This window comes from Perca fluviatilis, chromosome 16, assembly GCF_010015445.1.
Source record: "Perca fluviatilis chromosome 16, GENO_Pfluv_1.0, whole genome shotgun sequence".
NCBI classification, from domain to species: domain Eukaryota; kingdom Metazoa; phylum Chordata; class Actinopteri; order Perciformes; family Percidae; genus Perca; species Perca fluviatilis.
Window position 1 is genome coordinate 10,206,044 of NC_053127.1, and position 288,358 is coordinate 10,494,401.

At 39.2% G+C, this 288,358-nt stretch overlaps 7 protein-coding genes and 1 long non-coding RNA gene across 15 annotated transcripts; 5 read left to right on the forward strand and 3 right to left on the reverse strand.

Annotated features, from left to right (window-relative positions):
• Positions 1-247: 247 nt before the first annotated feature.
• Positions 248-6,227, reverse strand: LOC120575563 (integumentary mucin C.1-like). 2 transcript variants are annotated; one of them, XM_039826341.1, is made up of 5 exons: positions 6,131-6,227; positions 5,165-5,195; positions 4,427-4,517; positions 2,195-2,611; positions 248-1,613 (listed from the first exon to the last, which is right to left on the reverse strand). In XM_039826341.1, exons 3-5 carry the CDS (start codon positions 4,470-4,472, stop codon positions 1,570-1,572), a joined length of 507 nt encoding a protein of 168 aa, XP_039682275.1. In that variant the 5' UTR covers positions 4,473-4,517; positions 5,165-5,195; positions 6,131-6,227; the 3' UTR covers positions 248-1,569. The 2 variants fall into 2 exon arrangements, with proteins under 2 accessions (XP_039682275.1, XP_039682276.1); XM_039826342.1 differs by lacking the exons at positions 5,165-5,195; positions 6,131-6,227 and adding an exon at positions 5,042-5,130.
• Positions 6,228-14,175: 7,948 nt separating this feature from the next.
• tlcd3a (TLC domain containing 3A) lies at positions 14,176-48,289 on the forward strand. Its single transcript, XM_039777041.1, has 5 exons — positions 14,176-14,535; positions 24,104-24,190; positions 28,469-28,688; positions 36,969-37,064; positions 39,760-48,289. Exons 1-5 carry the CDS (start codon positions 14,414-14,416, stop codon positions 40,063-40,065), a joined length of 831 nt encoding a protein of 276 aa, XP_039632975.1. The 5' UTR covers positions 14,176-14,413; the 3' UTR covers positions 40,066-48,289.
• A 1,570-nt stretch (positions 48,290-49,859) lies between these two features.
• LOC120543746 (vegetative cell wall protein gp1-like) lies at positions 49,860-67,944 on the forward strand. 3 transcript variants are annotated; one of them, XM_039776964.1, is made up of 14 exons: positions 49,860-49,980; positions 50,120-50,981; positions 57,014-57,074; positions 57,159-57,260; positions 57,879-58,037; positions 58,139-58,282; positions 59,577-59,777; positions 59,921-60,070; positions 60,614-60,676; positions 61,595-61,652; positions 61,808-61,933; positions 62,025-62,139; positions 62,973-63,124; positions 66,703-67,944. In XM_039776964.1, the coding sequence occupies exons 2-14, from the start codon at positions 50,475-50,477 to the stop codon at positions 66,827-66,829; spliced, it is 1,965 nt and encodes a 654-aa protein (XP_039632898.1). In that variant the 5' UTR covers positions 49,860-49,980; positions 50,120-50,474; the 3' UTR covers positions 66,830-67,944. The 3 variants fall into 3 exon arrangements, with proteins under 3 accessions (XP_039632898.1, XP_039632900.1, XP_039632899.1); XM_039776966.1 differs by having other exon boundaries at positions 62,973-63,159; positions 66,703-66,819; XM_039776965.1 differs by having other exon boundaries at positions 49,868-50,037.
• Positions 67,945-68,621: 677 nt separating this feature from the next.
• LOC120543747 (adapter molecule crk-like) lies at positions 68,622-74,828 on the forward strand. Its single transcript, XM_039776967.1, has 3 exons — positions 68,622-69,195; positions 71,017-71,621; positions 74,321-74,828. The coding sequence occupies exons 1-3, from the start codon at positions 68,976-68,978 to the stop codon at positions 74,453-74,455; spliced, it is 960 nt and encodes a 319-aa protein (XP_039632901.1). The 5' UTR covers positions 68,622-68,975; the 3' UTR covers positions 74,456-74,828.
• A 5,423-nt stretch (positions 74,829-80,251) lies between these two features.
• LOC120543748 (14-3-3 protein epsilon) lies at positions 80,252-93,104 on the forward strand. Of its 2 annotated transcripts, XM_039776969.1 has the most exons (7): positions 80,252-80,475; positions 85,498-85,697; positions 86,184-86,290; positions 87,050-87,256; positions 88,350-88,486; positions 88,898-88,946; positions 91,946-93,104. In XM_039776969.1, the coding sequence occupies exons 1-6, from the start codon at positions 80,412-80,414 to the stop codon at positions 88,900-88,902; spliced, it is 720 nt and encodes a 239-aa protein (XP_039632903.1). In that variant the 5' UTR covers positions 80,252-80,411; the 3' UTR covers positions 88,903-88,946; positions 91,946-93,104. The 2 variants fall into 2 exon arrangements, with proteins under 2 accessions (XP_039632903.1, XP_039632902.1); XM_039776968.1 differs by lacking the exon at positions 88,898-88,946 and having other exon boundaries at positions 80,254-80,475.
• Positions 93,105-106,334: 13,230 nt separating this feature from the next.
• Positions 106,335-110,843, forward strand: LOC120543654 (serine/arginine repetitive matrix protein 5-like). Its single transcript, XM_039776794.1, has 3 exons — positions 106,335-106,393; positions 108,244-109,664; positions 110,145-110,843. The coding sequence occupies exons 2-3, from the start codon at positions 108,284-108,286 to the stop codon at positions 110,402-110,404; spliced, it is 1,641 nt and encodes a 546-aa protein (XP_039632728.1). The 5' UTR covers positions 106,335-106,393; positions 108,244-108,283; the 3' UTR covers positions 110,405-110,843.
• Positions 110,844-121,865: 11,022 nt separating this feature from the next.
• On the reverse strand, positions 121,866-239,662 carry LOC120543908 (glutamate receptor 4). 3 transcript variants are annotated; one of them, XM_039777296.1, is made up of 16 exons: positions 239,305-239,662; positions 234,008-234,166; positions 180,456-180,695; positions 171,093-171,277; positions 166,208-166,261; positions 164,306-164,464; positions 161,805-161,972; positions 160,914-161,018; positions 158,817-158,927; positions 150,852-151,058; positions 146,107-146,480; positions 134,209-134,407; positions 133,183-133,430; positions 129,333-129,447; positions 126,955-127,092; positions 121,866-123,886 (listed from the first exon to the last, which is right to left on the reverse strand). In XM_039777296.1, exons 1-16 carry the CDS (start codon positions 239,393-239,395, stop codon positions 123,722-123,724), a joined length of 2,718 nt encoding a protein of 905 aa, XP_039633230.1. In that variant the 5' UTR covers positions 239,396-239,662; the 3' UTR covers positions 121,866-123,721. The 3 variants fall into 3 exon arrangements, with proteins under 3 accessions (XP_039633230.1, XP_039633228.1, XP_039633229.1); XM_039777294.1 differs by lacking the exon at positions 129,333-129,447 and adding an exon at positions 130,103-130,217; XM_039777295.1 differs by lacking the exons at positions 121,866-123,886; positions 126,955-127,092; positions 129,333-129,447; ... (2 more) ...; positions 146,107-146,480; positions 150,852-151,058 and adding an exon at positions 154,986-157,644.
• Positions 239,663-257,167: 17,505 nt separating this feature from the next.
• LOC120543909 lies at positions 257,168-283,113 on the reverse strand. 2 transcript variants are annotated; one of them, XR_005636412.1, is made up of 3 exons: positions 282,899-283,113; positions 279,278-279,348; positions 257,168-257,378 (listed from the first exon to the last, which is right to left on the reverse strand). It is a non-coding gene; the product is annotated as an uncharacterized LOC120543909 (long non-coding RNA). The 2 variants fall into 2 exon arrangements; XR_005636411.1 differs by lacking the exon at positions 257,168-257,378 and adding an exon at positions 277,600-277,700.
• Between the last annotated feature and the right edge of the window lie 5,245 nt (positions 283,114-288,358).

Genomic DNA, 288,358 nt, shown 5'->3' on the forward strand with positions numbered 1-288,358 from the left:
TAAAAAGACAAAACACTTTTGGCGAAGGCTAACTACCTTCCTACGCCTCCATTCTCTTTGCCAAGATAACATGTCATGGAGTCTTCAATAAAAGTAATGAAATTGAAGTAAGTCTACCGCCAAATATGTTGTTGTAACAAAGAAACAAGTAGAATTAGTAACTGAAATTGTTTCCCAATAAAAAGTGTGATGCTTCACAGTAATTTACTATCACATTATTGTAAAGCATAACTCATTCGCCAACACCTGTGATTAGGTATATTTATTCCATAAAGATATTTGCTAACACATTTTGAGACACTTTGACAATGTGACTGTAATCCATTCTTTTAAATAACAGTATGATGTTTTCCTGATTATTAGCAAGCATTTGGACCTTTTAGTGCATTTTGATCAATGCCGAGTAAAATCCTTGATTTTTTGTCATTCTATGCAGCCATTATACCTTGCCAGGAACTTTAGTGATGTATAGAGGTCAATGTAGTCTTGCAAAACTGAGCAAACTCCATCTGGACCGTGAGAAGTGTTATCCTTGATTTAGGATTGTTTTCTAAAAACTCCTAATTTCCGATCACAAAAAATAACTTTTGCTCTCAGTCAATTTAAAGCACTGAGCTGAGACCAGTTTGTCTGAAATTAGATGGAAAGTTTCTTTGTCATATGCTGCAAACACCAATTTAAGACAACACAGATAGTATACCGTAACCTGCACTCATAAAATGAACAAACAACTCAAGTTTACAAGGGAGTACTTACCAGTATAATTGACACCTGGACTTTACCCAGACAGCTTGAGTGATTGTTATATTGTTATATTATAAAGATTTGATATAATGTCACAGAAGTAAAGTAAGATAAAGATGGGAAGCAGTTAATTATTAAATGTATAGAGTGATTTCAAATAATTTCCTCTGAGCAAATACAGAACTGAGTTCAAAAGTCCAGCTGACAAGAAAATAATGTTAGCAAAGTTCAACAAAAAATACTGAGCTTCAAAAGTATGTCTGTAACTTTTTTTTTAAGAAAACTGAGTATTCTTCTGAATTTTTAGCTACTGGAGTACTAAAGTGCTACTAAGGTCTGATGACAGATATTTTTCTCTGAAATCTCAGGAGCTACACATGGTCAACACACCATAGACTGCAATCCTGAAAAAATGGTTAATAAAAAAATCTGGCTCATTATTATTAGCTGTACCCTACATTTTGAAATACAAAATACCACAGTTATCAGAGGACATTTATATTTCAAACTAAAAGTACTTTATCTGCCAATAAAGAACAAACATGAAAATATTATAAAATACATTTTCTACCACGAAGGTGTATTGATCAACCAACAATTATTTCCTTACAATTAAAATACCAAAGTAGTCAAATTGACATATGTCTTCCTCTTGGCTCATGTCATTATCATCTTGTCATATTTTTTTTTTTTCTGATATGAGCCTTTCAGACAATAAGCTTTTTTTCATTGTCCAGTTAAAAGGGTCATGATTTAATCTGTTTGATTTGAGATGGTAAATGTTTTATCTGACAATCCATAACCATTCTTGTTTGGCAATACTTCTCAGATCCTCCCAGTGTACTTCAGCGCGCCAAAGATACCACCACCTGAAAATGAAAAAAAAAAATCTTTTGAAATTATTCTCCTGTGTGCATGTTACATGCTCAAACACTATGATGTAGTACAAAGTCAATTTTATTATCTTAAAAATTTTGAATTAGAAAGTCAAATGTTTGAATTAGTATCCCTTAACTTGATTTACTGTCGCTAAATTATGATTTGGTTCAATCATTTTGAATTACAATCATAATTGTGATATTTTATTTTTCATTGTTATTAGTAACCTTTCTTCCATTTATTTATTTCTTTTGGTTAAATGGGCTTCCGCAGCTTTGAAACACTAATGATATTATTTTTTGTAACTGCTTGGCTCTCCCACTGCTCCAGCTACAAACCCAGTTACTGTGCATCTCAGTAACGGCTGATTTGAATGGTAAGATTTGTATTGGCCTAATTAGATGCTCAGGATCAGCAAAGGGAAAATATAGTGCCAAGGACACATGTCTTGTCCCTGTGTTGTTCAATATCAAATCTCCAGTGTATCGTTGTTAATGGATAACAGGATGATGCATTTTTGAGGAAGCAGAAATAAGATGTTGCGTAAAGTGTGTGCTTGTATTGTACTCACCAACAGCAGCCACTCCAGCAATGGAGCCAATAGTAATACCAGCTATAGCGCCAGATGAAAGCTCCCCTGAACCTTCTTCCACAGGCCCAGGAGTGGTTGTTGCTTCAGTAGTAGTAGTTGTGATTGTGACAGGTGCTGCAGTAGTAGTAGCTGCGGCGGTTGTGGTTGTGGCAGGTGCTGCAGTAGTAGTAGCTGCGGCGGTTGTGGTTGTGGCAGGTGCTGCAGTAGTAGTAGCTGCGGCGGTTGTGGTTGTGGCAGGTGCTGCAGTAGTAGTAGCTGCGGCGGTTGTGATTGTGGCAGGTGCTGCAGTAGTAGTAGCTGCGGCGGTTGTGGCAGGTGCTGCAGTAGTAGTAGCTGCGGCACTGGTTGTGGCAGGTGCTGCAGTTGTGGATGGGCCCTGTGCTTCACCCAGGGATACTGTATCAGTAAAAGTAAAAAGACAAAAAGTTGAAGGTCATTAAAATGTTCCACAAATGATAGCGCATTTAAAATGTACATTCAACTTTTTAAATAGTTAGATCTAGATTTCACAAATGCAGACAGCAACAATACACAAGTACTGACTTCACCTCACCTTTTTTTTTAACCCTAACCCTTGAGGTCATTTTTTATCAATATTTAATAAAATGTAAATGTTTTCTGTGATTTCAGATGAAGTATTGTTAATCATACAGTATTTATGGAGCAATTTAGTAACCAGGAGTAAATATAGTAGTCTTCATTGTGTGTGTAACGCATGTTTTATATTAATAATAGGGACAATGTTAAAGATAATAAACATAATCTTTGACCTAACAGCACCATTAAAACAGCTTGCCAATGACTATGGCTAACCCTTTTAACAAACACTATAAAAATGAATGACCCTGAAGATATGATTTCTCTTTCACCTTCTGTCACCAACCATTAGAAAATTCTACAACATTGGTCCTTTGTTTTATCCAGTTCCTTTTTGGAAAGTAATACCATCTTATTTTCACAATCAACAAAAGTAAGACAGTTTAATGCGACAGTACAGATTAATGAAGTGTTATTAAATGTGCTGTGTGCCAGGTCATCTTTTTTATTACATTCCTACAGTTATTTATTACTTTATTATTATTATTATTATTATTTATTGACTAAGCAATGTAATAGATAAAGCTTAACCATTATCACTTAGCTAATGGTTAAGCTAAGTGAAGTACAGCAGGTTGTGTATCTTTTATGCCTAAAAATGTAAGGATAAGTTTTTAATTTTTAATAAATTGCCACAATTTCATAATTAGCATAGAAAGTTCTTTGTCATGAAATAGGAATTAAAATTGTTGACAAGGGCAAAGGCCACACATGTCGAATGTTCCTCAACCCAAACTCCACACATGTATTTCCCATTTTCTCATCACAGCACATCCACTTTAGTTTTTCATGCTGATTTTAATGACATTTTTAGGACGTTAGTTGAAATGAGGAAGCCTCTGCTGATGTTTTGTGACTGCTTCATATTTAATCACAATAATCTTACTTGTTCTCCCTTAAATTATCAAAGTTACCTGAAGCCACTGGTGTAATTGCCACAGTTAAAGGCACCATTGTAAAAAAAAAAGTATATATTCTGTGCCACTTTTTAATAAAGCACCATTTTATAGCAACACTATGCAACTTTTAGCCCTACAGGTTGTCTCATTGGAACTACAACTCGCGCTACCCGATGCAAGTTGTAGTTCCAATGGGACAACTTGTAGGGGACAGTCCCCCCTACAGGTTGTCTCATTGGAACTACAGCTGCAGCTGCAAGTTACATAGTGTTGCTTTAAAAGGGGTTATGTGTTGTACCTAATTCTTTGTAAATCAGTTATAAGCATTAATAAAAAACCTTTTGGTTGCCAGGTTGTAAAAATCCCTTTGGCCAAAATCTATTTGACTCATTAACACTTACAAATGCAGACTTGATGATTAATACCCTTTATTACTGATTTACTAACACTCATCAGAAAAAGAAACCATGAATATTTTTTTATGGATTGCCAACATTTAAAACTACATTAAAATACCAAATGAAAATAGAAACAACCTGGCAACAAATCTTGTTTTAATTATGGCTTGTAATTGACCTAAAAAGCATTAGTAAATTACGTTTTAACCATTAATAAAGCTATTAGTTACAACTATACATTATTTGTAAAGGGAACCTTATTAGAAAGCAATACTAAAGAGTCTGTATAGTAAATATGGATATTATTTTTTTTTTACCTGTGCCAAGAAGGCAAAGAGCCAGGATGGGAAGAGTCAGCTGCATGGTCTCAGAGCGTCAGTGCCACAGAAACAGGGAATAAATCTGCGTCTTGAAAGAAAGAAAGTTTTGATTGTGAGCTGTGCTGCTAGAAACACAAAAACACAAGCATACCGTTAAGTTATGCGCAAGTACACACGTAATATGTTCTGGTTCTTATCTGCGAAATTTGAACCGGATTAAACCTTCCTGGCTCTCAAACATATATATTTACCGAATAGAGTTAACAACCCCATTTTAGGCTGACCCAAATTGATCATATACGCCCAGAGTACAAACATCAGACTAAGTATCAAATTAACAAGTTATATGTGGGAATACTATTTTAGAAGAATTAATGTTATTCTGAAATAAAATTCTGATTATAGTAATATCAATTGCGATTTGATTACTATTTGCCGTTATATCACTGTTTCTGACAAATAAAAGAAAACATTGATTTACAAATAAACAGTAATACCAAAAAAGTAAATAAATCCCAAGATAATATATTTTTTGTTCATATCTGAGAGCAATTACCCTAGCCTTACTTTTACAGCCCACCTTTAATCACTTAAAATCACTTAAAATCTTACAGCGCAGGAAAACTGGTACAAAGATACTTGTCTTTGTAAAATAGATAAAAGATTTCTATGTAGAACTCTAGATTTTCTCTAACAGATTGAAGGAAACTTCATGAGGAGAGCTGTGTTACTCACCTGAGAGGCTGACAACGACTTTCTTCTTTTCCTGTAAGACCAGAGGATATTATGCTTTTATGACCCGTATTGCCCCATCATCTCTAGCCCTCCCATTGTGTATGTCCGTGTGTTTGTGTGTGTGTGTGTGCGCGTGTGTGTGTGTGCATGCGTGCGTGTGTGTGTGTGTGTGTGTGTGTGTGCGCGCGTGTGTGCGCGTGCTGTAATACGTCACCACAGCTCAGCAAGGACAAGGCATGTATTGATGAAATAGGTTTATTAATGCTTACCACAGGGCTTGTTTTGTTTTTTATGGCTTGATTTTATGACATTGGTCAGGAAGTACATATCATCCCCCTATGATGGTGATGATAAAAAAGAAAGTGGAACTGGGAGTGTGGGTGAAAAAAGCAGGTGTAGCAGCCTGATGGCGAGCTAACTGCGAGTAGATTTGTGTTGTGTGAAGGATTTGGCTAGTCTTTTTCAACTTTAACAGCATGTTAACAGGAAGAGAAATAACCAATAGTGAAACGTCTGTCAAAGCTCTTGGTGTCTTGGTAGCAGTTAATCCCGGTGTAGAGCACGCAAATATTGAAAACTGAGACGGACCTACAAAATGACAGCATTGGTCACTCGCCTTTAAAACGATTAGTGTTTACCTGACAGGCACCTCTTGTGTGTCGTATGAATTCAGACTTTTTTGTCTCAGAGGCAGTAGTATAACATTGTTATATGTAAACCCCTTGTGGATCAAGTTTGGACAAATGGTTAGGTCAGCAATAATTGGGAGTCTGACACTGTTAACAGTCAACATTGGTTTCATTTAACAATTGTCATCTTTGTCCAACCTTCACCAAATAGTTTTTGTGCGTAAACCAAACCAAATCTGAACCATAGTGGGAACAGACCAAAAAACAATTGTGCTTGCCAGAAATAAATGTATAATAGGCTACACCACACAAGGCCTTAAGTTATAGAATCACTTACAGAGTGAATTGCTCTCCTCTTGCATTTGTTTGCACTGGTTTCCTTTAGCTTGTCCTTAAGTCCACATAAATAGCTAAACTAGCCAGCTAGCATCTGTATTTTGCAGCAATAAAAATTGATCCAACAGGCAGCCAAGAACAAGGTTACTGTCTGAACGTCCCTCAGTTTTGCTCTGCTTGGTGAGCTGCAAACATGCTGTCGCCACAGCACAGCAGTCATTTACATGGATACGGTGGGGAAGAGTCATAGTTGCCAATTTTTCCCAGTGACCAACCTGCAACAAAAACAATCCCCTGGAGCCCAGAGAACATTTTCCCCATTGACGACTTGTATAAGAGACACAGTTGACCTGCATGTTTAAACTGTATTTGTCAGTTTACAGAAACGCTTTATTGTGTGTGCATGTAGTCATCTCAGCAGTGTACAGTACTGGTACAAGCCCAGTTCATGTGGTGGGGCCATCCAGAGGTTGTACCATTGGCCACATGATGTGAAAACAAAACACAGAGGTGTAAAAAGCTAGCCTGGCCTTGTCCAAAGCTAAAAAAAAATCTGATTACTCTACCAGCGACTTGAAAATTCTCAAAGTTATATCTCATTTTGTTTATTCTATACGAAAAAAATAAGTGTAAAAACACAAATTCACCTTTAATTTGCCTTGGTTGGTTGTAGTCAGTGTTGCCACAGTTACTTTGAAAAAGTAACTTAGTTACTTTACAGATTAATTGATTTTAAAAGTAACAAAGTTAGATTACAAGTTACTTTATTAGTTACATTCAGCAACTGCCATTAACATCCCCACAGCCTCAACATAAAAATGACAACCGGTTTACTGTGAGGCAGCTCGGCGTTGCCAGACGTAGGGATCTGGTTTATTATGGCACGAAAGAGAGCCAGTCAACGGTGTTTAAGGGCAGCATTTCCCTACAACATACTGCCCGACCAACTTCTTCAACTCTCCCCCACTTACTGGTTTTGCACCGAAGTCCAGCTTTTGTTGTTTGGGTGGTGGGGGACCTCCTGCTCTTTGCTTCGCACCACCTGCTGGGACTTGCTCTGTAAGTTTGACTGTAGTGCTGCAACTCCAAATGTTTCTTCAAATTTGACGTAATATTTTTGTAGCTAGATAGCACTTTGTCACCACCAGCACAGAGTGTACAACGAACCTTAATATTGCCATCTTTAGCTGACACAAACTCAAAATAGTGACTGTATTTCCAGCTAGAAAATGTGCATCTCTCTCCTCCCTCCATTGTTGTTTATGTTTGTGTCACTGCGTGGTACACGTGACCTGTCCTCATGCTGAAAATGTGACTTGTCGCATACGTGACTTCACTCCCTGAGACGCAAGAAGAAGGAAAATATTTTTACTAAGGAAAATGACAAAAATAGTAACTGGATAAGTAACTTTAATCTGATTACAGGTTTGGAAATAGTAACGCGTTAGATTACTCATTACTGAAAAAAGTAGTCAGATTAGAGCAACGCGTCACTAAGTAACGCGTTACTGGCATCACTGGTTGTAGTGAGAGAGGGTAAAGATAGGTTGCTTCCCTGAGGTGCCAATGCTGGAAAATAGAACTGTGCCAGCCAAGGAAATTAATGCTTTACATTAAAATGCATTCAAACAACTAACATGTCTATTGAAATATATATATACACACACTACTGGTCAAAAGTTTTAGAACACCCCAATTTTTGTTTGTTTTTATTGACAAAAAAAAAAATCCAGTGTGGGACAGCTTCTAGCTCACAAAGTAAGAGCGTTCGCCCCATGTTGGCTGAATCCTGCAGCGGGGTGGGTTCGAATCCGACCTGCTGCCCTTTGCTGCGTGTCATCCCCCATCTCTCTCCCCCTTTCATGTCTATTCACTGTCACTACTTAATAAAGGGAAAAGCCTCCCCCAAAAAAAAAAAAATATATATATATATATATATATTTATATATATATATATATTATTTTTTTTTTTTTTTAAATATATATATATATATATATAATTTTTTTTTGTGAGCTAGAAGCTGTCCCACACTGGATTTTTATAGGTTTATTAATAGTTATGACATGGCATTAGGTTTTATTTTTGTGTACCCAACCTTCTTTGAATGGGATTACACTTTGGTCTGGAGTACAGAATACACTCATGGCTAAAAATACTTCTATATAATGGCTTTAGTGTCTGGCCTGATTTAGTATTGGTACAGTCCAACAATTCCGAATGACGACACATTTACACTATCATGTCCTTTTGTGAATCATTCATTTTTTTATGTTTAACATCAGTGTGAAACGGGATGACCTAAGATAACACCTGATATTCTGCGATCATACTGGATTGAAAGAGAGTTATAGTTGTAGTTTGATTTGAGAATTCACCACACATTAAAACCAAATAAACCAGGGAGGACAATTTACTACAGCAATCAAATTTACCGTGCTGTCAAGCAAAATGAACTTGAGTTCACAGGACGTAAAACTGTGTGATTCCGGGTGTCTTTTCTCTTGCTTTTTTAATTATCTTTGCCTTCTGGATTTTCTTTCTCAGCTACTGGGGGTCTAGCAGATACATGACTGCTTATGACTGCAATACACATTACATAAAGGATTGTGTTCCTTATTCCAATCACTGTGGAGTGGCAGCAGCTGACGAGCTCACTGCAAGAACAAAAGAACGCTTACATTTTTGATGAGGTCATGCCCTTACACTTTTCATCAGCCAAAGTTTTTGAAAATGCCTAGTGAAGTCTTGAACTTGCACACAACCTGAAACAAAAAACTATAAAATGTAGTCGTGTCTCCATATTCTGATGACCCTGGATTCACTAATGCAACATTCAATGCTCTCTGCATTTTCAGAGGAAATGGAACTTAACTATGCTCTAATAATGGTCACAATGGCAATAAGGAAACACAAGGAATCTTCCGGTAATTACAGCTTATCTGAAGCCACGGAGGCACTAGTCCTTAAATTTATTATCATTGAGCAATGGAAACTTGGACCTACTAGGACACTAGACACATTAACTGGTGTGAGACTTTAATACTGACAGCCTAAATACCTAACTTGGTCACACCGCTATTCACCATTGATATACTGTATGTGTTGCAGGCTATTGTAAAGATTTGGCAGTTGTAGTTTATAATTGCACAATTTAGTTATTGGGAATACATTTAGCTTTCTTTGACTTGATTTATTTTGCATTGTGAATTTACTCTATGAGCTAACGGTATGACGTTAGAGTTTACACTAATTAAATGGATCTTGGACTTCCTGAGTGGGTGGCCACAAAGAGTAAGGGTGGGGAACACACTATCTTCACTTCAATTGGGACACCACAAGGTAGTTAATTAAATTTGCAGATGATACTGCTCTGATTAGTTTACTGGAGTGAGATGAAACTGAACATGGTCCAGTGTTGCATGAATTTGCTGACTGGTGTGAAGCCTCCTAGTTGCATTTGAATACGTCCAAGACCAAAGAGCTGGTCTTTCATTTTAGACGTGGGGCTCCGTCACCCACTCCGACTCTGATAAGAGGAGAGGAGATAGAGATGGTGACTCAGTCTTATCATTGACCATAAATTATACTGGGATCAATGTGCTGATGCTGTTTTTAAGAAGGGCCAACAACGTTTGTATTTTCTTAGGAAACTTAATTATTTTAATGTTGATAACAAATTTCAGACTCTTTTTACAAGTCCTTTATCGAGAGTATTCTCTCCTATTGTATTGTATGCTGGTATGGACATTCAAAAATCACCCTTAGGAATAAATTAGGGAAGATTGTTCAAACCTGTGGAAAAATCATTGGTGAGCAACAGGTAGACCTGTACCAACTATATCCGACCAGATTGGCACCGAAGGCAGACAAGGTTTGCATGGATACAACCCATCCACTTTTCAGTGGAGTTCAAGCCGCTCCCTTCTGGTCATAGATATAGATACCCTAACGTCAGAACCAACCGAGCAAAAAACTCATTCATTCCCATGGCAATAACCCAATTAAATAAGATGTGGGGAGGGGTATGACTGGAGCAGGAATATATGTGAAGTACTGTGCACTAGTTTCATTTATTTATGACATAAATAGGTCTTTTAGGGAAGTGCAACATACTCCTTTTTACTGTATTCTATTTATTGATGTGTGTATGTTATGTGTTATATAAATAGTGCTGTAGATGTCTGGTTCAGTGTTTCTGTTGTGGATTATGTTATGCCTGTACTGTACAACAAATTGCCTCTCTGGGACATTAAAGTTTTCTAAATCTAAATCTAAATCTAAGAGTTTAGGATTAGTGGTCAGACAAAGCAAGCAATTTAAAGACCTTGGGCTTTAGGAAATTGTGACAGGCATTTACTGACATTTTATAGGCAATAGACAACAACAACAATTAATGGATTCATTAGTAATGAAATCAAGTTATCGTTAGATGCGCCCTTGAAAAAAAAGACTCAAGTGGATTATAATGTTACTCAGTTTCTGCTAGATGTAATTAATTAATTGTTTTTATAACATACAGTATAAGCCCTAAAAACTTTGTAAGGCAACAAATACAGCACTCCATGTCAGAGATGTGTGTTGAAAAAAAGTATTAAAAAAATATTAGTGCACCTTTAAGAGGGGCCCATCAAAATGAAACTTTAAAGGAGCAGTGTGATTTAGTGGCATCTAGCGGTGAGATTGCAGATTGCAACCAACCAAGTAAATACCCCTTCCCTCACTCCTCCCTTTACAAGGGTGTAGTAAAAACTACAGTGGCCTTCAGGGAATGTAAAAAACACGAATGGCCCTCTACAGGGTTTGGTTTGTCCATTCTGGGCTAGTGTAGAAACATGGAGGTTTAACATGGCGGGCTCTGTGGAAGACAACCCACTCCCTATGTAGATATGAAGGGCTCAAGCTAACGAAAACACAATTCTAGGTTAGGGGCTCACAAATGACATAAAAACATACACCCATGAAAGACTCACATAAAATGACATACCAATAGATCCCCTAAATCCTACACACTGGTCCTTTAAGGATCTGTATTGGGCGTATATTGTATTTACACTTATATTATTGTGTTCTCAATAAATATAAATGTAATCAAATTACCACCCAGTGAATTATGCACTGGAAGCCTGGAGGCAAGTAGTATTCCAAGTAGCAGTTGGTATCTTGAGTTCTATAGGCAAAATATAATTAAGCCACTGTGTGCATTGCTGTGTACTTGAAGTGTATACACACAATGCACAGTGGGAGGAAGCTCACTCTTCTCCCGGGGCCCAGTCGTGGGTTAATCCAGTCATGAAATAGTTCAGTTCTGGAGTGCTATCATATTAGAGATGGATGAGTTTGGGTGTAAGTTTACAAATGTGTCTGGCAAAGAAAACAGACACATAGGTGTGGGCTCTGTGCATTTATGGTTATGATTAGACAATGCTTCTGAGATTTGCATTTAAATAACTACTTTTACATCATGCAAAAACAAAATACTGTGAAATTATGGATCAACTTTTTTCAGTTCACAAAATATCTTACTTTCATAAGACAAACAAAGAAAACAATAAACTTTATTGCTCTGTGATCAGTTCCCTGACTCACGCAGATTTTAATCCAATGATCAGAGAGCAGTAGTTGGTTGGTAGCATATTAGTGTAACCCAGATGTGCTGTCCCAGCTACAATAAGGAAGCTTACTTGGATCATTGTGAATGTTGATGCCAGACACTCTCATTAACACACATCCATCAGACACTCCCCAACAAGGCCAAGAAAGCTGGCTCAATTGACTTTAAAGGGAGCGTTTACTTGAGCTGGCATCTGATGGCTGATAGTAGTATTTTTTTCTTTCTTTTTTCTTATTTTTTTAGCTATGGCACTATTTAGCATCTTTCATCTGATTGTTTTGGTGTTACAGCACATTCACTATTTGGTTCAGTTTTACCTCTCTCATAAGATTTGTTTCCAGCAGCAGCAGCAGCAGCAGCAGCAGATATTAGCAAATAATCTCTGATAAACCCACAGCATGCAACCTACCCAGCACAGCAACATGTGTACATGGAGGAGCATTTGGCAGCCAAACAGATATTTCTTTCTCAGGTGCTGGTGGGGACCATAACCAGAGCTAAAGGGAGGCTGTCTACAGGATGTGTAAACAGGCAACTGTTAACTGACACATTAGCCATTATAAGGTGATTATATGTTAATATTGTGTTTACATGCTGCACTGCCCCCAAATTGCCAAAACATGTATTAATGCAGATTTACATACAGTTCTGAATGCAGGTGTTTGGACATTGGTTCTTTTATTTAGGTAAAGTATCTGCATATTTCTTCCATTACTGTTAGAAAGACTCCATAAAAAAACACAATTGCAAAACTGTTAATGTTTATTAATTTATTGATTGACTATTTATGTTTACGTTTATAGTCAGATTATTCAGTTGTGCATCTGTCAATATAACAGGGAGCTGACCTTCAAAATAAAAGTGAATGCTTTTTTTTTTTATTAAAAATTTTACAAAACAAGTTATACATTTTCTCAACAATACGGCATCATATACAGAGATAAACATTTCCAACCAGGGAACAGCACAAATCTTTGATAAAGTAAAAGATAAATAGCAGTAAAATAAAATATTAAAATAAAAGATAAGTGTATATATATAATGTAAATGGAAACTTAATACATAATGAGAAAAAAAAGTAAATACATACATAGAAAACAATATAAAGGCAATATGAAGAAGAATCAAGGCTATAGATTACATTTCCTTGAAAAAATCTTGCAGTAGATCAGCTATATAAATAGTTTTCTTATTATTAATAATTTGGATAGACTCAAAAAAGTTCCGGAATTCAATTCTGAAGTGAGCAAAAGCTGGTCGAGATTTAGAAAATTTTGCTTTATGGATATGAAATTTACCTTGTAGAATTAATAATTTGACAATTCTGTGTATTGTTTTGTTGTCGTAATTAAAAATAACATATTTTGCTTCCAATTTAATTTCATGGTTCTGTTGAATATTTAAATAGTTTTCAACTTTTTTCCAGAACACCACAGAATATTGACACTCCCAGAATAGATGTATAATAGTTTCTTCTTCAATTTTACAAAATTCACATTTATTATCCACAGCCGCAAATCTTGAAATAAATGTGTTCGTGGGATAAATATTATGCAGTATTTTAAAATGTAATTCTTTCATTTTATTGGGGATAACAAATTTATATGGTAGAAGCCATGTTGATTCCCAGTGAATGTTAGAATATAAAGAGTTCCAAACAAATTTCCCCCGTGGAGTCAGTTTCTTTTTGCTGTAAAAGTAATTCCTTATATGTTTATTTGTACATTTATGACTTTTAATATTTATTCCATTAACAAAGAAGATCGGATCCAATTCTTGCAATTCTTGTCTCTCAGAGTGACATTTAATTAGTGGAAGAATGAAAGGTATAGCATTTACTACCATTTGGTATTCTTTGTGGGTGATAGCAAACATTTTAGATCTAAGAAATTACTCATAACTAAGAAGTTGAGCTTCTTCATTTTGTAAGTCTGCAAGAAAAATGATATTCCTATCAACCCAATGTTGCAGATATAAAGACTTATTTTTTCTGGTTATGAACTCATTGTTCCATATAATAGTTCTGTGTGGAGAAAAGTTGTGTATAAAACATAATTTTGCAGCGTTGAGCACCTGTTGATGAAATTTAGATAACTTAATTTCATTATAACTGCATTGTAATATAATTTGGAGGCCTCCCATTTTCCCAAAAATTGTCTGTGGAATAAAGAACCAAAGGGATTTTGGAGCTTTTAAACATTATTTTATCCATTTAATTCTAAAGGTATTGATCATATCCATAAAGTCTATTACTTCCACGCCACCTGCATTTCTTGGGGCTAAAAGCGAATACTTACGTAATATCAAACGTTCTCTATTACGTCTCTGGTAATGTGATTATGCCGCCTGTCACACCCATTGACGGTCACACCGCCTTGTGAACCTTCTCATCGGAAGTACCACCTTTATTCCGGTGCCGGGTCAAGACTTTTATTTTGACAGTCGCCCTAGAAAGTTCCGTTTGTTTTCTTGCCTTTAGCGCGACAGTGGTGCTGCTGCTGAGCCTCAACAGAGTGTGTGCGCGCGAGTGTAGATGGTGGACTGTTCCCGGTGAAAAAACAGCGACCCCCCGGCCGCATTAAAATGCCTCATCGCCGCGTATAAACGGGCGAAACTCCGCGGAGGGGAGAGAGTCAGGTCTCCAGGCAGGTTTAGAGGAAAATAAAGGCAGGATGTTGCAAGTTTTAGCTTGTGGCGCCGTAGTTTTCCCCGGTCTCTTTTTCGCATTCAGGAGAATCCTACCGTGTGTGTTCAAACACTGGAACGATGCCGACGTGGTGCTGGTCAGCGAGAGGTAAACTAGCTAAATTAATCCCTTTTTATTCAACATACCCTGACAAAATATCACCTAACACTAAGCTAATGTATAGCATTTGACCTTGTTTGGTGGCTTCTAGCTAGTAACGTCCCCCCCCCCCATCCCCCAATTCAGTTAACGTTAGCTAGCTAACATTAATGTGTTATTTTCTTTTCTTTGTGACGTTAACGTTCCTATTGTTATCTATATTGAATTACCAGCATATTTATTTCGTATAGTTGATATTGTCCCATTTTAATTTGTATGTATCATTATTGCTTTGGTGCAAAATGGGCACAGTAATCCCCAGATTCTTTACAAGGATGATTTGCAAATATCACAGCAAAACTATGGGTCCCTGTAGCAATATAACGTTAAGGGGGAAACACTACAGGTCAATAGGTACAATATTTTAACTATGCCTATGATATCACCATGCAACTTCCCCAGTTGATTGCTTAAGACAATATTTTCTTGTACTACAAGTTTTTTTTCTAAATGTTATGTTTAAATATGCAAATAATACGGCGCTATCTTATTAAATATGCGCTAATTTGCGCATACATTTCCAGAACAGAAATCGGAACATTGGAGGTTATTAAAGCCAGGTTCAAAATTGTTTCATTTTGTTGAAATATTAGTCAACGGTTTTACAGAGGGGATTTGGAATATCTTTTTATCACTACATGAATCAGAAAATACTGTCAACAGCCATAACAAAATCCATTTTTGCCACGTTTTAGGTATAAGATCTAACATGAATCAGGCAATGAATGATATATGAACAAACCCACACTTAAGGATGCAGCCAATGGCCAATTGTGACTTTGCTCAAAATTGAAGTGAATTAGGCTTTAATTGCCGTCATGCATGAAAGAATATTTTTGCAATTTTACGCATAATAATCCACGATGATCACATTACACAAAACTGAAATTGCAAGTCAAAATTACTTTTAATATTTTCACGACAGGGATTGCCCCTCTTTTTCCCAGCATTGTACGCTAGTGGGCTTGCCTCTAGAAGTTATCAGTTTCTCTTCTCTGACCACTGACTAGCAAAGAAAACCGGCTTCACCCTCCTACAACCACGATGGCTGCACCTGATTGGACAAATGCTTCACATGGGGCTCCAGGATATTAAAACAGACCATAATGGTGGCTTGTTTAGAAAACAATCTATTATTTTACAAAAATAGTTCACCGAAATGTTTCTGAAAACATTTCATGCGAGAAATAAGCTATGCGGTTCCTGAATCTGTCTTCATTTCAGATCAACAGCGGTCAGTTTAAAAAAAAAAATCTTGTTTTTTTCAGAAGCTGCCGCTCCTTCAAAGCGTTGACCTATGAACTTGTGCGTGATCTTGACGACAGCACGCGATAATTGGTCTGGGGGCTGGTCGGAGTCATACTTGTGGTGTTGCCACTCTTCCATCCAAAACACAGCAAGAATGTATGGCACAATGCCTGTCTAGTCTGACATAGTGACTGTTGTGAAAAACAGTAGTCTGATCCTGGCATTAGAAAAACATGTAACGTTACCTATGAGTAGAGATGAACAAACCTGAGCTTGATCCATCTATTATTAGAAATTCTGTCAACAAACAAAGTCATTACATCTGCAGTCTTTACCATCTCATGGCTATTGCAAAGTAGTAATAATGAATATAGTTTGTGTATGCGGGTGCAGGTCAGTGTGACTTGCTCACATGTGCACAGCTCAGTTCATCGCTCATTTGTACGCTGTCACTCTTGCTAATCCTCCTCTGAGCCCTGGCCAGGGTCGACTGCTGAGTTAGCTATGCACTGGAAAACACTGAACCCTCCTCCTGACTAACGCTTCAACTAATTTTACTAATGTTCATCTAACGGAAAATGTTCCTACAAGCAGCCACGCCTCAGGGGATATCGCACTGCTTGTTCACAACTTAACCAGTCCCTAAAGTCCGCTGTGCCTCGTCTGCCACACAGGTCTCAAGCTTGGATCGTGCTAGTGTCTTTGATTTTTGGTGGAACAGTGTGAGGAAATAACCCAGGTTTCACGTTCACTAAAATGCATTAGTGGATGTGGGTTTCCACTTTCCAGCAGTATTAAAAGGAAGTTAAGGGTGGAGGCAGGCACATATGGATTGAACTTTGGTGTGGTTTGGGCAATTCCCACAACACACACACACACACACACACACTCCAACTCTTACGTCTTTAGGCTCCTTCATTGTTTTGGTCTTGAATGGGAAGGGGGCATGATACTTATCTTGAGAAAAGGTTCAGTCACTTGTACCTTTCAGGTCTGGACTACTATAGCCTCAAACATCACACCGGAAAAAGTCTCTAAGGCTATTCCTGTCCTGTCCCCTTTTTATTTACTAGCAGACCGTGTGCCTTTTGGTCTGATGAGGTTTCATCACAGAAGAAATTAAGTGTAGTTGAAATTTCTGGTGACTGTGATTTTTCTTTTTTCTTACAAAAAAGCATCAGTTAACATACAGATTTAATCATTCCTCTGCTGCCCTGTGTGAATCTCATTTTGTTAAATAGATATTTGTGTCCATTCAAATATTATATTAATAACTCAAGTCCCTGATTGACTGATAATGATTAGTTTTGCTTTCCCTCCAATTATTAAATTACATGTGTTGAACCGAAACAGACAGCCCATGTCAGTTAACTTGGGTAACTTGTCTGTAATATAATGTTTAGTGTTTTGAAGTAATACATGTTACCGTACTTGAGTGAGGTCGCAAAAAATATTAACATAGCCTAACTGTGAGGTGTCCATTTAATCACTGTTTTTAGCATGAGACCCATCACTTAGCTCAGAAGTGAAAATATAATATTTGTTTGTGAGTTAAAGGGAGTCCGGACTCAGTGACCAATCTGATTGGTGGAGTGCTAACCTGGAAATGGCGAGCGGGATGAGCGCGGCGAGCAGCCTCTCAAAATCTGACGAAAATCTTTTAAACTGACCTTTGTCGATCTGAAATGAAGACAGATTCAGCGACTGCATGGCCTATTTCTCGCTTAAAATGTTTTCAGAAACCCATTTCGGTGAACTATCTTCGTAAAATATGAGATTGTATTCTGAATGAGCCGCCATTAATGCCCGGTTGTAACATCCGGGAGCAGCCAGACCCACGTGACGTGTTCGTCCAATCAGCTGCCGGTTTTTATTTTTGGGCGGCCAATATAGATTAGCGCCGCCTGCTGTTATGGAGACGTATTACGTCTCGTCACTTTGGCGTGTTCCGAGGCACTTTTTTGACCAACTCGGGGAGATCAGTCCAACTGCCTTTTCTGCCGAGGGTCAGCCGTCTGGTCGGTGTGTCTGGGCCTTAAGAGAGGGCAGCCCTAACATTTGGTGGACAGGGGCTTTAATTTGGGGCACCCAGAGAAGGGGCTGCATTTACTTTTTACAGTCATGATGTGTCGGTGAAGTGATAGGTGTTTTCTATTGCTGATTAAACCTCATTTGTCTTTCTATTCCTCAAGATGACTAAGGTTGTGCTGATATGCAGTGTCCTAGTGGGCTGTGTCAGTGCTGTAACTTTTTAATTAGAGAAAAGGGTTTGCAATATAACCATAACCAAACAAGAGACTGTTGAATAAGAAGTAAGAATAATCCTCGGTCGGCACAAAAAAAGATAATCTCTTCTCCTTATTTGTAACTGGTTTTATATTGCTAAAAGGTGTGCTGAGCTGTGAGACTAATGCTCAAAACAAAATTATTAAAAGGATGAAAAATATGGAGACAACTTTGCTATTCTTACCACGTTCCGTGGTGTGTGGCCTTGGCGTGAAGGAAAGACCATGGTGTTAGGGTTTGTTATCTGTAGGGCCGCAACCATCAATTATTTGCTACTAACTATTAATCTGAATCGAATCACAGGGCTGATACAAATTATTTTTCACTTTTCACTGTGCGAGATGGTGCATGGCCTTGGCGGATGTCTGTGCTCTCGGGGTGCCATTATAGTTTCAGTTAAAGGTCCAGTGTGTAACGTGTTTAGTTGTTCATTATCAAGATCTGTGTTGCCCGTTCACCAACTTGTCCTTTTTCATGAGTATTTACCTCCACCATCAATTCCAAGTATTGGCTATTGGCTTGAAATTTTACATTTGCATTCGCATGAACTGGGGTAGACGCTCCATATTCATGCACCATCTTGAAATACGTTAGCCGGTAAGGGACGTACAGGACATACTGCTCCACCTTTCACGTTTTCGCTGTCTCATGATAAACTCCCAGGTGCTGCTAATGGGTATCGTAGCTTCCCGGCCCCGGCAAATTTGAAGAAGGAAACATGGAGGACCACACTTATACAAAATCCACATTTCAGGAACGGGAAAAGAAAAAGGAGATTGAAAAGAGCAAGACACTGTTTTTTTTTTTTTTTTAAGCGTGAAGGCTACCGTAGCTGTAATACGTACTTCGAACTGCGTGGTGCGTAGGGTTGGGTACCGAAACGCAGTACCGACGTAAACGGTATTAACGAGACCGAATAAGAACAAAATCATTTACACTACACTAGACAGCAGGTAACGTTAGCCTACCTTTAGCTAGCAGCTGGATTAAACACTGTTAAAATGCTGACAGCTAACGTTAAACAGTGTAAAGTGTGACATTCCAACACCTGGACGTAACCGTCTGCTCTGCAGCGCAGCAGCTGCCGTTGTCGGAATTAAACAACACACGCGTTCACTTGAAACAGGTAGACTCGTGGTGCATTCAAAGTTATTGTAAAATACCCTTTTCCCATCTGGTGGTTGTTTTTGTCGTTCAACAGCAATTTACTGCTGAAATAAGTTATTTTTATAGTTATTGCATTATTATTAAATCTTTAATTTTGACCATGGCCTTGGCAATAAACAAGCCATTCTTTAATGTCGTTGACTGTTTAGTACCCTTCTTTTTTTAAACTTTCAGGCACCGTTTAGGCACTGGCACCATTTTAAAAGTATCGCTTTTTGTGCGGCCAAGGGTCCAAAACTCAAAGATATTCAATTTACTATCGGATAAAAAAATTGAGAAGGAACGAGGTAACACTTGACATTACAATTGATATTAAATGAAATGATTTCAGCCCTAATCATATTGTGACCATCTTAGGACATTTCAGACTATCATTACCTAAGATGTACTTTGTATGTCTGCCACACAGGGAGAACTTCCCTATATGTGTCCAGTGTGTTTGGAAAAGAGGGAAGTGGGTAATGAGTGTCAGCAATGATAACCATCATGTCTGAACTGACAAAAAGATGTTATGCTACTGACCACATTACTTGATTGACAGGTGATCTCAGGAATTTAGATGTCCTCTCTTTAAATAAATATATGTGAACTCCATAAATAAAAAGTGCGGTAGATAAAGTATTAGGTACACCGGACAATATAGTGGAGTCCAGTGCAATGACAACAAAATGACAACACAGTTGAGTCACCAGCTCTGAAAATCTTAACTTTAAACACTGTTTATCATAGCTAATATTTAATACCAATACTGTGTGTATATATACCACTGACTAGAGGCCATAGTTCACCCACCTTTAGGCCTGCAACTAATTTGTTTTGTAGTCCTTAAAAGGACAGTGAATGGAAATTTTGAAATTTTGAAAGTTTGAATTCAAAGTAATATAAAAAAATTCAGAAGGGTGTCACATTCGGGAGGTATCAACTGGTATTTAAACAACGAATTGACTAGCAAACGTTTCAAGATCATTTTCTGTTTGATTTGTCTTATTGATCAAGTGTTTATTCACTACTACCAAAGTGGTTAAGGAACAATGCAGTTAGTGATGTAGCTGCATCCATTTGTACGATTGCGTGGTCGTGATGGGGGTGCGAGAATTCCTTCTTGCCATGAAATGCACTTAACCCCGTTTTACTTTTTTTTGCCTCTGCTGTCACTTTTTCTTTCGCTCTGCTGCAGTGGCAAAGCAACTACAGATTAAGTAGCCCATTTACTGGAGGAGCAAAAAACACCACTCCTGACTGTCAGACACTGTGCGTGTGACAGAACATGAAAGCGCAAGTCGTCCATGTATATAACGGAACAGTCAGTAGGAAGACTTGGTTGCATCGAAAGGGTACCCAAGGTTGTTCACCGACCTGACACAGCAGGAAAGGAAAGACAACATTGCCGAACAAGGCGGCAAAGCATTCTTCCCTTTTTCCTCTGCGCACGCTACTCACCCCACTAACCTCAACCTTTCATCAGCAGAGAGAGAGAGAGAGAGAGAGAGAGACGGTTATTGGCGGTCACACAATGAATGGGCTGTGTGAAATCTGGGTCTTGTGATAGAGTATGCGACCATACAGCCCTGGAAGTCAGCGAGGCGTGGGGAAAGTTGTGTGTTTTTTATATGTGTGTGTGTGTGTGTGTGTGTGTGTGTGTGTGTGTGTGTGTGTGTGTGTGTGTGTGTGTGTGTGTGTGTGTGTGTGTGTGTGTGTGTGTGTGTGTGTGTGTGTGTGTGTGTGTTTCTGGGGGTAGAGTTCGTAGGGGATGGAGAGAAAGAGAGAGGCCAGTTAGTCTTTTCCAGCTCAGGCCTGTAGTTTTGTAGTTGCTGGTCACGTGGCCTTCGTTGCCTTGCCAGTGTCATGGCCACATTCCCATGGAGATTGGTACGAGGTGACAGCAGGTTCCAGCAGGAACGCGCACAAATACGCTCTTTGTTTCTCAATCTTGCCATTTGCAACACACGATTTACTCGTTAAAAAAAGAGAAAGAAAGCAGCCTTTATTGGCCTTGTAAAACTGGTCATTATTTACAGCAGGGCTAAAGGTCTGAAGCTTTTCTTGCGCTAGGGAAATTCACAGGTCCTCTCGGTTCCTACTTACTGAGACCTTACCAGGGACCTGAGTCGGGCTGTGTCCAAGTGATATTCACTCTAATCAGATGTGGGTAGGGCCCCAGTTGTATTGGCTTGGGTAATTGGCTTTGTGACAATCTATCCAATACCCGAGTGGATCCATGGGGATTTACTACCAGCTCTGATCACATGGTTTATACTGTGATGTGCAGGAAAAAAATGACATGTGCTGCTACTCTTTTTGACTTCAGATGCTTGTTAAATGATGGAGCATTGTGCTGCTGCCAGTGTTGGTGTTCTGTCTACCTATTCTGTTTGGGTATTTTGGTTCTGGTCTAATTATCTGGGTCTATTCGGATAGTGTCTGACTCCCTTACAGTCCTTTGGATCAGGTATATTTTATTTTTGTTGCTTTGGACCAACATTTTCACATCCTTTTTCTAGTAGAGGAGCTAGAAATGTAACATTTGTCCTTAGGGTGGCCCTTATAAGTAAGACCATGTGGCCAGTAAAGTCAAAAGGGTTTATCCCTTTGAACATGACTGTGCTCAGTCAATGAGCACAATCTGTTTGTTAGTTTATTCATCCTCTGGGGAGCATACATGGGGGATAAGGTGTGTATGTACTTTGAGCCCAACAAGAAGCACACAGACGTAAACACTTACTTAGCCATTAAAGCTTATACTGATTCTGATAAACTGGCCATTCTGGACATACTTCTCGTGTACGAAAAATAATTCTGTACAAATCCATTCATCCAGTCATTTGTTTTTGAGATAGCCTACCATGCCAGGGACAAGGCACATTAGGACCTGATGATGAATGTAGAGAAAGGTCAGCGGTCATATTAGGAACAATCTACTGAGGACAGTTAATATCTAACTTTTATCTCACTCACCTAACAAATTTCACGGCAGTCCAACCTGTGATATCTAATCAACCAGCTGGATAACCAGAACAGCTGGCTGACATCCACTTGCTAGCAGGGCAGGATCTTAGTAAATGATTATATTTTTGACTCAATATAGACCTTCAAACTCCATGATTCCCGTAATCTTTTTTCTAATTGTGTAGCTCCAGGAGTACAGTCCTATAGACATATTTATGCAAATATGATTCATATCTGGTGGTAAATTGATTGTCCTTAGCTCCACTGTCCTAATATAGTATTAATCCTAAACAGGGCCTACAAACCATAAGAACATGTTTAAATTCAAAATGATTTTTCTTTGTGGCCCACAAAAGCCTCTCATCTATAACGATACGGCTAAGTAATTGTCGCACTACGTGTAATTTTCACATTGTCTCCATTGAATGTGGTGATGTGGCAGACCCACAAGTTGCAGTGAAAAGCTGAAACATTTCAACACCGTAGTTTGTTAAAGAGGGGTGACTGTCTATTATGACTGCAGTGAGTGTTGGGGAATAAATTGCATGTTTTCTGATTTTTTTTTTTTAAAGCAGCTTACTGTCAGTGCTGCCAAGTTGGAGAAGAGCCAGGGAGAGAGCTTGTCTGAGCAAAAGCGGCCATTCATAGTTTGAACAAATTGGTGATATAATCCAACGTCCTGTTTTAAAATGGACAGAAATTAACTCTGTTGAACCGCGGGGACAGCATCTTTCTGACTATAAACTGAACGTTCATCAAGTTTTGTTTTCAATACAGCCACAGAACAACACTGTCACAAGGGTTTTTAATGTACAAGTTACTATTTAACAAATCTCATAGGCTCATGACTTGTGAGTGTACTCTTAGGATGTCTTACTACTAGTAGTAATGTTGTGTGTGCCTTTTGCCACCTCGCACAGTGACACTTCAAATAGAGATGTACCAAGTTCTCCTATGTCACAGGTCTGTTTATAGACAAGGAAAGTCGAGGCCAAGCATTGCTAATCCCATGATGGTACACTGAACTTGTAGGTCTGACTGCTTGAGTTGTTCACCTGAAAGGAGACTTTTTTTTTTTTCCTTTTCCCCCCCCAAACTTGACCTAGATTTATCAGGTTTTACCCAGGCTGTAGAGCGAACAATAGGCTAATAAATCAGATTTGACTTCATTGGACATTGGTTTTGTGAGGCTGTACTTAGGCACAGCGGTGCTTTGCACTACATGCTAATGTCAGCATGCTAACATGCTCAAAAAGACAATGCTAACAGCAGGCATGTTAACCATGTTCACTAGGGCTGCAACTAACGATTATTTTCATAGTCGATTATTCTGTTCATTATTTCCTCGATTAATCGATTAGTTGTTTAATCTATAAAATGTCAAGAAATGGTGAAAAATGTGGATCGGTGTGTCCCCAAAAGCCCAAGATGACGTCCTCAAATGTCTTGTTTCGTCCACAACGCAAAGATATTCAGTTTACTGTCACAGAGGAGAGAAGAATCTAGAAAATATTCACATTTAAGAAGCTAGAATCAAAGAATTTTTTACTTTTGTCTTAAAAAAATGACTCACACCGACTAATCGATTATCAAAATAGTTGGCGATTAATTTAAAAGTTGACAACTAATCGATTAACCTTTGCAGCTCTAAAGTTCCATGATCTTAGTTTAGTGTGTTAGCATGCTAAAATTGGACCAACAGACCCACATTGCCTTGGCTAAAAACACAAGACATAGATACCCTAATGTTAAATTGGATGCTATAGCTGCCCAGAGTGTGATTCATGAGTGTTCATCATTGTATTAGCTTATTAGCTCACTTGATGTAACCTTTCTCTCTCAATCCTTTTTTTATTTGTCTCTTTCTTAGACTGGTGTCCTCCATCCATGCCGTCATGGCAACCACGGCAGGAGCCATCGTTGTGGCATCATGCCGGGACAGCGTCGTTAACGACAGGTTAGACTTCATGTCATGAATCTCCTTCGTGAAATATGTGGTTACTAGTAGTAAGGTTGAGTTTAGTTATGAGATAAGATAAAAATGTTGAAAGCTGATTGGTCAGTGGTTTACCAATTTTCTGTGATAAAGCTTTCACAAGCTACCGGGACTTGACTGAAAATGAACTACTTTACTGTGCTCCAGAATTGCGGCAAAGTCAAAGAATAAATCTAAATCTCTAAATTACGTACTTAAAACACACACACACACACACACACACACACACACACACACACACACACACACACGAGAGTCAAGAAACAGCGTGCCTATGTGTTAATGTACTGTTAGCATTGTACTTTATCTTCCGTCCTGGCTTCATCACAGTTCAGTGTCACATTGACTAAGCATGATATATTTTTTTTTTATATTTACATATCTGCTGGCTTTTTCCTCTTAGAGAACCCCTTAGCTATGGTGACATTCACAAGGTCCTGCACACCAACTCTTCATAGGTTTGTTACTTTATGCTACTGCATTTTCTGGTGTGAATTTGAATTAAAAAAAAAAGCCCACATGCACCAGTTTCCTTGTTTATTTGTGGCAGTGTTTCTAGCAGCCTAATCTCTACAGTATAATGGCTGCACTAGAGTGGAAACAAGGGTTACCACTGTACCTATGCCTGGATAGTCCAGGGTTTAGCCTGCCCTAAATATCCTCGGGGAACAGTTGTACTGCCTAGCTATGTCTGTACTGGAGGGTTTGCTACATCACAGCCTGGCGATCTTCAGATATGGCTGTACTGCTTCATGTGATAGATACATCACAGGCCTTAGCCCATGAGACTGGGTCGATGTCTATTGAGAAGGTGCAGCACAAGGTTTCCTCTATGCTTAACCAATTATGTCATGTACAGTCTGGGTTTAAAGGTCCCATTGCATGAAAATGTCACTTTATGAGGTTTTTTAACATTAATATGTGTTCCCCCAGCCTGCCTATGGTCCCCCAGTGGCTAGAAATGGTGATAGGTGTAAACCGAGCCCTGGGTCTCCTGCTCTGCCTTTGAGAAAATGAAAGCTCAGATGGGCCGATCTGGAATCTTCTCCTTATGAGGTCATAAGGAGCAAGGTTACCTCCCCTTTCTCTGCTTTGCCTGCCCAGAGAATTTGGCCCCCCATGAAAGAGAGACATCATGGCTTTCAAACGAGCAAAGTGGCAGTTGGTCAAGGCCACACCCCCACCCTCCACCTTGCCCCCCCTCTCTCCTCCTCAATAGCTACAGACACAGAAATGGCGCATACTTAGGAAAGCTCATTGTGGGACTGGCTCTAGTGGCTTTAATTCTGCACCAAGGCTGAATTTCGGGAAAGAGACTTCAGATACAGTATTAGGGGACCACTAAGGTCTATATAAAAGAGACTTCAGATACAGTATTAGGGGACCACTAAGGTCTATATAAAAGACTTCAGATACAGTATTAGGGGACCACTAAGGTCTATATAAAAGACTTCAGATACAGTATTAGGGGACCACTAAGGTCTATATAAAAGACTTCAGATACAGTATTAGGGGACAACTAAGGTCTATATAAAAGACTTCAGATACAGTATTAGGGGACCACTAAGGTCTATATAAAAGACTTCAGATACAGTATTAGGGGACCACTAAGGTCTATATAAAAGACTTCAGATACTTCAGACCCCGGCAGGCCCATTTTCAGGCTGCTAATCTCTTCCGCCCCTCCCCTTCACCCACAGGGCTTAATTCCTCCACAACGCTGCTCAGTTCTGCTGTCCTGTGACGTACACACAGCCTGGAGCTTATGAGACACATGCTCCAGAGTCCGACCCATGAATACTCAATCACAATCTGTCACATTATTTAGCCTTCATTACCTCAGTTGCTGTAACTTTTGCAAGGGCTTTTTTGTGTGAAAACTCCCAACACTGAGGAAACTGTATTTTATACAGCTGAGAGAGAGTAGGCTCCATGTCCATATGTTGAGTGTGTTAGCATATTATACCTCATCCTCACACAAGGAGGATTTAGGTATCTGTGTTCTCATCATGAAACAGCTGAACTGACCAATACAAAAAGTTGATATAATCTTTTAAGGGAAAATTATTTTTCTTTGCCTAGTTTTGGCCATCATTCCTATCAGTTAATAACATTATACTCTTTAGGTGATACTGCGATCTGAGAAAGTGGCAACATCACAGCAACAATGGGACAGGAAACCCAAGACAAATTTAAAACATCAACATTTACAGACCGATGTTTCCAGATATTAGCAATTGAATTTGGTGACCAATGGAAATTATGCCTAAAGCTACAAAAGCAAGACCAAAAAGTTGTAATAAAGTGGAACTATCCCTTAAGTAGTGCAACCTAAAAAAAAAACTGCAGAAATAAAACTGCTCTGCATACGTATGTTTTACAGTACTAAAATTACACATGCTGTAAAGGTGCAAAGATGCTGTATTAAAAAAAAACAGCTTTAATATTATTTGTGCTTGGGTCAGTGGATCCTCTGGACTACATTTACCTTGAAGCAGTAGTCTGATCAATGTATAGGATGTGTGTTGCTATGTACTGGTCTGCCCAGTCAGAGGTCAGTAGGTCAGCTGTGCCCTGTAGTTTTACTCCGTGCTGTCCACATAATTAACCATCACGGTAATCGCTGCTCATTAGGGTGCTACAGCCATCCAAGTTGTTTCTTATACAGCACTTACATAAGCCTGCCTTTGCATTAGAGCGGTAATCGGTCCTTAAAAGTTAGGCCCGACAAGGCCCGAGCCCGACAAGTACATTTTGATTGACAGCTTTTTAAAAGCCCAAACCCGTTTACAGCCCGACATTATTCAAATGTGCGCACACACACAGCTCTTTTGCCATTTGTAAAGAATGAGTCATTTATACATTTTTTAACATAATTTATTCGTGACTAACGTAGGCTATGGGCCACTTGGAAGTTGGAACAAAGAAATAAAATAAGTCCTCCAGAGGCCAGCCTCCGTTTCACCTCCTCAGCATCCATTAATGCAATGTAACAAAATTAACTGTTACTAATGTAGGCTAATTACAAACTGACCGGAGCCAGTTGCTGGACGCATCGGAGGAATGAGGCACAAAGTAAACACGCCTCTCTGACCGGTACCGGGGGGGGGTTAGCGGTTAAACTGAGCGGAGGATGTGCGGAATGCATCGGTGTGTGTCGGAGCCTGGCTGGCCGCTCGGCGCCTTCAGACAAAGCTCAAGCTAACAGGCTAACGGCTGCCAAACACCGAGCGGTAACATCTGCAAAGATTAGATCTGTGAGCTCATTAATCTGCTCGGTGTGCGTCTTATAACAAACAGAGCGAACAGCCGCTGGACTCTAACATCTGTTGATCCGTGCAGGACTTCACTGTGAGCGGACTGTTTAGAGACGATGTGGCCGGCAGGTAACGTTAAAGGTTATCTGCTACTGTAGCAGAGCTGCAAGGAAACGCTGAACTGAGCTGTGTGTTTTCAGTGTTACAGTGAAGTGCAACAGTGATGCAGGTATTCATGCACAAAGTTGGCATTTCATTTCATTTGAAACGTTATTAAAAAGGTCTTAAACAGCCTTGAATTTAAGTTGGAGAATCCTGGGGTTACCCTGATTAACTCATCATTGACTGTGAGATGGCCTGCTTACCTTATGTAAGGCTGATTAATGTTGAGTAGGGCTGTTCTGGTCAAAATGACAATAAAAATGTTCCCACTCAAAATTTTAGTTTGATATGGTTCTTCTTACAAAAAAAAGAAAAGAAATATTTCATATTTTCTTCATGCAGACATAACAAATGTTATGTGAAGATAAAATACACAACGTAAAAAGATAAAGTTGTCCGGATTGTGCCCACATGCTGTCCACACCTCACTGAGATCCGAACTTAATGCTAAAAGTTATAACCACAGTGTTTTTGTCAGAAACCCATCGCTAGGTTTCCACAATTCTGACACATTTTTGTTGTTTCTAAAACACTTTTTATTCCACCGCATTTTACTCCGCTGCTTCATTACACGATTATGTTACATCCAGGTCCCCCCCCCCCCGCCACTTGCGCACATTTTGTCTCGTGGAGTAACTCCCACTTAAAGTTTGGTTTAATGCAACGGATCTCAGTGCTAATGCAAACGTGTCAGAATCATTGCCACATGAATAGAAATGAAGCAAAAGCATGAATTGAAATGGCAAGTGATAATACGATTAATCTAATGTTGAGTACAGATGTAGGGTATTTACCTGAGTTTTTGTTTGTTCTTCCTCAGGCACTGGCTGGCCACCTATTTTGTCATCTGGTACGGTGGGCCCTACATGACATATGACATCATCGCCATGTACCTAAGTCACTTCCACCGCTTCCGCGTCAAAGGGCACGAGGACTACAAGCAGCATTCGCTGAGGACCATAAACTCCTTCATCCGCAGAGAGTTCCTGCTGGTGTTGCATCACATCGCCCTGCTCACAATCCTGCTGCCTGTCACGCTGGTGAGGAGGGGAGGGAGGGGTGCTGAGAAAAATCAGGCAACGTTGATGAGGTCTTGTTGTCAGTAGTCAAAACATATAATAAGATCAAAACTGAAATTAAAATAAGAAAATAAGAAATAGCGCAGGCAGCACTATGGCTGGGTACCGAATTCAATACTTTTTAGGCACCGGCTGGATTGTCTCCATAGTAATTAAAAATGCCTCGTCATTCAATACCAAAAAACCTAAGGAGTAAATCTCATCAGTGACAGTGAGCCAATAAGCACGCAGCATGCTTCTACCAAGATCTAATAACGCTGGTGATTGGCTGTCTAACGTTACACGTCGTAGAGACACGCAGGAAAAACTCTACGTTACACAGAGACAGGGCTCAAGTAGTAGAAGCTGAAAAATAAATACTAAGATTTAGGGGTGGGGGGGGGGAATCGATACAGTATAGTATTGCGATATTTTTTGTGGCAATACTGTGTCGATACACAGACGCCAAGTATCGATCTTTTATGATATATGTGTTGGTCAGTCTGTCTGCTTGACAATCCCATTTTGCAGCAATAAAATTGAAGTGAGATGATAAAACAGATGTTGACAACATTTTCCTTTGGGGACATCATTTGAAATTGGGAAAAATTAGAAGTTGGAAAAAAGGTAATACATTGCAATATATCACTATATCGACTATTGCAGTAGGTTTAAAATCGCAATAATATCGTATTGTGATGATATCGTATCGTGAGGCCTCTGGTGATTCCCACCCCTACTAAGATTTGTGCCGTAACGTGTTATTTCTTTTTGTCGAAATGGATTTTATAAAATCGGGATCGGAAAAAGGAACCGGTATTAAAGTCATGGTGTTGGTATCGGAGAATGTTTTAATGGTACCCAGCCCTAGGCAGCACTGGTAGTGATGGATCACTAGTTTGCTGCAGTGGCTGCTGGTAGGAATCGCTGACCTGTAATGCTGTTGCTAACACGATTAGCCTCTCAGATCTTCATCTCCACTGCGGGATTACCAGCTGTTTACTACAACTGTTATGGATCTCATGGGGTTGTTCAACGTGTGACAGTAACACCAAATTTTTTGGGTTGTCATTGCTACTGTAAAGTAAATATATTTGAGTTGGATGTTGCTGTCTAAAGCTACTAACGTCTTTACTGGTGTAGGTTCTAAAAAGAAAAACAGATACTAGCCTTCTTTGTTAATAGTAACTGAAACATTTTTCTTATTTGCGATATTTTCGAGCTGAAATAAGTCAAGATCAAGTTTCATTTATTGTCATTCTACAACACAAGGTTGCACAACGAAATGCAGGTTGTAATCAGTTTAGGCTACACAAGAAAAGAAGACAAAAAGTCGCTCAACAGAAAACGTACAGTCTTTGATATAGAGCTGGGCAATATATCGATATCGTGATATGAGACTAGATATCCTCTTAGATTTTGGATATTGTAATATGGCATTGGTGTTGTCTTTTCCTGGTTTTAAAGGCTGCATTATGGTGAAGTTGTGTTTTCTGAACTCACCAGACTGTTGTAACTGTTCTATTATTTGCCTTTACCCACTTAGTCATTATATCCACATTACTGATGATTATTTATCAAAAATCTCATTGTGTAAATATTTTGTGAAAGCACCAATAGTCAACACTACAATATCGTTGCGGTACTGATATCGATGTATTTGGGCAAAAATATCGTGATCTTTGATTTTGTCCATATCGCCCAGCCCTACTTTGATAGTTGATTAATTGTTTGACTTTTACATGTGATTTAAAAAAAAAAAAAAAAAATGTTTTGCTCATTTTCCATCATAGTTAACTTATTATATATTTAGGATAATGACTATTGCTTGAACTAAACAAGGTATTTTGATGTCAATATTTTTTGTGATATTTTATAGACCAAATGAATAACCAATAATTCATCTTGTGAAGTGCTCATTGCATGAGTAGAATCTGGTCTCAAATGCAAGTCTCCTTCAAAAACAATCCAAGGCACACTTTAGGGTTTGTAAAAAACAACAATTTTATATTACATGGCATTATACATTTAAAATGACTAATCTGTTGATCAAGAAAATCAGTCCTACTGAATTTAGGTGTGCGTGTGTGAGCTTAAAATGGATTATACTGGTGCTCTTGACATCATACATTACATCAAAGAGAGTTCCCACTTGTGATAAGTCATGTGCTCTCTGTACTGTCCACTGCCAGTAATGCGTTATTAGTGTGTGAAGTAATGTAGTGCATTGTTTTCAAATCAATCCTTGCTTTAAGCTGCCTTATCTCTTAATGATTACTTAAGTGGCAACAATTAAATAAACATGATGCTCACTGCCAATGATTACCAATCAATGGCAAAAGTATTTTTTTAAGTCTCTGCAAGTCATATTTCAGCGGAGAAAAAAAAAATTACACCGCGCGCACAGAATAAAAATCCGTTCCCTCGGTTTCATAAAAGTGAGCAAAGTTAGAAAGATATTCACAGATTCCGACTTCCGGGATAAATTACTTTATAGCAAAATGTTATTAAATCACAAACGATGCATCTTTCCTAACGTAGTAATGTTAACGAGCTACAAACTCATTTTCATCAAAACGAGCCGTTCTCCGCCCAGGAGAAAATAACATTGGTCTATATGAGCAGCCAGCAGTGAGACAGCAGTAAGACCGGACGAGTGCTTATAGGGATCATCTGCAAACTACAACACCGACACAAAAATATCTATTAATTTAATGATTAAATAAGGTAGCGTCTCCAAACTTGTAACTGTAGTACAACTAGCAGGAGACAAGTTATAATTGAGGTATGTTTGGAGACACTACCTTATTTGATCATTAAATTAATAGATATTTTAGTGTCGGTGTTGTAGTTTGTAGACTGTCCCTATAAGCACTCGTCTTACTGCAGTCTCACTGCCGGTTGCTACTAAAGACCAAGGTTATTTCTCCAGGTCGGAGGACGGCTCGTTTTGATTAAAATGAGTTTGTAGCTCATTGTTAATCCTACTATGTTAGGAAAGATGCGTCCTTTGTGATTTTAATAACCTTTCACTATAGAGTAATTGATCCCAGAAGTTCAAATCTGTGAATATCTTTCTAACTTTGCTCACTTTTATAAAACAGAGGGCACGGATTATGAATCCGTGCGAACAGTTTATGAAACCGAGGGAACTTTTATTCTGTGCGCACGGTTTAGTTTTTTTTTTCTCAGCTGACCCCAGGGGGGGCTCCGTAGATTTCAAGCTGTACTGAGAGAAAGGGACCTAGATGCTACCTGGAATATAGGGAAGAGGCAATACGTTTTGATTTAAAAAAAAAAAAAAAAAATATACCCAATATGTTGGTGTGAAAACATGCTAATACACCTGGTTCTCAAAACATGTTATCTCACCGTGCCTACCTCCAGAATTACTGCATGTAACCAGATCACCTCACAACATTGAGTACACATGGTTTCAATCTGCTTGTAGCTTATAGATTAGATTAAAACCCCTTGGCTTGTACAAGCCTTGCTTTGTAATAAGATGAACGAAAGCAGTTTGAACCAGCAACAGAATGAACCTACTACTGAACTCAGTTCAGTCAGATTTAGCGCTAGTGATGACGTTTGCTTTCTGTCGTATGTTCTAAAGTGGCAGTGATCGCTTAGCCTAAAAAAATAAACTCTACAAACTACATAGTTTAAAAAGTGAGTATATTTCTTTGAATGAACTAGAGCCCAAACAATATGGGATTTTTGAGACCAATACTGATTTTAGAGGGGAAAAATTCACAGATTACCGACATAGTTTACTTTTGAGCTGGAATGAAAATGACCCCTTTCTATGTTGTTTGTGCACCAATATGACTATCCAAAGGTACTCAAAAGGCTGCTAATAATTAATAAATAAATGTCTAAATTAACATCAGTACTGTATGTTCAGTATCAGTCAATTGCTGACCATTTAAATAAAGAATAAATACAAATGGAGTAATAGAATAGTATGTTCAGTATCACACTCAGCTGGACCAACTACATTATGACACCATTTCTAAATCACCCCCAGCATCGTTTTCTGCATTACATGTTCTGTTTTCATATCTGTGGATATTACAAATAGTGTGTTGGTATCCTAAACTGCCATTTCTGCTAGAATCGAATATCCTTTCTAAAATAAATTGACACAATGAAGCAAACACTTAAAGAAATTACGTTGTGGCTTGTAAACCAAAGTGCTTGAAGGATCGTCGAACAGCCTCTATAACTTTCTGAAACCAACAATCAGGTACTCAGTTAATCGTGTCTCACTCCTCCCTAGGACAGCAGACTTTTCAATTTTGAAGTATGCGTTTCAAGCATGAGAGGTGGATTACACTAATGAGCCAGTATACATTACTAAATCCTAGTAATTTAAAAACTGAAGAAGTATTGGTCAAACTCCATGAAGTTCTCAGATTTGTGCAGTAGAGTGGAATACTTTACTGATTTACTGCATGGTCCATTTCCAGTCCAACATAACTTCAACGGAATAACTATTGTTCAGGCTTCAAGGTAGTAAATGGCAGGAAAGGGAAGAGAACAGTCATCTAGAACTTATTAATTACTTTCTTTGAACCAATGGCAACAAATGATAATTGTTTTCTTTTCCGTCCTTGAATTGTAAGTGATGCAAGGAGAATGAAAGGTGCAGGTTGTTTTTGCTGAGATACGAGTGGTAGTGGATTGCAGAGAGGACAAATGGGCGCCAGGCAAAGATCTCAATGTACAAGAAACGGAAAAGATGATTTGAATAGATGAATATACAGTCAGTCAAGCGAGGGCAAGGGGGAAGCAAGCAACAAAGGAGGCGAGGTAGTGCGGACCATGATGACTTTTAATGCAGGTGTGAACCGCAAATTGGAAACCCACTGAACTGTTAAACCTGAGTTCACCGTGAACACAGTTTGATCAGTAAAGCATGCAAGGAAGTTCATAATAGGGCTTCAGTTTCTGAGGAATGCCTTACTCTGATTATTTCAGTGTTGGTCAGAATAGAAGCCACTTTATACTGTATTGTAGTCATACAAAGAATTTTATTTTTCTAAAAAAAAAAAAATAAAAAAGTATACATACAAAATTTATATATATATATATATATATATATATATATATATACACACACACACACACACACACACACACACACACACACACACACACACACACACACACACACTTGAATAAGGTTATTCTGGAGCATTTTCCAGACTGTCTTCACTCGACCGATAGAGTAGTTATATGCCATAGAGTTTACAGAAACATGTATTGTAGCCACTCTCCTCTCCTAGTGGTATCCCAGGTTATCAGGCCAGGTGCAGTGGAAACTCGACCCTTTTTTGTTTGCAGTGGCAATATGAGATCACATTACCCTACATTATTCAGCTCCAGCTGCAGTCGTCCTCTCCTTTCTCTAAACTCAACCAGCCCTCTTTTTGATTCACCTCTTGTTCCTTCACTCATCAGCGTTATGCCTGGGTAACACATGATCTGGTAGAGTTATCCAGCAAGCCTGTTAAAGGGATAGTTCAGATTTTTTTGAAGTAGGGTTGTATGAGGTATTTATTTCTAGTCGGTTTATTAACTATTGTAGATGGTGGTTGGCACGACCCCAGGCAAGAGTACCGGCACAGAAGCTGACCAATGTACTGCTAAACGTATTTTAGCAACCTGAAAAAAGCCCCCAAAAAAAAATCAATATCAGTTTAAGTGTATGCCATAGTAGAAATATATTTTATATGTATTCTTCTTGTATCGCGCCAGCCGAATGATTTAACGGTCATCAACATGCCCACTCGCGCCCTGTGAATTCTCCGGAAGCAAGTTTAGAGTTCATCAGGTGTATTCAGATTGTTTACTGAGGTAAAAATTCAAAACTACACTCAAATGTAAAGCAGTATGATCACCAAATGTACTTGAATCAAAAGTAAAAGTATTCAATAAGTTTTTATTATTTTATGATTAGGAAAGTTCACTGGATTATTTTTTACTATTTAGATGTACTATGTATTTTAATCTGTATTTGACAGGTAAACACGGTGGAGGGTAAAGTTTAAATGATGCCTCATGCAGCATCTCGAACATACATAGACAAAGGTAACACACACCCATGGCAGGTGGGGGTGGGATGAGCCAGGTAGTTTGTTGGGGGTGGTGTAAAGTTCCCCTCTGTCGTCTCAGTCATTCTTTCATGGGCAGATGGCAAGGCCACGTCTGGAGCCGCTCATGCTTTATTCATCATCAGCACAAGCTAGGCTACCAGACAGTGCTTGTTTTTGTCTGAAGTGTCTCTATCCATCCAGGCTGACTCACCTATTCTAGGATGGCCTCTCTTAACTCCTCAGCACTGTGCCACTGGTCAATATTTGAAAGCTTCATTCATTACTTATGGACAGGACATCACTCCCGCCTCTGCCCCGGTTCTCCTCCCGCTGCCTTTTGTGCCATGTTGAAGTTGTGGTAAAATAAGACCTTATCTGCCTATGTGGATCTTGATAGTCTTTTCGTACTCATTTCTGAACCACATACAAGGCTCCCTAAAATTGAGGCTAAGCAATGGCGCCTTCTTTTGCCTGTGTTTGGAGGATACAAGTGGAGTTCTCCATTGTGAACAGTCTATTGGAGACTATTGGACAATCCTCCTCAACTAGTAAAGTTGGAAAATATCACACCGCCACGTCAAGTTTACAAGCTATTTGTACTTTTTTGTGTGGTCACCATTGACATGTAAATATATCACTTAAATTGGACCAATAAGAAAGGTACTGTAAAGGATGCCATCCCAGTATGAACCAGTATAACATTGGCATCTTGTTAGCAGCCTGGATATGGTCTGAGTAATCACGAGTTTATTAGAATTACATTTATTTAAGAATTAAATAGAGATATGGATATATGTACCCATTAATCTGGCACATTATTGTGCACCACCCGTTTTTGTTCTCTTGTTAGGCTAGATGGCATAATTTTTTTTTTTCAGCCTTTTTGGCTTTCAGGTCTTCCAAAGCCACCACATCCATGAGCTGTCTAAGAGCATCCTTCCCTTGAATTTGGACATGGCTTAAGACTGTTGGTATGAGAAATGTGATGAGAATTCAAAAACATTTCATCCTGGCTTACACAACCAGGAAAACTAATTTTTCCTGTTTTGTTTTTTTGTTAAGATTTTTTTTTGTGTGCATTTTAGGCCTTTATTTGTATAGGACAGCTTAGGGGAGAGAGAGGGGGAATGACATGCAGCAAAGGGCCGCAGGTCGGAGTTGAACCCGCGGCCGCTGTGTCGAGGAGTAAACCTCTATATATGGGCGCCCGCTCTACCAGGTGAGCTAACCAGGCGCCCATTTTTCCTGTGTAACACTACTGTACAACCTGCTTTTGTACCAAACTTGTACATAGATTAGAAGTTGTATTTGCAGTTTTGATTAAAGATACTTACAACAACAACTCACTCAACAAGTGAGGCAAGCAGAGCCATTTTTGCCTTAGTTTTGTTTACATGACATCTCTCAAGTACACGGAGTGCTGCTGTCGACTGATAACTGAAGAGCGGCTGTCCAAGTCCCGCCCATGCCTTCCTGCTATAACCGATCACACTGACATCCTCTCTCACCAGATACTACACAAAATACTATAACATATTATATATAACTATATAAAGCTAGTAGCCTGACAAGCCAGACCCACACCAAGATGTTGGGTCTGGGAACTCACCGTTGGCAGGGCTCAATCCGAGGGGCGGGATAAACGGTTGTCTTTCAAATTCCCTCTGCACTCATAGCCAACCAGAGCAACGCTAGTTGATAGATTAAAGCCCATTCGAAAGACCGCTGTTCGCTAGCAGCAGCAGCCATCATCTTTGTTTTCAAGTATCAGGGAATTCACGCGGAACTGTCATAGCTCTGCCGTCCTTATGTTAACCGACTCTATACACGATGTGATTGGCCTGACCAGAGTTTGGTTTTTCCAGCTCGCAAGCCAACGGAGAATTGCTAGACTGACCCTGGCTGCAAATTACATTTGCTGCCGTCTAGATTTCTAGGCTATAAAGCTAGAGCACCTTCAGTCCAAATCCATCAGAATCAACCTTGAGAAAACACGTGTTTAAAACCTGATATTACCCCATGTCTTTTAAAGCCTCTCTTACCATATCATATGTACTGAGACTGTTCCAGAAATTGTCCTTGAATGTCAGCTGTGTTTTTTTTTTTTTTTTCCATGCTCATGTTTGTTTGCTTACTCTGTGTGCTCTGTTTGTCTGTTCCTCAGTTCTTCAGAAGGGACCAGGGGGATTTCTTCATTGGCTGCTTGTTTCTAACAGAGCTCAGCACGCCCTTCGTCTCCCTGGGGAAGATACTTATTCAGGTGAGACAGCGCGTACGCACCTTGCATTTACCAGACGCAAACTGGGAAGTTCTACACCGGTCGTGTACTGTATGCTGTCCCTTTTTAATATAAAACTCCCAAAGCCGAAGGTTTTAAGACCGCGTGGAGTAAAAAATGCAAACGTTCTGATGTCTGGCTAAGTAGCTTACTATTTACAGTAGGGCTGGGACGATATGCTTTTGTACCGATTCTATTATTTCACTATACATGGGTGCTGATTTGATTTGTATTGCGATTTTCATTCATTGCAATTCTAGTATTGCGATGAGTAGTATTGAGTTTTGTGATTTTCTTTTCCTTCTTTAACAAAATAAAAAAGAACATAAACAAAAAATATTCGGGTGAATCATTGGTATAAAAAAAACATTGATTCTGGGCAAAATAATTTATTTAAAAAAAATTTTCTCTTGTAAACGTACCATTTGAAAATATGAAGTAAAAGAAAAAAAAGCCGGCATAGTTTTGGTTTCAAAAAGCAGCCGAGAGCATCTTTTGTTGTAACTGCTACAGTATCCTAGAGCGCTATATGGAGCAGTGCTAACGTTAGATTAAACAAAGCGGTGGAGCGCGCTAGAAAAAGAATTGCTAATGTTACATAACAGGGAGCACCCAGTCATATGGTATAAGTCGCTGTGCTCCAACTCCATTTTTTTGTTGTTATGGAAGCGACAGGTCTCGATACTCCGCTTGTCATTGGTTGGCTGTCAAAAAAGCGCCTGACGTAGGTAGGGCTGAACGATATTGGAAAATAATCTAATTGCGATTCTTTTTTTCTTTTTTCTTTTTTCTTTCACCAATATTGTGATTGCAATTTAATATGCGATTATTTTTGAAGCGCTTTGTCTTCTGTATTATTCAACAAAGACAAGCAATAAATCATTGTATAGTATGAACAACACAAGATTAGATAGATTAAACAAACTGTTCTTTCCTGAAGACGAGGCCTGTAAGTGATGATGAAATTAGGTGATGCGTGAATTTATATGAATGACATGTTTTATTTAACTACTTCAAAGCATAATGCTAATTTTAAGCAATGCATACTGTAAGTGGCACTTAAGACCATATTTCGCACATGTATATTTGAAATGAAGCCATCGACAGCAGGGATCTTCAACCGGGGGCCCTGGACCCCTAGCAGTCCTCAGAGTTACTGCAGGGGCTGGCCCTCCAAATTATTGTAAAATCTTTTTCAAAAATATAAAAGCCTTAACATAAATCCAACATATTAGCAATTATAAACCCCCATTGATTGGTAAGGTTACTGGCCTATAGGTAAGGTACTCACTAAGATCCACAGATACAGCTCAACCTAAATATTCACTGTGCCACATGTATGTAATGTGTTTAACATTAAAACATGATTTATAAAAAAACATTAACAGCTTAGTACTCTATGCAAGAAAGGTCTGTATAAAGGCTTTAGGCCGCCCTACACGTTATTGTAGGCCCAGTTTATGTAACTTCATTTTATAAAATACAGTATATGTAGTAGGGGGGTCCCTGCTCCATCTCTCTCTCTCAGTCAAGGGGTCCTTGACTTAAAAAATGTTGAAGACCCCTGATCTACAGCATAAATGTTATGACTGTCTGGGCAAAAAAAGGTCATTCATTCTTTTTCTTTTCCTACTAAGGTGATGTACAGTGCCTTGCATCATCAAAACCCTGAGTATCTCAATTTCATTTGGGATGTAGCTCATCACTGTACCATCAATAATTAAGGTGCATGGCTCACCACAAAGAAATAAAATGAAAAAAGAAACCCATCAGTCAGTGGCATTCAGCTATGAAGCCATGGCACTGTTCACTCTCCCTGCCTCTTAACCCAGTAACAGCAGTTCATGCCTTCATTAGTTCCACTCATACAGTGGGCATTACATCCTGCACTTTGACGTAAAGCCGTGAACTAAGAATAGAGTAGAAGAGCCTTACTGTGTATCCCAGTGAAATCAGTGGACCATGGGGTTTCAGGTCTTTGCTGACATCTGGTGTCAGCAGAGAAAAGAGCAAAGCAAAGCTCCATTGCTCTCTTCTGGGCTAGATCAGCACTAAAAGACATTTCTACTGCTCTCAACAGCAGGGTTGATTCCTATTGATCTCTCCCACAGTCTTTCACATCAAAGATAAGAAAATGATGATGATGATCATCATGATACATATGTTTTGTTGACGTTTGGCATGACTGTAAAGAATGGTGAAGAGGTAGCAACGATTGAAGTCCAGGAATTAAGATCTCAAAATCCAGTCCCTTTCACTGAGAAAAATAAGTGCAGGGTTTTTACTGGATTATAAAAAATAAAAAATAAATTAAGTATGTACACTAATGAAATACAAAAAAAAAATTCATTTACACCATTTTATGATATCCCACATCATCACATACCCTTCACCATACCTAGAGATTGGCATGGTTTTATTTCAATTAGCCTAATAGCTGGTTTGATTTGCATTGAGAGATGATTTTATGGAAAGTATCCCATGCCAATGGTCAAAACATTTTATTTTACAAGAGGAAAGAGGGATTTTTAAAATGTAATGACCTAGATGTAAAACCAAGACACAAACATAATATATTTTTAATTTCACTGCATCTTCAAGTGCTACTTCAACAGGTTCTCATCCTCCACGTCCTTTTTCTATACCTTCCCTTCTTTTTTTTTGTCTCCTCCACCAGCTCAGCCTCCAGAACTGCTGGCTGCACAAGGCCAATGGCGGTATGGTACTGCTCACCTTCTTTATGTGCCGCATCGCCCTCTTCCCCTACATGTACTGGGTGTACGGCCGCCACTACGGCATCCCGCTCTACAGCGTGCCCTTCCACCTGCCGCTCTCCACCAACCTGGGCAACGTGTGCATCCTGGCGCCGCAGGTCTACTGGTTCGTCCTTCTTTGCCGAAAGGGCTTCCGTCTGTACCGGCGTAGCCGTATGCCAGACTCGTCTCCTGCGGCCCCTGTCACTGACAATCCCAAGGATGATTGATATCCAGTTCACGATTGCTCGCTCAAGCCGCACACTCAGCTACTAACGCAACTACTTCTGCAAAGGCACTAGTTTGACTTAACACATTTCAAATCCCACCATTGAACTGTAGTACACCAGGACTGCCTGCTCTTGTCCCACAACCCCATGGGCATTTTCCGCACACTTTAAATCCTCCGTTTCAAAAATCTGCTGCCTAAGTGGACCTCTCCACCTATCCAGCTCTACTACTGAAGTTTGATGATTTCTTGTTTTTGTTTTTTTGGGGATTTTGGCTCTTGCCTGGATCTTTTTGAAGTGCTACACTGCTTACAACACTGAAGAAAGGTCACGTTGGCGTAAAAGAGCTTCCATAGGGAGACATTATCTTATCGCCTACTCCTACTGTGTTTACAGCCTCTGCTGATTTGGAAGGTCTGTTACAGTGTATGTGTGAGTGGCTGTTACGACAGGTTGTATTTATTTGAATGATTTTACTGTGCTGTGTCAGGATAGTTGCGCTTCCTCTCCCATCCATTCACTCATCCCACCGACGAGAAGAATTACGAAAAGTGGTGGGTGGGGGTGCAAATTCAGGCAGTATTAGGAATAATTGTGAGGAATACATGTCACCTCATTTACATTTGAGAGCTTAAAACGGCTACATTTGTTACCACCCAGTTAATGTGACTTTTCACCCCCCCCCTGTTCATTTTGTTCGTAGTTTCCATACAGCATGTTACCGGTTGTTTTCTCCCGTTTGTTAGGCCACAGGGAAGGGGGGGTGATGGGGACGTGGTGATGCCTAATGTGTGATGAACTCAGGGCCAAGGTTAGAGCAATAAGGTGAGCGGAGGCTCACCAGGGCAAACGTATACAGAGGATTGCAATTCCTAAGCAATCTGCTACAAAAAAAACACTGAGGATGTCAGGAGTGATTATTCCTGAAACTGATCATTAACATCCAGTAACTGCTGTGTTTTCCCTGAGGCTCCACAGATTTATATGCACTTGTGTATCAGCTGTTGCATTGAGCACTTCACACGGGGCTGTATATATTTAATGTTTTAGTTTCATCACAAAAACAAAGAGTTTTAAAGCTTAAACCTATATCTCAACATCGTGATTGGACCTGAGAGGACTTTTTTTTTTTTTTTTTTTTTCTCTCATGCAAAGCATTTTTTTGTTGTTGCTTGATTCACAGTTGCATAAAGACATTTACCTTAAAGGCATTTATGAGACAAAATCACATGCTTCACTTTTGATCTTAAGAATATTATTTCTTCATATCAAGAAATAAATAGAAGATATTATTTTCATAGGAATGCGGTGGGGTTAGTTTCGTTCACAATCTAAACCCTGAAGTTAATTGAACAAATAATAATCATTTTGGTCATTCAAGCTTTGTAGTGAACTAAACTGATTTAAGTGTGCGTTTATGAGCTTTTTTATTTTTTATGTCCTGCAATTTCAATCTATGCAAAAAAGAGGCTGCGGTGCATGTATACAACACTAATGTCAAGTAATATCAAATTGATCCACGCCTCAGTATGTTCTTTTCTGGGACCATACATTTATTTCTCCTGTACATTTCTACTGGGACTTCACACTACAAATCATGGTCTCATGTTGCATTTTAGTTGGAAGTTAAAAAGGTCTTTGCTTGTCTTTTAACTTTACCTCAGTGTTTTTGATTCATTTAAATTCATGGAATGCGAGGAAAAAAAGGTGTATATTTATCATTAGTAGTTTTTGTAGCATTCAACAACACGTTTACTAATGTTTGGATACTGACTTGATAGGCCTGTCACTTTAAAAAAAGAAAAAAAAAGAAATCAAGTTTGAACGCAACTAATACGAACATCGATCCAATTAGAATTGCTATGGCCACCGAGCTATATATAGGTTTTGTTGTCATGATAATGTGACTGTAAGGCAGGCAATTGCATTTTTAAAAGACATCAAACTGCTTTACCTTTTATCCAATATTTTTTTTAATCTTTAGTTTTGATTCCAAAATGTTTCCACACAATTTCGTCCTCTTTGCGTTTAAAGCGAGCCTACGGATGTAACTTTTGCTGAGCTGTGAATAGAGTGTGGGATCGTTGTGCATGCAAAAACGTAGCTTGACACTAGTACAAGTAAAGAAAAGTCATATCGGACGGACTCCGTAATGTCAGACAATATCTATCTAAAGTTTTGTAACATTAGCAGCCACCATAAGCTACTGGTCATACCAGACCAACGAAGGCTGTAGAAGCAAATCCCCCGAGAGTGTTGAATTATGAGTGAATGAGTGCGGGTGCTTATGAATTCACCTTTTCTATTAATTTCTTCTTTCACAAGTTGCATAGTCTCGCTTTAACGAAGACAACAATTGAGTGGTTTACAAAGAGACTGTTCATTTTAGAAAGTCCCCCCCCACGTTGATGTACAAGGCCTGGCCGGTTGAGTTTACTTTCTATACTGTGAAATTTGGATTATACTAGGGCTGAACGGTTTTGGGAAAAAAAATCGAATTGCCATTCTTTCTTCTGTTCGGTTTGCGATATTTATTTTTAGCTAGTTAAATAAAGTAATGCAAAATAAATGAAAGATCCACTGAAAATGGGACATTTCTGTTACCGATTTGTGATATGTAACATTATTCCAGCCTGTATCTTATGAAAAAATAGTAAATATAATAAAAAGAGGAATAGAAAATGTTAAACTGAATGATACACCAAACATTTAAATAATTCACATTTGATTAATCGCGGTCTTCACGATTTAGCTTAATCGCATTCTTTCAAATCGCGATTACGATTTTATAAGGATTAATCATTCAGCCTTAGATTATACAAATAGAAATATTTATACATATTTGCTCTTATACATAGTGACACCGCCGTGTCTTGAGGGCTCTTTTAATCCTCAAATTAAATTGTTCCCTGAAGGAATTTTCATCTTTCAAGCATCAAGACTGCTAAGCAGACCAGCTGTTGCATTGTGGGTTCTGTAGTGTTGCTGTGACCTGTGTGGGGGATCTTGTGGTTCTGCACTGCACTATGGCAAACACAAGTGGTATCCATGTCTGGTGGGAGTAGCATTGTAGGGAAAAGGTGATGAGTCGTGATCTTGGTAGACGCACAGCCCGTTTGCTGACGAGTAGCATGAGGAGGAGGAGGGAGCAAGGAGAGCCGAGCTGCTGAATGATGGGCTCGTTTTTTCTCGTTTGGCTGGAGTCCAGCAGAGTGCAGGCCTCTTTTGTCCTTTGCTGACCAGGCCACTGTTATTGGAAACATTCCAGGTTCTTTGTGCTGCTTTCAGCCGAACTCTCCCACTGTCCTGTTTACCCTCAACTTCTTACACGCACTTGTCTCCCAATATGTAGTGGCGTAAATGAAATGGTGGTTAGCTCTGACCTCTAGCTACCAAGAAAGACATTTTATTTACATTAATAAGACGTTATGTTCATCCATTTTATTCTTGCACTTTAGTTTTATAATTTATCCGACAGCGTGTCAGAAGTCTCCACTTTCACTGTAGTCAAAGCCAATGCTTGTCACTTCGGTCAACATTTTTATTTTAAAGCTGCAGGTCATCCCTTCTTAATATGTCTGTCACCTACTTCTTATTGCCGATGTTTCCTCCCTTGCATCCTCCCATCGTGCTCTGCTCTCTTTCCTTTAAACTCATCTCAGTCTCTTGGCGGATGTGCTCTGCAGTGATACAAAGTAGCTGGTTTGCCCACCTCCCTCCTCTCTGCTGCCATCTGTCGTCAGGATTATCTGCTTGTCCACTCAGCAGTTTACAGGCAGGACCAGTTGGGATTAGTAGACCTATGCGGGCATTTCCTATTGAAACTGCATGTCTCCTATGTAGTGTGCCGCATTCAGATACATGCATCTCCATTGTCATGCCACCATGACCTCACCTTCTACTTAATACACTGACAAAACTGACACATGGCTTTGTTTGAATGCTTTTATGTCATCCCTTAAAGCGCGATATTGATTTGATTAATGGTTGGTGTTAAGGATTACTTAAATCCGACCATTTTAACACCGACATTTCTGCCAAAATTTCATTCTTGTTTTATCTCGGGTAGAAAAGCCATTGAAAGAGCATTTATACCATCATGACAAAACAATTTAAGGTGTAGTAGCAGCTCCTTAGCACCCTAAAGTTGAGCCTGTTGTGACAGTTTTTCAAAATCATTAAACTCCCCTTTGAACAAGGTCTATTTGACAGGAAATAGGTGAGAGTCTGAGAGAATATAGAAAATGTTAACATTCCACGATTTTTTCGTAACATTTTCCTCAATTTAATTATCAAAAGTTCCCTTTTTTGTTTGCTCTCTTAAGCAGTTTATTCTTTCTTTTCATTGTGTCCATCTGCTAATTAAGAAAGCGAAATTATATATTTGTAAGTGACGGTGTCCAAAATTCAAATGTATTTTCTATATCTGCAAATTAACCCCCATTTATAAACTGATGACCTTGATTTGCCGCTTCAATTTTACTAATAATAAAAAAAAAGAAATCCGATTTAATTGGTCTGATCTGATCACACTGACCTGACTAAAGTTATTGTAACTTTTATAGCCAATGGAAGACGGGCCTCATTATTCCCATCGCTAGGAATCTGGATGGCATAAATGGCATCTGATCCTAAATCTGTGAATCCCTCAGTAGGAATTCTAAAAGGTTCGAGTCATGCAGAGTACACATATCTTAACCGGTATTCTTTTGTTACTTGATAGATTCTTCTTATCGAAAGTCTTAAGTTCATCTTTGCTCAGGGTTTGATGAAGTTTGATGAAGTTGTTAACATATGCGTGTGTGTGTGTATAGAGGTTTATTGTAAGATGATGAAATTGTGAGACTGATTCTGAAGATGATCACATCTAGAGTGGTATGGTGTTTCTTTTCTAAATTATATTTTTAAAGCGTTTTGTTTTCCATTATAGATTTTTCTTGTATTAATGCTTTCTGACATGGCTTGCGATACTTCAACTTCTAAGGGTTGGTAAACCAAAGACTGTCAGGCACTTCAGTTAATCACAGTAACCGTAGTGATATGAAGTGAGATCCATTTGCTTCTCTGTATTTTTAGACATGCCGTAGATGATTTGTCTTAATAGCTAAGTGACCCACTTCTCACTTAAAAACATAACTACGCTCCAGTCTCACGTCTTTCTTTGGGTCCTAGAGTGTGACCAACATGTTGAGTTTGTGATGGACGTTACCTCGAAGGATTTAGTGGATACTTGCCAAGTGTTTTAGGTAATTCTCCACTAACACACACACACACACACACACACACACACACACACACACACACACACACACACACACACACACACACACACACACACACACACCATTTAAGTTTAGTCTATGGGGCAGTGACATTTTACTCCGTAATTTGAGCACATTGGGTTTGAAACTACATAATGATTATACTGATAAAGTTTTTGCATTACACAGTAAACGGACACATTAATGTAAAAAACCAGATGCTTTGTATTCCTTGTACTTGTATGTAAGAATAGAATGAGAATGGGAACATGGACACCAAAATAACACGTGAACCGAGATGGCTGTGTCACCATGCTAACGCTATTTAGCATAGGCCTACACTATGCTGAGCAGTAGTCCGCTTCTTGGTAACACTATTTTGAGTGAGGGTTCACTCCATGCTAACACTTCAGCATCGGTTTTATGTTGAGTGGATGTAGAGTTCATGCTAATAATTTATCTTTACATTGTTGAGTCGTATCAAGCTCCAAGCTAACATTTAATAAGTGTTAAGTGGTGGTTGATGAAAACTTTAGCACAGGCCTACACTACGCTGAGCAATGGTCAGTTCTTGCTAACGCTATTTTGAGTAAGCATATACTTCATGCTAACACTTTAGCACACAGTACTACTGAGTGGATATATGCTACATGCTAACACTTTATCTTGATATGATAGCAAGCATCATCAAACGAACACTTTATATATGTTGAGAGGTAGTTGACTCAAAGCCAACACCTTATCACACACTATGTTAAGTGATAGTAGGCTCCATGCTAATCATTCAGCCTGGGCCTATGCTAAATTAGTTAGCTTCCATTAAGTTCAGCTCCCATGAGACATTGACAGCCATGGCAGATGGGAGATGTTGGATGCTAACACCTTTTCAGAAATGCATATTAAAGAAACTGTCTATGACAAGAAACCTTTTAGGAACCGAGAATGGAAATTATAAATGGGGCAGGACTTTGGCTTTCTTTATGGCTAAGGGTTGTTGCCAATAATGCTGAAATGTAAAACTCCCCAAACTATTTCTGTTTTTATTGAGTCTAGAACTATGTGAGAGCTCCATATCATCTGCGGGCATATGGCATGTTTATTTTAAAGGTGCTGGAAATAGCACAATGTTCAACAAACGTGGCAAACGTTTGGTGTCTATGTTCCCATCAGTGAAGTCAAGACATATTTATTCATGCATTAATTGTCATTTTACATCCAAAGTAATACCAACATAACAAAGAAAATATGCTACCCAGTATGAAGTTTTGGGAATGATAACTGGAATGGGAATGATAACCCCCTCTCCTTTTTACCCCTGCTCCAGTTGATTCTGTTTTTGCCATCTCTCACATAGTTTGACAACATTTATGACCATGATGGTCAGGTTTCAAAATTAACACCATCTACCAACCAAAATGCTGGTAAAATATGCAAGTGGCTGGCAGATTTGCTTCACTCACCAGCCAAAAAACATTCACTAGCAATTTGGCTGGTGAACGTAGAAGTTAATTTTGAACCCTGATGATGGTCTTTGGTGACCCATCGGAGCACAGCTCCTCTTTGCACAACTGTAAAGACAAAGATTTAAATAAATTGATATGAAAAATTTTGTTTTGGCGCTGTCAGGTGGAACAGTGAAGTCAGTCCCTGGTACCTCCTTTCCCATCGCATCTGAACGGCAAGCTGCGATTGACCGTTGATCCATTTATGAACCTATGACTGTTTTGTCTGACACAGCGACCATCTCAAAAGGCATAAATATTGTGTAGTGTGAGCCCGGCATTAGTAGTTATAACAAGTGATACGTAATATTATGCAGGGTGTGTCATTACCCAGTTGGTGTCTGTTGCAAAATGTTTTCAAACAGCAGAAAATGCACACATCAGTAGTTCAGGAAAATCACCTCTACCTATAACATCAAAATCGGTGTCTTTAAACACATAGCAACAATATTTAGTTGTTTGTTTTTCTTCTGATATGATGTGAATGCGGCATTAGGCTGATGAGCTGCACGAAAGTTAACTTTGAGACATGTTATCGTACAGATTTCGGGTGAGCTTGGATTTCGAGCGCTGCAAATAAACAACTGTTGCTGTAACTGATTTTGATCCGTGGACAGTGAACCAAATTTGGTCTCCAGTGCCTTGTGAAAAATCGATGTGTGATACCCACAAAAGTCGTGTGAAAGAGCTAAGCTGGCAGGCGGTGTTTACAGGTTGTGGCTGTTTTATTATTATCATCATCATCATATCCTTAAGAACATGTTTGTCATTTTGGTGTTCACTGCAATCATCAAGAAAAGTCTCATTGTTTGTTTAAATCATATCATTCATATTTTAACTGGTTGAAACTATTAGAAATTGCTATGCATTTACTACTAGAATGAGAATAAAACTTCCTTTTGATTCTGATGAAATTAAGGCCTTCATGTTATGTTTTAGCATTTCATATTTTGTAGCATTTAATCTATATTTTCAAAGTATCAAGCAAATCCCATAATGCATCATTTGAGGTCGAACACCTTTTAAAGCATAGATAATTTGTGAATTTGTTTTCTGTGTTTCTGTTGTTTTAGACCTTTCATCTGTCGGGTTGATGGGACGTGTTGTGTTTTGGAGATTTGAGTTTGAATCTTGACTTGCTGTCCATTTTACTCACTGTTCTGCCGACTTAAATGCAGCACCTTCACAACCTCACAACACGTCTTGCCCCACATTATTTTTGATAGCGTTCTTATTTTTCATACATATAGCCTATATATCAGATTTGATGCATTTGTCTTTTTTTTTTTGTAGCGTGACCTTTTTTGGAGGAAATTTCTGAAATCTGAAAAGAGACTGGACTGTTTTACGAAATAGCTTAAAACTATTGATGTGAGAGGAGTTATGTACTGTAGCTGCAACTTGTGAATTCAGAGCACCCCTTTAAAATTCAATAAATTTGATTTGATAGACTGTTTTGAACAAGTGTTTTGTTTTCCTTGTCTCATGTGTTTTGCACACCATCAACATCCATTATTAGACTTTATTAGTTTTCAATTTAATTTGAAAGCCCCTGAAAACTTATAGATATTTCACAAAAACATGAAATATTTATCTTTCACTTTTCATTTAGCCTGACATTGTGTTCATGTTAGCCCATTTTCTTGTTGGGATTTTTTTTTTTTTTTTTGCTCAAATCCATAGCAATTGACTCATCAGTTCCATTTCATTTGACACAGAAGCTGCCGTAAGGAAGAGTTGCTTGGAACAGTAAACTTAAAGCCGCTATAATCAATATTTTTTTATATCAAATGAAAAATGTGAAAACAATGTGAAAAGGGTTGCTTGTATGGACCTACAGAGAATGATCACCTGAATCTGCAGCTCCCCTCGGAGCTGTACAGCGAGTTTCAGCTCGTCGTTTAGCTGGTAAGACAATATACGTATACAATGTATGTGGTACAAGGTGTCAAAGCCTGCAGCGTTTTCAAAGACCGATAGAGATGAGAGAGAGAGAATAAAAATCCAGATGGCTATCATGAAAGAATTTGTGGATCATTTGCAGCGAGAAACTTCTAAAGAAAGAAGCCTGAGACCACTGTCATCATCTGTGTGCTTTAAATAAAGATTATCTACATTTTCTTCTCACATGCTTTGCATTTCCTCTTTGTGTGTGTGTGTGTGTGTGTGTGTGTGTGTGTGTGTGTGTGTGTGTGTGTGTGTGTGTGGTCTATGCTTGGTCATGGTGCTATTGGTGCTTTTTTCAGCTGTAATGTGAAGTCATGGCCACTCAGAGGCACTGCTGGCTCAAGCTGAGGCTGAGCTGCTCAGCTGCTGGATTGAAAGTAATCCTGCTTCTCTGTTTAGTTTATCTGACACTCTAATTTAAAGTATAAAATGACTAATAGAATGGGTAGTGTGTGTAATAGTGCCATCAGGTAGAATAATTTATTTTTTCTCTCTTTCAGACCCCCATATGTCTGTAAATGTAACATTTAAACAGCAGCCTATAAGTAATTAGCATACCTTTCTTATTACATTACTATATTACAGTAAAAAAACATTGTCTCAGTGTGTCTTTAATTTAGAAACTGGAGTAAATTTTATTGGGGCTTTTCCCTTTATTAGATAGTGACAGTGGATAGACAGGAAAGGGGGATAGAGATGGGGGATGACACGCAGCAAAGGGCAGCAGGTCGGATTTGAACCCGCGCCGCTGCAAAAGACTCTGCCTACACGGGGCGCACGCTCTTATTGGGTGAACTAGAGGCCGCCCCAGAAACTGGAGTAAATAAAATATGTTTTCTCCCTTGTTGACACCAGGTGTGTCCCTCTTGTTTAAGTACCTTTCAGAATGAGATTTGCCAAAGAATGTCTTCAAACGGACGCCCAGGAAACTGCAGTCCTGCTGTCTATTACCACAGTTTTACCAGCAGCAAAGAAGGATAAAAACATTTGAATTATATCCTGGCCCCTCCTCCCCATTTGATAGTTCCCCGCCCCCTTTTTGTCCCAAAATACAGAGGCGAACCTGTTGCTCCCAAACTTAGGAGACACAGATAGCTTAGAGAACACACTGGGCTGGGGCAGCAGGGGTAAGCTAAGCATCCAGCAAACACATAGTAGATGCGCCACCAATCGTCTGCCACTTCAACTGGATCCCTTTCCGAAAGGTTAGTTTGATCATTCCTCAGCTCCTGCGTGCCCTGAGAACCTGATCTGCCCGTGCAGTACGTAACCTCTTTTCCCAAGATGACATTGTGCATGAGTTTTCCACGACTTATAAATAACAACTGCTCTTGCTTTGACCAGATGAGAGGAGGGCGTAAGAGAATACGCACATTGAGAGAGGTCCTCCATGGAGCTTGATGGGACTTTAATGAGTTGCCGCCAAGGGATCTTCCTGCAACAAGTCGTCCTTATAAAATCCTTTTGCATCTTTCACTTTGCTGAAACGTCATGGGACACTGCAGATATCTTTGAAGGAAGGAATCGGTAAAGATTACAACATTATTCGGTCAAGGACTCAAACCCTTCATCTGGTGTTCAGGACGTGAGTCAGGGAACATACTGAAAAAAGACAAGAAAGATTGAAGGTTTGCTTTCTGACCACCCCATTACTCGTTTGACTTGAATCTCAGGGGTGGTGAGGGTCAATACGGAAGCAATGGATGAAGCCACAGAGGGTGTTCGGGAGGCAATGGGGAGCGAGGCTCAGGTTGAGTTCAGGGCCACTTTGCAAGCCGCTGTGAGGGAGGTGCACGTGGACGTAAGCGTTTTCAAGCAGCGCATAGACCAGAGGATCGAGGAGCTGCGCATTTCCAACGGACCCTTAGTCGAGGCTGTGACCAGGCTGCAGGAGGAGAACCTGCAGCTTAGGTCAAAGCTGGAGGCCCTCAGCCGCCTGGTGGAGGGTCTCACCGGGCTAAAGATCGACAGGAGTCCTGCCGAAGTGAAGGGGAAGAACGTGGAGGATAGCATAGAGAATGGACAAGCAGAAGACCAGAGAGGCCTGGTTAACTCTGGAAGATCAGAGAACAGCCAGTCAAGCCAGTCCACTTCCACATACTCTGAAACATCAGAGTCGAGTGGAGGATCCAGCCATGCCGCTGCCGCTCCCAGCAACACCCCAGCCCCTCCTCCATGGAGAGCCAAGAGACATGCTGAAATGAACGTAAGTACTCATTCTGTTTTTCTACAGGCGATACAGTTTGAAGAATAAAGAATTTTACAACAAAAGAGGGATACCAACATAAACACCATCATTAGTAGGGGGTGGGAAAAAGAATCGATTCTTAGATGCATCGCGATTCTCTCTAGAACGATTCGATTCTCATAAGTTAATAATCGATTTAAAAAAAAAAAAATAAAAAACTTTTTTTTCTTTTCTTTTTTTATGTTGATTTTTATTTAAAAGTTACTGTCTCCAGACAAGTACAAATCAGAAAATGGAGTGACTGTAAGAGGATGGGATAATGGACAACAACTTAGAGTTTAGGCAAGAGTGCAGAAAAAAACAAACACAAAAATGGCCAAAAGGGAAAAAAATAGAAAATGTTTATATATATATTCACATGATCTAATAAGATATACATAAAATAATTAGGAAAAACACATATAGGCTGTTCATCTACTTTATGACATTACATCTGACACCTTCATGTTCTAAGAAGCCAATTCTCCATCTTTAAACATGACTGAGCCTGACATGGAAGATTACTGGGAGAGAAGGCGACTTTCACAAGCATGTTTAAGGCATTTAAGCATGGAATGGAATGACTACAAAATAAAAGCCTCAGTAGACAAAACATTTCATTAAAACTTGCGTGTGAAAAATATGTGTCAAAATCTAATCTTTGTCTATCTGATTTGTCTAGGAAGAGATTAGCAAACTCAGATTTATATGTATATTTTTAAAAACCACGCGTGGAAATGTACATAAACAAATTTTGCATCGATAATCTGTATGGAATCGTGAGGTGCCAAGAGATTCCCACCCCTAATCATTAGATATGTATGTCTGTAATATCAGTAATACAATGAATGCATGGAGGGGTGAACAAGAGGTGTTGGGTGTTGTAAATGGGCCTGAGTACCAAGAAATGATGCGCTTGGTCTCAGCTGTGAAGGGCTAAGGTTGACTTCCTTCTTAACTCCCACCTACCAACATGTCCCTTGGATTGGGTGATGCTCTACTGAATAAATAAGTAACCAATAGTTAGACAATCATGCAGTTGTTTTATGTGCATAGTAAGAACTCATTATAATGCACCACTTAAAGAGGCACAAAAGCACTCGCTAATAAGACTCAGGATCACCAATGTCATTGGACAACCACATAACGGTCTGTTGTCAATAACTTGTCATTATCTACTCCTTCCTTCAGGTAAAGGTGAGACAATAAAATACAACTCTCGATGAAGTCAATCCTTGAGTTTGAAGGCTTCCCTGATGACAGAACACTGCACAGTGGTTTATAAAAGAAAAATAATTTAGCAACTCTGGAAAGTTGTCACGCTGACAATCATTTTATCTTTTGTTGCAGCGATCACGATATTAACCGTAGAAATACACGCTCCCTTTACAGAAGTAATGTACCAGGAATATGCACCTGCATGTATTCGATTAACCGGTGCAGTGACTTGCCAGATGATTCCACATTGCTTTGTGGCAGAATTTTGGTCAGCCTAAATTTTTTTGCCAGACAACCCAGTGTCTCTTTTTGCAGAAGCCCTATGCGTTTGCACCGTTGCATCGCGGTGGCCCCCGTGAAAGATGGAGTTCACACAGTGCCGACGTCTGTCGGAAAACAACCCCATGTTGCTGTACCCCTTTTATAGCACCAGGCAATCCTTAAAAAGATCAGACCTGCTTATGAACTGAGCTGTCCTGATCCATAAAACCATGTGAAGAAGTGGATAAGAGTCAGGATTTGACTTTGTGTTTGTTTAATATATATTTAACCTCTGACTCCAGCTTCACACATTTATGTGGGGGAGCAGTGGTAACAGCACAGCTGATTAGGCTTTGTTCACCTGCCGGTATATATCATTATGTTCAATTGCGGACTAATAATAACAATATGTAGCATTATGAACCTTGCATTATCAACCAACATTAAAACGACCATTGCAGGGGTTATGTCCTTTCATTGGCCCAAATTAATTTAAGAACAAACCACACACACACACACACACACACACACACACACACACTTCCCTACCCCCCAACTCAAGGGCACAAGTATTTTGGGGTCTGTGATTTGGGACTGAGCTGCAGCTCTTTGGAGCTGATATCTGCTTTGTTAATGAAGTCCTGAAAAGTGAATTCAGACCCACAGTGAGGGATGTAGTCTAGTACTACCTGACAGTATACTACTACTACATGCTTATAACGTTGCCCACAGTACACATGCTGTGTTGCAGTTTTATGACGTTACTCGCATGCCCACTCTAAAGACAGGTTTATAATAAATCCCTGTCCCCTAATCGCTCAGGAATCTTGCTTCCCAGCCAATCTGGGTCTCAAACCTCCTAATGGAAAGTTGAATTGCGTCTACGTCCCTGTCAGTAATACCCCCCAGCCCACACCCTCAGATGGACAACCAGCTGTCCTGTCGAAACACACACCCTGCCAACATTCCTCTCCGCTGAAATCGCCTGGTCCCCCCCTGACGTACCGCAGTTCAAACCCCCCATGAACCAAGATAGCCCTCTGATATACATATATACTAATGCTGCCTCATTACATATTGCTGAATCGACTTTCGGATACGTTTATAGTCTTCCTTCTGTATTATATTTGTTGTGTACATCTTTTCCTTGCATGTTTGTGCATTGCGGCGTAATGGGGCCTGTACATTGAGGGGGATTTGAGGAGGGTGGTGGGAGGGGGACTGTTTTCAACAATTTCTTAACTTTACAAAGCCAACAATCCGACAAGTGTGCCCACTTCATGCAGCGAGTGAAAAATAGGCAGCACTGGAGCTTCTCCCTCAAGCTCTCCTCTGTACTCTTCTTTTTTTCTTAGACTGAGACTAAGCCTGAGAAAGTCAAGTTGAGGCTGTAAAACCAAATGAATGAACTGAAAGGAGCAACAGTGCTCCGTAGAGTTGAGGGGAACAGCGGAGACATCTCACATACAGAAGTCATTTGATCAATTGTTAATATAATTATTAGAGGTACCAAGTGTGTTTGCTTGATTGATGTTGAGATGTTTTAGGGGTCTCTAAGTTGGATTGGAAGTTGGTTGGGCTGTTTCCAGTGTGTAGACAATTTTTTAAAATACTTTTATTGCTATTCCTTCACTATTCCTTCACTTAATCAACAATCTTTTTTTGGGATATGTACAGTACAGGCCAAAAGTTTGGACACACCTTCTCATTCAATGTGTTTCTTTATTTTCATGACTATTTCCATTGCAGATTCTCACTGAAGGCATCACAACGAATGAACACATATGGAATTATGTACTTAACAAAAAAGTGTGAAATAACTGAAAACATGTCTTATATTTTAGATTCTTCAAAGTAGCCACCCTTTGCTTTTTTGATAACTCTGCAAACCCTTGGTGTTCTCTCAATGAGCTTCATGAGGTAGTCACCTGAAATGGTTTTCACTTCACAGGTGTGCTTTGTCAGGGTTAATTAGTGAAAATTTTTCCCTTATTAATAAAAAAGCAAAGGGTGGCTACTTTGAAGAATCTAAAATATAAGACATGTTTTCAGTTATTTCACACTTTTGTGTTAAGTACATAATTCCATATGTGTTCATTCATAGTTTCGATGCCTTCAGTGATAATCTACAATGTAAATAGTCATGAAAATAAAAAGGAAACGCATTGAATGAGAAGGTGTGTCCAAACTTTTGGCCTGTACTGTATGTACATATCTATGTAATCTAATAATAATAATAATAACAAAAGCAACCCTCATTGCGAGAGAAAAATAGAAAACAAAAAAGTAAGGAAATATATCTATGAATAAGCATATACACCTACATCTGCACCCCTATACACTTCTAATCATACATCTATACATATATACTGTACGTGTACACATACAATAAGCATACACTCCCAAACTTTTACCTAAGAAACAGTTGATTTGTGTATAAAAAAAAGGTTAACACACACAATAACTTAACTTAAAACACAATAACTTAGTTCATTCATTCATCAGTTAATCTACCAAAAACACTAAGAAAAAGCGAGGACATGCATGAATGAATAACTTTCTAATCTTTTTACATAACAATAATTGGTATACATCTACAATTTAAATCCATTGTTATTCATAATTCGTATGTGTGCGTACAGTATGTTCGTGCACATATTAACTCCTCTTAGGTGCGTATATACTTTCCATGCAAATTCCTTCCAATATTTTGAGTTTGTTGTTTTATGTATCCCACTGCACGTGGAATTATTTCAATTAATTAGAGTAGAATTTCATATTTGAAAAATAAAAACATGTAAAATGTATGCAATTTGCATAAAATGTGAAAGGTTATGTTTCATTTCATTGTGGCATTGACAGTTCATTCGTCAATAGTGGTATAAAAAAAACGTTTGCATGTTTCTAAGAAGGAGCCAAAGTGATATGGAGGTAAACCCAGCCAAAGGCTGGGCGTATTTACAGGGTCAGACAGAGTCAGACCGTGATATCCTACAGGAGCTGTCGTGGAGCCCACAGATCACTGTGGTGCTAATCTTACTCCTGACGACCAGTTGACGTGCTGGCTGAAATGGCTCTATTGCGTGGCTGCCAGACCGCTGCGTGTCTCTGGAGAGCAAAAGGCACGAGGAGGGTGGGGGTGGGACAAGGGGCAAATAGAGGCCAAGCTTCAGGCTGATATACTTTAACTGCTCAGGCTAACTCCCTGATTTCCAAAGCATCCATTTGGGGCTATATTGGGATGTAAGAAGAGTGGAGCGGAAACTCTTGCAAAGTGACTGATTGCAAAATCTAAAATAGCTCCTCAGTGGGAACACGGATTTGTTGGCCACAGCTGTCATTAAAGGAGAAGCTTTCAGCTGTTAACAGCTGAAGATCACACATTTAGAGACAAGTGAGCACGCACGCGCGCGCACACACACACACACACACACACACACACACACACACACACACACACACACACACACACACACACACACACACACACACACACACACACACAGATTTACCATGGAGGATAAAGGCCTAAAATTAATTTTAGCTCCACAGCAGTCTGACAGACAAAATAACCCTCTTTGTTTGCTGTGAGCAAATCAATGAGTGATGTTGTTGCTAAGACAAATGTATATGAATGTGTATATATATATATATATATATATATATATATATATATATATATATATATATATATATATATAATTTACCTTCCTGAGGTAATAGCTGGCAAAGGAAATGGGATTCCTTGCACAATTCTTCATTTATGTCTGTTGTGTTTTAACATTCTTTTAAAAAATAATAAACCATGTTGTGAGTACAGTAGATTATTAGCCCCCATCCCCTCCCCCTACCAATTTTACTTTAGGTTTGCATCAGCCACCGCTACATATATACATATATGCCATTACCAAGGCAGGCAAATCAAACAGAGGCAATTGAACAGTGCAGTCATACCTGATTCAGACCCCAAAGTAGAAAAAGTTACATACAGATTTTTTTGATACTGAATATCACTCTTTTTTCCATCTGTGACATGACACCAAGAAGCTATGTGTTCCGAGTTTTGCAATTTCACCGCATCAAAAACTTTATAAACCAGCGAGGAGTAACACCTTCTTATTGTAAAAGCACTAAAATCAATAAACATCTAGACCTGCACTGAACCCCACTCTATAAAAATTGAGCCATGAGCAAGCATTATAGCTATCAGAACCTGCCCATAGAGCATCCTGGAGGAGGAAACGACTTCCCTATCGATCAATGATATAGCTCTAATTTACTATAATTGAAATTACTATGATTTTATCTTGCCAGGAATACATTAACAACAAGTGTGGATCCCTATAAGGCTGCCGATAAGGGGTCTACTTCTTCATAGCTGGATGATGATGTTGTTAGTTAGACATTAGTCCTCAGTTGTCCCTTTAAGGCTCCAAATGGCCCTACCAGTTTGTGGATGTCGCACTTTTTAATTCCTGAAAAGATAAATACTAGAATTGCAGGTTTTGTTACATCTTGTCTTTACTGAACAGGGCACTGATGCAAAAGGAGAGAAAAATGTTGCCACAACTGCACAAGAGAATGGGAACCCAGGTAGGCGGATAATATGAGAAGTTCCACACAGGTAACCTGACAAGATGACCTCACCTTTGATTATGTTTGGTTATGTCTCCACAGAAGGCTCCCACCAGCCTCTCACCGCCATCATGAAACCAAGCACAGAGTCCTCTGCCGTGAATAACTCTCTTCGGCCTACCGTGGAAACCCCCAACAGGCCTGGTCAGTTCATTCCTGTACTTCTTTTAGTTCCATTCACACTACATTATATGGTTTTGGTGGCTTTATCAGAACGACCTGCTAGAAGAGTTTAAAGCTCCACATGGGGCCACGGTTGCAGCAACAGATTGCAAACGGATCAAAAGGAACAACCATTATGTCCAAAATGACATTTCATTACCATCAAATTAAACATTCAGTCTTTTCTCCAGAACGGCAACCAGTGCTCATCAATTCTACAATAAATTTGGAGTCAAATAAAGCAACAGTTGTGGACATCATGGTTTAGATTAACAGTCAGTACTGGTTGGCTGATGTCATACAATATCAAAAATACAACTTTAAAATGTAATAACCTCTAATTTATCAAATGCTTACATTAGTGTTGCTACTATTTTATTACATGCAATTACAATTATTGTGCATTCATACACATTGACATTGTTTGTACTTGCAATGATTTATTTTATCATTCAAATTGGAGCGTTAAATGAACACTAATGCGTCAATGATAATGGTTGCTGATAGAACTCTAGCACTATACATGTCAATGATGGGTTTTTTAAGAATGTGATTGATTGAATGAATGTTTTCAAGTTGATCTTTTTTTTTGTCTTCCAGACCAGGAAGAATTAGGTCTTCTGACCAAACCCCATCATCCCCTCACTGCAATGATAAGACCCAGCTCTGAAGCTCCAGCTGTCCCTCAGTCTCCTGCCTCAGCGCGCAAAGCAACGAAGGACACTCCAGTAAAACCAGCAGAGTCTCCTGCTAAATGTGGTGAGAGGGGAATCTATTTCTGTTTCTGTTTGAATCTGCTTCATCAGTATCACCAAACTCATTACTTCAAATCTCAACTATTCAGATACTCTCTTTTTCAGACGCTGATGAACCCCAACCCCATCTTCCCGTCACTGCCATGACAACCAAACCCGGTCCAGAGGGTCAGGTCGCCACCAAACCTGCCCAGTCTCCAGCATTGGTGCCTAAAGCAGCAGGTCATTCAACAGCAGAAGCTCCAACAGGTGAAGCAGGGGAAACTTCTTTTGTAAGAGGCCAGATAGTTGGTTATATTTACTTAATGCTACAACAGACTATGGAGATGCATTCATAGGACCCCGAAAGTATTGGACCTTGTAACCGTCTGCACATTAGTAAATAATAATAATAAAGATGTCTCTTTCCCTTCTTACAACAGTAACATAATTACTACCCTGCACACCTCTTATCTCGTCTCGTCTCTTACATGTATTTGTGATTTTAATAGAATAATATTCTATTTTAATATTACACTCTGAAATTTGCCGTTCTACTAGTTTATATCCACAACGTACCACTTCGGGGATTGCGCCGGTGCCGCCGGAAATTCTGCCCGGATTTCACTCTTTTCGGCCGGATGTCCGTCACCTTTCGCTTTCTTTGTGTTGGAATTTTAAACTCCGGTGGATTTCTGAGGACTATGGTTAACTGCTCCTCAGATCTCTGCAGGGTAAATCCAGACAGCTAGCTAGACTATCTGTCCAATCTGAGTTTTCTGTTGCACGACAAAAACAACCTTTAGACGTACACACGTTCCACCAAAACAAGTTCCTTCCCGAGGCTATTTTGCAGCGGCACCGTGGCTCCGTCCGGTGCTTAGCTCCGCCCAAGACGATTGTGATTGGTTTAAAGAAATGCCAATAAACCAGAGCACGTTTTTCTCCCATGCCCGAATGCTGTGTGGACTCGTCAGACCCTCCTCCACAGACGCTTTATCACGGTCCTCAAAACAAAAAACAGAGATGCTCAGATGACAACAACACACACTGTGTGTGAGTGTGACTTCGTTCTCTGCTCAGGACACCATTACTCTAATATAAACCTTTACGTAAAATATATATATATATATATATATATATATATATATATTACAATATTAGTTGGCTGCTATATTAATGTGCTTGATATCTAGTACAGCCCCTTTAAGTTCATTTTGCTGATAATACTTATCTTACTTTAACATTTTGAATTTAGGATTTTTACTTGCACTGGAGTATTTTTAGACTATGGTATTGCTGCTATTTTTACTTTGAAGTAAAGGATCAGAGTACTTCTTTCACCAGTGCCCTCAAGTAACCACCTAACAATGCCCCAGCAACTATCTGGAACACCTGAGCAATTACCTAGCATCAGCGATCCTCCAGACAAAACAGACCAAATATGTCAACATTAATCAGATCATTTGTAATGTTATGTATGTTGTTGTGTTTGTATATTTTTTTTCTGCATTTATTTCTAATTCTTTCCTGTTTTTATTCTCTTCCATCTTCACTTGTGCAGGTACGCCTGGAACAAAGGTACCCAAGGAGCAGCCAGGCTCTGTGTCTCAGGGTTTGGTCCATCATCCTCTTACAGCTGTGTCCAAAAGCAGCCCTGAGACCTCTGCTGCATCCAAACCTGATCAGAGTGCTGCTTCTGCACCGAATCCTCCAATCCCAGAATCCCCGACAACAAAACGAGGCATATATCCTTTTACAAGTGGTACGTACAATTGCTACGTTATTGGTTTGTGTTTCTGCTCAGAGATCTTCAAATAACCAAAAGGAGAATCAAAGCATGTATGAATTAATACATGTACACTGACTTTTCGGTGAAATGGAGTTTCATGTGTTTTCTCTCTTTAGACGCCACTGAACCCAAAGCATACTTACCTCTTCCTGCCATGAGCAAACCCAACACAGAGTCTTCATCATCTTCTATAACAGCTCCGTCCCCGAGTCTTTCAGCATCACACGACTCTAAAGTAAAACCTGGGGAATATCCCTTTAAAAGAGGTACGTTCAACCAGGGATGATAATAATAATAATAATAATAATAATAATAATAATAATAATAATAATAATAATAATAATACATTTTATTTAAAGCGCCTTTCATGACACCCAAGGTCACTTCACAAACAATCATCAAACATTGTTAAAATTATAGTCATCTCATATCATCTCTTTAAAAATAAAATTAAAAATAAATTAAAAATTAAAAATTAAAAATTAAAAATTAAAAATTAAAAATTAAAAATTAAAAATTAAAAATTAAAAATTAAAAATTAAATAAATTAATAGAAGTCAGTCGGTCAGTCAGTCAGTCCATAAGCCATCTTGAAGAGATATTAGGATAAGAGGTTTTTAAAGTCAGTAATTGAGTCACAGTGTCTGGCAGTGAATTCCACAGCTTGGGGGCGATACAAGGTACAAGGGTCTGTCTCTAAAACAAAGGTCACAGTTGGTAGTTCCTTGTTAACATATTTTTAAAGATTTTTATTTTCCAACATTCTCCACCTTTACCCTTGTTGTTGTTGTCTCACCTCATCAATTCAGTACCAGTTCTCAAGACACCCAGTCCCAGTCTGAAGAGAAGTGTGAGCTTTCCTCAGCCTGCAGGTAAAACTGTTTCTAAAAGTTCACAAGGGCATTTCAAATGAAACGTATGCAAATATGCAAGCATGTACAGTACACGGTGTTTGTTTTTATTGTTTATGCATGTGGAAGCTATTTTTCTTTCTGTTTGTTTTTGTCTCTTTTGAATCTATCTCATGCAGTGGCGGAATGTAACTAAGTACATTTACTCAACTACTGTACTTAAGTACACATTTGAGGTACTTTACTTGTACATTTTATGCAACTTCATACTTCTGCTCTACTACATCTAAGAGGTAAATATTGTATTGTACTCCCCTACAACGTGAGCGTTTGTGATAAACTGAAGGATGAAGTGTTCCTTTGTGTGTTATAATTCTCCTACTTCTTAAGCTAAATGAAGTCTTTAAAAAGCCTCTGGGATCAGCTGGAAAATGCATCGTCACAAAGCTAAAAACTCGGTTGTTTCTGACACCATGAAAAGTTGACTTTTTAGAGATATGTGGTTCTCACAAGGCAGCGACACTACAGCGACGTTCTTATAGAATATGATGCATTGCTCTAGATTAAACTACCCAAACAGTATATAAATGTGTTAAAATTAGCGCAACCGTAAACATCTACAGCAGTAAAATGCAACAGACTCATTAATGCAGAGGTAATATTAATCCAGAAACATCATATATAATAGTAAAACACTGACAGGGAATATATTACTGCACAATGAATACTTTCACTTTAAGTACTTTAACTACATTTTAGTGATTGTACTTACATACTTTTATTTAAGTAAGGTTTTGATTGCAGGACTTTTACGTGTAGTGGAGTACACTGCATTACTGTGTGGTATTAGTACTTTTACTTAAATAAAGGATCTGACTATTCTTCCACCTCTGATCTCATGCCATCTCTCTTGTTCACTCTGAATTTCTGTCTCTGCAGAAAAATTACTTCCCTCCAAATCAATCATAAAATCTGGTTTCTCGCCTAATTTGGATAAGTAAGTCATGACCTGGAATCCTGTTCTGTAACATGAAGCAAAACTAGCTGTTGACTATTCTTAATGTAGATTGATGTGGCCTCCTGTGCATTTACAGCCTATTGACAGCTTCAGTGCAAGTGTAATTGTATCTGTTGTCCACTGTTTCTCCACAGGAAAGCGAACAAGACAGGGGGGGTCGAGTTTAAACAGGATCTGATGAAATCCCAAACGTTGCCACGCTCCAATGGGGCTCAGGCCAAGAGGGCCCTCTTTGAGAGGATGAACTCAGAGCCTACAAAGTAAGCGTATTTCAAATATTCTCCATTTCGTCCTAACTCATATCTACCAATGACATGATGTCATACATTGAGTTGCATTTCTGTTAAATAGACCAAAGGATTCCAAACCTAAACTGAAGCGCTCTCAGAGTTTTGGAGTGTCCAGTGCCAGTGGTATAAAACAGATTCTCCTGGAGTGGTGCCGCTCAAAAACCATTGGCTATCAGGTATGACTCCATTCCTAATTAAATTGCTCTCCAGTTGTATTATACTGTATGCATACTCGCTAACTAACGTTCTTTGTAGCACTTGTTCTGAAAGGTGTAATGTTTCAGAATAATTCTCAAAATTTGAGGTCTATTTAGTAGCTATTTATTAGCTTTTGATCATCTTACATGAATGTCATCGGCATGGATGGAGTTGCCCAGTCTTCACAGACTTGACTAAATTTTAAAACATTCTGAACACTTTCTAGACTTCCAATGTTGAATACCTATAGGTAAAAAAGGTAGCACACAGACAGAACTTCACGACAAACTAATTTCACAAATTTATTCCGGCCATGTCAAACAAACATGCTAACATTTCGGCCTAATGGCCTTCATGAGCCAAGGTTCAAAGATCATTCAATCTTGACTTTTTTATGACTTTTATTTATTTATTTATTTATTGATGTTGTTTATGAGAATTTGTATATTGAGAGATTGCTATGGTTACTGTTAATTTTATTTGTTGTTCTTGCTCTTCTTTTTGTACTTATTTGTTACATGTTTGGAATAAATTAAATCAATTTGAATCTAAAATCATATCACATGATCCTCATCAGCAGATTCTCATTGTCAGACGAAATGGAAATTTGAACATCTTCAATTCCATTAAAACTTGGACAATAGCTAGAGGAGGCTTTTTAAAATAAGAGAAAAGAGTCAAAGGCACGAAAAGATGATACATTAGCTTTCCCTCTTATTTCACACTGGACAGCTAGTTTTTTCAAGACGTAGAGAACAAGTGCAACTCAGAAACGAATGAATAACGAATGCCATGATGGTCTTTCTCTCAGAACATTGATATCCAGAACTTCTCGTCCAGCTGGAGTGATGGGATGGCTTTCTGTGCTCTGGTTCACTCTTTCTTCCCTCTGGACTTTGATTACAACACGCTGGACCCTGCAAACCGCAAACACAACCTCCAGCTGGCCTTCACCACCGCAGAGTAAGCTGGCTAAGATTGACTGAATGAGGCTGTGAGTGAGTGAGCGTACTTGATTTTACTCAAATACATCTGTACTAAAATTAAAGATATTCTAACCTAAGGAAAAATATTGCTTTTTTAAAAAGGTAACACAGCACGTATTTTGACATTCAACATTGAATCAGACAGGTGCAAGACTTTGAAAGACAAAAAAGTCCAGGGTGCTCAGGAAGTTCAGTCAAATGTTTGAAGGTGCTCTTTGGGGTCGGGAATTCAATCAAGCGTAGAAAAGAAGGAAAATCCAAGGCACTTTAGCCTTTATTTTACTGGCTATTTCATAATAGAAAATGTAAAAGACACAGGGAGAAGCAACCCAATGCGTAGCGGCACAAACAGCCTTCTTCCCGGACAAACAATTTCCCCTTTTGTGTAGGCTGATCGGAAACCCCTGAGTGACATGGTGAGTTACCACATGAAAACATGCCAAAACAATCCACTAGGTGGCTGGCTGTAAATGTCCACATGAAAAAGAACAACCAAACAAAAAACAGTTCACTAAGTGGCTATACATAGTAAATATCCACATACAGAGAGAGTCCACTAGGTAGCTACATTGCAAGTTAAGCCCAAACAAATATATACAGAGAAAATGATCACAAGAAAGGACTGAAATCTATTTCTTCATTCAACCCAGGGTACACTGTGGCCTGTAAATTGTATATATAAAATGTTTCTCTAATTTTAAACGGTCACCACCACGAATGTTCTTTTTGATCGTTTCCAAACCCTCAACCATTAGACCTTCTGGATTGCTGTTGTGCACATTTTGGAAGTGTTTTGCCATAGTATAATCCAAATTGGCTTTTCTAATGGCAGTTTTGTGCTCAGATACTCTGTCTTTAAGACGTCTTTTAGTCCGGTCTATGGGAGAGAAACAGGGACAGCGTACAATAAACATTAACCCCAGGGGGAGAGATGCATAGTACCAGGTTTTAGCTCGAGAGCTAATTTTCACCCGTAGTCCCTGGGCAGGTTGATCTTAACTAAAATACACAATACATCATACATACATGAATAGTGAAATTTATATTAACCAAATAAATAAAATATAAAAAAGATCATATTCACACCTTTCATGTGCTCAGATCTACTCTTATAGACCTCAGAACACACACTTACACACACACATACATATATCTGGTCACATGTGGGTACCTCAGAACACACACTTACATATATCTGGTCACATATGGGTACCTCAGAACACACACTTCCACACACACATACATATATCCGGTCACATGTGTGTGCAAATTTGATTTGACAAAAGCCATTTCTTTGCCTGACTTGCAAACGTGTAAGAGTTTGTGCTTTTTATCAGCTCTGTAGGCAACACATTCCACTGACGAGCGGCCACACAAGAAAAAGCATTCATTCCAAATGTTGTCCTGCGTTTAGGGATCCTGCATTCACCTCGCACTGTAGAATCCACATTTGCATGATAACCTGTATACCACAAAAGTAGTGTTACAATTAATTCATGCTTTTATGTTATACATCTTGTTTGTCTTGAAATCACAGAATTGTTTGCATTATTTAATGTTGGAACAATGATTGCAAGACCCACATTTGTAAGTACCTTTTAACTGTCTGTGAAGCCAAGTAATCTGTTTTTAGGCAGGAAGATGACTTGGTACTAACCTGTCGCGTAGTGTGGGAGCCCTCTTAAAGCTAATTTTTGGAGGTGCAGAAAACACCTCTCTAAGCACAGTGTCACTCTTGATAAGATTCCAATTTGAATGTATTATCCTTTTTATGGGATTAGCCAAAGAGCTATATTTTGGTTTTGTTTGGAGGATCGTTTTTTCTTTTTCTGGAGTAGCTCTGATCTAGGAATGGACTGGGCTTTCCTGTAGGCATTATGTACAATTTCTGTGTGATAGCCCCTTTGTGAAAATCGTTTAGACATGACTTTAGCTTGTACTTCATGTTCATTGTCGGTATCACAAATACGTCTAAGACGTTGGAACTGGCCAAAAGGTAGATTATTTTTGAGCCAATTTGGATGGAAGCTATCTGCTTTTAACGTAGTCTTTCTATCTGTTGTTTTGCAATACACAGTAGTATGGAGCTCCCATCTTTACCATTAGAAATGGTCAGATCCAAAAAGTCAATGGTCGTTTTGGAATGTTCCATGCACAGTTTTATATTCCTGTCATTGTTGTTCAAGTGATCATAAAACAGTAACAGTTCTTCATAAGAGCCACCCCATATCAAAAAAATATCATCAATGTACCTCCCCCACCATTTTATCTTGTCACTGTAGCTGTTTAAATAGACAAAATCCCTCTCCCATAAACCTAAAAAAAGGTTAGCATAGTTAGGGGCAAAGCATGCACCCATTGCAATCCCCCGAACCTGAATGTACAATAGGTCTTGGAAAAGGAAAACATTATTTTTAAGTGTCCATTCAGTGAGCTGAATAATAAATTCAGAGGGAGGCAAAGAGTCTGTAGGCTTATTCATTAGATAATGTTGTAAAGCTTGCAGTCCATCCTCATGAGCAATATTTGTGTGAAGGGACTCCACATCTAATGTAACTAAGAAACAGTTGTCTGGAACTCTCATGTCACTTAAGACCTTCAGCACATGAGTAGTATCCTGTATATAGGAGGGAAGCTTAAATAAATTGCGAGGCTGGCTCTGTGACAGAACCATTGGACGATATGATAGGCCTGCCCGGAGGAGATTCGAGAGATTTGTGATAAAGTGCAAAACTGTGTCTGGAGCACAGTACATCATGGCTAAAATGTACTTTAGAGCAAGACCATGTAACTTTTGCCAAACGGATCCACCAGAAAAATGGTAAAATTTCAAGGTGGACAGGACTACAGGCAAACGAGAGAGAGAGGGGAATTGAATGAAGTCAGCCAACTGACAAAAAAAAGTTTGCTAACATTAGCTAACATAAGCTACTGGTCATGCCAGACCAAGTAAGGCAGTATCAACGCAACCCCTGAGTGAGTTGAATTAAGCAGAGTGAGTTGAAGTGTGCTTTATTGTTAATGGATTCAACTTAATTTGTAAGAGAGCATAGAACATGTTATTTCTTCTTTCCAAAGTTAGGAAAACTGTTAACAATCTTTATAAAAAAAAGAAGAATCTTTTTCTCAATATCCCAGTGTCTCTGCTGGTTGCCTGGCAAGAAAGAGTCAGGAACATAACCACTGCAAAATGGCGTATTGTCATTTCTACACTTCAGTTTTTGCACAGATTAAACAAACAAGGTATAAAACGTGTTAATTACTGCGGTCATTTGTTTCCCCTTTGGACAGAGCCAGGCTAGCTAATAACAAATTAACCAACAGATATGAGCGGTATCAAATACCCCGTCCAACTCTCTGCCAGAAAGCAAATCTTGTATGAACTGAAAGAGCTCTCAAACCCAAACAGAAAGAGTCTTGGCTAGAGCGCACATGTTTGGCTGTGCTTTGAATTTTTCTAACTTACGCATTTCTGTTGTCTTACATTGGAAATAGATACATCTGTTGCACTACTTTATTTATCTTTACACCCGTAATTATACTTCTTTGTTTCAGGGAGCAGGCTGACTGTCTTCGTCTGATTGAGGTGGAGGACATGATGGAGATGGGGGACAAGCCAGACCCCATGTGTGTGTTTACATACGTCCAGTCCCTCTACAACCACCTGAAGAAGTTTGAATAACTCTGTATCAGAGTAGAATACAAAGTCTAGATATTATTAACCACAGTAGTGTGTCATGAACACTTTGAATTTGCTTAAAACCGGCCTTTTGACAAGCAAACTGATAGGAAACCACTGTTGTGCGAATCAGACATTAGTGTTTGACAAATGTTTTTCTCTTTCAAATTGGTTTTATACTGTATGTGTGCATTCACCAGTTTCCCCCATTTCCTTTACAAGTTATAGCAGACTGACATGACACATCTTATGACATGTATTGTGATGTGTGTTGCTCTAATGTCGCTGTATTTATAAGAGGAATGTTGGTTTTTATCGAATTCTCAAAATCAATAACAATGCTGTAATCAAAGAAGGGAAGATTACCACTCACTTTAAAACATAATAATAATGTGTAATAGCTGCTGTTGATCAATCAGTGTTTGGGAACCTGAGAAGAGCCAAAGAGTTATGAACCAGCGCAGAGATGCTCCAGTAACAATGAATTGGAGTCTCGTCTGAGTTAAGGCTTGTAATGTGGTGAGCAGAGCAAAGACAAAATAAGGTCAAGAGGTGGATTGTAGGTGTGATTCTGTAAATGGCTGATGCCGGAGATAGTAGTTGACATGGCACTAACACAAATTGCAGGTATTTCTACACTATTAAACAATTCAGTAATTATAAAGTGTATGTTATTCAGTTTAGGCACAAAAAAACATATCGGTGCCATACTAAGGTCAAAAGCTAGCAAGCAGACCTTGAGTTGGGATTTGTATATCAAAGTACAATTTTCATGGTCAAGAATACAATTTCATGCTCGACATCTGTAAAGTTACTCCCCAGACATGTAGCTAAATACATTGGAAACGTCACTCTTTGTGTTAAATAACGCAAAATGAGAGCTATTAACATGTTTATGCAATGTGAGTCTACTTCAGCCAGCCATCAGCTTTTGAATATGAAGACAAAGGGGATGGTGTGGGAAACTAGACTATTTATCATCCATAACAAACCTATAACCTGTCAGCTCTTATAAGTACCCAGGGGTCCACATTACTGACCTGCTTCTTGAATGGATAGATGGATTTTTTTTACATAGCTTTTTGGTCACGATGGGAAATAAAATACTTTGAAAAATGTAGGGTTTCCTGCAAACTGTGTCAGAAATGATAAGCCTCATGCTTGATAAGAGTGTTTGTTGCCATCTACTGGTAGAATAAATATAGTTCAGAAGGCCACTGACATAAAATACAATTTTTTTTACTATTTATTTCACTTAACCAATCTTCATTTTAACTGTGATAATTATACACTATAAAATAAATGTCAATACCCCCGCCCCCTCCCCCCATGTGTCCTTAGATAATGCAATAAGTCAGTCCAAGAGAGAGAGATACAATATTAGGGAGGAAACAAACTTTCAGATGCAAAATGTTCAGGCGTTAGCCTACACAACATAGTAATATTGTCCCTACCAGTTGTAAACTTTACTTTAAACTGGTGGGTTTGACAATCTCAAGTCAATTTGAAATCCCAACTAGCATTTTTTTTTGGTTTGTGTTTGAAATAGCAGTGTCTTTATACTCACAACGTTCACGTTTGTGAACTGTTTAAAAGCTGATTAAGAACAACCAAAGTCTGCAAATAAAGTTTAATTATGGTGCGTTTACGGCTTCAAAGTAGTTGGAACATTAACTGAGAGCAAATCAAGTGGTTGCGTTAAGCGGCCGCGTTGTTGTAAAGCATTCCTTAGCTAGCATTTAAATATTTGCAGAGAAGAAGTGGCAGAGTAGGTAAGTCGTATCTACAGTGTTTTTTAAGCAGCGTGAATGCAGCGCAGCGCTTCCCATTGACCAGGCATCCCTTCCGGTAGATGAGGTCAACTTTTCCCTAGATCCGCCATTTCAGTCCCGGAGTTTCTTGTTGCACATTAGTTTTGCATTTAATAGTTTGTCATTTTAACGTTTAACCTGTTGATTGTTAGGTTTTGTGGTGCAACAGAAGTTCCGTCAACTTAAACGTATTAATAGTACTAGTGGAAGTTGCAAAAATTGGGGTATTATACAGTTTTTTTTCAGGGGAGGCGTTAGTCTACCAAAGTTTTGTATGAGTTGCGGATAGGGAGAGGCGAAGGGGAAAGGCCTCAAGCCTCGGACAGGATTTCACAGCCATGGCCGGTAATTTTGATGCCGAAGACCGTGCTAGCTGGTACTGGGGAAAGCTAAGCCGTCAGGAGGCAGTTTCTCTTTTACAGGGACAGAGACATGGCGTTTTCTTGGTGAGAGACTCAATTACCAGCCCTGGTGACTACGTGCTGTCCGTATCAGAGAACTCCAAAGTGTCCCATTATATAATCAACAGCATCAGTAACAACCGGCAATCTGGCTCAGGTAACGTTGAATTGTTTGTCACCTAGCTAGGCATTTGACTGCTAACGTTACACATGTTTACCAGATACTAACGTTAGCGTGTATTTTCATTTTAATTCTTGGTTGCTTTGATTTAGCTCAAGTTCCCTCTCTCGTGAAGCCACTCCAAACGCCCTTTATGAATTGACTAATTTAACTTAATCTTAGGAAATCTGCAGATATCCCTGCCCTTTATCACAGAAGTTAAATGAGTTTGTGTTTTTGGGAGGTACTCTCAAAGTCGGCATTCATATAATATAATAATATTCACTTCATTTCAAAATGAAAACGTTTACATGTGGTAACACTGCTGCTACCGCCCACCGCGGTCTAACGTTAGCGTTAGCTAACTACCTAGCTAGCTAATGTGGGTAGAATAGAAGAGCCGGTCTGAAATTTGACTGAAAATATATATATGGGTTGCTTCATTGAGGCATATCATCGTGTATCCGATGTAACAGTTGAACCTAAACATTTAAAGGAAATCAAAAGAAACGTGTAAAGATGTAAAAAGCATCTAGCTAGCTAAGTTACTTTCTGTATTTGCAGCGTAGCATTCAATTTGTTAATTTTTAAATGGAGTTTGGTGTTACTTTAACGATTAGCTAGCTAGCTATCAACAACCAATCAGACTTTTACTTTATCATTTATTACTTTTTCATGACTTGGGGTTGAGGCGGTGTTTTGTCCTAGTGTAGGCAGCAGGACTGTAGCCTAGCGGTAGTGTGGTGAGCTAGGCTGCTGCTGCTACAGGGATTGAATGGAACTGGACAGACTGGCCTGTCACAACTGGATGATGACTGGCCAGATTGGTGTTTCTGGAATGTCTGGGATCCTGCCCTGTTGCGCATACATAGCCCTGCTTGCAGGTCTACCGCTGTGCTTGTACGTGCTTATGGCTGGTGTTCAATCCTTCTCCTTTCTGGGCTTCCTTAGCACTGGGTCATTTTTTTTATCTTCCTATAGTAAATTCTTAATAGTGGGCCATTATCATTATGGGTAGGGACAGTACCAAGTTTTGGGTTCTGTTATTTAAACTAGAATAAACTATGGTGCCAAAATTTAAACAGAAAAAAGCAGTATGATGTGCACCCCAGTGACATTTAAAATAACTAGCTATTTGCAAGAGGCTATGCCTGCCACCGTCACTCCAACTGACTCAAATCAAATTTGAATTATTGGCTAAAAATATCTATTGTTTACGCTAAAAAAAATGTAAAACATGTCTCAAAATGATATGGAATAATGCCACTCCATTTGGTTACAATTTTTGATATGATTGGGTGATACTATTGTATAGATTTGTCAACCTGTAAATGGTTTTGCTATGTTCTCTCAATGTTGCAAATCAGTAAGCAGGATTGCTTTATGGCAGTATTGGATGTACAAGATTTTTGTATTAATGAGAAGAATTAACTTGGTTTATCATATACTTAAACCACTGGATTACCCCAAACCAGCCATTCAAGTTGTTGTGTTTATAAATGGTTTCTCATTTGAATTTCCAGAAGATTTACTATATGGTGATATAAATTACATTAGCCCCAGTTGGGACTAATTTCTGGGGCCTTATCATCCCCTTAATCTAATAGTCTCCCTAAACAAAGCACTCTATAGGATATTGTTGGACTTTTCAGTGAATAATTAATCCTGTTGTGTGCTGTGTGCAAGCCTGTCAGTGCTGCCAGTAATTGTGGCCCTTTTTTGATTGAAGAAGATTGGTGTTAATGTAATTGTTGATTTGTTTGTTTTCTGTCATGTTTTACCTTCAACAAACTAACATAGTCGCCATTCCTCTGCCAGGTATTGCTCCTCCTCGTTTTCGGATAGGGGATCAGGAGTTTGAAGCGCTGCCGGCTCTGTTGGAGTTTTATAAGATCCACTACCTGGACACGACCACACTCATAGAGCCCGTAAACAAGGCTAACAACACAGGATTCATCAGCTCCCCCTCTGTTGGCGTCCCGCCGCAGCCCGAGGAGGCGGAGTTTGTACGGGCGCTATTTGACTTCCCTGGCAACGATGAGGAGGACCTCCCCTTCCGCAAAGGTGATATCCTGCGTGTGCTGGAAAAGCCCGAGGAGCAGTGGTGGAACGCTGCTAACCAGGAGGGCCGAGCCGGGATGATCCCTGTGCCCTACGTGGAGAAGTACCGACCTGCCTCGCCCACCGCTGCCGGCCTGGGTCCCCCTGTTGTGGGGACTGGACAGGGGGGGCAAGTTGGAGGGCTAGGGGGCAGCACAGACGGAACAGGGAGCCCTCAGGCAAATCCTCTGGGGGACCCAGGCCAGTACGCTCAGCCTGTGGCCAATGCCCAGCTCCCTAACTTACAGAATGGGCCCGTCTATGCTCGAGCCATTCAGAAGAGGGTGCCCAACGCCTACGACAAGACGGCACTCGCTCTGGAGGTAGCAATTCCACCCACCATTCTTTTTCTCCAAGGCTGTCCTTCTATTCACTGTTAACCTCTTTTTTCCTCTCGGTTTGTCCCGATTTGTTAATGGCTCACTCATGCATGTGCGCATACACACAAAGTATCTTTACAGATGCAAGCTGACAGCGCACATGAATACACTTACAGTGGAGATGTCACTATAGAGAGAGACAGACACAGCTCCTTTACAATGGCATCTCTTTATGTACACATCTCTTTATGGCCCATTGGATTAATGTGAGTGTTACATTGTACATTCATTACCACGGGAACCCAGTGAAAATAGTCAAATAAACAAGGTTCCCTCAGACTAATAAACAAAACGCAAAACGACACAAAAGAGTGGAGGTTAATATTGACAGTTTGACATGATCTGGTAGCCTAACAATGTCACCACAACACACACACACACCATTTACTGTGACCAGCTCGCTGTCAACAAGCTGATGGTTAATGAGCCTAAGCTGCTAACACAACTCAAAGGCTGGATTACAGCTGTTTAAGAATGAAGATGTTTATGCACGTTCTTGTGAGTGGCCAAAGGCGGCTTGTCATTAGCCATCATGAAGTCATTCCAGCATGTGACCTCCCAGCAATACGTACAGTGGGTCGGTAGTAAACTGAGGGATAGCCGCAGAAGAGTAGATTCAGAAGCTAAAGCTGAATTCAGTAAAAAAAATAATTTGACAGCTAAAATAACTAATCAATCTACACACGTGGTACCAACTTTCAACACAGCAAGCTCTTAAATTCCTCAGCTGTTTGAGGCTTCGCAAGAAGCACAGACGCCACTGTTTGCAATAACGAGTGGAATTCTGTATGTGTGAGACAGAGCAGACCAGATGGCATTACACTGTTTAGGATACTCTGCCACTGTTAAAATACTGTAGGTCACAATATATTTGCGCAGCCTGCCAAAGTATAGACGCGTGGGAAACACTGAGAGCAGTCAGGATTCACAGTACTGTACAAAATGCTCTCCCCGTAGATAGGCTAAGGCCTAGCAATTAAATCGTCATTTACAACAGGCAGTGTTATTTTGAAATTAAATCCTGCTTAAAGTGTGTTGTCTGCAAAACCGTTGATAACCTGGAATTAAAACATTCTGTGAGTTTCATCGACTTGCTGTTATTTACATCTACCTCATCGGTTTTTAGTTTCTAACCTTTCAATTCACAATGAACTACTACATCAGACGGAACACCAACCCATGTCAAATGGTCACTGCAATCAGGACTTGACTGACATGGGATTTTGAAGGAGAATTAAATATTGTTGTCTGGGCTAAAGCTGCTGTAGCCTCCTCCGGCCATCTAAATGAACCCCTTTTTATACTTGATTTGTTCAGCAATTCAATGCACCATTACTTAGCTTTATCCATGAAACATAGCGACCAAAGAATGGCTGCAAAAACGGTGACGCAGCTGGACAGATGTAAGTCAATTTACAACTCCTAAATCTGCAGGTTTCTTTGGTTGTGATGAAAAAATGTGAAATTCTTCTAGCAACCTGTACCACAGCTTCTGTTGCTTCTGTACACAACGTTGTTGGGTTGGATGTGTCACTCAAAACTAAATGATTAGGGCAAAAAAATTACTCTCCCCCCCCAAACAAAAATTGGCTGCCATGAACACCATGTCAGGCTGAATTAATCATATAACAAATTGCAATTTAGTTTGATTATCAGGCTTAAGCGGCTGATATTTAAAGGTCCCATGGCATGAAAATGTCACTTTGAGGTTTTTTTTAACATTAATATGCGTCCCCCCAGCCTGCTTATGGTCCCCCAGTGGCTAGAAATGGTGATAGGTGTAAACCGAGCCCTGGGTATCCTGCTCTGCCTTTGAGAAAATGAAAGCTCAGATGGGCCGATCTGGAATCTTCTCCTTATGAGGTCATAAGGAGCAAAGTTACCTCCCCTTTCTCTGCTTTGCCCGCCCAGAGAATTTGGCCCACCCATGAGAAAGAGACATCATGGCTTTCAAAGTGGCAGTTGGTCAAGGATCCCCCCCCCCACCGGTTTGCGCTCGTTTCAAGCTAGAGACCCTTTCGATTAGCCTGAAAACATATCCCAGAGAACGGTCAACTCTCGGTACACATGTTATTAACTAGAGATGTTCCGATACCGATACCAGTATCGGTATCGGCTCCGATACTGCCTAAAACGCTGGTATCGGTATCGGGAAGTACTGGAGTTTATGCACCGATCCGATACCACGTAATGAAGCCCTAAAGAAAATCTACGTTAAAGTAGTTTATTTATGTTCTTTTTCATTAAAACTATAAAAGAAAGTTCTGGGGCATTCCTTGTTTGCGTTTGTTCATGTTTCACAAAGAGTTTAACCTGAGCCAGACCGACGACAAAGAAAGAAATCATATCACATCCATACAGAGATAGTAGTATACAGATGTTAAAACATAATGAAATATATGACACGCTGGTATCGGATCGGTACTCGGTATCGGCCGATACGCAAGTTCAGGTATCGGAATCGGTATCGGGAAGCAAAAAAGTGGTATCGGACCATCTCTATTATTAACCCCTAGGTTAATTTTGTTCATTGTCCTTTAAGTTTGATATGTTCAGCTTGCATGACCCTGCCAGTTAATAGAGAGCGGAGAGGTCTGTGTGTATTGCACTCCTGCATTTATCATTTCTTTGTCATTTTACAGGTGGGAGACATGGTACAAGTGACCAAGATCAACGTGAACGGCCAATGGGAGGGTGAGTGCAAGGGCAAACGAGGCCACTTTCCCTTCACCCACGTTCGACTGTTGGAACAGCACCATCCCGATGACGAGAGCTGAGAAACGCACGCGCTCCCATCACCTCGACAGTGTCCAGCACAGCCCTTCCCTTTCGGTCATTTTGTCATGCTCAGAAAGAAAAAAGATTTATACAAGCACACAGTATATGAACCTATGACCTCAACCGGTCAGGCACTACTGGCCCTGCCAACACAAGACGTGTTGGGTGATATTGCCTACTGTCATTTTGAAAAGTTTACACTTAGGTCAGACTGATATCGGTTCCCCTAAATTAGCTTCTGTCTTCTTTCTTTTTTTTTAAAGTCAGCATTACACACTGCCATTGTTGGCTCCCTCTTAATTACTTTTCCGAAACTTGCAATTAAATATGTCTTGTATTCAGAAAGAATTACATTTTTACAGAATTGCAGCATGTTTTGGTTTAGTATTTATTAATGTTACGTTTTAAAGGAACCCACTTTAACCAGAATCGCATATTGATGATACTGATCATCAGTTTCATGTTAGCCTAGCTTTAATCCACAACTGGAAGCAGAGGTTAACCGGTTGGTTAACCAGTTGGGCCTAACACCCTCCCTCCCAAGCAGAGGTTAACCAGTTGGTAACCGGTTGGTTAACCGGTTGGCCTAGCTGAGTCAAGAGAAAATAATTGGACAACTTCTAATAACTGCAGAGCCGTTTTATTTACTTTTGTATGACGATTAGGTGTAGAATTGAGGCTCTGTTTTAAGGGGGCTTTCACACCTAACCGGTTCGGTTCAAACAGGAAGATTAGGGTCTCGGCCCTACTCTATGTATTTTAGCAGTTCTTCATTAAACAGAATGAAACGTAGCGACCACACAGTAATCACCGCCCCTGTAATGTTACAGCACAAGGCACCTCTTTTTCTTCCTGTTTTCTACCTATTGGGCATTATTAATAACACAAGGTCCAGTTGCATTCTAAACTAATAATGTTTATTACCATGACTTGCTGCCCTGCGCTGATGATGCGGGATGGCGGTCACCAAAACGGTCCAATCAGTGGGTTTCCTGGCGGTCCGTATCACTTAATTTTTACAGCTTTTTGCTAGTTTAGTGTTGGAGCCATTTCTTGATGGAAGCTAACCCTAACATAATTGAATCTGTTTCGAATGGAATAAAAGGCTTGGAGAGCCGGTCAGTTGAAAAGTAATTACAATTTTCAAGTTTAAATATTGGCACAATGTCAGTTTTAAAATTGATCAGCATTGGCCACCAGTAACCGATATCAGTCGAACCCTAGTTTACACACCTCCAGCTCAGTATTGAAGTCTGCACAACTAATACGCTGCAGAGGCGACCCACTCTTCCCTTCCTGTGTTATCTGTGTATCCACACCCACTACATTTGATTCATACAGAAGGGAAAAAGATTGATTGCGCACAGGAGACAAAACCCTCGGCTTCTCTCACAGAATCATGAATCAGTGAGTTTTTTTGTAACGCTAGACTGTGAACCTCGGAGTGAAACGAGCAAAAACTTTTCATGATGACTCTGTCTTGTGGAGAAGATGTCTTCACCTACTTATTACATCCCACACTACAAACCCAAGTCCTCTTTTCTTTTTTTTTTCTTTTTTTTTCTTTTCTTTTTTTTTTACTAAAAGTGGAAAATATTGATAGATTGACTATATATACACACACTTTACATGCTAAATACTGTAAACATTTTTTTCATACATTTTATTTTATTTTTTTTACTTTTTGTTACCACAGACTGTACACTTATTATTATTTTGTGTTCCTCGTTTAATACACTATTCAGCACCAACATGGATGACTTCAAATGCCGCATTGTGGAAGAACAAAATGAGCACCCGTTCAAGGACGAAGGAGAGATGCCCTGAGGATGTTTAGAAGATAAGATGAAAAAGGTTTAGGGATTTTATTTTTGTCTTCCAGCAGGGTTTGTATGACATTGTTATTCAGAGATGCTTTAGAGATCAAATCCACTTTAAAACAGTAAATGCGGTTGCATTTTTATGTTTAACTGGTAAAACAGACATTTGTCATTTCTTGTGCCATGATTGACATCTTTTTATTGTTTCTCATCTTTTTACACATTGAATACACTTGCTATTATTACACATCAAGCTTTTTAAAACACTGATCATTATGTCAATATGAAAATAAACCATGAAATGGTTTATTGGTCATGGTCTATTACTGTAGGAATTTTGCTGTAAAATGTAATTTTCCAACATCCGGTTTCAGATTAGATCTTTTTCTCAAAAGCAGCCAACTTGCAATGTCCTCCGAACACCCCTGTTGTTACTCTGGGTAACCATTAAAGGTCCCATGGCATGATAAAAATCACTTTAAGGTTCCCCCAGCCTGCCTATGGTCCCCCAGTGGCTAGAAATGGCGATAGGTGAGATGGGCCGATCTGGAATCTTCTCCTTATGAGGTCATAATGGGAAAGGTTACCTCCCCTTTCTCTGTTTTGCCCGCCCATGAGAAAGAGAGACATCATGGCTTGCAAACAAGCGAACCATGGCAGTTGGTCAAGGCCACACCCCCACCCTCCACTTCGCCCCCCTCTCTCCTCCTCATAATTTAAAGCTACAGACACAGAAATGGCACATACTAAGGAAAGCTCATTGTGGGACTGGCACTAGAGCCAGTCCCACAATGAGCTGAATGAGAGGCTGTAATTCTGCACCAAGGCTGACTTTCGGGAAAGAGACTTCAGATACAGTATTAGGGGATCGCTGTGGCCTATATAAAAGCATCCAAAAAGCACCATGTCATGGGACCTTTAAACACTAATTAGGGGGCTTATAAATGGTTGCAAAAATGTGGTAAACAGACTGATTACTGTTACCAGTGACAGTAACATGGTTTTTAAGGGAAAAAATCATCCTGTGGTCATAGTCTTATTACTCATGTGGTCTAGCAAACTGTGATTGCATTGTACCTTTTGCTCATATGTATCAACTTCCCCATGATGCATAAATGCAATGGATGCTTCTTGCATGCTGACAATGGTAAACCACAATATGAAGTGACATATCCCAGCTGCACATAGAAGTTTGTTTTTTGTCAGTCACCAGGGAGGATCTTCAGCTACTTCCTCTCTACCTCATGTTTTGTATTGGAAAAAATGAGTTTTGAGTCGGAATTTACTGGCCTGAAGCCTGAGGCACAATTGTTTTTGATGTTAAAATGAACAACACACAACAAATGGTTTCCACAGCGCTTACATAAATACATTTTGTGCTTTCATATTCACACATTCATGAAAGCCCTATGGGTCAGATGTATGAAAGATGCCTATGCACAAAAATCATTTATGTGTCACTTCCCAAACATATTTATAGTAAAGGCTGTATGCTGAGGGGCTACATCTCGCACATACATCGAAACAGCATGTATGGTTTTCTTAAAGAAGCTGAGTGTGACATAGTAAAGCAGAAATAAAACATATGCTGAGAATTGAAATCTACTGCACAGCATAATTTTAGGTTACTAGTCAATTTCACAAAGAGTGAATGACTTTTGCAGTCCAAACACCTACTGTATATTATATATGTAATCAAAGGCACACTTATTTCAATTAAATGAATGAATTGCATTTTTCTGCATTTGTATGACCACACAGTTTCTCTTTAACATACACAGACATTTATGCATCTGACCCCAGATATCCTGAAATGTGTTCTGAGTTTACAATGTGTTTATTAATTGTGAATATTGCCCTCCATTTATTGTTATTGATCAAATTTAAGGAAATTATTTTTTGTATGCTACATTAATGCCATATTTTTATTACCTTGATATGTTTATTAAGAATTTTGAGCCAAACCTGTGGCTCATTTACAGCCCTGTATAAATAAATAAATAAACACATGCAATAGTTTTAAGTCCCCATATTCCATGTTTCTTTGTTAAGGTGAAATATTTGAATTAAGCTGATAAAAGTCAGCTGTGAAACTACATAATTCACTACTAGCACAGTGCCTGTAGACGTGGGTATATCGGTGACCAACACTAAATGACTGTTAGTGACAACAGTGCAATAGTTAGGAAGTGTACTGCTGCAAATGTGTCAGTAATTTTGAGGAAGTAGAATCCTTTAAAAAAAATCAAAACACTGCATGTCACATATTGTTTCAGGAATTTTAAATTATCTATTGTATAATTTGTAATGACAAACCCACAAAAATACCAAATTTTAAACTGAAAATGCGATGTCATTGTCAAGTGTAGTTATTTTACATAATTTTACATCTATTGGATATAAAAAAAGAAGATGTTTTTATGGTGGCCATGGCCACATTTTCCTGCAGTCATTCTGTACTGGTACCACTTATTTTTTAAAGGTTTTTGTAATTTGTTGTAATGCCTTTATGCAAAGTGTTCATTGAGTATTCCATTCAGATGAATAGCACTGAACTCTCACTAATTGTTGCCTTTTAGAGAAAATATTCTCATTTCATAGTCATGAAATTATTGTAACTGAGCTGTGCCACAGCAGTTAGTTGAAGACCAATGAATACTTAAAAACTGTTTTATACGATACCACTGATGATTCTACAATGTGCACCTTATCTCCTCTACAGCTCAAGAAAAAACACATCAAGTATCATCATGCCAAATGTTTAATTGTTCTTTTAGTTTTTTTTTTGCAGTGATATATTTTTGTTTTTGTGCCATTTCACCCCTTGCTTTAAAGAGGACAGAAACAAGCCAAAATAGAACTATTTTTTTAACGAGATTGTACAATGTGTCAAAATGTTATGAAAATATATTTGAAGTTAAAATGTAGGCCTACCTTTTTTAATTTCTGTAGCATGTAATGTGTTAATATACCTAGTCAATAAAAATATAACAAAGTATCAGTTTGGGATTTACATTGCTGTCTCTATATGGTGTGAAGTTATTCCATTTATAAAATTGTAGTTATATATGTTGTAGTTAAATGCAGAAATTAAAGGATTGGAAGAATAGTGATTTGCAGCCTTGGGTTAATTTAAAATGTGTCTCTGGGTCCTGATGTGGTTGAATTCTGCTGCATTCACATTACATTGTTTACTGTACAGTATGTATAGCTACTTACTTCTAGAGGTGTAGTTCCAAAATACAAGAGGGCAGTGTGACTAAGGTATTAATAAGTTAACCCTCGTGTTGTTCTCCCGCCCACTATGCAACTTTTTGTTTTTCTCGGTCCAAATTTAAAAAAAAACTTTCCCCGAAGTTTTTGTTACTTTTTTCCTTTTTTTTTTTTCTTTAACCGTCATTTTTGTCACTTTTTTCAACGTTCTTTTATAACTTGGTTTTCAAATGCTATACAATTAAATAAAACACCCAAATTCAATAAAAGTAGTGAACTGGCCATCCACGTTATTTTTTTTTTGGACATTTTGGTTGATAGAAAGCCAAATTTCTGATATAGAAACTTTAGAAAATGGGTCACATTTGACCCGAGGACAATATGAAGGTTAAAAGGATGAAATATAATGCTTATTGTGCTTTTTTTTTTCAAAGAAATCATTGAAAATGTTAAATATATATAAAAATCGCTTCACACTGTATTTTCCGTTGTTTTGTTGCTGTAATCTCGGGCATGGATGTATAATGTATTAGATTTCAGAGCAAAAAAAGAAAAAAAGATTTCAGGGCATGAGTGGTGTAGGCGTAGATGAACACTGCTTTTCAAAGTCAAAAATGCTTCCTTGGTAGGACGGGTCCTTCCAAGTCGCGTCCTACAGAGGCTAGGCAAGAAAGACTCCTTCCTAGCACACGGAGAACAGGCTAGCGAGTACGCGTCATTGCGTCATGGTCCCGCCTTCAATTCCGACTGCTGCGTGGGTTCCCGGATGGAGTAGCGTCGCCATTTTTACGCCAGTGCTACCGGTGGGTCTTCTGTAGCGGAGCGACGGTGCTGTTGCTGAGCCACCTCCAGGAATCACCGAGCAGTCGATAATCCTCCTTTTCCACTGGGAGGCCACGAGCAGCCCCAACACCCGAGCACCATGGCGGATACAGGGGATTTAGTATACCAGGCAAAACTCGCCGAACAAGCGGAGAGATATGACGGTAAGACTTAACATAAATCGTGGTCATTGCAGAATGCCTGGCCCCTCTTCCCCACCTCCCCTCATTCTCCCTGCGCAGGGGGCTTGGAGACGCAGGTAAAACACTTCACATGGATTTGTTGGGTGGGAGACAAAATGGCGGAGATTTCTCCAGCCGAATGAATCAGTAAACGTTTTAATTAATTGTTTTCGTTTCAAAGGGAAGGTGAATTTTGCCTGGTGAATAGCGTGCTTTGTCAAGCTAAGCTAGTCCCTTGCCATGGTCCCTTGCCAGCGTCCGTTAGCTAACAGTAGCTATCTAAATTGCTAACTAAGTTAGCAGGCTAGCCTTTCTTCAGCCCCGACACGCGTCACACCAAACTCAATTCAGAAATACAGCAAACGTCCACACCCCATCAAACAGAACTTGCGCCGGTTCTGTTTCTGTATCAGGCGTTGGCATATTCAGGAGCTAACGTTATATCTGATCCAACAAGCTGCAGCTTCAGTCTTAAAAAATATTTTAGAGAATTGTGCCAGTTAATGTTAACTAACCGCCCCCACCAAGTGTTTTTGGAATCAGAATACTGTATACTTATTGATCCCTTAGGGACATTGTTCAGTTGCAGCTGCTCACAGTCAGATTCAAGGTAAGAGTAAGAAAAGAGTAACATAGTAAAGTAAGATTAGGTTAAAAGATTATGTTACAAATGTCATTGTAGTGCAGTGTGGACATAAAGTACAGTATGGACATAAATGAAGAACGTGACCCTCACAGTGCTTGCCGGTTTATCTAGGTGTGTGTTCATGCGGCTTAGCAGGTAGATTGTGACAGTTCCAGTCTGACAAACCAGTTAAAGCCAATGGACCACTTGCATTTGATATTTTGTTGCTTGCAAGCCAAATTAAGGAGTGAATGACGTTACTTTTGGTCTGAATTCGTGTTGTAGCAGGAACAAAATCGGCAGATGTGCAAACGTTTGCATTAAAGTTAGAACACTAACTGTAATGAGGCCAGTATTGCCAACTCTTTTCCCATGAAAATAGCTAGCACTAGCTCCCAAAATCGCTCAAAGTCGCACTTTGGTAGAGTTGGAAAATTATTCACAGGTTTGAACTTCTGGGATCAATAACTCATCCGCAATCTCAGTTCTCTTATCTGATAGCTCTTCTGTTCTTGGTTGAACCAGAAGTTGTTCTGGCTCTCCTTTTGTGATGGCCACCTCAAAGCTCTTATTCCTCCCCCACCCCCCTCCTGAGCGAGCATCGAGGAGGGAGGAATCTCCGAGGAGCTGTAAGCGAGGATACACGAGAGCAGCCTTCCCGGAAGCCGTTGCTAACGCAGCGCATACAGCTGACAGATTCATGTGACGTTTCAGAGGAAAGGAGGGTTGACGGACATCCGGCCGAAAACTGTGGACATCCGGTGGAATTTCTGGTGGCACCGGAGCAATCCCGGAAATGAAACTTCGTCGATATAGGCTAGTTCAACATATGAATGTTATCAACAGTGACTACTTTTGTGTTGCTGCTTCTCCCCATTCATTTTATAGCGGCACTGGCAGTTTAGAAAACAAAGTTTTGTTGTGTAAATAGACAGCAGGTGTTAACCTGTCCATCTCCGAGTTGGAGTTCTCTCAGCTCCACTTGTCAGATGAAGAATGCATAAAATAAACTTTCACCACTGCAGGAAGTCAATCATTTTCAAAATTCTTCAAAGCACCTGGCCAGTTATTAGTTTTGTAATGTCCCCCCCCCCCCAAAAAAAAAACAGTGTCCAATGGGCATGGCTGCATTGTGTTTTAGTGTGTCAGTGTCCACCAGATGTGTCAGTCTATTTTTAAATGTATTAAAAGACCCATGTGTCTTTGCAATGAGGAAAAAAATTATAATGCATTTTATGGGTTAATGGCCGTATAAATAAAAACAAGCCACTGGGTGCTATTTTTAGGGATGTTTCTCATTCTTGGGTTGAAGTGGGTGAGAGAGAGTGTGTCATATATAACAAGAGGCCTAGAAACAAAGGAGAAATGAATAAAACAACACAAAATAGGTTGTTGAAGCACAGGCTGTTTTTAAATTTATAATTGTATGGTTTTGAGTGAACATTTGTGTCAGTGATGCAGCTGGAAAGTAACAAAATTATCAGAAGGTACATTTGTATGTGCCTTTTTTCAATTTGCACCAAAAAAAAAAGTTGCTCCAAAATGCCAGCTATCCAAAAGTCTTATCTCAGCTGGTCTGAGGTGGAAAAGTTGTCCCATTGATGAAGAGAAAAAATATGTTAAGGCTATTGTATACTGTTTTTTTTTTTTCTCCTTCAGATTAGCAGTGACATTGCATTGCAGTAGCGCCGGGTGATGTGAAAAAAATAATCATATCACAATATTCTTGACCAAATACCTCTAGCGATATTGTAGGGTTGACTATTGGTGCTTTCACAAAATAGATGAGATTTGTGATAATGTGGATATAATGACTAAGTGGGTAAAGGTATAGTCTGGTGAGTTCAGAAAATGACATCACTTTACAGAATTCAGTCTGTAAAACCAGGAAAAGATAACTGTCTTATTACGATACGAAGATGATATTGATATAATATCAATATTATATTGCCTAGCCCTACATTGCAATACTCGCTTCTACTTATTCAAATTTAGACAAAAAACCTCTGGGTCTGGCTGCCCCTCACATTACATGACTCCGTCAAATTGCTTCTCTAAAGTTACACAAATGCCACCTTGGCTCTTAGCAGCAGGAAAAAAAATTACCTGTCACATCTGCTGTTGCTCAATTAATATTTAATGATACATGAAGAGGACTGCTTTTTATTGCATTGACTACAAAAGGTACAGTTTTGTAGATTGACTTGATTTTTTTTAATTTTTTTTTATCCTTAACAATTTGTGTCCAAAGAGGGGTTATTGAAGCCCAGTTTGTTTAAGCTAGTGTTCAATCTAGGATTGTGATCAGTTCAATAAATCTGTAGAGCTTGTAATGCTGATTTATATTTTTAACAAGCACAAAGAGGTCATTGAGTGTATTCAAGTGCAGGCCGGGCTCGAGGGTAAAGTGATCAAAGCAGCATAGTGCTCCTCTTGGCTTGAAACCATCGTGTATCAGGTTTCGCCAGCATGCTGCACTAATGCTGCCCAGTTTTTAATGTAGTGAGTCCCCGGGATGCATAGGTGGTCATTTTGAGTGGGTCCCAGTCCTTAATTAACTTTTTTCACCATCCTTCCAAAACGATCACAGAATATAATCTAAGCTCTTTAAATTAATTTTAAGTTTTTTTCTTCTTCTCTACATTATGATTAATTAAAATCATTCAAAGTGACTTTACCATAAACTATAATACAAATGATGAGGCCCAGATGATCAATCATCAACCTTTTTTTTTATTTAAATTCAACTGAAAAGATTATATTAGACACTAGAGGTGTCAGTCACACCCTACTCTTGCATTGCCAGACCTTCCTCCACAGCGCTGCGGAGGAAGGTCTGGCTAGTCCCAAAAGAAGAGAAAAGAGATGAAGCGAGAGTTTAATGGCGCTTAACCACTGCTAGTACCAGCTCGACTCGGCACGACTCGGCCGCGGTGCCCCGTCCTCCGTTTTCCTTTGCAGATTTAGATAAGCGTCATAGCGCCGCCGCAGGAAACTGCCGTGACCTAACGCGACACACACACAGAACTTCGAAGGCGTATCTCTTCAGCTTGCTTGGAACCTCGACAGAGGTGATACTAAAAAAGTACCTGTTAGCTAGTAACAGGTACTTTTTTTCCATAATGGAAAAACAAAAAAGGCGAGTAGAGCAGGTACCATGTAATAGAAAAACTGCAAAAGCAACTTTTCTTTGTTCTTACAGGACACAGTCAACTCCTCGGCAGCTCAGTGCTTGTTTCGTGTTTTACCTTCATAGTGTTTAAAACTTTTTTTCTTGCAGTGAGGTTTACAGTGACGTTAACGGGACTCTGACGCCACGATATGGACTGACGAGTCTGATCTCTGGTTACATGATTGTCCACCGCAGGGTGACGACGGGTTGCTGTTCTCTAAAAGTTGACTCGGTTAAAAAAAAAATTCTGCAGGAATTTAAAAGAAATGGAACACACTGTGTGTGCGCATGAATGCTCAGCCAGCGCCTCAACCTCGAACCCTAACCCATATCGCCGCTAGCAGCTTAATCCCCACAAAACACCACAGTAAATATCAGCCTGCATGCACGTTTAAAAAAACAACTAATATACAAATCCCAAAATTTAACCAATATCCAGATCCAGCCCTAACTAACCAAGTAATGAGTTGACCTCAACCTCTCAAAGGCTGGAGGAACTGCAAGCAATAATTCATATTTTCCTGTAACCTCGATTGTGCAATGATCCTAAAAAGGCAGATGGTCAGTTTACCCCCAGGTGGTTTCACTTATCCACTCACTCGCATCAAAGTTGGACCACAGGAAGACTTTTTCAGTCATATTTTCAGGGCCCTTGACATAGATGCATTCTTACAATTTCATTTGAAAGGAGACATTTTGAAATAGATATAATAATAACTTATTTATATCGCACCTTTCACGAAACCCAAGGACACTTTACAAAATGATGGGGAAACAAAACTAGGGGAGGTTGTAGGCTGTGGTGAACAGGTGGTGTTTGAGGAGTGTTTTAAACATGTCCAGGGATGTAGCATTGTGGGTATCTGCAGGGAGGGTGTTCCAGAGGTATGGGGGCTGCAACACTAAAGGCTCTGTCTGTGTGAGGAATGGAGAGCAGGCTAGCGTCTGGAGGACCGCAGGTTTCGGGGTGGGGGTGTATGAATGGGGGAGGTCGGAGAGGTACTGTGGGGCCAGGACATGGAGGGATTTGTAGGTGAGAATGAGGATTTTATGTGATGCAGGACTTGATATCACTGCAAAATATCACTGATTAGGGTTGGGTACCGTTCACGTTTGTTCTCACAGTATTCAGGTTGTTGCTACTTTTTGTGCTGGGGGGCTTAAGAAGCCCATGCCCTAATGCCATATGTTTCCCTGTGTCTTTCAGAAATGGTGGAGTCAATGAAGAACGTGGCCAGTATGGACGTGGAGCTGACAGTGGAGGAAAGGAACTTGCTGTCGGTAGCATACAAGAATGTGATCGGAGCCAGAAGAGCTTCCTGGAGGATAATCAGTAGCCTGGAACAGAAAGAAGAAAACAAAGGCGGAGAAGACAAACTAAAGATGATCCGGGAATACAGGAAAACGGTCAGATATGTTGTAAACTTAAGTTTTTGACTTAATTGTGATTAAATGTTCATCTTATGCGGGTGCGTTTAGGGCTGGGTGGTATATTGATTTTTTTTTTTATTTATACTTATGTCTTATATTGCTATATTTTTGAACGAGATATGGAATTAGACAATACCGTTTAAATCGATAAAGCTTCCGTAAATACCGTGCCTGTGTTTGCATCTCTCCTCCTATCCCCGCAGCCGCGCAACCCAGAGTGTATTTGACTTTGAATCTCAGATCAGTTGAATTGTATTGTTTCAGCTTTGAATTGCAACTGAATATCCAAAGGAAACTTTGATCCAGCACCTGTAAGGTTTTAACGTGTGTGTGTGTGTGTGTGTGTGTGTGTGTGTGTGTGTGTGTGTGTGTGTGTGTGTGTGTGTGTGTGTGTGTGTGTGTGTGTGTGTGTGTGTGTGTGTGTGTGTGTGTGTGTGTGTGTGTGTGTGTGTTGGTCTGCAGGTCGAGAAAGAGCTGAAATCAATCTGCAACGACATTCTGGATGTACTGGACAAACACCTAATTTTAGCTGCAACCACGGGAGAATCTAAGGTTTTCTACTACAAAATGTACGCGTCTTATAAATGTGTGTGTATATTTCTGTAACGTGTTCTTTCTAAAACTTTACATATTAAGGTCAGGCACAGGTTTGACTAGGTATCTGTCACAGGAGTCATTACATTATTTTCCGATTTATTATTCCCCACCAGCACTAACATTACCAAATAAAGCAAACCCAAAACAAAGTCTATTGGTTTGCACCTTAACTAGGCTGGCAGGAACATGATTTTGCAGAGGGACTGCAGGCTCTGTGCTGCCATTGGCCGATTTGGGGAAACGCTGTTTTGTTGTATGTAGTATAGCAATGGTTTTTGTATATCCTGTTTCCCTTTTTTAAATGACAAATAGATTGCCGGCATGGAGATTTATTTTCTCTCACGCGTTTAAAAAAAATTACACAGTTTCAGAAACACAACAAAAGTTGCATATAGTAACTTTAAAGTTGCAAAACAAGCATTAATAATTGTTGGAAAACCAACAGCTCTTTTGTTAGGTGGCTCGTACTAAGCAATATAAATATTCAAAAGGCTGGTTCCGCATCACAAGTGTGTTTATTGTAGAGGTGCAACAGTTCATGTACTTGTCCCAAACTGTACTGTACGGACATTTAATTCAGTACTGCTGGTTTGTTAATGCCTTTGCTTATTTGTCAAACGTGACTTTAGCGATCACTGCTCTGGACCCTTAACTGTTGGTATAATGTGTTTTGTAATGCACATGTGTGAAAGCAGGTATGTATCTGACTTTGTTGCTCTATCTCTGCTCAGGAAGGGAGATTACCACAGGTACCTGGCAGAGTTTGCCACAGGCAACGACAGGAAGGAGGCAGCAGAGAACAGTTTGGTTGCATACAAAGCTGCTAGTGACATCGCCATGATCGAACTCCCCCCAACGCACCCCATTCGCCTGGGATTGGCCCTTAACTTTTCAGTTTTCTATTATGAAATCCTCAACTCGCCAGACCGAGCTTGCAAGTAGGTGTGATCATTTAATGTTTAACTGGTATTCCCAACTCTGAAGGATTTTTCTCTAACTTAATTTCTTTTTGTTTTATTGAACAGGTTTAATTTTCTATTAAGATTGTTATTTTTTTTGGCCACAAAACCCCCAATTCCAGGCACACACTACACGTGGGTTAAAAAACGGTAACGCTTTACTTGAAGGTATCGACATAATCGTGACATGACACTGTCATAACCATGACATGGCACTGTCATGAACGTGTCCTAAACGTTATAAACAAGTCATAAACGTTTATGATTTCTGTCATTCGGTTTTTGTCATGACAAGTTGACATTGTTTGGGTTGTCTGGATTATGACCACTTGACATTAACCAGGATGACATTACCAGAGGATGTATTTGTCATGATAACTTGACATTAAATTTCTTTGTAGTGTCCTTGTTAAGACAACTATACTAGACAGTAAACAGGATGTGAAGTTGTCACGACAAAGACATCCTCTGGTTATGTCATCCTGGTTAATGTCAAGTTGTCATTACAAATCCCTAACACATTTAATGTCAACTTGTCATGACCAAGGCAACCCAAACAATGTCAACTTGTCATGACGAAAACCGAATGGCACTTAATGACAGAAGTCATAAACGTTTATGACTTGTTTGGAACGTTTATGACACGTTCATGACAGTGTCATGTCACGATTATGTTGATACCTTCAAGTAAAGTGTTACCTAAAAAACTTAAAGAATGTATATCATCAGAAAGAAACCACTGTGTGTAATGTAAAAGGGGTTGCCCTAGTGCCAGAATCATGGAGAAGCATTACCTGTGTTTATCAGCAAAGGTCCTTTTGCAACTATTGCACTTTGCCATTTTGGTCGTTTGGTAAATTTAAATCTACATTTCAACAACTTTTCCTTTTCTGCTGTGGCTCCAATCCCACGTGAAAAGAAATTGTGTTCCAGCAGTCGGATCCAGTTTGTGATTGTCCAGAAACCTTCCATCTTGAAGCCAGACCTGAAAGGGGACAGAGTGTTCATTTCCATCCATAGTTGGTTCCACCTGTTAACCAAACGTGTTGTCCTGCATCCTCTCTGCCGACAGGTTGGCAAAGGAAGCGTTTGACAATGCCATTGCAGAACTGGATACGCTGAGTGAGGACTGCTATAAGGACTCAACACTTATCATGCAGTTGCTACGTGACAACTTGACACTATGGACCTCAGACGTGCAGGGAGATGGTAAGAGAGCCATTCCTTTCTTCACAGGGCATTCGCTATAGTTGCTAGAATATCCAGCATCTACTAGTATTATCGCAGAGTTAATTTCTGGGCGATACTGTCCGATGATTGGGTTCTAACTATCACCATCAATTCTTACTTTTTGACCGGTCTTGTCTTTTTAAGCTGATTTGTTCATTCATATTGCCCCTGATTACCTTTTGTTTGCCGCTATGAGGTACTTGTCTTTAAGTGCTTAGGCTGATGCATCAAAAAGCATCTAGAAAACTGAAGAACTACCTAACTTTTTCTCTAACCTTTCCCCTCATCGCAGTGATATCTCTAAAGTCAGAAGGCCTCTCCTACCTTCTCTCTCATGCTCAGTACTCACACACTGCTCTGACTTCTCATCTCTCCCTTGTTCTTCTGTAGATTAAGGACAGCCCTCTTCCTTCACTCTTCAATTATAGAAGTGTATTTTGTAAGTCATTCCTCCTGTCTCCTGTCCTCCTACCTCAAGCTATCTTTCCTGTTTGAGCACCCTGACATCCTTCACTAACATCCTCACATTACAAAGCCCGGCCTTGTTGAATGTTTTGGAGTGAGAGGAGATGATGGCCTCTATTGCCCTGTCTGCCCACAGCTCTGAAGGACTACAGAGCTGCACTTATTTACATTGTTTTCTTTTTCACCTGTTCTCCAACGTTTTCTGCACAAATGGAACTAGAGTGCTCTGTGATTTATTGTCTTCAGGGTGTCCGCAAGTCTGTAAAAGTCTAAATGATGCTAGGTTGTGTTTAAAACTCCCGGGATTTGTTTCAACAGCCCTAATCTGAGGCTTCAGCAGTCTACATTATTGACTATCTTACAACTTTTGATTGGCTTCTTTTGGCTGATGCAGCTCCGTTAAAATGCACGTTGCTCGATCAGTAAACCTACCGTAGTTCTTTGTTGCGACAAAAATGAGGGAGCCATGTTTTATTTTAATTTTTTTTAATGACAGCCCTAGTACACATTTCGCCTTTCCCAGTCCATTCTTAAAGTTTGCCTCTAACCTGGTCTCAGTCCGCAATACTGGTGACATGCAGTGGTCTTGAGCTTGTGGGGAAATGGTGTTTGTTAAAGGCTGCTAACAACAGAAATGTATGATGTTGCATCATTTACAATCCCTGTCTGCAAATACAAATGTATTGACCCTCCAAACATACTGTTTAAGGTACTGTTCCAGGGCTGGATTTTTCAATTATTAAATGTCAGTAAAAAAAAGTAAGTATTTTGGGGTATTAACCCTTAACCCCTTGGCCACTAGAATGCCCCACGTCAGAATGATTTTTAAATTAGGCTTTTATTTTAAACGAGGAACAGAGATTGGAAGTTGAGGATTCACCTCGGCTCTCTATTTATAAAAAAAATACCATGTACCATGCGAGTCTATGATTTACATTTATTTGGGAAATGTGAGCAGAAACATCACTTACACCACCATGGTGGGAAGAGATTGTGATTCCAGCCTTAAGATGTAGACTGAAAGAACCTGCGGACACCCTGCCCCTTCACCATGCACGTCCGTATCCCTGAACACAGCCCGCTTGGGCATTACAGCAGAGTCTGCCTGGGCGAGGCAGAGTTTGAAAACCTGTGAACGCAGCTTATTAAAGTGTGATATAACGGATACACTCGGTAACAGCATGCGAGGCTGCTGCTCCATCTCCTGTGGCTTTCTCACATCCCAGTTAGCTGTGGCGCTAATGAGCACTGTTAGGGTTTCTATTTCAATCATGATGGATTCTCAAGCCTTTGTTATTTGTGCCTCTTAATTCTTCATTACACGGATGGATGTGCTGTCTCTATGGTAACCTCTCCAAGTAACCAGTAGTACAGGTTCACAAGGCATTTTACCCCCTCGGTAAATCCGACCGTGGCTCGTTTTAAAGGCACTGTGAACTAACTCTTGCTCACTGGCCTGCATGTTGACACAATCGGTGGTAATCATTCTAGTATACTTCTAAATGTTGGGGTTGTTTGTTGCATGATTGACTGATGCACATTTGTGAGCTGATCCCAATCATTTCTAATGGAGGATCTTCTTTCAGTAATGTTCACTAACCAGAAGTTCAGTTAACTTTTCAAAATTTGCTAAAATCCTGTAGCTATATCCTGTGTTTGAGAGAGGGGAATATTATCTGCTTGATGTTTAAAATAATAACCCAGTCTGCACCAGTTCTATATTTAATACTAAAACTATATAGCAATGCTGACATGTACTTCTTTTGGCAGTTAATATACAATAAATTAAACTGTGTTGTGGTGATAGGAAAATATACAAAGTTGTACCGGTAGATGCCAATCAAACTCAATTTGAAACACTTCTTAAAAAGGGGCCACAGTCTACATATTTCTCCTTTTTTTTTGCATGAGTAAAAATTGGTTTAGGATCAGGATGTTGTATGAAATGGCACAAACTCACAAACCTTAGTGAAAATTAACATGGTCTCTTAAACAAATAATCAGAGAAACCATTAGTCAATCGACTTAAAATTAATCTGTAACAATTCTGATAATCAGTTTATTCTCTCAATTTAAAATGCTAAACAGTCTCTAGTTCCAGCTTGTCAGTAGTTCTGATGCTGTTCTTTATCTCGTGATTGTAAAACTCTTCTTTTTTTTCACAATGTAGTCCAATCAATTAATCAAGAAAATAATTGGGAGTTTCATCGATAACAAAAATAATCTTTAGCTGCTGACATAATTTAAACAAACCTCTAATTTTAATCGTTATTTTAACTACTGTACTTTTTTTTTATGTTTCTAGTGATGCAATGACTCTATTATCTTGTCTTAACGATGTAGGTCATTATCATGTTTATATTTCAATTGTGTCCCACCAAGGGACTTTAGATAAGAATTAGTTCTAAGATAAAGTCCAAATGGCAACATTTATGTTGAATGTTGTCCATTGTCCCTTTTTGTTTAAAAGAAAATCTAATCTAAAACAAAAATGCGTTAATTTCAAGTCAAAGTATTTCTACAAGATCTAATGGATGTTGAACAGTCGGAGTCCAAACTGAAGATGCTGTTGCATTGAATTATGGGAAATGCAGTTGTTTATTTTTGAAAGTTGAACCATACTAGGGACTAAAGGCCTCTGGTGCTTCAGATGTAGCCATTCTTTTTAATCTGCCTCTCGCAAGCCCCTGTTCAGTCTAATCCATATAATCCAGCAACTAATGTAGTGAGGAACTGTTTATGATAAGATAATTATTATAATAGAAATAAAAATGAATCAGCCCTCAATAATATGCCCTGTGTTATAACCGCAAGAGAAATGCAATATGCTCGTCTGAAACGGGGAACTAGGCTCTCTGCTGAGCTTCTCCCGGCTGATCTGTTCATCATCAGCCACATTTAGCTGCCTTTGAAACATTTCTAAATGAGTGTGCAGAGATAACATCGTTTTATGTTCCTGTCGTTCTCTCTCAGGTGAAGAACCGAACACAGGAGCAGTGCAAGATGCACCGGTGGGGGAAGAGACCCAGTGAGACTGAACAACACAAGACAAGCCCTCCTCCTCCTCCTCCTCCTCCTCCTCCTCCCCCCCCAGCACTAGCTCCTGTCCCCAGCCACAGTTTTTTAACTGGGTTTATACTGCAGCCCACACTCTATTTCTACCTTTCCCTCTATTTCTACCCATCTGTACCCCCCTTTCTCCTCATATGCATGTCATGCCCCAATCCCCTCAGGGCCCGCTCAGGTCTCCATTTCCACCTCCCAGGAGTTTTACCTTATTTTTGATGACTCATTTTGCAAGCCTGTGCCCTTTAAGGTTCATGTCCTCTTTTACCGTTTTATTTTGCTTGCTTTACTTTACTGTATTGTCTGTTGCCAAGTACGCTTGCCTGTATTTGTAACACACATACAAGAGTTTATTTAAACCTAATACGTTGCTGTTCAACTTTTTTTTTCTGTATTTGTGTGTTTATGAACATTATATTGTCCATGCTTCTGTCAGTCAGTTTTGAAATCTTTCAGTTTGCAAATTGAGGAAAATAAGGCGGTGATGGAAGATTTAAAAGGGATGTGTTAAAGCTTTTAGGAAGAACTAAGTGCCCTCTTTACTTTGTGGTTACCAAACGCATCAATAGGTCATTTTTTTTCTTCTTTTTTTTTTTTTTAAAGAAAAATGGCAGAATGTCCCCCTTCTCCGAGCATCACTCTGACTTCTATTCTTGTCCGCTCTCGGACCAAGCATTGTGCTGCGAGGCTGTAGCACTTTTGCTAATGGCAGATAGTTAGGTAATGGCTTTTTAGCAGACAAAATGTGCGTATGTGTGTGCGTGGGAGGGGAATGCTCAACACTCTTGATTGTAATGTAATGCAGTTTTGCATTGGAACCATATAAAAAAAAAAAAAAAAGGGTTTGGGAAATAGAGGCCTGCTGTATCTTTACTCCCCTGAATCTTTTGGGTATCCTCAACTCTCTTTCCGACTCCTCATTTCCTTCCTTCTGTTCAGTATGTGTAACGTGAATCTGATTTGTACTACTGGATATTCTCACCAGAGCCACAAGTACCATCTGTATTCTTACTGAAACACAGCATGGAATTACCATTAAACTTCAAACTGAAAAATGTTAAATTAACATGCGTGAGATGTTGTCTTTTTCTCTTAGTGTTTTAAATGGTTTGGTTTGACACATTTCTAATCAGATTTTTAATCACTAGAGGGCAGTGCTGTTCTTTAGTACAATTTTGTGGTACTGGTACTTGCAGTAGAATAATAATCTAATGGCTAGAGTTACTGTTTCTTTACAGATGCTTTTACTTAAAACAATGTGATGAGCTTATAAAATCGATACACTGCATTAATGGTTTAAAATTTGTTATTGGGGTAAACCCCTTCAGACGTATCATCTTGTTTTCGAGGGGGTCCCAAAATTAATTGGCTCCTGACCTTTAGCTAAAGTTAATGATTTCCACGGACAACTCTGCAGTTGAATGTGTAAGTGAGATTAAAAAGATTGCACTTTTCCTGTGCAATTCAATTGTATTTATAGCATCAAATTATAACAAGTTATCGCAAGACACTTTACAGATAGAGACCTACCTAGAGTCCAAGTGAAGAAAATGCTCAGAAGTTGGGATCTTCCTGACAAAACAATGGATGCCTAACAGAGCCCAAGACACACGCTGAGAAAGAGACTTTTGAGAGTGCAGCACATATGTTGTTTTAATGTGGTGCTACAGAGACTTTTATGGTGGAACTAAAGCAGGTTGTACTGTTATCCAAAGAGCTAAAAACATTATTTTATTGAAAGCTTGTTGGTTGGACACACAAATTTACAAAGACCCAACAATCTCCCACGAGCAAGCATTTGGTGCAACAGTGGCGAGTAAAAACTTCCTTAAGGCAGAAACCTTGGACAGAACCAGGCTCTTTATGGGTGGCATCTGCCACTGCCGGTTTGGACCATAGACTGTTGTAGTCTATGGTTTGGACACATACACTGATACTGATATACATATATGGAGAAATATAATTCATAGTTATACCAGTTGGAATGATGACCAGTTGCAGTTATAACAATAAAGACAGTGGAACTATGACTAGAGTGCAGTGCAGCCCTCAATCAATGTGCTGGCTCCCTAAATTGGCATGCAGCTATCGAAACTTTGAGAACCCCTGCACAGTAGGTCAATCAATGTCAGTCATAGTACAGTATGCCATAAAAATGTCATAAGTCATAGTATAGTATAGTTTATCATTAAAAAGTCATAGTATGTCATAAAGAGTCATAGTATAGTATGTTATAAAAATCATTACAAAGTCATAGTAAAATATACTGAAACAGTATAGTATGAAAACATTCATAACATAGTATGTCGAAAAAGCCATTAAAAGATCACAGTGTAGTATGTTGAAAAAGTAACAAAAAAGTAATATTATAGTAAGAGTTTACAAAAAAGTCATAGTATAGTATGTCGATAAAAGTCATTAAAAAGTCACAGTATAGTATGATGAAAAAAAGTCATGAAAAAGTTATAGTATAGCATGATGAAAAGAGTAATAGTATAGTATGTTGAAAAAAGTGATAAAAAAACGTCATAGTATAGCATGACGAAAAAAGTCTTAGTATAGTATGGGATAAGTCCAGACTGGGGTTTGAACTAAGAGATAGAGTCTACAGTTGTTATTTGCAGCTGCTCTAACCACTGAGCCATCTTTGGAAACGTTCATAACATAGTATGTCGAAAAAAGTTATTAAAAAAGTAATTGTATAGAATGTAGATTAAAGTAATAAAAAAGTCATATTATAGCATGACGAAAAGAGTCATAGAATAGTATGTTGAAAATAGTGGTAAAAAGTCATAGTATATTATCTCGAAAAAAGTCATAAAAAAGTCATAGTATAGCATGACGAAACGAGTCATAGTATAGTATGCTGATAAAAAAGTTCTTAGTATAGTACGGGCTAAATCCAGATTAGGGTTTGAACCAAGGGTTAGAGTCTACAGTAGTTATTTGCAGCTGCTCTAACCACTAAGCCATCTTGCTACCGAACCAAACATGTCAAAAACATTCATAACATTAAACATTAACATTAAAAGCCATTAAAAAGTGACAGTATAGTGTTTCGAAAAAAGGGAGAAAAAGTCATAGTATAGCATGACGAAAAGAGTCATAGTATAGTATGTTGAAAAAGTGATTAAAAAGTCACAGTATAGTATGATGAAAAGCATCATAGAATAGTATGTTGAGAATAGTGGTAAAAAAGTTATAGGTTATTATCTCGAAAAAAGTCATAAAAAAGTCACAGTATAGTATGATGAAAAGAGTCATAGTATAGTATGATGAAAATAGTGGTAAAAATATCATAGTATAGTATGCTGAAAAAAGTCTTAATATGGTATGGGCCAAGTCCAGACTGGGGTTTGATCCAAGGGTTAGAGTCTACAGTTGTTATTTGCAGCTGCTCTAACCACGGAGCCATCTCCCTACCAAACAAACCTTGTCAAAAACATTCATAATATAGCATGTCGGAAAAAGTGATTAAAAAGTCATAGAGTATCAAAAAAAGTAATAAAAAAGTCATAGCATAGTATGACGAAAAGAGTCATAGTATAGTATGTCGAAAAGAAGTGATAAAAAAGTCGTAGTATATTATCTCCAAAAAAAGTCATAGTATATTATCTCCAAAAAAGTCATAGTATAGCATGACGAAAGAGTCATAGTATAGTATGTTGAAAAAAGTCATAGTATAGTATGAAAAGAGTCATAGTGTATGACAAAAAGCATCATAGAATAGTATGTTGAGAATAGTGGTAAAAAGGTCATAGTTTATTATCTCGAAAAAAGTCATAAAAAAGTCACAGTGTAGTATGATGAAAAAAGTCATAGTATAGTACAGGCTAAGTCCAGACTGGGGCTTGATCCAAGGGTTAGAGTCTACAGTTGTTATTTGCAGCTGCTCTAACCACGGAGCCATCTCGCTACCAAATAAACCTTGTCGAAAACATTCATAATATAGTATGTCGGAAAAAGTGATTAAAAAGTCATAGAGTATCAAAAAAAGTAATAAAAAAGTCATAGTATAGCATGACGAAAAGAGTCATAGTATAGTATGATGAAAAGCGTCATGGAATAGTATGTTGAGAATAGTATGTTGAGAATAGTGGTAAAGAAGTCATAGTATATTATCTCAAAAAAAGTCATGAAAAAGTCATAGTATAGCATGACGAAAGAGTCATAGTATAGTATGTTGAAAATAGTGGTAAAAATATCATAGTATAGTATGCTGAAAAAGTCTTGGTATAGTATGGGTTAAGTCCAGGCTGGGGTTTGAACCAAGGGTTAGAGTCTACAGTGAATATTCACAGCTGCTCTAGTATAGCATGGCTCAGCCATCTTGCTACCAAATAAAAAGTCATAGTATAGCATGTCAAAAAAGTAATAAAAAAATCATAGTATAGAATACTGATAACAGTCATAATATAGGATGACGAAAAGAGTCATAGAATAGTTTGTCAAAAAAAGTGATAAAAAAAGTCATAGTATAGTATGTTGAAAATAATGGTAAAAAAGTCATAGTATAGTATGCTGAAAAAAGTGATGAAAGTCATAGTATAGCATGTCAAAAAAGTAATATAAAAATCATAGTATAGTTAGAGTATCGAAAAAAGTAATGAAAAAGTCATAGTATAGCATGACGAAAAGAGTCATAGTATAGTATGATGAAAAAGAGTCATAAAAAAGTCATAGTATAGCATGATGAAAAAGTTATAGTATAGTATGTTGAAAAAAAAGTGATAAAAAGTCATAGTGTAGAATGACGAAAAGAGTCATAGTATAGCATGTTGAAAGAAGTCATAAAAGAGTCATAGTATAGCATGACGAAAAGAGTCATAGAATAGTATGTTGAAAATTGTGGTAAAAATGTCATAGTATATTATGCCGAAAATATTCTTAGTATAGTATGGGTTAAGTCCAGACTGGGGTTTAGTATGTTGAATGAAGTGATAAAAAAAGTCATAGTATAGCATGACGAAAATAGTCATAGTATAGAATGAGAAGTCCCAGAAGTCTAGACTGGGGTTTGAACCAAGAGTTAGAGTCTACAGTTGTTATTTGCAGATGCTCTAACCACTGAGCCATCTTTGGAAACATTCATAACGTAGTATGTCGAAAAAAGTTATTAAAAAAGTCATAGCATAGCATGACGAAAAAGAGTCATAGTATACTATACTAAATAGTGGTAAAAAAGTCATAGTATATTATCTCGAAAAAAGTCATAAAAAAGTCATAGTATAGCATGATGAAAAGAGTCATAGTATAGTATGTTGAAAAAAAAAAAGTTCTTAGTATAGTACGGGCTAAGTCCAGATTAGGGTTTGAACCAAGGGTTAGAGTCTACAGTTGTTATTTGCAGCTGCTCTAACCACTGAGACATCTTGCTACCAAATAAAGCATGTCAAAAACATTCATAACATAGTATTTGGAAAAAAGCCATTAAAAAGTAACAGTATAGTGTTTTGAAAAAAGTGATAAAAAGTCATATTATAGCATGACGAAAAGAGTCATAGTATAGTATGTTGAAAACAGTGGTAAAAAAGTCATAGTATAGTATGTTGAATAAAGTGATAAAAAAAGTAATAAAAAAATCATAGTATAGTTAGAGTATCGAAAAAAGTAATAAAAAAGTCATAGTATAGCATGACGAAAGAAGTCATAGTATAGTATGCTGAAAAGAAGTGATAATAAGTCAGCATGTCAAAAAAGTAATAAAAAATCATAGTATAGTTAGAGTATCGAAAAAAGTAATAAAAAAGTCACAGTATCGCATGATGAAAAGAGTCATAGTATAGTATGATGAAAAGCGTCATTGAATAGTATGTTGAGAATGGTGGTAAAAAAGTCATAGTATATTATCTTGAAAAAAAGTCATAAAAAAGTCATAGTATAGCATGACGAAAGAAGTCATAGTATAGGATGTTGAAAAGAAATGATAATAAGTCATAGTATATTATCTTGAAAAAAAGTAATAAAAAAAGTAATAGTATAGCATGACGAAAAGAGTCAGAATAGCATGTTGAAAAAAGTCTTAGTATAGTATGGGCTAAGTTCAGGGTTTGAACCAAGGGTTAGAGTCTACAGTTGTTATTTGCAGCTGCTCTAACCACTGAGCCATCTTGCTACCGAATAAAGCATGTCGAAAACATTCATAACATAGTATGTCGGAAAAAGCCATTAAAAAGTCACAGTACAGTATGTCGAAAAAAGTGATAAAAAGTCATAGTATAGCATGACGAAAAGAGTCATAGTATAGTATGCTGAAAAAAGTGATGAAAGTCATAGTATAGCATGTCAAAAAAGTAATATAAAAATCATAGTATAGAGTATCGAAAAAAGTAATGAAAAAGTCATAGTATAGCATGACGAAAAGAGTCATAGTATAGTATGATGAAAAAGAGTCATAAAAAAGTCATAGTATAGCATGACAAAAAAGTCATAGTATAGTATGTTGAAAAGAAGTGATAAAAAAGTCATAGTATATTACCTCGAAAAAAGTTATAGTATAGCATGACAAAAGAGTTATAGTATAGTATGTTGAAAAAAAAGTGATAAAAAGTCATAGTGTAGAATGACGAAAAGAGTCATAGAATAGTATGTTGAAAATTGTGGTAAAAATGTCATAGTATATTATGCCGAAAATATTCTTAGTATAGTATGGGTTAAGTCCAGACTGGGGTTTAGTATGTTGAATGAAGTGATAAAAAAAAGTCATAGTATAGCATGACGAAAGGAGTCATAGTACAGTATTTTGAAAAAGTGATAAAATAGTCATTGTGTAGTATGTTGAATGAAGTAATAATAAAGTCATAATATAGTATTTCGAAAAAAGTCATTAAAAAGTCATAGTATAGCATGACGAAAAGAGTCATAGTATAGAATGATGAAAATAGTGGTTAAAGAGTCATAGTACAGTATGTTGAATGAAAGTTCTTGTATAGAATGTAGATAAAAGTAATAAAAAAAGTCATAGTATAGCATGACTTAAAGAGTCATAGAATAGTATGTTGAAAATAGTGGTAAAAAAGTCATAGTATATTATCTCGAAAAAAGTCATAAAAAAGTCATAGTATAGTATGATGAAAATAGTGGTAAAAATATCATAGTATAGTATGCTGAAAAAGTCTTAGTATAGTATGGGCTAAATCCAGATTAGGGTTTGAACCAAGAGTTAGAGTCTACAGTTGTTATTTGCAGCTGCTCTAACCACTGAGCCATCTTTGGAAACATTCATAACATAGTATGTTGAAAAAAGTTATTAAAAAAGTCATAGCATAGCATGACGAAAAAGAGTCATAGTATAGTATGTTGAATGAAAGTCGAAAAAAAGTAATTGTATAGAATGTAGATTAAAGTAATAAAAAAGTCATATTATAGCATGACGAAAAGAGTCATAGAATAGTATGTTGAAAATAGTGGTAAAAAAGTCATAGTATATTATCTCGAAAAAAGTCATAAAAAAGTCATAGTATAGCATGATGAAAAGAGTCATAGTATAGTATGTTGAAAAAAAAAATTCTTAGTATAGTACGGGATAAATCCAGATTAGGGTTTGAACCAAGGGATAGAGTCTACAGTTGTTATTTGCAGCTGCTCTAACCACTGAGCCATCTTGCTACCAAATAAAACACGTCAAAAACATTCATAACATAGTATTTGGAAAAAAGCCATTAAAAAGTGACAGTATAGTGTTTTGAAAAAAGTTATAAAAAGTCATAGTATAGCATGACGAAAAGAGTCATAGTATAGAATGTTGAAAACAGTGGTAAAAAAGTCATAGTATAGTATGCTGAAAAAAGTGATAAAAAGTCATAGTATAGCATGTCAAAAAAGTAATAAAAAAATCATATTATAGTTAGAGTATCGAAAAAAGTAATAAAAAAGTCATAGTATAGCATGACGAAAAGAGTCATAGTATAGTATGATGAAAAGAGTCATAGTATAGTATGATGAAAAGCGTCATTGAGTAGTATGTTGAGAATAGTGGTAAAAAAGTCATAGTATATTATCTCGAAAAAAAGTCATAAAAAAAGTAATAGTATAGCATGACGAAAAGAGTCATAGTATAGTATGCTGAAAAAAGTCTTATTATAGGCTAAATCCAGATTAGGGTTTGAATCAAGGGTTAGAGTCTACAGTTGTTATTTGCAGCAGCTCTAACCACTGAGCCATCTTGCTCCCAAATATTATTTATTATTATTTATTTTATTATATTTATATAGCGCTTTATCATAGTCACTCAAAGCGCATTTGGGGGGGGGGTGGGGACTGCTCTCTAACACCACTAATGTGTAGCACCCACCTGGGTGATGCACGGCAGCCATACAACGCCTTACGACGCCAGACGCCAGAACGCTCACCACACATCAGCTAGTTAGGGAGGGGGAGGGGAACATATTTTTAGTGGTGGGGGAAACCACCACTAAAAATATGTTATGAATGTCGAAAACATTCATAACATAGTATGTTGAATAAAGTGATTAAAAAAGTCATATTATAGCATGACGAAAAGAGTCATAGTATAGTATGTTGAAAATAGTGGTAAAAAAGTCATAGTATATTATCTCGAAAAAAGTCATAAAAAAGTCATAGTATAGCATGACGAAAAGAGTCAGTATAGTATGCTGAAAAAAGTCTTATTATAGTATGGGCTAAGTCCAGATTAGGGTTTGAACCAAGGGTTAGAGTCTACAGTTGTTATTTGCAGCTGCTCTAACCACTGAGCCATCTTGCTACCAAACAAAACATGTCAAAAACATTCATAACATAGTATGTCGAAAAAAAACATTAAAAAGTCACAGTATAGTATGTCGAAAAAAGTGATAAAAAGTCATATAGTATATTACCTCAAAAAAAGTCATAGTATAGCATGACGAAAAGAGTCATAGTATAGTATGATGAAAAAGAGTCATAAAAAAGTCATCGTATATTACCTCGAAAAAAGTCATAGTATAGCATGACGAAAAGAGTCATAGTATAGTATGATGAAAAAAGTCATAAAAAAGTCATAGTATAGCATGACAAAAAAGTCATAGTATAGTATGATGAAAAAAGTCATAAAAAAGTCATAGTATAGCATGATGAAAAGAGTCAGTATAGTATGATGAAAAGAGTCATAGTATAGTATGATGAAAAGAGTCATAGTATAGTATGATGAAAAGAGTCATAGTATAGTATGATGAAAAGAGTCATAGTATAGTATGATGAAAAGCGTCATTGAATAGTATGTTGAGAATAGTGGTAAAAAAGTCAGTATATTATCTTGAAAAAAAGTCATAAAAAAGTCATAGTATAGCATGACGAAAGAAGTCATAGTATAGTATGTTGAAAAGAAGTGATAATAAGTCATAGTATATTATTTCGAAAAAAAGTAATAAAAAAAGTAATAGTATAGCATGACGAAAAGAGTCATAGTATAGTATGCTGAAAAAAGTCTTAGTATAGTATGGGCTTAGTCCAGATTAGGGTTTGAACCAAGGGTTAGAGTCTACAGTTGTTATTTGCAGCTGTTCTAACCACTGAGCCATCTTGCTCCCAAATAAACCATGTCGAAAACATTCATAACATAGTATGTCGAATAAAGTGATTAAAAAAGTCATATTATAGCATGACGAAAAGAGTCATAGAATAGTATGTTGAAAATAGTGGTTAAAGAGTCATAGTATAGTATGTTGAAAATAGTGGTTAAAGAGTCATAGTATAGTATGCTGAAAAAGTCTTGGTATAGTATGGGTTAAGTCCAGGCTGGGGTTTGAACCAAGGGTTAGAGTCTACAGTGAATATTCACAGCTGCTCTAGTATAGCATGGCTCAGCCATCTTGCTACCAAATAAAAAGTCATAGTATAGCATGTCAAAAAAGTAATAAAAAAATCATAGTATAAAAGAAGAAAATTGTGGTAAAAATGTCATAGTTTAGTATGCTGAAAATATTCTTAGTATAGTATGGGTTAAGTCCAGACTGGGGTTTAATATGTTGAATGAAGTGATAAAAAAAAGTCATAGTATAGCATGACGAAAGGAGTCATAGTATAGTATTTTGAAAAAGTGATAAAATAGGCATTGTGTAGTATGTTGAATAAAGTAATAATAAAGTCATAATATAGTATGTTGAAAAAAGTCATTAAAAAATCATAGTATAGCACGACAAAAAGAGTCATAGTATAGAATGATGAAAATAGTGATAAAAAGTCACAGTATAGTTTTTTGAAAAAAGTAATTAAAAAGTCATAGAATTGCATGACGAAAAGAGTCATCGGATAGTATGTCGCAAAAAAGCCATTAAAAAGTCATACTATAGCACGTCAAAAGTATGTAATAAAAAGGTGATAAAATAGTCACAGTTGGAAAAAGCCATTAAAAAGTCATAGTATAGCATGTCGGAAAAAAAAAAGTCATAGCATAGTTACCCGTACTCTATAATATATGTTTATATGCTAACAGATCCCTATTGATCATATCAAAAGCTTTGTGAAAATCAATAAATCACGAATATGTTGGCTTATTTTCACTTATTCTTTTAGTTATAATTGTAGACAATACAAAAATGTGATCTAAGCATGATCGTGATTTATGGAACCCATTTTGTTCTTCCACAAGGAGCTCTTCTTTCTCTAAATACAACATGAGCCTCTCGTTAAGTATTGTAGAATACATCTTATAAACTGTGCTCATTAGACTAATCCCTCTATTTAAAGGCACCCTTGGATTCTCATTTTGGGATTTTGGGATCGGATTTACAATTGATTTAAGCCACATAGATGGTATTTTGCCGGATTCAAAACATCCTTTAAATAAATCACACAAAATATCAAATAGTTTGGGTGAGTTCAGTATTTCAGTTGGGATATATTCAAACCCTGTCGCTTTTCCCAATTTAGCTTTATTAATAGCCATTTGAACTTCTTTTGTAAAACTATTATTAAGATCCTTATTTATCCAATATTACCCTTGTAAAATGTGGCCCTCTATTACATTTTTCCTCTGACATAAATCCTCGTAATACCCTCCATCAAAGTCAAACATCTCACTAGAGAAAAGACCTTTGAAATCTTTGTCCCACCTATTGATTACATCAGACAGCCCAGTCACTAGACTACCATCATTCCCCAGCACTTCCATGGGTATTTTCTGACTACGCCTTGGCCCTAGTTTATTCATTTCTGACCAAAATCTCTTAGGGTCAGACGTTTGGATTCTCTTCAGGTTTAATACCAATCCTCTTTGATAACGTCTTTTGTAGAATCTGTATCTTTTATCAAACCTATTCTGACTATTCTTAAAGGTTTATAATAGTTTCTTCCTTTCTCTGTTATTATTTAAGCACCTCAGAAACATATTTTCTGTTTTACGCATAGATTGCCACAATTCTTTTAACTCTTTGTTCCAATAAGGTTTCGTATTGAATGGCTTTTTTGTAACATTGTAGTTGTCTCCATCTTTAATATCCGACTCTATATCTTCTTTAATCAATTTGCAAAGGCTGACATACCAGTTATCTAGATTTTCTTGTTCTCTAAAACATAATTGTATATCATTCTTCATTTTCAGAAGGGTTGATTGCTGTAAACTGGAGGATAAGAAGTTAACAGGTAAAATCCTGCTGACTTTCCTTTTTGTGGATGAATTTTGTAAACTCTCCTAATAAGCTACATGACAATGAGCCTCGGTCTTTATAAGACATTTTAAAAATGTCTGGGACTCTACGGTGGCCGGGAAGTGCAATGCAACATTACAAAGAATGAAACACTTTTACATTTTGGAAAACAAAATAACATTTTGGAAAACAAATTTACATTTTGGAAAACAAAATAACATTTTAGAAAACAAATTTACATTTTAGAAAACAAATTTACATTTTGGAAAACAAAATAACATTTTAGAAAACAAATTTACATTTTAGAAAACAAATTTACATTTTGGAAAACAAAATAACATTTTAGAAAACAAATTTACATTTTGGAAAACAAAATAACATTTTAGAAAACAAATTTACATTTTAGAAAACAAATTTACATTTTGGAAAACAAAATAACATTTTAGAAAACAAATTTACATTTTCGAAAACAAATTAACAAGATGCAAAACACTTTTACCAGTCCCGAAACAAATTTACAAATGACAGATTCTTCCGGAAAGGGAATGTACCACATACCGGAAGTGATGAGGTTTTGTATACATGTTGCCTTGACTACGGCAGTTATGGATCGAATGCGTCAATAGAGCCGCCATCTTGGAACAGGGGAGGCACTGCCTTATATACTGTCTATGGGCCGTCCTTAATGCATCAGCGTCAATGTAGGCAAAGGTCTAACGGAAATAAAATCACTATAAATTGTCAAAATCTCATGCGATGTTCTAGTTTTTTTAAACAAAAAGACAAAGAGACTAATTAATGTGTTAATACAAAGAATATTTATTATAATCAGTTCACAGATATGAGTACAAACGGAAACTTCACCCTTCTGAACTAAGAGGTTCTGCTTCAAAGTGAAGTTTAAACAGACTGAAATGTCCAGGCTCACTCCCCCACTAATGATTCATTTATTTCTGCATGTATTTATTTATTTAACGAGACTTTTAAGTCGGTTTGGTCGGTTCACAGTCCGAGTCCCGCCAGACTCCCTTTAGGAAACCTGTGATTTAAACTTCAGCAGGCTGTGACAGTCCGCCCCGTTCAGTCCTGGATCTGATTCTCCCGGGCTTCCCTTCCCTCCAGCGGGCCCAGCAATACGGGCTGGGTCTCCAGCTGCGTGGTGTCGGTTTTGGCTCCCAGGAATGGGCAGTGAGCTCCAGGTCCTGCAGCTGCAGACGGACTCAGCTGCCCCCGCTGTAGCTTCTATCCGGCCGCGGCTGTCGATACGTTCCCTGTGTTTCCGTCAGGTCGCGGTGTCATATAAAAACTCCAAACACCGACCACACGTAAAGTCACCATAAACTTCATTCACGCCATATACTCACTCACAACAACACAAATTGACTGCGTACACCAACAACACCTCATCACTTCCGGTATGTGGTACATTCCCTTCCTCGTGAAGAATCTGTCATTTGTAAATTTGTTTCGGGACTGGTAAAAGTGTTTTGCATCTTGTTAATTTGTTTTCTAAAATGTAAATTTGTTTTCGAAAATGTAAATTTGTTTTCTAAAATGTTATTTTGTTTTCCAAAATGTAAATTTGTTTTCTAAAATGTAAATTTGTTTTCGAAAATGTTATTTTGTTTTCCAAAATGTAAATTTGTTTTCTAAAATGTAAATTTGTTTTCGAAAATGTTATTTTGTTTTCCAAAATGTAAATTTGTTTTCTAAAATGTTATTTTGTTTTCCAAAATGTAAATTTGTTTTCTAAAATGTTATTTTGTTTTCCAAAATGTAAATTTGTTTTCCAAAATGTAAATTTGTTTTCTAAAATGTAAATTTGTTTTCTAAAATGTTATTTTGTTTTCCAAAATGTAAATTTGTTTTCTAAAATGTAAATTTGTTTTCTAAAATGTTATTTTGTTTTCCAAAATGTAAATTTGTTTTCTAAAATGTTATTTTGTTTTCCAAAATGTAAATTTGTTTTCCAAAATGTTATTTTGTTTTCCAAAATGTAAATTTGTTTTCCAAAATGTAAATTTGTTTTCCAAAATGTAAAAGTGTTTCATTCTTTGTAATGTTGCATTGCACTTCCCGGCCACCGTAGGACTCTGCTTCTTTCTCCAATCAAATCCATACAATTTGCCATTTTAATTAATTGATTTGAAACTAAAACTTACAGCTAGTTAGCTTTAGTTGATACCATTAGCTTTTCCCAAACGATCAAAAGTATCAACTGGGAAGTACAAACAGTGAGTGTAATGAAGAATGAATTATTTCAGGCTTAGTAAAAATATAAGCAGTGAGTGTTATAAAGACTTATTTCATTCAGACTTACCAGAAATACTGTAGGCTACGATCACCGGAGACCTACGTTGACCGCAGCGGTAGGTTCAGCTTTGAATGTCGGCGTATGATTGGTAGTCTGCGGTCAAGAATCCCACGTTTCCAATTGGTAATCTACAGTCAAACGGAGCGATTTAATTGGGGGAGTCTACGGTCAGTCGACGAATTAGAACGCGTAAATGAAAGTAGACTTTGCAGGTTCAGCTTTGAATGTCGGCGTGTGATTGGTAGACGGTCGGCGAATCCTACGTCTCCAATTGGTAGTCTGAAATCAAACGGAGCGATTTAATTGGGGGAGACTACGGTCAGTCGACGAACCAGAACGCGTAACTGAACGTACAATTTGCTCAAAATCTCTGCTTTTATTTAAAATCAAAAACAAAACAAAGCAACAGAACTACAGTGGCACACAGAGTTCCTTTCAAAACAATCCTTTGGAGAGGTAAGTCGCACTTTACAGCTGAGCTGAAACTACTTTTTTACTCAACTCTTTCTCTTAAGTAGAGCCGTATTTTGTTGGGGAAGGAGTACATTTACTTTCCTCACATATTTCTGTTAAATAAATATATATTTTTTATCAGTTAGCTATATTCCAGCTATCAGATGTGCTGTCTGTGATCAGGAGATGCAAATGCGTTTTGTCTCTTGCACAAAACAATTTTAATTATTCAATTTTGCATTACGTGTTGCCTAAATTGCATGTGCAAAAAAATGACTGCATGTGTAGTGTTTCCTTGCACTCGAGGACACTTTAAATTGACCAAGAAGTAATTTCTGTACTCTTTGAATTGACTAAGAGGTTTGCAGTCCCTGCACTTGTGACATTCTGCAGCTTCTATCACAGATCACATGTGAATTAAAGATTATTTCTCAAACGTATGACTAAATACGTCCTGTTTTAAAATTATCTGTGGGTTGTTGATCTAAAACAAAAATGTCTTGTTGTGTTACAGTGAAGGTGTCTTTTGAGATAGCTAGTCGTAGAAAACACTGCTTTCATTGTAGTGTTTTTTATTATTTGTATTATTAATAGTAGAAATATTGTCAATAATTTGTCTTGTTATTTTTCAAAGTTATTTTTCAAAAAGTTATTTTTCAAAAAGTTATTTTTCAAAATGTTATTTTTATTCGCGATCGTATGTAGAAAAACAACACTACCCACAATCCTAAGCGTTGCAACGACGTCATTGTTTTGGTCCAAGTCACTGTTGCCATGGAAATGTTTACAGTACCATGTACCCGTGAACGGCGAGAGCGAGCAACTACAATAGAAGTCTATGATAGTTTCAAAATGTTTTTTTTAGCGCCGAATCCATTATCACTGACCACCACCAAGATAAAAGAAAACGAATCGCGGCACGAAACGACCAAAGGGGGGGGCGAGAAAAAGAGAGAGAAAACAAAGCTTCTGGTGAAAAATATGCTAAATTAATTGATTTATTTTCCAAATAAAAAGAGTGTGTTGCTTCAGCTAATATTAACGTTAGCAGCTGCATATTTTGGTGAAACTGTTGTAATTTGAACTGTAGCCGTGCATTGCTCTTTCCGTGTTTTGGTGGAGCTGTTGTATTATGTAGCTAGCTAGCTAGCTGGCTAGCTACTGTGCTCTAACGTCGAGCCGTTGTATTTGTACTGGCTGTGCCTTTAGTGGAGTGTATTATGTCGTAGCACCGCCACCTAGTGGTCTGCAGATGCTTTAAGATGTTAAACTGTTGTCGGCACATTTCTGCTTTTTATGTTGTTGTTTTTTGGTATGTTTTATGATATTTGTGTGACGTTGGTGCATAGAAATAAAATGGCATGATGGCAGTCTATACCTTAACATGGCAACGGTACACCTTTCTGCTACGTTGATTTGAATGGAAATGGCCTTTCTTTCCATTTTTATTTCTATGGGTTGGTGTGGTTTGAAAATAGGGACTGTGTGTTGCAAATGCCTGTAGCCTACTAGTTGCAGCTATAGTATGTCAATGGATATATGTACTTAAATGTGTCTGACATACATTAATACTTGATTGATTTATTTGAAAGTACATTATACTGTAGTCTGAAGTCTATATAAGTATTATTATTACTATTATTCTAAGTGATATTTGTGGCAGACCTTTTTAATTTTTTTTTATCAAGCACAGTGCAATAATGATGTGTGACCAGATAAATATTTCTCAGTTTATTTAAGTTCAGTTAGAAGGTTTAGTTAAGTGAAATAACTTGCTTAGTGTGCTGCTTGAAACAATAATGTGATTATCAGTGAAGTAATTGCTGTGTGTGTTTGTGTGTTTGTACTTGCAGTTTCACAAACGCCAGTATACAACGAAAAATCATTGAGAAAATGTTTAGATCCATTTTTGGACAAAACTTCTTTACAAGACCTCGGTCTTCAGGAGATATGGACTCTTCTTCGAAGAAGTCCAAACGAAGGCGTGAGAGACCTTCGTCTCCTGAAGACCTCAACCCTCCCACCATCTTGAGGGAGCACGGACGAAGGGGTGAGAGACCTTCGTCTAGTGGAGGCACCAACCCTTCTACCATCATGAAGGGGCACAGGGAAAGGGGTGAGGGCCCTTTGTCTTGTGCAGAAAACCAGCCCTCTACTACCAGGCAGCACGTACAAAGGGGTGAGAGCCCTTCGTTGTCATCTTCTGAAGATGACCAGCGTTGTACAACCAGGCTGCTAGTACGAAGGGATGTGAGCTCCTTGTTCATCGTGGGCACCAACCCTTCTACCATTATGAAGGAGAGCAGGCAAAGGGGCGAGAGCTCTTTGTCTTCCTCTTCTGAAGATGATGAGCCTTCTCCCACCAGGCAGCGAGTACGAAGGTTTGAGAGCCCTTCTTCTTCATCCTCTGAAGACAAGCAGCCTTCTACTCCAAGGCGGAAGCAAGCATGGAGGGGTGAGAGCCCTTCATCGTCATCTTCTGAAGATGACCAGCGTTGTACCACCAGGCTGCGAGTACGAAGGTTTGAGAGCCCTTCCTTTTCATCCTCTGAAGACAAGCAGCCTACTACTCGGAGGCGGCAGCAAGCATGGAGGGGTGAGAGCCCTTCGTCGTCATCTTCTGAGGATGACCAGCGTTCTACCTTAAGGCTGCAAGTACGAAGGGATGTGAGCTCTCTGTTCATCGTGGGCACCAACCCTTCTGCCATCATGAAGGAGAGCAGGCAAAGGGGAGAGAGCTCTTTGTCTTCCTCTTCTGAAGAGGATGAGCCTTCTATCACCAGGCAGCGAGTACGAAGGTTTGAGAGCCCTTCCTCTTCATCCTCCGAAGACAAGCACCCTACTACTCCAAGGCGGCAGCAAGCATGGAGAGGTGAGAGCCCTTCGTCGTCATCTTCTGAAGATGACCAGCGTTCTACCACCAGGCAGCAAGAACGAAAGGATGTGAGCTCTTTGTTCTTCGTAGGCACAAACATGAAGGAGCGCAGGCGAAAGGGTGAGAGCCCTTTGTCTTGTGCAGAAAACACGCCCTCTACCACCAGTGCAAGAAAGGAGAGGGAGATCATTGAAAGAGAAAAGCAGTGTTTGGAGGAGGAGGGTTTAAAAAGAGAAAGAGAGAGGTGTGAAAAGATGAAGAGAAAGAACCAGGAGAAGGAGAGGAAAATGTTTAGTCCGCGTTCAAGAATGTACATTTGGTGGCTCAATTGCAAGATAGACAACATTGCCAGGGACATCCAATCGACCTTTGTGGATGAGCGCTACCTCCTGCGTCATGGTAAGAAAGTAAACTTACATTTTGTCACATAAAATGTCATACAGGTATATGTATAGCCTCCTTTTAGATCACAGTAGATCAGTGGTGGAACAAGTATTCAATTTCTTCACTGGTAAAAGTTCCAACATCACTATTAAAAAAAAAAAACTCCATTACAAGTAAAAGTCCTTAATTTAAAGTCCTAAAAAGTGAAATTATTATTCACTAAATTCATTGAAAGTAAGTAAAAGTAGTCAGAAAACCAGCCCATGTGACTAATACAGGCTAATTACATTACATTGAACCATTACAATGAAACACACAAGGTGTGTTAATTAGAGGTGTTAGCTAAGATAGCTCTTATCTCACTTATGGCGCCAGGCCAACATGTATTTTTAACAACTTGCAACAAAACAAATATGTTGACTATTTCCTTTTGGGGTGGGGTGCGAGTGTACAGCTGGACTCTAGACTTAACCTTTCATATGCTTTTGGTTACAGATCCCCTCAGAAATCCAGAGAAAATGGCAGAAAAAGAACGGCTGCTTGACCGAAGGAGGGAGCTGGTCGTGTACAAACGCAGACAAGAATTTAAGGTGGAGAGGGAAGTGAGGAAGCAAAGACTGAAGGTAGAGAGGAAGGAAATAAATGCGAAGAAGATGGAGAATATCTCTGAGTTATGGACCAACTCAGAATACCCAGCTCTGTTAAATTTTCTCTACGGACCAATGCCAATCAGGTCACATATATATATAAATTAAGATAAAAGTAGAGCAATCAGAAAAATGGCACCAAATAGAGAGAGGTAATTGAGGGAGACGGCAAACATTTCAGATTTGACAAAATAGAAGTAAAGAAAAGTAAAATATTCTTTTAAAACATTAGCAACCACCATCAAATATCCTTGTAACCACATGATAACACCCTAGATGTTGGCTTTAATTTAGTTATACAGTCAAAGAGCATTGTGCAAATAACAGTGTCCTAACTTAATGCCACTTGACCCAATCTAATTCATCCTAACCTAGGCTAATTTAACCAAGGTTAGCCCAACACCTATCCTAATTTAGCTTTGGTTAGGCTCTGGCAGAGGGTTAGGGTTAGACCCTAAAGACAGTATAAAGAAGAAAGTAAGGCAAGAATAGGTTGAAAATAGTAATAAAAACTTATAAAAAAAACAGTAGAAAGAAGGAAGGTAACACTAAGGTGACAAAAGTGAAAAATTCAAATAGCCTAAGTGACAAACTTTGAAAAAAGCAGAATAAAACTTTGAAAAAAGAGACAAAAACTTTGAAGAAGGGTGCCCGGATATCTCAGTTGGTAGAGCGGGCGCCCATATATAGAGGTTTACTCCTCGACGCAGCGGGTCTGGGTTTGACTCCGACCTGTGGCCCTTTGCTGCATGTCATTCTCCCCTTTCATGTCTTCAGCTGTCCTGTAGAAATAAAGGCTGAAAATGGCCAAAAAAAATCATATTTAAAAAAATAACATTGAAGATAAAAAGACAGTAGAAAAAAGTAAGGAAGAAAGGCAAGAATAGGTCAGAACAAGCGACAGAACCTTAAAAAAAAAAAAAAGGTGACAAACTTCAGAAACAGCAACAAAAACTTTAAAAAAAAGTGTCAAACTTGGAAAAAAAAGACAGTAGAAGTAAGTACAGTCTTAAAACTGAAAAACATTTTGCAAAAAATGTCACGTACCCCCTGCAGTTCTCCAAAATACCCCTAGGGGTAGACGTACCCCCATTTGAGAAACACTGGATTAGATCAATGGATCACAGTGGGTCCTGAGTCCCGAGGAGACTTAATAATAGATTTAATAATAGATTTTATTTATAATGCACTTTACATTTGGAGTAAATCTCAAAGTGCTACAGTTAAGATCGTAAAAGTACGGTAAAAACATCAATATAAAATACAAATAGACAGCGCAACGACTTGCAGGGTTAATTAAAACTCATAAGTTCTGCTAAATAGAAATGTTTTTAGTTGTTTTTTTAAAAGTCTCAATAGTTTGAGGTGCCCTCAGATGGTCGGGTAAGGCATTCCAGATCGGAGGAGCAGCAGAACAGAAAGCCCGATCGCCCACGGTGCTGAGATTAGTCTTGGGGAGGAGGAGGCGGTTTGAGTCTGTTGAACTGAGGGAATCGAGTTGTAGTTAGAGAGGTGAGTAGTTCTTTCAGATGCACTGGTGGGTAAGGATTATATTTAATCGTGGCGGAACCAGTTTTTCAGCCTCTGCTAAGGTGAGTACCCTCCAGGAGGCGCTACAGGAGCCTCTGTTCCAGCCCCCCCCCCCCGCTGCTCAGTGCTCCTTTGTTTGGTTTGTGCTTCATGATGAAGATGAGAACAGGTAAACAGCCCAACCCATTTTAACATTTCATTGCATTGATTCAGATGTAGATTGTATTCATCTTTTGTTTAGAAGTTTTTTTTTATCATAAGGAGCTTTTTATACTTACATTTTAAGTTAAAGTAGCAATACCACAGTGTAAAAATACTCCATTAGAAGTAAAAGTACTCATTATGTGTGAGAATGTGTTTTGGTTTATTTCTTCATTTTGTTATGCCTGCTGTGTGTTTGGTGTGTTGTTTTTTCTCTGTCTGTCTGTGTTTCTGTTCCGCCCTACATGTTCCACAGAGTGAAGACACGCCCCCCCACTGTTGATTCTCCCCACACCAGGTACCGATTCCAATCAGCGCCCCTGCTACTCATCCTGCTCCATCATCTACCTTCAGATGCCAGTCTGACGTTCCTCTCCCTGCTGGATTGTTGCTGACCACTGAGTATGCTTTTTCACCAGCCTTCGAGATGTGGATCTGGTCTAGTTTCTTGTTGTTGTACTTCCCTGTCTGCTCCGCTCCCTGACGGGACTAACTGGAAGATCTCTGTTCTCAGAATCACCCCCCTTCAGAGTCCTCTGCTGCAATAGCCACGCCACGCACTGGAACATAAAGTCTGCAGACCCACTGAGGAACACAGCCCAGCACCCCCATTGCCAGTCCAGCCATCTTCGGACCCAGGACCCCCTCTGGCAGTCCAGCCATCTTCGGACCCAGCACCCCCATTGCCAGTCCAGCCATCTTCGGACCCAGCACCCCCCTCTGCCAGTCCAGCCATCTTCGGACCCAGCACCCCCCTCTGCCAGTCCAGCCATCTTCGGACCCTGCACCCCCATTGCCAGTCCAGCCATCTTCGGACCCAGCACCCCCCACTGCCAGTCCAGCCATCTTCGGACCCAGCACCCCCCTCTGCCAGTCCAGCCATCTTCGGACCCAGCACCCCCTCTGCCAGTCCAGCCATGCTTTCGGACCCAGCACCCCCATTGCCAGTCCAGCCATCTTCGGACCCAGCACCCCCACTGCCAGTCCAGCCATCTTCGGACCCGCACCCCCATTGCCAGTCCAGCCATCTTCAGACCCAGCACCCCCTCTGCCAGTCCAGCCATCTTCGGACCCAGCACCCCCTCTGCCAGTCCAGCCATCTCCGGACCCAGCACCCCCTCTGCCAGTCCAGCCATCTTCGGACCCAGCACCTCCATTGCCAGTCCAGCCATCTTCGGACCCAGCACCCCCACTGCCAGTCCAGCCATCTTCAGACCCAGCACCCCCACTGCCAGCCCACACTCACAGCTTCAATAAAATAAGTTTGGCCCAGACTGATCTATAGAGACAGACCAGTGTTTTACTCCAAAGAAACGTGACAAAAATTCAGTTTCTAAGGTAAAAGTTAACTGTAACTTTTTTGAAGTAACTATACCAACAACTGGGAATTGTATTCTGTTTTTGGGACACTAAATATAAATAAGGTCCCTTTGGGAGCTCAGTAGTGAATTGGGACAAAATAAACATCTGGAAAATCTTCAAGAAGATATCTGAAGCGGATGATGATGATGGAACAAAAGCGAGAAACTAAAAAATCAACATTAAACAAATATTAAAGTGATAATCCAAAGATGTGTTGTTATGCATTTTGTGTCACCTTGTGGTTTCATAAAAATATAATATCATTTGTATGTGAAACATTAAAGGCCACACTGGTGTTTTCACTATAATTGACATCTCCCTCATCGTTCTGTTGGAAACTTAGCCAGTTATTTTTAGTGCGTAAAGTCTGGTGATGTCAATGAATTTCAAAGCATAGCTCCACTCAACTTTGGACACAAAATGTGAGATTAGCTTCTAAAATATGATGTATTACAGAATATAACAATTAGTCAATTAATCAATGCAACTGATTCACAGAAAATGAATTGGCAACAATTTTGGATAGTTGTTGAAGTCATTTATTAGGCATAAATGCCATGTCAACATGTCATGGTTCTACCTTTCCATCTTTTAATTAGACTATTTTAATAATCTTCATTTATTTGGAATGATTTTGAGGATTAAACTGGCAGTTTGACAAAATAAGCATTGCATAGTGTCATTGTGGGCTCTGGGTAATTGTGATTTCCAAACTATACAACTTAAACACACATGTTCAAAAATGATAAATGAACAATTATGACAAAGTCATTACGTTTCAAGTAGTGACAAACCAAAGCAAGTTTATTCTGACGGAAAAAGTTAAGCGTTAGCTTATTAGAGCTATGACTTTTCATTCATTATTTAGTACAGTTCCCTTTAGATTACACGCTGAGAATGAAAGAAGTAAACAAAAAAATATGTGTGCGTCATAAGCTAAATACCCCCAAAAGTCTGGATATACTTGTGCAAAGACTTTGAAAAGTCTCCGAAAAGTCACTGTCTTCCAGACCAGATTACTAAACTTCTAGAAGTGCTAACGTTACAAAGACACAAAACATATCGCCTGAAAGCTGGAGCTATATGGCTACAAGCTACAAACAAGACATGAAGCTGGATTTAAAGGTCAACAAATACACTGTAATTCCATGATGGATGAAGTATATACAGTGCCTTGCGAAAGTATTCGGCCCCCTTGAACGTTTCGACCTTTTGCCACATTTCAGGCCTCAAACATAAAGATATAAAACTGTAATTTTTTGTGAAGAATCAACAACAAGTGGGTCCCAATTATGAAGTGGAACGAAATTCATTGGCTATTTCAAACTTTTTTAACAAATAAAAAACTGAAAAAGTGGGCGTGCAAAATTATTCAGCCCCTTTACTTTTAGTGCAGCAAACTCTCTCCAGAAGTTCAGTGAGGATCTCTGAATGATCCAATGTTGACCTAAATGACTAATGATGATAAACAGAATCCACCTGTGTGTAATCAAGTCTCCGTATAAATGCACCTGCTCTGTGATAGTTCCAGAGGTCCGTATAAGCGCAGAGAGCATCATGAAGAACAAGGAACACACCAGGCAGGTCCGAGATACTGTTGTGGAGAAGTTTAAAGCCGGATTTGGATACAAAAGATTTCCCAAGCTTTAAACATCCCAAGGAGCACTGTGCAGCGATAATATTGAAATGGAAGGAGTATCAGACCACTACAAATCTACGAAGACCCGGCCGTCCCTCTAAACTTTCAGCTCATACAATGAGAAGACTGATCAGAGATGCAGCCAAGAGGCCCATGATTACTCTGGATGAACTGCAGAGATCTACAGCTGAGGTGGGAGACTCTGTCCATAGGACAACTCAATCAGTTATATACTGCACAAATCTGGCCTTTATGGAAGAGTGGCAAGAAGAAAGCCATTTCTTAAAGATATCCCAAAAAAGTGTCGTTTAAAGTTTGCCAAAAGCCACCTGGGAGACACACCAAACATGTGGAAGAAGGTGCTGTGGTCAGATGAAACCAAAATCGAACTTTTTGGCAACAATGCAAAAAGCGTTATGGTAGGCGTAAAACACAGCTCATCACCCCGGCACACCATCCCCACCGCTTCAAACATGGTGGTGGCAGCATCATGGTTTGGGCCGCCTTTTCTTCAGCAGGGACAGGGAAGATGGTTAAAATTGATGGGAAGATGGATGAAGCCAAATACAGGACCATTCTGGAAGAAAACCTGATGGAGTCTGCAAAAGACCTGAGACTGGGACGGAGATTTGTCTTCCAACAAGACAATGATCCAAAACATAAAGCAAAATCTACAATGGAATGGTTCACAAATAAACATATCCAGGTGTTAGAATGGCCAAGTCAAAGTCCAGACCTGAATCCAATCGAGAATCTGTGGAAAGAATTGAAAACTGCTGTTCACAAACGCTCTCCATCCAACCTCACTGAGCTCGAGCTGTTTTGCAAGGAGGAATGGGCAAAAATGTCAGTCTCTCGATGTGCAAAACTGATAGAGACATACCCCAAAGCGACTTACAGCTGTAATCGCGCCAAAGGTGGCGCTACAAAGTATTAACTTAAGGGGCTGAATAATTTTTGCACGCCCAATATTTCAGTTTTTTATTTGTTTAAAAGGTTTGAAATATCCAATAAATTTCGTTCCACTTCATGATTGTGTCCCACTTGTTGTTGATTCTTCACAAAAAATTACAGTTTTATATCTTTATGTTTGAGGCCTGAAATGTGGCAAAAGGTCGAAAAGTTCAAGGGGGCCGAATACTTTCGCAAGGCACTGTATATATATATATATATATATATATATGAAGTAATGTTTTCGTCGCAGGCGACAGCGCCGACCTGGTAGTTAGGGAAATGCACTTAGTTACATTCCAGCACTGCCAGTGGGGGTCATCTGTACCAAAGAACAAATTCCCTCAATGTGATTGGGTGACATTTTGCATGTGTGTGCAGGTGCGCCTTCTAGTGGACAAATATGTAAATATCAGGAGATGGCAATGAATTCAGGGTCTCTCCCAAGTGGTCAAACTATTTTGTGAGCACTGATACAGGCAGCTTTATTTGAGAAAGTAGCTCAAACAAATGGCGCTGGGCATGAATAGAGGACAAGCTATCTGAAGCCCAAACTGCCTTGATAAAGCTGTCTGTTTGGAATCAGCATGGCAGGTATTTAAACATAACGGCCTTGTCCCAGAGTCTAGACGGCTAGCTATATGAAAAGATAAACAATGCGACATTTTTAATAAATGTAAATAAAGCAGCTAATATCAACATGGACAAAATCATGAATGTACTAATTTGCTTTTTTGATGATGACCTGGCCAAAGTAGTAAAGTTTAGTTTTCACAATGATTCATTGTAGGATTATGATATTATTGCAATATGTAAATCCACATTGGCTCTTAATTTAACATATGGTTGGAAGAAGTAAAAATGTATCCAAAATGTTTTAGTTTTTAAAAATTATGACTTTTATTATTGTGTAATGTCAGAAGGACTTTAACTGTTTTGCCGGTCAAATTAACTTTAATGAGTGCGTATTGAAATATTACACTGTTGGTTGGCAAAAAATGCATCTCCAAATGCATCAGATTGATGCTTTAAAATATGGAATATGTAAAATTTTCTTCCGGGGGAGCATGCCCCCCGGACCCCCCTAGAGGGGTAATATCCTTTTCACCTTTTTCAACCCTGACCCATTTTCATGCCTGATAGAGGCAGTGATGTCACCATTTACTGTACGGGACTCTCACACCTCCACAAAACACACCGCGATATGGGGTTGCGTTTCTCCAAACGTTTTTTTCTGCTATTTACTCACAAGTACAAAAATAAATAGACTTTTACACACCTAAACTCGCCTACATAAGCTCTTCTAACACTAGGACTCTTCCTAACAACCTAGACTCTTCTAACCTAGACTCTTCTAACCTAGACTCTTCTAACCTAGACTCTTCATAACCTAGACTCTTCTAACATAGACTCTTCTAACCTAGACTCTTCTAACCTAGACTCTTCTAACATAGACTCTTCTAACCTAGACTCTTCTAACATAGACTCTTCTATCCTGGACTCTTCTAACATAGACTCTTCTAACCTAGACTCTTCTAACATAGACTTTTCTAACCTAGACTCTTCTAACCTAGACTCTTCTAACATAGACTCTTCTAACCTAGACTCTTCTAACCTAGACTCTTCTAACATAGACTCTTCTAACCTATACTCTTCTAACCTAGACTCTTCTAACCTAGACTCTTCTAACATAGACTCTTCTAACCTAGACTCTTCTAACATAGATTCTTCTAACCTGGACTCTTCTAACATAGACTCTTCTAACCTAGACTCTTCTAACATAGACTCTTCTAACCTAGACTCTTCTAACCTAGACTCTTCTAACCTAGACGCTTCTAACATAGACTCTTCTAATCTAGACTCTTCTAACCTAGACTCTTCTAACATAGACTCTTCTAACCTAGACTCTTCTAACCTAGACTCTTCTAACATAGACTCTTCTAACCTGGACTCTTCTAACATAGACTCTTCTAACCTAGACTCTTCTAACATAGACTCTTCTAACCTAGACTCTTCTAACATAGACTCTTCTAACCTAGACTCTTCTAACATAGACTCTTCTAACCTAGACTCTTCTAACCTAGACTCTTCTAACATAGACTCTTCTAACCTATACTCTTCTAACCTATACTCTTCTAAGCATAAAAAAGGGCTCTCACTAACTTTCAAAGGTTGTAAAATTATTTCCATTTGGCAGTATGTGTCGTTCTTCAAGTCGTTTGTCATCACCAAAATACTTTTCTGTGTGTGTGTGTGTGTGTGTGTGTGTGTGTGTGTGTGTGTGTGTGTGTGTGTGTGTGTGTAATCCTGCTTTTACCCCTTGATAAGTGCCAGCTTGTTTTCCATTGGAACAATTTGATTAGAGATTTAGATTTGAATGAAAAATTGATTTGAATGTTAAATTGCTAGCTGTTTCTGATTGGCTACCATTAGTGTTTGTAATAATAATAATAATAATAATAGTACGTTTTATTTAAAACGCCTTTCATGACACCCAAGGTCACTTCACAAACAAAAAAGGATATTCAAATTATAGTCATCTTATGAAGGTGCTGAGGTTCACACCAGGGACATGCAGCAGGCCTTCTGATAATACCTAATTATAGTTTGAATGTTACATATCTAGTCGTTCTGATTGGCTGCTGTTATTTAATTTGAATGTCAAATGGTTGCATTTTTAAAAAAAAACTGTAAATATATATAATTTCTATTCACATGGCTTTTTTGATACTTGGGAAACTAATACATGTGTTGTTTGTCATTCAATGACTTGATTTTGATTATTTTTGATAACAATAGTAACAACAATAATAGGCCTATATTAGGGCGTAATCATTAATATTCGGGGCAGTTAGCCTACATAATATTTGTTGGGGGGCGTTAGGGACCTGGATAATGGATAGGGGGGCGCTGGCACAAAAAAGGTTGAGAACATGAACAACTGGTATAGATATAAAAAAAAAAAAAAAAAAAAAAAAAAAAAAGCAATTAAAACGTCATAGTATAGTATGTCAAAAAAGTGATAAAAAGTCATATTATAGTGTAGTATTTTAAAAAAAAATTCATAAAAAGTCATTGTACAGTATGACGGAATGAGTCATAAAAAAGTGATAGTATAACAAAAAGAAAATGATTAAAGTCATAGTATATAATTCATAGATTTCATTTATAAATTCATAGTAAAAAGACATAAAAAGTTATAGTATAGAATGTCATAAAAAGTCCAAAAAGTAATAGTATAGTATGTCATAAAAAGTCTAAAAAGTCATAGTAAAATCATAGTATAGTATGTCTTAAAAATGTCTTAAAGAATTCATAGTATCGAAAAATTCATGTCATTAATGATAGGCTTACTGGCCTATAGGTAAGGTAGTCACTAAGATGGCCATCCACAGATACAGTTAATCTCAAAGGATTCACTGTGACACATGTATGTTTAACATTAAAACATGATTTATAAAATCATGCCAACAATTTTTATTTTAATAGCTTAGTATTATGTATAAAGCCTTTAGGCCGCCCTACAAGTTATTGTAGGCCCAGTTTTATATGCAACTGAATTTTATACAATATATGTAGTAGGGGGTCCCTGCTCCATCTCTCTTTCAGTTAAGGGGTCCTTGGCTTAAAACATGTTGAAGACCCCTGATCTGGACTATATGAAAATAATATGCTGCTTTCACATTCCAGGGCTGTTTTTTTAAGCTCAACAAAATTGACTTTTTAGGGATATGTGGTTCTCAGAGGACAGCGACGCCACAAAAATATGATGATCTTATAGAATATGATGCATTGCTGTAGATTAAACTAAAAAAGTATATTAATTAGTTAAAATTAACACAACCTGGATACCTGGGTAGCTCAGTTGGTAAAGCACATGCCCATATACAGAGCTTTACTTCTTCGGCGGAGCGGCTGTGGGTTTGAATCCGAGCTGCGGCCCAATTTGCTGTATGTCATTCCCCCTTTCTCCCCTTTCATGTCTTCAGGTGTCCTATAAAAATAAATGCCCAAAAGATAATCCTTAAAAAAATAAGTAATGCAGCTGTAATATTAATCCAGAAACATCAGATATAATGAAAAACACTGACACATGAACATTTTACTGCACAATGAATACTTTTACCTTAAGCAGGCTACTTTTAAGTACAATTTGCTGATAATACTTACATGCTTACAACTTTTACTGAAGTGAAGGATTTGAATACTTCCTCAACCACTGGTATTAGAGTGTGTTCACCCTGTGGGTTGACATTAATCATGAAGGCAAAAGTGAAGGTAGAACATGAGTTAGGCTTTGTAATGATTATGGTTATCCAAGGCCACATGGTGATGCAATGCAGTGTTTAACATAATGTGAAGGTTAAATCAGAGTGCAGATTTTCAGTGTTGTCCTTTTTATTGATCACTTTCATTCCTTTCTTAAAACTTATACTGTAAATTCCCCTCTTCTTTCTTTTCATGTCCTTTTCACGTATTCTGAGGCATTAATATGTGACACCTTCATAGAGTAGAGGACAAAATGTATTAAGGCATCTTGTGAGAACAACTAGGTCTCTGAGTGCAAGATTCCTTGTTTTGTACATAATTACCACAATGCAATAACACAATTGGCCCCCAAAAAACTGCAGAGAAATACACATACAATTTGAATCGCATCACTCAATAAAAAGGTGTTGAATATCACACATTTTAAAACCTAAAAGCTACAATAGGCAACAATTGAGTGAAAAATAGTTAAATTAGCAACATGTGTCAATTAAACTACAAATTAAAACTGCAGTGGTGAATCTTAACAATAGTTAATAATAGTCAATGAACAATAGTTAGGTGACCATATGTACATAAAAAATCTGCCAAAGATAATATTTATAATTTACATATGTAGTGTTGCTGAGAAATAAACTGCCTTTTAGATTATAAAATAGATTATGAGGCTTCATCTCATGGCAATCTGCTTGTTTAATTTTTATATTTTTTTGTTTAAAAGTGGAACTTTGGGCCTGATGGGGGCACTAAAAGCCCTTTTTAACCCCATATGTTCTCGCACTCTCTGTGCACTGTGTACATGTGTATGCCTTATACCTGGTGTGATATAGGGTAATTAGATTAAACACAATTTTACAAATAATCATATAAGCAAAGGTCTTAAAGCTACGTTAACACACAGGGACCATCCTCAAGATCAGATAATAAAGTAGCACAGACTTCAAAGGAATAGTTCAGCATTTCGGGAAATTTCATTATTGTTTTTTATTTTTTTACACAAACTTAGACGAGAAAATCGATACCACACTCAGGTCTACAGCTTAGCTTAACAGTGGAAGAAGGGTGAAACAGCTAGCCTGGTTTTGTCTGCAGGTTAAAACAAAAATTCCCTCACCATCACCTCTAAAGCTCACTAATTAACATTTTATATCTTGTTTGTTTAATCTGTACAACATCCATCCATCCATCCTGTTTTCACAGGGAGATTATATGGTGGACTACTTTTTGGCTGGGAGTAGTGCCTTCCTGGAAGAATACGTGTATTTCCAAAAATGTCAAACTATTCCTTTCAGTCCTTATAATGTTACTTGATATTGGGTTTAAGTGGTGTATATTTCCAACCAAAGTGACATCAATCAAATTGTTACAAACCAATTGCAATTCAGAGGCTTTTGGTGGTCCCTGGAAAGTTAGTCACCTTGCATGGGTTGTAATCCAGCCTTGGTCAAGGGGTCACCAAAAACTTCAGCATTCATCCTCTCAGGACCATACATAATTAATACAAAGTTTCATGACAATCTTTTACTAGTTGACATATTTTGCTCGCAGGACACAAACACAAACATCAACCATGCTCCTCTGTTCCTGCTCCACGTCAAATAATGACAGTACAATGCAACTTGAAATTAGTTTTTACTTAAAAAAGATCAAAATAAAGATGTACAATTGAACCAAAATAAGACGCCATATTACACTTTAGCTCTAAAGACGGATGGCAGGACAAAAAAAAGGCATGACCTGAAATATTTCAGCTGGTTTCTCTGCTGCAAACGTCGCTGTCCGGCCACAAACGCGTGTACGGGAATGGACCGGATGAGAACTAGAAATAAACCAAAACTTTTAGAACCACAGCCATCGTCGGCTGGTGCTGCTGAAGATGTGGCTTTTTGTATCCTATTGCAGATTGTCCTTCCATTTTCCAAAAAAAAAAAGAGAAATGAGGACACTTTAGTCAGCGAGACTGGAGCAAATACATTTCTGTACAGTGTGTCCAGCCTCCCCGGAGGATCCACAGTGTTTCAATAAGGAAGGGCTCTATAATCATTGCTCAACATACAAACAGTGGCTTCATCAGTTCGGGTTCGACGTCTTACTGGAAATAGCATAGACATTTCATATAACATAGTGAGTGATAAATGGCATTTATTTTATTTTATTTTGCATCATGGTTTCGACTTGTCTCCACACAAATAATGGTCTAAAAGATCTACCCAGATAGTACTGGACTGTCGACATTTAAAACCAGGAGACAGACAGTTTCTTTTGAATTTCTCCGTACAAAAAATAGATCAAAGAATGAAAAAAATAGTTATATTCTGACTGCAGAAACTTGATTTATAAAGCTCTACTCATGAGCAACTCTCTGGGTCTACGTCTGCACAGTGAGGGGTGTGGTTTAAGGATTGGGGGTGGAGCTACTTAACATTCATTGTTGAATATATTAATGAATTTGTATGTAACAGGTATCAGAATATTTGGGCAGTTGATACCCCTTCACATTAAGAGTTTGAATGTTCCTATATAGTACAGTTAAGTATTCAACACAACAGATTTTAACGCTGCTTCCCACGTCTCCTCCTTCAAGTGGCATCATCTTTTTCATTATTGCGATGAATAAAATCTTTAAAGATGATTTACAAAAAAAGAACGGTCTGTCTGTCCACTACAGTATCTGCTATGTACATCTGTTTAAAAAGCAAGCATGTTACACAGTAGTCCCTATGTACAGCTAAAGTCTTCATTTTCTTTTTCATGGAATATACATATTTACTTATTTTCACAGTTTCCTATGTTTGCTCATTTATTCAATATCAATCAATTTCATTTCTGTTATTATGAATACAAATATTTTTCATCATATCTTGACGGCACTGGGCTACAACTCTCCCAGTGTCACTTGTTGATATCTAGTGTGATTGTTGTCTATTGAACGCTGCTCATGTCTGTGTAGCAAATATTGTTCAGTTTGAAAAACAATCTTGATTGTAGTTCAGTTTGTTTGCCAATTCACAGCAATCCCCCCAAAAAAAAAAGCACAGTTTTGAGTTTCAAGTTTACAGTTTTCTGGTCTTCGTCTTTATCATATACCATGATATTACTCAAGTTCCTCTTCCCCATCACTGGAGTGGTAAAGGTTGAATGGCTCCAGTGGATTCCCATGACCTTTGATTCAAACATACGCTTCTGTGTGGCCACACAGTAAAAAAAACAAAAAAACAAAATCGAGATTGTTCTGCCTCTGGTTGCCACAGATTTCTGAGAGAAATCATTAAGCCACAACAAGTCGTACCTCTAACAGTGGGATTTGTTGTTAGCGCCTCTGTCGGTCCCGTCTCGCCCACTGGAGGTGACCCGTTGGGTGTGTGAATCCTGTTTCTTCGTGGTAAGTTTCCGGTTGTTTTTGTGGACGGTGTGATTATTGTTTCTTTTTTTTTCTTGTTATTGAAATAAGGCACTTGAGAGGTTTTTGGTTTTCACGGGAGCTCGGAGGAGACCAGGGCGAGCCCGGAGCTCTGGCGGAGGGGAGGCCCGGTGTGGATGGCCTTGGGACAGTCGGGCGTCAGCACCCGTCCGTTCTCCCCGACGCTGCCTGTGATAGACAGACGGGCCTTGTTCCTCATGGCTTCTGTAAATGTTAGCTGAGGAGAGAAATAAAGAGATTTTGTGTAGGAGCAGGTAGAAAATAATAATAAAAAAAAACATTTGTACGGTTGCAGACTGGAGTTTTAGGATGTGTTCATGACAAATTTGTTTAGAGATGAGAGATTTTTTTTTTCTGAAAGAGACAGAGCTATCTTCCATATATAGTCCATGTTTTAATCCGGAGTCTTTATCAAGTCTAAAACATTCCAAACAGACATCATTTCAAAATGTGACAAATCACAAAAAAATTATTTCTATCAGGTATGTTAACATTTGTACTCATCAACGAAATTGCTGAGATTTGGGATCACTAAAAATAGACGTCAGATGGGGGAAGAAACACCCCTTTTGATTATTGCCAACATTTCGGATGCAGACACTTTTACTTCAGCCTCCAAATAAAGTGGTTAGTAGATCATCTTTCTAAACTGCTGGCTTGTTTACTTATCACCTGTCTGATCATTTGCCCGCTCGCCCTGTCTGTTTTAAGGGATGTTGCCACGTTCAGCAGAATAAATAATGTTATCACACTTGTAATTTGTTGTTTGGGGGGGTTAGCCACTGGGACCTATGCAGCTGTGTTCTGGGCTCTGCTGAAGCTCCGTGAAAAACACAAGCGATAAGAAGAAGAGGAACATTATCTGAAGCCCAGGGCTTACTAACCTAATGAAAAATTTGGCAGTATAATTTGAAATTAGTTAGCCTACTTCCAAATATATAACATATTTACATTTCGACCATAAGACATCACAGTTTAACTCAACTAGTGCCATTACTTCTGTCTCCAAGAAACTTAAGTAGAACTAAAACTCCAATCGGCTTCAACATTATCTGTAAAAACAGCCTCACAATACAGTGCAGTTAAATATATAAACAGTAGTCTAACAAAACACGTTTCGTAGCCATTCAGTACAGTATCAAGCCAGCCCCATACTACATGTAAATCCATTAGCGACAGAATTATTACACAGTGAGTGATAGTTGCAGGCAGTGGGACAGGGAAGCTGACTAAGCAACAGTCAAGCTAATGAAGACTTTGAGCTGAAGTGCTGATGGGGGACACATAACCACGTTGGACAGATATACACAGAGTGTGAAAAGATATCTGAAAGTCTAACGGTCAATGACCTGGGGGAAATATCTAGAGAAAACAGCTCCACATCAATAAAGTCAGCTCAGCTTGAGGGATACTCACTTACTTTAACTTTAGTCTTACAATGTACAGTGTTTAAATATGGCTTTATTATATAGAACTTTCTGTGTGCTCAGATCGGGTTTCTCATTAAATGTGTTCTGTGGCTGTACACTGATGGCCTATTGTAACTGACAGACTTGAGACAGTGATATCCCTCAGCTACAGTACTACTCAGGTTCAAGTGTGTGCATGTGTGTCTTTAGGCCCTCACAAGGCTACAAAGAACTTTGGATGGTTCGCTGTGAGAAAAACAAGTCACTGGAGCTTCAGACTACACACTAGATGGACGAATGCACTACAGTTGATGAAATGTCCTCACAAGTGTAGACGTGTGTGTACAAGTAAGACATTGGTCCTCATTTAACATGCCTTTCCCACTAATATGTTACGAGTCCAGAGGAAAAGCTGTATCACCACAGCTGCAGGTCTGAACAGTAACACTCAAATTCTGTCAAACTTAATGGCTGTGTGTCAACTAATACACAATTCTAAGACTGTTCCTATAATTTGTATGCCAATTAAACTACCTAATCTTAATTTGTGTAAACTTGCATTTGCATTCTCACATTTTATCCTCATTAACATAACATAGTTTCTAATCAAACATGTCCTCATACCTAAATGACAGAATAGGTTAAGTATCAAGACTCCCAAAACGACATATATGACCGTTATGCAAGCAGCTCATAACAACCCATAATTACGTTTCTTGTTGGGCGGCGACCTCTCAGTAGGTGACCACAACACGTGACCGTGGTGAAAATGTTAATCATGTGACCGTTCTATTTAACGTAACAGGCACAGTTTTAAATACGTACAGTAGTTAACCTTGCAACAGAACAAGTTAAGTTGAGGCAGCAAAAGTCATAAATTAGGTTTAAGAAAACTTCAGGGATTGGCTTAAAATGAGTCACGTGAAACTACTAAAATGAGGACAGTACAGGGGACGTGACATCACGGATATCATTGAGTCACGGACTAAGTGTCCTGTGTTGGTTTGACCCATCCACGACCCCAACCTCCCTCCTTATGCAGAATTTGGCACTCTTATACTTTGCCACCTCGCTTCCTCGTTTGGTTGGTTGCCTCCTAAACAAGAAATGTAATTATGGGGCGTTATGAGCTGCTTGCACAATCGACCTATACAGTCGTTTTCTGGGTGAGGACAGTCTGTTCTAATCAAATAGCCGATTTTGATAAGGGTGATCAATCATGCAATTTATCGTGTATTTTCAACATTATTGAAGTCCTATGAATACCAGACATGATTATTATCTTCAGGAGTTCAGAATGAGTAATAGATTTTTGATTTAGCCAGGAAAATGGGTCACACGGTATGCTTGCTTGATAAATGAGGGCCAATGTCTGCAGCCACACAAGCTGTGAAGCAGTAGAGGCGACGTCATGTCTGAAGATGACTCATCGCTTCCTGTCACAAAAACTCGGAACGCAGACCAGGACGTCACATTCACCACATAGTGAGCAGATAAGACAGAGAAGTGGGAAGCGTTTTTGCCACTGGCACGACAGTCACTCAGCATGGCAAAGCTAGCACGGAGATATGATAGGTGTCACTTACAGTCTCACTGTGCAGGGAGCTAGTGGGGGTGGGGGTGGGGGATGTGTGTGGGGGGGGGCGTAAAGGCTTAGGCAGACATTCTACGGAAACCCCAACTACATCTTATCAGCTTCCCCATCGCTGCTATTTAAAATCTCTCTAAACTCGGCTAAGTGGTGGATGGGGCTGGGCCTCGGAGTCTGGCTTTGGCTAGGCTCGGGGCTATGGTGGGGGCTGCCTGTCTGGCAGGGGTAGCAGTGGTGGTGGGGATGGTGGTAATGGGGGTGTTGGGACTGGGACTGGGCCTCCACCTTCATTCTCTTGGCCTCGTTGCGCGACTTGTAGCAGAATTCGATGAGGGCCACCAGCATGGCCAGGCCCAGGCCCCCGACGAGGATGTAGAAGACCCCCGCCACGTTGCTCAGACTGAGGGCCTGGGACGACTTGTCCTGTAGCCGGCGGCGAGAGGAAAAAAACACAAAAGTCAGCGCTAGTTTTAGCAGAAGTAGCAAAAAACGCACACAAACAGTCAACATTTTTTTTTATACACAAATAAGACAAAGTGGAAAAAATGACACGGCAACTTCACATTACACATTGCACACAAACACACACTCGCACAACAACACAACACTATTCTACTCTTTCAGTCTATTGTTGCACAGCTTTATGTGGCCATGCTAGCAAAAATAAACTCCTGCTATCATCCTGCGTCAAATATTTTAGAAAGCATTATAGAGAAATCAGTTAGCTCTCTGCATTACGATCAGTTCAACAGATCATTTTGGTTGTATATTTTTTTACAACTTTTTTTTTTTGCTTTTTTTTTTTTTTTTTCTTTTTTTTTTTTCCCCCACCCCCCCCCCCTTTTTTTCTTCAGAAACAACGTCCCACTCACTTTGGATCATCCACTGTGTGACAACAACTATGTTTTAAGTTTATTGCATGGCACACTGTGTGACAGAATCTCGTTCACGTCTGTGTCAGTCATTAATCTGAGGCATGTCAGATTGTGCAAAGATGACTGCCCAGTGAATCCTTGTGCTTAAATGTAAAAAGTAAATTAGATCAGAGGCACATCATCAACTCGCATTATACATCTACATTATGTTTTGAAAATGCAGCAAATTAATAAACAGGCTTTTACCATGGTGCTAACATGAGATGCCCTCTTTTTCAATTTGCCTTCATCTTTTGGTTTGTGTATGCCTGTTTTTTCCCTAAACTTCATTATAAAATGGCACTTCAAAAATGTGTTGGGAAGTGTATTCAGCATCATTTCATAATTTTTTTCTCAATTAATCGATTAGTTGTTTGGTCTATAAAATGTCAAAACATTTTGAAAAATGTTGATCAGTGTTTCCCAAAGCCCAAGATGACGTTATCAAATGTCTTGTTTTGTCCACAACTCATATATGTTATATAGATATTCATTTTACTGTCAGAGTAAAAAAACACTGGAAGAAACTGGAATCAGAGAATTCTTTTTCATAAAAATGATTCTAACCGATTAATCTATTATGAAAATAGTTGCAGATTAATTCATTAATTAAGTAATTAATGAATTAATAGTTGACAACTGGTTGGTTTATAGACATGGATCAGAGCAGTTCATTCAATTTCTGACACTTTTCTTTGGTTACCAAAGCTGGAAATCGTGGACGTGTCTCACGATGCAATCTAGGACCAATCTTTGATTGTTGACCAAAGATTGTACCAAGTTTCTCTCACGATTGTCAACACTCGCACAATGTAAAGGGGACTTAAACCACTTTCTACTGCAGAGAAAAAAAGGTGACAGCATGTTCTGTGCATTATCTAAAGCAACAAGGACATTGTTCCTGAAAAGAGATATTGCTGTTTTCTTTTAATATATTAAGTGCATTTTCAAATGATCTGCATGGCTTAAATATAACTACAGGTAAATGAAGAAATCGGTTTTTGCATTTTGGATGAACTAGCCCTTTAATTTCCCTACATATTTCAACAGGCTGCCTTGTCTGTCAGCTCTGACATTCACCTTTTAACCCCTTTTTATTCAGATATATGCAGCTGATCTCTCTGAGCTCTGACTCTTGCCCCTCCCTGCAATTTATCTCCCTCCGATAAATCGCCTATGTCCTTAAGGGGCATTCAACTTATTACCTTGACACAAAATACTGCCTATCATGCTTAGTCTCATTTGCAGGTGATAGCGTGTGTGTCCTGCACTTACGGGTCTGTTTAAGAGGACATGACTGATGTGGAATGTGCATGCGGCTTCATTATAAACGTGGCAGCTCTCTCCATGCTCCAGTGCATCAACATCTTGTGTGTGTGCTACTACAGCTGAGGCATACATTAGTACTGACATCAAGTGTGACATACAGTAACGTCTGAACATGCCCTGGGACCGTCTTAGGTGACAGCCAATGTGAGTGTGATCCTTCATCTGCACTTGCAGCACATAGCTTAGCTGCTGTAAAACTGTTAGCGCTGCACCATGCCTTGTTTCTGTCATGCTGTATCCCTCAGGCTACGCCTTAAGTCTCTGCCTGCATGTCTGTCACTCGCTCTTTCTCAGAATATTATGCGTGTATGCGTCATGTCAGCCAGCCTGCTGTGATAACAGAACAGTACTGCCAGCGTTATAAAGGTGTGCATAGAGACAAAAAGAGGAGGGGAGGCTCCCGGGCTGGTGGAGACTGACCTTACTTCCCGAGTCCTTGGGTCCACACTCCCCTTTATCGTACCACCATTTGTTTTTCAGTTTGTCTAAGACTCCTGCTTCACTCAGTTTCAATACGGCAAGGTTTACAGGCGTTCTTCATATCACGGGGGATGGGGAAGGGTTGGGTGGGGAAAATAACATAAATAACATCATAGGACATGTTATTTTATGTTATTCAATCAGAAGAAGCCCAACAAGAGCAGCTCAGTACTCTTCACAAAGCGACGAAGCCGGGAAGGGGCCCCACTTATGCTACATGTCTCATTGCTCATTGGTCGAGATAGTTGTTTGCAGGGCTGGGTTTATTGGGAGATATTAAGGGGAAGGGGCAGAGCTAACAGACATATATACGTGGGGCCCCGGCTGCATCGCTTTTCTGGAACAGGCACATACTGCCGGGACCTTTCTTACAAAGCGCAGAGGCTAGTACTGGCAACCCAAAAGTATTGTTTAAGACAATGTACTTCATGCTTAGTAGTACGCTTAAACACCCAATATGGGGCTACTGTCATATTCTGAGATACTTATTCAAAGCAATAGTTTTACTTTTCCAATCTATCATTACGTAAGCAGTACAGCAAATATTTTTGCTTTGACAGTACTCGCTCTCCTCTTGAGATCAAAAGTTTCCTATAGTCACTAGAAAGTAACTGTGGGGGTCGACCCGGCAGATGCTCCTGTTACCAACAAAACACATTACTCTTTTACCCACATCAAGGTCACATGGGCATAGCGACATAGCGGCTAACCTTCTCGCCACCGCCTCCGCTGCCACACTCTCCTTTGTCGTACCACCACTTGTTTTTCAATTTGTCCAACAGGCCTTGCTCATTGAGTTTTAACACTGCCAGGTTAACTGCACTTCTTGAAAACGATAAAACATATTTGGTGAGAGGGGGTGAGTATGCTGTCCAATTTGGGAGGGAAGGATGAGAGGGGGAGGGGAGGGGGGAGGGAGGAGTAGCAGTAAGAGAGGGACAAGGGTGGAAAAGTGCGTCATTGCTCTAAACGGTTACATCCCAGGACCCAAACACACACTGACCACAAATTTCTCCCCTTGAATGTACTGTCTTAAGTAAAATGAGGGGTGGGAAAAATAACAAGCTTCGGCTTCATCCCGCTCCTTTTCGGACAGATTGAACATATTATTTGTAACACTTTATAAATATATTTTTTTTCCTTTTGGTGGGTTGCTACATACTTATTGTGTTTTTATATTTCATTTTATTGTTATTTTTTGTTCGAAAATAAAATAAAGAATAAAAACAATAATGTTATGCAATATTAATGTTATATATTACACTTACACTAGTGTTAGCCTGAAATAGGGCCAATATGACTTTGACCTATCCATCACGTGCATATCTTTTACTGGGTTGTCGTATTAAAACTAATCTGCTGGCAACATTAAAAAACTCAGCAGAAGACTTAAAGTTTTAGCGTTAGCATTAGCTTACACAGATAGCTATAGCTGATGAGATCTGCTAGCGACTAACAAGATTAACAAGACAGGAAAGAAAAAGTTGAAATGTTATTGTCTGATAATGTAATATTTCAGTCCAAACTTAAATATCTCAACAAATATTAAATGGCCATTCATGGTCCCCAGAGGATGATTCCTAAAGACTTCCCCTGACATTAAATCTAGCACCAACAGCAGGTCTCAATATATACCTGATAGAGTGGCACAAAACTTGGTACAGACAGTCATGGTTTCCTTTTTCTTTAAAGATATCATCTGGTCAAGATTTTAATTTGTCCAATACTTTAATTTAAGACCAAAGTTTATAGTTTTAGGCCTCGAAAAAACTATCCAAATAAATCAACCACAGCAGGGAACATTAGCTAGAAACACATAGATATACTGAATGTAATCTGTGATGAGGGTTGTGTGTAAACATTGCTTTTTCCTTTAAGGGATGTAAAAGTTGGCAACTGCTGGTTATAGAAGCCAATAGCCTGAATTTATTTTGTGACAAGTATGAATGCTGATATGTTAATGTCACATAATGTTTTTCTACCCTAACAGGGATAAAAACATGGGCAACACAATACAACTGAGTAATTAATTTTTTCTTTTTTTTTGGCACAGAAATTGCCAGATTTAAAACATTAAATATTGGCGCAAAATGTTGGCAAATGGGGTCCTGAAATATCTGCACCAGCCAGCGCTTTGAGGACCAGACACCTGCAAATAATTTAGACCTGTTTTACACATGTATGTACGTCAGCCAATTCAAAGCTCACAGGATTCCTGAGCATTAAGCTGTTCTGGAAAATCATGATTAGCTTGCATAAAATGTCTATGAAAAGCCATTAAAATTAAGTGTGTGTTTTAATTTCATGGGTTCTTTTGAAGACTGCTTGTAGTGATGATGGTGATGAGAGTGAGAGAATTGCCTCAGTGTGCGTTTTGATCCTTTTAATTTATTTGCATCATTATGAAAAATAAAAACAGTCAGAAATGGAAATGGATCAGAAACACAAAGCGACACAGCAGATAGTTCAGCTTTAGCTAATGATGTTGTTTGGGGAGCCATGTAAAATAACAGCCTTGACCAACAATTTCTGCCTGCTCTCGATGTAGCTGGTGTGTTTCCGTGCTGGTATCCATACAAGTGACTGACAGAAGATGATAATCCCCCAAATAACAAGATGGTGGCTCGGAGGAGGGTGGACTACCGTCATCTGTCAGGGACACTTCCTGGTCAAAGCAGTGGCTGAAAACTGGCACCAGTCTGGCTGCAAAACAAACCAGTAGCTGCTCTGCGCTACTTCAGGCTTCATGTGAAGAGGAATTTACAGAAAACAAACAGGGTTTGATTTACTGGCTGTTAGGAGTTGGCTGCTTTGGAACAAATTACTTTGTTGGCACCTATTCACACAGAATACAAAACCTTATGTCTGGCTCTTGTTTTCAGTGCACTCTCTAATTACACATCATGCATGATAGCAATGCTCCACTATTATCTATTTATACAGTAGAGTTGCTCCGAGCCTTTATTAAAAAAGTGCCCTCACTGGTATTTTTACATTCTACCATGTTCTCGTACCTCTAAAGGAATAAATACAAATTGCAAGCAATCATGGAGCTGTTCTCCACTGGTTTGCAGACGTGTTCACACATGCACACACATCTGTGAAGTTTTTGCCTTTAGTAAATATATCCATTCCCTTCAGTGAGACCTTGCCAGTGGGCTTTGATCGATGAGTGTGCGAAATGAAAGCGCAACTCCCCACAGTAATGACAATGTATTCTCTCTGGCAGGTCTGTAAATTCCACTATGTGCAGGAGGCAGTCACAGAGTCTGGCAGAGTTTCCCAGGGCTGAGCATTCAAATGGCTCCCTAAACACTATTTGTTACTTAGTTGAAAAGAAAGAAGCAGTCAACTCTGAAGGAAAGCTGAAGTAGCATTAGCAAAATATCTCTCCTAATTACATCTGTATATAAAAAAAGCAGATTATCTAAAATGGCATTTTCTAAATTAGACATTTTCAGAAGTTTACTAGAGCGTCGAGCATGCCATGCCAACATCTTTGCCCAAACAGCAAGCACAAGCACACATATTTACCTGGTGTGGAGGGGCTGTGAAGAAAAACATATGAAATAACCACCCCTTCATGATCACGATGATCCCCACACGCATGCAACAAACACAAATGCCAAAAAGCCACTACTTCTGCCCTAAAACAAACACGTAAAAACGCCCTCACCCACCCACACCAAGCAAAGTAACTGAGACAAATAAAGATACAAAAGGCGGCACACCAGGGAAGGTGGAATACCATAACAACACGTAGAACATATTGTTACACTATTCCACCCACCTTAACTGTGAACCCTTGGGTGTAGCTACTCCGTAGCCTTTGGAGTCCAAGTTTCCTCCGACTTTCATTGTGTCGCATGGCTTGCGTTGTTCTGTGTACTCATTCATGGTGGACTCCAAGAGGAAGGCGTATTTCCCTTTGGACTTGCGGACGCGTGCCACGCCCTCAGCCGTCGTCTTGGTGAAGACTGTGGGCTCGGCCGACTTCATGTAACCCCACATCTTCTCGTAGACTGCGATTTTTGACCGCTGTGGGGTTTTGAGGGGGTTGGAGGTTCACAGGTAGATGTGGCGTGAGAGATGGAGGGAAGATGGAGAAAACATATTCGCGTACAACACCAGGTAGAGAAAACATGGAGTTTCAGTTCACAAGTTGGCATTACTTTATTCTTACTAAATACACGTCAAAGAACACCATGTGCACTTGTCTTACCATAGGTAGAAAAACAATATTCTACATGTTGGGTATTTTATGGGTCAGTTCACACGGTATACAAATGCATTTACCCACATATCCCAGTGGGATCTAGCCATGCACATCTGGTTTGATTTGACGAGGTTTTGAGAGATTTGTCTCTGAGATGTCTGCCTTCACTCCAGTACAATGGTGTGATATTAAAAGTCAACACTGACTTGAAGCACAAGACACATGTTCGCTAACTAATCTTTTCCAAACCTTAGAGACCAAAGTCTTAATGTTGCACATTGTAACTAGGACTTTATCACATGTTTATATTTGCATTGCATTATTTTATTTATATGACTAAATTATATTACTATATTACTACTATATTGTTATTATTGTGCTTTTATCAACATGATGATCAGCATCATCATCATATTATATGCTTTATCATAGTGTTTGCTTCAATTCCTAACACAGTATATATATATATATCCTCCGAAATGTATTTGACAAAACGAGTGAGGATGGAATAATTGTAATTTCTGGTGTGTAAAAGACGTGAATACTGCATGAGTTCCCCCTACCTGTCTGAGAGTAGACCATTAACCAGCTCCAACTCACCCTGAAGAACTCTTTGGTCGAGCCAGAGTCCAAAGTGCCGTAGGCGATGTCTGTCTGCTTGGCCAGATCCTCGGCGCTCTCAATGGGAGAAACCATCCTCTCCACAGTGAGGAAGGCAGCCAGGTTAGCAGTGTAGGACGAGATGATGATGAGAGTGAAGAACCACCACACCCCTCCAACGATTCGACCCGATAACGATCTTGAAGAGGAGGGAGGTGGAGGAAAGAGGAAGAATATTGCAGGGACAGTTTGGAAGGATTAGAAGGCAGAGGGGATAGAGGATGGACAAGATCAAAAAAAAGAGGAAAGGAAGGAACAAAAGTAGGGTATTGCCAAAAAGTAGAGCCAGGAAAATGATTATTGGAGTGGTAAAATAAGAGTAAGGAGGAGAGGAGAAAGAGGGATCGGTGGGGTAAGATAGAAAGACAGAAAACAGCCAGTCAGTGTTGGAAAATACAGTAAGAGAGACATATACAAGGAATGAAATATGACTGAAGCGGCGAGAGACAAGCCACCACTGTAGATCCCAAAAATGCTGCTGTGCCACCACAAGGTGGAGCTATGACAACACTCAAACCTTCCAGAGCTGTATTTACCCCTCATTAGTGCAGATTGTCTCACAAAAAAAAAAATCCTAACTGATTGTGTTTGTCATGCTATGATAAAGAAAAGACTACTCCTGCCCCTTCTTCCCCACCCTCCCCAGTTTGTACATCGGTGGGATGAAAAGAGCTGCAGGTCCTGCGGCCGGTGTGGCAGCGGCACTGTTCTTTTCTTGTTTGTTCGCTCGGGGGAGACAGATAGCCCGTTGCTCAGGAGCAGCAGAAGGTTGTGAGGAGAATCTTAAACTATAAATGCTGCATTGAGGAGAACAAACAAGATCTCCCCTTGGTGCAAATCAAAAAGCAGAGGATACAAAACCCTCAGGCCTCCTTGTCAGATGGAGAGAGATGGGGATATGAGAAGGGGAGGAGAGAGGCATCTGCAACAGTCAGTGTTTTCTTGGCTGGTCTTTCCACTGTGTCTTATTGCAATCTGGCCCTAGTCCATTGTTCCCAATATACACTGAGGGTTCTCAGTGCCTTGTAATCTCCATGCATGTGCACCGTTTACAAAAAGGGTGGTAGCATCCTTTTTCCCAATTGAATCCACATACAGTAAATAATATGACAGCCAAAAGAACCCGGATTACCAGCATTGCTAAAGAACCTTTTAAAAAACATTACGGGTACTTTATTTGAACAAATAAGAGGGTTCTGCCAATACAGTATCACAAAGAAGCATCACTCGAACCACAAAATTGGTGCGGAAACCTCTGTTTTTTTCGGTCTGTGCCGATGAAAGTGGCTGTAGCAGCTAAGCTGACATACAAAAAAAAAAAGAAACACCCACAAAAAAAAAAAAAAAAAAAAAAAAAAAAATAAAAAAAAAAAAAAAAAAAAAAAAAAAAAAAAAAAAAAAAAAAAAAAAAAAAAAAAAAAAAAAAAAAAAAAAAAAAAAAAAAAAAAAATAGCTAACAAAAAAAATAAACTGGATTTGAATACAAATGACTTTCCACTCTCTATTTTCCTTCTCCTTGAGACGACTGAGTATTTCTGTGGCTTTTGAGCACAGAGAATTAGAACTGTAAAATAATGAGTAAAGGAGGGGAGGGTGTGCATGATAAGATGCGTGGATGAGTTCTATCCTCTCTCTTCTCTCTGCTGCTTTATTTCCTTTTCCTACCTGCCAAAATCCCTTCTTTCTCTCTATCACACCGTCTCCATCTTTCTCTTTTTTTTGCTTTTTTCTATGCAAGCAGCAGTGGACTGTGGGAGTGTAATAATGGGACAAGAGGGAGTGTCTCTTTGCCATCCCTCCATCCCTCTGTGCTGTGGGTTTGCTGGCGGATACCACTGACTTTGATGTGTGTGTGTGTGTGTGTGTCTGTGTGTGTTTGTGTTTGTGTGTGTGTGTGTGTGTGTGTGAGATGACACACTGCTGTGTCTTGAAGGGCCTGCAGTAAACAGAGGGGATGGGGGAAGGAGGGGGAGAGAAGCTTAGCGCTGGGAGTTTGGGTTTTTTAGGCCACGTCAGTGTTTTCTCTTTTCACCTTGAATTAATGATGGTAATGCAAAATGGATTCTAAAATATATTGTAATATATGGAGCCGATCCAGCTGACACTGGGCGAGAGGTCGGGTACACCCCGGACAGGTCGCCAGTCAATCACAAGTGGACAAATACTTGTCCATCAACGAAAAACTTAAAAAATTGAGATTAAGGAGAAAAGAGATGTTCTCAGCTCTGAGGATTATGATGATGACTGTTGAATCATTTGCAATTCTAGCAATACATGTACTATCCAAGTGTTTTTCTGCAATACAAAAGCTCTGCAAAAAAAAAAAAAATCTTTCACTGCAGTTGGATGTTGTAAAAACATTTTGGGGAGAACTTGACTATAATGATGTATGAGTTCAGTTTTCCCACGAGTGGCGAAAACAAGAACACCAGACGGGGGAAGTATTAGAAGAAATAAAATGGAAACAAAACAGAAATTGGCTCCGGTGTTGGGGGAATGAGATTCTTCGCAGCAGTCCAGGAAGCCTCAGGGTATAAAGAATACTAAATGTAGAAAAAAGAAAGAATAATTTCAGCAATTTTACAGCAATTAGTCATCACATTTCCCCTACTGGTTAACTTGCATAATACATTAATTTGTATTTATTAAATATGATAGGGAAGATCCAATGAGGCTGGCATGGTCTACATGTTCGTTAGGTGGCTTTTCTGCACTCATCTGCAACAATTTATGTAATTCTCCACATAAATGAACAAAACAATGAACTGGAAAGTTATTATCATACATACGAAGGTGTTTCAGCTACACTAAAATCTCAGCTAAAAAATTTTATCTATTAATTTTCCTCACAAAGGAAGGACTTTTTCCTGATGAATTGTGTGGCCAAGGGAACTTATTTTCAAATGGTCTGAATCTTACAGTTTTCAAATATACCCAACATGACAGGGGAATTGTGTAAATGATAAATAAGACTGAAATCTGAAAATCTGAAATAATTCCATTTGATGCAACTGTGTTATAAAAATTATGGTTTGGGTTTAAATATTTCACACAGCATATGCGTCATATAGGTTCAAAGAACTGTTGGAACCAGTGCAAACAGAATATACTCATATATGTATGCGATACTATCATATCCAGTGGAACAATGTTTATATTTTCAATCTGAAGCCACTAAAATATATTTAAAGGGAAGATAATGCTGAGAAGGTGAAATGAAAATGTAAAGATAAAAAGGCAACATTAATGCAAAGTAAATCTCATTTTAGGATTAAATAGCACAATATGGTTCACGTTAGGCTTGTGCCGATTGGCGATCAGATCGTATGGACGACTGAAGGAATGATCGGCAATTGTTTTTACCTACACATACATTAAAGCAATTTGAACTACTATCAGAACTATAATTTTTAGAATCTGCACCCTACTGAACCACGATTGGATGATTTTAAAATATTAGAGATTGCCCAAGCCTAGTTCACGTTCAGTATCAGTGACCAGTGTGCGAGCCATCTATAGCAACTTGAGTATGTAATATTCCACACTTCCCTCTTTTATTTCCTTTGATGTGAAGTAGAAAAAGTGAAATAAAAAGCTGCTGTCAGAGATGATTTGGTGCAGTGTGTGTAGGTTTTCCACAGGATTTAAGGAATGATTGTTGGTCAGAGAAAGAAATTGGGGGCAGAGAAAGAAGCACAACAACATTAAGTGGAGGAGGAGATGAAGTGAAATACGTTAAGACAGACAGGATAGAGCTCTGACCTTGAGCAAAGCCTAAATAAATGAGGAGTTGCTAGTCCGCTCAGGGTGTTACCTGGGGCAAGTCCACACTATTTGACTTATTCATGGCAGACAAACTGTCACTCCACGTCCCGCTCTCTGTTTCGACTTCCAATTTCTGTCCACAGCCTCCCTCACCACTTCAGCTGCAGCCCTGATATAATATTTACAATCTGGGTATCACTGTAAATTCTCAAATAACAACCAACACAAACAAATAAAGGCATGGTTGTGAATAAAAGGTACAAACCAAAGGAATTACCTCTACTCAATAGCACACATGGTAATTTGCACCACACTTATAACACCAGTACAACGGCAGTCACATTATACTACAGCTTTTTTTTTTTTTTATAGAAATACTAACTTATTTCTTATATTTTTCCCAATTGCTTCTTCTGGCCATTTCGTTCCATCACTGCTAAGCTAAAAACAGCAAAACTCCACTTTTCCTGCATATTTTTCACATTAAAAGCCTAGCTAAAAATGGGGTAGTTATGCTCTTTGGGCTACAGGAAAAGCTTTGTATATAAAAATAGGAAATTTCATTGACAGTCGCTTAGCTGCAGACTGGAAGAGACTGGAAATAATTTGTGACTGAAAACAGTATTTCTGCTAACACAACAGAAACTGATTAAGGAAATGGAAAAAGATGCCTGTGGAAATGTGCATCGCCCTGAATTTATTGAGACAACAAGTAGACATAGAGGAAGTTTTGAGCAACAGGATTCTTACTAAAATATGATCAAATATACAGTACACTGTATGTACTATAAAACTGGAACTGGAAAATAAAGGCTAAAGGCTGTCTCTCGTATAAGTCTGTTTCACAGAAAAGTAGTTTTTCTTCTGTAGTTAAAATAAACAAAGAAACCAGACCACCCTTCATCATCCATCTTACTGATGTCTATCTGCCAGCTCAAATGGCAGGACTGGCGGCTGAGAAGGCCATAGAGTGGGGATATATATATATATATATATATATATATATATATATATATATATATATAACTTTCAGCCTGGATGATCTGCAGAACCCATTGACCCGAGTGCGTAGGATTTTCTCAAACACCTGAGATAACTCTCTCCGTTAGCTCAATATGATGCTTGCCAGCCTTGAAGAAAGGTTTCTTCTGTTTTACCCTAAGCGCATTCACATTTTAAACACTTTTTTATTTGTCTGGTTCACTCATACCAATCTTAGTATCCAATCTTAAGGATATCCTTATATCAAGCCATAAAAAACATCATGGCTGCTGAACATCCTTTATTATTTGTATTTTGTTATTATTATTTTTAATTGTGTGATTTTATTTTATTACTGCAGTCCTGAAATGGTTTCATCCTGGTCCAACCAAATGTAAAGTAACTTTGTTTGGTGATACTTATTATTTTAAACCCATTTACTTAGCATTCATAAGCGTATATACACATTTAATAGATGGTTATAAAACACTATGACATAGTTGTAATCAGGTTTAAGTGTTTATCAATGTATTTGTCAAGAACTATAACTTCTTCTGTGAGCAGCCATAAGTGGAGGCTTCTGTATAAACAGATAGTAAATGACAATATAGTAAAACATTGATAATATAAAATATATCTTCAAAGGAGAAGTTACAATTGTTGCCAAATACTGTACATTAATAAACACTTGACAATGTCCTTATAGATGCTACATCGTAATGTGTTATACAACATGTTTGTATGCTGCTTATGCATGCTAAATAGGTGGATATAAAGTAAGGGCTATACGAATAAAGTGTATTATAAGGAGCCATGGCATCAAGCGTTGCTCGTGTTTACCATATTAATGTGATTTATTTTCATGAACAGAAATCTGGTGTTGGGACCCTCCCAATGTGTCGGGAGATAAAATAAGGGGTTGCAACATGATTGCTAGAGCAGGAAATGAGAACAAATTTAATTCTGCTACTGAACATTAAATATATTTCCAGACTTTTCTCCAATCTTTGCTCTTTTCTTGTTAAATAGTGTTTAGTTTGACCCCTTAGGGCCTCTGTGGTAGGCACTTTACTTTTGGCATAATTGGGTAAAAATTCCATAATAATCTTTTGGCATATTGTAATACAAGTGGAAACAATACAAAAAAACTAGACTTCTTTACCTCACCTTTGCTCTGTATTCAGGCTTTAGTAAATTTAGCCACGGTAGACTTTGGTCATTCACAGGTCATTTCAGAGAGAGGGAGCATTCCTATTGGCTATTCTGAGCATGCATTGCCTGTGTGACAAAGAGGGGAGAGCTGCAGGAAGAGGGCTCACTCTTCTTTAAATTCAGGTGTTTTTTGCCTTCTATCCACTGCAGCTTAGTTGAAAAAATGCACTCATTGTATTGAGGGATCACAAGCAAAAAAAGATTGACCCAAGGCTACACAAATAAAAACTTCAATGGCAACTTTGGATATTTGTCTTTGATGAAAGCCACTTAATAAGCAATTGCTACCGTACCACAATATCAAAGCAGGAGACAGAAAAATTGGCTCTTGACTTAGCTATAGACCTCCACTGTACCTACAGATGCAATCAGAGTCTTGAGCAATGCCCTTAATTTGCAAGAAACACAAATTGCGACAAACAGTGCAGTGTGAAGAAGGACAAGCACTGCTGACATAAGCAATAGGCGATGCAGGAGACCGGCCACGCCTCAGTGGGATAACAAAGCTTACTGGCATTGACTTAATAGAAAAATGGGAATCTTGCAGACAGACCACTTGAAAGTCATTTCTCCTTTTCAAAACGCAGCTTTTGGCAGAAGGCTGCTTTCATATTTATATTGATATTGTCTGACTTGTGATACAGTGATGCGACATCCTGCAGTCTCAGGAGAAAATACCAGAATAACTTAAGTTGTATTCATCGGGGATTTGTAGTCAATTAAAAAGACTATCGTGTCACAATTTCATTTAAGCTCCCCTCTTCTCCTGTTACCACGGAGACATTACCAATGGAGAGCATGGAATGAATCACTGAATTAATTATTATGGTCTGCCTTGAGGGAGCAGAAGGGGGTATTAACCCTTATTAATGAGAGCGAGAGAGAAGGTGGAGAAGACGTTCTGTGCTATTTCAACCTCTGCCTCTCCTGTGGACTGTGTCATGAAATAGTACAAATATGAAGAAAGGCAAAATTACACTTCTCTAAGAGATGCATTGCTGATAAATTAATCTCCTAAAATCCAGCTAGGCTTCTTCTGCCCAGTGGCTGGTCTTCATGACTTTGTTAGGTGATGGCTAATAAGCAGTGCTGGGTAGTAGTGAACTACATGTAATTAAACTAGTAGTTTAACTACATTTTGCAGTAGCTTCCCTGAGTTTAACTACATTCATTTTTGCATAGTGATTCAAGTAGTTAAATTACTTGCTTTGCAACAAATTTGGGCCATAAAAGAGAAGGAATGATTTTTTATTTCACCATTGCTTCTATGCTGTATTTGACTCCCTTTTCAACAGCTACGCCCCCTTTTTCTTTCATCCTTACCGCTGTGAAGGCTTGCCCATTGGCCAGGCAATACATTCATCAAGCAGCCACTTTTGTTTCGGGCAGGTTGAGGTCTCAGCGGGATTCCATGCCATTTTCACCGGTGAAAAATATATGGCTATGGTTTTTAATCTCAATTCGGAACACTAAACTTGAATATATTAGATTTTGATTAGTCATACGTAGGCCTATTGATTATTGCTATGCATTAACAAATCAGAGAAGTTGCTGCAAGCTATTTAAGATGTGACCTAACTGAGTAATCCTTCTTAGTGCAATATCCCCACCTGGACTCTAGTTTCTGAAAGGCAGGTGTCTGACTGATGAAAGCTGACATCTTGGCTCTTTCCCATTAATAGTGGGGTATTTTTGTTGGTTTTAATGACCTGTGAACAAGTGGGCACTTTTTGCAAAGAACTCAATAGAATGGCATTTGTTGCTGGAAAGATTTGTTGTTGTTAACTTCTTTCTAGTGTGAAGTAATTGGTAGCTTGCAACACTTCCCCAATACTGCTAATAATCTTTAGCGGTCAAATTACAAGCCATGTTGGTTTCAAAGGCTAATCTGGGTCTACAGCTAGATTATATCCCTTAGTTAAAACCTTCAAAACCCTCCCGTTTATGGTTTAAGCTTGCTAGCTTGTTTTTTGTTGTAGCCTTTTTCTTTCAGAGAAGTTCTGCAAGACAATAGACCTCAAGCAAGAACCTACTTGTTCGAACAAATTTGAAAACAAAACAAAAAAAGAATTTGTGAAAATCTTCTTGTTACTCCTGGCTGATAATTTTGTGAATGAGACTTGCACAAAAATAGAGCGAAACAGGTAGCCTTATTTAACAATAGCCTCCCAAAAGGCTTCAGAGACTGTGTTGCATGCAGTCAGAGTTTCCATTGTCCAGCCAGGTCACGACTGCAAGACACGCGCAGGCACTGCGGCCCTCACCCCAAATTCGTCCCATTGACCTCTGCCCTTGTCACTCCCTCTACGCTGTCTAATCTTCCCTGCGTGAAGGGATTTGCATGTTGCCCTGTCAGGCTAAAATTGAGTGGAAGTGCTCCTGAGCTCTGGGGCTCTGTGCTGATGGATTGGGAGAGGCCCATGGGATTAGCAGTGACAGGGGGAATGCAGCGGGGACCACAGTCAGAGACAGAGAGGTTTGAAATGTAGACTTTTCATTTTGATGCCGACATTGTTGTGCAGCTTTAAAGTCCTTATCTGCAGTACACAGGCAGAGATGTGGCGGGCAGGGGTGGTTATGGTGGTGGGTGGGGGTGGTCTGCACACATGTGAACAAAGCAAGTGTACTCCTTAAATACGTGTGCTTAATCACAGTCACAGGCCCTCTATAGTCCCCTCTATAGGTTGCTTACGTGAGCCCAGGCTATAATGTACCTCGGGATCCTCCATCTTGTGTGTTTCTGTGTTCTCCTCTGGTGTGGGGGAGGCTGAAAGATACAGGCTGGTTTGGTCCTCGTTTCATCTCCTACAATCTTACCAACTCTATTACAGTACAATATCCATAAGGACTTAAAGCAGAAAAAAAGACATAGGCTATAATATGAAAGACTTAAAATATCTGTAGGAGCCGTTTTAGCAGTCGCTTAAAATAACCCAAACAATCCATCTGCTGGAACTAAAAGTTTGATAAAGCCATTCAAACAGCTAAGAAAGGCTTTACAGGAAATGAGAAACCATTTAGAATTACAGGCGTTACCAGTCTAGGTTTGACCATAACAGTAGATGTCAGCAGAGAGAATGCCAGGATGTGATGACGGACAGGAAGCCTGATCTTTGATTAAAAAAACAAAGACGACCAGCCCTTAAAGGCTGAACAGGAACATAGCTAGACAGTTAAGTGTACAAGCCCCAATTTCTCCACCCTTCCACCAAAGTACGCCATGCTTACTAGACACCAGTCTGCTGGTGTGAAGCCCAAGGGATGATGGGCTTGTATCTCGTAATTTGGACAAAGGGAAGAGAAGTCACAGACATGGCGAAAGACGACACTTTGTCTCAATGAATCACACAGGAGCAGACAGCGGCTCCACAGAATTATGGTCGCTAATTTAACTGGAGCTCACATACACAGACATGAGGCACACAAGTGTAAAGCCACAACTGCGGAAGCTGACAGATGAAGAGACAACCTAATTCCCTTTCAAGCAGACAACATAGTTTATGCAAGTCAGACAGTGAAGAACATACAGCTGGAAAAAAAAAAAAAAAAAAAAAAAAAAAAAAAAAAAAAAAAAAAAAAAGAGAATCAATACAGGTAGACACACTTTCCCACACACACACACACATAAATGTGATGCCACTGTGCATAGGTATACACACAGCATGAGCAGCAGACACTGTTGTCCAACACATGAGACCATAGCTAACAACAAGCACTTGATACTTAATATATCTATATTCTACCTTTTAATTACAGTTTCCATGCAAATTACCGCTGATGTACAGTACAGCAGGCTTTGTGCAATAACTTACTTAAATAATATAAGTAGGCTACAATTGGTAAGATGACGTACATTGTGGCGATGAAAACCACACATCTCCAAAATGTCAATATAAGAAAATAATAAATAATATATAATAAATAAAAATAAGAAAATAGTTTTTAGAGTAGTAAGTTCAGCATTTGGAAAAAATAGGCTTATTTGCTTTCTTCAGAGACTGTCCTCCCATGAAAAACGACTTAATTAGTCGTTTGTACAATAAGCAATTAGGACCCATAGTTATGTTTTAGTGTTAGGCACTGCCCTCTAGTGGCAATGTTATTTATGACGGGAGCAAAGCAGGAAATATAAGAGCGCCATATGGTGAATGGGTCAAGCAAACACAGGACTTTCACCCAAGAGATCAGAGTTTGTGTCCCGTTTGAAAATAAAAGTAAACATGAGTAAATGCTCATGGGTCATACAAGAGGGTAGGAATATATCATCGTATGGTTTGGAGGACTTGTTTCTTTACAAGAGTAATATGAAACGATTGATTTCAATCTTATCTCTTTAGGTTAAGTAAGGAGCTGGCGATGGGGGTCATCCAAGGGTCCTATGTTCCCAGGGTCCTCATTGTAAAACATTTATAAGGGCTATCTCTGCAGTTCACATTGCAAAAGAACGAAGGGAGATGGACGTTTGAATGGGGAAAAAATCCATTTAGCCACACAGTGGAGATATCAATGTCTCAAGTCAAGAAAACCGTCTTGCCGGTCAATTGAAGGCGTAGGGTTCAAGGAGTATAACATCAGTGGGCTATAAACTGTGCAGTGATTACATCATAACTGACCCAGGGAAACGTACATTGGAATTTTTAACCAAGGAAAACATTGCTGAGAACATAAAACCCTTTGAAAGGTCTCCTTAATAAGTCATATTAAGAGTATATTGAGATGGGGAACATAGATACACTCCCCTGTGTGGAGCTTCCTGACCTACATTTCTGTTTGTGTAGAGAAACAAACAAGATACTAATTTGTGTGCTTTAGGAGGGGTTGGTATTTAAACTTTGTACACAGCCAGGCTCATTGTTTTAACCGGCTTTCAGTCTTTATGCTAAGCTAACAGTGTACATAACAAGCAGCTCTGCACTTAACACACAGACATTAGATTGTTGTCGATCTTTCCATCTCAGTCTCAGAGAGAAAGAAAACAAGCATAATTCCCAAAGCTTAAACTATTCCTTCAACCACAAAGCCTTTTTGGTTTCATCTATAGTGTCAACCAACACAGAATTACATCATTCAAAATCTTATTTTATCAACACTGAAGTTAGTTTGACAGCAACTAAATTATGAGGTTTTCACATCATTAAAGTAATATACTGTACTGTAAGTAAAATAAAATAATATTGTCATCCCAGAGATTATACTATAACGATGGTGGAAATGTATCCTATACACATTATAATCCTAGTTCAGGTGGATTGATGTTGATGTTGCCAACAACAATCTACCTTAGTCAATAAAAACAATTTATACATAAATTATACAATACACTTATTTCCATATTTCTGAATGAAGCTGCAGCTCAAGATAAGGACACACGACACATCAGTTAGGAGAGAGAAAATATTAAAACTCACACTCGTAATAACAGAAGATTACGTATTTTCCATCTCCTGTTGCACAGATGATCTTAATTTGAAAACTAGTGACAACCATCTTTTTGTGCCAATGACAATTAAACATGATTAACAACATCAAGACTGAATAACATTTTGTTGTTTTTTCTCCTTTTTCCCTGTCACAGGCTACTGCTTTTCACTGGAGGGTGTCAAGACTTGTCCAGTTTGTGTCAATCAAACATGTTTGAAAAAATGACAATGGTCTTAACTTGATTGGCCAGGGGTTTAAGTACTCTTCCAGACTTAGATAGACACAATCCAGTCTGACGTGATGATGGCACATAGTGATTATAATTGGCCTAAAAGTCATGTAATGTGTCCTTAGCTTGAGGACAAAAAAAGCTAACAATGTATCCGTGAAGTTTTGTAGCAAACATTCAGTTACTTTTGAGATAAAATTCTTTGACAGTTTGATAAAAGTGTGTCTTACCTGGGGGAGATGTCACAGCCCTGCTGCATGAAGGCGCCCAGGGAGAACCACAGGGAGTTGAAGATACCAAACTCATTGGGGGGCTGGTCGCTTGGCTGACCGTCGGTGCCCTCTTCGGGCTCCTCGGTGTGCCATTCGTACGGGCTGAAGCGGCTGACCAGGAAGAGCACCACGCTCACGCCGATATAGGCGAACACGATGCACATCCAGATCTCGTAGGCCAACGGGTCCAGGAAGGAGAACACCCCTGGTTTGGATTTTTGGGGCTTCTTGATCATGATGGAAATGCCCAGTGACATGAAGGGCTTGGAGAAGTCGATCACCTCCTCCCGGACCAACGTGATAGTCAAAGGGGCCACAGCGATTTCCGCTTTCTGTGGGGATTTGGTTAAAAAAGGAATTTGCTCAGCCATCTGAATGACAACAACTCTAAATAAAAGCGAACAAGTTTAGATGGCGGCTGAATACATCTCGAGATGATGAAGTTAAGACAGATTAAGAAAGAAAAGAAATTGGAAAAATACATTCTGATACCCTCATTAATACTGAGAGGCTCAGCTGAAACTCTGGGAGAATCAGCAGGGAGGATACAATAATGTGGCAGAGAAATATGCTTACAGCACAGGAAGGCAAAAATGGGATACAGCCATCTCTGAGGTTGGCAGCAGTGGAAAAGTGCATACTGGCTTGAAAAGCCACAAACCAGATTACAGTTAGTGATTTAGCAACACTTGTGACCTTGTTCGCCTGGCTTGGGTGCAAAGGGCTTAATATCAGCAAGAATTTAAAGTTTCATTACGACCATATGATACTTAAGGAGGAAGGAAAGGAAGAAAAAGAGGGACGAGGGGAAAGAAAATGAAAGAGATTAAAGTTCTTTTTTCATCCTCAGCAAAATGCACTAAGATGACAGCCTCAGGGCATTCAGTGTGCGCTAAAATACATGGCAGGTTAAAAGGAGGCAGAGCTGTTGTGGTAGCACCAAGGCTTTTTTAGGGAGAGCCGGGAGGAAATGAATAGTGTCTAAGCAAAGTATTAGAGGGGAAAGTAGTTTCCATGTCCTCAGATGGTCACATGAACAATGTAGAAAAAGCTGCCGGCTTCCCATATATCCCCAATCACACACTCTATCGTGCAATACTGGCTATACACACTGGTGCACAGCATATATTTTCAACACATACACACACACACGCACACACACACACACACACACACAGGTATTACTATACTTTTTATCGATTGCACCATGCACTTTAATGGACATAGCACTTTATGGGGTTTTTCTAGAGGGATTTATGGGAAGTCAACTTAGGTACAAAGTCATTCTCGGGGTATTTATGTGGAGTTAAATTAAATTAGGTATAAAGTCATGGGTAAATTCTTTTCATGGGGACATATATAGATAAGGCAAATGGGTGAACAGCTTAAAATGATATGCCTGTCTGTTTGTTTTTGCTCTAACAATATTTCGTTGTTATGATGTAGCAATGACAAAAATAAAACTGAACTGAACTTGTGGGGGCCTTCCACTGGCATTGTTCATTCTCCCTCTCTTGGTCCTAACTTGGATGTTTATTCCAAAACTTGTTGTTATTGCTAATATTAACCCTTTACACTTTTAACCTTAAGTTAACTTGAAGTTATGAAAAAATATATAATTTCTTTGATAACTTCTTATTTTACTCGGATGAATGCCTGATGTTTAAACGTTTTCATAATCTCGCACCCGCTCCTCTTAGAGAATGCCTGGCCTGTCCCGTCAGTAGGCGCAGACAGGACTAGAGCATTTCCTCAGGGTGACTGAGTACCACAGTTAGAAAGATGTTGCCTTAAGTCTATCTCCTTTCTCGGTTAAAAGGGACTGTACACAATATTCAGAAAAGGTCTGGGATTGCCTCCACACAGCTCTCACCGCCCGTTCCCCAACTCGTCAAATACCAAAGCTTTGTCACGGCCCTCGGCGTCTGATACCAACGCACAAGGCACTGACATGCAGTATCATGTGCTCGCAGCCAGACCGGCTAACACAACAAAGAACAGAGAAGCTCAGAACACAACACACACAGAGGGAGTGTGATTTCATACTCTGGACGCCATTACTCCACTATATCTTTACATAGCAAATAGTTGTTTGCTGCCATTTTAATGCTCTTAATATCAAGTACAGCCCCTTTAAAGTATTGGGGAAGTGGAATTCCATACCCATAAACATTAGGGACTCAGGATGATTTGCAGTACCACCACAGATTTTGCCATTTATCATACTGATTCTATTTCTTATATCAAACTGAGGGACTTGTATGTATTGTACTGTCCTTTGGTTATGTTTTGTCTACCTGCAGGGACAACAGATGTACATTGGCTGCTAGCAAACTCTGGTGCAGCTACTTTAATTGTGCGCTGTCCCTACAAAAATAAACAATGAATAAAACGTTAATGTAAAATACTTTGGTTCATCTTGCATGTAACAATTACTACACAATTTTTATAGACAGGTGCGATCAAAATTATCACTTTTCTGTCTGTGACTGATAAGGTTAAAGTCAAAAAATTGGCTGATGACAGCTGGACTTGTACAAAGGACAATATTCATACCTCAGTTTTCCTGTTAGAGGATTTATATTGAAGCCATTTTGCCCATTATGTCTTCCGTTGAAGGTAAAGCTTTTGGACATAATGTGTTTCTGCTCAGAGTGCTTGTTAAATAGATGAAAATAGCAGAGCACATAGCTGCACTTTTTCCCTTTTCCTGTGCTTTGGACCAACCTGGTTAGTCTTTACCCAAAAAGTGGAGTGTACTGCTTGATCAGTCCTGACACATCCCGAACTATGCCACTCCTCGCACTCGCTGCAGTCGACCCCGCAGTGAGTCACTGCAGTACCAAAGAGGCGAGAAAAATGCCACTTTGTGAAAATGCCACTTAGCTCATCACAAAAAAAAGAACAAAAAAAACTGTGGTTTCTCTTTTTGGTCTTGAACAAATTGCTTTTGCCGATTATGTAACATCATCATCATTTCCTGCACAGCAGAGAATGTTGACGGGGAAAAGCAAACTTCAATAAATAATTGCTAAAGGTTAAATAACTATTGTTCTATAGTCTCCATCAGAGACAGGGAACAAATCTGACATGTATTTATTAAAAGTGTTTTGTATTGTTAATCTAACCTCTAATTTAACCTAAATCCAATTTTATTTCCGTATAAGTGACAAAAGCTTCACTTTGAATGCGTTTCTTTATCCCTCTCTATCATCATAAGGCTGTTTTGTCCTCAAAAACATTCAAGTACAAGAACACAAATACTCATCTCTTTCCCCACTTTGATGTCTTTTCAGGACATGGAATCCAAATGTCATCCCATACCATATAGGATTGATCCCATTGCAAGGTCAACAGCAGAAAGACACCTCACCTCCAAATTAAATCACCTTAGAGATTTCTTAACAAGCTCCATACCTCCACTTTTCTTCTTTAACCACTCCAAAGGCTCAGCTCTAATGCTCCACTAATTCCTGCTAGCATTAATACCACCAGGGAGTGCTGGTCTGTTTACAGTTTCATTTCAGATGGGTTCAATTATCGACACAGTAAACAACACACAGGAGCGGTGCTTCAGACAGAGATTAAGTTGAACTCTGCAGATCATGAAATTCTTTTTTTGTGTGTATATATATATATATATACAATAGTCTGTTTAACTTACTGAACATTATTAAACAATTATTTACATCAAGTGCAGAGAAAACCAGCATTTATATCATCACATTTTAGTACAATGACTCCCTTTCATTTGCTATTAATGCAAACTGAACACTTTCTCCATGTTAACCTGTTGTCCTATACATTTGGGATAACTACATTTCATCAGCATTACTTACATCACTATAACAACACTCATATCATGCTCACCACAGTATACTCATCTCTGACAGAAAAACAGTTTTTTATTCACTCATTAGTTCTAGTCGCTTCCATTTTTGCATTTTCTTCACACTCAACACACTCAAAACGCAGATGTTTCAAAATAAAAAGCCTTCCAGCAGCTCTAACTGCATAATCACTTCTGTTCCTGGTTGGCTTTTAATTTGAAACATTTGAAGGACATGTTTCATTGACAGTACTGTAGCTTAACAGCGATCAGAAAATGCAAAAAAGAAGCTATTAATGATGAACACAATTGCTTTGTTACTAAGAGCAGCAGATTGGTGAGTATGACATTATACTTGTTGTACTGATGAATTAGTGCTCTAAAAAAGGCACATTGAGCTTAATTTACTATATGAGCTATTATTTTAATAAAGCTCATATGTTTCTTAATGGCCTTTATTTATTTGTGCTGGCCATAACTCTGCCATAACTTTAATACTGGCTTTCATTTGAGAATGTATGTTAAGATGTTCCATAATGAAATGGAACAAGCACAAATAGTTCATCATTTTACGGCTTTATTATGATTATCAAAAGGTCATCAGGATAAGAAATGGTAAACAAATTGTTCTGTTTAATATATCTTTACTTTTATGGACTCTCTGCTTACAGTTTAAATTGAAAAGCCAAGCTGCTGTACCCATGTATTGTACTAGCAGATTAGAAGAAGACAACATTGTCTCTAAATGCCATCATGGATATTACTGACAGAATAAAATTAAATTTTGAATGAGATGAGTCATCTTAGATGAAAAGCTCATTCCTGTCTAAAATAGTGCTTTAGGGTGCTGGAAGGAGAAAACAAAAGCTCTTACCCCGTACACCAGCTCCCCGACCATGCCGTTCCAGATCTTCGTCTCTGGGTCCCTGGCACCGTACTTTCCGTCGGGAACGATGGAGATTTTGTACTTGATGCCGATGTGTTTGGCGATCTCCGAGGCCAGGTCCACGCAGTATCCCTCGTACTGGTCGTTGCCCTCGTACATCTCCCAGTTCTTCTTAAGCATCACATAGGGACCCTCCTACACAAGGGACCATAACCAGTGAACCAAACCGTCAGACAGACAGACACACAGACATGAGGGCTCGCACAATGGTTCATCGACACATCAACAAACAACAGAATGACAAACAGGAGCTGTAGCTCCTTAATACCAACCAGGGTTAAGTTTCAAGGTACCCTGTGGGAAAATTTGACCACTAGGAGTGCTATGGAGAAATGTTTTGATCTCATGAACGAGCATGCAGGTGATGTTTTTGCTGATGGTTACATGCTGTTTCATTGAAAGACATTTAGTGGCAGTAACACCTCTTGAAACATAGAAATGCAGCAGAAAAAGATTGCTAGCTAGCAAACACTGAAGTAAACAATGTAGGATTTAATAATAATAATAATAATACATAAGTTTTAAATAGCGCTTTACATGGAACTCAAAGACGCTTTACAAATTTAAATGCTTTATAAGGCAGGAAATACATATGACATTTCTATTAGGCCTCAAGGATAGGCCTACGCACGATGTGTTTCGGTGAGAAACACTTAAACTAAATGTAAAGATATTTGTTAACAAGAGAACCCCACAGTGTGCCTTCAGTTTCAGTTCAGTCACTTTATGATATTGATTGTCTTCAGTACTGAGCATGGAAAACATTTGATTTGTCATAAAGCAATACAAAATAATATTTTAAAGCTGCACCATGGAATTTTTTTTCGAAATAAATATAAAAATATTTAACAGTTTGGCACCATCACTGACTGATATGATGCTAGTGGTTACCTTAATTAAAGTTGCAGTTGCTGATTTGGACTACAGCACATTTTCCACCCAAATCATGTCCACATGATGTGGACTGTATCGTGATGTGATGGCTTTGTTGTTGTGATTGAGAAACAAAACGTGGTAGTAATCTTAATCTTAATCTTTGGCATCTGCAAAACAACATTTGGAGCTCAGTGATTGGATGTTCTTTACTGAGATGCACCTTGGTCTTGGTTAACTTCTTACTTATGTACACAGGCATGTCCCCTTGACGTTTTATCAAAGAACCAGATATTTTATAACACAGTTAGTCGTGATCAGTCGTGACGATGATGATTCAACCGGGAACATTTCATGTCCATCCAGGGTGTGGAAGTGTTCCAACTGTTATTTCTCCTAATATTATCTGCAGAAAATAACCAAGACTTTTACTTCTGGAAGTCTGGACTTTTCACTTTCATAGTGCAGCTTTAAGTGAAATTATTTAAACTAACTTGATTCCCAACTGCTAGGAGAAAATTTAGTGTAGAGCAGAAAGGAATGCATGTGTAATCATAATGACAGCCTCGTGCTCATACACAGCACAGACTGGAGCTGAGGCCGGAAGGAGAAAAAAAATCATCAAAGTGTTAATACGGATGCATGATACACAGAGACTCAAAGAGAAGGGAGGAACGTATGACTAAGCAGAAATGGAGGCAGACATGAAGCTAAATATAAGTGAGAAATGATCTGCAGTCAGAATAAATGAATTAATACCTAAAACAAGCCTGACTCGACTTGAACACTTACAGTAATCAGGTGTGGCTACATCAGTCTACACCGTGACCAGCCGTCGGTTATAGATCATTAGATTCACTGTTGCTAAGAAAGTGATCTAAATGTAAACCTTGCCTGGTTTCTGCGCTCATATTTCCAAACAAATTACTTTTGTCATGGACGGCAGCCGATTGCATATTGAGAACGGGAGCAATTTATTCCTTAGATGTGTTTGCTTGACATTGCCGCGGGCCAAAGCAAGGTAAACCAAAGACTCCTCAGTAAGGAGAGAATGCAAATGCTAGGCTGAGCCCGTGGCACAACAACATGTTACTGTACAAGACATTTAGAATCTATGCTTCACAACATAGTGCTCTAGAGTGGTATTTAATTGTAGTCCTTGCATAATTTACACAACACAAAAATGTTCTCTTTACTTGAAGTGGGTTATAATGCATTAATAAATGTGAATTAAAAGGATATATAAAGCTTTTTCCAAAACAAATATTAACGATTTGCCTTGAACTATAAAGTATCCATCATTCTGTACTTTTGCACACTATAGTAATTGCAAACTCTGATCATAATAAATACATAGTAATACAATCAAAATGCTTAAAAGCAGATTTGGGGCAAAACCAGCAGGCCCGGTTCGCCCCATGAACGACTTTTTGGTCGCCCAGCTATATAGTAGAGAATATTATAGATCCGAGACAAAACTGACAGAAGGGTGTACAGAGAGAAAAAGTCACAATTACAAATCTATCTGCTACTTCAGCACCACAGACAGCTCCATAGATTTATCAATCCACAGTAAAGCTACTGATATTTCAGAGCCATGGTCGAGGCCATAGATTCTAACTTGCACAAACCTCAGTCAGATAAAGGATCAATGAGTCAGGCAGACTAGTCTAAGATATTCAACTAAACAACCCAACTGACCCTGCATTCTATCTGCTACTGGGGAAGGGAGATGGCAGGTTAACAGGGGGCATGCATTTTGGTCATTTTGCTAACAAGGGGGATGATAATAGCCAGTTGATGTATTTACATTCTGTAATTACATAGTAGTTTTCACTGATAGTGTGGAGTCCGCCATTCCAGCACCAGATTCAAATATCCTATTTACCCACGAGATTCACAGGAAAAGAGCCATGCACGCAATCCAGCATCACTGTTTGTAATTTTATCTAATTTATGTCAGTCTCACTGTTTACTTTCACCCTGTTAACAATGTATTAAAGCTGTATTAATTTACTGCTAATGCAAACTCAACATTCCCTACTGCCTCTGCTTCACATCAAAAGCACTGGGGTGTTTTTTATTGTGAAACAGTCACAGGAAACATGGTCAGCGCTGACAGCAATTATTCAACTAGTATCTACAAAACAAGAATTTATTAAATTATTATTGTTATTAAACATTCTACACATGATTAACTGTCCTATGAACACCACTTCAAGTAAAGCATTTTCTTCCACTGACAATTCCCCAAAATGTACAGCTGAAGAATGGAATTCATGATACGCTTTAATGAAACTCGACCACTGTAATGATGAAGATTTAATTTCACAAGTTGATCTTTGCAGATGTTTTGGATGTACTGCATATCAGAGGGAAAACAGCCCTAATCCATGTGATTTATGATAGCAGGGTAGATGACAGTGCTGGCAGCCAGAGGAGCAGAGTGAGTGGCAAAGATAAAGGATGCAGTCAGTGTTTCTGGCATGAGAAGAGAGCAGTACTTCAGAGGTCTTCACCGCAAAGGCCAGCAGGCCTGACAGGCTGGTCAATAATCCCAACCACACTGCTACACTCACTGCCTAATGAGACTAATTAAACATGCCATTAAAAGCACAAACACACACACAAGCACACACAAGCACACATAAAACACTCACGCACAAACAAGCCCACACACGCACACAGGCTACAGGGCCCATTTGATGTCACAAATCCATGGATACATATATCAGGGTCCACACACAAACACACACATATGTACTGTACCAACATCAGAATTGTCAGACTGTGTCTCCTAAAATCTGCCTGTTGGGTTTTGTGTGTGTGCTTTTGTGCATTATGTAAAATAAACAATCTGCATCAATCTACATTCTGTTTGAATATGAGTAGTAATTAGTAGAATAAAGGTCCATATTTTACAATAACCTGACCACAAAAACAACATTTTAAGAAGCAAACATACAATAATGCTTCTCAGTAAGTGACTCATCTCTGGGTCTTAGTCATCAGTAGCCACTTGAGGCACTAATCTCATTTTCATTTGCTTTAATGTGGTTGTATGACATTGAAAGGAGGGAGCACATATAAAGCACAAATAGAAAACATATTTGCAAATGTCCACTGTGTTTTTTCTTTTTTTGTGCACTCGAATGGCTGCTGCAGTGAAACATCACGGCCTTGACAAGGTTTTTAAATCACCATGGTGCTTTAATGAATGCCAATATTGTTATAGCTGAAACTCAACCTCACATACAAGCTGTACACTTACAGTAGTCACTGTCTGCTACTTGCAGCAAAAATAATGAATCAAGTGAAAATTAGAGTATGGGTGAAAAAACACCATTGCTGTATAAATCACTTAATTATTTTCTTACAAAGAACAGCTGCTATTTTTAGTTTCTCTTTTTTTTATGTAATATCATGTTTGCCAGTTATTTTTTTTTACATCCATGTTCAGGCCTCATGCAAGAATATTTTCATAATCTTAACCTCTTCTACTCATTTTCGTAAGATTAAATCAAACAAAGGTTCCTAGTCGGATTTAGAGTAAATTGTTAATTTCAACTTGATGAATGCCAAAATGTGACTTGTTTAATGCGCCCAAATTGCTGTATAAGGCTACCTGTTTTGCTCCATTTATGACCAATTTTCATTCACAAAAACATTACGCAAGAGTAAATAGAAGAACCTAAAGCACAAAGTCCTGCTGATGGAGATACATAAACATAATGTATTTTTAGCAGAACTCGGAACAATATCCATACACCTGAAAACGCTGTGTCATTGCAAAGCTGTGACACAAAGCAGAAATGGTTTGACATGAAGATGCTGATAAAATCTTAAGAAAAAACTTGTCAAACCCCTTAGTAAATTGGCATGCTCACAGAGTTTCTTGCATGAGGCCCAATGTGCTAGATGTATTTGCATCGTTAGGAGAGATTTGGGGTATCAAAACAGCCTCTATCCACAAAATCCAAACATGTTCTCCCACAGAAACAGCACATTATAGCAGGACCTTGTCTATACCTCCCACCCTCGGGCAGATTGAGAGTGTGCAAGGTTTAAAGTGCAATGGATGAGTCTGAAGCCATACACCAACTTCATAAAATCTTTCAGCCATGTCTTGTCAATAAGATGACAGTCAAACTTTGTACATGTCTGTGTGGGAGCTTTTCTGTTAATGCACCAACGTCCAGGCAGCACTGAGACATCATGGATGGTCTGTTAGCTATCAGACAAAAGAAGATCATGACGTGGGTGCAGATCTGTTCATTCAAAGTAAAAGTGAGTGGCCTAATGAAATGGATTTGCTCACGAACAAGGTTATGTAACAACCTTGAAAAACTATAAAGTTCAAAAGCTACTATATGAATACTAGCCCCCCATTAAACAGCTTGGAAGCAGCTGTACGCTGTTCTTTAACTGTGTTGCCATTTTTTATTTGTGAACAAAACTTTCCAAAGCAATCATATAACTTTTAGAGCAGAAATATAGCCTCAGGTCTTGGGTTAGGTGTGGGTCTAGGTTTTTGGCCTTTGCAGAACTCTAGTGTGTTGTTACACCACAACAAGGATGACTACAACATACCAAACGTCTGACAGGGAAGCTAATTAAAAAGACAAAACAAGATCATAGAAAAATAAATATAACAATGCACAAAAAATACTAAACTTAGATCTCATGTTCACATAAACGTGAAAGAAAATCGATAACAATATCATCACCACTTCTTTTTGTTGTTGTTCTTGTTCAATAGCCTTATGCTATTCTTTAAAGTTCAAGTTCAGAGAAGCCCCAGGGTATGGTTTGTTAACTTTCTGCAGTATTTGCCTTTAAGTCAACAGCCAGATGACAAAGTTAGTAATAATTTTACTGTTGTGCATACAGTACCAAGACAGGTCTGGGTTATAATTAGCTGACCTTAATCACACACCACAACCAGAGGGCAACTAGCCTATGTTTGATGACAAACAAGAGCATTTCCCAACATGTTGAACTGCTCCTTAATAACTTCTCCTTACAAGTTCCTTAAAAAAGGAGGCAGCCTTGATGCAATATAACACCGGGACACTTCATTAAGTTAAAACAAACATTGTTCTCACAAACATTAAAAGCGGGAGTGAAAGGCAGCCATCATAATGTAACTATAATATCATGCTGCATTAAAGCGCAATGGATATGAACTGGGATGATTATGAGAGCATCAGTCTTTCTAAGCTGTTTTAAAGCTTACAGGAAGCCCCCCGAGTGTGTAATGTACTGTACGGCAGAGCAGGTAGTCGGAGAAAGTGACAGATTTAGAGCAAACAGGAACTCAGTTGGACATAATGCATATTAACCTTCTGCTACTACCTCGCTTTATAGTTCAAGGTCCATAGATCTTTGCAAAAATTACAAATTCAAATCAGGATGGGATTCAAGCTGTGATAGGCCACACAAAAACACCGAGCATGACAATGCATGAATCTAACATACACAAACAAGGTGTAGTGGGAGCTAAAAGCTAGTAAACAGACACTGCGCTGTTAGGGACCCATTTCAGCTTTAATGGGTGTCCATCCACAAGCACCGTTCTCAAAAAACACAGTGTCTTTTTCCCTCCATTTGCATTTCATTTTTCTCTCGAAAGGGCTCCATTATGGCTCTGAGTCGCTCCATTTCTTGTTCAGTTTTCTGAACATGGTGTCCATTAACTTAGTTGCCGTGTCTCTCCTCTCGCCCAGTGTCTTTAGGGCTTCATTTTGGCTTGGGTTGTTGTATCCATCACTCTGCCATTAAGTGCTTTCAAATGCTGCTTGCGTCCAACTGGGGTTCAGTTTCTTAAAATGGGGTTCCTCATCAGGGGCTGAAAAGAGGGAGGATTGTGCTGAGCTGTGACTCTCCATTCCCACCTCCTTCCCTCCTCCACTCAGCTGCTACATGTATACTTAACATCTGGCTGCTTTACTGCAGTCAGCCATGTCAGAGCCACTGCCACAGCCAGAGACATGCCATGCAAAGGCCATTCATTTCAATCATGTGTTAAATGCTTTGATTGATTCTATAGCTGTATGGAAATCATTTATGAACTCTCTTTTTTTTTTATCTGTGCAATGAGAACAAAAACCTCAGAAACGGCAGCTGTTTGATTGCTTTTTGAGATGTTTATTGGTGCAATAAAAGATAATGTAAGTGAGCGGTAGTTGATTCTTGAAGTTTCTATTGCAGTAATTACAAGAAAGCCCCTTTCTTTAAGAGTCTCTTTACTGATAATGTTGTAACAAAGCATGTGTGATCCCTGAACTCATAGTCAGTCATAGTACACAACATAAGGGCCTCCAGGGTTACGTACTGTAAAGTGCTGAAATCTGAACATCCTTGAAAACTTCATCAGTCCACCGTTGAATAAGTTTACTATGTATCCTACGATAGAATCAATATAATGGTATCTCTACCATTTTTATGATGGATTTCTCAGAGTGAGAATGTTGAGTGTCTGTGCAAAATGACAGAGAAGTCCTCACTTTTGGCTCTAAAGGCTGGCAACAAAACATACCTTTTTTTACATAGCTAAAAAGTTCAAGCTCTATTGTAGATTCTGCACGTACAGTATGTCTACATTATGTCTACATCAATGATAAAATACAGCATCAAACAAGAACAATGACCCTGGAATTCAAGGTTCATCAAGAATAGCATTAGCAGAATTAATAGTGCTAAAGTGCAAATACACAGAGTACTGTAATAATGCTTGTAAAGCATCTCATTAAAAACTGAGGCACTTTACAATGGGAGGGTGGTGAAGGATAACAGTCCGCCTCACCACCATACTTTAATGTCAGGTTGTTGTGAATGCAGGTTTTGATGGTAGAGGTAGGGTGTGTGATGTGTAGCCACTGAACCACCTGACTCTGCATATCCCTCAGGTATTATGTATTAGGTGATAAACTATCATTATCATTAGGCATTACATATTGCTAAGAATATGACTGCATGCATAAGTGTGTGTGTTTTGGTGAGAACATGCCGGTCCCTTACCATGATGGTAGTTACTACAACAGTGCGGTTCTCCATGCCAGAAGTGTCATTTGGAAGCAGCGGAGAGTCCTGGATCAGCACCAGTTTGTCTGCATCGTTCCAGTAGCCGATCTGCAGGGAAAACAAAGTATGAGATTGTGTATATGTGTTCACGTGTTTGTGCTAATATACTGCATAACGGCGCGTGAACAACTTGCTATGCTATTTTGGCAGACCAGTTTTGTTGATGCAATCCCTGACGTCTGAACAGCGCAGTGGAGCTGGATTTCTTGACAGAAATGGATGTTGCTGCCAAACAAGATGAAGGAAAGCCTAGTTCTTGCTGTATCTGGAAATATCTACCTTTCTGACCCAAAAGCAGACAGTCATCATGACCAAAATGCGAATTTAATTATAAATAAATTTCTCCACCCATGCTGAAAGTCTTGTATCTATGTGATCATACGCAGCAAAGACCTTCAATAATGATAAATTTAGGAGGGAATGGCATTTTAAATTATAATCATAATTTACATCACAAGTATAAACCATTTTTAAACTTTCTGATGTGATTAAAGGTTGCATTTTTTTTTTTTTACTTTTGCCGAAATAAAGAAAAATATTTTGCTTACGATCAGGGTGAGTGATCAACACTGTGGGATATATAATGACAGTCGTGATTCTCATATAACATTTTAATCAGACATATACCTAAATATTAAAAAAGTGGATGAAAAGAATAATTATAATGTTTTTCCCACAGTGCATGATTATGGTTTTTAAATAGTATTTTCTGGTTTGACAAATAAATCTTGACTCAAAGTCTATTTAATAGCTTTAGAGTTTTTAACCTCATTTCCTATCCGCTAATGTGATGCGGTTGAAAGCTTTGGACACAGCAAGTAGACTCAAGTTCATTTTTTCAAAGTGCTATTTCCAAAGCTAGCATTGTACTTTCAGGCTCATTTTTTTTATAATTTCTAAACATTCATTCATCATGCTGTGATTCCACTTAAGGACAATAAGTGGTTATATTGAATTATTCCCCGGCCCGGCAAGATTCCATTTTCAAGCTTGATGTTGCGCTGCTATTTCTTTTCAAAAGCTATGTGCAGCTGACCTCGCTGTCGTCTTCCAGAATCCTTCAGGGTCAAACTGACCGACTGGAACTGACAGACATGATATGTTGGGGTCACGATACCCGCTTCTTCTGACTGTCGAGAGGAGGTACATTGCACTGGTTGGCCCATTTGTGATGTTTTGATAAACAGCCAATATCTGCAAACCAATATTGTGTCCAAGTAATGCATTGATATTATATGTCACAGACAAAGATCTTCGACAGCAATCATAAGCAGCTATAAGTCAGTGAGAGTGGATACGCCGAGCGCGCCAGCTGGCCGCTGCCGCTGGTGGGCAGCCAGAGGGAACGAAGACCTGTGATTGGCTGATACCTCCTGTGTGCTGGGGCATTGGGATGATTGAGGAACATGGAAAATGTAGGAGATGTAGGAGAGAGGCTGTGAAACACACACACATGCGCACACACACACACACACACACACACACACACACACACACACACACACACACACACACACGCACACACACACACACACACACACACACACACACACACACACACACACACACACACACACACACACACACACACACACCGTGTCCTGACAGGACCTTCGCTGTGCACAGGAAGACAGGCCAAAGCAGCTTTTGATTGATGGGAACTCCTCTCTGCTTCCTGCTCCTCTCCCCCCCTTCTCCCTCCTCCTCCCCTCTACCTTGATTGCTCTCTATTTCAATTCATCCTCTCGCCATCACTCTCACAAGTGCTCTCTCCCTCTCTCTTTCCCATTTCCCGCTGAATTTCATCAACAGACATCCATCAGAGATGCCGTCAGAGGCTGAAGCTTTTTTACAACCCACGTATGTATGCTAATAGAAAATGTCACACTACATACTGTGTCGTCCCAGCCCCCAGATACTTAACATAACAGCAGAGGATATATTGTGTATGCTAAAATATACAGTATTACTGACTTGACTTGGACAAATGTACATCCATAACACAAGTGTAAGCAGTGTGGTGTGATGTTTTACCCGTCTGGGTCCATTATTCTTCAGTTCAAACACGTCCATAGTGTAGTTCACCCTGCGGCCATAGTGGTCAAACTGGACATTACCTGTTAATCCCTGCAGCCGGACCTGCAAACAGAGGGGAGCATAGAAATACAAACATAGAATGATATGCAGAGTGGCAGATTTAAACGGTTTACGGCATAACGCCAAGGGATCCAGATCTGGCTGCAAGCAAGGTGCGAATTTTTCTTTTTTGCAGGATGGTAGGGGAAGACTCATCCCTGAATGGCTCGCCCTGACATTCTTACCCTAACCATAACCAACCCAACCAGAGCAGGCAACATGTACTAGCCTTTCAGGGATGAGTTCCCTAATTAATATTCATTAGTCTTCCCCCTACCATCCTGCATACTGAAATTTGTGAAATCCATAAAATAATAAACTTTTCTCCTTACAAACAATAACAGAAGATGGAAATCATTTCAAAAACATTTCAGCTATCTATGATTGTTTGATTGCTAACGTTAGCTCAAAATGCCATTTAAGTGACAGCCTTTGTTGTGTTTGATTGCTAACTTGTAGCCAGCAGTGAACGAACTTCATTATGTAGGTCCATATTTATTGTATTGACATTGATAGGTTTATCTACATCCTATCATTACTAGTGAAACAGTTCTACATTTTCTATCTATCTATCTATCTATCTATCTATCTATCTATCTATCTATCTATCTATCTATCTATCTATATATCTATCTATCTATTTATTACAGAAGTCTCTCGTTAGCAGGTTCTCGTAGGCTACTTCAGCCTTTAATCTAGAACGCCGCGTCATTGTCGCAAAGTGACGCATGCGCAACTCACATCTGCACTCGACTCACATCGGGTTGTGACAGCAAGTCTCTCTCTCACCTGTTTGAGAGTGCGCTCCATGTCGATGCCTTGGTTCCAAGGGGCGGCGGGGTTGGCGAGACAGTCGCCAGCGTTCCCCCGTCTGGAAATGTCTACCTTTTGCCTGCGCAGGTTCCTGAAAGCCTCGGCCATCACCATCACCCCGTCGTATGTCAGCGCTGAGGTATACTGGGAGACAGGAGATGATCAGAGATACAGATGTTAGTGTGTGTGGGCACAGTTGGGTTATTGTGCAGGTTTCTCAAGAAAGAAAAAAACCTTACACTACATAAAACCATTGCAGTAGGAATTCTGGCCCAACTCTGGCCTATCAGCTTTATTTAACTGAAATAAAAACCCAGTTGTAAATAACAGTCTGTAACCTGGAGGCTAACCGGCTGCTCTGTCTGTTTTGGGTATATACAGCACTGGGGGACACACACTAGGAAAAGGTATGAGGCCAGTTAAATGCTAATTTAGCTGGACAGGCAAAATGTTCTGCAATATTTGCTGGTCTGATCTCCTCAAAGCAATCTATGTAGGGCTGCCTCTGAGAGCACGCTGAGTTTCTGCAGGGCCAAGCAGTACGTCCTAACGGCCTGGCCGTTGCAGAGAGGCAGCAGTTCTACTCTGCTTACTATTTTATCCATCCATCTTTGACCTGAAGACTCTGTGTTGCGTCTGATTATTTGCTTCTACAAGAATCCTTATCCCCGTCACGAGCCATACATTTCCCTAAAAGTCACCTCCAGCACGGCAGAAAACTAATTGAGTGAATGACGAAAAGGCAGGAAGATGGAGCGTGAGCCAGGGGAAAAGAGAGGGAAAAGGCAAGTGTTTTGTCCAGCCGGGTAGCAGTCTGGCATTAATTATCCTGGCTAGCAGGAGTTCATTACTTTCGCCTGCGGCTGGGGGTGAATCCTTTTCTTTATGGCTCTCTACGGAGACTGCTGCACTCTAACCCCGTTACTCTCTGACAAGCTGCCCAAAGTAACACACAAACAGCTGAGGTGTGGGATAAATTCACTGCTATAAGGGACATGGAAAGAGGGACATGAGGGAGTTGATTAATTATTTTCATGACTTAAAACTTGACTGAACACAAAAAAAACATTTCTTAAAAAAGCTTATTAATATCAGGTGTAAATGCAAAGAACTTGATCAGATGTCACTGTCACGGCAACATATGAAGACACATTAATACCAGGTGGAAATGGTGTATGAGTATCTCCCAAGCTTGCTGTCACACAGCACAGGGATCTCTCGTTAGTTCACTACCTGCTGATTCCTGGAACTTTTAAACACTAGGCATTACATTTGTCTTTGCAAAGTGAGTCAACATGCCAAAGGAAGGCCCAAACTCTCCAGTAGTGTTCCTATATTAGAAGAAGGAAGGGCCGACTGTGACTCAGGCTGTGGACAAACTTAATGGGGAGCAGAGTAATTTAGTCTGAGTGGATTTCCAGGAGAGAGAGCAATAAATCAAGAAATGGAGTGGGGATAAACACACACACACACACACACACACACAGATAACACATACACACACAACTACATGCGATATCGCCCCGTGGTGTTAACTTTTAATTTGAAACACCCAATCCATCAGAAACACATACTACACACTGCTTGACTCACACCGTTTCCACTCCACTGCATCTGGTTTTTAAAATAGAAATCTTTGTTGGACACAGATTTGCTGGGGGGGGGGAAAGAGGTTTGCTGACCACCGTGGCGTGATGCCTTCTTGCCCCAGTGCCATTTGCAATCTGTGTGCCTGAAAAGAATGTAAAGTGGGTCAGTCTGTCACATCTCTGCAGATGACAGCGTTGGACAAAGTGGAGCTGCTGCTGATGACGATGCCTGTTCCTTGTGAGTACATTCTCATTGTATCATAGTTTATTTATTAATTTTTGCATCAAGCCAGTTTATCATGCACTTCTGTATCAGCATGCTGCTGCTGCTGCTGTCTGCACACCTTGCAAACACGCTGCTATGTGCAGTATTCATACCCTTTTCATCTTATCTGGCACTGTACTTTCTTGTATTATCTTACTTTGCTGCATCCGCTATTTTTCTGCTGCTGCAACAACTCTAGTCACCCCAGAGGAATCATTAAAGGACCGTGACATTGCATGTTTTAGCCCATTGACTACACATAGCATGTCATTTACATGACTGCCCACCACACAACACAAGCCGTCAGTTTTGGGTACATTTCCCATCCTCCAGGTAGCCGTTGGTTTCAGTTGATTTTGCTACAGTCTGAAAATCCAATTTTAGAGATTTGAAACTGACCTGAAAACTCACAAATGAGATTCGAAAATTGGCTTTGAACACCGACTTCCTTAATGCAAGCCACTAAAATCACACAATCCTTTGTAAAATTGTTTGTTTTCTCTGAATCCTACACCAAGGAGTTTTCGGAAGGGTCCTCTGCTCACAGCTACAGAACCAAACAACAATAATACAAACCTTGTGTTGCATAGCTGTTTTGATTCCATCTTATTTTGACACTATACCTTGGGTGGTGCGTCTGAGCCTGGGTACTCCCTCTGATCCAGCTTATTCCAGCGCTGCATCAGTTTGATGACCATGGGGTTGCTAAAGTCGACGAGCTGAAAACCTGTCACGTTGGCTCCACCGTGCATGAAGCGCTCCAGATTGATGTCCTTAAAACCCTTAAGGGGCAACAAAGGGAAAGAGCAGACTGAATCCAGTGACAGCACAAAGAAACAAGTCAACAACATAATCAAAGAATACTCTTTTGGCAGATGTAGGTATTGATGATTAGATTACATTATTGGCAAAGATACTCACAGCTGGCCATCACTGAACTACCACTAAACTACTGTATATAGAACGGGAAAAAGAGTGGATGAAAATAGGTCTAAATGTTCTTTAGCAATGATCCGGGACCATCATACTGCATATTGTGTTCCTTTGAGGCTGTCAGAGGGAGCTGAACATGACAGCAGTCTGTGTCAGACCTCAATAGTTTCCATGGTTATGAATTCAAGTCCCTGATCCTATAACCCAATTTTTCTCAACAGTTCTTAAAGGATAGGTGCACATTTTTAAGTCTCCTCTAATACAATACCCACATGCCCATATGGACACTGGAAGAATTCCTGGTTGCTGTAACCGTTCCTGCTGTCCAGCCCTGATAAAAAATCCCTTCTTAACGGGATTCCAATAAAGATGGGGGGACAATCCACAGTCTTCATTTTGCGTAAAAACACATCGAGCAGAAGGTAATATGAGGCTTTAGCAACCATCTTCCAACATTAAAGTATTTTTGTGCAAAACTTGATTTTGTGCAGTGGGGGTACAGTAAATTAAAGAGAGGAACTTCTTGTAAATGTATTGTAACTTTAAAAGATACACACTTCTTATACATATACTTCTTATACACGTCTTGGACTATAAACACATCATTGAAATGCTCAGCTTCCCTCGGATAGCCCTGAAATGTGGTGTGGCAGTCTGGGATTAAAGCAAAGTGCTCTTTTAGAGGATTTTTTGTGCTGCCATGAAATGTGGGGTTCCAATCACTATTTACGCACCATCTTGACAAAGAAGTAGAATAAAAATTTTTTAGATGGCATTTGACATATTTGTATCTAGTTTTTTATGATCTCAACTTTGATATGTTACTTGTGGTATTATTCATAATTGTTTCTAGAACTCATTTTATTTTGAGAGTGTGGTCTAGACCTACTCTATCTGTAAAGTGTCCTGAGATAACTTATGTTCTGGGTTGACACTTATAAATAAAGATAAATAAGATTAAGTTTGAATTTCAAGTGAAGTTTACTGCAAAATGTACCGTTGTAGTTGCTGAAGTTTTTTTTTTTCAGTCTATGAAAAAGGATTCCGTATAACTGTAAACTGTAACCACTGCTGACTATTTCACATGTATCATGTTCTGTGTGTGTTCTTGTTATACAAGAAAGAGAAGTTGTTGAAATCACCTTCAGGAAATTTCAGAAAGGAATCCAAACCACATCATTTCAGACAGATTGTTTTCAAAGTTAAACATGTAAATGCTTTAAATTCAGTATTCTTTCATTGCTTTTATTATCTTAATTTTTTTTTTTTTTAAAGCCAAACAACAGCAATAAAAAATGCCTTAAATGTTGTGTATTTTTTTCCATTTTAATATGAAGTATTCAGTAGTGGTTAAATAAGTTTTTCTGGTTGGTTGGTCAGCCACTTTGGTCCGGTATCAGTCATTTCTGCTAATTCCTGTATGTTATCTGTAGTAAACATCTGTTCCTATAGCCAGCCCTTTAGAGATACAGTCTGCACATCCACACCACAACACTGTTTCAAAAAATAGACTGAAAGTACAGGGAGGTGGTGGAGAAGATATGATGAGAAGAAAGAAAGAAGCAAACAAACAAGGAGGAATTTTCCCTCACCAGGTTGGCCATGATGTAATGGTAGCCTTTGACATGTTTCCCGACACTGACGATCTGCGAGGAGGCGGAGCAGAGCTCAACGTTAATATGACTGGATTACAGCAGAGCGTACGTTAATTACATTTAATGATGCAAGTGACAGGTGTGTGTGTGTGTGTGTGTTTTGACACAAAGGGACCGTTGGGTTTTAATCCATAGAAGATCGGATGTCTAAACAAATGAACAGGCAGTCATGTCAGTATCTAACGGAGGAAATAAACACTTCACGCTTTCAGAGACATGACAATGCTTCTCGACACTCGTACACACACAGACAGACACACACACACACACACACACACACACACACACACACACACACACACACACACACACACACACACGAGTAGGCCTACAACCACAGAGCTTCATCTTGCTTATAAAAACTGATTTTGAAAGCTGACATCTGCTGGGAAATCCCACTGGACATCCAGTTAATAAGGGCATGAATTGTGATTTAAGGTGAAAGAAAATGCTTTGAATAGCTCAGAAAAACTTGGATTGATATCAATTCCTCAACAGCCTTACTGCTGTCAAGACCTGAGCAGCACGTTGTGAAACACTGCTGTTGGTGAACGCTCACGGCTGCAATATGCAAGATTCAAATATGAACACACATCCATTATAGCCCACTGCATAAATCGGGATCACAACATGGAGCTGGAGGAGAGATTAGCATCCAATCAACACTACTGAGAGGTTGGAAAAAGGTCAGTTTGTTCATATTCAAGGGTCCCCTCATTGGGACTATTTCGATAGTTGAAAGTCAAAACTATTCACAGCGAATAATCTGTGGAGTAGTAACAAGAACCCAATGCTTTTTTAATTCTGGTGCGTGGTTATAGTGTCTTGAAATTTAAAGGTGCTCTAAGCGATGTTGGGTGACATTACTTCTTGTTGACGTTCAAAGTATTAAACTGAGGCTAGCTCGCCCCTCCCTCCTCCTCATCCCATCCCCTCCCCCTCCCTTCCGTGCACTAACCCCCCAACCCCCATTACCAAATCCTTCTGGTCGGTTATTGGCTGGAACGCTGGAACACTGTTTGCTGTTTGGTGGTGCAGGCTGGCACAGTTTGTTTTTGTTGCCGTTTGTGGAGCCTGGGCTGTCTACAGAGACCGCATTGTTTACAGTGTTCAGGAGACAGGCATCTAGCGGATAGTGAGGAGATTTTTGCTGTATGTGACAAAAAATGTTGTAGCCTAAAAAACACGTGACATCGCTTAGAGCACCTTCAACTAAAAAATTAAAGTATTTTTTTTATAAGCAAGAAGGGAATAATAAAGTCAAAAGTCAAAATCCAACCCCTTAAACCCCTTTCAGACATGGAATATTAAGCAGTAAATGTTTATAACTCTTCATTCAGACATGACAGGACCGTTGCAGAAAACGCCACAGTGCTGCTTAAGATATTTGGCATCTGATAAGAGGGAGCATTGTCACTGCTGGAGAATTAGCGGGGAGTTGGAAAATGATGATGTGAAGGAAGATGAGCATTTTCTGTTGAAACCTTTTTCCCCCAACAAATCCTTGATTAATGACTCACTTCAGTGAATTACAGACTACATTTTCTCATCAATTTCATCATTTATCTGATAGAAAATTAAACACCCTAGTTTATAATGTCCCACAGTGCACAGGCATAGAATGATGAGATGATATGTTGGGACTCACATTTAAATCATACTTGCTCATATGCTGTATGCTAAGTGTTTTGCGGGATATTTATAATTGCATCCATGCAGTTGGCATGGAGTGGTGGTCTGATTGACAATGTTGTTGTGCCGGGGTTTTTTCCACTTTTGTTTTCTTTTGCTTCCCTTACCCTGCACTGTGAGGAGGGAGGAATCCTTGTAATACTCTTTCACAGTGTCTCATGGAGTATCAAGCAGCTTTTGTGTGCATAACAACTGATAGTGATAAATGTATTACAGTGCTCTTTAAAGGCTGAACAAGACATGCATATTCAACCTGCTGCAGCTTTAACGTTAACGATGACTTTCAATTCAGACTTATGTGATGCTGGACATGTTTATTCAGACATGAAACCAACATGAAACATTGCTGACATACTGTATCTACATAAAAAGGTTCATGTCTGAAAGAGGCTTTACAGTACCTTTTGGTGACATTTAGTCCTTTGACACCTCCTGCACTTTAAATTGAACTTTAAGGTGTGGACACACAGGGCCGACAGCTGACCGCTGACAGAAAAGCGAGTCGAAATGATCAGTCTCCCCGTGTTGGTCCAAAAAGTGCCACAGAACAGACCAAAAAGACGAGACGAGACGAGACGTAATACATCTCTATAACAGCAGGCGGCGCTAATCTGTATTGTTGCCCAAGAAATGAAAACCGGCAGCTGATTGGACGAATGCGTCACATGGGTTTGTTTTCTCCGGAAATTCAGAGCCAGACTGTCATGGCGGCCGTTCAGAATACGATCTCATATTGTACTAAAATAGTTCACTGAAACGTGTTTCTGAAAACATTTTAAGCGAGAAATAGGCCGTGCTGTTGCTGAATCTGTCTTCATTTCAGCTCAGCAAAGGTCAGTTTAAAAGATTTTCGTCAGATTTTGAGAGACTCTAGTCACCTCATTCCGCTCGCCATGTCCGGGTGAGTCCCGACGTCCCTGCCGCCGACTGAACATGTCGGGTCGGCAAAAATGAACGCCGACAGCCCCCCAGACTGACGACGGCACGGGACACACCGAACAGATTCGAGTCACTGACCTCGCCAGACTGTCCAACGGCCGATAATCGGCCCTGTGTGTCAGCTCCTTTAAGCCAATCACTTTGCAGCTGGTTTAATATATCAAATTCCTATAGCGCTTTTCTTAGTACTCAAAGTCGTTATACAAGTTAGTTTGTACAACTTGCAAATTACCTGCCAGCAAATTACATTACCATCTGTAAATGAAACAGGTTTGCATTCAGAGATTTCATTCTCTGACATTCAAAGTAACATCTGGTTGCCTATAAGCCTTGATATGTAGGCTACTGACCGTGCTGTTAATTAGCAGCTAATGAGGCCCAATTATGTATTCAAATCCTTGTCCTGGATCAGGAGACTTTAGCAAGATGCAATAATGAACAGGATGACAGTTGAAATGAATACTGGCTAAAACACACGTTCATGTCTTTGTCAGCAACTCAGACCACGACTGCAAAACAATGTATCTTCCCACAAGTTGAAATATGACATCTACTCGTGAGATGTTCTGTGCTCTGGCATCAAACAAGGATGGAGCAGGAAGTCTGCTGCTGCGTGGGGCAAAAGAGACTCTCACACACATCTGCAAAGTAAATTGTTAGAACTATGACAGATGTCAGAGTGGAGATTTCCTGAATAATTGAACAATTACAGAGACACCAGTTGCCCAAGGGACAGGTGGATAGATGAGAAGATGAAGATGAATATGAAGATGAAGATGAAGACGAGGAGGAAGGCACACATAATATTCTGAGTGTGCTTATGCCAACTAACACCACCGGAGATCCAAACAGACTGTTTTCAAGTTCAACATTTTCTAATTAGTACAAACATGCCCAAAAAGCAGAGTGAACCAAACAGTGAGTAAGTGTGTACAGTATTCAATTCTGTTCTCATTGCATTTCAGAGTTTTCAAGTTTAGTAATTAAATTGATTTTGCTGATCTTATGGTACTAATATAAAGAGCTTTAGATTTTAAGATTCCCACAAAATGGCTCATTGCATCCGCCTTTCTAATTCTCATCTATAAAAAACAATTATTCTCTCCATCATCACTTATTAAACAGTTGCCTCTGCATCATATTATTTTCCTGGAAACTATTGAAAAACATTGTTAGAGGATCATTCTGCTTTATTAAAACTCAAGTCCTATTTCATAGTTTTGTTCAACATTTGTATCAGTTAAGATATTGTTGTACTCACGAAGTGAATTGCTGAGATCTGGGAAATACTGCGATATTGGAGGCCAATTATGTTAACCACTTTAAGTATATTAGGTTAAAGTTGAAGCAGGACGTTTGACTCTTAACTGCATTGACGTATTAAAAGATATGGAAATGGCATGAGCTGTCAGCCTTGTTGCCCATGTGTCCCACTGAGAACAACAATAAAGGTCCCCTGTGGCCCAAAGAGCATTTCACCCATAGACAACCATTAAAAGTATAAGTATTACTCTTTGCATTATTCATTTTTAAACCATGAAAACTTTTACAAGGGCTAGAAAAGGGCTTATTAACTGTCTGACATCATCTCTCATCAATGTAAAGTCTATGGGGTGTGCCGGTGGGCTCAGGCAGAGACACTAATGAGCCCGTGCAGCAGGCTGCAGAACAAGCAAACCAGGAAGAGAAAAAACTTTTTTTTGCTGTATGCCCTGGGGGAACACATTGTATTGGAATGAATGGGCGCCATTTTGGAGTCCAGTATCCAGTTATTGTATTACCGTTCACCTTCGTTTTCTCGTCCAAATAAGTTTAGCTAACATGGTTGATTGGCTGGACTTGTTTTCTACAGGTATTTTGCTGCAATGTGGTGTGAATTGCTCTGGGGATCAGCCTGCTGCCTTTCAGGCAGAGAAATGTGAATAAAAACAGCTGTCTCACAACAAATGTTGTATTTACTGACACTTTTGAATCTCCACAAGTTGATCTAAACAGCACTACATGAATAGTGCCTAATACATTTCAGTAGCTAGTGTGCATTTCAACTTTTGCAAGCTGAAGCAAATAAACAGCAGGCGTTCAACAATCTTCTGAACCAGATGTAAAAAAAAGAAATAAGACAAAGATAATGATAATGGATGAAAAGTAAAGATTCACTAATACCAACTAAACGGTGTCATGGTGGCATCACCTGTTCCAGCATGTTCTGCAGTCTCTCAGCCTCAAGGTCTATGACAAACTTCTTCTCCTGTCTCCGGTCCAGATCCTCCAAGAGCCGTCGGTAACTGGCATCGTTGAAGTTTTCGACGCAGATGGCGCTGACCTGCCAGTTGTTTTGTCCCGCCTTCTCCATGATGGCCTGCAGCATGGCGTAACCTGATGCAGTCAGACACACAGGGCAAGACACATCAAAGGGGGGGAAATGAAGAAAAAAAAGGGAACCACTTCCCTTTACACAGCACACAAGTATTTTTTGTATTCATCATAATGCATACTATTATTTTATTTATGTACATCCATTGTAGGCAAAGATGAGCTCAGTATGCTCATTACATTAACTTCCTTAGTTTAGTCTGATATATACCAGTCTTCACTTTTTAAACATAAACAGTCAACATACACATTGTTTTTTACAGTATCCCTTATAATTACATCTATATCAGTGCCAATTAAGAGGAAGTGTATCCTTAACAGGCAAGGGTGGTCAGTGACTTTAACGTAAGCGACCAGAGTTTGTCCTGTTACAGACCTGCAGATAATGTTAACTTTTCTTTTTACCGTAACTGCTAATAATTCCCTTACTTTTTTCCCTTTGTTAGCCAGCACTCTTCTTCTCTATGTTTTGCTGCCGCATTGCCATGTTTCTTGGCTGGTTATTGCCACCAACTGTAAATCAGCGAAACCAACAGCAGCAATGTATCCTTTGTCGCCTGCATGCTCATTCACTTACAAATGTGTCCTCATGCTGGTGTGCATTCGTAAGACACAAACAAAATGGGGACACACTCATCAAAACAACACAAACCATTGCTCTAGTGTTTAAGAATTACACGAGGTTCCTTTCACATTGTAAGATTTTAGAAGATCTTCTGAAGAACTACTGCGGTTATGAATGAGAAATGTCGTATGGTTGTCTTTGTGTGTATTTCGATGCAGATCTGGATCCATTGTCTACGGTTAAAATAACATGAAGTGCTCCCTGAATGCTTTTTAATTGTCAGTGCAACAGCTGCTGGATATGTTTACTGATGAAACTGAGGCTGATATACTTCCTGGCTTAATTCCCTTGTGGTATTAATAAATTATATTAAAAAGTGGCATATTAGGCCATGTGAAGTGATAAACACATTGCTTATAATTGCCGTTTGGCAAGACAACCCCTTTCCAATCTAAAAGAAACTGTGCTCAAGCAAACTCCTCTAAAGCTTTTAAGTTTTTCCAACCAGATCCTGGCTTTTAGTCCAGACGGGGAAACAGGCTCGTCTCCATGAGTCCTATGCAACACTAGACTCTTGAGTTGGTGATTGGGGGACCCTTGCTATATAAAGAAGATGAGTGTCAGAGAGGAAACTAGGGAGCTGTGAGGTCGGCTGTTCTCCAGCAGGAACAGATGTCCCCCTTAAACGGACCCACTTGGTGGCCATCACAATCTGGCAACCCATCTCCCTTTGCTCCCAATTAGTGGATTAACCTGAGCTCTGGCAACCCAGCTCCCCATCCACCTCGTCTATCCCCTCCCCAGCCCCTTGCTCCCCATTAGAGGGATGTCGGTGCCAGGAGGGACGACACACTCATGCACATGCTCCCACATGCACCAACCATCTCAGAGTGTCCTCAGTTTGCCCTAAAGGAAGAACTGATTCATGACATTTTGACTAGAACTGTTGGGAAGCTAGACCCCAAATGGGTCACAATAATTGTTCTTTTTCTCGGTAATGACAAAAGACAAATGGGGTTGCATGTTGCAAAAGTTAAAAAAGAACAAAATGGGCTATGATGAGGTCTTTACTGTAGTGGTAATGCTATGAGGACAAACACATTTTTCCTCTGTTGATTTTATGCCGTTATTATTAGCTGTCATTAAACATTAGACTGTCATGACATGAAAAGAGGGGAGAGAGAGAGATGGGGAACGACATGCAACAAAATGTCTCCTGTCGGACCGGAAATGCAGACATTGCGGTTCATGGTCGGCAACAGGGCGCCCCCATTTGTGTCTTTTTAAAGGCCACTATTTGATTAAATTATACTTCAACAGACAATATGTTTTCACTTCTAAACCTGGCTACAATAATATTGTAATGTAAGCAAAATAATTAAGTTTTCTATTAAATTTTGTCTAGTTTTCATAGACAGCTCTATGTTTTTTCCTTGTAAATAACCAAAACCACCTTTCTGTGTTGTTAGAAGCTGCTAAAAATCTTTAGCTTAAGATAAAACCAAAGGCAAAATCCACCAGGCTTTGCTCTGTGAAATGAATTCTCAAGAGCTTTGAGCTACATACTGTACTAACGTCAGCAACATTTGCTAATTAGCACTTAACATGAAGTACAGATAAGGCTGATGGGAATGTCATTGTTTTGACATGAAGATGGCACTAAATAAAAAGGCAGGGTAACACCCCCATCCTGCAGGGACTATATACATATATATATATATATATATATATATATATATATATATATATATATATATATATATATATATATATATATATATATATATATATATACATACATTAGGAACCCACAGCCTGACATCCCCAGAGTCAACCATCAATTTACTTATTTACCCATTTCATCAATTTTGTGACTTCTGTCCTCTCTTTGGGGACATAGCTAGTTGCTGAACAGCAGAACTGTGGTAACTGCTTAATTTGAGTCAATGTTCACACTGTTCATCAGTTTTGTTTTTTCCAGGAGGAAAACCCAAAACAGAAAAAAATTACAAAGGCTGCTTTCAAGACACTCAAATTCTCCAGTTCTCCTGGTGTGAACACACTTTGTGTCTTTACCTTATCATTTACTTTGTGGTGTTTGTGTCCACCTGTCCAGGGACTGCAGACAGATAGTAGCTGGCGGCTAAATCTGATACAGAGCGTCTCTTCTTATTGCTTGAAATGAAGCTTTTTGTTCATAGTTCCTGACAAATAAACAGAATGAAAAAAGGAGAGAGACTCTGTGCAGGATGCCAGGGGCTGGTATAGAAAGACCTTCCTGTGGTAGCTGCAGTTACTTTGCTGCTATTGATTGTATCGACTGGAGCCGTTTCAGCTACAAATGAGCAGCTGTTTTGCCTCACTGTTAGGGTGTTGTGGTGTGAAACCATAGTATATTACACTGGTGTGCTCCCATCCTTTTTCTTGGGGAGTCAACCTTTTGGAGGGCGGAGGTATGATAGTGTAATATAACCTACATTGTTAATAAAATTAAGGAGTGGAGTTTCCCTTTATGCTTTGAAATATCTACAGTATACACTTTTAATTTTTGCGACACCAGACTGCACAGTAATAGCTTGTTCTGAGGAGTCTGAATGGTGCAATGAATTTCATTTGTACGTGTATTATTAACATATTTTGCATTTTTTATGATACAATTGACTTTTTAATTCCAGCTGAGTTGTTTTAAAAGGAGAACCCTGTAAAAGGTGTCTTGAATATGCATGTGACATGATGGAGACATGGCCGAAACTGGTGGTTTGAAAGCACTGGTTAGATGTGTGCTCTATGTTCGCATTCCAACCCGTTCTCACTCCCAACTCGTAAAATAAGGACGCTTGGTCAGTGGCTCTCAGCGTCAGATACGACGCAATAAGCACCCCTAGGCGTGTTGATGGAAGGCGCCGGGAAGAGCACACCGTCTTCATCAGCATCCAAGGTTTTGCCACTAAGAATGATCTTTTGATATGCAAGCTCACTAGTTGTTATGTAATTTAAAAAACTTTTATGGCTTCACATATTAGTCTAAAGGGTCACAAATCAAATGACTGAGTGTTTCCATAAAAAAAAACAGTGTGTGTAGTTTTGACGCTCATAAAACATTTTATTTTCTAAATATTTTTTGGACATTCATTTTGCTAACGAGCACTCTTCTTTTCTACCTTTTGCCTGTGCATTGCTATGTTTGGAATAGAAACTAAGTACTAGACTAGAGACTAAATCCAAATCAGAAGTCCAATCCTACACTGTTTTTTTTTATTTTTTTTATTCAACCTTTATTAAACCAGATAGGCCGTTGAGAACTGACACCACGGCGAATAGGCCAAGAAAAGCATAAGTGTACAAGACAACATACAGTTTCACATTCAATATAGTACAAGAAAACAGAATACAATAGGCTACATAAATACAGATTAAGTAGGCATTTCAAAGCCGGCACACGCTGTTACCACTATCTGATCAAATACAAACCAACAGCTGGAGTGAGTTGCTTGTCCAGTATCTATGATATCCCATTACGTCCTATTGTGCCGCATGGTGTACCCAGTGCATGGACAGGAAACTGCAGTGGTGGCAGTAAAGTAAAGTAAAGCGAGCACGGGGCCAGCTGATTACCAGCTGATAAATGTGTAGCCCTGGGGCTGTATGGGGAGCAACAGCCAGCTGCAATCAGCGTCAAAGACACAGCCACGGGCTAGTGTGCAGACTAACGCAGGTTGTGCTGATTGGAGCAGAGCTGGACACTAGATGGAAGCAGCTGCAGCGTGTGGAGGGGAGAGTAAGTGCACATTATGTGTGTGTGATTTCTGCTTGTACTCTATCTTTCCCTCCCTGTAGTCCCGTCTTTGCCCTCCAGTGTGATGCATATTGTCTGGGTATGTCTACAGAGCCTCCATCCTTCCTCCTTCCTCATTGAGCCAGTCCTGATCCTTTCACCTCTTGCTCTTCGGAGAGCATAGAGAGGCTTACGCTTTTAAAACGAGCCATTCATCATGGCCTGTACACACTGCTGCTACCAGTCCATCTGCTAGAGAAAGATAGTCTTGTTTCCTGCTCTTCTTTTTTGTCCCTTTCCTCCCTTACTTCCTCTTTCCCTCTTCCCTTTTCTCTTTTTTTTTTTTTTTTTTTTTTTTTTTTTTTTTTTTTTTTTTTTTTTTTTTTTTTTTTTCTTTTTTTTTTTTTTCTTTTTTTTTTTTTTTTTCTTTTTTTTTTTTTTTTTTTTCTTTCTTTTTCTTTTCTTTTTTCTTTCTCTTTTTTTTTTTTCTCTTTTTTTCTTTTTTCTTTTTTTTTTTTTTTTTTTCCCTTTCCTCCTTTTTTTTTTTTTTTTTTTTTCCCTCTTCTCTTCTTTTTTTTTTTTTTTTTTTTTTTTTTTTTTTTTTTTTTTTTTTTTTTTTTTTTTTTTTTTTTTTTTTTTTTTTTTTTTTTTTTTTTTTTTTTTTTTTTTTTTTTTTCTTTTTTTTTTTTTTTTTTTTTCTTTTTTTTTTTTTTTTTTTTTTTTTTTCTCTTTTTTTTTTTTTTTTTTTTTTTTTCTTTTTCTTCCTTTCCACTGTTCTTGTCTCCTCTTCTCTAGTTTACTCTCCTCTCCTTTCCTCACCTCTTGTTTCATCTACTCTTTTTTTGTTTCCTCTCAAATCCTCTTCTCTCATTTCCACCCTCCTTTTTCCTCTCCTTTCTTTTCCTACCTCCTTGTTCCTTTCATTCCCTTTCCTCCCTTCTTGTTTCATTTTCTCTCATTTCCTCTCCTTATTTCCTTTCTCTCATGTCCTCGCTTCTCTCAATCCCTCCTCTCTTCTCTCCTTTCCTACCTCCTTGTTTCCTCTCTTCTCATGTCCTTGCATCTCTCCTGGTTTCCGCTCATATCCTTTTCTCTTCTCTTCTCTCCTCTTGTTTCCTTTCCACTCATTTCCTCTCCTCTATTGTTTCCTAATCTCTTGTTTCCCCCCTTACTTTCCTCTCCTCTGGTTTCCTCTCCTCCACAAATGGATTCGTTTTGTATTTTTTCTCATTTTATTTTTATTCTCCTATCTTCGCAGCTTCCTTTCTCTCCTTTCATTTCTCTTCTCCAAAACATTTCCTGGATTCTTTTTGCATATTATATTTGTATTACCTCTATTTATGTTTTTTTCGTATGTGTACGTATTTCTAGGATTTGTACGAAAAGCTAAAAGGAATAGCACTCACTACAGTGCTACAGTATCCAGCCCCTTGTATCTCTGGTGCTTTGATGCAGGGAATCAGACTGGCGCTCATTGACAGAGCTCAGCCATGCGTGGGCTGATTCTACATTATAGTCAATACTGGATGAATGCCTGGCCCTGTGTGTGTGAAAGAAATCCTCAGGCCAAAGTGCTGCATCCTGCACCCAAAAGCCTTCTGAAAAGCACTTGCATGCACAGAACAGTACAGAACACTAATATGTATGTATACAGTCAGGCACTGATGCCGTGCACAGGCACACACTTTCTCACTCACTCACTCAGACACACACACACACACACACACACACACACACACACACACACACACACACACTCAGACACACACACACACACACACACACACACTAACTCACACACTCAGACACACACACACACACACACACAGAAAAATTGCAGAAAGGAGGCCTCACAATTATTAAGATTTTGAATAATGTTTGTGCAGAAATTTGCTTTCATGCTAAGCCAGGCAGAAACATAGATTTAAACTGATCAGCTGTAAAGCTGGTGGGCAAAATAAATGAGTAACAATGCTAAAGTAAAGAAATGTAGGAAAAAGACAAATTGGGGAAAAGGAGGATGATAACTGATCCAGCAATCAATAAACAATACATTTCTGTATATATTTCATTGCAATATGAATAAACTAAAAAAACTGCCTTCAACTAAAACTGGAGTACTTTGAATACCACAATAATGGATTCACTTAAGTAAAGAAATCCAACATAACTGCTGTGTTGTATTCAATATTTCCTCGACAGCCAGTGTTTCCCACTGTTAGGATGACAGCAACTTCAACAGAATGGCAGAGCTCAAACATCAGCGATCAGTCAGTTGAAATAAGTTGCTGGCTGCTGCATGATTTCAGCACCATGGACAGAGCCATCAGTAGGGCTGTCACTTAAAAATTAAGTTAGGGTAAATTCACCAAATACCTAACACGGTCGCCATACGAGGTCAATCAAGGTAGGTCACGTCATGGTTGCATTCATATTTCAGAATTGTGTTCATTTTCCATGCCTCCTTTGCATCCAACAGCCAGTGGTCATCGCTGTTCATTGTCTGAATTTGATTGGCATACCAGAAAGCACTTCAAGTGTCTAGTATTTAAAATAATCATTACATTACACTATAAGATCATCTGTATCCCTGTCAAAGACTAATGCTGATCTTGAATCAGTTTTCAGATGCCAGATTGAGGTAGTCTAGAAATCTAGACGCACCGTAGCGGCAGCAAATGTAATTTGCAGCCAGGGTCAGTCTAGCAACTCTCCGTTGGCTTGCGAGCTGGAAAAACCAAACTCTGGCCGGGCCAATCACATTGTGTATAGTGTCGGTGGGCGGGCTTATGGCTGCTGCTGCTGGGAACAGCGGTCTTCTGGAAGACTTGGAGTTAAGCTTTTCTTTGAGAAAAGAACAAAGAACGGCACTGAAGTCATTCTTAAAAAAGGAAGATGTGTTCAGAGTTTTGCCAACCGGATACAGCAAAAGTTTAATCTATCAATTAAATACTATCCTATTGCGTGCGCGGGGAATTTGAAAGACAACCGTTTATCCCGCCCCTCGGATTGAGCCCTGCCAATGGTGAGTTCCCAGGCTTGTCAGGCTAAGATTGAGGCTTTAAGCAACCTTAAACACTGCTTGTGTGTATGTAGGGCAGCACGGTCATACAGTAAGGAACCTTTGTTGTGTTTTTGGAGAACACTTGATTACATACAAGTAGGATTTGTTGAGAGGAGAGGAGGCTTTTTACCATGTAGAACTTGAGATAAGAGAACAAAAGAGGCAGGGAATGAGTTGTTCTGAAGGGAGGCCATCTTGATACGGTCCTCACTCTGTCGCTCCTATACAGCCAATCTGCACAAACACTCACTGCAGTCCCCAAAGCAGCAGATAGAAAGAATGAAAACCCCTGACTACCTTCTGGAAAATGTAAGAAAGCAAGATGTGGAGATGTGATCCAAGCAGCAGCCCATATCCACTCTGTCTAGTAATGGAAATGTGACAGGGGGAGAGTAAGTACAAACCTATTGATTCTGTGAGTGTGTATGTGGGGAGAGAGGTGAAGACTGGGTGGGGGACAGAAAAAAAAGGAAAAAGATAAAACCAAAGAGAGAGAAACACATACGGATGAAAGAAATACGCAGTCGTCGTCCTCAGTAGGACAATCGACAGGGACAGATGGAGAAAGAGGTCCAACACTATCCTCAACACTTCTAACAGTAGCTACACAGCAATATTGATCACTCGGTGGCCCCAAGACATTTTGTGGATTAAAAACAGCCATTATTTTAGCGGCACATCCATTCACACCTCTGTGTTTGCCATGTAGGGAGCATGAGGCCAAAGAAACGCCACGAAATCGCCTGCTGACAGATTTATTGCACTTAAATCAAATTATTTTGAATTAAATATACCTATATTTAGGTTCATGTAATGTTTTAGAGCTGGTGACATTTTTTAATTCCTTCAAATTAGATTAATTGTAATACATCATGCACATAATCCAACAGGTCCTCATACCTGATCAATGAAATTGGTCTTTTGTCGGCACCAAAATCAACTCTAATGAGCCTTTTCTGATCTGCCACCTGTATGTTAAAAGTTTGGTTAAGTTGAGGCAACTACACTTACTTAGCTAAGGTTATAGAAAGATCATGGTTAAAAGAAATAAACATTGACTGTTGACAGAAGACGGGATGCAAACGGCTGTCTCTTTTAGGGCAGCAAGTAACGACTGTTTTCATTGTCGATTAATCTGTCGATTATTTTCTCAATTTGTTGTTTGGTCTATACAAATTTAAAAAAACTGTGAAAAATGTCGATCAGTGTTTCCCAAAGCCCAAGATGACGTCCTGAAATTCCAAAAAAATCAGTTTACTGTCAGTATATGAGTAAGTACATTTTGGCTAGCCACGGCTATCTCACCAAGTAGCTTTAACTTGATGCATGTATAGCTTTCTATTTTTATCTGTTGTCTGTTTCCCTGTAGCACAGAGTGCAGTAAGTGCTTGACAGCTCCTAGAGCTCAGATATTACGCAGCCCAAGTTCAGTTACTGCAGTTTGGTTTGCTGTTTTTTTTACTGTAAATCTTACATGGCATTATTCAAAGAGTCAGAATCTGGTCTTAACAAAATTTTGTCCATGTGTAGTTACTATTTAAATTTTGGCAGAATCAGTTCACTCAGTACTTTTAAAGGTTGTCAGTTGTCAGTTAGATGAGAAACGCATCTGAAGTACGGTACACACACACACACACACACACACACACACACACACACACACACACACACACACACACACACACACACACACACACACACACACACACACACACACACACACACAGTATATAAGCTTCCAAAGGAAAGACAAAAGCAGTCCATCCTCATCACTCACCCCGGTCGGTGTCGTACAAGAAGACAAACTTGTTCCAGTCGTAGTGGTCGAGGAGGGACAGGAGCGACCCCCGGATGGACGGCCGGAGCTGCAGCGTGAACTGGCTCTCGCCCTCGGTGGGGAAGCTTGGCGTGATGAGGGAGATGTGCAGGGCGCTGCAGAAGGACGTCAACGTGTGGACCGAGCGCTTGTCATACAGGCCGAAGATGGCGAAGACACCTCGGGAGTACTGGGAGCAAACTGGGGGTGAAATCAACAAAAACCAAAACGTTTATCAATTCATAAATTAGAAGATAGAGCTAGTGTGGATTGGGAGAAAACATAACATTAATTTCTGTGAATTGGGTTGGGAAACATTTAAAAAAAAACATGTCAAGGGAATCACATATAAAGAAATTAACCAAATGAAGCCAAGGTGGAATCGTGAATGGAACCTCGTCCTATCGTCCTCGTCCTACCCATAAACACATTTTCTTTCTCAATAGACATTTATCTAATCAGGTTATTCCATATTCCTCCTGTGCTTACAATATATATATATATATTTTTTAATCAATCACAACTGCCCTGGGCAGCACTAAGCCCCGATAGGGAAGACAGCAAGAGGGAAGGGACATCCGGCGCGTGGGATGTCAGGCTTTATCCCAGCATTGTGCATCCGGACTACTGTTTACATAAAAGAATACTGCAGCTTTAAAAATAATTCAGGTATAACATATTTTCATTTTCGTATTGGTCTCTCCTTTTAGTTAATTGTTTTCTTTTTTTAGTCTATAATTATCAATTCAAGCATCCACACAGTTTATACAACAAGGATGTTGTCAGGCTGGGAATCAGTTCACTTATCTTTTATTAAACACATTTCCCCCATGATAATTTCATTGTGTAGGAGTGAAAACAATAACAAACACAATGAGGGCTCATCTCCAGAGAAACACATTTTTTAATGATGGCACAAGGCCAGGAAACTAATACCAGCACACAGGAAGTGTTGTTTCCAGTTTGCTAAGGATTAATAGAAGAAGAAGTGGGTATAGTTAACGAGCAGTGATAACCCTATTTGACAAATGCACCTGAAGACAAAAGAATGCACACTGTTTTGAATGACAATTGATGGCTGGGAAATGAAATGAATGCTTAGCACCACGACTGGAGATAAAATAATAAACCATTATCCCACTGATTACCACTTTAAATCCTTTCAAGGGAACCGCTAAATGCAGTAAACAGAGATCAAAACCAAACGCATCCGTTTCCTCTGATGCTTTAATCTCAAAAGCTGTTCTTTCCCCCCATTCATACAGCAACAACAGTACCAACATTTTCTAGCGGCGCATTAAATCGTTCCCCTTGCTGTTGTGTAGATATATATTCTAGAAGACATCTTCCCCATTAACAAACACATCGCATTCATGCTGCGCTGCTTCATGACATCAAAACAGCACCAACTGAACCTGCATCTGTTGTGTTTTATTGGTCAGACTTTGAATTAAATTGAAACTTCACATTTTCGTAAAGTCTACACAAGCTGTGCAGTACAAACACACACACGCAGTGTGTCCTGCTTAAGGAGATCTCCTCATTATAGAAAGGTTTGGCTGTCTGCAAGAGACGTACTATAATTGCCCACTTTTTACACACACACACACACACACACACACACACACACACACACACACACACACACACACACACACACACACACACACACACACACACACACACACACACACACACAACAACAACAGAAAGGGAAGATAATGAGCATCCTCTGCCAGTTTCCGGGTACGAGGAGAATCAGAGCGAGCGGCGAACTGAAGGAAGAGCTCAAGATGTTCCCGTTGTTAAAGGAAAATGGGGGGTGGGGAAGCAAACAAGAGAGCTACTTTACTGACAAAGCCATTGTTTTCATACCAAGTGCAGAGAGAGAGAGAGAGAGAGAGAGAGAGAGAGAGAGAGAGTCGGAGTCTTTCTGACCTGCCTGCAGCTTCTTTCCTCAGTGAGATAAACAAGACATCAGTCAGAGACAGAGAGAGGAAAGCAATGCTTCTTCTGTTGTACACACAATTAAGGTACATGGAGATGCCAGGAACTACAGTATTAGATAAACAGGGCAGTCAAGACTGTACAGTGGTAGGGCTTTTTGTAACATCACAGCTAGTGAAAAGTTAGCTTTTCCTTGTGTCGTGACTCATTTAAAGTCAGTGTCAGTGTGGGGAGATGTTACTACAAACAGTTAATTATTTATCGTCATGGATCCTAAAAATTGTACCTGACTAGAAAGAGACCTGTGAGTTATATTTACCTAATCTCAAATGACGACTCCACTTTCAAGTCCAACTGAAATCTAAAACTAAAAGGTTCTAATGATAAAAGTCCTCTTCCACCCTAAAATGTATTTTGCTTGTTACTTCAGTTGGATCTTCACTGTGCAGAATGATGTTTGACACAATGAGTAAGAAGGGTACTGTATATGTCATTTAAAGATTTTTAACAGATAAAAAACTAAAAGAAATATTCAAGCATCATATAGATCTATATTTCTTAAAAAATGTCTAGAGGATTAGTAATAGTTCGCTGAAAGGAAGAAAAAAGGTATTTTTGCTCCTTTAACCCTTCAAGCGTGGAGTGTGTGGGATGGTGTATGTGTTTGATTGACCTCAACAAACCTGTGCTGCCAAGCAAGCTTACAGTATAAGCCAGAGGACAGAGAAAATTATGTACTACAGTTGACTAGCTAATTTGCTATCTAGCCTGCATAAACTGACTTTATGAGTGCACTATCCCTCTGTGGATGTTTGTTGGGTCATAATTTGTCCATGTGACAGCTACAATCAGTATTTTTTTTATATCAAAACTGAATCACATGACTACTTGTGTGTTAAATATATTGGACTTACATTTGCCAAGTTAAATCTACAAGTTTGTCATATCAACTTAAAAGATGTTCATATGTCAATGTTTTGTCCACAACTTGTTTCCGCTGCCCCCAAGTGGCCAAAGCAATCGGTTATTACAGGTTTAAATTATAGGTTGTTGTTCAGTGGCTGTTGTATTAGTCAGTGTCTCCATCAGCCAACCTTGTTCAAATACATTTGAAATTGAATTACTTGATGGTTAAATGCCAGAGATCTGTCTACTGTATATTGTATGTAGGGAAACAGACAACAGCATTCTCAGTGGTTATTGCACAGATAGCATAGGCGTAAATCTCGGGGATGTTCGGGGGGGGGCTAGGGGCGTATTGCGTATTACGCCGCTGATTTCAAGTGCCAGTGGGAAGGCGGCATAAGGGTTGTCCCCCCCCTTGGGAAATATCATTAAAAACAATGCTGTGTATCATAAATAACATAATGATGTATACTTAAAATATCTGTGTAAGTAGTAAAACAATACAAACCCCAAAAATGCTTTTTAAGGTTAGAAACATTTTTAGTCCCCCCTCCCTTGCCTCACAGTGGTTTGGTCCACAGCCTGCTTTACCCACACACAACAAGTCCGGCGGACCACGGGAGAGAATGAGAGAACATACTGGTAGTTTGATTCGCTACAGTAATGTTAGTTGTGGAATGTAGTAAGTAGGCGGTTCAAGGCTATTTTATTCACATTAAACAGCGGATGAAGTTTTTCTTTTCTCAAATAGAAACGATGCTGAGTAATTAATAAATTAGTTATGACAAAGAATTTTGCTATGTTAGTGTAATATAATGTAACGTTACCTAGCTTGTTTAGTAGCTTGTTGGATAGAAATGCACCCACTACAACTAACGTTACCACGGCGATAAGCCTAACGTTATGTGTATGAACTGATATTAGGGTTAATATTGAAGATCTACAGTTGTTTTGCTCATTATGATGTTAAGTGGCTGATCAGTGGGTTTGCTGCAGTTAAATATATATCCTCTGTCCCAGACGAAACCTAATATTTATGGTAAGGACGCAAGATCATTTTATAATAATTATATGACCGTGTGGTGAACCTATGAACCTAACTCATATTTATACATCTGACGTTAAAGATTTGTGTTGCTGTTGCCCAGATAAAATGACATGAAACAGACATAAGATCCTTTATCATTACACCAAAACACCAATTAAGTAAAATAAGTCCTCATATCAGGACAATGTTTTATACATATATACATCTTTATAAGAATGGGTGCCTATGGAAATACTAATGTCACTATGTCACAGGCAAAGGAGACATAAATAACTGAGGAACAGGGAGACCAGGGACAGTCAGGTGGAGAGTCTCAGGGAAGTGTGTTGAGCTTAGTTCATATTTTTGGAGGTGTGTGGCTGTCAGGGTTAGCAGATGAGCTTTACCAGTGGCTCACTAATTTACATTATGATCAGCTAATTTAACAAGTGTACAAAAGCATTGTATTTATTTTATATGGGGACACTTTTTCAAAATAAGTCATTATGTTTTAAGGTAGTTTCGTGGCTTGATTGTAAACTTAAAAATAAATAAATGGTTTTAACGAAGAATATTTTGGTCAATTTAGTCAACTTTTTCATTGAATCAAGAGAAACACTGAAAAGAAGGATAATGGTACAGTCTATGCTACACTAATGATAGTATTAAGGCTTTCCTCTTTGTACACATGTCCTCTACAAGTATAATTGTGGCTGTATTATTTGTGTCCCCTTCAAAAATCGCTCTTCAGAAATGTTATGTTTATTGTCCCCCAACTGTTAGATAAGATTTACACCCATGGATAGGGGATGAAAACAAAAAATATAAAACATACATTTCTCAGTTTGGGTACTGTTCATATCAAAAGAGAGCACAGGTAATTTACAGAGAAAATCTGGATGCTGGAGCAAAAAAAACTGCAGGACTGTAACTGCACATATGAATACACACCTGCTTCCTGAAAACCACAGCAGCTAACATGTATTCTAAGTGTGTGTGTGTGTGTGTGTGTGTGTGTGTGTGTGTGTGTGTGTGTGTGTGTGTGTGTGTGTGTGTGTGTGTGTGTGTGTGTGTGTGTGTGTGTGTCAGTCAATGTTGAGGGCTGAAGGCCACTCAACCAGGAAAGGAGTTCAGAGGTTGGAAAATCCACAGAGCCCACTGATGTCCCCTCGAGGGATGAGATGACATGAACACACACACACACACACACACACACACACACACACACACACACACACACACACACACACACACACACATCCCTGAATGCTTATATGCCAACCCACACGCTCTCTCTAGATGCTGCTATGTAGAAATACCAGTCTGAATAACAAGACATCGATATGCATGTAAGGAAACCTGACAGCGTGGCTCAAACTTTGTCTGCCCCTGCTGTGTTTGCCTGTAATGACTGCCTGATTCATACCACTAGGGTTCAACTCATCTCATTATGTTGAACCGAAACTGATAATACATCAAAAACAATTATAATACCACCACCACAACATATCATTTATTTATCATTTATTTTAACTACACATTTAAATGAAGGACCTTTCTCTGCCACACTTGCATGGGGACATTCAGACAAATAGGACCAATAAACCAATAGCAATGTGACTGATTGGGAAAGCACACTCATAGCTACATTACCATCGCAAACATGCTGGAGGACAACAGACAGGCCGTAACTGACAGTATTAATCAATGTACATGTAAGTAAATGCGTGATTTGCTAAATTAATTGCAACAATACAATTTTAAATGAACTTATAAAAGCTTTTTTGATGTTCTCACTAGAAATTCCTGAAATAATCCTGTCTGGATTACGTGGAGACTTTTCTATTCTGAAGGGTACTAACTTCTGGTGTTTCCCATTTTTGTTTTGCTTCTTTAATTAATGTTATTAATATATATTTTTATGGAAGTTAAGTGTAGACATCTAACACTTAACTTCCATAAAAATGTAATATAATAGATATAAATCTATGTATATGTACAGGTTTTGTGTACTTTTTTGCAAGCATTCAGAAGTAAGTAAACATACAAAAGTACTGGCATCAAAATATACTTAAAGTTACAAAAGTAACGATGAATCAATGTGTACATCACTTTAATGTTGCAAATGGTGGGGATCATTTTAATTATGATATTTTTTCTTCCCAGGGATCAATCGTTTTAGCCATAGACTGTAAATTCTTATCTTAACCCCACTATAATACATCATTTATTTGTTGATTATATTTTGTATTATTAATCTGAACTGCAAAGTAACACGTAACTAAGTTATCAGATTTAATGGAGTACAAAGTACATTATTTCCCTCTGAATTGTAGTGCAGTGTAAACAGTAGCAGAAAATGGACAGTACAAGTACCTCATAATTGTACATCAGCACAGTACTTGAGTAAATGTTCTAACTTATTTTCCACCCCAGTTCAAAGAAAAATCGTATTGCCACAAAAATGTTCTAAGAACAGCGTGAAAACCATTAGTGTAAGGTTTGGAAATCCTGAAGCAGCTGTCCAATGGGCTGCCTTTCAGACGTGGCACATTGGATGCCGCAATACTTCCTAGATTTGTTCATGGTTTACGTTAAATCTAACTATAAGCATAACAAAGGATCTTTTCAAGGTCACATTTCCACACATTCAGGAGCTGCCAATGAGACATTCTGCCCAGAGAAGCTCTGGCAGAGTGAACAGTACAGGACTGAGGAACATGCCAAATGGCAGATGATGAGTTCATCAATTTCATTAAAATAGATTGCCTCAGCTATGAAGGTAATCCATCGAAACCATAAACCGCCAACAGCTTGCCCCATGCCTGGTCGCCAGTCACTGTTTAGTATCTTTCCCTGATGACAAACATGAGGATGACTTCTGCATTTCCATGCAGTCACTCCCTGCCCTTACTATGTGGGCTCTTTTTACCCAAAAGCATGAAGAATTGTCTGCACAGTGCGTTCTTATTTAATGTTGCACACAACATGAACTTCTCTGAGTGAAGACAAAAAAAAAAGACAGGACATACTGTACGTCAATATTAGTCACAAGAGTGTGTTTGAGACAGGATCATGTTTTTGTTGTTGTTTTTTTTAATTTAGAGGGCCACTGAATCTTTGTTGTAATTAACATTTATCTGGCAGCTTACAGGTGATGTCATCTTGTAATGATGACTCAGAAAATTCCCAAACTAAGATGTGGACTATAGTTAGGCTGAGAATAGGGATGGAAAAGAAATTCAGCCCTGGACTTATCCACTGGAAACAGCAACACAGCCACAACAATAGCGATGGAGCAGGCTACGGCAGAGCCTATAACATAAGCACAAGTTTAACTAACTTATTGTGATTGGCCAGTGAGCCCAGTCCCGAAACACGCATGCAGCATGCTCTCATGTGCAACGCAAATGTCTCTTTTACAGGCACACAGAGAGGGCCGGTAAAAACTCTATGGATTTTTATAGATGGCCAGTACACCACTGGTTGAGAAACAATGACAAATTCATGCTATTGCCTCACCAGTCATCTTGTTAGGTCATTAAACAAAGACAGATTTTATTGGTCAATCTGTTGTTTGCAGGGTAACACTTTACTTGAAGGTATCTACATAAGAGTGACATGACACTGTCATGACACATGAACCCTAGCCCTCTAACCCTAACCCAAACCCTAACTCTAACCATAACCCTAACCATAACTTGTCATGACAAAAACCGAATGACAATTACTAAAAGAAGCGTTATGTTATGTTATTATGTTATAAACGTTTATGACTTGTTTATAATGTTTATGACACGTTCATGACAGTGTCATGAAACTCTTATGTAGATACCTTCAAGTAAAGTGTAACCGTTTGTAGCTTCTGGGACTCTGTGTGGGAAAACAAGAAAACCCATTTTCAGAACAAAAAAAAAGAATTTCAGAAAAAATGTCAAAGTGACTTGAAGTCGGTCTGAGATGTGACACGTGTTTTGAGACACACAGCTTCACAGAAAATCCAGGGAATTGCTCCAGTGGCCAATAGCAATCCATCAGAGTCAAGCTGTATTAAACAGAGTTTGCTCTTTTTGACCTAGTAGTGATGTGACAGCAGTAGTACGGACAGCGAGTGGGCGGCCACTAGTGACAGGCCAGCCTCCTGGACTGGTCCATTTAGTCCCACACCAGCACTGACCCTGAAACAGCATCCGTTGGCCTCACACTCCATTGCACAAACAGGTCAGATCACACACACAGCCACTGCAGCTCACTCTAATCAATGGGCCAGACATTCTGCGTGTGACACACTAACTGAGCAATGCAGCAGAAGTTCTCCTGTCATTTTTACATAACACAGCAGAAACCAACTCAAGTCTTTTCTTGCAACAACAACAAAAACTCATGTGGGTGAATTTGGCTGAAGTGCATCTTCTGCCAGGAATCATCTGAAGCTTAAAAAAGTTAAGTTAACATGAGATAAGCTTTCCCAATCCGGTACTATTGACAAGCAATACTTTGGGCGGCTGAACTGCTTTGTCATCAGTGCTCTGCGTAAATCCGTGGACGGTTGGATAAGGTCTGGTGCCAGTGACACATTTTCCCCTCTGTCCCCCAGGTGTCAGGCCCAGCCCACAGCAAAATGGCAGTTTGATGATGGCTGCCCCTGACCTCTGCCCTGTCAATATATCGATCTTGGCTGCACAGAACAAACCTCCATTATTTACCACTTGTTTTAGAGCAAAAACCTCCAATGCCTGCTGCCTGCTGGGGAGTCAATCCATTGAATTCTGAGTTATGGCAAATTCTTTGAAACTCAAATCCTTTCCCAGTAAAATATCCAAACCTGTTTTAATCGATTACGTTTCAGAGGAAAAGTGGAATAATGACTGATGAATAAGAGAATATTTAACCTACATTATTTATGGCTTCCTGGATTTCTCCTACAGTAACTCCCCAACATCCATCAGCCTTTCAAACCTCTATGTGCTAAATTATTTGTGGTATAAATCACCAAAACAATACTTAAAGTATATACACCTATTTTTCTTTTCTTTTTCTTGCAATGATACAATCCACAAGATAACATTTGGAATGACTCACACAGAGGTACTACACAGCTAATGCCAATAACAAAACAGCCACACATATGGAAAAACAGTATGCACTTCTGGTAAAAATGTTCTTTGGATAAAAATATGTGGACACAACTGTCAATATATGGATGGTTCCTGCCCACAGTGGAATCAATCAGTGATTTATTAAGTATAAAGAAACTATGATTCTAATTAATTCCTGATGAGCTTCTCGTTCCCAAATCAAAAAAACAACAACAAACATTTATTGTATCTAACTGAAGACTTAAACCATTTTCTACCAAAATGATTCACTTAAAATAACATAAGAAAATATAGAACATCAGCCTTTTCGTTTAAAACTGGACTAAAAACAAATATGTATCATATTTATCATATTTCTGCCTGATTGGATAGATGCAGCACAAATTTTCTTATTTGGCTTTTTATAATGGTGAAACATCTTTAGAAACTGCTTCATAATCAGCCATTACGTATGAAATTGAACTGTAATAAAGTTGACAACAACTGTTAAAGTTATGAGAAATGATAACAATAGTTTCTTAAAATATCAACATTTCAAAGGATGGATTGTTTGAGATTTAGACAAAATAACATTTTCCAATAGAAATATATTGTGTGAGAGAAACTTTTCAAGACATATCTGGTGACTGGAGTTACTGTAAAAAGCCATTTATTGTATTTTCTATCACCATCATCATCAGCTCTTGAAGCGCGTGTAATAGTTGTAAGACATCATCATCGACTCACAAAGGAGCAAGCAACCTGACTGGAGGTCTTTTATGAAAAAGGATGGAAAGGACAAGGACGAAGCCCATTGTGTCCGTAATAGTTTCAACGAGGTAAAATCAATACAGGCGCCTTGTCTGAGCAGTCCAGATGAAAAGAAACCATCACTATTTTACCGACTGTACACAGGGCTCACGTTGGGCAGGCAGCCATTTTGAGCAGGATCACAGCAGCAAGCAATCGCTCAATTCCCTCCCTTAATTCAACACCTCTATTGACACTGTCAGACACAATATAGTGGCTTCAATGAAGCTCACATGTCCTTTATCTAAAGGATTAATTACTTGGTTGAACAGGTTCACATTGTGTCAGCTTGACAACAAAATCATCCTCACTGTAGCATTACGTACGTTCCTGATGAAACTTAACGACTAATTCCTTAAAATAAATTGGTTAATGATACCAAATATCTGCAAAAAAGAATGACATCTTTGCTGATTGCTATGCTAATCAGCAATTATATTTTGTACAGTGGACAAGGTCCACACTTCCCAGGACTGTCTTTGTTGATTGTTGTTGTAGAGAAACAAAGGAAGAAGTAAAATGAAAACTAAAGCTAGCAGAACTGCAAAATAAAACAGTTACTATACATCCTATTAAAACTAAAATATTCGCTTATAGGAAAAGTATACAAATTATAGGAAAGTATACAAATTCTATATGAAAACATATTTACCCTATAACCCCAACTAAGGCTGCATTATCACACTAAATCAGTCATTTTAAAATTAGAAAAAGTTGTTTTAATCTGCACTGAAAAGCAGACAAGCACAGTAATTAATACGAAAACACCAACATTTTTTAAGAAATCCAGGATCTGCAACAAAATGTGATCTTGTTTCTTGGTCTATTGCACGACTTTCCCCGAAATATCCTACATACAACAAGCAAACAGACAAACAAACCAGTGGGACAAAAAACATAACCTCATTTGTAGAACAAAAAAAAGAACAGAAACTGGAACAGCTTTCAAAAAACTGGCTGCAGACTGTATCAGTATTGTGTATTGTGTTACACCAGAAGGTAACAGAGAGCAGAAACGTAGACATGACATGTCATGACATGTTTCAGATATTTACACATTGTGTAAATATCTGAAAAAGAAAAAATTATATGATACCACCCTGTATGTCCCTGTTAAACCTGGCACCTAGCAACACACTGCTGCCTCCTTTATTTACTGTATGTGTGTGTGTGTGTGTGTGTGTGTGTGTGTGTGTCTGTCAGAATTAATAAGGCATATTTTGTGCAATGTGCTTAAGTGCATGTTGCCTGCATTTACACATTTGTGTGCATGACTTTTTCTTTGGAATCATAGACACACACAGAGAGAGAGAGAGAGAGAGAGAAAAAAAAAAAAAAAAAAAAAAAAAAAAAAAAAAAAAAAAAAAAAAAAAAAAAAAAAAAAAAAAAAAAAAAAAAAACCCCACTGGACATCATTGCAGCACATTTCCACATAATGCACGCATGCCACTGACAGACCAATTCACACTACATACACACACACACACACACACACACACACACACACACACACACTTATGCACATGTGTAGGCCTACACTTGAACGCACACATGCACTGTGCAGCACACAGTGTATTGTGTCTGCTTGACATTGTCTCCAACCATGCCCTGGGTTAAAGAGTGATGGTGCAGGGCAGTGAGGGAAGATAAAGCACTGCACATTATTTACACACTCCTCCTCCTCCACTTCCCTCCACCATCATAAAATTAGGCAGCCTGAGGTTGAATGCTAAGAGAATTAGAGGTACCCTTGTGTGTATGTGCGCACGTACAAAAAGGAAGCTAGTTAAAACCCAAGGTGTCACAACAATGGTATGAGCCTTAAAACACTGAAACCACCAGATCTTATGAAATACCTTCAAATATTCTCATTTTCCTGTGAAAAAACAACTATTATTTTTTGTCTTATTAAGAACGACAAACCTCTTACATTCAGATGAAACACAAATCTGAAGAAAAATAACAGCAAGAAAACAGTCCTATTTAAGTGTGTCTGTGTGGAATCTATTCAGAAAGCCTCATTACAAACTAATAAATAAATGTAATCAAACAAACAGCATCATATCCATCATATCATAAGCTATCGGCCAAGATATTGGCAAAATGTTAGTGTATATTGGTGGTGACATGCATAAAATCACGCAATCAGAAACTCAACTGAAGTTACACAATTACATTAAGTGCATGCAGCAGCCAGTGGACTCCTGCTTCCTATGCTGTTGCCCCTGTGGGAAAAAGCATTTGACAGATGGGTGACCATAATTCAGCCATACAGCGACCACCAGCACTGCTACTGGCCCATGGCCCTCTATACTATATATATACTGTATATATAAACGGGGAAACGGGGTAAAACACACATTAGATTTCCAAGTCAAAATGCAACTAATATAACAGCTAATAATGTAACGGAGATCCCCAGAGAGATCGCCAAGAGGCACAAAGCGCTCAAAACTATGCAATGCAAAAGTGCAACCACCAAGGGATGAGTGAACTAAACTCCTCGTAAATCCTTTACGACTTAGCATCCATAAAACATGAGCTAACCAGGGGGAGAAACGAGGGAGAGACAGCGAGGGAGGGAGGGAGAGAGAAAGTAAAAGCTATTGGGAGATAAGGGATAACAGCCAATGGAGCTGGCCGGGCTTCCTGCAAAGATTCTTGCTCGGATTCTTGCTTTTTTTTGAGGAAAAAGTGATGGCGAAAGTGAGCCTGTGAAGTAGAATACATTCTTTGTGAAGTGCAGGATGTAATGGACAATTGAGCATCAGTACTAAATGGCAGTATAGCCCCATGACATACCATGTAGCCAGAAGCCTTTTTGTCACAGTAGAAAAAGCACACAGGTGTAAATAATAAAATGAATGATGGCTGAATTCCATTTAGCTGCTTCAGTTTCACGGTCCTGGTTTTGTGCATGCTGGCTCCCTGTCACAATGTCATGACTTACTGGGACTATTAAACAGAACAGAGCCATTGTTAATGTTATTAGTAACACCTTTGCTTTTTACACTATGACAATTCAAACAACCTGGCCTGTAGTCATTGGGTCTGCTTTATTTCCGACCAGGGGACTTAGTTCTTGGAACTAAATTTCAGCACTGCTCAGTGGGTGATACTAAATCCTAATACTAAAGCTCCTGATGCTTTCAGGGGTTGCGGGCAGTGCTGTTAATCAAGATTGGTAAATCACATCACTACATGGACAACTAAAACAAACACAATGTGCAGCTGAGGAGGGCATATAACATGCAACCAAACAGTCCAGGAATAAGTTTAAAAGATAAAAGTATTGAGAAATAGACGATCACAGTGCACACAATGGAGCAAACAAAAAAGCTACAAGGTGTTCCGGTGCACTGGACATTGTTTTCGGACCACAGCCTGGCTCGTGGCGTCCCCAGCAGTGCCCTGGATTCTCTGTCAGTGTATAAACTTGTCAATCAATTATTTGTCAGATGAAATTGTACAAGGTACAATTCAAGTGAAATGTAATCCCATCAGTTCCTATAACTTGCGCATGATTCATCATGAAGCAGAATGTGGCGATCAGATCGGCACACAGAAAAAGAGTCACCTTGTTGAATGGCACCGGCACTCCAGGATCCAGCCAAGTCTAGGCGAAAGGACACCACAGCTTTGACGTCCAGCTGGAAACCAACGCAGGCGCAGAGGCCACCCAGCTCACCTTCCAACGCCTGCACACTGGCCGGCAGGATGCAGCAGTGTCTACTCTGATGTTTACATATAAAAAGCTACCCTAGGTTAGCAGTCAGCAGGAGACTGGCAAGTTCATTTCCCGATCTTGATGAGGGACTCATAGCCGCATGCCATCACTGTCCAACGTCAACCACATGAAGCACAACTAATATTTGTAAAATAGACAATTCAGAATAAAATTTGCGGATCTGACTGAGAGGTCCGCGCCTCTAGAACAATATCTAAATCACATTCTTGTAAATGTAAAAGAAATTCAATAACAGCATTAGTACCTCTTCTTGTGGTGTCAGTTTCACAGCTGTGTATTTCATGATGTGTCTGCCAAACAGCACATAAAAAGGATGAGGTCAGCCACACTGTATAGTATAATAGTAAGTAAGAAAGAATATCCAACAGGTTTGGTGATAAATTTACCGTCCACTTCCATTTTCTCTTCAAAATAACTTTCCTGGGTGTTCACAAACTCTCTAATCATCTGAGTACATGTTATAATAACCAAAAAACTAAAGATTAAGATTAAGATTAAATCAACCATAGTTTTCCTTTAAGGACCACATGAAATGCTCTAACCAACAACATTGCCACACTTGGTAAAGGTAGCCGAAGAATATTCTTTAAACCTGCAATAACTGAATTTTTTTGCCACAACATTGAAATATCGTCATCTATTAAGTTGATAGGCAAACTTGTTATCAAACATTACGATGTCTAGCAATTAATGGGGCAAGTCCAATATTCACTCTCTTTTAGCTCTGTTTTTGGTCTCTACCATTTCCTGAGGGAAATATCTGAAGAGTTTTTGCTGAAAACAACAGCTGGACTGCTAAACAATGAGCTGAAAATCACTATAAAGCCCCATAAAGTCGAGAAGAGAATCAGGTGATAATTTTCTGTAGGTTTCTCACTATGAGTGACCCCTTTCACATTATTATAAAAATATTGATTACAGCTGCATTAAGAACCCCACCTTTCTCTGGATAGAGGGCCAGTGTTGATGGATGTTGAGTATTTAAATTAACATGCAGTCAAAATGAGCTGACAGATTTTTTTTTTAGGAAACCACATTTCAGCAGAGCAGAATTTGATAGACAGATGGCTTCCTAATATTGACAAAGTGTGAAAAACGAACTTTTATGTACAGTGCCATGAGCTGGTCTCCCTCAGAGACACTTAGACAGCGCCTTCACACAACTTAATATCTCAGCTAAGGAACGTTCATATTAACTAGTGAATACATTCACTCTCTTTTAGCTCTGTTTTTGGTCTCTACCATTTCCTGAGGGAAATATCTGCAGCGATTTTGCTGAAAACAACAGCTGGACAGCTAAACAATGAGCTGAAAGTCACTATAAAGCTCCATAAAGTCGAGAGGAGTTGCAAAATCCCAATCAGGTGATAATTATCTGTAGGTTTGTCACTATGAGTGACCCCTTTCACATTATTATAAAAATATTGATAACAGCTGCGTTAAGAACCCCACCTTTTTCTGGAAAGAGGGCCACTGTTGATGGATGTTGAGTTATTAAATTAACATGCAGTCAAAGTGAGCTGACAGATTTTTTTTAAGGAAACAACATTTCAGCAGAGCAGAATTATTATAATTTCTTTTTTTTTAAGATTATTTTTTTGGGCTTTTCCACCTTTAATTCATAGGAAAGCAAGATGAGAAAGGGGGAAAGACATGCAGGAAATGTCACAGGTCAGACTCGAACCCTGGACCGCTTCATCAAGGCATAAGCTTCTCAGTATATGTGCGCCTACTCTACCCACTGAGCAAACCCAGCCACAGCAGAGCATAATTTGATAGACAGATGGCTGCCTAATATTGACAAAGTGTGAAAAACAGACTATTATGTACAGTGCCATGAGCTGGTCTCCCTCAGAGACACTTACACAGAGCCTTCACAGAACTTAATATCTCAGCTAAGGAACGTTCATATTAAATAGTGAATACATGTTCTACATTCAGATAAATCAACAAATCTGTGTTTTTTTAAATGTTGACTTAAAACATGAACTCCATTACAATGTATTAGCATAACTGTATGTGTTAAGGTGTGCATTAATTTCACATTAGGAGATGTACTGAAAGTTATTTAAAGATATTTACAATGTATTTGTCAGGATTTGTCCACTTTTTTTAGTCCTTTCATGCAAGCAGAAGTTAAAGATGTTGGGGAGACCAGTTATTTTAACAATTTTGAATATAAAGAAACATTATCATTTATTATAGTTTGTGTCTTACTTGTGTAGATTTGGGAATCATTCCTAACAGTAATAATAACTTTTACTTAATTGTACTCACCAAGTTAATTGCTGATGAGGATTAAGTCAGAATAATTGAGAAAAGGTCATTTATTTTGAGTAGGGAACATCAACTATTCTGCCCATGATGAATATTGGTGGGTTCATCCATCTCTAAAGGCTAGATTATTGTTTTGAGCAGTGCAATGAAGTTACTTTCTTCCTACCACTCCAGAGGGAATGTCTGTTTAGTCTTTATTTATATATTTTGTTAGTTCATTTTTACCTTTCTCATAACCTCCAACAGTATAAAACTGTAGGAAAAGTACGTGTATGAGGCAGGGTGTTCCATATTTAGAGGCAACCCTCTCACCCAAAGATGTCCCTCCTACCTCCTTCTTCTTCACAAGCCTCTACAAATACAGACCCAATGTTCTCATGAAGCTTTATCAGCCTTAATGGGTCCAACCCTGATTTGGAGCACACATACATACTCACATGTGCACATGTCAGTGAGAAAACCAATCAGCTGCAGTACGGTTACCCTATATAGTCATGGTTCCTCCAATACAGACTACTGCACATGGATAAGCATCACAAATACACAGGAAAATAAATATTGGAACTATATTAGGCTATACTCTATTTGTTGGAAAATATAAGCAAGAGACTTTCTAATGAATGAGGTGCATTTTCTCATTTGAATCCAGTTAACTGAATTTATTTAAAGAAGGATTTAGAACAACTTAACCTTTTTTATTACCAAAAAGTACAAATGTTAAAAGAGGTGTTGTTACCTTCACCAAGAAGGTTATGTTTTCAGTCTGGGTTGGTTTGTTTGTTTGTACTCCTTGAACGCGCTGTTTTGAGCCAACTTACTGCCCATTTATCTAACAACAATCTTTTTAATAAATTTCCATCTGGCTTCCGTTCCGGTCACTCAGCGGAAACAGCCTTGACCAGAGTAGTAAATGATCTATTAATTACTGCAGATTCTGACTCAACATCTCTGTTGCTGCTCCTCGACCTGAGTGCAGCTTTTGACACTGTGGACCACACCATACTCTTACGCCGTTTGGAGAATTATATTGGTGTACAGGGGACAGCCCTCTCATGGTTTCAGTCATATTTATCAAATCAAATTCTCTGAGTCATAACTCTGTCATAACTCAGCCAAACGCACAGACATGTTACACATATACACACTTTCCGAGGGTATCATTATTTCCATGTATCATAAACATCCATAAATTCCCCTAGAAAAGGACAAAAATGCTTCTTATAGCTCCAGAAGCATTCAATTTTTTCTGTCTTAGAATAATTCAGTGATAGTTGATTGTACATCCTTCGGTACTTCAAAAAGGAAATGCTAATAGCTAATTCACATGCTTTTAATGGTGGCAATTGGTTTAAAAATATAGGCTAAAAACAGCTAACTAATGAAATTTTATGCAGATCATCAAGATCTCCAGGGGCCAGTTGTTCAAAACATTTAATCTGGATCAAAATTATCCAGATATGGAAATCCCATTTTTTGCTATCCAGGATCAGGTAATCCATCTTACTTTTATGCCGGTTTTTCAAAGCAACATTGGATTGGATCACCCTTATCCAGATGGACAGTTTTCAAGATTACCAAATCCGGATTACCAGTGCTCTAAATGGGACAACATATCACAATGTGGGCTACCAGCTATGTAAAGAACAGGTAGGACAGCCAACATGGGGTCACTGTAAGTGTTTCTTATTTTGAGACAAAACACAAAAATAACATAACCATCCACTTCCATTCATAATTTCTTTTATGACCCCTCATCTGAGTTACAATAAATAAAAACAAATATACATTAAAAAATATATTGTGGATATTTTGAAAATGTCTTAAAAACAAAACAAAAGGCTAAATGTCTAACAGTTTACAAAATAAAGAATGTTCAGGGTTCTTCTTTATCTGAAGAGGAGAGACCAGCATTTCCAAGCCCTGCTTTTAGGAGGCAGATATGCAATTTGGCTTTGGTTTGCTGCAGGTCAGCTTGATTTGTTCCTCTGCCAGGAGTATCTCCATAGTGCTTCTGCTCTTTCATTTTCTTGTTTAGACATGGGGACAAGATCATTTCTATTTTTATTTTATTTTTACTTTACTATACTGAATAGCTTAATTGGTAGCCTATGTCTACTTCATCTACTTTATCACTGTTACAACGGTTACACAAGTCAAGTGCAAAATAAAAAATAAAAGTATATACACTACATGATAAAAATGTATTATTTGACCAATTTTAAAGTTTTACTACATTTTCTTCCTGGAATCTACCTTGAGGATAGGATAATCCTGTTTTTTTGGATCAAAGTTATCCAAATCCTATTGACAAGTTTTGAACAACACAAACTGAAGGTTTGATCCAGATTAAAACTAGGATTGGATTCTGTAATCTAATTGGATTTCAGAATCCTTCTTTCCCTTTTGAACAACCCATTTTCAAGATTTGATCCAATCCGATAACCAAAATCCGATCAGATTACCTTTGAACAACTGGCCCCAGAGGATGAAACTTACTGACTTTGGTGATCCCCTGACTTTTCATCTACAGGTCGAGTTGTCCAATTATACATTGAAATATCTCAACATGAATGCATCAGTACAAAATTGGTACAGACATTAACAGATCCCAGATGATGAATACTTTTGACACTTTTCTAACAACAGTATTCATCTATTAGTGAAATTCTTCAAGAATTTGTACATTATTTAATTTTGGTGATCTCTTGTCTCTTCTGTTAGTCATAAGGTCAGTAGTGTCCAATACTGTATTTTTTTGTTAAATGCTAATTAGCAAATTTTAGCATGCTTACAGGCATAACTAAGATGGCAATGGTAGTAAACACTACTTTCTAAACATGAGCATGTTAGCAAGCTGACATTTGACACATACAGTATAGTTACTACGGTTGTTGCCTCTTGATCAATTCATCTCGGCTCATAGGCTTAAATACTGTATAAAATTATTTATTTCACACATTTTTTTTTTTTAAATTACAAAAGTAAACAATAAGAAAACATCTGTATAAAAGTTGACATGTACTTGTATCATGTATCCACTTGTGCTTGTGCTCAGTAGGTCCAAACTTTTATTTTTCCTACACTGCCAAGAAACATTTTTCCTGCTTAACGAGGACTGGTTGCAGCAGGTCATGTTTGCCTACCTGATGCTACGTATTAAATAACCAACGTTTGTGAGTGTAACCAACGAATGACCATCACTGATAGAATCCGCAAGTGAACAATCACTGGTATAGTACAGCAGCGGTCAGCAGTGCTGTGTGAGATTTACAATTCTTCACTATAACACTTGTATGTATTGCACCAAATGTACATTTGTCTGTAGATTATAGAATGTGGTCTAGACCTACTTTATCTGTAAAGTGTCCTCTGTTATCTGACACTAAATACAATTGAATTGAATTATGCAATTGTGTCACACATCAACACTGGCAGATGCAGAAATGGCTCCATACATGCTGACGATATGACACCAGGTGACATGTGATTTTTACAATTTATTTAATTATTCTTCTATCATGTGGGAATTTCAATAAAGAAAACAACATGTTACTTTAACTTTAAGGTGTGTGTGTGTGTGTGTGTGTGTGTGTGTGTGTGTGTGTGTGTGTGTGTGTGTGTGTGTGCGTGTGTGTGGCATGAGGAGTGCCATATTTAATGTTGCGTTTGTGTCTGTGCTATCATGTTATTCAGTCGTTAGGATTGGGCTATGTTAGCATGTTAGCTAATGGTTTATGACTCATTGTATGGTCAGAAAGCACAGCCTGGGCCTGGGGGAAGAGCTGCACCATGAGGCCTCCACCTGCTCCACTGAGTCAGGTGGCCTCTGGTCTGCTGTCAGCCCTGGGGCCCAGGTCGGAGCTGCGCCATAGGCCCCTGACTAGCTACCCACAGAAACATATATTGTCGCTAATAGGATCTGTTTCAGGTCATAGAAGTGCACACATGAGCAGACACACATGTGTGCGCACACACACACACACACACACACACACACACACACACACACACACTGAGACATCATGGGAAAGGGCATTCACAAAGAGGAAGCGCACTGGTTGAAGAAACACTCTGCTTCACTGATTTTTGAGACAGAGACAGCGTATCCACCCACACTTACACACACACACAAACACAGACAGACAAACACACACGCCGACATGCAGGCACGCATATACTGTACACACTGAAAGGGCTGGGAGATTCTTGGTCTGAGGACAACAGTTCTTTTTAGGCTGATGCTGTCAGATCCGGTCATCCTCAGAGATGCATGGAGCTCAACACACACAGACACACAGACACACACACAGACACACACACATATACACACACACACACACATACACACACACAGAGGGCCTGACTCAAGCTTTGTCTTAAGAGCAACAGAGTAAACAATGAGACAATAGGATTTAGGCAAACAAACATAAAATATTCATGGCATACAGTGTGTGTGTGTGTGTGTGTGTGTGTGTTAGGGGAGACACATCAAAGCTATGAGTCAGGAAAAGGAGGGACAAGAGGATGAAGAGGTTCAGGGCTAAGAGAGGACAGGATATAGAGCGAGGGCAGTACAGAGTGTGATATTTCAGTAGCCACAACAAACCAGATTCGAGCTGCACTTTTTTCCTCCGTCCATTGCCGCAGCTTTCCGGCCCCCCACCCTACATGGTTCAACCTTCCTCCTCACTCCTATATTTCAATTGCGTCACACTCTTTACTTCGATTCATGACAGTTTCGTTTTAATCCACCCAGGTTTTGTTTTTTTAAGAATTACCGATGCCTTCATCACAGAAGGTAACAAGGATTATGATGAAGAATGATTTTTTACTTTGCTTCTGGGCAAAATCTCCTTTAGGACCAAATTTCCCTTTGATTAACACTTTGCTCCATGAAAAGTTATCTGAAAAGTCCAGGATGTCCATGACATTTATGGAGTACAATCATGCACCCCAGAGGCTGAACCCGTTTCTCTCTCTCTTTAGAAAGCTCATGACCTTTTCTTTTGTCCCATCTTCAGGATAAGTTTATTTTAACTTTGCACACTTGTATATCTCATAATCTAGTGTGTAGAATGCTATGAGATAAATCAATTGCTCTCAGTGATCTCATAACCTTTTTTTCTAGTGTAATACAAATTTTTATGTTTTTTATCTACTAGTTAAACTCTAGGAATAAATAAATCATAAGTATGTTGTTGGCTCTGTCCAACACTTTCTTAGTGTGTTGAATCCTGCAGCCTCTAGAGAGTCTCGTTCCCATCTGCAAGTCTCTTGTTATGGGATATTGTTACAATAGAGAGCCAATATTATTAGGCAACTGTAGACAACTATATGAAGTGATAATACTTAGCGTTGTGTTTTCAGATTGTTACGATGCCCCTAAACGCCCAATACAATTTTTTCATAAATCAATTAACAAAGCATTAATAACATACCAGTTTACCAGCCCTGCAGCTCTGAAGGTCAGAATATTAGAAACACAATTCAAATCAAAACCATGACAAACTACAGCCTCAAGAAATTAGAAATTAATTGACACCAGCCTGTCACAGTGTCAAAACATCTCAACATAAAATGCTTCACAAAGGTCAAATTTATTCCAGTGCTGTTGTATTGGATTTTTTTTTATTTAAAAGGTGAACTTAATGAACTGATAACTGAAAGTGTAATTATCAAGACTCTTTGCAACATTGCCTTAAAGATGCAAAACAATGTTATTCATTGAAAAACAAAGTGTTCCATCATCATTGCTATGACTGTGTCCCAGTCCCACCACTGCTGTCACACAGCTGACATGTTCTGTCCTGCCGCTACCTTGCACTAACCACTGTAGAGATATTTGTCCTATTTTTAGAAAGCGCTGAAAGCCGCTCAGACAAGCAGAAAATATCAAAAGCACACAATATATTTGCAGAGTTTCCCAGCAAAGGCATGGGAGAGTGGGGAGGAGGAGGGCAGGCAGTTATTGAGAACTTAAAGTAAGCGGTAACATGGATTGCCAGGGAATGCCAAGAGGAGCTTCCATCACTCTGCTGCCTTTTATCAACACGAGAAAAAAAGGTTAAAATTCTGCAACAGCTTTATGTAAATTGTGTATATTTCAGTGATGTGTATAAACCTGTAGAGTGTTCTTATGGATTTGCATTACAGCTAATAACAAGCTATGCAATAAGATAAGAAAGTCAATACATTTCAGTAACACGGTCATCGTCTCAATGACAACAATGACAGTCTGCTAGCTGAGTGTTAAATGTATGCTTTTCCACACGCTGCAATGCAGAAACACCACATCAACGAGCACACACACACACACAGAAATTAATTTAAAAAAAGTGAATGTGTGCAAAAAATTGATTAATTTAGTAATGAGATGCTTTCACCCTTGGGTGGTGAACATAGAAGGTCATGGGGTGGATGAAAAAGACATCAACCAACAAATGACCTTCAGGCTCACTCACACGCACGCCCCACACACGCACACACACACACACACACACGCACACGCACACGCACACACACACACATACACAAACGCCTGTGTGTGCATTGAAGAGATAGAGAGCTTAAACACAGAGCCATGACGACAAAGATGGGAGGAGCAGGGAATATGAAAAGCAGCTTCTTCAGCTGAAACAAATTAACATACACAAACCTGGAGAAAGTACTTTAGTTTCTGTAAGGTTGTAATGCTGATTGTAAAAAAAAAAACACAGTCACAATGTTTGTATGATGATGTTTAGCAGGTAATGTTACATGTTCACTATCTTAGTTTAGTGTGTTAGCATGCCAACATTTAACTTTGATAACATGCAAATTAGCACTAAGCACAAAGTATTTGTATCTATCATTTCAGAGATGGAAGACAGTGATTGAACCGTCTGAAACTTTAAGATGAACAAACCTGAGAGGTTAAAGGAGAACCACAGAGAGAAAGGGAGAGAGAGAGAGAGAGAGAGAGAGAGAGAGAGAGAGAGAGAGAGAGAGAGAGACTGAGACAACAAACCACACGAGAGAGAGAGAGTTCCAGACCCAGTGTGAACGAGGAGAGAGAGAGAGAAAGAGGAAGTGGTGATTGAGTGACGGTGCTGGGAAAGCATCCCTCCATTTAAACATTGCCACAACTTGCAACCAGATGGGAGGGTTAATGAGGAGAGAGTCATGTCTGAACACGATGTTGCGGTGTTGGGCTGCACCAACAGGGAGCACTGAAAGACCCAACAGAGAGAGAGAGTGTGTGTGTGTGTGTGTGTGTGTGTTTGGAGGGTTTACAGTATGTGATGTGTGTGATGGAGGATTGAAGGTTGAAGCTAAAAACGGCATCACTGGCAAACACCATATGGGTGCTCAGAGGAGCGTGGACACCCAATCTCTTTCTCTCTCTCTTTCTCTCTCTCTCTCTCTCTCTCTCTTCTCTCTCTCTCTCTCTCTCTCTCTCTCTCTCTCACACACACACACACACACACACACACACACACACACACACACACACAATTACCAGGTCTTTAAGAGTAATTGTTGAAAGAGAGACTTTCTCCATTTTCCTTCCTGGGGGTTTAAACTGGCAACTGGCAAGCTGTAAGCACTCTCACACACAGCGCCATCTCACTTCCACTGTTATTGTTGTGAAATATGCAGTGAATGTAAAGTTAAACACAATGCATTATTAAAACTCAGACTCAGATCATGAATAATCCAGACCCTGTGTTGCATTTACACGCCTCACAATACAACATGAATTGTTTTCTCAGTCCAAATTCTGCACAATCAAAGGGTAAGCTCTCACCTTGAAAATTTTTTCTTAGTGTTAATAAGTGATAAAAACGCTATGCACACACTTTCAACTGACACCCCACTAATAGGCTTGTGGCATGCAATAAGATGCTATTTTTTTAGGGTTTGGCTAAGCCATTTGGCATCACAGTGTCACTATACATATTCTAGGACTGTTTTTGTTTAAAAAGGTAGTATGCAATTTGGCATATTTGGATTTTTTTGCCTGTATGTCCAGAGGCTTTAAACATACAGCAAATATGTGTAGGTGAGAGTGTCAGTGGTCCAGGGATATAAGATAAGATAACATGGAACTGTATTCATCCCGAGGGAAATTGTTGTACAGCATATATCCGTAAGCAAAATATCAAAAGCAAAATATCAATAAGGTGTGAATCCAGAATATACACAATGCCAAAATATAAACAGGTTAACAGGAAGGATCAAAAAAATATTAACAGGTAAAGGTAAGGATCATTTCCCATCATTATTGTCACTTCTCACTTAATTTGTGATAAAAAAAAAAATCTATCATGCTTTGGGTGACTCATACAGGAACTGTAATGTTGTCACAGAGTCAATGATTTCAGGGCCAGGGATCCAAGTGACATTTGCCAAAACAAAAAATGACCATACTTTTTCCTGACTTTAATTAAATTAAATCTTTAATATTAAAACTTCATAAACATGTGGATAGCGATGTTCTTAATGGACAATATTTTGGCATTTATTTAAAAAAGATATTTTACTTTTTTCTTTTGGCCCCATGTAGTTGAGTGGTTGGTCTTTTGGTTTTTTAATGTGCCCTTTTGGTAGTAGATAGAGCTCATTATGAGCTTTCATTTAATATACAGTATATAATGCATTTTCTGGTTCTTACCCCTTGACATACTACAAAAGGATGTCTGTACTACTGTAATCTATATCCTCGGCGTTCCACTTCCACAAGGGTGCCGCAGGAAATTCCGCCAGATGCATGTCTTTTCATCCGGATGTCCGTTTCCTTCCCGCTTTCTTAGTTTTGGAATTCTAAACTCCGGTGGATTTCTGAGGACTATGGTTAACTGCTCCTCAGATCTCTGCAGGGTAAATCCAGACAGCTAGCTAGACTATCTGTCCAATCTGAGTTTTCTCTCGCACGACTAAAACAACTTTTGAACGTACACGTTCCACCAAAACAAGTTCCTTCCCGAGGCTATTTTGCAGCGGCTCCGTGCGGATCTTAGCACCGCCCATGACGTTGGTTTAAAGAAATGCCAATAAACCAGAGCACGTTTTTCTCCCATCCCGGAATGCTGTGTGGACTAGCCAGACCCTCCTCCGCAGCTCCGCAGCGCGTGGAGGAGGGTCTGGTAAAGTGAGACTAGTACTACAGAGATGTCTATAGGCACATGTGCGGACGCTGTATACAGTCTTAAATTCTAGTTTGAGAGCAGACGCCATACAGAGGTTTGCAGAGACCTTTGCAGCTACATTGACAGGAAATGTAAAAATTAAGCTTTAGCTGTGGGGTAACACTTGAGACCTGTTTTACATAATATTTGGCAAATCAGCACAATAGAGAGTCATGATGCATTTCCTGTTTGTACTGTAACAATGGATGCATAGACAACAATCAACTGTTTTACTTTTGATTGTAAAGAAAACGTCTAAATTTGATGACTATGAGGTTGCTTTAAATGTCCCTCTCTTGCTATCAGCTGTCTTCTCAGGCAAAAGTGCAACCCTCTTCCTCCCCTTCCACCTCCGGGCTTCGTCAACCTTTGCAACCGGAGTCCCTTCTGGTGGACGGGTCCTCCGTTCGACCTCCTGGTTCCCTCTCCGCCATCACCAGTGCCTAGGCTCCCAAAGACTATGCACATTTCATGTATCCATGTTCATATCATGCTCATCTATAATAAATATTTGCATATCTGCAACAAAGTCTCTCCTGATTGAATTACATCTGTGCATTGTGGACTAAGAAGGGGTACAGTTTTTGATGGAAAATGCAACAATCAAGTGTTGTTTCAAGTGAAAATTCAAGGAAAGGCCTCATGACATGGCATAAATTCTTTCTTAATGTGATGTTATTTCTGCTGAAGCTCAATGTTGGGATGGGACATCATGACACCGTGAAGGATCATTTTTTCATCCAACAGGATATCAGAGTTTTTGTTTACACCTACTCATGCAGGATAGGGTCCCCATTAAAGGTTTTCCAGGACAAGACAGACCTGCAATTGTCCTGTTGGCCAAGTTAGCCATTAGTCAGGAGAAAATAAAACATAAAAACTAAATCTATAACCACTGTGCCATTATATGTTAGCTCAAGTTCTCCATATTCATCCTTCAATTCACTACACTGAGTCCTTTCTTAAATATGTTATCAGTGGGGTTGTATTTGGTCTAGATTCAAATATTTTGAGGATCACGGTGTTATCAAGGTTGGAGAAGTCACATTGATCAGCTGCAGAGGCAGCTATACACTGTAGTACTGCAGAGACTGAGCAGTGTCAAAGATCCTGTCGGGTACACCATATTACATTGAGATAAAGTTTGGAGCTGTGATGGTAACTTTACTTACAGTCTTACAGAACACTTTACTTTGTACCTGTGAAGGGGCACCTGGTAAACTGTCACCTTCTATCCTCGCGGGAACATTCGGCTCAGTTCCAAATCAGATATACTTCCACACTCCATCTGTTATCCCCTGTGTCTTCTCTTCTTTGTCTTTCTCTTTTTATCCAGCCTTCCCTCCTCCCAGCTGACTGTGAATGTGTGGGTTCCCAGCAGCCCATTCCTGTCTTTGCTCTCTATTTGTTTTGCTACCAATGTAGTCTCTTTCTCGCTGTGGAGAAGAGATGACATGGCGGTGGGTAACTCTGTTCTCTCTTTCCTCCTTTTGCTACTGTTACACTTCAGTAAAGCTCAGTACTGCACAGGGAAGCGATTCAGCTTGTGTGTTTAATTGCTTTCCACTTTCAAGAAGTGTCCCTGCTGGCCCAAATTCATACATCACATGATTGGGGTGAGCCTCAAGAAGTTTTACTTTAGTATTTCAGAGATTCTGCAACTGACTTTCATAAATAATAATCTGCTACCATCTACAGCTGGACGACCCTGAATTAATGCCAGTAACCAAGTGGTAACCAGCAACCAAAGGGGCAACATCATTATAGACAAACATGACCCACTGCCAAAAATAAATAATATAGTTAGGTGAAGGTGGTGCAAAATCAGGCAAACATTCTGCATGACTTGAAAATGTTTCAAATTGAGCAAAATGTTTTCTCAATACATGAATGCACAGAGACAAGAGTAGAAAAAGAACAGAAATCGGAGGAAAAATAAAGAAATAACTGGAGGTCCTGTTTTAAATCAGTCTGAGCTGTCACACAAACAAACACAGGCACACTGTTATTAGCTAGCTAACAAATACACAGTATCAGTGTATCCTCATAGAATGGTTCGTATGATAGCTTAGAAAAAGTCATGCACAACTTTTCGTCACTTTTCCTACGAATGTCCGGCAACACAAGCGATCAATGCGCCTGCGCAAGTCAACGTTGACTTTTGCTTTCACACAGAACACAAACAGCAATCTCCTGGGTGAAAGTCCTGTGTTCTTTGACCCATCCATCCAGCCCAACCTCCTTGAGGTGACTTTGTTCCTCTGTATACAAGAATTTATAATATGATATTAAGTCATTCCAAGTCTTTTTCATGACTTCAGTTCAACTCATCAAAACGCTGCTATAAACGAGAATACCAACGCAGCCAATAGTGTAAAATGTTCCTGTTTAAAAATATGTAGCTACAGCCAACATGGATGAAATCATGCCTCTCTCACCCCCCACTGTTGGTCATTATCTAAATTATTCACAATGTGAAAGCACAGTTTGGTGTGAGATGGCCAATCATCAAAAACAACATGCTGATTGTGAATAGGGTTCACTGTACCTCATTCAGCTGTCCAAAAGTCACTTTTCGTCATAATGTGAAATGCTACAGCATGTTTGTCTCACCTCCATAACAGACCACCGGCATTCTCTATAATGGCGGTCACCTTTCATGCTCAAAACTATTCAAGTAGATCTATCTTTATTGGTATGTGCTGTGGGAGACAGCTGGACCTTGTCATTTCTGTATAAATCTCCATCTGAGACAGACAGCGGCGACTCTGACCTCATTACTGCTGGTAACAAGCTTTATCAACACCATTTGGGCTCAGGATTTATCTTCTCATTCCCCCGCTACTCCCTCACTCCTTTTGCCACAGAGCCTAACAGAATAAACTCACACAGTATTGAAACCGGTGGCTGAAGAGCTTATATGTTTTCACCCCAAAGTTAAATGAAGGCCAATGAGGTTTTATGGAAAACAAAAGCCTGTCAATAGGATTTCCTGCCATGAAATTATTTTTGTGATACCGATACCCGTAACAGAAATGCTCAGATACAGCCTTTAATGCTGGATCGGGTATCGGCAAGTATGCAAGTCTTTCCACCGAACCGATATCACGTCATTTATTAGCCCCGGAAAAAACTCTAAAGTAGTTTCACCCAAATAAAACGGCTGTTTTTCTGGAAATCAATTTTTTGTCACTGCTCTAAAACAGTAGCACTGTTGTGCACTAAAAGTTGCACTGTGCTGCGAGAAACAGAGAGTGGCGATAGCTCATTTATGCAATGCATATGCGCTGCCATCATGCTGGTGTAATGTTAGTCAGAGCTAGCAAAATGTCAGCAAATTTGGCAATATTTTACACTGGAAAATACCATCAGTAAAACTGTGATTTGTACAGTATGCAAGGTTTGCTGCACTTAAACTGTTTTTAAAATGAATGTTACTTATACCTAGATTTATTTATTTATGTTCTTTTTCAGTTATGAGTGACTGTCAAACAAACAAAGGGTTTAACCTAAGTCAGGCCATGCAACAATAATAGCAATCACATCAAATCCATCCAGGTTTAGTAGTATAAAGCTACTGGGTATCAGCCAATACACAAGTTCAGGTATCAAAATGGTATCAGAACATCGTCTTGATCTTGATTATGTGACCTGTAACCACTACATCTAATCATTTAATTTATACTTTATTAATTCCGCAAGGGGAAATTACAATGTTTTCACTCTGTTATTATTACACACATTACACACATGCCTGAATTACACACACATGCTCAGTACCTATACATGCACTAATGGAGAGATGTCAGAGTGAGTTGGAGGTTCGGTGCCTTGCTCAAGAGCACCTTGGCAGCACCCAGGAGGTGAACTGGCACCTCTCCAGCTTATCTAAACTAATGACATTCCCCTCAGTCTCAGCTGTACTTTGTGTTTAGTGCAAATTAGCAAATGTTAGCATGCTAACACGCTGAAATTAGGTGCTGAACATGGTAAGCAATTTTTAAAAGCATGGAGCAATTCCTGGTCCACCCATATAATGATTTTCCATTTTCTTATCTTGCTACAAAGACTATGTAAAACTACAGTTACAACACTTCATAAAAACTGTGTACAATGCTGCTCTCAAATACAGACTCACAACTCATTCGGTAGAGTAGTTAGGTAGTAGTAGGTAGTTTTTTGCATGGCAAATGCTCAATGCTGTGTATAATATATAGGGCTGGGTACTCTTTAGGCACCGACCGAATTGCCTCTATAGCATCGAGTATCGAAAAATGCCTCATCATTCAATACCAAATTTCAATACCTAAAGAGTTAGTGACAGTGAGCCAATAAGCATAAAGCATGATTCTACCAAGGTCTAATAATTCTGCTGATTGGCTGTCTAATGTTACACTTCGTAGAGACAAGCAAGAAAAACTCCACGTTACGCACAAAGACGGGCTCACGTATTAGGAGCTATAAAATAAATAAAAAGATTTGTGCCGTAATACGTAATTTTGTAATTTCTTGCTGTTGTTCTTTGTTAAAATGCATTTTATAAAATTGGTATTGAAAAAAGTTCAGGACCCAGTATGGAAGTCACGGTATTGGTATCAGTACCGGTACCGGTATCGGAAATCTTTGAACGATACCCAGCCCTAGTAATATATGACTTTAAGTACAACGGGGAATGAAGGCAAGCAAGAGACCATGTCACAACAACCTGAACTAACCTGCAGTATTTAGTGTTTATGAGATCAATATATCTGCAGCCCTACTATTAACCTCTGGAGTGCTACACTGTATTGCGTCGCTATGGTTGTAATTACTGCTTTTTCACCTCCTGGAGTTCCAAATAGAGTTTTCAATTCAACTCAAAATGGGGGTTGACATTCACATAAACTGGTGAGTAAATCATTAATTATGCCTAAACAAGAGCTTCATGGCTCTCTCATTTGTTCACTATGTCTGCTTTTATCCACACAATTTCTTTTATGATATACAAATGGACATTTATGATAATGCAATTCAATAAATGCCTTATATATGACATATAATAGTCGTCTAGATAATTTAAAGCCATTTAAAATATACAAAATTAGTTTGTTTTGGTCCTTCTACAGCCCCTTCTCTTGATTAGACATTTCATCAAAACAGTCATATCTAATGTCTGAAGAATGAATCCAAAATTGAATCCAAGAGTTGGGGTTAGGCTAGTCTCGCATTGCCAGAGTCTGGCTAGTCCACACAGCATTCTGGGATGGGAGAAAAACATGTTCTCACAAACGTTTCTTCATCTACAGGATGAACAAAAACCTGCAGTTCATGTGCGCTTTTCAATTTTTTTACTAACAGCTGCTCTATAGAGATTCGATGCACCTGCAAACTGTCACAGAAATTGAGACAAAGAGTCAGTTGTCAGCAGGTGAGCCCGCTGTCAGATTGGATATCTTTAATTAAAAACTGCTGGTTGCTCCTGGGGTACGAACAGCAAACATATGATGTAAATGGAGGCCTGATCCCGTTCCTACAGACTGGTTTAGAACATCCCAAAATGGATGGTTCTATGTCTGTTGATTGGTAGATAGTTTCATGAGCATTCTGTATGTACACACGTATACAGTACTACTGTACTACATTCATTCCTGTTTGTCCTTTGCTGCTCTAACACCCATTTTCCCTGCAGAGATCATTAAAGTTTCCTCACTTCTCTTAAGGTCTTGGAATAAACAGAAACTGTGAGAGGAGGACACCCGTCTGGATTTGGTCCAACATCGAGCTCTCTAGTTTTTTGCAGAAACAACACAACTCTATTCCCCATTGCTACCTATCCGAGTCAATGAGATGCCTTGTGTGTGTGAGTTTACATTTTGTATTAGGCTGGTGTCAAACCACGTCAGAAAATGTTTTCTCCCTATCTCCTCTATCCCCTGAGCACACTCCTTTCTTCCACTCACTCTCCCTCTCTCCCCTCCTCCTCCATTTTTGTGCGTATAATCTTCCAGTCCCATCACTTGCCCAAACTTCCATCTAAACCATATAAAAAGGATGCACATCATCAGAGTTTACTTTTTAAAACTGAATTATCAAACACAAACAGACTGGTGCATACACACTTTATGCAATTTCTGAGCCATGACAAATATGAAAGAGAAACTTACGTAAGACCAACAACAGTTTTTAGCCACAGTGGCTCAATGGCTGTAGAGATGGCAATGCCACTTTTAATTGAGCCCTTATTTTTTAGTACAATCATCAGGTCATAATTACTATAATTAACTTGTTTAATCCTTTGGTTTGTGACTAAATACCTGCAAAACAAATGGCATTCCCATCAGCCTAATCAGCAAATGTTAGCATGCTAACGCACTAAACCAGGGAGGTGAATATAGAAACATTACCAGTTAAAAATCAACATGTTAACAATGGCATTATGAGCGTGTTAGCATGCTAACAAAAGCGTACCTATTGGCTGACGGTTTTTTGAGGACATTAATGGAGGATAAGGTGAAGCCTGGGTCTTATTGTTGGTCATGATAATGTTTTACTCATCCCATCTAGTGCAGAAATTTGGACATATGGATTCCAGTGAGAACAACCAGGATCTGCATGAGCCTCCTGCAGCAAACATTTGTTGAAGCTCAAGTAGTAACAAAAATTACAAAGAGAAGATTATTCTTGCGTGCAAGTTTTGCAAAATTAAAAGTGGCAAAGCAAACAGTGCAGTTTCCATTGACTACCACTATATAATAAAGAGAGACTCCAGTTATGGCTAATTGCTCTACAGCAGCTACCTCCTTCACTACAACAGCTGTAGTGATATCTGTGTTTATTTTCTTTAGTCAGACTAGACATGGAGACAGACAGACTTTGAGATTATTTCTGTTAAATGTAATATTATAATAATATACACATAATATAATAATAAAAACACGGAGGTGTCGTGATAGTGGACAAAAATATGGCAATAGCTTGCAGGTTGAGAAATTTCCCTTTAAGTGTAGTTAGATTTATACAGGGCTGTTGTTGGTCAGACATTCTTAAACAAGTATTATAGCTGAAAAAGATACAGACAGACACATATACACAGTTTTTTATCTCTTGCATTTTTTTGTTAGACAGGGGTCTTGCATAATGCAGGTTTAAGAAACTTTGGATGTTCTTCACCAGGAGGAGCATCATCTGGCCTGTCTGCCTCATTAACCCACCCTCTGCTCCCCATGGAGACAGGAAATAACACTGGGAGGAGGGCTGGATCCATGGAGTGGTATGAATGATGGGTGTGTGTGTGTATGTGTGTGTGTGTGTGTGTGTGTGTGTGTGTGTGTGTGTGTGTGTGTGTGTGTGTGTGTGTGTGTCTTTTGGGAAAAAGAAAAATGGGGCAGAAGAGCACAGGGAAAAATGAAATGTCATACAGATGGAGGGAGCACAAAGGTGAGAGCAAGCAAACACTTATTGCAGGTTGTGATCTTAAGTGATTTGAAAAATAACATCTAAAGGGTTAAAAACTGCCATTAAACAATACTGTTCGTAAATACACAAAAGCTTCTGCAACTTTCCAGATATGTTAATCAGCAACATTTCCGGCTGTTAATTGAAAACATAATTCGGGCGGCATTACGTTTCCATCAAAATATATTTTGCAGTTGCAAATTAGTAGAATATAAACATAATTTCAAGGAAACTCCTAACTAATGTAATTTTGGAGGGAACTCAGGGACCTGTGTTACTAAATCACTTGCAGTTACCACAAGTGACCACAGATGTTTCCACGTCAACCAGGACAGACTATTAATAAAAAATAAAAAAAATGTATAGCATTTTCCACTAATGTTTCATAATATGCTGGAGGCTTATATGCACAAAGAAGCAATAAAACTGTAATTATTTTCCTGGCATCCAGCAGCTTGTGTAACTTTTATGAAAACTGCCTTGTCACACCTTGCACCATCCTCTGATGATTTAATTGCTGATGTCTCAAATTGGTTGATGTCAAACTTGGCTGAATTTCAAAGTAATATATTATCAGTGAGGAATTCCTTTTTTTAATCAAAAAGTCGCAGGTTTTCTCCACCTTCAAGTTAAATTAGTAAAAAAGCCAATGTTGTACTTTTACATATTTAATACCTGCACTTCTGAAAGTGGTAGACCCAGCAGAAAGAGTTGTTTCATTGTTAAAGCTTTCATAAAAAATCCACCTGTCTACACTGCAGTGGTATCTTCTGGCACACTCTTCTTGAACATTTTAAATGTTAGTGTTGCATAACACAATGATTTCTCACCTTGGTTTTCCTGACAGCTGACAAAAAATTCTGAATTTTTCCAAACAACTGCTTCTGGCAATATTACAGAGTAGTAGTGCAGAAGGGAACAGGTATTCCTACATGTATATGCTTTATTTAACTTATCCTACTAAGTCATATAAACCCTCTTTTTCGAGAAAAGTTGCATTTACTCTGTGTTTAAAAAGGATCCCCATTCCCTCTTTCTATCTGCAATGATTTACATTTTCAGTTTTAATGCTGACATTATGACAAATCAAAGTTACAAATGCTTTTCATTTCTCCCACCCACTCATTCTCCTCCCTCCATCCTTCCCTTCACCCCCATCTCCTTCCTTGGTTCACTCACAGAATCAAACATCTCATCGGTCCCAATCATGCAGCATCGGGGGGGAAATGTCTTTTCTCCTTGAGCCATTAATGTGCATCATCATGCAGTCTGTTCCCACAGGATCGTGCAAGTCAGCGGATTTACTCTGAGAGGAGAGGAGGGGGTTTAAGATTCAAGGACAATTCATTATCACCGCCAGGGTGCTGCAGGACACGAAGTGGGGGCTGGATGTAGTGGTGTGCTGTAGGACGGTGGTTCAATAATATGCGTTTTGATTCTATGACTGTGCCAAAGCGAGGAGCTGGGAAATATCAAGGGCATCGCATAAACAAGCTGTTTTCCTGCTCGGTCTCCAAATCCACTGCAAGATGTCTCAGAAAATAAGCCTCTACGTCAGCTGTGTGAATGTGTGTTTGTGTGTATAGAGAAAGAAGAGAGCAAAATAGGGCCTTGCTTAAAAATCGAATCAGGATAGAATGATTTTCATTTTATCGTTACAGTACAGTTATCTAAACCAAAAGCAACATTACTGCTGGAGAAAAAAAACTTGTACTTTACTAATGCTACTCCTGCTTTGACCACTGCTAATGCAAACAAAATGTAGCCTGGTTCATTAATGTAGCACCTGTGCACATCAGTGACCGTTTGTCTTTTGTTAGAAGCCAGAAATGTTCGTTTGTGTGATCAGTTTACATTGATGAATCATAGATTTTACAACCACAGCCATATTCCAGGACCTCCCAAAACTACTTCTCTGTTTCGAGCACATAATGTTTGGTGAGCCATTTCTTGAGACAAAACTGTGTTGCAACCTGTAGCTGAGAAATGCTGGAAGTGACTACCAATGTGTAGAAGACATTTTTTCAAAATAGTTATGCAAAAACATTTAAAAATCCTTTGGGCTGTCTCAGCTATTGTACATGCAATAAAGTATGAAACGGTTTTCTTAAGACAAACAAGGTAAGAGATCACCATTCTTTTGCTAGTCCAAGTGGCACTTTCAATTCAGTAGAAATCTAGCCTATATAAGCACTGCATATACAGTAAATAGCTCAGCAGCCTATTATGTACGATTGAGCCATCATATTATGGTTGTTTCTGTGGTCTTTTGCTGTTTTTAACAAATATGTAATATACTGTGAATCACAGCTGAGCTTAAAGTGCCCATATTATGAAAAAAACACTTTTTCTGGAATTTGGGGTGTTATTTTGTGTCTCTGGTGCTTCCACATGCATACAAACTTGGAGAAAAAAACCATCCATGCTGTTCTGAGTGAGATACGGGTTTCTGAATGTCTTCTGCCTTCAGTCTCTGGGTGACCTGTTCAAAATCAGCAGGGCATTTTACGTCAGTAGCCGAGACAAGGTGACTAACCGTAGCTTGCTAGCTCTTTCTCAATGGCAAAACACTGCTACAACACACACTAGTTCACCATAATCTACAAAAGAACTACTTACATGTCCCTGTTCTGCAGGTATTCCACGCAAAGTTGGAAGTGCGCCCTCGTTTAAAAGAAGTCTCCCGGCTAATTCTGCCTTGTACTAACTGAAGTTAGTACTAGTTAGTCTAGTTAGTTACTAGAAACAAACAGTTAGCTGATGTGATCCTTACCTAGCTACTGCGCCTCCCAACAAAGATGGGATAGAAGTGCAATGCCTTACTCTGTAGCTAAAACAGAGACTTGAACAGGCTGAAAAGAGGATCTGCAGCAATGTGCAGTCCACAAAAATATAGTGTTTTTTGAAAATTAAACCATGTAAACCTATTCTGGTACAACCTCAAAATACAATTATGAACCTGAAATGAGCATAATATGGGCACTTTAAAACATCGCTCTCAGTGACCACTGAGGGGACCTCCACTGCTAACACCTAATGATTCGTGATTCAGTATAGTCAGTCCACTTTGAAAATTTGTAGATAAAAATTTGTTACATGTTACACATGGAGGCACTTCCCTGTGTATGAAACAAGGTTAGCCTAAGCCTAAGGATAGCCTGTTTATTTCTAACAGCAGCTTCGGTTTCCTTTCCCTATTTTCAGTGGCTGTACTGTGAGCATTCTGAGCTGAAACCATAATTTGAGTGATTTGTTTTATGGAGTTATTAAACCACCATACACAGCAGTAAAAATGCCCACCTTCTCTTCATCATCTCATCCACTCCCTCCTTCTGTCCACCGACCAACAAGGGGGTGTATCTGCTATGATAAAAGTTCAGTAATTGGCCAATCATATTGCAATCAGGGGCTCTACACACGAGTTGGAGCACAGAGACACAGAGACACAGACACACAGACACACAGACACACAGACACACAATGATGCACAGAGGGTAAATGGCTTGCAGAGAACTAATAACTAGTAATGATTCGCTCTAATAATAGTCTCATCATTAGACGCAGCAGTAGAAGCATGGGGTGAAAGGTCAGTATGTGTGTGTGGGAGGGGGGGTATGACGTATGATGATGTATGTTAGCCTAGAGACAGAGAGCGTGATAGCTAGTTGTTCCAACTTTCACTGAATCACTTCTAATGATTCTATTCTATTCTAATAACATAGCTGGTTAAATTGTGTTACACCATGGTCACAGAAAATACATGTTTCAGAATGGCTGTTTTTTTTTTTACTTCTATTTGAAGGTATCCTGTGTAAAGCTATGGAGCAATGTGTGCAATGTTTTTACGAGTAGGTCACTGTTTTGTTTGTGTTGTGCACAATGATGCAAAAGATATGTAGCAATGCACTAACAAAAGCAAAGAAGACTGCAAGCAAGCAGACATGGATGTAAAAGAAAATGCAAGATTTAAAATATTTTTAAGAAACCGCTTTGCAAATGTTTCATAATGGAGAAAACATTTTACACATGTGTTAGTCCTCTAAAGTTTTGATAAGAAACTGTGGATTTAACACACATGTTGTGTGTTTAAATGAAATCTCCCCAAGGCACCTTTAATTCATTGATAAAGCTAACCTAGCAAAGGGTCAAGCTGTCTACAAACACATACCCAGTGGGGTATGTACCCTGGGGATTTCTATTCTATTCTTTTCTAAATGTTGAGATTGTTTTTTATTAATTATATTTTGTTGCTTGATAACTGACTTTGTGTTGGCTTGCATGCTGTTTTATGTTCCAAGGTCTCTCTTTAAAAAGAGATTGCAATCTCAATTAGACTACCTGATTAATAAAAGCCACACAAAACCACACTTGGAGGATGCCTAATATGCCAAATAATACAGGCTATTTGGTGACACAAATGAACAAAATGAACAAATTAATAAAAGATCTTCACCATTTTGACACTATACAGTATATGCCACATATAGAAAAAAACACAAGAAAACACACCATGAAAAGCACTACAGATACAGAAAACTACACAGACAGGATGTCCAAAACAAAACAACAGAAGATTCCAGGGGACACTAAAAACTGATGAACACGCTGGTAATTACTGGAACACTAACAAGTCACAGCTCTATTGAGCCATCTATTCCTATAGCTCTGTAGTGACGACTTCATGAGCTTCTTTAATGATAAAATTATAACAATAAGAGAAATTCATAACCTCTTGCACTCAACTTCTAACAGTTCACCTTTAAACGCAGCACCGCTAGAAAGAACGACAAGACCTGACATATACTTAGACTGCTTTTATCCTATAGACCTTCAACAATTAATGTTAAAGCTAAGCCATCTACCTGTCTCTTAGACCCCATCCCAACGAGGCTACTCAAAGAAGCGTTAACCGTGGTTAATACTTCATTACTAGATATGATCAATATTTCTTTATTAACAGGTTATGTACCGCAGTCATTTAAAGTAGCTGTGATAAAACCTCTTCTGAAAAAACCCACCCTCGATCCTGAGGTCTTAGCCAACTATAGACCTATATCTAATCTTCCCTTTCTCTCCAAGATCCTTGAGAAGGTATTCGCTAATCAGTTATGTGACTTTCTACATAGCAATAGTTTATTTGAGGACTTTCAGTCAGGATTTAGAAAATTACTAACGATCTTCTAACTGCTTCAGACAAAAGACTTGTCTCCATACTTGTCTTACTATATCTTGTGCTGCATTCGACACTATTGACCATACCATCCTGTTACAGAGACTGGAACATTTAGTTGGCATTAAAGGAAATGCATTAAGCTGGTTTAAGTCCTATTTATCTGATCGATCTCAATTTGTTAATGTTAACGATGAATCCTCCAGGCATGCCAAAGTTAGCCATGGCGTTCCACAAGGCTCAGTGCTTGGACCAATTCTATTACCTTACCTATATACCTTATATATGCTCCAGCACTACTGTCAGCAATCTATTTTTGATCATGATATATCCTTTAAAACGGACCTCAAGAACAGCCTTTTTTCACCTTCGTAACATTGCCAAAATTAGGCACATCCTGTCTCAAAACGATGCTGGAAAAACTAGTCCATGCATTTGTTACTTCCAGGCTGGACTATTCCTTACTATCAGGTTGCTCAAATAAGTCCCTTAAGACTCTCCAGCTGATGCAGAATGCTGCAGCGCGTGTTCTGACAAGAACTAAGAAAAGAGATCATATTTGTCCCGTATTAGCTTCTCTGCATTGGCTTCCTGTAAAATCCAGGATTGAATTTTAAATCCTTCTCCTGACATACAAAGCTCTAAATGGTAAAGCACCATCATATCTTGAAGAGCTCATAGTACCTTATTGTCCCACTAGAGCACTGCACTCCCAGAATGCAGAGTTACTTGTGGTTCCTAGAGTCTCTAAAAGTAGAATGGGAGCCAGAGCCTTCACCTATCAGGCTCCTCTCGTGTGGAACCAGTTCCCAGTCTTGGTTTGGGAGGCAGACACCGTCACCACATTTAATAGTAAATTTAAAACTCTCCTCTTTGACAAAGCTTATAGTTAGGGAGTGAGGAGTTGCAGCGTTCACCTAGACAGGCAGGGGAGGGTGTATCTCCAGACACGGCACTCCTTTTCTTCTCTGCTTCTCTTCATAGTCGTCAGATTCATCTACCAACCTTGAACTGGCTCAGGTTTGCCTTGCACCAGCTCTTAATTATACTGTTATAGTTTTAGACTGTCGGGGGACTTCCTTTGACACACTGAGATCCTCTCCTCTCTCTTTCCATCTGTGTGCATCCATGTCCCAGAAATGCTTGTCACTAACTTTGGGGAGCTTATTCCCCGGAGTCCTTATGTTTTTTTTTCGGCCAGCAGTTTTCCTTGGATTAGGGTGGTACCTAACGCCCTGCAGTGCCCTGCTATGCAATGAACTACTACAACTACTATTTCTAGTCATAGTTCCATTATCTTTATTGTGACTATTATTGCGACTGTTAATCACACCCCCAACCAGCACCATCAGACACCGTCTACCAAGAGCCTGGGTCTGTCTGAGGTTTCTCCCTAAAAGGAAGTTTTCCTAACCACCCGAGGTTTCTCCCTAAAAGGGAGTTTTTCCTTGCCACTGTCGCACTAAATGCTTGCTCTTGGGGGAATTACTGGAATTGTTGGGTCTTTGTAAATTATAGAGTGTGGTCTAGACCTACTCTATCTGTATAGTGTCTTGAGATAACTCTTGCTATGATTTGATACTATAAATAAAATTTAATTTAATTGAAATTGAATTAACACTATTATCTTCCAATCATCCAATCAGTGTTAAAAAACATTGTTACTGTAGCTTACGGCATGTTTGATTCATTGTTAAAATAAAAATATGAAATTTTAATATTTGTTTGGCCTTTTTGTTGATAACTAGCATTACAGTAAAATGATTAATGAAGTATGATTACATTACATTCATTGTCCTCTTTTTAATTAGGTTGATTATAAAATGATGAATTTGACTGACATTATCTACTTTCACAGTAACTGTACAAACGCTGGCTGATAGAGTGAATGTGTAAACGCTGAGTTACAAGCTGTGATGGGAATGTGTGACAGCTGGCAATGGAGGTGCTAACATTTCTGTGGAATTATTTAACGCTGGAAATAACTGAGGAACCATGATGACTAACTGCAGCTGTTTGTCAAAGCTAATAAAAGCTTTGGAGAGAAAATACATCAATCTAACACAGGAAACCAAAAATTAAACCTGCACAAACACCAGGAGCAAGTTGGGTATTAAATGTAGTGTTAGATTTTTATCAGACTTGGAATGCATGATTATGATCCTGGATTTGATTTCAGTGTTTAAAGAGGCCTAAATAATTGTTACCTTACTAAGAGACTAACAAGTTCAGCTTGTGATCATCAGGTCATACCCTGGTATCAATAAACCACATTTTTGGATTTCTTTTACTTTTAGAAATGCTAGAGAGAAATTGTTAGCTCCCTTCCATCTTTGTTTTTTTCCCAAGGATGAGGGGTTAAAGATCAAAAAGTCATAGCTGTGGGCCAGGGAAAGCCAGGTCATGACTCATTCCCTCCTTCCAGTGGAGTTTGCACGTGTGACCCCTCACTAATGAACACAGCGGCTAATGAACAAAGTCCTCGAAGGGTTTCTCTGTCAATGCACCTCATCCATTAACACTGGAAATCTAATGACCATTAAACCAGAACGCTAATTGTTTGGACACACCTCCTCATTAAACTTCCCAATATGTTATCCATGTGTCTGCATGGCAACCAGACCAGCACAGAGGTTCCTGATATTCTTATCACAGCTCATCTGTCTGGTTATGTTTTTCTATCAGAGCTTCTTGTCTAAATTTTAAAGTAATTTACGCTCCTAATGCTGAATAACCAAGTTAATATCAAGTGAAAAACATTGTGTTGTACTGTGCTGAGTCATCACAGTTCATCACCATTAATTTCTATGATATCTCATTATCGGCTTTGATTAACTTTTGTATATAAGATAAGATAGAAAGTGAACACAGTGTAGAAAAAAAAAGGTTTTATGTTTGGACATTTTGGTCATTCTCTATCTAATTAAAATGGAAGTAGTCTCTGTCTGTCGGCCTGTCCTTCAATTTTCTAATCGACCGTCATCTGATCGACCTCACACTTCGCAGGAAGTGCAGTGTCTCGAGAAAGCTGCAAGCAGCAATACCAGAGGCCAAGCAATCGGCCCGTTTGGAACAGGCACGTTTTAAACAGGCACTGATCTAGCTGAGAATAATAAACTTAGACTAAGTTTTCTGAGTCTAATAATAACCTCTTCATATTAAAGATACCTTTTTAAATGACAATAGCACATTAAATTTCCCCTTCAGTTGGTGGCTTAAAAGTTGCATAATTTGATTTGTTTCTTTCTTTTAATGGAACAAGCTAAAAACACAACATATTGTGTGTTAATAAAGTTGTCATTAGAGAATGTGTAAGCAAATAATTGTCTATTTACACATCCAGCAGTTACAGAGCAACATTCATATTCATTTAGAGTCGGGTTTCTGTCTTCCTGATGAATATAAGTCCAATATTCATTAGTTACTAGTCATTGTCTATCTGTCTGGGTAGTTGGTGTACCAGTGGGGTTTATAAGAGTTTTCTATGCTGAACACAGCTGCTCAAAACATGCTTGATAGAAGTGGAGTCAGGACAGGACAGCACAGTGACAATGCTAACATGGTGATGTTTAGCTGGTATATTGTTTACCATGTTCAGGCTGAAATGTAGTGTATCAGTAGCACAGGCATAGATGAGACATACGATCAGTGACCAGACTCAGTAATGTAATGTTATGCAGCATCTAAAGTTTGCTAACATTAACCACCATAAGCTACTGGTCATACAAGACCACTGAAGGCTATAGCAGCAGAACCACTAACTGCATTTGAGTGATGTGTTTTATATCTGTAAATTAAACTTTTCATCTGTAAGACAATGAATAGAGAGATATTTCTTCTTTAAAAGTGGCATATTTAGTTGTAGAAAAAAAAACCTCTTCAGAATGAGATGAAGATAAAAATGCAGCATTAACAACATTAACACAATGAGACATGCATGTATTTTCTTGATTTCACTCTCCTTTCGGTCCTTTTATAATGATGATCTTTGTGATTCAATGTGGTCTCCTCAGTGTTATCCTTTCTACTTGATCTACATACCAAAGGAATCTCTTGCAGCTTGAAATCTGAGGGCCGCAGTGTTGCAGCTACTTCCTGTCATTTCAAAAATGTGATAGCTGCTCATGAGTATGAGTATGAGTATGTTTTTGAGCTGTAACAGCATCCTCCAGTTTGTGAGAAAAACTCCCCTGGCCAGAAAGGGTTCCTGTTAAAACCCATCTGTGAATTCACATGACTTATTTACTGTGATCTATGAGCAGACCTACTGCTAATTCCCTCCCACTCCCCTTTCCGTCTGTGTCAGTCTCTTAAAATATTCCAGGCGTCTCTGCCTCGCAAAGCAATTCACTTCAATCCGTTAGGCTTTCATTAGCGTTAATGTTGCATGAACAATGTTGATATTAGCAGTTGACTGATACGGTTGTTTGAAAGGTCGACGTGGACTGTAAAAGTTATATATTTATATTTTGCATCTTTAATGCTGCCTTTTCCATTTTTGTGTGAAGAAATACATGGTTAAAGTTTACTTCTGAACTGTGTTAAGCTCAGGGTTGAATACAACCTACGTAACAAAAATTCTGAAACATAGATGCATACTTGTTAATCAGAGTAAATCCAACTGGATTACAGACGACAGCCAGCCACTGTGATGTTGATCACTTCTATTAAAAATATATAATACATCAAGCATGTCCCTTGATTTCTTTTTGTCCCATTATTTTTTTCTCATTTTAATGCTCTTATCAACATGATACGATACTTTTAAAACGGTGCCTGAACCTAAAGATATATATATATATTTAAAAATGAGCACCTTGTTCAATTGTATTTGTCTGTTCATCCATTCATTTTGCACTGGACCGCGATCACCCCCAGTGGAACTCTGGTGGAACTGCAACCAAATTCAGTACAATGGTGCTGAATCATTGGCCTGAAAAGGGAGTGGAATGGCTTTCCGTAGAGCGGCTTTGGTTACTAGTTGTTGCAACAGGATGTGAAAAAACTACAAAGTTTGCTGGCCCAAAAAGAACGTTAATCTCGCAATAAAAAAATTCACCCCATTAAAATGGCTTTGCGTTAACCATGTTAATAATACGTTTAACTGACAGCACTAATGCCTACAAATTTTAGCAATCACCCTCTCTGTATTGTGCGGCTTTCATGTCAATACACTTGAATGCATGGCATGTTACCTCAAAAATGACAAGCTGAATTTCTATTAGATTTGCTGTGGATATGATTGTTAGAGGATAATTCCTAATGACTATCTTGACCTCCTAGCATTTCTTGTACTGTAGTGTTAAATCAGGCCAAAATTTCCTCTTGGACACAACAGCTATAAAACACTTAGAGACAGACGGTCTTTAACTTAACTAGGCAACGTCAAACTCCCTAAAGGATTAACCATTTCAGAATAAAATACCAACTATGCACACAAAGTATCTCATAATCTAATTGGGAGATCCATCCTCACAACAAACACGACAAACGCTTCTTCAAAAGTTCAAGAGTGCTTATGGACATTTGTGTCCTACTCGTACTGTTAGAATAGCAAAATCTTCAGTATGTTGGTCCATCCAACTCTGTACTTTGGGGTTCGTTAAACACTGCAGCAGCAGGTTGGACTTCTGGTTCACTTTCTAACACACACTTAAACTCTTTTATAATGATAAAGCAAAATATATAAATACATTTCCCACTGAACAGTGTGACAAAAAAGGGATTTAAGGCCACGCTGGCTTCGTTTATGGCAAATGATGCATTTGATTACCCAATTCTGTGTTGTCTGTGGCTTTTGTTTCTCTCTGTATAGGAGCAGGAGCTCAAAGATTCTAAAACTTGGAATAGAAAAACACAAATGATTAACACAAAGCAACTGGCATGACTTCCTGTCCTAGTTTGGAGAAAATCCATCCGAACATCCTCATATCCAAAAATAGATTTCTAATTGAGTAAGAAGGTGATGAGGCAGCTTCACACCCCTGATGGCTTCTAAATGTTCACCGATTCCCTTTAACGATGGAGGGAATAACTCATGAATTTACTGCATGTCGTTCTCTGGATTGCATCTTTTACCTTTTCACTGTCCAGCATGGCCTGCTGACACACATCAGCTGTTTATCAATGAGCAACAGCAGAGAAATCCTTATGAGTTATTCAAAATGCAGATCGGGAATGTTTGAAATGACCTCAACATGTGTTACTTTCTGTTGTGTGTCGTTGAAGATTAAAAACCATTGTAGCCTTTCTGTATACAATAACATCTGGCGCTCAGGTTTTACTTCAGTCAACAGACTGCCTTATGAAATCTCTCAATATTTAAATATTCAACGTAAGAAAATATTTATCTTCTGGTTAAGCTAGAGAAGGATCATGTTTATTTTGAGCCTCTTTTCCAGATATCTGACAATATAGGACCGATATTTTCAGATATTGTCAGGAGAAGCCATTCATTTTCTAATAGAAGGTAGAACACATTCTGCCTCCCTACAAGTTAAAAGTGGAATTTGTAAAAAATCAAATGCATCCTTAGCTACAGCCTTTATGTCCAGCTTTGTGTTTTATCATTATGGTTTGAATGCTGGTTCAGACTCATTTCCTTTCTGACAAGATTATTATTAAGGTGCAAACACTGAACACAGTCATGTTGATTGTGCTGGAATGTACGCAAGTACATTTTACTCAAGAACTGTACTTAAATAGAAATTTGAGGAACTGCTACTTTATATCTCTACCCCACAACAATTCAGAGGGACATAAAGCAGTGATGTAGTGGAGCATATACACAGGTACATCGTATACCCACCTCTTTTTCTTATACGTATACCCAGCTATCAGCCAAAAACCTATTGGAATATATGAGAGTATACCTTCTTCCACCTCTTTAACCTAGATCTACTACCTCCCTCATCAACTACCGCTAAACCAATAAGATAAGGTACCTTTTACTTCACTTCTGATTTTACATAGAACATATGTGATCAGTTCATAAAATACAAGTAGTAAAAAAAAAAAAACAATGTAAAAGTAGCTCTCCCTGCACAAACTGCAACAATCAACACTACTTACATTTTCCAAACATAATAGTAACACACACAGGTCATTTTCTGCACAAGTACTTTTACTTTTGATACTTTAAGTACATTTTGCTAATAATAATTAACATTAATTTACCTAAATAAAAGATAGATTTTACTGCACTTGCCCTTTTAATACAACACTGGCAGTTGGAAGCTACTGTATATTTTTTGGTATCAGCTTTTTAAGTCTGTCTAACCCTTAACTGTGATTAGATACATTTACTTCTTGTGGGTCTTCACACAACGCAACGCGCACGCATGCGCGCGCACACACACACACACACACACACACAAAATAACGACTATGTGATTGCAATGCCAAATAAATTAAATAAAGATATGCATAATCAGTTCAGATTAACTGCCATACTTAATGCATGTTTTGTTTTACATAATATATTCAATATATATGTCTGTCTGAGGTTATTAGATTTTTTTATTGTTCTGCAAAGGGAACAAGGCTGTGCTGTTTCTCTTGACTGCAAAGTCAACTCTTTCGTTGGACGTCCTTGTATTTTGTCCGCCACACAAACTGTGACGCAAGGGGCACTTTTCATTAAAATGTCTTGACTAAATTTAGCAACGTATGACTAATGTTGCACCGTTGCACATTCAGGGACAGGTGATAAATGCTAATACAGCTGAATGTAGAAAAGTCGTCTTTTACTTTTCAAAAAGCCATTATAATAGCTCAGATTCTGGTCTGCATGTACCGGGTTTCTTACATTATCATGCTTACATTTTACCTTTTACCAGGCTAATGAATCCCTTTTAACCCTCCATCACTTCCTCTTCCTTGTACCTCCCACATCTCCTCACTCGCCTATCTGCCCTGTTCCTCCCTGGTTTGCCACATTAATCTCTCATTAGCAGCCCCCGCCCCCCTCTTTCTCTCCATCCTTTCCTTCTTTTAACACCAGCCATCACACACACACACACACACACACACACACACACACACACACACACACACACACACACACACACACACACACACACACACACACACACGCACACGCACACGAACACACAAATTGCCAAAAGGCATGCTTATTTTTCACTGTGCATCAGAAGGATCCTCAAACAAATGAGGGACACAGGCAGCCATTTAAATGGCAGCACTCCAGAGCAGAAGAGCCCCTCTGAATGGAGCCAATGGAGGGAGAAATAATAGACTTGAATAGAGCTAACATGCTAAACAGTCAGATTATTTGCCTGCAGACACACACAGGCACGCATAAAATACAAATGGGGGAGCATTTTCATACGCGAGGACAGAGAAGGTGGGCATGTGTTCATGTGTGAGCAGCGGAGAAAATGTAAGGTCTCCTATACTGCATGAGTGCATATAGGAGCACCGGCTGCTCGCTATCTGGATCTGGAGTGAGTCAGAGTGCCATGCTGAATATAAATGACTCAATGCAGATTAAGATGTCAGTGTTTCAATGAAGGTGAATGCATGTAGGAGGTCAAATTAACCCCTTCCTCACCCACACATCTTTAAAACCTTTGTCTGGGTGCGTGGTTCACAGCAAGGTTCCGCTGTGTGAATCAACTGCAGATGAAAAGGTAGCACACACCACTGAGGACTCTGCAGCTGCTCCAAAACATATTGATTAGATTTTTTTATTTCCTTTTCTACATGATAGTGGTTAGAGTGTCCGAATCCTCATCTAATTTGGAGTTTATAATGAAGGCAGGGAGATCTAATACTCACTTTCACCCAAACCATTGCCTTGATTACATACAGCTCTCTTAAATCCTTTACCTGCTCGTTAGAGGTTAATTTATTCAATATCAACTTTCCAACTTTCTGGTCATTCTGCTGTCCTCAACATTCTCACCTTCCCTGTTCAGTTTACTCAAGTCTTCTGTCAAAACTAGAATTACCACCTTGTGGTTGTATGCCTGCACCAACCAGTCAAGTTGTAGTTTACATCCTTGTCAGTCCAGAATCATACAATATATGTTGTGAAGACTTTGAAGGAATTTAATGAAAGGTATGGAGTTTATTTTTGGGCAAAACATGGATGCTTTACACACATCTTTAACATGGCAGCACATAAGATCTATACAATCACCACAGTTTCAAGGTGGGCACCAATTCAGTGTCCAGCCAAATGTCTCCCCTTCTGTTCCTGAGTTATGGCGTTGAATAATGGCCAGAAAATAGTTTTTGCAAAACATAATGATGTCACAGTGAAGTTGACCTTTATTTTGACCTAATAGACATTCTTGTGAAATGTTGTCATAATTAATTAGCATATTAATTAATGAGTTATGGCCAAAAATATGTTCTGTGAGATAAGGACCTTAACCTTTAACCTCCGAAATCTGATCAGTTCGCCATTGAATCAAAGTGGGTATTTGTGCCAAATTTGAAGAAATTCTCTCAAGGGCGTTTTGAGATATCATGTTCACAAGAATAGGACGGGTGGACAGACAACCTGAAAACATAAGACCTCTGGCCACTCTACATGACTCGAATTCCCACCCAGGGACACATTAAGTGTTTTGAGTTAAATTGAATTTTTGTAATTACCAAGATCTCTGCTCGCAGCAACATTGCTAATACAGTTATAGGTCCAATGGGACAACAAACATGAACAATCAGACAGGTTGTAAACTAGTCAACAATTTAGCCAGATTATCTTAACTACTTTATTTGAAGTGAGCACACCGGAAATATCGCTAATAATCCCTCATTGCACAAAAAAGCGGAGTGCAGACAACCCACCAAATATATTGCTCTGTAAACCGTGATGAATGTTTACAACAAACAGTTTAGGTAATCATTTTACTGTTCGCTTTTGTTTTCTCTTCCAAATAGGTTTGTTTACGTCGTGTCTGATCGCCGGACTACTCATGTTTGTCACCCTGTTGGATCTTTTTTTAGTGATCTCATTTCCAAACCTCAGCAATGAATACAATGTTATTTTCAGAGAGTTTAGGCAAGAGAAAGATCAAGGAGACCATCCACATCCAACACAAAAGACCATCCATGAACAGTGCCAGCTCAGATGTTGACGACTGAGCCAGCTCCATTTGCTGAAAGGAGATGGTCAGATATTGTACAGGGGAAAGTCCCCAAAGAAACCAATTAGCGAACCTCAAGTTATTTTGTTACAATGTTATATTTATGTTAATTAAAGCAACGCTAGAGAACTTTCCTGCTTTTGTTTTGTCCATTATATTACATTATGCAAGTCTGCCAGATCGGGTAGCGGATCTGTAGTTTGAATGAGACATAAAGGGACAATTCTGCTTCCAACCTGTAGGGGGACCGAAGAGGGAAAAGTTCTCTAGTGTTGCTTTAACATTAACATATGGGTCAAGAACGGGCTTCGAAACTGGAAAGTTGCTGCGAAGAAAAATAAATTAAAGCTGCTATTTTTGCATCATGTTAAATAGTAAACAATGTCAATCATGCAACTGCCACACTTTCTCATTTTCTCACTGTTAGGATCATCTAACTTCGAAGCCAGGGGAAGAGTTGGACCTACTACTGGGATTTTTATCACAATTTTGTTATGGTGTTAAAAAGTGGTGTATTCCTTTAAAACAAACACAAAGATGTCTCATTTATGTTTCCGTATGTGATTTAAAAGTGTGCTGAACAGTGATGTTAGCTTATACCTTAGTTAAGTTAATATACATTCAATACTGGATGTTGCAGTTCAGCTCAGTGTTCTTCATCAGAGAGGTAATTTTCTTACGTGTGTCAGCTGCATTTTACTAAAAATAGATGGGATATCCCAAGTTCTCAAGTATTACACAAGTACCGCGGTAAGAGTGCATCAATTTTCTCCCTTGTTTTCAAAGATATTTCACTGGTGATGTTGAGAACTCGCTTCTTGTACACAAGCCGCTGTCATAAACACCTGGATGTTCTCACTGACTTTCAGTCTGAACTCCCAGGGGACATGTCCTCACATCCAAAGGGACAAATGGTTGAGAAGTTGAAGGACTCACAGACTCGAACAGTCACTCCGACTCTGACTGTCCTGAACTTCAGCTCATTACCAGCAATGGCACCTTGACAGCAAGGCACAGATCCATGAAATGATCGACACGCTCCCTACGTGTTTCATAATAAACCAGGCAGGCTGCTGTTTTGGCATTTTACTGACGGCCGTTCCATACATGTACATGTGAGAGATGAGGGATTTTCTGTTTAATAGCAAAAAAAGCACAGACAGTCTGAAATCTGCACCCAGTGTGTTTGCATGCCTCATTTTGAGCATTCTAGAAATAATTTCAGTTTCTGTAAAATATTGCTCCAAGTGATGCATCATGTTACCCTGGAAATCCAGAGTTCTTGCAAGAGCACAATTTGAATTTGCTCAGCGAGTCACTCTGGTATTGAGTAATGATGCTCATTAACTATGCCCTTGTGAGCTGCACCAATCACATCGGTGTATCTGATATGGGGGCGCCAGAGGCAATCTAAACAGATGACGACAGTTTAATCTACCATTTAGCTCCGCTGGTAGCTAAGCGTATGGGGCTTTGGATATGTCACCCAGTGTATTGTTGTGATTGGTCGTAGTGTTATCCAATTGTGTGCAGTGAGATTTTCAAATGTATGCCCTCGAGTTGGGCCATTTTCATTACTCAATGCCAGACCCTTAATCTTTCGGATTTGGGTCTGGATTTCCAGGCTAGCATCATGCAGTATTTGTAGGTGACATGAGGCAACATTTAAAATTTCACTCCCCCACTCCTCCAGGCCAGTCAAATGTGTCACTGTTTTGACCTGATGGCCTCTTTCAAAATGCCAAATGTGGTGGTAAGATGCAGCTTTTCCCACTGTCACAAAATCTGATGATTGTGTGAGACATTGTGTGCAGACAACTAAATGTAATGAAATGAAACCAAATGGAGGGACAGAGACCAATTCTCCTTCTCATCAGAAGTACATTTAAATTAAGACACAGGTAGTAAATAAGCACATGCATTATTAACTATGCTATATGTATCTCATTAAATCTGTCATCAATAAATAAGCCTGTGCTGCACAGTGGAATTTTACTGCCTATCAGTTCAACTTTTCAATTCTAAGAGGAAGATTGCGTTGCATAGTCTTACTCTAAAGGATATGGCTAATGATGATATTGTATATTTTTCTTATTGTCAACAAATATCATGAAAAGACCAAAACCAACAGACTTTCCTATACTGTCCAAGTCCATTTGTTCCTACTGAAAATGTAAATCTTAAAAAAAAAAATGATCATAAATATATGGTTTCATTTCTAAAAATAAAAGTTTTTTTTTTTTTTTTTTTAAAGCAGCTGGTCACTGCAATTTTTTAAATGTTTACTCAAACTCATACTCAAACAGGAGTATGAGGTGCGTTTGTTGGGGACTATTTTCAGCAGCGGATTAATACACATTTGGTGTTCATGGTCATTAAGGATTCCAGTGCAACGGTGGTGTGACTCATTGATGTGCAACGATCATTAAAAAAAAACACGATAAAGTAACAGGCTTTGGCTGTTAGGATCAGCTCTTTTTTGGTTTTGGTCTTTTCATGGATTTGTTGACAGTAAGAAAAATATATAATATCATCAGCCATATACGACATTGGGGGCCCCTATGCTACTATCAAAAAAGTCACTGTGGCAAACAATAAGTGTTTTTCCATCTACTTATTTTTGAAACTGTGTGGAAACACCAGAAATACGAAAAAGAAGCCCATATATCGCTTGTTGGTGTACAAATAAAAACAATGTGCAATGGAGACAGACTCAGCGAATAAATCATGACGTACATGCTCCTACTCCACTGGAGAGATGATAAATAGCGGCAGATGACAACAACAGATCTGTGTGCCATATTTCTATTTCTATATCCTTTTCCATTCCAAACTTGAAGCTTGACTGGCACTCTTAATTACATCATTTCATTGTGCCCTCTACTTCTGCAATGTTTTAATGGCACCTGATTGGAAAATTAGCACCACCAGCTGTTTATCTTGATGAGTTTAACTCCAATACAATATTTACATTATAGTAGTGAAAGGAAAAGCACATTCACTTGTTTTTTTGTGCTGATTTTCTCGAAATTCGGTTATAATTTGGACAGAAAGCTGAGTAGTCTTGCATTTGAAAGATGCTATAATCACAAAATGGCTCTCAGTTTAACAGAACTTTGTTTTTGAAAAACTGAGCAAAGTATGGTGTTCTAACACATTAAAGTCAAATATTTAAGGACTTAGTTATTTACATATCTTGGAATATTTCCTTTGTTGGCAGAAGCCCAATTTCACCCCATGGAGTTGAGCACCACAAATTAATTCTCAGCCTGTGGGAGACATTAAATACCACCGCTGCGACAAATGTCTTGACCACGGTCTCATTTGTTAATGATAATTATACCAAGGTGTCACAATTAACTTGATACGGATAAATTTTTTGCTGGGGCAACAACCAACAGTAGGACCTTTTTTATGAGATAACCCACTAAATAAAATGTTATTAGTAACTTTATATCATGGAGACCACATAGTTAATCAAAAAAAATTAAACATAATTTATCAGTGTCTGGGTCTGCAGAATGAGCATCAATGACAATGGGGAACATACAACATTTGTCCCTGTCCTCCCACCAATTGTCCCCATCAGCCTTCCTTACAGCAGCATGCTGCCGAGCCCCTAAATGGCCTAATCTCTCTTTGCAAATTAGCTCCGTCACTCATCTCCCCTTTCCACATGTATGCTATGCCCTTAAACATCACATAGTAACAATGCCTATTCATAACCATTATCTCAGGGCCTATGTTATTGGAGCGAAACAGGGGACAAAAAGAAAAAGGAATAAAAGCACTGGAAAATGTAAAATGGGGGGTGAAAGCAAGCGATGCGGTTCGATCTCAAATTCCCCGCTGGCCCTGAGCTATCAGGGCCATTGATTGGCTCATGTAATTCTGCTCTGATTTGGCCAATCAATGCACTGCAGACTTGCTTCCTGTGACTGTGCAGCCATTAGACTAGAGGTGAAAAATCCCATAGTTTCTTCTGTTTCTGGAACTATACGGTTTACACCCATCCACCCACTCCTCTATTATAGGACAACTGCTGCTCTCCTCTCATTGCCCCGGCCATTGAGAGCTCCTTTAACAGCCGGTTTTCTGTCTCACTGCCTCATTTCAGTGTCTGTATTGACCGGGTAAACACAAAATGCCTGTTTCGAGGATGGTTGTAAACTTGCAAGTAAATTACAGGGAAATGCAAAAGGATTACTGAAATAAAGATGTCTCAGATACTGCAACCCTGGTATCTTATTATAAGAGAGAAGCTACTTTTGTGCATAGTATTACAAATATTTTAAGTAGCCCATAAAAGATACTCAAGCATTGAGTATTAGTTTGGATCTAGATCATTATGGTTATGTATAGGATTCCTTTAAATAATTTAAACGCACTGTATATTTAGGTATTTTTAAACTAAGGCCACATTAATATTCACGCTCTTTCAGTCCACTGTTTAAATATACTGCAACTGCATATTTATGTGTGCATATATATACTGTACATCACCCTGCAAATGTTTTAATTGCTCATCATATATTCTATTATTGTGCTCATAACCCACTTTTCTATTTTTTCCCTGCATTATTCTATCTGCTCCTGGCACAACTCATTTCCCCACTGAGATCAATACATATTCATCTCCTGTAATTTCATCTTTATCTTTTTCATCATTAATAGGCAAAACCTTACAGATACATTGTTTTTAACAACAATTGAACTGAATGCTTACTGTAGGTCAACATGGTTTGAAGGTTTCCAATGATCCCACATGAGAAAAGCTAATATAATGTTGCAGAAGAAAACTAGACTTTTCGTTTGCTGCAATGGTGCAGAGGAAAATATTCAAAATGAGTTGAAATGGACAGGTTCATCAACAGTTGTACTTCTCTGACTCCTAACTCAGATCTGAACACACAAACATTATACATAAACATTTTTTTGATTCAGTGCGACTTACACCTTCCGAGGATAGTGTCCATAAATTTTAATAAGTTTAGAAATCATAGAAAAACAGGAACTGCTGATTCTGCATACTTTTAATGGTGCCAATTTACCAAAATGTAACACACACACACACACACACACACACATACACACTCTCTCTCTCAATTACCAAACAAACATAACAGCACTTCATTCTCTGCTTAATTTAGCCATTGATTTTTCTAACACCAGATCACATCACAGATAGTAGAAGACATCAGGCTGCAGTGTTTTATGGCCTTTGTGGAAACCCCCACCCCCTGCACACACACATACACACGGGATCATTACCAACAAAAAAAAATCACTGCCTACTAGTGTTTCGAGATGTAACCATGGCAGTGTGTGTGATTGTTTTTGTGTGTGTGTTTACAGCTGCTGTCCCCCTCAGTGTGTGCAGCTTTGCTCAGATCAGATGTGAGCCAGCAGACACTCACAGACGCAGCTGTACTGCCACATCGCACGCACACACAAACAAGTCTGGCTCTGTCCAAAGTTAAAAAATACACCTAATAACATATCTAAAGCTCACTAATTAATGTGTTGTATCTTGTAACAGAAATGTAAAAATGACAACTTGTGGTTTCAGAGGAAGTTACATGGTGTAACCACATCACGTAATGTTGAACCATTTCTTTGATTTCGGTACAATGTTATTATTACCAATAGGAATTATTGAACTCAAGACCCTGATTGTAATTAAACTGAATTATTCTTAAAAAGCCAATACTGTCCACATATCTTGGTCAGACCCCGGTTACCTCACACACAGGAAGCCTCATTTTCCTGTTTTATTGTGATTAAAACACCACAGTGCACATACACAACAGGAAACAATGTGACTGACTTACAGGCGTTGGTGACGGCGAAGCTGTTGGCCGTCTCGATGTTGTCCACGTGAGGCACCAGGTTGAACGGGGCCTCCGAGGCGTTTGGGCTGGTGTTGTGCAGGAAGATTGCCAAACGAAAGGCAGTGTACTCCTGATCAGTGTTTCTGATGAACAGACCGCCTGAACAGACGGGGGAGAAACACAAGTCCGATGAGGAAGCACACCAGAAAAGAATCCATTCTATCTCACCCATATGTTTAATCTTAGAACAGACAGTTCAACTATTTCTGATGAGCACAGAAACATGAATCAAGTGAAATGAAGGCAGAAAACTCCACACACAAAATGATTTTCACTGAATACAAAATAGGGTGGCCAAAGAAGTTGTTGAGTTAGCATTGACCCATCTTCGCTGTACACTAGAAGATTTCAGTTTCAGAGAATGAAAAAATGTGATTTCAATACATATTCTGTGAGGAAGGATCCCAAACTAAAGATCACAGTGAAATGACACTATTCCTCGCCTGCTGAGGGCCACCTGGAGCCTCATCAAAGGTCCTGTTTGGAGACGTAGACTTGCCCAAGTTTGTCATTGTTCCATATTGAACGAAGAAGGTCAACCTGCTGGTGGCACTATAGGAACAGTCAGGTTAAGTCCGTAGGATACATCCTCTGGGGATGATGAATGTCTTTACCAAATGTTGTGCCAATTGACCCAGTAGACGTCAAGAAATTATAATGGATAGGTGAAATCTTTGACCTGCTGTTGGCACTCGAGGAAACGTCAGGGGATCTTTATGGTTACAAAAATACCTATCTGGTTAAAGTTAGGGAAGGAACAGGTTAACATAAGTCGTATTCAGGCATTTGAACAAACGTCTGCTGTTTTTCTTGGGAGGACAACCTCAACATGGGGTTTTAAAAGCTTTTACCAAATGTGTATTAGGGTTTCACACACTGTTTTGATAGCTGTGGTAGGAGAGGAACCTCTATCATATTAAAGGTGGACACAGCTGACTGGACATTATATATGAAATGTAATAAAAGTCCAATAAAGGTCTGGTAAATCACTATTGCTGACAACACAGCGTTAATCCTACAGTATAGCAACGCACGATTCTTGAAGCACCACTGGGCTTTGTGACAATGTAGGATACAGTGTGATTAGCATGTAAATCACCTTTATTTCAAATCAATGCAAGCAGAAAAAGTGATATAATATTCCATGTATACCCTTCTGGATCAAGTTTTTTTACGCATGAGCAGCTCCAGTGTCAAGAATCAGTTTGGCATCAGAGATAAGACATTGCTCTTGGTTTCTTTCTTCTTTTTTACATTGCAGCCTTCTTCAGCCTATGTAGAAATTGACTGTACTGTTCATGGTTGCGCAAATGTCAGTGGTGTTTTAGGTTTGAAGAAGGTTGCTTCACATTTGAAAATCTAACTTAAGGCTATATTTCTTGGAATGAGACAGTATAAATGTCATTTAAAGCAAAATGCCAGCATGTTCTTTATATGGCTGACCTCTTTAAAAAGGTAAGATTTAGAATATTTTACTTTATGATGCCCACTCATGTAAATCCTTTCCATCTTTTTGCATGGTTAGAAAAAGCACTGGAGCAGCTATAATTTCCACTGTGATGGTTTCGTGTACCATTGACTCACACAAATGCTCACGGGGGTGTTTACAAAAAAAAGATATGGTGTGATCATTTTGATCATCTTGGCAACTGTTCAGTAAGAATGCCCTTTACATATTTCAAATTTGAAAATTCCTTAAGGCTGACTAAAAGAGGAGAAAAATCTAGCTTTGACCTAAATCCCGCTTATTTAGCTACAACTTTCCTTTCTGCTAGAGGTTACACCAAATAAGATTCTGTACAGAAGTACACACTGTAGGGGCCCAAGACTTTGAAGTCTATGAATGCCATATGGGTTGCCAACAACAACACTCTTGTGACTCCAAAGAGGCTGTTTTTTTTTTTAGCCTATTTCCATCTGGTATGTGGATGATGACATCCGATCACAGGCCTTTGAATATACACCTGCTATTATAAGTAATCTAAACACCTCAGCTCACATTGTGATCAGATCTTCATATGCAAATTACCAACAGGCAGCGATATAACACCTAACCCTAAAGCCATGTCGGCCAATTGGAAGCCTGAAAAAAAACAAAAGACGGGTGGCTACCTGGCTGCAATGGCGCACCGATCGCTCCGCAGCAAATTGTGACGCCTCTGTTCCTCGGTATAGTAGAAGAGTAACTGTACATTTATGTGTAAAAATGTAAAAAGTCCTGTTTGCAGTTAGAACCAGCACTAGGGCTGGAAGATATGACAATATACATCGTCAAAACAACATAAAAATGTCTATTGTATATATTTTTCTATATTGTTTGATGCAATGTCAACAAACCAGATGCCAAACTGCGCTACGGCAATATTTATGTCGTTTGGACAACGCTTTACATTCTGATCCTTGCACATTATGTTCACTTTGCATAAAATGTCTTAATAAAATGAGAAAATACTCAGTACTTTTCCTTTGACAAGTGTTAAATTCACACAGGAGTATACAAAAATAGGCTTTACCATGCGGTTATTTATTATAGAGTATTTATTTATTGAATTAGCAGAAAACATGCAATACCGTGATATATATCCTTATCGAGATATGAAATTACCTATAACGGGATAGAAGATTTTGGCCATATCAACCAGCTATGACCAGCACTATTTTGGCCACGTCCGCCATTGCACGAAATGTCGCCTCATTTATGACGCCTCACATAGGAGATAATGGAGCACACTTCATTACAAGCCCAAAACACTGTTTCCCTGTCTATGTGAACACTGAAAACAGAGTTTCTGAAAATCTTCACCCTGGAAGGAGTGGTAAAATATCTGTTTGCTTGTGGACAAAAGGCAAAATAACACATAGAAAAAGCTAGTTTTAAAAAGAGTGTAAGTGTGGACTGGCCCTAGGTCGAGGGAAGCAATGTAGGATACTATCAAGGGGTTGTGTGTAGCTTTTTGACTAGCAGCTTAAGATAGTAAGAAGAGAAGCTTTCATTTACATCTGGTTGAGGTCTGTTCTCAATGGAGATCAGGGACCATCAGGGACCATGTTGGAAAAAAGTGTTTCTCGCTTTTACATGTTATCCCTTGGATCCCCCCCTCCCCCCCTTGTTGTCTTTCTATAACCATAAATAAACCAAACCAAACCAAACCATATGTGGTCTTGCAATGTATTCTGTATGCATTTACATCTGCATTAACGTGTGTTTTTCCTTATCCAGATAAGATATTCAGATCACCACTTAATAACAGGTGTAAGTGGAGTCTACGTGGTTACACACACACACACACACACACACACACACACACACACACACACACGGCTACTCAGATGATGTTAGGATCTTCTGACGAAAGCTTCAGGATCCTGTTAATCCTGAAAGACCTTTAAGTGTTGCACGACATATCAATTTTCAATCAGTGTGCTTTGCGAACATATAGACTCTTGGTCATGTTTATGATTATTCTAAGAGTATGTTTTTCTGGATGCGATTGATTGATTGACGTACTGTCGCGGATGTCTCCCCTGCCCTCTATGAAAGGTAGACACTACAGCAAATTAATGAATAATAAGTGGGATGTATAATAAATTCTCAGGATCTGTTTTCACGAGTATCACTGGTGTCAGAATTTATTTGTGGCAGTTGCGAAGCATGTTTGCTATGACTGTATTTGTGCACTTGTTTCTGTTCCGCAGGCATGTGTACACCGCAAATTTCACACTGCTAATAAGTCTTGATTTTTCAGTGACAATTATTTGAAGCTGACGAGTGTTGATTGGAGATATGTTTGCCCTCTCTCAGAAGTAATGAAGCTCTGTGATGGCTGCTCAAATTATACAAAGTGTTAATTGAAGTCTGGTGGGAGAGGAAACACTGGCACATAGTGGATTTTCTCACTCCCAGAGTTCGTTTACAGGGTTGAGAGGGGATCTATGACGACACTTGTATTAAATCAACGTTTCTCATCATTGGCAGCAATGCTGTTAGCCAAACGAGATGTAATGAGAAGTGGTTATGATTTGAAAAACATTGGGAAAATGTGTCTGAAATTGTAAAAAAAAAACACTATATAAGCAAAGATTCACACACAGCAGCAGTAGTTATGCTTAAATCAGCAGCAAATATTTCTTGATTGTTCAGCATGATGGCACAGCAGTTCCACAGGTTTAAACCCCCACACAGCTCAAGTGTCCTCAGTTTCGGGAGTGCTGTTCTGTAACAGACCCTGACCTCTGACCTGACCTCTGACCTCCCCTGGAGTGGCCCGGGTTTCGGGTATCACGTTGATTTAAAAGGACAAGGGGAATCATTTGAACAGCTTGTCATTTTTCATCAGCCTGACTGGTGCTGATGTGCCTCGACTCATGTGCTACAAGCAGGGGTGCAGTGGAGGGTGAAGCCACGAAAATGTTTTTATTTAATTCAGGAGATAAGGTTTTAACACCGTCATCAGGATCAAGTAACAGTTCAATTTGTACAGAAAAAAAGCATGAATGACTGCTTTTCTGATAATTGATTTTTTTTTGGGAGTGTTGTGATGATCAACAACTGGAGGTCACAGTTTGCCCTTCTTCTCATCCCCTGCCTTAAATCAACAAAGTCAATCTGCCTGCTAGCGACATGAAAACCATGAATGCACCACATTTGATTTCATCCCACGACTGTCAAGATGTTAATTGAAACATGCAGATGTTTAAAAATAAAAGTGTGCAACTGGGAAAAGAGGAAGAGAGGAGCTGTAAGGGCTATGGGACCGTGGCAGAGGTTTATTGCAGCACCAGGACTGGGGGTCTGCGAGAGTGTTAACAGCAGTCAATGCACAGGCAGCCTGCATGGGGAATACACACACACACTTTGCTGCTCTGATCTGCTGCAGTGGCGGAGTGCACAGGGATACACTCTTGCCTGCAGATACAAAGCGCATTAGGTGTGTGTGTGTGTGTGTGTGTGTGTGTGTGTGTGTGTGTGTGTGTGTGTGTGTGTGTGTGTGTGTGTGTGTGTGTGTGTGTGTGTGTGTGTGTGTACACAGCACCAACAGAGGAAAGAACCCTGTCTGCATGTGGTGTTTTATAGAATACAAATTAAAAAGACTGCGGAAGGAAATCAACAATTTCCACTTTGAGTAGTGCTGAGCTGTTAAATGGCAGGGCAGAGGCAGCAGACTGGACGTCCACACATTCATTCACTTCATGATTCATTTTGTGGTTGGAATTAACATTAAGGCTCACACACTCACCGATCTGAACACTGCTCGGGAAAGCACCCATTGTCAGTCCCCAAAAGCCAGAGAATATCAACAGAAACCAGTCGCCAGAAGAAATCCTCATTTTGTTTCGGTTATAAACTGATGAGAGACATCGAGCAGGTTTAATTAACACCCCGGGGGCAAAAGCAACATTCCAGGGTAAAAACGAATAAGATAAAAAAAAAAAAAAATTAAATGCCCGTTAAATATCCATGTCGTCTTTGGAAGGCTTTTTCTTGGATATCCCCCCGCAGTGCCGCTCGTTTGTGCCGTCAAACTGCGTCCGTCCGTCCGGCGCTGGAGATTTTGCGCACAACACCACCAAGATGAGGGTGGGGGGGTGGGGGGGGGAGAGAGAGCATCAGCCAGCGGCGGCCAGTGCGTCTGGATGCGGCTCAACTCACATCACAGCAATAACACACATGCGCCTTTTACCCGACCGGGGCAGGCAGGAGGGGCGTCAGTCAGTCAGCCAGTCCGCGCAGCGAGTGTCGGAAAAGCTCATTTAACAGCAAAACTTCCAGAGCTGCTGATGCGATAATACACAGCGACTGTCTGCGATGACTGAATACTGACAAGAGGGGTTTAGTTACAGTGTCACACATTATTACAGATAGCTCTTTATGCATGTGAAGATAATAAATCTTAATAAATCCCACATGTCCTCTTCGTGCTCAAATCACTTTTCATAAAGCCTTTTTAAGGCGCCATTTAAAATGCACAAATTGCCTAATTAATAGGATCATAATGAACATGCTACAACCTACACTAAAGGATTGTTGTCCGTGAACTTTTGCAGGATTAAGATGGCTTCAGACTGGAGTTTTTAGTCTCATTTATAATGTTTTACTATAATAGCAGAGTGTTAGGATACCTCCACCCTAATAAATAAAAAGGAGACCATCCTGATCGCTAGCTGTATTGGTCAGTGTGATTAATTGTTAAACTTTGGAACTACACCCAAAAAGCTTTCGAGGACACAGTTCTCTAAACTTGTACTTGGACCACAGCAGCATCATGTTCAGTGTTTCAACAAGAACATGAATATAAATAGCAGCAACAATGTCAAAGACACACAGCGTCAAAGTAAAAAAAAGTTGTGTCTTCAGCTGCAGTTCCTCTAATGGCCACTAGATGCTGTGTCTCAGGAAAACTACTCTAGATCAGTGATTCCACAACCAGCAGCACTTAAAGGATACGTTCACATTTTCTTTTAAGTCTATTTAAAAAAAAAAAACAAGACTTGTATGTACATTAAAATAGTTTTGGTCACTTCCAGATGGGGGACAAAACAGAGAACAATGGGGAAAAGGTACATCTAGCTAAAACTAATGCAGTTTGATACAGTTTGAACAGTCCTGAAATAAATCCTACCTTCATGAACATTATAGTATTAAGTTTTTGTTTAAACTGTTCAGAAAGGAGTTGATTTAAGTGCATGGTCATTTTGGAAGCTGCAGTTTGTGGTGCTAGATTGCGTTATACTGACTGACGTCTTATTTTTGTACAGCCCATGTATATTAATAAGGGTAAGCTGAATGGCAGAGACACTCCTCTGTGTCAGAAATACCATATCTGTATAAGTATGAGCCAGGACACAGTTAGCTTAGCTTAGCATAAAGACTGCAAAGCAGGGAGAAACGGCTAGCCTGACTCCCAAAATGTTGCGCTATTCCTTTAAGCTGATGGTTTGGTAGACCTGAACTTTGTCTCTTTGATCAAATATTGCATATTTTATTTGTTTAAAGTCATTTGGAAGTTTTTTTCATCATCCTGTAAGGTAGTGGTTCCCAACCTGGGGTCCGGGCACCCCCAGGGGGGGCGGCAAAGATCACAGGGGGGGCGCAAGTCTTTATCTGGTTTGAGGTTGAGGTAAACAAATATATTTTCACATGTTAAACAAATTATGATAATACACTAGAATATATAATGTATACAAACGTCTGTATGAAAACTATAATATAGTATATAGTACAATATATAGATACAAACTCCTCTGTATCAAAAAAGAAAGTAAGGCATCTATCTCGAGAGCTACCTCAACTTTGGTTTGGGGGGCTCAGTTTTTCTTAGACATGAGTAGGGCGCAGGAAAAAGGTTGGGAACCACTGCTCTAAGGAGAAGTGAAAACCAGTGTTGAGAGACATTAAGGGAGGGAAGTTGAGTCTCCTTGGGGAGATGCAATCGCAGGACAGAGTGAAGCTGCACACAGCCCAAGTTTTGCTGATTTTGAGGTTTCTGGTTGCCTCAGGTAGACCTGCTTGAAAATGAGTTATTATGTGTGAGACACTGTTAGAAGCAGCGCAGGAAGTTGATTTTGCTTTTGTCGATGTGAGAAAGGCTGGGAGCCATCACTAAACCATCGTTCGAGCATGCTGGGAATCCAAAAAATAAAAATTCTGTTCAAAAGGAGGATCAGCCCACATTCATCCTTGAGGAATACAAGTTAAAAAAAAAAAACAGGTTTGAAATTCAGTCTGTGACTCTACGAGGCAAGCTCCCATCTCGAATAATATGAATGGAAGCTTAAACTCCCAATCCTGAATCCAATTAAAAGAAACCTTGCCAGAGAAAAGCATATTACCAGGCCACCATTGTAAATGAGAATGTGTTCTTAATGAGTTGCCTAGTTACAGTAAATTAAGGTGAATAAAATAAATTAAAAACTACTGATAATTAGTGAGTTTTTAAAAGTAATTCAAAATCCCTTGGTCTTAATTTTTTAGATATTTGCAATTTCGCCATCTGTTAGTGGGGATTCTTGGATCCAGTTCTTCAGCCCCGAAGGCACCAGAAAGTTTAGACAAGATGTTGTTGAAATATGGAAAAGGTCATGAGGTTTCTGGGTATTGTTCTAAAACATATTATTTTGTATGTTGTTAATCACAAAAAGGTAATTCAACTCTGATTCACAAAGGTCAGGACATGCCAGCTTCTCTGTGGGTTGAAACTCTAAAGCACACATCAAACTTGTTTACAGACGATGATATTTTTGTTCAAGTGCGACAAACTGACCTCCTCCAGCCAGTTCCAATCACCGATGAAGGACCTTTGAGCTGTGATTATTTTGTTGCACATACAGTTACCAAGGTCAAGAATGATCTCCGATTCCTTTTTTTCTGTATTCTATTATATTTGCGACAGCAAAGGTCTGATTTGCCCACACAGATCGATAAAGATTAATTTTATTTACACACTTTTAGAAAATGCTGTTGACGTTTCGAGAAACTGATTTGATTCCAATGAATACACTCATCAGTCTGCCAATACTTTATCACAAAGCACTGTTAATGTAATTCTCCAGCATATATTCAATATCGGCAAAAACAGTTTTTCTTTTCTTTTAAGCTTTGTTGAAGCAGAAAGTGGTCCCTTACTGTGCAACAAATCTGTAAAAAGCTATAGCCCTCCACGGATTGTTAGACAGATGCCTCGCTTCCTAATTGCAGTTCTTGGAATTTGCATCATATGTACATCTCTCGTTGAAAATATTAACTTTGGTATAGCACGTAAGGATGAGGAGCAAAAAGCACAAGCTTGTTTGTCTCCCAGTTTGAGGTTGTGTACAAGAAAATGTAGCGAAAAGATTGAGTCAGTTCATCTCAAGTCAGTGGATCACTAGTCTTGCATTGCCAGACCTTCCTCCACAGCGCTGCGAAAAAGGGTCTGGCTAGTCCACACAGCATTCCAGGCATTCCTGGTTTATTGGCATTTCTTTAAACCAATCACGATCGTCTTGGGCAGCAATAAGTGTAGGACAGAGCAACGGTGCCTCTGCAAAATAGCCTCGGGAAGGAACTTGTTTTGGTGGAACATGTGTACGTTCAAAAGTTGCAACAGAAAACTCAGATTGGACAGATAGTCTAGCTAGCTGTCTGGATTTACCCTGCAGAGATCTGAGGAGCTATAGTCCTCATAACTATAGTCCTCATAAATTGACCGAGTTTATAATGCCAACACAAAGAAAGTGGAAGGTGAGACACATCTGGCCGAAATGAGGGACATCTGGGGTAATTTCCGGCGGCACCTGAACAATCGTGGAAATGAAACGTCGTTGATATAGACTAGTGGGTCACAAATGTCTGCACATTTCTAGTTTTTATAGTCTTGGGGCCTGCCTGAACACAGAACCCATCTTAATTTTTTTTTGGAAAACTACTGTAAATCTCTGTTCCAACGTGTTAGAATTAGGACCTGTAATTATGTTGCTATATTAAAGCAAAGGCATTTCACATCAGCCCTCAAGATAATAAAAACAAGCACATTGTAGAGGCTCTTTATACAACTCAACAGGACTTTACTGTGTACATGGGAGCGGAGCTGACCGTGGTGCTGAATGCTTCTGACTGAGTTACTGTGGCTGACTTAAAGAACTGCTACAGCTAACTGGATTCTGGGCATCCTCTTATTTTCTAAATTCAGAGACAAATAACACAGCAAGCAAATAGCATAATAAAGCAATAGAAAATAACAGATTTTATCTCCTTTGTTTGATCCATGACAAACAGAAAAATAAAGATGCCAATTTGTGGATTTATTCATTCTCCCAGCCCTTTTGTGCAGCATGTCCAAGATGGTATCCTGGCAACATCACTGCAGCTGCAAGACTATGTAATTCAAGGCAAAGTCAGTGATAGACAAATACACATCAAGGATAGTCATCTTTCTGAGGGTTGTGTGGAATGACTGAAATAAGTATAATGAATGGAAAATGCCTCAAGGTAACAATCCATTGTATTAAACGTTGTGATTTACTTGTGCTCCCATGCAACAACAAATCTTTCAAGTGCAAATTAGACAGTCAAAATGTATTTTAATGGTTAAAGATATCTATGCGTACAAGAAAAAAAAGGTATCCTCACTACTTTGCAGGTTCTGAAACCGAGGACGTAATGGTCACAAACAACTTATATTCATGTTGAAAGAAAAAGGAAAATTCCAAAGATGCAGGCCTTGCACAATTTCCTTTAAGACATGAAACTTGTCTGCTATTTTTTGGTTGGAAATTTCATCTTTTTATTAAGAGTTAATGCATTCGTCGATTTTTGACGATCGGCACTGATTTAAGAGTCTTAAAAAAAATCCAAGCAGACATTGTGATCTGAACATGTCACAGGTATGATTCAGAGAGTAGATTTTCGTGCTGTGACTACAGTTGATTTCACGCTATATTAAGGTTTGTATTTGAACGGTCAGGAAACTGTTCATACACTGACGTGCACTGCTGAGTGACTAATGGCACTAAATGACACAGTATGCTAAAATACTTCAGGAGGAGCTTCTCTAACACTGCTGCTACTCTCCCTCACACTCTGCTCCCAGTGGATTAGGGTCTGAATCTGACCGACTTTATGAATGGTGTGTGTGTGTGTGTGTGTGTGTGTGTGTGTGTGTGTGTGTGTGTGTGTGTGTGTGATGGATCTCTGCCATAACTCTGGAGTTTAACAGATGGGAAGCCTGCAGTAGGTTTTTCCTGCTCACACCAGGGGTGACAGAGTGTTGTCCAACTGCTGTTAGGGAATCCCGTACACACACAGTGTCGTTCTCTACTTGCGCGTTTTTTTTTTTTTTTAGGTGGTGTGTGTGTGTGTGTGTGTGTGTGTGTGTGTGTGTGTGTGTGTGTGTGTGTGTGTGTGTGTGTGTGTGTGTTTGTACAAGAAAAATCAAGTTTGCAGCTCAACAGGATTCCTCCACCCTCATTTTAGTAAAGTTGAGAATTCAATTTCCAGCTCTTGACACCCAATTTTTCTAAGCTGGTTTGAAAAGTATAAAATAAAATGCTTTTGACCATTTCCAGTATTGCAAAGAATGATAAAGAAAACAGAGATGGCAAAAGAAAGGTTTGCTAAAGAAAAAGGGCTCTCCTTTCCATTGTGAAGTATCCATTCAACAAAACCATCTGCCAAGCCGGTGACGAGTCGGAATGGAACTATTAATGCACTGAGACGAAGCACGGGCAGTACAACATCTTCAAAAAGAAAAATAAAGCACTGTGACTGTCTCCGTGAAGTGGATACAATCAAAATGTTAACTTTGTATTTGTTATCAAGAGTAGCTGTGATCAGACCCTTGAAAAGACAGTGAAGCCCTTTAATAAAGCTGAACTGGACAGTTTGGAGAAAACTGAGGTTGTCTTTCATCTTTCATTGTCATTTGTAGTATGGTTACAATGCATCATCTCTTCGGTATAGTGAGAATCTACTATTAGACATCACTAATATACATACATACATACATACATACATACATACATACATACATACATACATACACATACATACATACATACATACACATACATATATATATATATATATATATATATATATATGTATATATATGTATATATATGTATATATATGTATATATATATGTATATATTTATGTATATATATATATATACTTTAGGTAGATTAGTACTGTAGCACAGTACTACATAGCATCATATAGCAGCATATCAGGTTGTTTTTTTAAAATGAAAAGTAACTAAAGTTTCAAATAAGTGGAGTTAAAAAGTACAATATTTGCCTTTGAAATGTATAATAGTAGTACAAGTAAATAGCAGAAATTGGAAATACAGTACTTGAGTAAATGTACTTACATTTAATCACTGAATATCTGTACAATCCTGGCAATCCATCTAATAGTTAATAACATTTCAGTCTGGACCAAAGTGGTGGACCGATGTCCATCCCTAGGGCTAAAAATGACATGCTGATCAGAAGTTAGCTTGGAAAAGAAATGCTTTTGTGTGTCTGTGTGTCTGTCTTGTCAGTTTTTTTCCCATAAACCTGCTTAACAAACAAACAAAACAAGAAAAACTAAAAATGTAACCTCCTTAGCATAAGGGGTCAGGGACAATCATGGTCACACTTTAACCTCAACCTTCCCCTAACCTAAATGTGACAAAACGGGTGGAAAATATAATTTACATGTTTGTCATATAATCCGGTTTATGCAATGCCACATCATCTAATTTGGGGTGAAGACACAAACAGTTCTTGCTTATCATATCATCATGTCATGTGGGGAATAAAGAAACAAAAGGTGAAGAAGAGGACGTTTTTTTTCCTCTAATATAATTCTCCTTGTCCCTCTGCTATATGTAATAATACACATCACAGACCCAAGCATGCACAATCTGACCCCATCGTAACCCTAGTCGAGTCATCCAGATTGCAAAATGGTGGCGACCTAATCTTAACAAATAGAGACACCATAAATAACCCCATCTAAATTGCCAATTGCCTTATTTTGTATATAGAGTGGGACGCATGTGACTAGTCATGCAAGATATTAGTCATACAACTGAAATGGGGATCTCGACCACAGGCAATGACTAGCATTACTACATGGTGTATCACGGGGGCTTACATAAGCACACTTCCACTGGAGACGGCTTTACCTCCAGAGTAAATAGTGGGACAAAGAGCAGAATAGAGAGAGGGGGGGACAGGAATAATTCATTTATATCTCCTTCACATAAATAACCCATGACTGGATCAAATGTCAAAATTAAATGGCTGAGGTCTGGAGAATGCGCATTATTGATTTCCACAGCCGGACAGTAAATTGTGTGTGTGTGTGGGGGGAGTTAAGAACAGAGGGTGATTTGACTGTGTTAGCATAACACAATAAGCAGCTCCAGCACCAGAGCAGGCAAGATGAAGGGGAGGGAGAGAATGAAGAAAATAGAAAGAGACAAGAAAAGACAGAGGATACAAAGCCCTACAGCAACCCCTGAGAAAAGCTCACTGAGGCAAGGACTGACTCACAGGATGCTTCACAGGGGAACCGCAATTTCTACTTCCATGTCAGAGCCGGCAGACAGTCAGCCCCGGTCAGTCTCTCCTTTTTCCATCTGGTCCATCCTAGATTTCACAGGTGCAACAAGTCTTCCAAATCACACAACAAAATACAAATTGTTCACATCTGTGGAAGAGAGAGTACTGATCAACCGTCGGTTGGGAAATATTATGAGAAATACAGTTCACCCCAGCTTTCAGGTTAGAGTCACATTTATCCTTAATTACTAGGAAACACCTGCAGGCAAGTGTCAGGAACAGTGTATTCATCAAATCCACCTGAAGGCTTTTCATCACACAAATCATTTTGTGAATACTTGGGGAAGCCTTCAAGGCAAGACATGTTGTTTGTGTATTGTGCAAAAAATGAAGGGAACATTTTTTTTTTTATATAGTGTCTTTAGTGGACACTAAGCCTGTGATGTTTTCCAAATAAACCCTTTTTATGGGCTGTACTCATGTATTTTACCCCAGAATGCCTCAGCTTTTTCAGCTGGGCACGCTGGTCTGTCATCACAGCTTTATATAGATTGCTGGATATTTGGTTTGTGTTTAATAATAATAATAATAAATTGAATTTATATAGCGCTTTTCATGGACTCAAAGTCGCTTTACAGGGCAGGGTAGATTATATAAACATAACAAAACTAAACGAGCAAACAAAACAAGTAGAACAAAACAAGATACAGATGAAAAAGGGAGGGGGGCAGGTGGACTATGGGTAGGCTGAGGTGAAGAGATGGGTCTTGAGGCGGGACTGGAAGATGGTGAGGGACTCAGAGGTGCGGATCTCTTGGGGGAGGGAGTTCCAGAGCCTGGGAGCTGCTCTGGAGAAGGCTCTGTCCCCAAAACAGCGCAGGTTGGACTTATGGATGGAGAGGAGACCGGCTGAGGTGGATCTGAGGGACCGTGAGGGTTGGTAGGGGGAGAGGAGGTCAGTGAGGTATGAGGGGGCCAGATGGTGGAGGGCTTTGTAGGTGAGGACCAGGATTTTGTAGGTGATCCGGTGGGAAATAGGAAGCCAGTGGAGTTGTTTTAGGACTGGAGTGATGTGGTGCCAGGATTTGGAGCAGGTAATGAGGCGGGCGGCTGAGTTCTGGACCAGTTGGAGTCGGTTGATGTTGGTAGAGCTGATGCCAAAAAAAAAGTGAGTTGCAGTAGTCCAGTCGGGAGGAGATGAAGGCGTGAATGAGTCTTTCCGCAGCGGGGGGTGTGGAGAGGGTCTGATTTTGGCGATGTTTGCGGAGGTGAAAGAAGGAGGTTTTAATGACTTGACGGATGTGAGGCTCAAGGGAGAGGGTGGAATCAAAGATAACGCCAAGGTTGCGGGCCTGGGGAGATGGGGAGACAATGGTGCCGTCGATGGTGATAGTGGGGTTATTGGTTTTGCTGAGTGTGGGTTTGGAGCCGATCAGAAGGAATTCTGTTTTGTCGCTGTTGAGTTTGAGGAAGTTGTGTTGCATCCAGGTTTTAATAGCTGACAGACAGGAGTTGATGTGGGAGAGGGAGGGGATTGTGGGGGGATTTGGTGCTGAGGTAGATCTGGGTGTCATCAGCATAGCAGTGGAAGTCCAGGTTGAAGTGGCGGAGTATCTGACCAAGAGGGAGGATGTAGATGATGAAGAGGAGGGGCCAAGTATGCACGGAGCCTTGGGGAACACCCTGAGTGACTGTGGCTGTGGCAGAGGTGTGGTTGTGGAGAGAGATGAAATGGGATCTGTTGGAAAGGTAGAGGTGGAGCCAGCTGAGTGCAGTGCCCCTTCGATACCGAGGTCTTTGAGTCTGGTGAGCAGGATGTTATGGCTCACAGTATCCGAAGGCTGCACTCAGGTCAAGGAGGATGAGGATGTTGAGGGAACCCGGTGTCAGCAAAAGGCGAGGAGGTCGTTGAGGACTTTGAGGAGAGCGGTTTCTGTGCTGTGTAGGGGGCGAAAACCAGATTGGAGAGGTTCGAATAGGTTATTGGCATGAAGATGGGTTTGTAGTTGTGAGGCGACTATGCGTTCCAGGGTTTTAGACAGAAAGGGGAGGTTGGATATTGGGCGGTAGTTGTTGAGAGAGGAGGGATCCAGACCAGGTTTTTAAGGTTGGGGTGACAGCGGCAGTTTTGAAAGCAGACGGGACAGTTCCAAGGGACAGTGAGGAGTTGAAGAGGTTAGTTGAGGTAGGGGCATAGGACCGGGAGGCAGGACTTCAGAAGTGGAGTAGGGGGGGGGTCAAGGGAGCAGGTAGTGGGTTTGGAAGAGCTGATGAGTTTGGAGATTTCAGGAGGAGTGACTGGGTCAAACTGGGAGAGGAGGAAGTGTGGAGGGAGGGGTCGGGAGGTCTGGAGGGGTGGGGAGAGGAGGGTCCAAGGTAGGTGCTGGAGTAGATCCTGGGAGGTCAGATACAGGGGATAGAGATTTGTAAATGAGATTGATTTTGTCAGTGAAAAACTGGAGGAATGAGTTGCAGAGATCCGGAGTAGAGGTAAGGAGGCTGTTGGTCCGAGGCTTGATGAGGTTGTTCAATTGTGGAGAAGAGGGTTCTGGGGGTTTTGGCGGGGTCGGTGAGGATGGTGGAGAGGTAGGCAGATTTTGGCAGCAATGAGGGCATCTTTGTAGGCGATGAGATGGGATTTATAGGCTTCATGATGGACTGTGAGGGATGATTTCTTTGTCAGACGTTCAAGTTGGCGGCCAGTTTGTTTCATTTTCCGGAGTGCAGGTGTGTACCAGGGTGAAGAGGTGTTAAAAGTGGACGAGAGTTTTGGGGGGGCCAGGGTGTTGAGGGAGGTAGACAAGGTGGAGTTGAGGTGGTCTGTGAGGTCATCGGGTGAGGTGAGGGTTGAGTCCAGGTGGAGAGTGGTGGAGAGCAGGTCAGAGAGATGGTGGGGATTGATAGATTTGAGGTTGCGGAAGGTGATTTCTCTGAGGAGGGGCGGCGTGGGGTTGGAGAAGGGATGGTGAACCGTATCAGTTTGTGATCAGAGAGGGGAAAAGAGGCATGGATGGAGGTCGAGCACTGGTTGGTTGGTGGAGCAGACCAGGTCGAGGATGTGTCCTTTTCATGGGTGGGGGAATGTGACATGTTGGGTGAGAGAGAAGTTATCCAGTAAAATGTTGAATTCTGATGAGAGCTTGCAGGTTGGGGGAGTCCATGTGGATGTTTAAGTCACCCGAGTAGCCAGCGACGTGGAGAGAGAGATGAGGCTAGTGTGAGGAGTTCAGTAAAATCAGAGAGGAAGGAGGGATTTGGTTTAGGTGGCCGGTAAATGAGGATGACTGTCATGGAGGAAAGAGTTTTGAAGGCGAGATATTCAAACGATGATACTGAGGGGAGGGTGAGTTCTGTGATCCGGAAGTTCTGATTGAAAATGACGGCGAGGCCACCTCCACGGTGGGAGGGGCGGGGTTTGCAGATGTAGTTGGGTCATTGGGTTGTTGCCAGGTTTCGGTGAGCAGAAGGAAGTCAAGAGTGTTGTCGAGGATTAGTTCATTGAGGGCAGGGGCTTTATTGTTGAGCGATCGGGTGTTGAGGAGGGCAAAGTTGGCATGGTGAGAGGGTGGTGGGATGGGGGCAGGCTGGAGAGATCTGAGGTTGTCCCGGTTAGCAGTGCGTGTGGTCGTTGGGGTGTGGGGGTATTGCAGTTGAGGGGGGACAGTGAGCCGATTAGCAAATGATTGAAGAGTATGATTGAGTATATGTTTCATAGTATATTGGTGACTCCCAACTGGGGGAACTTGTACATGGAAAGACTGTGGAGCAGCTTAGTTTACTGGAAAAAATGGAAATTGGAAAATAACCAAATAGGATAACAAGTTACTGTGAGGCTGATCTTTAGCATATGTATAGCTACAATAAACTATTTTCTTTTAGCTATGACAGAAAGCAAGCAAACAACGTAATTGATAAATGGCTGAGAAATTGGGATTCTGCCACCCAAAGTGATAAAAGAACAAATGGAAAGTTGTTTGACTTTAACAACAAAACCAAAAAAGAAGTCAAGCCTATACATCAATAACCCCAGGATCTGGCATTGAAATACAGATAGCAACTCTATGAAGAATTATTTCATCCTCGTGGTTACATTATGGCTTGATTAAGACTAAGCTTTTGGTGTTGAAGGGAACAGTTTGACATTTTGGAAAATGCTTATTCGCTTTCTTGCCGGGCTTTATTTAAGAAGATTTATACCACGAGTGGTATTTATCTTCTCATCTAGCTCTCAACAAGATATAAGCAGATTTCCCAAAATGGCAAACTATTCCTTTAATCTAAGAGAGCCCCAATTGGTAAAAACACAGTTTGTTGAGAGTAACTTTTTTTTGAGAGTAAGTAATTTTTTGTGGTGTGGTAAACTTCTATTTCTTACAGATGTGCAGGTAGAAGTAATCACAACACTTGCTATTCCATAACAAAAATAGTTCAAAATTAAATAGTTTGCATCCCCTCTGACCTTTGAACTTACGCCATAATCAAGTTATAATTGTAATTAAAAATATGATTACAACATTTTTATCAGCCTCAGCTGTACATTGTGCCAATTGGCAAATTCTACCATAGCATATAGACATGTTACATGACAAATTATATCATGACCAGTAGATAAAAAAGTGTGTGTGTGTGTGTGTGTGTGTGTGTGTGTATATGTATGTATGTATGTATGTATGTATGTATGTATGTATGTGTGTGTGTGTGTGTGTGTATGTGTGTGTGTGCGCGCGTGTGCGTGCAAGTTGCATGACAGGTGGTCTAAGCCTGCGGCTGCATTCAATAAGACAATCCATATTGTCCACTAGGAGAGAATGTCCTTCATACTCCATAAACCTACAGAACATCGTACAAGGCAAGGACCTACTGACACGCTGGGACGCTCGGTGCTCCCCAAGGACACCCTGACAGCATCTGACATCAGAATGGCTTCAAAACATTTTAAATGTGGATTCACTTTCAAGGTCTTGCCTCTAACCGATAACTCACTTTGGCAGTTATTCCCATAATGTGATGCAGCATTATTCTTTTACAAAAGACCCTCCCATTCACAATAGCTGACAGTCCCACAACTGAACCCAACCAACAAATTCTTGTTTTAACAGTGACAGCTGGAAGTTTTTGTGAAAGAGTGCTTTGTTGATTCCATTTAGGAATTCCGACAATGCAAGTTGAATATGTTGGCAATAAAGGCTAATGAATAAAGCTGCCCTAAGGGAATGTTTACACAGATATTACAAAACCAAAAAAACACGACCCACATGGTTTTACACAGAGAGGAACCTTCATACAGCAAGACCATATCACTAAAGCATTCTTTTATTCATTGCCAATGAATATTCATCTAGTTTATTTCGATATTTTGCAATAAAAAGGTCTCTGGATGAAAACAAGACCAATAGTCTAAATCCCCATAAGTGTTGCATAGAACTGCAATGTTACATTACAACTCATCTAAAGCCGTTGGAGAGAATAGAGAACATACATACTTATTATTTTACATTTTCTGCTACTTAATACTTCTACTTCACAAATATTGTACTTTTTACTACATTTATTTGATAGCTTCAGTTACTAGTTACTTTGTAGATTCAGAGTGTAAATCAACTAATAAAGTATGATGTATTATTATGGATTAAGCCACCCATGCAGCACTTGCAGTACTTTAAGTATATTTTGATGTCAATACATTTGTACTTGTAACTTGAGCAAGATTTTAAATGCAGGATTACTTGTAACAGAGTATTTCTTCACTGTGGTATTTGTACTTTTACTTACTAAAAGATCTGAGTACATCTTCCACCACTGATTAAAGACCATAGCACTGTTAGGATCAAAATGTTTCATTTCCTTGTGAACATGAATGTGCTCAGCAAATTTCATGGCAATCTGCAGATTTGATTATGAGATAATTTTGTAATTTAAAGATATAGGACATCAGGGTGCTACAGCACAGGAAGTGCCCTAACAGCTCTGAATGTGCAGAGTGAATCTCATATTCATTACCTCTTGATATTTCTTCTACAAGTGGACATGTTATGCTGTTGGTGAGACTAAAGTTAAGGTCAGGCATGAGCATGAGCATGTTCTTGATATTCATCACAATCTGGTCAGTGTTTGTTGAGATATTTGTATTTTGGTTTATGTATGAGTAATGCCTGTTACATGTTGTTGTTGAGTTTTTATCTGTTTTTGATAGTATTGTCTGTATTGTCTATATTGTCTTTTTATCTCCCTTGCCCAGGGACCACAGATGTAAATTAGCTGTATAGCTAACTCTGGTACAGGGCTTGAACTGTGCATGGTCCCTGACAAATAAACTAATAAAATAAAATAAATAAAAATAAGATACTGTAAAGTCGGTTCACAGATTAATTAAGAAGGTTTCTCTGAACATCATGCAGACCAGGGCTGTTAGCAATTAATCTGCCAATTGTTTTTCTTGATTTACTGATTAGTTGTTTGTTTTGTTTTAGTCTATGAAATGGAATTCAATAGTGAAAAAATCAAAGTGTCCACAGTCCATAACCAAAAGATATTCAGTTAGTTAGTTAGAAAAGCAGGGAATCCTTAGAAGAGATGGGACCAGAAAATGCTTTCATATATGCCTGATAAATGACTTAAACCATGAATCTATTGAAAAATAGTTGCCAATTAAATTTTTTGATCTTGAAATCAAATCTTTAGCATGAAAGTTTCATTCTTGACTTTTTGGATTAGCAGCTGGACTAGCTTTTCTTGAGCTTTCAATCACATCTCACAGTCATTATTATACATTTATATTGGCTGAGTTTTGAATTTGCCGTAAGCTCTGGCAAAAGCTAGTAAGTGGACATTGAATTAAGATTATTTAGTAAAAAGCAACATTATGTTAATATTGTACCTTAAAATGACAGCTTTAAAGTTGTTTTGATGCTACACTGACTTGGGAGAACGGTGCCTCTTTCATTTCTGACTGCGACCCTGAACGCTTGTTCTCTTACTGTTCTCTGTTCTCGTTACTATGTAACTTTGGCGAGCGAGTATAATCTCCAGTTTCACCCACTGATTTGGGTGAAACTGGATCATTTTATGAAGAAAATGTTTTCTGGTTTCCCTCTAACGTCCTCCAGCTGCTCTGCCTCGACTCTCTGTGACTAACTCAGTTTCCTGATAGACAGAAAGCTTTACTTGTTGCTAAATTGCTAACCGCTAATGTTGCTGTTGTCAGCTAAGGTTATATGACGCCAGGGTTTGGAGTGCCAGGCACTAGGGGATTGTTGATGTTTACACCACTAGCACAGGAGCTTGGGAGGAGGAGGTTTTAAAGCCCGGGGCTAGGGGGGGGAAATGCTGGTGGGGAGGGCCGGTGTTGTGCCAGAAACGGAGCCAGGCGAGTTGGCAACCGAGCCGGGTTTAGCAACTTCTACGGACATCATGGCAGAGGCAAAGAGAAAGAAGAGGGCACAGAGGAAGCTAAGAAGAGAAAAGGACTGTATTTTAGTCGCAGGAGAGAGCTTCCCAAAATAAAAGGCTGCAAGACAGACTGCGAGCTGCCCATCTTGCTGTTGGACTAGTAAGTAATATTAGCTGGCTTGCTATGTCTTGTTGTATGTTGTTGCACGTGCTTGATGTTTGGCTGTAAAGTTGTGGACTCACTAGTTTTTGATCACAAGTACTGTAATTGTAACAAATGCACTTGTACATGCACTTGTACAGCTGTCTATAATGTTACTTAAAGCAAAGTGTTGGACTCAGACAAACTGGCATGGCATTCCTAAGGCAGGAATGATATGAGAACAAACTTACTCCCTTGACTAGCTTAGTTACAAGATTGCAAATCAGCAAAGAGCTTTTTTAAACACTGTGTTTATTTGATTTGGGAATTCCTTAAAAGTGCTGTAGTCAAACTTTAACACACCAGCTGCAGTAGAGATGTGTTCTGGTTGTCAAGCAGTATGTTGCAAAGGGACAATCTTCCTTCAAGTAAGCAGCAAAAAAGCCCAAATATCATTATGCTCTCAGAAAAGATGAATAAGCAATCTGTTTTAAATCTTCTAAACAAGTGGCCCTTAGAATACCCTCAGGTGTATATTAAACGATGTTAATGGAGATGGTTATTTTTCCTCTTCAGAACCTATTAAACATGCACCTCCTCAGGTACCATTCCTCACTACTTTATAAACTACTCGTCACTAAAGATGTGTTGACTTTAGAAGCTCCTGCAGGAGGAAGGTGAGTAATATAGTAATCCTAATAACAACTGTTTGTAGATAATAATTCTCTTATTGATCTGTGCCTTCCCAATGTTCCCACAGGCACACTGAACTAAACAGACTAAACCTGTTTACCCCTGCAGGCCTCACAGCAAGAACCAAAATCAATTAGTGCACGGAAGAGAATATATTTCATAGTACTACTGCAGCAGGAACGGTGCAGCTGTATTAGCTACATTTGTATGTTTCTTTAGTGTCAGGCTGACAGTTTCCTTTAGCCACCAGCAATCTCTTCTTATGCAGGCCAAGTGGAATCCATTGCAACAGCACTCCCACTTTCATACCCCCAGGGTATTTTATACAGGTTTTATTTGTGCAGGTGCACGTGTGTCTGTGAATGTTTGCGTGTGTTATTTGTAATCTTGGTGAGCTGCTCCAGGCTGAATTACTCGGTGTTGTAAGTAGGAAACAGTCCTGGTGTTTTATGATAAATACCCTTTTTTTGCCGCCAACCCCCCTCCCCGCCAACCCTTTCTCATTCCTTCTTGCTTTCTTTTCCATTTTTTGCTCATCTCATGAATATAAAATGTGGAGTTCCCACAATCCGCTTGGTAGCTGCCACTGCAAAAGGTCTTAACCATTAGTGAGAATAATCCATAGCTATGAACTCTTTTGTTTTGCACTCCTCTGTAAGCTCCTTTCTGAACTGTGCGACTGGCAGATGTGGGCTGGAAAGAACGGAAGCCACCATTATCAGCTGTTGGGCTGTGTGTGATTCATTGAGCATGATTCATTATGTACTGTAAAGACTTTGACTTATAAAAACAAGTGACTATTGTAAATAGGTTAACCTACTTGCATTCTACCCATTTTGCCCATGTCGTCTGAGTCATACATCTGACAATGCAACACATTTGCCTCTGTGCTGAACTTACACCCAAGGTTATTATTTGTTGCTGATTTTCATCTTTAAATCTGAGCACATTAGCAGAGTGGTACTGGACTTAAATATATCAACAGCTAGCCTACTGGATGGAATACCAAAACATTTACAGATATTCACAGTCTCCAGTGGATGAACCATTCATCTAGCGCCACCAGCAGGTCAAAACTTTCATTTATCCAGGGAAATATCTCAACATCCTCTGGGTGAATTGGAACAAAAGTTTATACAGATATTCATGATTCACAGACATTGTATTCTGATGACATTTGAGATCCTCTGACTTTACTCTAGTGCCATCATCAGGTTGACATTTACAGTTTTGCAACTGTTGGATGGATACCATGAAGTTTGGTAAATACGTTCATGTTCGTCTCATAATAAATTGTTATAACTTTGATGATCCTCTGACCTTTAAACTAACACCATCATCAAGTTATTATTGTAATTAAAAATATGATTACAGAATTTTTATCAGCCCCAGCTGTACATTGTGCCAATTAGCAAATGCTACCATAGCATATAGACATGTTACATGACAAATTATATCCTGACCAGTAGATGCAGTAAAAAAGTAAAACACAGAAAGACTTCTGGAGATATTTTTGAAACCAATCTGAAAATTCTTCAATCGACAGAACCTTGTTTTTTGTTAGTAATACTTATATTAGCAGTGACATGAACTCAGCTCCAATCTTAGTTCGCAGCCTTTGCAAAATTGATTAAATATCAAAAGTGTATTATGAATTACATTATTTAAAAAATGAGTACAAAATCTATATTTTTGAAATGTTAAAATGTGACAAAAGAAAATACAAATGATTCAGCTTTTTCTCCTTTGCTTTATTAAACTCAAACATAACCCATTTCATTTTTCCCATAACTTTTTTATACCCAATCTATCTTTACAGCCAACACGCATCAGCAAAAACCTTACACTTAACTTTATCTTTACAACTGAATCAAAGCCAACCACAGTGATTTAAAACCTTGCAGAGATATATTACTACACAAGACAAGGCTCCACTCTTCTTCCTCTCCCTGTTCTGTCTCTGTGTGAGAGAGCGCCAGGGAGCCCGAGAGGTCGACCTGCATCCATCAGTATTTTCCACCGGGTGGGAATGATTGCCGCCAATTGTGCCAAAATCACTATATAAGCAGGAGGAGAAGGATGGGAGGATGGTTAGGGAGGTGAAGAGGAGAGACATGACTCCCCCTGTGTTGGTTCATCCACTGAGACAATGCTGAGACAAATCCTCACATATCTCCAGGTGCTGTATGTGCGTGTGTGTCTGGACTGCCATTCATTGCAGTGGTTCCCATCTTAATACACGTGCACATTCACACTGCCGTCCACAGAAGCAGGAACACTCATAACAGCCTTATTTCGGAATACACACTTCCCCTGTGACGCTTTTCTTTTCAGCTGACAGAACAAATGCCTGCGCTCTTGTGATTAAAGCTGCTGTCGGGTTTTCATCAGAGGCCTCCCCCCCGTGCTCTTTCTGCCGTGCATGGTTCTCTCTCTGCTCTTTTTACTAATTTCTCTCTTCTCTATCAAGCAGCTACATCACAGGGTGCTCCAGGAGAACATAGAGGGCCTGAAGAGGACAGAAACTTGTGACAAAAAAATGGATTGCGGCCACTATTAGCATCTATGGATTGTACATCACCTGCAACGTCTCGACAAGGTCCGACTACAGTGTTGCACTAATGATATTACAGTGCAAACCAGCTCATTAAATTTTGCAGCCAAGTGCAATGTGCCCTTTTGTTGCATCTGAATGCAATTATCCATGTGGCAATGTATAAATGTTGCCTTTGCACCGAGAACAATCGGCAGAACGATGACAGAGAGAAGAAGAAAAATGACATTTTCAGATGGTGACCTACAGGTCCTGATGATGAGGTGCAGAGGCATTCCTCAAAATTTCAGGCAAGGAATTTAAACGTGACAGAGAGATTTAATATACCAGTCTGTCAGTGCTGTTGCTGTTTTTTTAAACGCACACCTTCAGACTGTAAAAGAAGTGTGAATTGAAGTGGAGGACACCCTTTGAGAATGCGCTTCACCAACTCTCGGAAGACGCTAATCATTTCTGATTATTTCATATTGCAATAAGGCTCATTGGCAAAGAAAGAGGCCAATTTTGCACCAATGTACTCATTTAAATATGTGCAAATAGCACAGGAGCACCGATATGCTATTTACTGATGTGGGTTGACACCATACATTGCTTAAACAGATTGTTCAGTGAGCTTACTCTCCACTATAGTACATCCCTGAATACATCTATTTCACAGCAAAATAATATGAAGCATATATGCCAGTTCTGCATAAACAGAGAAGCAGGTATCATTATTCTTACAAGGAAAGCAATATATTTCCAAAAAAAACGAGATACAACATTGCTGTGGTCATTAGATTACATTGTATGACAGGCTGGCTTTATCGCATTATGAATAGTTTCTCATTACATTTCCAGTTTAGGTTTATCGAGGTTGTTAGTCCCATTACACAGAGCTGAGCCGCACACTGCTGAGCTCCAAACAACAGCAGACAGGCACCGGAAAAAGAATAACATTGCTTTATTTAATTATTCAAATGCAGTTTTAACTATACGTGTTTGCCTATCTGACTAATATTGACTAATGGCCCTTTTCAGAGAACAATTGGAAACAAATGTGCTGTTAGACTGCAGCTTAAATGTCCATGGTTGTGGTTTGTGTTCCCAGGGGTCCTTCTAGTAGAGTGGGGGTAGGGTCGACGGTTATTATGGTGGTCCCCAAGGGGTGTAATGGATGTCCAGGCCATTTGACACCCATAAAGTAAACATTTTAAATGTATTATTTAAGTTACTTTCTGCAGCAGTGTCTACTGATACCAGTAACTGACAGTAAATAAACTAAGACCCAGGCTATTTTCGAGCAATGTAATTCTAATTAAAGGTCTATGAAAAAAAGAGCTTTTCTAATCACAGGTCTCACGTTTAGCACCACCATCTCCCCGTCTACAGTTAAAACAGCTTTGTAATTAAACCGTAAACAACCATGGTCACAAACAATAGCAGTAAATGTTGTATTGGCTAAGCTAATAATGGGGTACTACGTGCTTCGACACCCATCTTTGTGTATCTGCACAGTGAAAATTTGTACTACATGCAAGACACCATTAATGCTACGTTTCACCTGCTACAGTAAATTTTCACTCACAATGAATGCATTCAAAGTGAATAATGCCATAAAAAAATTGCAAAAACGTTCCTCCCGAACAAACAACGTCAGTCTAACAGCAAAAGTACTGGAGATACATTTTAATGCCAGGTGTGAATTGACGTACTTAGAGCAATCCACTTGTAATCACATCACTCAGGACAGATTTTAAAACCAGGTGAAAACTGTCTTTGTGGCACAAGACTACTACATCTACAGTATAATCTGCCCCTCCCCGACTATCCTTCTTGCTCTGTGATGGGGGAGCAATGCTGACACATGCAGATCAGCGTTAACGCTCTCACACAAGGAGTCAGGGAGAGTCCTAATCACAGACAGTCAGGAAGAGTCTACCACTTAACAGCAACACTACACAGTTCATTATGATTCAACTCAGACATAGTTTTAGTCACCTATCAGAGTCACTTCCTTTTGTGTGTTGTCAATGTTTAAACTCAGCTTTTACAAGCTTCTTAAGACTGTAGCATAATCAGGTAAGATACAAGACTCCACTAACTTCTGACAAAACAGACTGATCTCATGAAGTGGCGTATGTATGACACACCAATTCGTATGCCATTATTGGCGTGTTATGAAGACGCACACTTGGTTTTTAACGTGTTTATCAACGCCGTTTGTCCTCCATTGACTTACATTACCTTGCGATGCGTATAAGAGGGCGAAAATCCGCGTAGGGAGGTTGGTCAGGGTGGAGGATGGGTAAAACACAGGACTTTCAGGAGAGCAGGGATTGTGTCCTGCATGTAACATTTCCTTTGTGTCCTGCGTGTGGTGTTTCCTTTTTACGTTTGTGTTCTTTTCCTAAACCCAACCAGGTTCTTCTTTTCCTAATCCCAACCTGTTTTTCTTTTCCTAAAGCCAACCCGCGTTTCACTTATCCTTAACCCAACCGTAGCGGCGTGTGTGTTTATGCGAAGTCATGATGTCATGTTGGAGAAAAGACCTAAATACATCAAGAGCAGTCCAAACATCTGTTGCTTATCCGTTTTTCTTTCTGGTCTCATTTTCAAATCATTATGTATATACTTGCCCACCATCACACTAGTGTTAGTTTCGTCAGACGAGGCAAGACTAAATATGTTCGTCAACGACCTCTTTTTTTCCATGACTAAGACGAGCCGATGACGAGACTGCGCCAATGTCCAAAAACGCTGACTAAGACTAAATTAACATGCATTATTGTTGACGAAAAAGACAAGACTAAAATGTTTTGCATAAAATTAAAACTAAGATAAAATCTCTCTTCATTTTCGTCTACAATCGCCTCTACTTTTTCATCATGAGATAAAATATTCAGGGTTACTAGGGTTGGGTACCGAGACCTGGTGCCTTGACAACCGTTATCTACCGGACCGAATAGCAACGCGGATTTTGGTGCCACTTAATGCCTGTGCTTCTCTCTGATGCTCATTAACGGACGTTAGAGGCAACCGAAACATCGCTGCACGGGACACTAGTTAATACTACACTTGGCAGCAGGTAACGTTACCCTACCATTAGCTAGCAGCTGGACTATACACGGTTAAAATGCTGATAGTTAAACGGTGTAAAAGTTTGTCTGTATTTCACTGTAGAGGATTCCAACACCGAGACGTACGACATTCTATAGCTGCCGTTGTCTGAAAAACAACACATATGTTGCGTTCACTTGAAATACACCTCGCCAGCTTCGTGCTGCATTCTAAGTTATTGTAAAATATCCTTTTCCCATGCAGTGGTTGTTTTTGTCGTTTAACAGGAATTTACTTGTGAAATAAGGAAGGCTCGATATTTATATAACATTATATAATTTATTTTTATATAACTATTTGACTGAAATGGTTATCAGAAATAATCTCAGAAATAATTTATTTAAAAAAAGACTAAAATGTTTTCACTAAAACTTGAGAAAGATATACTGAGTTCTCTTTTGACTAAAACTAGACTAAAATGACGAGACTTTTAGTCTACTAAAACTTAACTAACAAAAAAAGATATGTGAATGACTAAATATGACTAAAACTAACAAGGACATTTGGCACAAGACTAAGACTAAATTAAAAATAGGTGACAAAATTAACACTACATCACACAGGCTTATGATCAACCACTGCAGGAGTAGGTGAAAAGTCTCTCTCTTTCAGGTTTGTGGGAGTAAAGGTGCTTTCAGACGGTGAGCAGTTGTCGCTGATTCAATGTTCTGTACAGTATTATGAATTGGCGGCAGCAGGGCCCAACTCTGCGAACGCAGCTAAATAGAGCAGGTTGTGGCTTAAAGTAGACGAAATGGTAAGCAATATGACACGATATTAAAGTGAGGTTTGCTAACTAGTGTCATTCATGTTGTTTATTGTCTCAGACCAGATATTCAGACTTGTCCATGGCCACACGGCAAGCTGCTGCAGCAAGTACAAAAAGTTGAGCCATCAAAGTGGTAATTGCCCTCCCCCTCCTTGCCTCTGCTGCTGCTGACTGCAACATCATTTTGGAAAGTTTTAACCTGTTTGTACCTGTCTAAACATTGTCTTTAGATATGGCGGGAGGACTTCCAGTTCCTGTTCTCTGGCTCAGGGGCAAACTGAAAAACTTGACTGTTATTTTCTAACTTATTACATTGCCAGTGAAGGGTAAGCACTCGTCTTACTGCCGGTAGCAGCAGCAGCATAGAGCAGAAGCCAGCAGGCAAGTGTTATTTAAATAAACTTCTGGTGTACTTACAAACTTTCCAATCCATCGTTTTATGAGTACATAACCTATTTGTACTACTGTAGAAGTTTGGTATCATTTTGGGCATCATTAGGGGGGTAACTTACGAAATACACAGTTGGATCCATTAGCGCCTGCACTAAGCTATTCAGCTGATAACGCTAACTCTCCCAATGTTCGATCCAGCTGAAAGCTTCTGGGGGGTTGTTTGGCTCGAGGTCATGGTGCAAAGGACCCCAGGGTGGAATTACTCCGAACCATCACTTTAAGTTACCCGCTAACTCTAGCTAGCTTGGTTAAATTTTTCAAAACAAATCTAGTTGTATTCTTGCAATTGGTGACCCTGCATGAGCCTTTAATGTAAGATGTGAGATGGTTGTCTTTAGATGTGAGATGGTGTCAGACTTTAGTCTTTTCAAAGTCTGTTCAAAGTCTTCGGTATTACAAGTAGCAAAATACTTTGACCTATAAAAACTATTGACTTTTGTAAATAGGTTAACCTATTTGTATTCTACCACCTTCCCCCATATCCCCGACTCACATCTGACGATGCAACACAACTGCCCTCCTGCGAGTAGTGAGAGCTATCCAAACAGTTTGTTTTTGGCCAGAAAACCAAAATAATGGGCTAAAAGATGCTAAACCATTGAGGGGAATTGCAGAGTTGCAGATATTATCTGTGGGCTTGTCAATACAAACAACACCTTTCACATTACATGTCGCGCACTTCATTACTTACACTAGGTATTTTGAGTACATATTGCATTCACACTGTTGAAGTGTGGCCAAATGCAGTGCACCACGAGTACCCGGATGGTGCACTCGACCAGACTCTAATCACAAATCAAAAGTCGCCTAAATGCTCTGAATAAACTTTAACATGGTAAACACCTTGATTAAGGACACATTAAAGCTACATTTTGTAAGAATTACTCCCATCTAGCATTGAGACCATATATCGCAATCAACTCGCTCTTGCCACGCAGTATTGCAGCTACGGTAGCCTTCACACTTCAAAAAGCGAAGGTGTACAAAAGGCCGTCTATCAGCCGTCATTGTTGGAGTTCATACGTTCTCTTAATACATCCATGAGTTCATGTCGGAGAGTAGCGCGGACACCACCAGCGGGCACGCATGCCACTCGACAGAAAGGAGCGAGAAAGAAAAGGAGACTGCAGCGGTCCAAAGGATAATTAACTAGTTGGGATTTGGGGTGTGCCTGCAAAGCAGCTCCAATGTTCACTCTTTTTCCAGTCTCTTGCTCTTTTCAATATCCGTTTTCTTTTTCTGGGCGAAGAAGAAAAAAATTTGGATTCTGAATACGTGTGGTCCTCCATGTTTCGTTCTTCAAACTTGCCGGGGCCGGGAAGCGACGATACCCATTAGCAGCAGCTGTGAGTCGAAAACGTGAAAGGCGGAGCAGTATAGCCTGTATGTCCCTTACCAGCTAACGTATTTCAAGATGGCGCATCATTATGGAGCGTCTACCCCAGTTCATGCAAGCACAAATGTAAAATTCCAAGCTAATAGGAATACTTGAAATTGATGGTGGTGGTCAATATTCATGAAAAAGGACAAGTTTGTGAAGGGCAATACAGATTTTGATAATGAACAACTACAAACGTTACACACTGGGGCTTTAAAAAGGAAATTGTTTTATATAACTATTCAATCTCCCTACTAAAGGTATGACACACTGTTGTTGATGTTGAGTTGGAGCAATACAGCAGGGAGACTTCCTGCTGAGGACGAACAGATACTGATGCAGTGCTGAAAAGAGGGTAATATGTCTACTTTTCATCTGTAGATCTGTGTGGGCTGTCTTGTTTATGCCAGCTGATTAACCCTTACACTTTCAGTTGGATTTGAAATCAAGGGGGGATAAGTATGAGTTTAAAGATGAAAAGATTAAAACTGGCATGGAATGAATTGGACAATAATCAATGCCTTTTAAAATCACACTGAATGACTGCACCACTGTACTGGAGCTGTTTTTGTATGTTTCGCTCTTGTCTTTTTTTTTATCTGGTCCAGGCTGTTCTTATTCACGATTCATACTTATACCAAAAAAAAGTAATGCATTATTATTCCACGTATAGGGAGGAGGTTGGGGTGGATGGATGGTTAAAACCGACACGACTTTCACACAGGAGAACGCTATTTGTTCCATGTGTACAAAAGCAAGTCAATGTTGACATCTCAAACAGCGATCCTTTCCTAAACCTAGCCACGTATTTTTGTTGCATAAACAGGTTCTGCACTGCAGAAATGCACTGAAAATGTGTCCATAACTTTTGAGTGATATCATAAGATATCACTCGAACCATTGTCTGAGGATACGTTGATTGTTCACGTGCTTGTTGCTAAATGTGCTGCTGCTCTCTGAGCCCCATCCCAGCTTGGTTAAGTTGCATTAAGTTGACAAATAAATGCATATCTTAATTTAACACGGTTAATCAGCAAAAAAAATCAACGAGAAATGCTTAACTGGCTCATTATGTTTTTAAAATGCACAATGAGACAATTAAATATTAATAAGCATTTATTAAGTGCTTATTTATTGAGTGGAGGTGAGGCAACTGCATGAATATTTAAATAGGACTTAGAGGAAATGCTACAGGAATGCAAAAATGGAAGAATTGTTTTTTTACAGGAGTATTTCTATTCATTATAAGCAGCATTTTTTCCATGCTGATAATGGCTGCTTTAACACACACTCCCTTTGAAGCATGTACAACAATGTCTATGCAGGAGCAAAGACAAATGTGTTTGATTTTCTTTCAGCTGCTATCTGTATGACAATCAGGCAGGGCTTGTGTGTGTTTCAGAGGTAATTGCATTCTCTACTAGAGGTACAGTTACACGTATAAATGGCACAACTGAGCAGTTCCTCTCAATTCTATGATTATCAGTGTAGACTTTAGAGTCATTATCCCCTGTTGTGATATAAAGTGTTCATTTAATAACAATGGGCCTCATTCACCAATATCTTCCTAAGTTTTCTCTTAAATATGTTCTTAAGAAGGTTCCTAAGAAAAGTCTACGCCGGATTCATGACGTGTTCTTAAACAGCAGAATTGTTCGCATCTGTGTTCTTAGGATTGATGAATCCCCATTGACATATATATTAATGGACCAATAGACCCCGTTGCTCTGGACGGAGACCAGTAAAGGCTATTAGAAGCACTTTTCCGGTGATCTCTTCCTTAACTGCGCAGCCTCCAACTGACAGAGACAACGTAAATGTGACGTGAGCAACGTGTCTGAAAGTTGTAAGTCTTCTTGTAGCTGTGCCAAGAGAAATCTCAATCATTTCCAATCTTACAGAGACGGAGAGTGTAGGTATATGTAAGGAGATAACATAAGCACAGGCTAATTATTGCTAACTAACATGCTAGTTAACATTCGTAATTAAACCTAAACAGCTAATGTAAGTCGAAACTGCCTGCGAGCTTCTCCTGTACTATACGGTAATTCCTCTACTGTGCGACAGTAAGTCACTTGGTTATGACACAATCGTTAGCCTATTTTTATAAAAGCGTCTGCTACGGAGCCATAACGTGAGGTACAAGGTAATGGAGCCTTTTATACATTGTCGTGTTTCTTTAGAATTAAAAGATGGACAAATAGAGTCTTTAAACGCTTCAGATGTAAAGTTATTCGCAGTCAAGTGACGTAAAAAAAAAATGGCGGTCAGTGGAATGCTAACAAGAGGTGATACCTTTGTAGCAACAAAATGGCGCCATCGGAGGTTCGCGTTCAGAAGCGAAGCTTACCCCCTTGTGAATCCCACGTCTTCGTAACTGAAAGCGCGTGCCAGTTGTTCCTAATTAGCATAAGAAAACGCCCCGCAAATTCCCATATAAGGACATGACACTTCCTGTGCACCTCCTGGGAGACGCAGTGGAGGAAGTACTGAATCTCAGTACTTAAATAAAAGTACAAATAACCAGAGACATATTTACTTTAGTAAAAGTAGAAGGTGTCCACTACCACAAACAAGGCCTGGCTTTAAAAAAAAAGTTCCTATCCTAACCAGCATAAAACGGAAATGTGTTAGAATCGGAATGCGGTTGGTTTTATTCATGGATGTATTTTATTTTCTTTAACCATGCAAGTAAGCAAATAAAGTGTCTGAAGCAGCGCAAATGGGGAGATGTGAAGAGGTCCAGCCAAATAAATAAGATATGAACGCGTCTTACGCAGCCTGGCAGAGGAGTAAACGACGCTGTGGAGAGAAATAGATAGCAACTTTGATTTAAAAACGGGAATAATAAAAACAAACAGAGCACCGGAGCCGGCTTGGATCAGCGGTGCCCCATATATACAGTATCTACGGCAACCAAACTTCACTGGTGAGACAAACGTGTGACGGTCAGGAAGACGTTTTGGCAGGGGGGAAACTGATCAGAAAATGTAACGGAACATTGAAGAAATGTAGTGGAGTAGAAAAGTATAGATAATTGCTGCAAAATGTAACAAAGTAAAAGTCAAAAGTAGGCTATGCACTATTGAGTCTACTTAAGTAAAGTACAGATACGTGAAAAATTTACTTAAGTACAGTTAGGACGAATTTGTACTTTGTTACATTCTACCACTGCATTTTGGCCCTATAAATAGCAATCAATCACCAAATAACGCAAGATTTAATCAGTTTAATTGCTGATGTAAATTACAGTGTTAGTGTTTTTTTTGCATACTATGATATTTTTTTCAACAAATGATCAGAAATACATTACAGTACAATACTATCACTGTAAACGACTGTAGAATTAAATAAAATGCAGTAAGCAATCATTTGGAGCAAATTGTCATCACTCAAATGTGCGTAAGAGTGCTTTTCAGTGTTCATAGATTTTGTTCTTAGCTAAGAACAAATCCAAGTTAAGCAAACATTAGTGAATGCCAGAATCTTCGTAAAAAGTTCGTAAGAAGGGTTTAAGAACACATTTCTTCGTAAGAACGGTAGGTGAATGAGGCCCATTGGCGTCTTATAAACTGGGATCACTAGGAATACATTCACAGTCTGTAATCATAAGCAACTGGGACATACTGAAGGAGAAATAGCTTCTGCTAAAGAAAACTCACTTTGAGAGAACAGAACAAAATTAACTAAAATCTGCAATATACTGAACAAATTTTTTTGTAAGTATACAAGCTCTGTATAAGTTGCATAAACATTGGAAGCAACGTGCTGTTTAGCAGATATAATGTTTACAATGTTCGTGTTAGCATGCTAACATTTGCTAAGTAGAACTAAGCACAAAGCACGTTTGGGTGATGGGAGTGTCATTAGTTCTGCAGGTACCAAAGTATTGATCATAGATAGATAGATAGATAGATAGATAGATAGATAGATAGATAGATAGATAGATAGATAGATAGATAGATAGATAGATAGATAGATAGATAGATATGACATCCACGCACACATACATACTACAAAAATACAAAGGAAGACATCAATAGTGTGCCCTTACAGTAAAGTTAGATTGTAGCATGTTTAAAGGAGCAGTGTGGAAAAAATGCAGAAAGGTGCAGTGGTATCATAGTGCAAGAGAATGGCCCAATCCCAAAGTCCGGACTCACAGACTCACGGACTTTGGTGCGCGTTCTCGCAAAATTCGTAAGGGCTTAGGGTTGTCCCAATGTGGAATTTCAAAGGGCGTGAGGGTTTGAGTACACACTTACCGAGCCCTTTCCGTGAGTCTGCATCGATGCAGACTTCACCAAAGGGAATTACCCACAGTTCAAAGCGTTGTGACGTTTACCGCAGAGACGATAGGGAAATCCGGAAATTACAAAGGTAAACAACAGCATGACACACGACCACGGAACGGACCAACCTGTTGTCCAGCTTGTAAAACAAGAGTTTGGAATCAGGTCGCCGTCTCCTGTGCCTTGGCCGTGTGGAAAGCAACAAACTTAAAATGAAAATTCCCAAACCGGCAAGTGTCAGCAACATCTTTGTTATTAAACGTCGCCAAGGTAACATGTGATCTCATGAAGTGCTGTCCCGATCCCATTTCTACCTATCTGAGCCCATGTGGCCTCACACACTCACTTAGTACCTGAGATCAATTAAGTCTGTGAGTCCTTATTCCTTAGTCCTCAGGGCTCACTTTGGGATTGGGCCAGTGTCAGTGCAAGTACATTGCCAGTGCAAATTCTATATCTATTCAAGTACAACAGGCTACACAATATATCAAAAATAGAATAATCATTACTTAACTATACAAAGACTCTAGTAAAAGACTTGAAGAAAAGTTTAAGTTAAAGTTGAAAACTGTCCATACAGATGAAAAGTTAGGAGACGACCAAAGTGAAAACCAAAATTAATCTTGAGGGGAACATGAATGTCTACACCAAATGTTATGGCAACGCATCCGATAGTTGTCAAGACACTAACTAAGTCTAGAGATGTTCCGATACCGATACCAGTATCGGTATCGGCTCCGATACTGCCTAAAATGCTGGTATCGGTATCGGGAAGTACTGGAGTTTATGCACCGATCCGATACCACGTAATGAAGCCCTAAAGAAAATCTACGTTAAAGTAGTTTATTTATGTTCTTTTTCATTATAACTATAAAAGAAAGTTCTGGGGCATTCCTTGTTTGCGTTTGTTCATGTTTCACAAAGAGTTTAACCTGAGCCAGACCGACAACAAAGAAAGAAATCATATCACATCCATACAGAGATAGTAGTATACAGATGTTAAAACATAATGAAATATATGACTCACTGGTATCGGATCGGTACTCGGTATCGGCCGATACGCAAGTTCAGGTATCGGAATCGGTATCGGGAAGCAAAAAAGTGGTATCGGACCATCTCTAACTAAGTCACTATAATACTGTAACAAAAAAGTGAACCTGAGGGTGGTGAAAGAGGAAAGATAATTTGATCCCCAAAATCACTAAGAATCATCCTCTGGCCACCATGAATCTGTACAAAATGCCATGACGATCCATCAATAGCTTAGTTGAAATATTTTCAGTCTAGACCAAAGTGGTCGACCAACAGACCGACATTGTCATCCCTGGAGCCACGGCGCTAGCGCGGCTAAAAATACACCTTCCAAAGCTCATTAATTAACATACTGCATCTCATTTATTAAACCTGCACTCAAGCAGAAACATAAAGACAAACTATTTGTAGTTTTACAGGGAGGTACTCTATGCAGGCTTTTTCCTGCATATAGGAATTTTTGGCGACCCCCCCAAAAGACCAGCACCAAAATGATAAGAATTGAGAATAAAAATAGCGATTCAAATCCTCTCTAAAGAGCAATTTACCAAACAACTGTTAAACAAGCAAAACATAAACTTGAATATGAACGCTAATCTCAGTTTTATCTACAGAGTCAGGCTGTACCAGACTCTCCCGGTGATTAATTAAATATTAATATTTTTTTTAACCAGTTTTGTTAATTGGGGTTTTATTTATTCAAGCATGACACATATTTTTGTTTATCAAATTGTCAGAAATAACAGGTAAATAGATTTCTGTCAAATTAGGTAACACAGACTCATTGCCTTTACTGTACGCGGACATGCTTAATGCCATGGGTATAGTTGCCCTCCCCCCAAGGGCACATTCTGAGCCAGGAAAAACCCTGCTATGTGCTGTAACTATTGGCTATCAAGAGTGATAAATTGATGAAATATGTAAATAAATCATGTTTCAAAGAACTTCTTCCTATTGAGTATGATATGGTCAGTTATTTTAAAATGGATGCATGAATTAAGATCACACTTAAGTGACTGATCAGAGCAGCACACGCAGCTGCTTCCAGGCTTGGTTCCTGTGCTGTACATGACTCTCGGTTAACGTTTACAGAAGGTAAACCCTAAGATGTGGGTCTGACAAAGAAATTGATACAAAAAGTAATATTTTGTTATTTCAACATAAAAAATTAAGATGTGGAGGTCATTGGGCTCCAGGCCAGCAGCCTTATATGATGTAGATAATATAGCAGTCCTACACTGATTGCCTATGGGAATCTCCTCACCTGAATGGACTTAAAAAAAAAAAAAGACATTTATTCTGATCACGTTTCATACACTACATGAATATTATTATTAGTGGTCATGGGATATCTTAAAGGTCTGTTTCAGTAGAGAATAGCTTCAGTGGCTCTTTGGCATGAATAAAGTTTTTAATCGCAGTGTTGAAGGTAGTACAGTGGAAACCAGCGACCAGTTGGAACCAAGTGAAAAGGAGATTATTCATTCAACTACAAATATTCGACTATTAATAGAAAAAGGACAACATGCCATTCCTGTCAAAAATGCTCTGTTCAGATTTTCTTCTCTCTATGTCATCTGCATCCCTTTTTACTGCACCCTCCCCCTACCATCCCCTCCCCTTGTACGCACAGCTGGTGTGTAATTGCTGGTGTGTAATCTTAGCTCTGGTATGATTGGTGTGACACCAGGCCTCGGCCCCCGATGATCTCAGTGACACCTGCGTTTTACACAAGACGACAGTCAAAGACACAAAAACAGCATGGTTCCCATAAATTATAAAGGTTTAGGCTTGGACACGTATGGGGAGGAAAACTCACTATCTGTGCATCCCAGATACCTAAAAATAGTTTGGAGAATCTGACAAGAAGTAAAATGCTTAGTATGTAAAGGTCACACCAGTATTCTTGAAAACAAAATCATTTTCTTTCTTCATAATGCTGAATAAATGAAACAAACACATGCTGGGGATATAAAATACCTGCATGTGGCTCATTTAGTGCCAATGCATAATTATACTGCAATATTTCTCTCAAAACAGGGCCAAGACTCCAATGAATGCCTGGAAGACACCAAGCTTGAGTTTATGCAGCTCATGCCATAAATAGAAACATGCCACCCCCTGTAGGCTAAAATTCACCCCCACCCCTTTAAATTCAAGGCTGGCCTAATCCCTCAGCTGAGCTGAGAGTTGCACAGCACTGAAATGTTACTGGAAGGGAGTGCTATGGCGAATGCTTTGATCCTCTACGACAACATACTAAACGGAGCCTATGAAGTGATGCATACGGCCCGGGATTTCTGCTTTATAACCACTAGGTCGACCTGGCTAAATTTATTGCACTCGTCTCCGTAAAGCTGTGTCTAAACTGCTTGAGCTTCTGGGTGTCCTCCAATGTACCACCTCATAGCCATTTGACTTTGTGCGTACTGTGAAAGGAGAGATAATGTGCATTAGCCCGTGTGTATGTACACACAATTAGATCCACTATTTAACAGCAGAAAGACAGGCAGAGCTGCAGTTAATCGACCTTCTTCACACAGATTGCATATTTGATTTGCAACAGTATAAAGAAGTGAACAATGTCACAATCAATCACGTTTTGGACAAATAATTTCAACATATGCCAGATTATCTTGCATTATCAATGCTGACTAATGAGCAGTTTTAGACCTTCTCATGTACAAAGCTTGAAGTAGTATACAGCATTTAGGAATCACAACATTAAGGAACACAAATATGAAAACAACCATGTACAATTCATGTAAATGCAGGTGCAAATGTTAGAATGCACTGATATCTGTCACAGATGTTGAAACGGTTTAGTCAGATTTAAAACCATCTTTAGAGCTTCTTGGATGCATTTACACTTTTTTAAATATCCAATAGCTATTCAATCCACTCAAGATGCACAGGGAGACTATTGGATCTTGTTTCCTGTGTGTATGTTTAGTCTGTCCTCCTTTCAGGTCTTAGTGGTAGAAAGGAGGTTGTGTGCTACCTGGAAGTTGCTAAAAAATCTTCCAGTATCCATATTCTTCATACAGGTTTGCACTCTATTGTCATTCTGTTTCTCTGTATTGTAGTATTACTATACTACAAGAAGCTGCCTAATAATTATGCACACCTTGATATAAGGTGTTGATGTCCTTAAGCCACACCCTCCCTCATTACACAAAAACACATCACCTGAAATGCTTAACTCCAATAAGCATTCAAGTTTATATAGCTTGAAGTTGGAAAAAATGCATAAAAATTATGATATGGGCCAAATACTCATTTGCCTAATAATTCTGCACACAGTGTAGTGATGTCATCGGTGTTATATCACCTACAGATTTATAACAGAAAACCTACATTAAAAACTGTGTGTGTGTGGATTGTGACATACCTGGGTATTTACCAGGCATGGAGGCTCCAACAATAATGGTTGCATTATGGGAAATGTAGGATCCAGTGTTTTTGGAACTTGACCCACACTATGGTGCTAATTATTTACCTCATGTGAGTCATGTTCTAAATTGCTGGGGTACAACTTTAATGAGCTGCTTGTCCACAAGTTGTGATGTACTGTGTTGTGACAGACTGGCTTCATATAATCATGTGAAATGCACTAATAATAAAATGTGGCCAAAGTTGGCCTTCAAAATTTAGGAGGTGTTTGGAGCAGGTACCTGAAGTTTTATAGTCATTGACTATGACTGACACACTGGGCAGTGCAAATGTTAAAGTAGTGTTTTTTTTCAACCTTTTATGTCAGCAGACGCTTTAGAAGCAAAAAAATCAATTCATGACCCCATCACGCTTGAATGCAACTGTGTGAACGACAAATAAAAGCTTGTGACAACTGCATAAAACTGCCAGTTTCTAGACACAAAAGACAGAAACCTCTTCCACTATAACAATAGAGGACTCGGTAGCAAGATGCTATCTCCGATATAACTTGTTTACTTAATCAGCATCACCTGTGTTTTTTACTTCCCTGTCAAATTTGTATCGGGTAGCCTATATATTCTTTCCATGCTTTTCCCTCTGGCCATATGTGGCTTAACCCTCCAGTTTGAGAACCGCTATGTTAAAAGGATAATTTTTTTTTTTAAATCATTAAATTCAACCTCAATACACCAGCACTTGTGGTTATGAAATTACCAAAACTCTATTGGTTTGTGTATATGTGCCTAAATATAGAAAAATTAGATCACAAAAAGGAAAATGGGGGACTGCTAACATCAGTAAAGAGGACTAAAATGTATGTAGTTCCAGCCTTTTGATGATATGAAATGAGTTTGAACTTGTTTTTTTTCAATATAATTGTCCAATTTCTAAACATGAAATCCTCACACTGAATAATGATACTGTATATTAAATCAAATATGGCTAGGGCTGGGTTAAGTTAAAAAATCTTTGATACTGGTACCAATACGGTTCCTGAATGATACTTTTTTTCGATACCAATTTTATAAAATCCATTTTAACAAAAAGAAAATACAACATTAAACATTGCGCCACAAATATTTTTATTTATTTTTTAACTCGGTAGAAGAGTGCTGCATGCTTATTGGCTCACTGACGCTGATGAGATTTACTTCTTAGGTATTTTGGTCGTTGCCTAAAAAGTATTGAATTCGGTACCCAGCCCTAAATATGGCTGCTGTATAAACAAGGACAATTGACAAAAATATGTTTCATAGAGTAGCAGAGAGTAGTAGTTTCCATAAATACAGCCTTCAGTTAACAGATTGCTGGCTCTACTGTCATTCATACATTCATACATACAGTATATACAAGTACTCCAATTCTACAATAACTAAAACTGGCCACTAATGCAAAGATGCTGCACAGGCTTCAGCATGAATTTCTCATTTCTGTACTGTCACACACACCACATGAACACTTCATCTCATCCAGACAGACTTTCCAGTCATCTCCACACCCACCCCCAAACCAATCTGAAGGGAAGGGAAGCAGAGCAACAGAAACGGAGGCTCGAGGTGTCAAGTGGTCCTCTGCTCCTTACCCAGCCAAACGTCCTCTGCTTCACAGAGCAGCTCCACTGAATCCGCATAGCTCACTCGCCGCGTGTTTGCTCATATATATTACAGTTTCTGTTCACAGATCGCTAGGCTGTGTTATATATTAAATATTAAGCATTTAGCTACCGGGCAAGATATGTTCTAACTTTGCAGAAATACTGTGATCCTTCAAAATTCATTTGAATCAAAATGCACTCAGGTTAACGATACACACCGCAGCAAACATGGTTATCATGTTGAATGCATTAGCAGGCAGATTGATAGATATTGTGGGCAGAACATCTGACTGGTCTAATCTTATGTTGTATTGTGTTCTGGCAATCTCTGTATCCAACAGCACATAGAAGACGGAACATTATCACCCATCAGCTCTATTTATGAAGATCATCTGGCCTCTTGGCAAAAGCTTCTCAGATATTTTCGCCTCAGTGAAAGGAAGTCAAGCCAAGATCAGACCGACATAAAATGTTGATTAATTTGGGATGATTCATTCTGGCACTCTACTGTTCAGAAACATTACACTGATTATTTTGACAGGGGCATTAAAGATCCATTTTGAATCCTTAAAAAGGCCATAAGTGCTGCACAGCATGTTGGCTCTAATGACACTGGAGAGGATGACGCTTTAAAAAGATATGACACAAGGAGAGGATGGATCAGATGTTTCACTTGCTTGGTGAGTGGTGTAATAATTCCTTTTTATGGTCATCTTTGCATTTAACATCGAAAAACTGTTACTAGCTGTTTAAGTGACCACACGGTTTTTAAATTATGAGCCTCTTCAAAAACAGTTGAGAAGTCAATGTATTGTTAGTGCACTTTCAACAATCTGCATACATATTTTTTCATTGAAAGTGAAATAAAGCAGTTTTTAAATTACACACCTGTGGACAAAAGCAATGTGTAAAACTCCAGAACTCAAACATTTTACATATGATAAACATGAACCAACAGTGTGTCGACACAGCCTGCATAGCAAAAGCAGCAGCAGCTTCAGTCTTCCATCAGGATGTGTTGAGGCACCGTATTGAGTGTAGGTCACTAGCATTTAGTCAGCACTCTAGATTTGTGCATTAAAGGTCCCATGGCATGAAAATTTCACTTTTAGGTTTTTTTAACATTAATATGCGTCCCCCCCCCAGCCTGCCTATGGTCCCCCAGTGGCTAGAAATGGTGATAGGTGTAAACCGAGCCCTGGGTATCCTGCTCTGCCTTTGAGAAAATGAAAGCTCAGATGGGCCGATCTGGAATCTTCTCCTTATGAGGTCATAAGGAGCAAGGTTACCTCCCCTTTCTCTGCTTTGCCTGCCCAGAGAATTTGGCCCACCCATGAGAGAGAGACATCATGGCTTTCAAATGAGCAAAGTGGCAGTTGGTCAAGGCCACACCCCCACCCTCCACCTTGCCCCCCCCTCTCTCCTCCTCAATAGCTACAGACACAGAAATGTCACATCCTAAGGAAAGCTCATTGTGGGACTGGCTATAGTGGCTGTAATGCTGCACCAAGGCTGAATTTCAGGAAAGAGACTTCAGATACAGTATTAGGGGACCACTAAGGTCTATATAAAAGAGACTTCAGATACAGTATTAGGGGACCACTAAGGTCTATATAAAAGAGACTTCAGATACAGTATTAGGGGACCACTAAGGTCTATATAAAAGAGACTTCAGATACAGTATTAGGGGACCACTAAGGTCTATATAAAAGAGACTTCAGATACAGTATTAGGGGACCACTAAGGCCTATATAAAAGAGACTTCAGATACAGTATTAGGGGACCACTAAGGTCTATATAAAAGCATCCAAAGAGCACCATGTCATGGGACCTTTAAATAATAGAAAATTGACTAGCTATGACACCTACATTTTCCTCTGAGGATTTATCTTATATTTTATAATGTTATGGCAATCCATCCAATAGTTGTCCAAATATTTTACTAAAATCTTGCTTGTAAGGTAATCACCAAAGTCAGTAGGATTCGTCCTCTGGAAACAATTAATGTCTTTACAAAATTGCATGGCAATGTATTTGTTGTGTGTATCTGTTCTACTCTGAACAAAGCCTCTCTCATCCATTTTAATGGGTATCATAAATTGTTAGACTGTTTTCTTTTCTGAAGATTTATCTGCGCGAACCTACCTTGAACCAATCCACCTTTCCTATGGTGGCTCTTTCTTATCTATCTACTCTCATGTCATCGAAGTGAACAGAGGATTGTTAGAAAATGTATATATCCTTGTGTGTGTCAAACCTTTGGAACATTGTGAACTGATCCCTGCTTTGTGACGCTTTGTTCTCCGAGATCTCGTAACTGCTTTCCGAATCAACTCACGGAAGTCAAGCCAGTAGATGATTGGACACAAACCAATCGTGATTGGATGGTTTCATAACAGTATTTAGTAGTTCCTGATATATTTTTGTCTGGACCAAAGCAGTGGACTGACCGACTGACATTGCCATGCCTCAAGCCATGCTGCTAGCAAAGTCATCAAGCTTTTTGGTGGGTATTCATTTACATAATTCTGTTCAGAATGCCCTCTGACACAAAATCAAAATGTATGTAAAAACTCCAGTAAAACCACATGCCAAGGGTGGTTATTCTGAGACGTACTTCCTGAAAGGAAGCCAAGAGAAGAGGTCTGGTTCTTAAAACGGCAGCGCATTTACAGACATACTCCACCCGTGTGCGAGAGGTGGCTCAATCATGTTGAGTGAATATATTTTTTAACAAGATATCATGACCTAAAATTGATCCAGTCAAACTTTCTGGTTTCACTGGTGCTGCTTTTCAGTGCAGGGCAGTGTTCTTTGCCTTTTCCTTTATGACCATGAGCATGTGGCGTGACAGCAGTTGAAGCCTCAATTACATGAGCAAGATGAGAGATGGAGTCAGACTCATCCATCACAGCAGAGAGGCGAGGCAGTCTGAATTGGCAGCTTTCTCCTCCGGTGCTCTGAAGACTCAGGAGCCTTGTTTGAAACTACGATGCAAGGCCTGCCTTGCTGCCAACGTTTCAATGACACCCAGATCTGTTACATGCATCTGTTACGTAGAGGTCTTTTGTTTTTACTTTACTGTTGACTCACAAACCAGGATATCAAGAAACCTTGTCGCATCTTTTTATTAAGCTAATTATGTGATGTTAGTTCTCCCATCAACATCTATGTTATCCAACTTCAAGGAGGAAAGCATGAACACCGTTTTTTAACCTTTGACCAGTTATGTTAAGTAATACTGATAAGTTCAGTTAAAGCTGCATCAATGAATTTTTGGCCATTTGGGACATCGCCAGACCAAATCGCAAATGCAAATTAGTCTGGAACTTCTAATTTTATTTCTGATTTCCAAGAGACGTCATCAATGGGTTGTCAACATATGAGGGTAGCGCTAAGCGACCACCTGGTGTATATGGCCAATGACAGCACAGTAGTAACAGCCAATCACAGTACTTTTTTTTTCGGGGCTTGCGCAAAGTCGGTGACGGAAAGAAAGTTAAAATGTCAACTGACTACAGGGTGCAAGAGATGAGGTGATGTATTAAACTTTTGCCAGGATAATACATAAATATATTAAAAATATACCATCCAGTTCATTCAATACTGACATGATCAACAGAAAGCTCATCAGCTGCAGCCATCTTGGTATTTTTTTATTTTTTTAAATGCCTCAACAGCACTCCTCTTTATGGTCTTCGTCTTAATAGGTCTTCAGCCCATATTAGATAAGCGGTTATGATTTGCCCGTCCCATCTCAGGCTGCTGGAAATCTGTCCAAAGCAGATGGAGGCGGATGAGGAACATCTTCCAGAGCAAATAAAAAATGAGCTCACAGATTTGTCTGGTTTCGAGGCATCAGAAAAAAAAGGTGACAGGCACAAAGCACTACATTAATTGCCTTGTGAAGTCATTATAGCTAACAGGTTAGCCTACTCACACATCCAGCAGACACGGAGCAACATCATTATCCCAAGTCCCTGCATGAGTTTGCTCATTCGCAAACAGGAGTGTACCAGACCATGGAGGCCATTGGTCCATCGGCTCGCAGGTGATTGGTTCCTTTCAGATGACAGCCCACCATATAAAAAAGGAGAACATCTTCCATCTCCTTTCATTACGAACTAGTCCCACAACTGTGGCTGTATGTGTTCTTTGCCATATAACGTGTTTTTTTGATTTTGTTATTTAAGTTATATTTTTTAGCCTCATGTTTAGTTTGTTATGTTGGACTCTACCCAACCTAAAACTAAAACTAGCTTGATGGTTTATTTACAATGTGATAAGAAAAATGACATCAGCCAGCCATTATTTTCAGTAATGGGTCTCTGTGGCTGCTTGGGACTTTAATGTTGAATGTAGATTTTGTTATTTATAATAGTATGTATGATACAGTTTAAAAGGTTGGTAAACAGGGATTAATCCTCACACAGTCATAGATTCCTGAAGTTAAGGACTTTTCAAAACACATTATTAAGTGAGAAAAACACTTTGAACAAAACCTTCAGAATTACTACTATACTATAATATTACTATAGCGCCATTAAAAAGTCTAATTTCTCTATCAGCATATGGAATTAACAATAATTCTTTAATTGGTTGGTTTTCAATGTCATTGCTCCAGATGCAAAATAGAGCTTGGACTTACGGCTTATGGGTTTCTTAAAGACCAGAGTGAGTTTAATATTAATGTCTTCTAGGATGTACATCTAACAGTTTTTATTTTAGGATCTGAGCTTGAATGTCCTGTTCGTCTTCCGGTCATAAAATGTCTTCAGCCAATATCGATGATCAGATTCTTCCTGAGATGTTTCTCTGCAGAATTCCCCCCAAAAAACTATTAAAGCCTTAATTGAAGAAAGACTGTTTAAAAATCATCTATGTGCTTTTGGTGGAACTGAAAGATAAACCTGTGCGATTCATGTGAATTTCCCACAAAACAAGGCTCAGAGATGGTGAGATAACACCAGTGACTGTGTAGTGAGCAGAGGGACAGACATCGATGCGATACTCCAAAACTGTGCTGCTGATTATGTAGCACTAAGGGCAGAGAAACCACTTAAACTGAATGTCATCAGTCATCAGACACCTGACAACAAGCCACACTGGATGGCTGTGTACAATGAATGCAGGAACAAAACAACATGGTTAGATCCAGCCCCATTTGTGACCTCAGCACTCCAGACATCACTACTTGATTCTGTCACATAGTGTTCCCGGCACAAACCTTAGATACATCTAAAAGGAGTTTGTATCTCTGAACGATTGTGGTCCATCAGATGTCTAGTGTCTTCCCAGAGAGATAAAAGGTTTGCCCGGTGGAAAACCAAGCTTTAAATTCAATACTTACTACATACTGCGCCAGCCACAGTCTACTTAGTTTCCTTAAAGTACATTTCAGTAAAGAAGTAGCAGAGCAGTCTGTAGAAAGAAAAAAAAAAAAGGATTTAAATATCAGTTTAGCAACGGACAAATATTTTCATCATTCCAGGCAGAAAGGAGACATCTGTGAGGTACCAGCTTTAAAAACACAACCCGCTATGTGATGGATAATGGATGAATAAGGTATGCGTAAGGAATGCCACACGACTGAATCCCGGAGTGATGAATAGAGTGCTGAGGCTAGGTCAGAGCTGGCCTTAATGACTCAAAAAGGCCCTTTAATTAGACTAAATACTTCATCTTTATTGAAAAGATAGATAGATAGATAGATAGATAGATAGATAGATAGATAGATAGATAGATAGATAGATAGATAGATAGATAGATAGATAGATAGATAGATAGATAGATAGATATACACATACAGTACAGGCCAAAAGTTTGGACACACCTTCTCATTCAATGTGTTTCCTTTTTATTTTCATGACTATTTACATTGTAGATTCTCACTGAAGGGATCAAAACTATGAATGAACATATATGGAATTATGTACTTAACAAAAAAGTGTGAAATAACTGAAAACATGTCTTATATTTTAGATTCTTCAAAGTAGCCACCCTTTGCTTTTTTATTAATAAAGGGATAAAATTCCACTAATTAACCCTGACAAAGCACACCTGTGAAGTGAAAACCATTTCAGGTGACTACCTCATGAAGCTCATTGAGAGAACACCAAGGGTTTGCATTTTATCAAATTATATCATCAGTATGATGATGATGATGATGAGATAGAGATAGAGATAGAGATATATATATATATATACACACACACACACATATACATACACATATATATATATATATATATATATGCTTTTTATTTTCAGTTAAAGCATCATTTCTGGAGTATGAGGATTTCAACTACGCACCAAAGTAATTACTGACTTTTACTGAATTATGGTCAAAACTACAAAAGTCAGACCAAAGTTGTGATAAACCAGAAGTTTCCTTTTATCAATTATGACAGAATGTTTGACACAATTTAGTCATTTTGGTTATTTGCATCGTAAATGTCATAAAATAGTTGATACAAAAGGCACAAACTATCTCAGAACTGACACATTTTGGTCAAAATGACCAAAATGTTGCTCATCACTGCGAGTGCTGCAAAAGTCAGAGTGCTCCTATATGTGTGTATCAGGATAATGGAGAAAGAAAGGACTCCAACGCAGCATATGGCTTTGTTTAGAAAGTGCATTTTTTTGTTTAAAATGGCCAGACGGAGATATGCAACCCTGAAAACAAAGCCAAGTCCTCCGAGGCAAACCCAACAGGAAAAATGGGTCAGCACAAATACAAGTACAATGTTAAGGAAAGTGGTATGTACGATTCATAATAACTGATGTATTCCTTCTCTAAAAGCTTGATTTTTTTTCCCCTATGGAACTTGTTTTCCATTCCTAAACATCTTTCCAGCTCCATCATTAGTTCCTTCATTTTAAAATTCCAGCCTCATTTTCCATCTACGATGGAAAAAATCTTCATGTGAAATCATCGTATCTGTGGCAGTAATTGCCCTGGCAGCAAACAGATGTGCTTTAAAGTGCTAATGCAGAAAAGGAGAGGCCTGAGATGGTACATGAGGGACGTGAGCTGGAGTCAGATAACAAGGTGCAAAGTCAGTTAAAAGTCAATCAGTGTTGTATAGGGAAACTTTGACAACTTCAAATGAGTGCAGGAAAGGCTCATTTCGCTGTTTTGTGGTGTGAGGAGAAGCTTTTCCGGGTAATAATGTGTTGACTCTGCGGCTGATCTGAAGTCAGGTCCAGTTCACTTTAAAAGGAGAGCAAAAAAAAAGAAGAAGAAGAGGAACACTTTGGCATCCTCTGAAGGCATGTGAAATAATGCACCTTTTGGTCAAAGCGCCCAACCTTTCCAAGGTACCCTGGAGAGTCGGCCTTTTGAAGCTTTTATATCACTTCCACTATCGAAAAATGCCATCCCATCTGCCATCCATCATCTCATCCAGTCATGGGCTAAACCCCAAGCTGGGTTATTTATAGACCATCCAACTTAAGCGCTGCATGTGTCCAAAGCTGTATTGATTCCCTAGCCATTAGAAACAAGCTCCTGCATTAATGATGCGCCAGTGAAAAAAGGTCTGTTAGTGTCTAACCATGCATTTCTATTTGAGTGTGTTAGGGTAATTTCATACAATGTAAATAAGCGCACAACATATTGACATCCAAACAATCTGTATTTTCCTCGCCAAGGTGTGTGGTACGCTCATTTTTGCCTCGATGCCAACTTCCCATACTGAAATCTTCAGTATCACATTCTCTGTAGTGGCTTCCACCAACAACTGCAAGGTAATCAAGGTTGGTGGCAGGGGAAAACCATGTGGCTAAAAGATGCAGGTGGACAACAAAGAAACAAATTGACAAATGGATCAACTCACACGTACTGTGGTTAACGCTGATCTAGGCAGGACTTTAACTGAACACCTCAACAGCCTGAACCACAAAGCAGAGCTGCGGCAGTGAAGCGAGTTCCATATGCTCCAACTGAGACTCTCTAAATTTGTGTCTGCCTGAATTGAAGTATGCTATCGATATAGGCACTGACGCGAAACCTTCACACAGAGAATGAAAAATCAAAATACTGAAAGGACCATACATCAACTTGTCTTTGTTTACGGGGTGAGTGAGCACTCTAGTTCATTCATTTTCCTTTTTTTGGTCAGGTAAAAGTCTTGTTGAGATCAAAATATTTTTTCAAGAGAGACCTAGCCAGGACAAACAACCATAAACAGACTGAAACAGCTATCACACACTCCAACAAAAAGTATAATCAAATGTTCAGTTAATATGTAATAAAGAGTATAGACAAAGTCCAGTTAAGATGCATAAACAGGTGTAGTTTCCACCACTATCTAAAGCAAAGTAAGCAGCTGTCTACTGCTAAGTAAGCTAAAAACTAAGCTTAAGTCACATATATTTTTCGTCTTTCGACCTTCTGGCATCTTCAGACCATCTACATCAGATTTTTTTATTGATCCATAAATGTTTATCTGGGTATAATTTTGCTGTCACACACTGCAGACTCAGATCGCCCCACCCTTGTATGCCCCTGTTTGAAAAAAGGGATGCTGCAGTGGTAGATTAAATGTGATAAAGTGCCCTCTACGGTTTCAGTGGAGAAAATGTGATTAAGTGCCAATCACATCTTTCCTATTTTAATAAATTATCTTTATGGTTTAAGTATTTTTTTTAAAGGCTAATAGTCCCTTTAAGGGACTTTTCTATCAGATTCAGGGCTTCACCCCGAAGTTGTGCAAGAGTTGTATTTATGGTTAAGTAAATTATACTGCTTTTTGTCGAAAAGATGTTTAAGAAGAAGTGTAATGTGATCAGTGTGGCCTCCATCAGCAGCTCCTGACAGGTTAAAACTCCTAACAAATTCATTTCTTACACCCACACAAAATACGCCACAGCAACCTGCAGGCACAAAACACACATGGCTAACTGCAGCCAAATACCAGCACATTACACACAACAGCATGTTATAATAACGAACCATCAGCCTTACCTGTCAGTCCAGATATGAAGCTTTGCTTTTTGTGCACTGTTGTTAAAAGTTTAAACAGAGTAGCATGGAGATGAGTGTGAAGGCCAAAACATATCTCTGGCTCTCTTAAGACTTTAGAAAAAGAGGAAGCCATTTCCCCTCCAAAACAAGGAGGAAAACCTAAACTTCTGCTTAGCTTCTTCTTCTTCTTCATGGAGTTTTACAGCAGACTAGGTGTGTTTAGCACATTGCTGCCTCACTCTGGATGGAATGGTCAGTACTTCATAGCCTGCACCTAAACGCCTACATCCTTAAAAGAGAGAGAGAGAGAGAGAGAGAGAGAGAGAGAGGTGTGTGTGTGTGTGTGTGTGTGTGTGTGTGTGTGTGTGTGTGTGTGTGTGTGTGTGTGTGTGTGTGTGTGTGTGTGTGTGTGTGTGTGTGTATAGGCCTGTAGTATGAAGAAAGTCAGTGACATTTCTAGCAGTTTGGCGTACTGTTGCTCTCCACTCCCAACTTGGCCACTTCCTCCAACAAAGTCTTCCTTCTTCTCTATACAGCTGGCACTAAAGCATCCCTTTGAATGGTTTCCATCACTACACATTCTTCATATTTCCCATCAAGGTGTTTCCCAACCAACAGTACTGCAATTCGCAGGCCTGCAGTGCCCCAGCCTTAGTCTATATTAGTCTAGTCAGCTTACCTTCCCTATTTAAATTGACTACTGACTATACTACATCTGCTTACACTTGGATGAATAGAAAAAAACTGCTTGCCTTTTTATCTCTTAGTACCACTCTTTTGCCATTGCCTAACTATTCCTTCTCTAAGACCGCACTCATTCCTGCAATAACAAACCCTGACATCACATTTCCCCTGCTTTAATGCAGCCTTGGCTGTTCTGTCTGCTGTCTCGATCAACTCTATCCCTACATGAGCCAGGACCCACAGGAATTCCACTTTGAAACCCTACCTCTCCAGTCTTTAAATCTAAGTCATTATTTCCCCCATCAGGTCTGGCCTGGGCCTCGATCTCCCCCAGCTGAGTCCAACCAGGGCTACTTGCTGCTCTTCAACAGTCAACTTCCTATAACCCCCTCCCAATTATTATATACTATATACAGTATATCATGACCCAGCTTCCCAGTTTAAACAGGCTTATCAGCTCTGGAGTCCAGAAAGGTTAAAAGAAAACCATACATAAGAATAGAAAAGAACAATGCCTACATTTGTTATTCAACACTGTGTCATACAAATATTTAAAATTATTGTTACATTCTTCAGTATTTAACTTATATTGTTTAACTTAATCCCACAACTAAAAGAAAATTAAATCTCAGATCCCGCCTACTAAAATTTCACATGTCAGGGGCTCTTTCCAGGTGAGAAATTGCACCAGAATGTTTTACATTAGACACAAAGCCAGTTAAACCACAGTATGGTGCAAATAGTTTGGTGATGAAAGCTTTTGCCTGCCACTCAGCAGTTCATAGGTCCGATCCCCAGAGTGTGTGTGTGTGTGTGTGTGTGTGTGTGTGTGTGTGTGTGTGTGTGTGTGTGTGTGTGTGTGTGTGTGTGTGTGTGTGTGTGTGTGTGTGTGTGTGTGTGTGTGTGTGTGTGTGACAGATTTTTTTAATCTTATTTTCATTGGGAGCATAACAAATCTTGTTTAATTCTACACAAGAATGCTGTCATGTAGAAGGTAAACAAAAGTGAATTAAGGTTATGACATTACATTGTAGTGAGAAAACAAGACCCAGCCCTTTCTTCAGACTAGGACAAGCCAATTCTGAATTTTATTTATCTTTACGTGTTTGTCTGGGTATCACTTTGCTGTCACTCACTGGTGGACTCAGATCACCCCACCCTGGTGCCCCTCTGTTCGCAAAAAGGGATGTCCCAAGGATAGATAAAATGATAAAGTGCCCACTAGGGTGACGTTTTAGTGCAGAAAATGCTATTAAGTGAAAATTTCCTATTACGGTATTTTAATGGATTACCTGCATGTTTCTTTCTTAGTGAGGACATTAAAGGAATAAGAGTGTTTCAATTGCTTATTTGCACATTTTCCCTCAAGGACTTTAGTTTCTTCTGTCTTCCACTTTCAGCTGATCATACCTTCCCTCATTATGATTTATTTATAGATTGTCTAAACATGACACCACCAATCTTTATCTTAGATGCACTGATGATCTGAACTTGTGCTTGTGCAAACATTTATCATATATGGGCCTATTCTATTCATTGTCGCTCAGTCATACCACTAAGCAAAATGTCTCTCTATTAAATTCATGATGTTAGCTTTTCAGAAATAGCACAGACCTACAGTAAAAAGAAATACCATAAAAGACATGGCCAAAGGGAGGCTGTCTTTATTGTATTCTCAGCCTGAAAAAAGCTCTATGCATGATTAATGGAAGTGTATTTTACTGGCAAACCTCAAGCTGAACATCTGACATCAAATAGTAAAAGAGATGTTCTGACTTACTTACTTTACCATTGGAGGATATTACACATAATATGACTATAATCTCCATTCTGACCAGAGCTTTCAGAGCTTTAAACACAGCTACAGTGTCCTGAATTGAATCTGATTGCTTTGTCAAAACAGGCCCAGTTTCAAATTATGCCTCACATCCACTGCAGGGTACGGCATGGCACACTTTGTAGCCTGGTTGTTTGAAATTGTTCTAAAAAATGCTAGCTGGAGATTGCACTGAAACATGAATGCTTGAATTTATCTGTGACAGTGTTGCCTTGATAAGATCATACATATTGAACGATTTGTTGTTCAAGAAATGTATAAAATAATCCGGACTGTAGATGTACTACATTTTATTACCTTAAACCCTGTTAAACCAGGTCTGCAATGACCTCTAGTCTCATTTAGGTGATTCAGGGTTAACGAGGCCTCAAACCAATCCTATCTATAACTGCACCTAAGCTAATGGCAAAGCAACATGTGGACATAGCTTACTTCTGTGCTCCTGGCCTAATACAGCAATAACTCCACAAATAACAGCTAGGTAAATGCAGGATAGCAGTTTATAATCCTTGCTATTGTACTACTCTTGTAAAAGCTGTCCAGTCAAACTCTTAGTCCTACACAGAGTGTATTTCCTGCAATCAATCTCCAGTTATTTCTGTCAAAAGGCTCTCACCTCTGATCAGCTGCTTTGTGAAGCCCTTCTTTCTGGAAAAAAAACACAGTGAAACATCTCTCAAAGGACAACGCAGACGCTGACTATTTAGCAGCTCATTAGTTCAAACCGCTGGACTGAAAATGTTAACAGTGTGTTTTACCACCACGTTAGACTGCTGTTCCAAAAACAACAGAAAGACAAAGGTTTGTAAGTGTGAACTGATCGAGGGGACAATAAAAATGACATGACATCATTTTTCTCCGTTGAGCTTTTTCCAGTCTGCACCATTTTTCTCAGCCGTTTCACACCTCTGCCTTAAACTCATCCTCTTTCCCTCCCTCGACCTATGTGGAGGCTGGCAAAATTAATGACCAGCTAAATTTATGAGGGAAAGTTATGAATAATGTTTACATATTAATCATTAATGGTGGCCAGCCAAGCACATAGACTACTTCTCCCCTTGAAAATTACAGGTTCACCTCGACAACATAAATTATCCATCAGATTTCAATCAGCCTTCTCGACACAGCAAGCCAATGCCGGAATTATTTCTACAGAATACTGATGCATGCACAGTCCAGCGTCTCTGACCAGCAGGCAGCATGCAGGGTTAATATATCAGTCAATGTATCGATGATAGCTCATATGGTGAAGATGCAGCAGTTTTAACACACAATCTATCATCTATGTTTTTGTCTCAAAATGAAGATGTAGTGAGTAGAATATGGAAGCGGAGTATTGATCAAATCAGTTTGCTGCAGATGACAGATTCAACATTAGTGGTGTTAATACGGCTATGTTTCTGCAAATTAACACCACATTTGCCATAAATCCCCTTGCTTTCCCATCATCCTCTCCCTGGAGTTTTTCTGACGAGATAAACATGATGGAAGTGATTGTTGTCCATCTGTCTTTCCATTATCTGCCCTTTCCAGATACTCTTTAAGCTTTTCCTTGTGTTTACTGTGTAAGAATAGCCCTGTTCTTGTTCTGTGCCTCTACACTCTACTGCACTCTGTAGCTCTAAGGTAAAAACAAACCCTTTCTGACCTTCAGAACCATCCCATACATCCCCCACATGCTACATATCAAACGCAAAGTCCTATCTGTGATGTTTTCAGTAATGTGCTGAGGTATGTAGATGTTAGAGGGCAGGCAGGACATCCTGAGACAGTTGCTTTTTAATTGATAACTTGGGAATAAAAACACGAGCACATTCATTCTTTTCTATCAAAGGTTATGCATATGGAATTGGGTATTTTCATATTTTGCATTTATTTGCTAAAGCACAATGTGTTAAAAAGCTGTGTTATGGGATTTAAGACTGGAACAGTGACAGTGGTTGGACTTGTTGTTTATGCAAAGTTTCTTCTATGTACATAGAAATATTTAAGCACAAAGAGGAGGATGGTGAATATTGGTTCAGAGGCTTTTGCATGTGGAAGCCCATTTCTGCCAGGAAAAGTAGAAAAACAAGTATAAAGTTAAGAAGAAATTCTGAAAATATTCATGGTTAGTCAAAATGATGAGATAGATAAGTGATAATATTAGTCCCGTGTGAATCAACATGTCTGTGATTTGGCAGGGTTGTATATCATTTCTTCAAGGTTTTTGTTTCCTGTGCACCGGATATGTGATGGCGGGGGGGCTGTGGACGCCGCCTTTCATGACCAACGTCGTCTGGGCCACTGCCTGACTGGAGACCTCCGTCCCCAAGTCGTCTGAGGGCTGACGGTGATGCTGTGGGCCTGGCCCGGTAGAGGACTGGCCGTCCTATGCGTGCTTTTTGGTACCCAACTCTAGGGGTAGTCTGCAGATGTCAGTACATTCGAGTAAAATCACAGGCTTCGTTTATCCCGTGCGAATGCGCCACACCAAACTCAGATGTGGGGGGGGGGATTTCTAAATCACACGAGGTCCCCAGATTATACTAATCCCATGCTAATAGGGCTTAAGTATCTCATAATTGTAATTTAGAAAGTCCAAATTTTCACAGTTTTCTGTCATACCTGATGTTTGTGTTTCACTCTGTCCTCCACGAGCACACAGAATGGACAGTTACAGTGTTAGCTAATTATTTAAATCTGTAACTGTAAATATATTACACATCTTTGAATTAACTCATGAGCCATGCCTGCATGTGTATATTGTGGAATTTCTCTGGTCTGCTATATAGCCACTATAATAATGTTATGTGAGACCACTAAATAGAAGTTGCAGTCCTCTACAAATGTCATACCTGGGCCATAAACTGCTATGCTGTGTGCAAAATATAAAGGTAAAGTTAATTGAGAACATGTGGCTACATTAAGAATTTGTCACTGCTAAACAGTAGCTGATT

Coding starts and splice junctions, on each gene's coding strand:
- LOC120543748 (XM_039776968.1), top strand. CDS start 80,412: ATGGCGGATACAGGGGATTTAGTATACCAGGCAAAACTCGCCGAACAA. Junction 80,476..85,497: donor ACAAGCGGAGAGATATGACG/GTAAGACTTAAC, acceptor TGTGTCTTTCAG/AAATGGTGGAGTCAATGAAG. Junction 85,698..86,183: donor TCCGGGAATACAGGAAAACG/GTCAGATATGTT, acceptor GTTGGTCTGCAG/GTCGAGAAAGAGCTGAAATC.
- LOC120543908 (XM_039777296.1), bottom strand. CDS start 239,395: ATGAGGATTTCTTCTGGCGACTGGTTTCTGTTGATATTCTCTGGCTTT. Junction 234,167..239,304: donor CCCGAGCAGTGTTCAGATCG/GTGAGTGTGTGA, acceptor CCGTCTGTTCAG/GCGGTCTGTTCATCAGAAAC. Junction 166,262..171,092: donor TGCAGAACATGCTGGAACAG/GTGATGCCACCA, acceptor GCCTCCTCGCAG/ATCGTCAGTGTCGGGAAACA.
- LOC120543747 (XM_039776967.1), top strand. CDS start 68,976: ATGGCCGGTAATTTTGATGCCGAAGACCGTGCTAGCTGGTACTGGGGA. Junction 69,196..71,016: donor CAACCGGCAATCTGGCTCAG/GTAACGTTGAAT, acceptor TTCCTCTGCCAG/GTATTGCTCCTCCTCGTTTT. Junction 71,622..74,320: donor AGACGGCACTCGCTCTGGAG/GTAGCAATTCCA, acceptor GTCATTTTACAG/GTGGGAGACATGGTACAAGT.
- tlcd3a (XM_039777041.1), top strand. CDS start 14,414: ATGTTGCAAGTTTTAGCTTGTGGCGCCGTAGTTTTCCCCGGTCTCTTT. Junction 14,536..24,103: donor GTGGTGCTGGTCAGCGAGAG/GTAAACTAGCTA, acceptor TCTCTTTCTTAG/ACTGGTGTCCTCCATCCATG. Junction 28,689..36,968: donor TCCTGCTGCCTGTCACGCTG/GTGAGGAGGGGA, acceptor TCTGTTCCTCAG/TTCTTCAGAAGGGACCAGGG.
- LOC120575563 (XM_039826341.1), bottom strand. CDS start 4,472: ATGCAGCTGACTCTTCCCATCCTGGCTCTTTGCCTTCTTGGCACAG. Junction 2,612..4,426: donor TCTTTGCCTTCTTGGCACAG/GTAAAAAAAAAA, acceptor TTACTGATACAG/TATCCCTGGGTGAAGCACAG. Junction 1,614..2,194: donor TGCTGGAGTGGCTGCTGTTG/GTGAGTACAATA, acceptor TTTCATTTTCAG/GTGGTGGTATCTTTGGCGCG.
- LOC120543746 (XM_039776964.1), top strand. CDS start 50,475: ATGGATGAAGCCACAGAGGGTGTTCGGGAGGCAATGGGGAGCGAGGCT. Junction 58,283..59,576: donor AACAGCAGAAGCTCCAACAG/GTGAAGCAGGGG, acceptor TCACTTGTGCAG/GTACGCCTGGAACAAAGGTA. Junction 62,140..62,972: donor CAAAAACCATTGGCTATCAG/GTATGACTCCAT, acceptor TCTTTCTCTCAG/AACATTGATATCCAGAACTT.
- LOC120543654 (XM_039776794.1), top strand. CDS start 108,284: ATGTTTAGATCCATTTTTGGACAAAACTTCTTTACAAGACCTCGGTCT. Junction 109,665..110,144: donor GCGCTACCTCCTGCGTCATG/GTAAGAAAGTAA, acceptor TTTTGGTTACAG/ATCCCCTCAGAAATCCAGAG.